Source organism: Scaptodrosophila lebanonensis, unplaced genomic scaffold (genome assembly GCF_003285725.1).
Source record: "Scaptodrosophila lebanonensis strain 11010-0011.00,11010-0021.00 unplaced genomic scaffold, SlebRS2 tig00000138-arrow-arrow-pilon, whole genome shotgun sequence".
In the NCBI taxonomy this organism is placed as follows: Eukaryota; Metazoa; Arthropoda; class Insecta; order Diptera; family Drosophilidae; genus Scaptodrosophila; species Scaptodrosophila lebanonensis.
Genome location: NW_022060587.1, coordinates 1,058,223 through 1,302,015, shown reverse-complemented (window position 1 = coordinate 1,302,015; position 243,793 = coordinate 1,058,223). Strand labels below are relative to the sequence as shown.

The window sequence follows — 243,793 nt, the reverse complement described above, 5'->3', positions numbered from 1 at the left end:
ATATACATATGTATGTATACAAATTAAGACGGGAATATACATGATTACATGATAGTATTGTGGTTCGCTGATATATAGTATGATTCATATAGCTTTAATTAAATTACTGTTAAAATTACATACATACATATGTATATTGATATGCTTTGAAAAAGTATAGTATAGTCAAACTTAACATCCAAAAGTGTCTAAGCCGTCGCGTAATGAAGTAAACTGTCATACTAATCACAAACTTTACATTACTGACCGTCTTTGAATTCCTTGTAATGAGAACTATTGTTAAGTTTTTAACCGAGAACTACGCTATGGTGTAAGCGGTGCTATGGTGCAAATATGTATGTTGGTTGCTACAGCATATTATAAATAATTGCACAATTTTGAAAGGTTTGCAATTAAAAATATTGTACAATTATAAAGTTAAAACATGGACAAGGCAAGAGCCGTAATATTAATAATATATTTTCGTTGACAGATTTATACACGGTTTGAAACATCTTTCAAAATTCCAATAACGTTCATTGCAAACAATAGGTATACATGCACGCATACATATGTATGTGCTAAACGGTGCGGAAATATTTTCTTGCTGGACAAAGTTACTTCAAAAATTTGATGTGTACAAAACTAATTAAAACGTAAAATTACGCTTGTGTCCTTCGGCACCCATGCCTAGATCACATGACAAGCCCCAAACCCTTTCTCCCCACAAGCTGCTTTAACTGTTAGCAGTTTGTTTCGCCGTTATGAATTGTACAAATTCGCTGCGGAATAGAATCTTCTCTTCCTCATCGACGGTGTGCTCATCCACCTGATGAATATTCGTCCATTTCCACAGCAAACGACGCAAAAAGCTGAGCCGAAACGATGCAAAGATGAGTCTTGCCTTAGTGTCCGTTATTTGATCCTTGTAGAAAGCTTCGTTGTTCTGGGTATCAAAGTAATAGAGCTTGTTATGGGAGCGCGAGTACGCACTCACATAGTTAGGTGTAAGTTCGCAAAAGATGAGCATGCCGCCGGGCACAAAGAATTTACCATCATCGAGGGCATATCCAAAGCGCTGAGAGTTGTCCTTCAGCACGTAGTGACGCATCTTGTTAAAAAAGCTGCTCATATCTTGCAGGCGAAACACTGGCTTGCTGCGTATGGCGCAGCTTGTGCGTTCTTTTTTATGCGGTTTGTTTAGACTCAACGCGTATTTCTCACACATACTAACGCGCTCGCGAAAAGTCCGCCGACGAATGTTGATGCCACCAAGGCAAATGGCATCGATAATGTGCAGAGCCACCACACGTGTCTGTGTACGTGCCTCTCCATAGTTCTCGTACACGATCTCACCAAAAAAGATCGAGCGCGGCTGCACGTCGAAGACATGATCTACAGACTCCCATCTTTTTTGCTCAGTGTAACGCAACAGATTGCCACGTGCCTTGCACAAGAAAAGGGTGCAGGCGTTGATGTTTGTCTCACCTCGGCCAATGGGCACAAAGTACCAGTCTTGCACATTTTGAATGTGTGTTCCGAGCGATGCTACGCTTGTCATCTCCTTAGGGGGAACATTTAGCCAATTGAGGTCCTTGAACCAGTCTTCGAGCAGTTCCTCGAGCAAACGATCTGTTGTTTTCACCTCTGGCGCCTGGCGTAGTCTGTCAGTTAGATCCCAAAGTTTCAGACACTTCTGACGAATCTCTGATTGGCGAGTCTCTTTAAGCTCCACGTTTTGTGCAAAGGCTGCAATTTTTCGAAGACCCACAATTTGTTTGTTGCCTATGCTATTGTTGGAGTCAATTATATAGCGCAGGAACTCCTCATCCTCAATGATATCATTGTAGTTGATTACCTCTAGAACGTCGTACTCGGTGTTCGGATCCTCGGCCTCCTCGTTTAAAATGTTATTGATGGCGTCCATGTAATAAATAACAGAATCTGTATCCGCATGTTTGTACTTGCAGACAAGGTATCGCTCCGAATTAGCTGGCCTACTGCTATTTGGTTTAATAATTGCTATCTCATCGAAGCATTTGTACATCAGGTATACTAGACCCACGCTGAAGGGTGTGAACAGGTCAAACACCTTGCACACAAAGATGCCGTTCTCGCGCAGTATCTTAAGCGCAGTAAGGAACTGACATAGATAGAGCTGCTTAGATAAGATTTCCTGTATGTTCTCTTGTCCCTCGACTGAGAATCCACCATCGGCCATGGCAAAGTGAACACCTTGCGGAGTGTGCTTCCGTATATACTCATTTAATGAGTCCTGGTTGATCTGATCGAAAATGTTGCCATCATCTTTGGCGCCATAGTAGCAGTCGAATGACTCCGGTGAGGCGGCAAAGAATTTGTCCAGCTTGAAATCATTGGCGCCACGTAACGTGAATCCAAAGCCCTTGGCTTCCCACGATTTCCGAAACAGTACATATTCGGAAAAACCACCGGGTCCTAAAAATACCACAAAGGTTCAGACATGCATAAATTGATGCATATACTCCATGTATACGTACCGGCACACATATCTGCAAAGTAAAATAATTCGTTTGGACCGACCAGCGACTTGCCATTTTTGTCTTTTGGCTTCGTGAATATGAAATCGCACATAGAGTCCATATTGGCCATTTTCACAGCAGCTCGGTTCAAAAAAATGGAACTGCGTATGGTCTCGAAGGGATTGCAGCGAGAGCGGGCACGTCGCAGTTCGCTGTCGTTAAGATCATCAAAGACCGTCTTGGCGTTCAATATGCGATGAAGTATAGCTGGATCGCAAAATTGCGTCTCTTCGTCCAGTGTGGTTTTGCGCCTTCCATATTTAATGTTACTCATGAAGACATCATACGTGTAGGCATTTGATTTAGGGCCCAAATTTCTCAGCCACCTAACTGATTCTGGTATATCCAGCTCTTCAGGTTCCCACTGGCCTGCAGGGCCCTGCGCTTCGTCAAGTTTAAGGCCAAAACCGCGTCGCCCATCCTGCTGAACGGCAATAATCGGCTCTAAGCGACCTTGATTACTTTTTCCCAAACCTTTGTCATTCTCGTAACCCATTTTCTTCATCATCTCCACGGCTTTGTTGGAATAGCTCTTCACCCATTCTCGCTTAATTTTCTTTGGCGTCGGTTCAGAATTTTCATCATCAGAGTGCTCCTCCATTTTGCCAGGATCCTTTTTTATATTTGCTCGATTAAGAACTTTTTGTTTGTTCTAGGTATATGTATATATTTCTACCCACAGTGCACATACACTACTACAACTGTTCGCTTCCTAGGCATTTGGTAGCGATGACAATAGGGCCTAAGGCTGTGCGTGAGTATTCATAGTCGTAATACTCTAAAAAATACCGAAAATTAAATTCTAAAACCCTTACAGGTGCGAAAGCCGAAATAAATAAAAGCCATTCCCGACCAAAACAATTAAAAACCTCACGAGTTTCCAGAGCCACAAAAGTCCTTAAAATTAAAAAACAAATGTGACGAAAACAGAAAGTATCGCCTTTACAAAGAGTCTTGTGGAAGAGGTAGCTTATTATACAGTGATAACAAAATATATCAGCATGTATATTTATATATTGAGGCATTAAAGAGATCTCAAAACATTAAAAAACAAAGAAAATTCCGATCTCTAATAATCCTCAATACAGTCTGCAACAAAAGCATCGATGCCGATACTTGAGTACCACAACGAAGTAGTCGATAGTCCTCGTTGATATAAACACACATTCCAATGCCATACCTATATATGATACAATCAAAACAAACGCGATGCTGAGGAAACATTATAAATTACTGCTAAAATGTGCGCTTGTAGTGCCTTTTGTTTATCTGCTAGATTATTGCGGCATTCCCGCGCACTTTCTAGAAATAGAATTTGAAAAAAACTTTTACTACCCCCTGCAGAACCAAAGTACCAATTACAATGGGACAGCGCCGACAACATTAAAGTTTTTGAACATACCCGCATTTAGTGAAACAAATGATCCACCGCGCCTTACTATACTGGTTAAAAGCGCAATTGGCAATGCAGACCGACGTGATGCCATAAGAAGAACCTGGGGATATGAGTCACGCTTCTCCGACGTGCACATACGGACCGCTTTCCTTCTAGGTGTGTCGCCTAATTATATCAGCGCTGAGACTACGTCGCCGATAGCAAGGGCGACAACTGAGCAAAACATTGCAAAGGAAGCCAAGCAGCATGGTGACATAGTACGTGCCGAGTTTGTGGATGCCTACTTTAATAACACCATTAAAACTATGATGGGCTTGCGCTGGGCCAGTGAACATTTCAGTAACAGTGACTTTTATATGTTTGTAGACGATGATTACTACGTGTCCATCAAGAACGTTTTACGCTTTCTTGGCAGGGTTCGGCGGTTAGGTCATCAGCACGATTTGCTTTATGCCGGCTATGTGTTCCAGAGTGCGCCCCTACGGCATAAGTTCAGCAAATGGTATGTGTCGCTTCAGGAGTATCCCTTCGATAAGTGGCCACCATATGTAACGGCAGGTGCTTTTATTTTGTCCCACGACGCACTTCTCAGAATGTACGAAGTGGGGCGTTCTGTCCCACTTTTTCGCTTCGATGATATCTATATTGGCATCATCGCACTCAAGGCCAACATACCATTACACCACTGTAATGATTTTCACTTCCACCGGCCACACTATACCGGCCCCGAAAGCTACAGTAGCGTGATTGCAGCTCACGGATTTGATTTTCCTGACGAAATGGAGCGAGTGTGGAACGAGTGTCGATCAGCAAACTATGCGTAGCAGGCCATCCCCATGTTTGAGGCTGATAATCGTTTTGGCTGTCTGTAATGTCCTACGTTACTGCATTGTACAATGTACATACATTCTAGCAGATCACATTCTATGTAAATATGTATACACTATAAGCACATGAGCTACTTATGTATATAACATAACATGGACTCATATGTGTAAATAGTATAGGGTTCCTTCATGTTCTTGACGGATGCTCAGTGAATATTTTTCTTAAAACTAGTTTTGGCACTCGATAGGTTAATACTAATTTCGTTATAGAATGATTGCAGAAACTAAGAATAAAGATACATATGACAATGGCTATGTTAATGGAAAGAAATAAGTAGTTAAGAAATAAGAATGTAATGTTAAAGGTCGAACGAGCCCAGCTTCGAAATACACTGCACCCATACCCACAAAAAATGTTTAAGTCAATTTATGAAATGAAATACATACATAAAAATACAGTTTTAAAATCATCGTCTACTTTTTGCATTGGTTTTATGGGTGCTATTATATTGAACCAAAGCAGCAACAACAATAACAGCTGATGCCAAAGCATGAACCGATATTACATTTATGGTTATAAATTCCTTTTTAATTGACCTATACCGATGTTACCTTATTCTAGGTTAGTGCGAATGTATGTACATTTGTAAGTATATATGTACATACATATATTATACACAGGAGGAGGCGAAGACATATGCATACGTAGTATGTATGTATGTACATACATACATATGTATATTCTTGATCACTACGACAAGGCAAATCCATATGTCCGCCCTTTCAGTCACAAGCAGCTCGCTTTTATTTTTAAACGAAAGCCACTTCTAAGTCATCTGAATACAAGAATAGAATGCTAAAGTCGGACGGATCTGAACTCCTTAAAATCGTAAACACACCAATTTAAAAAAATTTTTTTTTAAATAAATTAATTTATTTTATTATGGCACATATTTACAGGATTGCGCATATTGACTATACGGGTGAGTGCGCGAGTTGAGCCAAAGCAGTAACAACAAGAACAGCTTGGACAGAGACAACATTTATGGCTATAACGTCCTTTACATTTGACCGAAAGCAATGAAACAAATAAACCGAATGTAGTTTGAGTAAAATAAATTCCAACAAGAAAGAAATGCTAGACCCTGTACCCACCCCACAAAAAAACAAAATTTAATTAACTTAATTATATATAAATGTTCAACACATGCATACATACATAAGTGTTTATGTACAATTTCAACAGCAGACATTTGCATCAGAATCATGTCTATGCGTGTTTATATTCGTTTATGTGTGCAATACAGCAATAAGTTAAAGCACCAACAACAACAGCTGAGAGCAGAGTTTAAGAGATTCGATGTATGGCTACAACTTTCTTCACAAGGGCGTAGGCAGCTTTTACCAAAGGGGGCCCAAAAATTAAAATTTTGATTAAATAATGCACGATGCATTTAAAAAATAACTTATGCATATGATCAATGAAAAAACAAATCCATTTTTTTTTTTGGGGGGGGGGGGGGCGGCCCCCTGCCTACGCCCTTGTTTCTTCATATTAGATCTATCATGATAACACTTGGCATACGGACACATAACCACTACTTGGATGTAAATACCAAATTGGATGGGTCCAAGAACTATGGAAGTTATAGAAATCGCGAATTGCGGGGGAGTGGGGGGTGCATCGAAAAAAATTCAAACCCGTACATTCTCGGACTTGGGAGAATCTGGATACCAAGCTGGGTAATCTATCCCTTATAATTGCTGAGATCCTTTCGTTCATACAGATATACATTTTATCATATTTATAAAACCAAACCCAGAGAAAATTCCCCTAGCTTCGCCCAGTCATATATACTTGTATATGTATTCAGTTGCATCGAATACTGCCTTAAGTCACGAAAGTAAAAGCAAAAGAATGCTAGTCGTTTTGGAAATTTTTCGTTACAGTATACCTTTACCCATATACTTATTAGATATAGCTATAACATAATATATGGAATAAGAACGCGTTGTGATCATTTATATATGTATATATTTAATAGTTTAAGCAATCTTGTAAATTATAAATATTTTGAAGAATACCGAGGTAACTTAGGTTCCTGGAAAAAATATATAAAACAAATTTGTTTTCCATGCTCCTAGTTGACGGGCGCAAACTGTACTAGCGCCTTGATTCGACGGAGTAGAGACGAGCTAAAATCCCTGCACTTGGTCGTATAACTCTCACTGGCCGCCATTAGTTGCGTGCAGAAAGTCTCGTTAAATGTGGAAATGAGCATTTGTTTAACCTGCATTATCTCGTCTTGGGAGGCATTCAGCACAGAAATATTACTGGCATCTGTAAAAAGTTAAAGATTAAGAATTGTTGAATGTTGAACCGCCACATCGTACGTACCCAAGTTGCTTTCATTGATGGCGCTGCGATTCTCCTGTGCATATACAACTGTGTTACGAAGATAAAAATCCAAATGTATCCACAACAGGTAGAGATTCTGCTCAGCTATGAAAACCGCCTGCATAAGCTCGCCGCGCTTTTCGTTGTGCCTGTGACTAATGTCGATAATCTCCTGCTTGTCTGTAGATTGCAAAGGATCGCATTGTAGAGATTGTATGGTAAATTGCATTTTCTTCGAACAGTTAAACATTTACGAAATATTATATACAATTATACATAAAATTTAAAACATTTTTTATAGTAAAGAGTTTGGCCCGACTGACCCTAACACCTAATTCTTGTTCTGCTACGTCTCGTTCGTTGTGTGTTAGCTAGCGTATCCTTTTACCATTTGGGTACAGGGTATAAATAATGTATGTTCTTATATACATACAAATTATTTATAATGAAATGGTTGATTTAAAATGTTCTTACCACATGGTCCAATCGTTATGTTGAGCAGCGAAGCCCGCTGTTGCATAAGATTATCGACTATGTTGTTCTGCGACAGATAGTAAGCAATTGCGCCCTTTAGCTGATTTAGAATGGTTATCATGATGGCCGTCAACTTCTTTCCATCGGATTTTCCTGTCCTGCAAACCAAAAATAAGGTTGCATAACTAACTTTGGAGCAGAACATGAGCATTGTCATCGTCTTGGTACTTACAGCGGGGTGATATCATTGATCATGGTGGTAAGCAGATATTTGGACGTCATGTTGTCATTCCCGTGGCACGTCACCGCGTTTCGGCAGTAGAGTGATAAATTGGCGGTTATATCAAGAAAGTATTTGACATGGAGATTTTGTTGTTCCTCGGTGAACTCTTCGTTAACTAGTTCATGTTGCTCCAGCATGTGGCGAATGGTCGTCTCGCTGACTGTAAAGCGTCCGAAAACCACAATCATCAATTGCTGCAGACGGGTAAGCCGGCTACGCAACTCCAGGTCATGCTCTACATCCAGTGTGTCCTCCAAAGTGGCCACGTCATGTGTGGTGGTCCGCGCAAGCAAATTGGTTATAGCTGAAAGCTGCTGCAGGTGACCCAGGTCCATGTATGGCGTAGCTGTGCGCAGAATTGACTCAATCATGTCGATGTGTGCGAAAAGAAAGTTCACCACCTGCAATGCAGCCGAGTTATTACGCGAACCGAGTGAGTTAACGATTCCATCGCAAAGACCAAGTGCAGGCATTAGAATGGAGCGATAGCGTTCGTCGACGCTCGGTACGAACGACTGAGGGTCATTGCGCTTCAGTTCGCTAGTCTTCACATCTGGCAGCAAGTCGAAGACAGACATGTTTGACAGAGTGCCAAGAGCGCGCTCGCCCAACAACAGGCCTGCACCAATGTTCGTGTGCGACAATCTTGTGAGAAAAGCCATGATCGATTCGTAAACGAAAAGGGCGCGCATTTCGGACGGAACTGGCTGCAGGATAGCGCACAAAGCATCGTTTGATCTGCCCAAACTATCTAGGATGTGTTTGAGGTATCCACGCAGCGTCATAAAGTCGCTCAGTGTGCTGACTGCATGCAGTTCGGAGATCATGTCCAGGCAAGCCAGAGCCATTATGCGGCAAACGTGATGTCCGCTGATCGCATCGTGGCAAATAGTATCAATGAGCTTTTCGCCAAAAGTCCCAATAACTTCAGCAGCCATCTCCTTTTGCATTCCATCTTCATTTTGACGCATGTTATATGCCTTAGAGCTGTCCAAGCGAGCAACAAAGCTGTAGTTCGGTAGAAATCAAATGTAATTATTATATTAAAATGCTACTATATAACGTTAGCTTAATGTTACATTATTATTTTAGCCATGGCTGCCGAGGCTTTCACCAAGCAAAATTATATTTTTTATATTATTTCATTTATTAGAATTTCCTTCATTTGGTATTCACTTACGTTTCGTTAAACTCCAGTTGCTCATCACTGCGCAATCGCTTTACAATACGCAAGCAGTTCAGCAGAGAGCTATAGAGATTAATGCGCAGCTTCTGCGACTTCACTTCGCTCACCATGATCCACTCAACTATATGCTTGAGGATGAAGCGTAAGTTGCTGGAACTTGTGTTTGCTCTAGCGTGTGTAACATCGCCGATCCCATTACCATCGCTGTCCTCCTCTAGTGCAGTTTGGTCCTCTAGCTGGTAGCAACAATAACGAAGATTGGCCACCAGCAGAAGAACCGCCTCCGTTCCCTGAATAGATATTTCAATTAGGGGCTGCATAGGCTGCACCTTCATCAATATCTTCTCGATAATATCGATGATGTGTTGTTTTCGCACGGTCAGGGGCATCACTGCCTCGGGCATACAACTAAAAAGCACCTGCACCAACTGGCACCATGCCTTCATAAATTCCCACGTGGCGTACCGTTGAGTACGCGCCTTGTTCAGCTTCATTGTGTGCTGCATCAGCAAACTGATTTCGCCGGTGATGGCCTTGCGTTGACCACTTGCAATGGTACTTTGAACCAAGCGCAGCTCGTTATGCAGAACCTCGTGGAGCTTGTGTTCATTAAACAGACTATACGGACCCGAAGTCTCACATTCATGCAATAGTTGACTCAAAAGCTGTGGATCAAAGAAGTTTAGTTGCGGCCCGCTCACTGTTTGTGGGGCCAACGTGAGGCAGTCAAGCAATCGGTTCACATGCAGGCCGACCGCTGCATCTTGTAGTGGAGGTTTTGTTAGCGAACCGGGCAGTACATCGGTTCCATAGAAATAGTGGCTGTGCTGCGGTGTTAGTAGACTGCTGTTGCACTCGAGCGGCAGGCTAGGGGCATTACGCTGCGTTTCTGCGCCCCCGCCGAGCATCATATCGCACAGTAGATTGTAGCGCGTCGTTTGACCATGCGTAGCGGCCAGCTTTATCTCGATGGCCACACACTTCATCAGGTGGCTCATGGCTAAAAGCACATTGTCCTGTTCCTGATGCCTAAAGGGCATTGCACTCAGATGGCGTACCAGAAAGTCATTGCAGGTCAAACGAAAGTAACGCAACACGGTCTCCGAGGTACGACGGTTGATGCACAGGCCATAGAATAAATTATAGATGCGTTCTACAATATGGGCGGAGTGATCACAGTACTCGTCGTTTTGGGTCTGGCGCTGAAAAAAAAACCAGCCAATCGAATTATTGTTTCAAATTATTAATTAGATCGTCTACCTCCAGATGGCGTTCGAGCACAAGCACTAAGGAGTTGATGCAGGAGCAGGTCATATCAATGGCCAATTGCTGCCTCTCCGAGGTCATGAAGTCGCGAACTACGTCAATGCCCAACAGAAAGTGAACAAAGTTAGGTAGCAACTGCTTACGATTCATATTAAAGAGCTCGACAATGGCCTCCTTGATCTGGAGTTCTATTCGCATCGGTTTTCGGTGCATCAGACTAGCTAGATCGAGCTCCGAATCCGAATCTTTTTCGCCATCATCTTCGTAATTGAGCTCAGTAATGGTGAGAGGTTCCATTATATCCTCGTACTGCTGCGCCTGACGTGCGTCCATCTCCAGACATTCCACGAAACCCTGACGTATCTCCAGCTTCTCAGTGCACCCCTGGGCATACATGTGTAATATCTGACCAGACACGTTGGGAAGCATGGTCACTGCAGACAGTATCTTAATAGCGGCGAGCGTGTGACGCGGCAGCCAGCTATTGTATGTGACGAACTTTATAATGTTAAGCACGTTGTCGGGCTGATTGTTCCGTGGATTAATATCGAGCAATATACGATTCAATCCCGTAAGCATTTCAGTACCATTTCCAGCTGTGTGGGCCTCAAAGAACGCGTTCTTTTTGGCCAGCCCCACCTCGAGCAAAAGCAGAGCATAAAGCACGCACTCCTCGAGCAGTTCTTTGCCATGGAACTGGTTGTAGTCGTCAAGTCGCTCGCGGGCCTCTTCGATAATGCGTAAAAGCAGGCACATCAGGTTAGATCTAGTCTGCAGCTGCATCATTACGTGGAAGCCAGGGTAAGGATTCTCATCGCGCAACTCTACGAAATCCGAAGCCTTGGGCTTATAGGATGCAGCCAGAAAGTAAATTAACTTCAGGCATAGGGCGCCCACTTTCCACTTCTCTGATGGGTCCTTATAGGCTCTAAAATAAAATTTGAGCACTATGGAATTTAGCACGAAATTGACGTATGCATCGTAGCCGGGCAGTCGTGGCCCTACGCCGAGGCTGCTCGGCATGTAGGTAGTCATCAGCGTGTAAAGTAGCTCCAAAATTCCACGCGTAAGCGTGAAGGTTTCCAGGCGAGCCTCGTTTTGATCGATTTCATCGGCCAAGCTGCATTGATTAAATGTGAAGTTAACCGGAATGGTAGGGATGATTTGGGACTCTTCCAGCTGAAGCCAAACCGAACGTGCCGTCTCTTTTGATTTGCTAAGAGCGGCAAGTGTAAAAAGTATCTCCGCTTTGAGAACAAGCGCCGTAGAACAGGATATCAAACCCAGTAGCACCTGTAGTGACTGCCAGCTAGCATTTTCACATATCATAATGCGCGAAATCTCATCGTGCTCGGCCACAGAACGTATTATTCCCACTACGGCCACCAGATGCTCCGTTTCCCGTTGTGTAATAATCCTTGGCATAGAGCGGTTGCGGAAGATGGGGTCACCTGTTGTACCGACACTTGTGTTAAGATCATTACGCATGTCACTGTATAGATAAGGAGGTACGAAAAAAAACTGATTACAATTTTGTCTAAGCTAAAATCAATTGATTAAAGTAATTCGAAACAAAGCGAGCAGTGCATCGAGTCAATATTAATACATTTTCGATTCCATTTCGTGAAAATTGTGTGAGCAACAATTTTTACGAAATTTACGATTTCATGTGCACTTATATGAAATCCTGTACCTCAACGTATATAAAAATATTAAAACCGAACTTAACTTAATCTTAGTACACAAAAACGAATGTGAAATTTTTTTTTTGTTTCTTAAAAAATTAATAACAGGACATCATTTTAAGTATAAAGCGAAATGGTACTCATATTAAAAGGGAACATTTTTTCTTTTTGTGAAAATAGAGAGAGTTGTAATTATCTGTAAAATGAAATGCACTAGGTGCAAAATTAAAGTAGAAACTGGCTTACTTGTAGTAGTTGCCCAAAGAGGTGAAAAAGTGGTCCCAGGAGACCGAATAGGTTGTAGGGCTGGTCTGCGACTGCTTAAGAAGATTGAAGGCACAGCGAGCTGAGAACTCGGTGCGAGTCAGACCGGTGATCATCTTCACGTAAGATTTAAATAGAGTCTGCGGGAGCAACTCACTAGCCAGTCTTATAAACTTGAACAGTGAAACAGCTCGTGCGGTGTTCTTTGCATAGTTGCCGTTGACAGGGTTTGTCGACTCCCAATAGTCGTTGCATAAATTAATGACGCCACGTCGATCTCCGTACAGCTTGGCAACACACAGCATGAGCATTTCGAAGTTTCCATCCATGCTGGGTGGCGGCCCACCATCCTCATTCTGGTTGTTGACTCCAATGCGAGCTTTTTCGTCGGCACAGTTGCGCAGCTCAGAAACCTTTGCGTGCATGAAGTCAATAAAATCCGTTATAAGCATATGCATGCGTCGGAAAATAAATTCATTCCTAAGTGTGCGAATGGATGGGTTAATGGTAGTAGGTTTTAAGGCCCTTTTTTCGGGTACTTGTCAAATTTGTACTCACTTGTACACAAGCTGCTTTTCAAGCAGCTGACGGTAAAAGAAACCAAACACATTACTCTCTAGTGCCTCGTCAATCAGCTGCTCGTCCAAATGAATGACTCCAGCTGCAGCTTCCTGCATGCTAGACGGTGCATGGCGCAGGCTCGCTAATGTCAGACCAAAGCTGTACTTGATTATGCTGTTAAGTTGTGGTGTTTGCCAAACCGGTTGTGCGTAAATAGCCTCGTGAAACCGCTTGGCAAAATCTGGATCACTAAGTATAGGTAGGAAGGCCGTTTGTGGATTGTTGCAGTCAGAGAATAGTAGCACAGACGTATCGTATCCGTACAGGAGTGCCATAAGAATGATTAGAGTGACATCGTCAATATTATTTGAGCCGACTTTCGGCTTATATGAGGCTAGATGCTGCAGGAGTCGTATTGCAATAGCCTTGGGCAAGCCACGTTGCGCGGACCAGTGAAACAAAGCCATGGCTACGGCCGTTCGTATTTCCTCGTATAATCTGAGCACCTGATTTTGATGCTTTTTGGACCCAAAGGCGCGGTTTTTGGTTAGTAGTTTACTCTGTAAAAGGGAATACATTAATGACACTCTGTTCTGCTTGTTAGCTTTTTACTTACTTCTTCTTCTATGTCCATGTGTTCAAGCAGCTCGATCAAACGTCCTAAAATATTTGAGTCCTCGACGAGGTTTTGTGAATAGTTGGTTATTACGGCAGTTATCTGCAGAGACAATTGTAATAAAAGTTAAAAGTCAAAGATTTCTGTACATTTGCATTTAATCGCCATCCTTACCTCTCTCGGAAGCTCAGTACTCCACGCAACACCGGAGACGGCCTGAAACATGTCACGTAATGCGCAGCTAATTGCCTTGCGGCCATCGTAGTAGAGCAGCACAGCCACCAGGCCGCGAGGCAGTCCTGGGTGATGCTTCTGTTGCCGTTGTGCGGTACAGAGCAGTTCAAGTGCAAGGACTTCATCCAAGTCAAACATATCTGAGATAATTATGGCTTCGTCGACCAACTCCTGTGATAAGACTATTTTCCGCGCCTGACCAGATAGCGCTACGCCTTCTGATAGTGCCGTCCGCAATTGCTCCCGGCTTTTCTCGTTCTTTGGCTGTGAAAATATATAGCATAAAAAGTAAATTAAAGAGCGTTTAGGTTATGTATTAGTTAGTTATTTACAAGTGTACGCACCGGATTTCGAAGAAAATTTGTGAAATTTTGCTTGTACTTCTTAAGACATAGTTCCAAGTCAGTGACAACAGTATTAGGATTTGTGAGCGCCAGTTGAAATATGCTATACAAGTTCTTGTACGGCGTCCACATGTCCTCAGCCAAATCTGGAATTAATAATTTTTACGTGAATATAAGATAAAGAACTGCTGGGCAAATGGCATTGGGTCCATGATCACATACCGTCCATATTGCTTGATAAATACGCTATAACGCTATTTGCAATTAAACGAACAAGCCAAATTAAAGCGGCAACTTTCGCAAACGCTTAAGTCTACCGGTAGTGGTGACGTTTGAATCGATAACCAATTTTCGACAAACTCTAACATCCAAGGCCTTTTCGATAAGTATCGAAATAAAATGTATCGTTTATAGAGAGTTTCTATAATTATACTCCATCGCTAGCATCCGCACTCATAGTAAACAAATCTTTAGTTTCCGCTTACTTAGTAACTGAAATTGATTGTCATGACCAAGTTGAGTGAAACTAAAATACCAATGAATGACTTTCTGATAGCATACAGGAGCCAGCCCAGCCTATACAATTCATTGCTCGACACATACAAAAATCGCACATCTCGGGAGGAGGCTTACAAGGCAATCATTAAGTCTTTAAAAATCCCTCAGCTGACCGTTCTGGATATTAAACTCAAAATCAAAAGTATTCGAACAGTGTACACTAAAGAGCTGCGTATTTTGATGCGGGAGAAGGAACAAGGACGCCCATATGAGCCCAAACTCTTTTGGTTTAAGCTAGCTGATTCATTTCTTCGTGCCGTTTCTTTATCCCACTGCAAACGGGTGAGATTTATTTACATACATTGTATGTATATATTCTAATCCTATACATTTACTAACATTTTAAATCCGTACCCAAACAGATAAAGAATAAACATACTAATTCTCCCGCCAATCTGTCAACGAAACAAGAAATGCAAACACGAAAATCAGTTTTCAATACAACTTCGAATATTATGGATGAGGATGCTTTAGAAGGTGAACAGGAGGACGATCATATAGAAGAACCCTATGCTAATATAGTAGATAATTCAAATAAAACGAACAGTGCCAAGCCCGCCTTAATCGCGACATCAAGCGTGAACAACAATCATCACCATGGGAATAGTTGCATCATTTCAATATCCAGTGAAGATGTGTCCAGTATTGCTATGACCTCCGCTTCCACGGCATCGGTATCTCTACCACGTACACCCAATAAAACTGAACTAATAATTGATGATTCGTCATTATGCATGATGGAACAGCAGCAACATCAACATGAGCCCGCACCACAACGTAAACTAAACCTTATCCAACAACAAAGAGTTTCAGCTACCTCGTTTGCACTACCATCACAGCAGCAGAAGGATATGTCTTTAGGCAATGTCGAGGACGATTTGGTTGTTTTCGGGCAAAGCATTGCATCCCAATTGCGTAGCATAACAGATGCGTATTCTCGGTCCGTTGCGAAATTGCGAATACAGCAAGTCCTGTTTGAAGCTGAAACGGGCCAATTACAAAGTAACGAAGCAGTTGGTTCCCACCTGCATACGTTTTAAGAAATGCATTATACAAGTCTAGATAAATAACTTATTACAAACCAAAACAATTATATTTATTTATGTACATAGTCTTAATTAAAAAACGTATATAAGGAAATCAGTAATAGTGTATTAATGCATCTAATCGTAGATTCCTGTTGTCCTACGGCACCAACATAAAATGTTTAAAATAATTTTAAAAGCCACCTGTTACACTGACGAAGCTAGATACTGACAATGAACACCGATATCAGTTTTTCATTGCAATTTTTACCAAAAAAAAACGTTGACTTTTAAATAATGCATACATTAAATTTTAAAATAAATGAAAATTATTTTAAAAGTACAACAAAATAGTAAGGGTATTCCTGATTGCTGTTTAGGATCCGCATCAATCAAAGCCCTCAAAAAAAAAAAGAAGACAATTTTTTTTGTGATTGTTTTTAACATTTGGTTTTGTTAAACAACAGAGAAATTTGTATTCTGTACCCACTCCCACAAAAATGAAAAAAATTAAAAAATATATAAACAAATGAAATTAATTAATTTAATTAAATAAAAAATATTCATTATATACATGAGTGGAGACATCTGTATGTCGAAACAGCATAATTTACATCAGAACCGTGTGTGCAGTACAGAATTACTGCTATTATTACTACTATTACGTAGTGCACGCACATAAACACGCATAGACATGATTCTGATGTTAATGTGTGCTATTAAAACTGTACATAAACATATGTACATATCTCTCCGCTTAAACTATTTTTATACTCTGTACATGAAATGTACAAGAGTATATTAGGTTTGCGGGAGCTGAAAATAAAACAGGCAGAAGGAGGCGTGGCAGCGTGACCAGCATGATAAGACGCGTCAATCTATGTCTGTCTGTCTGTCCGAATGAACACATGGATCTCAGAGTCTATAAGAGCTAGAGACAACAAATTTTGCACAATGATGCCTTTTAATTTGTTAATTTCTATAATTATTCTACACATATGTATGAACAGAGTATTTCAAAGTAGGGACACCCGACTTTAGCTTCTTTACTTGTTTTTATAGCCTGTACCCAAAGGGTAAAAAACTATAATAGTTTTGTGCAAATGTACATATGTATGTAACAGGAAGAAGGAGGCGTGGCAGACCCCACAAAGTATATACATATGTATATTAATGATCATGATGACAGCCGAATCGATATAGCCATACCCGTCTGGATGAGCGCAAGGATCTCAGAAGGTACAAGAGCTAGAGGGGCCAAACTTGGTATACAGGTTCCCCTAAGCCCTAGGCAGGTCAACCTTGTTTTTTATTCCGATGCACCCTCCCCCCCCACTCCCCCGCTATTAGTGATTTTCCATAGCTCCCATAATTATTGGAATTTCTTAAATTTGGCAATTACATCCAGTTTGTGATTATGTGTCCACGTGCCAAGTTTCATCATGATAGGTCAATTCTGAAGGAAGTTATAGCCATAAACATAGTCTCTGCCGAAGCTCTGCCCGCAGCTGTTGTTGTTGTGATGCATACATATGTACATGTATATAAACACACAGAGACACGATTTTGATGTAAATGTCTGCTGTTGAAACTGTACATGAACATATCTCCACTTTTGTATACATATATGTATTAAATAATTTGTAATTAATTTAATGAATGTAATTTATTAAAATTAATTTTTTAACTATATTCTTTAAAATTATTTTCATTTTTGTGGGAGGTATAGGGTATTTAAGAGTTGAGCTCGCTTGTCTATAGTATTGTTTTGTTTCGTACAATTAAATGCACAGTATGTGTATAAATGTTTACGTAATTAATCCAAACCAAATCTACGACTTACTTTTCAATAAATAGTTTAATAGTAAACTAATCCTTTTTATTTTATATTTTACTAAATTTAAAATAACAAATATGATTATATTAATACTCATAATGATTAATTTTATTTTTAATGCAACACTCTTTTGTAGCTGCAATACCTGCCGCAACTTCTGTTGATATGGATGTTAAAATATTAATCTTAAGAGCGATATATATGCTTCGGCTTTGTGTCTAGAAATTCCGAAGATTTTCTTTTTGACAACAATTTTCTATAAAATTGATTTATCACAATGAACCTTTTTTATTGTACACATGCATCTATATATAATGAGATGTATTAAGCTGAATATAATAATATACTTATAAGAAATTTCTATTGTGTGTTACAAACATTATGCATAAACAAAGTATGGTCGTTAGAGGGTAGCGTATAAATATTCATAGCTTTTTCGATATATTTCATTCGATGTTTTCATGTAGTTTACGATTAGGGGCAGCACCACGATGATAGCATCACTGCGTTTCACGATTTGACAGCTGCATACGCATTATGGAGTCACCCTGTAATGCTACTAGTTAGCTGTCATTTATCTGCTGCTCTTGCATTTTGCCTTCTTGAAAGAAAAAATTGTGTTGTACAAAGTGAAATTGTTAGAATAACTATTGTTATAGAACGTTCTAGCTAAACAAATAATTAACGGCAATATGTTGCAGTTTAATACAATTGTGAGTATTATCCAAAAATTGTGCACAATGCAGAATAGCTGCATTTCATGTCGAAATTTCTTTTCTTTTTTTTTGTACTTTTTCCGCTACCTTTGCTACACAATTATTTTGATTTCTACGGTACTTTTTAGTTTTTGCATGTGTTGTTTTCTTGATGTGCCGAGTGGTGTGTGCGTATGTGAAAAGAAGTATGCTTTTCAAATATTGTTGTGCAAAATAATAGTTAATTAAAATACAATCCAAAGAAAATACGCTAGGGTTGCAATAGGTTTACATTAAGAAAACGCAGTAAGAAGTGAAGGTACATAAATTAAAATGAACGCCATGGCTGTTGCTATTGTTTAAGATGCAGGCTATATAATATGACCATTTGGTAAAGTAATCGGTAAACCATAAAATTATACATGCTTACATATGCATTCATGCATGTATGTAGATACAAATGTAAGTATGTATATGTGTACTTAAATATGTACATATTATTTTTTGCTTTCTCATTTTTTGGCAAATGCTTTTTTGTTGTGGCTGTGGCTGCCCCTTCTGCTGCTTCTTTAAACCAACGGCGACGCTGATTGGCACATTAAAACTGCACGCACGCACTCACTCGCTCACCAATACACTTGCGCTCACACTCGCGTTCGCAGACACATTAGCATTATCTGTGTTTTATTCCCGATTATTGTTCTTTTTGGTCTGCGCGGGGCGGGCGCTGTTAAAACTAAAAAGTGAAGCATGCATTTATATATATATACATATGTACATACGCATGTACATACATACATACATATGTATATACGCAACTGCGGTGAAATGTACGATTGTGATCTCAGCGCGCTTGTTATCAAAGCTGTAATAGCTTGCACAGTTTTGGCTCGATTGTTGCAACGTTGTTTTTGCCGCATATTTTGATGCACCGAATCAAAATAGCTACCTATACGTACATACAAGTACATATGTATGTTAAAATACTAGCGAACAATAGTGTTACCTGTTTCAAAAAATATATGTATGTACATACATACATATGTGTATACACACACTAGCAAAAGCAAACAAAAAGGCAGCAGCTGCAGTTGCAGCTGCAATTGTCCCAGCTGACAAGTGCAGCTCACTAGTTTTAATTCGTGCCAATTGTTTCATTGGTGTAAACTAAATAACCAATGCATTGTTTTTGCTCTCGACAGTTTATTGAACACGCAGATACATACATTTAAAAAAAACCAATGCTTAGACACTAAAGAATACAACATATAATCGACCAACTGACTGAGAGACGACGCGTCAGACATCCTGCATTGATTTAAAACGGGAAACGACCAACAGCCATGAAAGTTGACACGGTTAAGCTGAAGAAAGGCTCCTCGGAGTTGACTTCAGAGTGTCGCGAACTAATCGATGAGCTGACTAAGCGACGCACACGTCCCGAACTCTTGGAGTTCCTCAATACTGTGCACGTTTGGATTTATGGAAAATGTGAGCTATACCACTGGATTGAAATACTGGATCGTTTTGACAAAATCCTCGAAGAGGCGGCACGGCATGTCAACGGCAATGAGTTTGTGTTGCAGTGCGATACGACATTTTTGGAGGCGGTAAGTGCCAATTTTAATTGCATATTTTTGTATGTGCCCTAGCACTCGTGTATCTACTGGATTGTTCATGTGTTTATTCCCCTTCTTGTCTGCAGGATGTCACGCTGTTGCTGCACGTGCTCAACTTCACAACGCTGCTGATTGAGCACTCGTTCTCGCGTCACTTGTACAATTCGATTGAGCATCTCACGCAATTGCTATCATCGCAGAACATGGACATTGTACTCGCAGTGCTTAACCTGTTGTATATGTTTTCGAAACGTAGCAACTTTATACCGCGTCTGCCTTTCGAGAAGAAGGAGTTATTGATCGTAAAACTCTTTAATATCGCTGAGGTAAGTTTAAATGGACATGTAGGTAAACATGAGCAACAGTGGCTCTTTAAAAAAGCGTGTTGCCATTACTTGCTTCTCTGTTATTTTCTTGATTTGTTATTTGTTCTTTTTTAATATTATTGCAGCGTTGGGGTGATCCCAATTATGGTCTCTCATTGAAAGATTGTTGCATTGGCGAACCCAAACTAGAATTTCTTTACCAATTATGCATCGACTATGTAGATGAACATGGTCATGCAGCACAATTGGAAATACCGGACATGATGGATCTTTGCCGGACAGCTGCAGCACCCGAAGTTATCAAAACCATAGCTGGACAGATCTCAAAGCCCAGCGAAGCCATCAAGGTTAGTCACCCATTCCCAGCACCCGAATTTTCGTTAATCCTTAAATATATAATATGGCGTAATTATTTCCCTATAGATGCGTATCGCCCATCGCGTACGTTTGATATCAGGCTTCAATAACTACAAGCTCCGCCTCCAATTTGTCCAAGCACGCCTGCAGGCCGTCTCAATACTGATATACTCCAATGCCCTGCAGGACAACACCGATAAGGTGCTTTATGCCGGCTTCGGCGAGGAGCTGTGCGAGCTAATAGACAAGGAGGACCTACATCTGGTGGAGATACGCGCAGCTGTTTTGCGTACCCTTACATCAATGCTTCATTTTGATCGCAATCCAAATGTTCCCAGGTAAGTAAGCTCCCACCCCGCACTTCGGGGTTGACTCCACTGTAACCTTTCACTCACTTGGCGGCTTGTTGTAGCAGGGCTGGTTCCCGCTTAATGAAAATCGTGCATTATACAGGCGCAGAGCGCCAGGGCGGCACACTTCCTCTGCTCGTACGTGACTGCATTGATAATCTGACCACGCATGGCCTCACCGATCGCTATCCACTGATTTTGGCCACATCGCTTTTCTCATTGCTTTACCATCTGGCAAGCTATGAGATGGGCGGCTCGGCGTTGGTAAAGAGCGGAATGATGCAGTCGTTGTTGCGCGTGATCAGCTGGCCTGGAGTCGACCTGGAGCACATCACATTTGTGACAAGAGCTGTGCGCGTCATCGATTTGATAACCAACATAGACATAGCACGCTTCCACCAAAACAATGGACTTAACGTGTTCATCGAACGACTGGAAAAAGAAATCAAGAGCTGTTGCAAGGCTCTAGCCGACATTGGCATCACACTAAAAGAGTCAACACTCAAATTAGATACCTCCCTAGAACAGGTGGAGGATGATGGTGGGTACTTCAATACTGGAACTTTTTAAAAAACGCTAATATCATGATTTTTCAACAGATGCTGCTACAGAAAATGCGTCCATTGCCAGTGGCAGTGCATCGCCGCGTCGTGACAATTCATCTAGTGATGGCGGCAGCGGCACTGCTAATGAAAACGCTTCAAGAGCCTATCGCGTTTTTTTAGAACATAATGAGCAACGCGGGGGCGCTGCAGGTGGTCTTCTAGATATAGGCGTTCGTGGTTCTGGAATACACGCGCTAAGCAGCCTTGCCAGCAGTGCTATTGAAGCATCGGCGCGCGAAGGTGATAGCGCCGGCTCTGCAATACGCCCTGTGCAATATCCAGCCAACAGTTACTATGGACGGCCCTTGGCAGAGCGTAAAGCGGAACTAAGCTCACAGCTACCCACGAGCCTACCGCTGAAGAAGCCCTCGTGTGTAACACAGCGCGCAGCTCTCCTCAAGTCTATGTTGAATTTCCTCAAAAAGAGCATACAAGACCACGCACACTTCAGTAACATGCGCAACATCATGGAAACGAGCCTCACTCAGTCACTGCGCCATATTATCGCTAATGCTGAGTACTACGGACCTTCGCTATTTTTGCTTGCCACCGACGTGGTCACAGTCTACGTTTTTAATGAGCCGTCGTTGCTCTCCTCGCTGCAGGACCTGGGTATTACCAGCGTTATGCTAAAGGCTCTGCTGCAGAAGGATGTGCCAGCCACTCGCGAAGTACTCGGATCGCTTCCCAATGTATTCTCAGCCCTTTGCCTCAACGAGCGAGGGCTTTTTGAGTTTCTATCATACGACCCCTTTGACAAAGTGTTAAAGGTGCTACTCTCACCAGACTATTTGGTGGCCATGCGGCGGCGCCGCTCCTCCGACCCTCTGGGAGACACCGCTACCAATCTTGGAAATGCCATGGATGATCTGATTAAACATCATCCTTACCTACGCGCCGACGCCACTGAAGCCATTGTGCGTCTGCTTAACGAACTGGTGCGTCTGGGCTCGGATCCCTCCTTTATCTGCTGGCGTGCCAACAAGGAAAACAGCACGGTTGCTGGTACTTCCCACAGCAGCGCGCACACAACATCAACTCCATCCCCCATGGTGATGGTGGCCGCAGGTGGCGGCCCTGTATTGCAGAGCGTGGGTGCTGACAACAATGATAGCAGCGGTGACGATGATGATGACGACGATGAGATGAGCTCTGCGTCGCAGCAACAACAACCACAGTCCACACAGACTCAGCAGCTTCAGGTAAACGCCCAATCTGTAGCCGCCCGACCTCTTCAACTGCAGTCATGCAGCTCCACCCGTGCAAGTACTCATCTTACTCTACCCGAACGCGAGGCAATACCACTGATCGACTACATTCTTAACGTAATGAAATTTATTGAGGCCATCTTTAGCAACAGTCCCAATGGTGACCACTGCCGCGAGTTTGTACTGCGCGGAGGTCTCAAGCCCATCCTGCAACTTCTTTCACTGCCCAACCTGCCGGTAGATTCGCCCGTGTCTACCACATCGCAGGCTGTGGCCAACGTCTGCAAGGCCATATTGAGCCAGGCGCAGGAGACTAAAGTACTGGACATCGCACTGAAGCAGCTGGCCGATATTGTTGCTCAGCTGAAGCCGCTTATCAAACATTTTACCTTCCCAGGAGGTAGTGTACTCCTTGCGGAGCTCGTTTGCTGTCAGCGCCTGGAAGATGGCTTCGCCAATGCTGAGTACACGCCCATACTGCACAACATGAGCTTTGTTCATGGCTACGTGGTCATGCTGGTGCATCTTTGCCGCAATGCTTCCGCCGAGATGCGTACTATACTGCTAAAACGGTGGGGCGCCAATCGGGAAACAGGGATTGCACTGTTGCAGCAGCTTGTGCAGCTGTACATCTCCCTAGTTTGGGAAAGTACCATTCTACTAAACCTCTGCTCGGACGAGCCCACACAGCATCCGGATCTCATCTGGGACGAGATTGCCGCCCAAATGTCTGCCGCTGCTGGCACCGCTGATCCCCTCACTGAGGCCGAGCTGTCGCGCAAACTGGAACGCGCTGCGGAATTTCGCACCAAGTACACGCCTGAAGAACAGTTTCGTTACATTAAATCACTTCTCGCAGCCTCTTCACGTTTAGGACGGGCCCTCGCTGAGCTGCTAGGCACTCTCGTAAAATTGTCCGTGGGTTCGCCGCAAACACGCCAGCGTCGAGTTAACGACCTCATCAGCAACATAAACAAAGTTCCTACACCGGAGGCCCGAGAAATCGCGCGCATACTAAGTTCGATTCTGGTGAATGGGTTCAGTCATGAAAGTATTTTACCCAAGCCGGTCCCCAAACTTAAGTTGACATTTCTCATCTGCTCAGTGGGTTTCACTGGACCCATGCTGTTCGACGACAAACGTAGCGCCTTTCACTTGATGATCTCGCAGTTCTGTGCAGAGAATGGTCTGAAGGCTTTCTTTGAGATGTTTTATTGGGCCTTGTCCCTCGACAACGTCTCGCAAAAATTCGTCTTTGATCAGTGGGCCCCGATGGACAACCTGATGCAGTCGTATGAGGACGACAAGCGTGACTGTCCAGAGGGTACCGGCGAGTTTCTCGATGCTTGGTTGCAGCTGCTGGAAAAGATGGTTAATCCACGGGCAATGCTTGACTCACCATACACCATGAGCACCCGGCTTAACTACATGCCCGACAGCGTCCCATTTGAGCCTGTTTTTTATCTTATACACATACACCAGCTGGCTATGCAGGCCCTTAGGCGCATCTGGAGCCGTCGCCCTATACCCAACTATGGCCCCTCCATGTTCGAGACCATGATTCTCATATTGAAGCACCTTATAAAATCGCACCAAATGCTCCTCGAGCGCTATCATACGCGTATGAAGGAGATTAAGTTTGAGAACCTCTACATCCGTAGCACCGATGACGGACTTAATGCCGATCACATCAAGGTCCTCACAGACATGGGTTTTCGTCACTATCACATCATCGAAGCTTTGCGCACCAACGCATCGTTAGAGGAGGCCACTGACCACCTGCTTAATAACCCGGAGGCGAGTGCGCTTTCTGTAGGTCGAGCGGAGGCACAAACCCCGGCTGGGATAGCCAACCCCGCAGCAGCTACGACTGCTTCCGGTACTGCAACGACATCAGATATGGACGTAGATGTAGATGTGTCAGTGGGAGCCTCTGAGATAGGCCAATTCGGAACCAATTCGAACGACACCTCAGTTTCAGCAACAGCGTCGACATCCTCCTCCTCGCTTCCATTGCTGCTGCTACCTCCAGCGTCATTTAGCAACACATATAACTACAAGCAGATTAAGCTAATGCCGCAACTGGTCTTCGACCGTTTCTGTGATGAGGCCATCACACGTGCTTTCGAGTTCATGGAAGCCATTCCGGATACAGTGACCAGTGCGGCAGACCTTATAGCAGTGCTTTACCGACGGCACAACCAGGCCCACAAGCAGGTCTTTATTACCAACTTTGTACGCAACATCATCCAGTGGGTAGACTTTACGTTGCAATTGTTCGAACCGAAAGCAAGCAGCCAGCGCATTGAAGAGTGCCTAACAGGTATGACGGCTACACGATTGTTTGTACGCCTGAAGACTTCTACACTGTTGCTGGAGGAGAACTACAGCGACCTGCACCGGCCACTGGTGGAAGCTATTACGACTCAAGGTGCCATGGTGTCGCTGGTAAAGTTGCTCGATTGCATGGGCCAATGGCTACTGGAACAGACGCGGTCGACCGTGCCGCGCTGGGTGCAGAATCTTGTAGATCTCATAGATGCCATCGACAGCATCAGTCACATCCTGCAGCGTAAGGCAAACATGCGTGCGGTAAGCAGCGATGTGTGGCGCTGGTACGATACCTCAACTGGCAAGTGGAATGCCTATTCGGAAGCTAACAATGAGCTGATACGCAATGCGTATGCTGCAGGCGAGCGCTGGCTGCACATTAATATAGGAAGGCAGCGCTGCACCGTTAGCTTTAACTGCATGACGCAGGTGAGCGAAGCATCAGGCAGCCATAGACCTGTCTTCCCGTCGCTTAAGGTCAGCGAGGCCATCACCAACCTGCACAATTCAAACTCGCAGCACAAAGTGGACAACATATTGAATCGCATAGTACGTACTATCCCCGACGGCGGCATCTTACAAGTTGACGAGCTGATCCCGCTTCGCCAGATAGTTAACTTCAACGATCCACAGGTGCCACCAGCTACGGCTCCAGCAACAGCTACAGCACCAACTGCAGAAACCTCTGAAGATCCTGCCAACGATAGCTCTGGCAGCGCTGGAGCGACTTCCCCACCTGGCGGTAACTATGTGATGACGCGCAGCAAGTCTAGATTGAAGCACGCAGCTGCAGCAGCTAAGGCCAAAGCAGCCGTTAGTGGCACTTCGCCACTAATACCAAAGCGCACACAGAAAATCGTGCTGAACGAGGAACATGTGGGCTTGAGCAAGTTCGACTGTGGCCGTATAATTGGCAGCATTGTAGATTTGCTGTTGCAACCAGGGCAACTTCTTAATTACGAAACAAAACTCTCACTGCTGCGGTTGTGCGCGCGGTTGACTAGGAACTATGAAAATGCCCAGATCTTCATAAAGCGTGGCGGTGTGCGGATGCTGCTCCAGCTACAGCAGTCGTGTAGTTTTATGAGCTTTCCCACGTACGCAATTATTATACTGCGCCACGTATTAGAAGCGCCGCCGGTGTTGCAAGAGGCCATGGAGCGAGTGCTGGGAATGCGTGCAGCCGGAATTGTGCCTGTAGGCCATCGAGATCTCATATATGTGATTACGCAGGTATCGACGGCGGTTTCTCGTGATCCAACCATTTTTGTGGCAGCCGCCAAGGAGATGCTCAAGGGCGAATACCTAATAAATTCAAGCAGCAACCCCACTGACGACGCGCGAGTTATGGTCAAGTCAAAATTCGGACAGCAGTCCCAAGGTGGTACGTCCAACGCGACAGGCACCGAACAGCAACCAAAAGATGAAGCCAAGGATGACTCGCTAGTGCAGTCATCTATATCTGTGCTGAAGGAGTTGCTTCACGCACTAATCCAGCCTTGTTGTCACTACGGAAGTAGTACGGAGTCTGTCCAAAATGCAGCGGAGCTTGTTGTCCCGGATCAGCCACCCAGTGCCGTAGGAACAACCAATGTCGGCGATGAGGTGAGTTTTCAGACACACACAGCCTACAGCTCGACACTTTCTTACCATAAATTATGTTTGCAGGATGCTCCACCTTCCAGCAAGAAGGCAGCCGGCGTAAACATTGCCACCGGTAGCACTACGGAAAAATTTGAGCCATGTTGCTGTACCTGGCATATACCAACAACCGCACATATTCACGTTAAGCCCACACTCTCACGTGCCACTCTGCTTAAGGTATTGGCTGATGCGACACGTGCATATCAGTCTCTGGTACCACGAGTGCTCTTGGGCCACGTTTACACTACAGCGGACAGTCCATTGATCACTGCGCCAAAGCAATCCTTCCTGGCCGTCCTGCTTGATCGTTTCCTGCCGCTGACACAGCGCCAACACGTGCCAGAGGTGAGCACTATGGCGCGGGTGCTACTTTCCTCGCTTTCTGACTGCTACCAGCAGCCGGGTGTACAGACTCAAGTAGCTGAAGAAGTCCACGCAGCGGTGGCGCGGGCTCTTGCCCAGCCAGATTCGGCCGAGAAGCACACACGCCTCCAGGTATTAATGAGCCTCTTCCCCAATCTCATCGAATCACCCATGCTCTACGACAAGGTACATATGCATCGAAATAATATGTACAGAGTCCTGCTGCGTCAGGGCGTCATGACCTACCTGACTAAAGTGGCCCAATACAAAGATTTGTCTAATCACAACACACTCAGTACGCTGGCTGCTATATTGCGACCGATGGAGATACTGCTACGCTTTAGCGTGTCGACAACGACGCTTGGTTCAAAGCGCATTCTTTTTGGCAGCGCTAGTGGCACCAGCGGCGGCAGCGGCACAAGCAACAGCAGCGGTAGTAGTGCTGCCAGCAACGCTGCGGGCGGCGCCCTGTACAGAGCCAATGCTGAGTACATAAACCGTCGCCTGTACCCACGTATGGCGGCCCGTTCCGCGGTCAGTGCGGCGGTGGAGCGCTCGAATGCCATTGGTGGTGAGCATGTGCTGCGCGATATAATACGCAACGTCTTGTCAGATCGTCGTCACGCTTTTGAATTTATCTTCAATTCAGATGAGATGGCCGTCGATTCGGAGGATTCGGCGTCGGTTAGCAATGGTGCTGGCGCCACTGCTGCCAGTGCTAGCGCTGCTAGTGGCGGTGGTAGTAGCGGTGGCAGCAACGCTATCGACGTGGTTGACGAGCGCAGTCGAGGTATGGAGGCTCAGGAGCCAACGCCGCCTAGCAATGCTAACAACGCCGGTGTGCGCCCCGTCCTCAATTTCGATCAACTCTGGGATGATTTCCTTCAAAGCGAAGGTCTCCGCTTGGCTTCACGTGTTGGCAGCGGTGGTGGTTCCGCCGGAACAGGTGCCAGTGGGGGCCAACAGAATGGTATTGGCAACGGGTCTGTCAGCAGCACTGGAGGGGTCGCAGGAAGTTCTGTAGGCGGAAGCTCTAGCGGAGATCCACGCCTTCGCAACAACACTGATGTGGATATTGGTGGCGGAGGCAGTGGTGTCGTGGCGGCTAACGTCAATGACAATGGCATTGGCGGTGGTAGTGACGGTGCTTCCACCTCATCGGACACGGGTGCAGCAGGTGTCGGTGACATCAATGCCTCGTTGCTGGGTGATGTGAGTACCAGCGACTCTGATTCTGAGTCCAATGCTTCGACAGAGGAGCGCAACGAGGACGATGAGGATGAGGACGACGATGCTGGTGATGAGGATGTGGACGATCACAGTGAGACAGATGTGGATGAGGGACGGCCGCGTCAATTCATCGAAGTATTTGATCATATTTATGAACCCGAGTCGTCGGAGACGGCCTCCAACGATGCTGATGTAGATGCTGATGATGATGATGAGGACGAAGACGATGAGGATGAAGATGATGATGTGGACGAGGATGAGCATGAAACACATGATGCAGTCGACGTGGATGAGTCGGCTGATATTGATGATCTGGTTGTGCCACAGTCGCGAAATCGACCGCGACGCAGCGCAGCTCTTTCTGCGAGCGTAGAGACCGGAGGCGGTAATGCCAGTGGTGCCAGCACGGGAGCTGGAGTTGGAGACGCTTTCCTCTACGAACGTCTAGGTGGTGATAGTAGTCATGAGCATAGTCACAGACACACTATGTCCACGCCACCCGCCAGTTTTCGTGTGCGCATCAACAGCTCTATCGCACAGCCACTGGACATCGATGTGAACGGAGGCGGAATCGTAGGTGGCACACCTTCTGGAGATGCGGGTAATAGCGGAAGCGGTGGCACTACAAGCGGGGTATCAGCTGCACTACGGCCATCGGCTGATTCGTGGATGGCACCGGACTTCAGCTTTATGGGCGGCGGTCCTTCCAATGCCGTAACCTCCAGCAGTAGTGGTGATGTTAATGTGAACGCCTTCCTAGCACCCACAATAGCACAAATGGATCGCACTGCAGGCGGGGGTCAAAACATAAGCAATCTCTTAGACGAACCCGTAGCTATCAGTTCTCTTGGCAGCAATGGAAGCGGCGGTGGTAGCACTAGCGCAGGACACCCCAATGTCCCGACTCTCTGCAATAACGGTGTCCGTCGGCGGCTACTTTATTTAGACCAACAGTACTGCGTATGCATGCCTACGCACCAGAACCCAACGGAGGAGACGCAAATGGAAATATTCACTCAAGATGGTATGTTTTATTAGTGGCTTTTGCGATGCGTTTTTTATATCTTTATATTTGTAGCACTTCACTGGTGGTTGGAGGAAGCTAAGGCACTGGACATGGAAAGCCAAACTGATGCATGTCTATATGCTGCTCATTTTCTGTTGCCTCATATCATCAAAGAACTAAAGGCTGCTCACATGCAGCGAAAACAGGATGAAGCTACTCGTCAATCCAGCGCAGCTACTACTGTCAGCACACCAGCAGTACCCCTAACAGGAGGCGTATCTACTTCTAGCGCGCCTAGCACAACCGCCAATACTTCTGTGGTTACCAACAGTACCACAACAAATAGCAGTAACCGCCGCAGTTCCATACCGGTTCTTATCCATCAAGGTGGCTTAGGGATCCCTGGTGGCCCCAGCAGTGGTATAGCCAGTGGTGTCTCCGTTACGAATTCCAACAGCAATCCATATATACCGGGACCAAGTATGAATCACCCGCCCTTTCATCGCCCTCAATTTCTCACCGCTATTTTCTTTTCTATATTTTCTTAGCTACTGGTGTTGAGCAACCCCGCCCACGACAACGTGGTGGCTCCCGCCAGCAACCGCCCTATAACATCTACGCCGAGATCGACTTGACAAGCGAACAGGATCCAACAGCTTCGCTTACTGTTTCCGCCAACAATTTGGGAAATGTATTTCAGGCCGCAGTAACGGCCGGGCAGCCGCATTCGCATTCTCATCATAGGAATCAGCCGCCTGTGCCGCACCTAGGAACAAATGTGCGCCTTTCCCGACCACGTACGCGCCTGGACGAGGTCGATCTCTACGCGCCCGATGACTTGCAGGTAATACCAACCGACAGCGATGATGAACTCGCTACTGAGGAGACTATAAATCGTTTTGCGGCACTCGTATACGATTCCTTTCAGGTACAGGAGCAATCTGTCTGTCAATCAATCAATTTGTCTGTCTGTCTGCCTATCAATCGTTCTCAATTCCAAAAACCACATCTCATGCTGTAGTACCTTGTAAATCTGTTAGATGCATAACCAGCACTGATGCTTTACTGTTATTGTTAACAGATCTTTTCCTGATCGTGGATAACCTCTCATACTTATGTTACTTGATCAATGTTCTAAGTATAATGGCAATTCAGACTGATATATGTGCACCGACATTACATTTTTCACAACTTAATTTAGAATACTGTGTCCTACGGGTTTCCAGACGTTGATCATATTTCACTCCTATCTTCTTTTCCATTCAGCTCCATATTTTCTTGTCCATTTAAGCCTGTTATTATTTTTTTTTTAATCTCACCCGATTGAAGAAATGTCATGGCATTTCAGCTCAGCAGGAGATTTGTTCACAACCAAACATTATTCTTTTGTTATTTAACAGGTTAATGAACGACTTGGGCCGTCGCGCCGTCACCAACACTCGTCAGGTAATCACACAACCTCTTCGCGCACCTCCGGCGCTATGCTGCATAGTTCGCGCTCTAATCGAGACCTGCCAATGCGCACAATCCCAGACCTCCATCGTCTCGTACAGGCACATACTGCGTCACGCAGTCGGAGCACAACTGCAGTAACACCGGCGACAGCGCCTACCGTTTTCAGTAGCTCCACGGACGACACCACCTCGGAAGAGACATCACTAGATCCGGGCAGCTCAGAGCTGAGCTTCATCCTACCTCCCCCATTGGAGGCCGTACCGGCAGTTTTGGATATACCTGCTCAGCGACAGGCCCAACAAGCGCAAGCTCAACAAGTGACAGAGACATCTCAGCACCCAGTGACAACAACGCCTCCCATTGCGGAAGATGAGCTGTGGCCTGCGAGAGAGGACACTGTGACACTGCCATCCGATCAGGCTACGACGCTGCCGGCTGCAGATGTGACTGCAGTTAACCCGACAGCGTGTGAGATTGTCGCCCAACCAAGTGAACAACCAAATGAAGAAACAAGCGAAACCACGGCGACGACGACCATTACGGGTAGCACAAACCCAGACTTGGAGGCTAGTGTGGATGCCGCCGAACCACCATCAGAAGTGGTAACAGAGGGGGAGGTTGACTCTGCAGCTGCAGCTGAAGCCGAGCTAGATCGATTAATCGACGAGGCAGCGGCTGCTAGTAATATAACTTTCCCGAGCCCGATCCGTGGAACAACTACTACCACCACCAGTTCGACCACGAACAGCAGTAGCAATTCCAATACTACATCGACTGCTGCGATTGTCACCGACATGAGTCCCGAGGTGCGTGCCGCATTAGGTGATCTGGAGGTGCCCGAAGGCGTGGATCCATCTTTTCTAGCAGCATTGCCCAGTGAAATGCGCGAGGAAGTAATTCAGGAGCATTTGCGAATGCAACGCATCCGTCAGCGAGCACAACAGACTGCCATACAAATTGCTCATGACTCGCTCGTAGAAGTGAATCCAGAATTCCTGGCCGCGCTGCCGCCCAACATACAGTCGGAAGTGCTAATGCAGCAGCGGATTGAACAGCAACGTCAGGCGGCTCAGAGCGCTAATCCTGATGATCCTGTCGACACAGCTGCCTTCTTTCAAAACCTGCCCGAGAATTTACGCCAGGCGGTAAGTCAATAGTTAATCAAATCGTCGATATTGAAGTATAACTAAGATGTTTTCCTGCAGATACTCACTGATATGGAGGAGTCACAGATAGCCAGTTTGCCACCAGAATTAGCTGCCGAGGCACAGTTTCTGCGCCGCGACTGGGAGTCTCGAAACGGCGCTCGCATGGACGCCCATCCACCAAGCAATGCATTGTGTAAGTTATGTCGGTTGCATATCTAAACATAGGTTCATTATGATTGTCGATATCATGTTTGTTAGCAGCACGGTTCCAGACGACTCTACAAAACTTGGACGATGCGCGCTGGCAGAGCGCGATTTGGTACGATGCCAGTGGCAATGCTCAGCCGCAACATCACCAGCACACCACGATTGTGCATCATCACCATCACGCACCCAACGCTGGAAAACCGCTCGCACTCCTTATGATGGAGGACGAGAACATACTACTCGACCCGGACTCACTGGCTACGCTGCTACTCTTTTTGTTTGTCGAGGACCAGAAAGTGAACAGCATGCGGCTGCACCGCGTCATCCGCAATCTGTGCCACCATGAGCCCACACGTGACTGGATCATAAATGCGCTCATTAGTATTATTCAAAAAACCAATGAGGATAATGCAAGTCTAGGAGCTGGTGCGGGTGCAGTGACGAATGCGGGCAGCAAGCCGCAATGGCTAAAGCTGCGCGTTGACGCGGCCTTTGGCTACAAGTCAAATATCTTCCTTATTAACCGACTCTATGAGGGTACCGCACGCAGCATCAGTATCAATCCTCAAGCGGCGCAGATGATCGTACGCAACTGTCTTGACCTGCTCTTTGTGCTGGCCAAGCACTATCCGCCCAGCTTTGTGCCCTACAATCGGGATCTGAAGGCGCGCCGTGTGCTTAACGCTGTTTTCGCTTTATCCTCTCCAACACTCACGTCCAGCTCGGCATCGAGTTCCAGTACATCGTCCTCAACACGCCTTGAAGATGTCAATAGCATCGTCCCCGGAGCAAGCTCTTTGGATTACCGTTCGCGTTTTTATCGACACCACGTAGCCAATCGACTACGCGGTATTTTAGATGAGCCTAAGCCTTTGTCAGGACAAACACTTACTGTACCGCTGGATGAGGCTCCCTCTACATCGAAAGCGGCGGCGGCAAAGGCTGCCGCTTCGGCCGCGAAGTTGCCCACAAGTACAGTGGCTTACCAAACCAATGCGAAGAACTTTTGGGATGTAGTGCTCAACATTGACCGGCAGACGCCGCTACGCCTCGCGAATGTGGCTCAGTTCCCGCTCACCTCTCAGCCACCTTGGGAATGGAAGACAAATAACAGCGACTTTCTTTCCTTTAGCGATTCTCCGTTCGGGCAACTTCTCGAGATGCTGCCCTACAAAGTAATATGTCGTTCACCGCATTTGACCGACATGCTCGTTAAGCTGTTGGCCTCGCTCAGCACTGAGCTACCCAAAGAGGAAGAGCAGTTGTCTGCAACAGAGCAGATGCTCTCCATGGCATCAGTGACGAGCTTGCGTGATGAGAGTGGGCGATCCAGCGAAGGCATAGGCGAGGAACTTCCGCGCATTTCAGCCGTGAGCAATGAAAGTGAAGGAGCTGGTGATGAAGTGTCAGGCGAAGAGCAAGTTCATGCGTTATCGGCTTCGGTTCCGCCTACAGGTTTTACATCGCAAGTAAAAGGGCAGTCGTCGACACCAAATGTGTCGAGTGCGCCGATTAAGCCGCGCCGTAGAATCTACTCCAAAAACTTTTCACAGTTGCAGCTGGTTATTGAGGTGCTAACCCACCAATGCGGCACTACTGAAGGCCTGGACAATGTGGCTAAATTAATCGTCAACCTGACACAGTGCTCGAAGGCATCCAATGCCATTTTCATACAGTACTTAACAGCGGCCATCCTAGGCTTGGCCGAGGAGGTACGTCAGGCTATACAGACGCTTCTGAATGAGATACGTTCCTATAATGCAGTCGGCGTGCAGGACAACAAACCGAGTACGTCGCAAAGTTCCAGCTCTTCCTCTACCGCTTGCACAGTACCCGGTATCAGCGCCCCCAACAACACTTCACTTCTCTCCAACATGACTGTGCACGAAGGCACCATGCAAGATCGCTTCACAGCCGAGCATGTCATCATATCGGCACCAAAAAATGCAAAACCTACATGCGAGCTTCAGCTGCCATCGATGAAGAAACTAATGTCCACCTCATCGGCACAACCATACTTCTTGCGCACTCTCAAGATTTTCATGCAGGTGCGTGAAATGTACGAAGAACAGAACGGCAGCGAAGAAGATGACGTTATCGACATTGTGGGCGATGGTTCCGGCAGCAATAGCTCAAGAACTAGCATTAGCGTCAGTAGTGGAGGCAGTGGCACCAGTGGTGCTGATTCAGGCATGGATGCTTCTGAAAACGGCAGTACTGTGATCAATAAGCCAGCTTCTAAACCTACACTCAGCCAAATACTCTGTCTCGATGTGCTCTGGCATACGCTTAGCGAATGCTTGGTGGCGCTTGAGGAGTCCAAGGACGAATTTGCGGTACTTGTTCTACAGCCAACAGTTGAGGCATTCTTTCTTATACATGCCTCTCATCGAGGCACCCCCAAGAAACCGGGTCGTGATACAGTCGCCCCCGGGCGCGGTAGTGGCTCTGGTCATGGCACGAATGTTGGTGCTGGGGCGAGACTGGAGCAAAGTTTACCGCTGGACGATAGCAGTAGCACAGGCACACTCAATTCTTCCGTGTACGAGGGTAAGTGTGCTTCCACGTTTTTCCTTAAATTATATTCTCTAGTATTCCCTCATTACCCAGCAGAGGAGACGCGCATGCATGACGGATCCAGTAATACGTCTAGCTCAAGCCCTGGTGGATTCTCAACCTCACAGACAAATGTTGTGCTGTCCGACCACGAAGCGCAACTTAAGCAAGATCGCCAGAAGTTCCTGCAGTTCGCCGAAAAGCATCGCACCGTGCTAAACCAAATACTCCGACAGTCGCCCACGCATCTGTCGGACGGGCCGTTTGCAGTGCTAGTCGATCACACTCGCATTCTGGACTTTGACGTGAAGCGCAAGTACTTCCAAACTGAGCTGGAGCGACTCGATGAAGGCATAAGGCGGGAAGAACACACAGTAAGTGTGCGTCGTGTTACAGTTTTTGAGGACTCGTTCCGCGTTTTATATCGCCTTGGACCAGAGGAGTGGAAGAATCGCTTCTACATTGTGTTTGAAGGTAATGTTTTGAGAAATTGTCTATCTTTTACACTATTCTGCATCCCTTTCTCGCCCTCTCTCACTCACTCTCTCTTTCTCTTTCACTCTCTGTGTCATTCAAACATACATTAATTTGTATCCACACAGAGGAGGAGGGTCAGGATGCAGGTGGCTTGCTACGTGAATGGTATGTCATCATCTCACGGGAAATTTTCAATCCCATGTACGCTCTGTTCTGTGTGTCACCGGGTGATCGTGTCACCTATATGATCAATCCATCGAGCCACGCCAATCCCAATCACCTGAGCTACTTTAAGTTTGTCGGCCGTGTTATCGGTAAGTCTTTTAAATAACAGTATGCTAAGACGACAACGCAAGCTAATCCTCTCCCACAGCGAAAGCCGTGCATGATAACAAGCTGCTCGAGTGCTACTTCACCCGCTCCTTCTATAAACACATATTGGGAAAACAGGTGAAGCATACAGACATGGAATCGCAAGACTATGAGTTCTATAAAGGATTGGACTATCTAATGAAGAACGATATATCTACACTCGGCTATGAGTTGACTTTCTCGACCGAGGTGCAGGAGTTTGGTGTCACACAAATACGTGATCTCAAGCCAAATGGGCGCGACATAGCCGTCACTGAGGAGAACAAGTTCGAGTATGTGCAGCTGGTCTGTCAGCTGAAAATGAGCGGCTCCATTCGGCAGCAGTAAGTATATGCCCATGAAGAGTGTGCGTGAAAAGTGGCCAGCATTAAAGTTCGTCGCTTGCAGGTTGGATGCGTTCCTCGAGGGCTTCTACGACATAATTCCAAAGCATTTAATATCCATATTTAATGAGCAAGAGCTGGAGCTTCTCATATCCGGGTTACCTGATATCGACATAGAAGATCTTAAGGCGAACACCGAGTATCACAAGTATACATCGAAATCAGCTCAGGTTTGTTTTTCTTCTTTTTTTTTCGATATTTTGGCTGCTCTATTAACTGCCTACATTCAATTCTAGATACAATGGTTTTGGCGTGCTTTGCGGAGCTTCGACCAAGCCGATCGTGCAAAATTCCTTCAGTTTGTAACCGGCACGTCGAAAGTGCCGCTACAAGGCTTTGGCTCGCTGGAGGGTATGAATGGCATTCAAAAATTCCAAATACATCGAGACGATCGGTCGACCGATCGTTTGCCCTGCGCCCACACTTGGTAAGTGATGTTACATATTTACCGCATTTTTTTGTGGAGCAAATTTTCATTATCTTTTATTCTTTTTCGTTGCAGCTTTAACCAGTTGGATCTGCCTATGTACAAGTCCTACGATAAACTACGCAGCTGCTTGCTTAAAGCTATACACGAGTGCTCCGAGGGCTTCGGTTTTGCCTAAGATGCAAGCAAAGAGATAGTGAAACGAAGATACGAATATAGCACCAACGGCATCATACACAGTGCATATAGTTATTATAGTATATATATATATATAAAATGTTGAATTAATTATTAATTTTCGCGCATATATATATAATATATATTTTCTTAAAGTTTCAAAGGTTAAGAGAAAAGCATTCAAACAAAAAGGCATGAAAAATGTTCTTTTTAACGATACATATAAATATTAATTTTATGTTCTTAAATCAACACTTAAAAAAAAATGAAGGTGGATGAAGAAAATGCATTAACTGCACCACTGGTCGCTTTGTTTCTTGTTTATATAATATAAAACAAAATATTTAATACAATCTACAAAGAATTGATAAGAAATATAGAAAACAAAGAAAATAACGGAACAAAGTATTTGAGCCAAGAGTAAGGTTTTATGTTTTGCATTTTATGATTATTTTTTTATTGAGTAGATGTAACATTGACAAAAAATGAGTAAATATTTAGTAATGATGATACAAGAACATTTAAAAATAAACGTACGCAAGCTTATAAGCATATTTGATATAAAATTAAAGCAAAAAGTATAAATAAAACCGAAATGTGTTAACTCCAAAGCTGACTTTTCTATACTTCTGCATATATGGTACAGTGGTTTTCATATGGTGATGTCTTAACTATTACTATTCGTACTTTTGAAAGCGATTCCTCTCTCCATTCATACTGTTCATATACATTTTAACATATGTGCTTGAGTGCTTTTTAAATTGATTTTTAAGACCCCACACCCAAAGAGTAAAATACTACTCCCCAAAGTATATATAAATATCATTGATCAGTATGATGAGACGAGTCGATATAGCCATGTCCGTATGAACACAAGTATCTTGGAAAATATAAGAGCTAGATTAACTAACCCCGAGAAAAGACAATTTTTTTCTACTACAGTAATCTTCCGTTATAGATGTACATAAGTCGTATTTCATGGATTTTCGAACTTAATATTCAAATTTACTAATTACATCCAGTTAGTAATTTCATTATGATAGGCCGATTTTAAAGGAAGTTATTCCCATATATGTATGTAGTTAATATCTGCCCAAGCTCTGTTCAGTTCCTTAAAATGTATGGCCCGACGAAAATAACCACCTGTTTTTAAATGTGTATATCCTGTAACCAAATCAAAAAAGGTGTACTAGCTTAGTGCGAATGGACGCTGCACTAAAATTTAATCTTCAACCAAGCAAAAATTATTATAAAAATGGCATCGACTTATGTATGTATATTGATAAGCATTTCCATTTCAAAGCTGTTGCAATAGTGCAACTTGCACATTCCTATTTCTGCAAGAAAATAATGTCCAGCTGCGTCGGATTATCCATACCCAACTGTAAAGCGAACTTAAATTAATATACTTGTACATTCATATGTTAAATTAATCAATTAATAATCAATCAAATCGGACTACTATGTACATACATATATCATGAAGCTAATTCTCTGGTTTACAAAGTTAGCGAAATATAGATATGTATGTATATAAACTATGCACATATAATTGCGCGACCATTTATAATTACACCATGCCCCATGTCTGTTTGTTTACATATATTTTCTCGTCTAGACGGGTGAACAGCTGTTGTTAGGGTTTTTGAAGATATCATCTCAACATATCGATGTGTTTCGTAACCATCGATAGTCCAGAATCTCTATCGCTAACCAAGTTGGCAGCCCACTTGCTTACATATAAATTGTAAAATTGTTCGAACTCAAAGCAAAACAAATTATATAAAACAGATAAATTATGGCAACTCGTGTTGTGGCAACGGCAACGGTGCGAGCTGTTAAGGGCCGTAAACTAATTCCCACACGTGCCGCGCTGACGTTGGTAAGTGTGCGAATCTGTGTTTGTAATAAAATGCGCGTGTTGTCCTCTCTTAAGAAGTAACAGCTATTCTATTGGCCATCATAATCTGTGCTTGTTGTTTACAAACTGTTTCATTGCTTTTCAGACACCCGCTGCGGTGAACCGCATTAAGGTGTTGTTGCAGGATATGCCGGATAAAGTAAGTAGAACAGAAACTGGGATCAAAATGTATAAGTCATCACTATTGCATATGCACGCACATATTAACAACATATGTACATATCTTGGCATTTTAGATCGGTCTCAAGGTTGGAGTGAGGCAGCGCGGCTGTAATGGTCTATCCTACACATTGGATTATGCTACTCAAAAAGGTATGGAAACTATATACATATGTATGTATATTATTGTGGATAGTTTTACGTCGCAATTATTTTCACAGACAAACTAGACGAGGAAGTCGTGCAGGATGGTGTCAAGGTCTTTATTGACAAAAAGGCGCAACTGTCGTTGCTAGGTAAGTTATGTAATTGTGCACAGGGAATAAAATATTAATTGAGTATTTCTCCTAATTATCTTTATTAAGGCACTGAAATGGATTATGTCGAAAGCAAACTTTCGAGCGAGTTTGTCTTCAATAATCCAAATATCAAGGGTACCTGCGGTTGTGGCGAGTCATTTAGCATGTAAAGTCACTAAATTAAAAAGTGGCCTAAAGCCGCACCTGCCTCGCAAACGATTAACCTAAGTTGATGCAAAAGTGAAGAAATGTAGTTTTTATTAGCGACAAACAAAACATGTATGTAAAAAATGCTGTTAGTTCAAAATAACGTTTTGTAGCAGTGTAAATTCTAAGTTCTGGATAATGCCAATGATATGAAATTAATTTGCGCGATTTCTTATTATAAGCATACAAATATGCATGTTGTTCAAATAATAGCGTGATTAATTTGATTAATCATAATGTATTTTGTATTAAATTTGTTTAGTTTTATAATTGAAGCATAGAAGAAAAATGCTTAGATTGATTTATTAAAATTAGGTAGTAGTGGCTTTAATGTCTTTAAATTACTACATATATACATACATACATGCGTTAAAATATATAGTTGAAAATAAATACGAAGTTTTCCCACAAACTCAGAGCTCAATAATTAAAATTGCATTTCCAATTCATACAATATGACGTGAACCAGTTTTGCGGTCATCGCTGATGTAGCCCATGTATACCATATTCGTCGTATTCCTCCCGTGTATAAACAAATTCTTCAAAGTTGACGCTTGTTGCCACTTCTTTGCCTCCGTACCAAGCATAGCGAACAGGATCTTCGGGGCATATAAGTGACACTTCTAAATCGTCTGGCACTAAGGAACGCAAATCTCGCTTAAGTCTTGGTAGGAATCCAGGAAATTGGGCGCTGCCGCCCACAATTAGTATGTTAAGCAGCAACTCACGATGTGCTTCCCAGGGACACGCTTTCAAAGCATCTACGACGGCCTCTGGAATGCCCACCTGCTGAATGCCAATGTCTGAGGGATTGAAAAGCAGCTCCGGCACTGTAAAGCGTTCATTACACAATGGTACCATTTGTTGATGTTCCTCTTCCTCTCGCGGCTGGCCCGGCATACGAATGTAGCCACGCTTGCATGTAGTAAAATCAGGAAGCACATAGTCAACGGCAATCTCTTTACGTTTCTTGTCGCACTCATGCACACGCATTGCATTTTTGAAGTCTTCGGCCACAAAACAAACATCCTCTTTTATTTGGTTAACCACATGACTCTCGTCCATGACGTTGAGGTGGCGATACGAAATCAGTTCTTTCAGGTGATTAGTTAGTGCTTTTCCACCGACATCAATTCGACGAATACCCTCCAGCACACGCCGGCCCAACACAAAGGGTACAACATGTGTGAAACTATATCCGACATCGATAATAATGCAATTTAGTGATTGCATTGTGGTGCGCTCCTCACTGTCCGCCACATAGTTGAAGGCGGCCAGCTCAGCAGACGTCGTCTTGTAAAGGCCTGCTACGCGATACTCTTCAAACAGCATCTCAAGCATGGCCTCTTGAACGCTGTGGAAATTCATCTGCGGCTCTGTTATCACGATGCTTCGATTTTCCAGCGAACAACCGATGCCATCCTTGCTAAAAATATGATCCCAAACCGTTTTTTGGGTATCCCAATTGAGGAGATAACCGCGCTGAAAACACAATATGTAATAAAGTGCAGATGTATCGCGGCATTCGTCAATTTGGTTGCCCACAAAGACGCGGCGTCGCTCGCTTTTTGCCTTCATAATGCAGTTAGGAATCACTTGCGGTTCGTCCTCATTGGCAAGTCCCACCTTAGCCGTGTACGCACCATTGTCTAGTACAACTGTGGTATTGGCCATTATTCTATTTTAATAAATCTGTCTAAATAATAACATCAACGAATAATTGGTACATCACTTTTTAGAGATGAACCACCGGCATTTATTCTATTAATCGGTATCTCGTACTTGCTATCGCTCTGTAATTGTAGTATCGATACCATGAGAGAAGTATCAGGCCGACAACTGTATCGAGCGACCATCGCTAAGAAGCGTACTTGTTTAGCAAACTGCTGCCGCGCGGTTGTGGTCGCCTGTTGCTGTTACTCTTTTATTGTTTGCTTAGCGCGTTTTTTTACGTTATGCGGAATCCGGCGGTCATGCGAAGGGCTGTGCAATTTTTTTTGAACTAATTAATGATTAAATGAAAATGATATACATAGTTTGTGCGTTCAACTAAAAAATGTTGTTAATTGTGGCAAAAGGCGGCACATTGGCAGAAGAATATGAAAAAACATTGCCAGCAACATCAATAATAACGACCACGACAGCAATAAGAAGAGCAAAAGAAGTGCGTGCAGCGGGAACGACGAGTGCCAAAAATAAGAAGACGAGCTAAAAATTAACGAATTCTGCTTTTGTATAGTTTTCGCTTATCTTGTACATACAAAAGGTGGAAGTAAATAAATCAAATAAAGATCAGAAAAAGGGCAAGCGGCGTGGCAGCCAAACCGGCAACTGAGCGCAAAATGTACACATGACAGCATCGAAGGTTCTTTATACAGCATCCTATGGTATCAATCGATGTCAAGTTCAAGTGCAGTTCGTTAGTTGCCCTACCAGTTAGTTGCCGCTCTGCTGCTTGCCTTTGTTTGAACATGCGTAGACCGTCCGCCTTGAGTCGTAATCATTACTTCGTCATTGGCCTGCTATTGGGTCTAGTGCTCAGCTGCTACATACCGCAGGACATTTGGGAACTAGTCCAGCAAGAGGAGTGTCCACAGGAGGCGGCCGAGAATCTGCTGATCGAACGGTTTGGCCAGGACGTTGAGCCGCATTTGAATTTAATTAACAAGCCGTTGGCTGCCAAAAAGCCGGTAAGCTTAATCCTTCCGCAGGTGAATTTTGCGTAATATCAAAATCCATTTGGTTATGCAAATAATACCAAGTGGGTTGGTCTTTCATCCAAGTAGTGCCCCATATATCAGTCAGGCGCTGATAGCAATTTATTGACCTTCTTGCTTATCGCATTTATTTCGCGGACGCTCAACAGGTAGTTGTTTTTGTTATTGCTTTGCATTTCTACTGCTCTTTGCTGTTCAGTTTCGTACTCATGCCATGAGTGTATCAACGTCAACAGCGCGCACACGTCACTTCTCACTTTCGACTTTACTTTTTGGACATTTTATGGGTTTTTCTTTTTCTTGCTAAATGTTGGTCATCGTATGTTTTCTGCATGTGGTGTACATTCATTTTTAAATGACATTGGGAGCGAACAGTAGCCGCGTGTTTCATCTACAAGGATCAAGCGAGGACCTTCAAAAATTTGATCCATATAAATACATACATATGTATGTATGTACGCATGTACATGTATATATGTATGTATGTATGGTTGTCAATAGAGCGCGAAAAGAGCGCAATGTAAAGTAAAGCAGCAGCAAACAAACAAACCAAACGCAAGGAATGGAAAAGGGGACAACTGCCTGACCACTTTGTAGCCGGATCTTACAAATTAAAAAATTATTCATTGCATCTTTAGCTATGTGTGTATATTCACCCGGCCGTTCCGGCTACAGCCACAATTGTAACGAAGGGCAGCAGTGCTTGGCTGCAGTTTTGAAGTCACTGAGCTGCGCTGCACAAATAAATAAAAACTGAACCACTTTTGCACATTTTTCGAGCATTATTACAAAAAAAAAGAAGGAAAACAAATACAAAACACACAAGGAAAGAGAAAAAGAAATCAGAAATGTAGAGGCGCGCGAATAAATTGAAACTGAATAAATAAACGCATTTAAGAATTATAAACCATAGCGAAATATAAATACACATGTGTGTATGTATGTATGTATGTACATATGTATACATATATTGTATGTATATACATATACATACATATGTATATAAGCAAAGTCTGCACATAGTATAATATTTTTGATCGCGGCACAAATTGCATGAAATAAGATTGATTGAATTGAATAAGAGTAAACGAAAATCTAAATGGCGCTAGTATATATATATATATATATATATATATATATATATATATATATATATATATATATATATATATATATTATATATATATATATATATATATATATATATATATATATATATATATATATACATATATGTATATTTGTATGTATGTATGTACCTACATACTTAGTTCGGAATCAAATTCTGTTTGAGCTCGCTATTCGAATTATACTTATGTACATACGTATTAAATCTAATCAGGGACACATACATACATACATATGTAAGTACTATGCGTTCACATTTTGACTAACCAGCAGAAATAGCTTCGTTTAACCTCGTTTTTGGACCTTTAAAGTTTAAACTGTTGCTTCGCACATACATATACATAGTTAGTATATCAATTATTCATTATTGCATTGCGGCCTCCACTTTTTCGCAGTTTCGTCGTTTTTCGCTAGCATATTCCTGACTGATCAGAATAGCGAGACGACTCGATATAACCACGTGTGTGGCTTTATGCAAACTAATCTCCGATTTAAAATCAAGCGCCTGCATTTAGCATATGTATATAAAAACAGACTGTCTTATTTGTCAAATGGGCTCTATAAGACTATTATAGATTATAACTGTCATAGGCATGATCGGCTATATTTTTTAAGCTGTCTCATCAAAATTTGATATCTTATGGTTTTATATAACGGGAAAAAATACAATATACTACTATATAATTATGAGCTTTAAGAGCGGTCGTCCGATTTTCCATTACTTTTTCGATCTGTTCACAACTTAGTTCTTAGTGCTAAACCCATTGTTATGTTTGTTATTTTAACCAAATTAATGTATTTTGTATAAGTTGTTTATACACTGTAACCGCAGAGTGTTGGTGTGTGTGTACATATGCATGTGAACCATAAAGTATACATATTCTTAATCAGTATGACGAAACAAGTTGATCTAGACATGACCGCTCATCTATCCGTCCGTCTTGGTGAACACCTGAATTTTGGAAATGCCAAAGCCCACATTGACCAAACTTGATGTCTTAATTCTCCTCATCCACGAGTTTCTTTTATCTTTCTGATCCCCCCCTTCATTGCCGCAGGATTTCTTCAATATTGCCCACAAGTAAAAACTGCCGGAAGGGTATTTCGTTGTCGGTCTTGCTGGACTGTATAATTCTCTCTTGCATAGTTATATTGTATGTTTTGCCAGAATGTTCATATAGTATGTACTTAGAAATGCAATTTTTGGGCCAAAGGTATTTCTTAAATTATCTTATCTAAAATATTAATAATCAACTCCATCCACCATCAAAAACTGATGACGCCAAAGCAGTACAACTACTCATACCAGTTTCTAGCGAATAAAAATAAATTAAGTACCATACTATGATTGCATAACAGAAAAAACATTTGTAGGCTAAACGTCCGATTATATGTATGCATCATTGTCATACTTTTGTGTTCAGTGAAAACTCTCTTAACGGACACCTCTTTTATCTGGACACTTTTTCTAAAACATTCGATTGGTGTATAAAGTATTCAATTATCCCCTTAAGCGGACACTCCTCTTAAACGGACACTCCCCTTAAGCGGACAGTCCCCTTGGGCGGACAAAAATTGGCCAACCGTGAGTGTCCGGCCAAGAGAGTTTTCACTGAATATCCTTGGGAAGGGTCAATTATTGCAAAGGTTATATATGTTTTAATTATTTTTTTTCGATATTTATAATAAACGGCAACATATTCTTGGATTTCGAAACTATGTATTTTGATACTTTATTAAAAAGAATAACAGTACTTGTACTTTTTTTATGTATTTAAGTAGTAGTAGGTAGCTTTATTTTTATATTCACTTTAATTATATTTACAAAACATTGCTTCATTTTATAGTTAAGCTAAAAAAAAATAAAGCTATATTTATTTGTTATCGACTTGGTTAAAAAACCGTCTGTCTTGTATTTAAGTATCAGGAGAATTTTGGTGCCGCTGAACCATGAGCTGTATGAACTATACAGCGACATTGATATAGTAAAAGGTATTTAGGCGAAGACTTATCAAAACCGACAACCGGTTGTCATGGGCACACAAGAAGTGTCATGGGAGCGATCGGTCCGAAATGGTTCCTATCCTCAGAAAATTGTATAAATGACATCGAACATGAAATTGATTGAGATATAACATACATACATACATATGTAGATTTTGTAAACAGAAAATTTACTAAATAATAGCAAATATAATGTCAATATGTATATCCCTTAGCTGGACACTCTGTCTGTTGTCAAAGGGGGAAGCAATGTCTGTGTTTTGTGTAACTAAGCACTTTATTTTATTTTGCAGTTGATCGCAAATTTTTTACAAGAATTGGAGCTTATTCGCCGATTTATTTTTGGCTGGCGGTGTATGGTGGGGTGGGATGGGGTGAGGTGAGGTGTGGTGGTGTAGGGGGATTGGGGAGTTTTTATAATTATTTGCATAACACGAGCCGTGCGTATGTCGGCATAAGCATTGCCAATCATTTTTTAAATATCGCTTTTTAATGACGTACACAATGTCTTAAAGCACTTGTGTTTTTAAGTGCGATGGAGTGGACTCGGACTGGCTGCCTTGTGTGTGTGTGTACAAGTATGTGTGTGTGTGTGTGTGTTTGTGCGCTTAATAATAACTATAGTTATTATTACGTATACGTAATACATTCGTATACTAAAAAGCACACACACATGTATATACATACTATACTATACACACGTACAGCGTCATAAATATGTATGTATAGTATAATGAACTCATATACATACATACAAATATACTTTTCGGTGTGTGCCGCACATGAAAATCAACCAAGAGCCATTTTTACATTCACTTAATAAAAAACAATAACTACGTTTACTTAACGCAAACGCTTTTGTGCCCGTCATTGTTGTTGTTGTTGTTGCAGTTGCTTTGGTTCAAGCAAACATAACATGTATGTAGAAGTGTGTATAAATATTCATGTACATATATGCATGTATGTATGCATGTGTATTGTAGACATTGCTAAGTGACGACGCTTAAGACTTAGCTTAGTTAGCAACGCATTTAGTTGTTGTTGTGCGGCAATTTAAGAGCAACTGAAAAGTGAAACCATAGGCCATTCGCACTTTGAACTCTGCCATAAGCTGGACTAACACACTCGTACACATGTATGTACATACATACGTACGTGCATATGTATGTATGTATGTAAAAACTTAGTCTGGGCTATGATTTTCGACATATGATTGGGTCATAATTTAATTAAAATTAATATTTGTAACTACTATCAATGTTTGAAAGTACTTCGATGCACACCCGTTATCTTTATATGTTGATATATCTTTGTGTACGGCATGAGCCCTAAAACCAAAACTCATGACAAGCGAATTTAACTTACCTTTACTTAATTATGTTTTGTAAGAACTAAAAGAAGTCGTGACTAAACCCATATGGCAGAGTATGACGAGTCCTTCTAAAAATTCCCTCTGTCTGTATAAATGTGGGGATCTCGGAAAGTATATATTTTCAGGGGCTACGTAAAATATTTGCTTCTTTTCTATATTAATTTTTCAATACCTTTCATTAATGTATTTAAAAAATATATAATATAATGATGGGGTTATTAACAACCAAACACTAGAGATGTCTGATGGGAGTAAAGTATAGAAAAGAAGATTTGTTAGTCGCGGAAATAGCATAATAAATTATTTATATACATATATTTATTTATTATTAATTCCTAGTGCAAAAGGAAAGATTCTTGTAAATTAATGCACTAGTCACAAAAATAAAATTTCCTTAGATATTAAAATTCAAGTGATTTGATTAGCCTACTTAACCTATTTTTATTTAATCAAGCTTTCACCATTTTCCTCCAGAAGTCTTTTAAAATGCACCAATTTTTATATGACCGAAAATCTCTGCCTACAGCTTTTATTGTTATTATTAAAAGAGACCCTTGTTATTCATCTTTTTTCATCAGTCATTCTTGGAATTTGTCCCAAAATGTGGCTGTTGGATATTATGTGACCTTATTTGTGTGTATCATCATGATAGGTCATCTATAAAGAATGTTTTACCCATAAATGTACTATCTGTTCATGCTCTGTCAGCGGCTGTTGTTGGTTTGCTCAGAAAAAGGGTCGTAAGCTCAATCAAGTATTTGGCGATATTTTACAACAATAAAGCTGACTTTTTGTGCCATAAGGAGCTGACAAAACAATGCACTGAAAGAGGAGAATCAACTCCAAAGAAGGCAATACTGTCCTCTTTTTAAAAGCTACATAAACCAAACATAATTTATAAATTTGGATCCAAATCGGTCAATTCCAAGAAAAGGTTTTAGCGAAACAATTCGCTCCAGTACTGCGCCCACAAACTGCAGCATCAAATTCGCTCTTCTTCTTCATATAACTCAGTGCCGGAAGTTTGTCTGGGTACAGGGTATTTTCTTGTCGGGCTTGCTCGACTGTAGCGTTCTCTATTGTTTGTATTATACTTGTATGGCGGGAACTGCTCATGTAGGGTTCTTTAAAATGGGGCATGTATGACTCCGGCATGTCATTCTAAAACTAGATCACATGCAATCGAAATTGTAGATTTTGCCAAAAATAATTTCTTGGATATGTTATGCCCAACTGTTTCTTAAAATGTGTTTTTTCTTTTTCTAGCGTGTTTCCTTTTCAATTATTTTTTGTTGCTGTGCTTTATGAAAATTTTACTTGGGAATAAATTTAACTTAAACTTAATGAGACGACCGATCACATATGTATGTATATGTACTTGTATGTACATATGCTTACCACGTGTACTGGGATTCATTGTACACGGAAGATCAAAACATGTCGTACCACAGTGGTCCCTTAGTCGCAAATGGAACTTATGATCTGTGCGTTGTCCGTAAAAGTTGCATAGTGGATTTCTTCTATTTTTTGTACTTTTCTCGACATTTGCAGATTTTAAATTAAAATATTAATTTGCTTATTATTTGTTTTTGAATATTTTTAATTTATAATTTGTACATTATAAAAATCGGGTTTGTACAACTATGTACATATGTATGTGTGACTGCTTGGATCTGAAGCTTGCCCTTTCCCGGACTCGATGTATGTAGGAGAACTTGCATACCAAGTTTTCTGACTTTACCTCTAATGTATCGAAGATCCTTATGTTCGTAGAGACAAACGGATATATATAAATAAATATATATTTATACTTTGTGGGGTCGTCTCTTCTTGGTTGCTACAAAAAACTGAACGAGTTCATAATATCCTTTTAGTCTTTAAGTCTTAAATCAAAATCGCTACACATCTATGCTAGTAAATAATACCTCTTTATTTACTTGGAGAGACGCACAATAGTCTCTCATTAATTCAATTTTTTTTATTAATATTGAAGCTGTTATGAAATGAATTTGGATTAAGCATCACTGTGTGCCCCAGTTATGTTAGAAGAATTTGACAAAACCACATGTGGTTTCTGTCATAAATTCATTTGAAAATTATAATTCGATGTTTTCGTATTTCTATTCACGTTTACGTATCTATTTTAAACTGCAATCACTTTCGTAAACACACATACACCACGAATGGCCTATTGTTTCTTTATCCGTGCACGCCACATGTGCATGATAATGCGTCAAAACTTTGCCAAAAGCTGCGAGGCGAAGCTGAATGATCAGATCAATATGGAACTTAAGGCTTGCCATCAGTACCTGGCCATGGTAAGCATTTCTGCAGTTTAGCTTACTCAGGCGACCACCAAGACCACCAATTTCACACCCACATCCTATTAGGCTTATCACTTCGACCGCGCCGATGTTAGCTCGCCGGGGATTTTCAACTTTTTTGTAAAGGCCAGCATGGAGGAGCGCGAGCATGCTGAACTGATAATGAAATACATGAACAAGCGCGGTGGGCTAATAAGGCTGAGCAGCGTGCCGGAGCCAGTGCCTTGCTATAAGGACGTGCTGCATGCCCTCAAGCATGCGCTTCAATTAGAATTGGAGGTTAATCAGGTGTGTGGTCCGAAGTCTGTGCCAAGTACTCTGCCTTGTAACTACTTGTATGATCCCTTTTGTTAGCATCTGCTTGATGTTCACGCTCTGGCTGGAAAGGAGAACGATCCCAACTTGTGTGACTTTATTGAGGCAAACTTTTTGCAGGAGCAAGTCGATGGACAGAAAATCCTGGCAGACTACATACGTCAACTGGAGCGCGCCCATATCGACTTGGGTGAATATCTGTTCGACAAGTACATGGGCTCGGGCATGCATGGGGCCAGTAATGAGAAAAACGGCCACTGAGTGTTGCTCAGACAAATGCGTTTTAAAAATTATCAGTGTCTACAAAAATCGTTAGTTTCCTGAACATTTCTAGTTTGCAGGAGTAATAAACAAATATCGATCGGTGGTAGCTGAAGTGCACCCACAAGTCAACCAAATACCGACTTTATTTGGGGGCAGTCTCGCTTAATTGGAAAGCGCGTCGCATTTCCGGCTAGAAACCCACATACTGATGCCCCAGTGCTTGCTCCACATCAGCACGGTCGCCGAGCGTCCCACCCGCAACTGAACTTAATTAATATTTACTGGGTAGAGATAACGCCGCCCACCTCTCAACCGAGCCAGCAAGAGTTGTTACCCGTGCCAGTTGCCTCGTGCATCAGCTGACAACGCCGCTATTGTTGCACTTGTTTCAATTAAGATTTCTCAAATCCAATGCTATTTGCAAGTGAGATCGGGCACTGTGAGCATTTAAGAGGCGTACTTGATTGCACCGATGTACCAGTACGAAATGGGATTCATTCTGTGCATCCCAACAGAACATAAAACACAAAAATGCAAATCAGCATTTGCATCGAACTCGTGCAAGTGTGACAATTTGTTCATAGGTATGAAAAGGAATGCTGCAAATATTTATATACAAGTACACTCGTATGTACTTATAACTGCAGCATTTTCCCTAACATAATTTTCCTACACAATTTTCCCTAACAATTGAACTACTTAAAGGGAAATTTGACACTTTAGAGATTGTAATTTTCATATTTCTGTTTCACTAAAAAGGAAGCATCTTCTCAGCTTCTTTATTATTGATTCTAAACTGTAATATAAATTTGCTTAAATTTTGAAATTCAACATTATTGTTGACGATTATGCTGTAAGAATTTTAAAGGATTCATTTGGTGGTGTACCCCCTCTGCAATGGCTACCTTTTTCCAAATGTATGCAAACATGCAAAATACTCTAGTTTCCATATACAAGTATGTTCACATACTATATACATAAATTACAAATATAAATATACAAAGTCTGTTCAAAAAAGGGCAATTTTGGATTTTTTTTAAAGAAAGTATTTATTTATTCATCAATATCCATCTTGTCCCCTTTAAAGTAGTCCTCGAAGCATTTCTGAAATGCGCTTTTCGGTATGGCTTCGGTATGTCCATCAGCTCGCTCTTCGATTCCGACTTTATCTCATAAATTCTGGCAAAACGCTCTACTTTCATCGGTCTCTTCTGCTTTGGGAATAGGAAAAAGTCGCAGGGAGCTAAATCTGGTTAATTTTCTTAATACATATTCTTTGATCCAATTTTTTTCAAAAGTCAAGAACTGAAGTACAAGTAGTACGAATTAAATTAAAATATGAACTCTTAAATATCCTGTACCTAAATCCACAAACAAAAATATATACAAATTGTAGCCTGTGTATCAGAAAAAATACTTAAACACAATCGGCTTACGACATAACGGATCCTGAATACCAAGTTTTGTTATTGGAGGTCTTATACTTTCTGAGATCCTTTCGTTCATACATATGGGCCTTTCTCACTCACATAGTTAAACATTTTTATAAATAATACGTATAAATACTTGCTATTACACCTAATTCTGTTTTTACACGGTTTTGATTTAACACGGGTTGAACTCATTCCGTTATCCATCATGTTAAGTTTCGTCATAATATTTTCAAACATAAAGGAAGTTATAGCCATAAGTGTAGTCTCTTTTGATGTAAATGTATTTTATTTAATTATTATTTAAATATTTTAAAAATTTGTTTTTGTTGGAGCGGGTACATGGCACTCTTGACTCGTAAGTTTTCGACTTAGTAATAATCTAGAAGGGTACCATTGGCTTTTGCAAGGCAAAACATGATTTTTCATTATTTCATGTATTTGTTTATCGTTTGTTTATTTGGCAAAAATTTCAGGTATTAGCTCCTCAGTATAATACTATTTGTATAAACTCTTCGCACTCATATGTCGCAGACTGTTTAATGGCATTTAAAGTCGGAGAACAGTCATAGTTAGAACAGAGCTGTTAGTTGGGATATAAGGAAATGCGCTTAGCTTTAGTAAACGCCCGTCCCCCTGCACCAACAACCTTTAACAATAGCCCCGTGTATACATGTTTATAATGTAATTCATATAATATCTACTATTTATGGCAACGTGCACAATAAGTTAGCACAGGCGCGGGCTAAGTTCAAGTATGAAACGCCAGCACTTGAGTCATTGGGTCATCTTGAAATAGAAAATGATTTGAAGTAAATTAGAAGTGGCTGGTAGGCACTAATTGGCGGGTATATGGTATGGATATATCGTTTAGTACACAGGTGGTATGGCTTGCGATAACGCTTTTTATTGATAATGGCAACGGTAGACCTTTACTGATTGAAGATATGCCGCTCCACTTTAGAACGTAACGTAATTAACGATAAATTGAATTACTGAACCTTTTAATAAGTATGCAGCACAGGTAACAGTAGTTACAGAAGTATCCAACCTTACGTAAAGATTACTGTTGGTGTTTTCAAATAGTGACTACCTTAGAAGCATTTAGTTTGAAGCTTCACAATAGTTAACGTTCCTTGGTGGATTGTTAAAATATAGAACAAATTATCCATATATTATGTTACATCTATATAGTCTAGAATATACTCTGTGACCATCGGCTCCTTCATGTCCAATACTTGTACTACAATATTGGATGGCAAAATTAAAGACCATCGCAGCAGTGATATTGCCAGAACTGGTAAGGAAAATCAACAAAATACTAAATGTTTTGGATGCGAGCTAGTAGACTTTCAAAGAGTAAGGTAAATCCTATATGTATTGACAAAAATTTGACATCAGAAAGGTAGGTGGGTGTTGCGATTTGTCATTTGGTGAAAAGAATGTTTCATTTCCACAATAAAATGTACCAACTTTGTTATCTGTACGGCCAAAAGCAACTAGTTGAAGATTAAATTGCTTCGCCATGCTGATTATTTCATGTTTTCTAACCGAAAAAAATGAGTAAGTGATAAAAGATTTGTCTGCAATACATTGGGGTTTACTATTGATAGTTATTTCGAGGACTATCACTTTATATATAATATATATCTTAACAATAGAATCTATTAGTTAGTTGATAGTTATTTCGAGGACTATCACTTTATATATAATATATATCTTAACAATAGAATCTATTACCTTGCAAAGGTGTATCGGGTAGGTAAGTAGAGTAGTTCGGTTACTTTTGGGACTACCCTCGTATACTACCTCGTATATAAAGCACATGTCTATATCTAGAGAGATAGTACTTAGTTATTATATGTACGTGTTATTGAACTTCCGTTGAGCTATTGCGTCACAAGGTAATGCGGTTCGGTGGGTTTCCATTGTTACTGGGTTCGGTCTCTTCTGAATTGGTTTAGGTATTAGTTTTTAAATTATACATACATATGTATGTATCCATCGTCATATTTATATACTTATATGCTCTTTCACATTAAATTTGCAATATTAAAAACAAACTAATCTTACCGCTCGATGATCGCGGATCTTAAATTAAACTTCATTATCTAAATCCACAAATGAAGTTTATTTCCGTCTTTCGAGTATTATTGTTTCTGATCATAAAAAATTAATTGCAAGGCGTTAAACAGAAAACCAAACAATACGGCACCCAACAAATCTTCGTGAAAATATTTGTATATTTCTTATGCCATACTATTGCTGCAAAAAATATATGTACTATATGTATGCGATCATATAGACGCGCGAGCAGACATACCGACATGGCTATATCGGTACAGGATACAAAAACGCTTCGCTTTAAGGAAAACCGCGCCAGAAACAACATTCAACCACAAAGGAAAACTAATGTCAAGAACAAAAAAGTAACAACAAAAGTTTAACTAAATTTGGTTTCAGAATTAAATTGATTAAATTAAAATGTAAAACAAGTGGAAATGCTAAAGAAGGGTTCCCAAACTTTGAAATATCTTTTACCTATGTGTAGAAAAATTAAATTAAAAATTAAAAATAAAAAATCAAAACTGTACCTTTTTCACTGTCAGGCTTGAATATTTATTTTCTAGATCGACTTAGTCTGGTGTACAAGTGTATTTCAAAAGTTACACCCCTTCCCTCCCCCGCTTTCCATAACTCTCGTAATTTCATCTTAATAGTCCATAAATGTAATTACTGCATTCATATACACTTTACGTGAGTTTTAATTTCGAACGATTTATTTTATTATTACAATTTTGTTAAAATTTCTATATAAACCTTACTTGTTAAATAATGGCATAGCAGAAGAAAAAATATAAGGAATAACGAAACCGATGCTTCCGCTTTCGTAATGGTCGTAGAAAATGGTTTCGCCCATAAATTTTCTTAGGATTAATTGATTTCGTGTAATTTAAAATAGCTATAAAATATGACAAATATATTAAGCCTGCAATTTAACTTATGTAGCTGCAGAATTATGAACAGTATTTTGTTGTGGGGGAAGGTGGGAAGAACCGAACGAATAAAATGTAAGGTTGCGTTAGCCAGATTCTTGTGCACCCCGCAATCTCCACTCTCTTCTCAACAGTCCTTAAAGTACAACGATTGGTTTTTAGCAGGCAGAAGGAGGCGTGTCAGACCCCAAAGTATGTATATTCTTGATCAGCATGACAAGTCGAAACCATCTAGCTCTGTCTGTCTCAGAGACTTTAAGAACTAGAGACACCAAATGTTGCACACAGCTATACAAGTTAGTTTCATTTATTTCATACACCCCCCACTGCCCCCGTATGTGGAATTTTCGGAAACGCCTTTCGTATAATCACCTATATCTCGTTGACTACAAGACCTAGCGACACCAAATTTTAGCCCAAAATGCCTTATATGAATACGCAGAAATGGGTATTTCAGAATTTCCCTCCAAGTATCTTCAGTTTATTGTTGCAGTTTCGTTCAATTTTCTTAATTTTAACATTTTTCTAATTTTTGTACACATACTAGGTACAGAATACTTCAAAGTCGGGGCAGTCGACATTTTCCACTTGTTTACATGCACAACCCTAATATACTCTTTTACCTTTACGGTACAGAGTATAAAACTTCAATTCACTTTACCTCTCTTATGCACTTTTAATGACATGCTTTAGTTGCTGTTATTGCTGGTAGGGCTCAAGCGGTTGTTGCACTAAAATGTACTGGGGAATACTTGTAATTGCACATTAATTCTATTTTTCAGAGACTATTCGATCTTTTAATTTTAACTAATGGGGGAAAATAGTGTAAGGTAGATATTAGTGATGTATGGCGATAAAATATATATGCGTGTCCGCATCTTTGAACGATACACCAATTGCTTCTAGATTTTGCTTCGTTTGCCAATTTAATATTTGTACGCTTAATTATCAGCGTACGTCTGGTGCACAAAGTGCTGGAGACCTAGAGTTTTGAAAATGGCACACTAAATATTCGCTTAACCAATGGCAAAACAATTTTTGCGCTAATTGGAAAATAATGTATGGCTGCGCTCTATGCGTACAAATTTCAGGGTTAATCCACTGTGTGCTTTGAACTCAAAAAAAAAAAAAAAAAAAAAATCGCTAGGTGCTGGAGAACTTGCTTAGATTAAATACAAGTCTTCCCCTGTCGATTGTACTATAGAGCAGCAACAGCTTGACCCATACCAGTAATAACAGCAATTAAATCACGTCATTAAAAGTGAATAAAGAAGTGAATTGAGTTATTTTTACTTTTGTTAAGAGTATTATAGGTGCAATCTGATGGTTGCCATATATAAAAATTCTCAATATATAATCAATACAATTAACCGATCAGAGACGATTTTTTCACTTGTGCTTTGCATCTACATACATATGTATTAAGATGCTTTAAAGGATTTTACACAGGGATCTTGGCTTATGTCCTTACAAGATTCGTATGGTGCAACAATTAGAGCCTCAGTCAGATCGTTCTGGTCGTGATTACAAAGAATTAGCAATTGTCAAAGGAAAACGCAATGATGATATACTTGTATTAGGCATATTATCTGTCGGTCCTCAAACATCATTACTCAAAAAGTAACAAAGAAATGGATTCATTTTCGAATTAAGGGTCTAATGGTACTTGAAACAACAGTTTAATACACATTTATATATATGTATATATATTTGTTCAATATTATTTTTGCCCCGATTGCCTAGTCAGACACAAGCTGCTTAACGTCCAAGCACTTCAACACCGACAAAATACTAACTGACAGCTGAACCTATTCAGCCATGATCTAAAGTGCCTGAGATAAGAATCACTCCAGCCATTATTAAGCTCCTAAGAAGTGTAACGTTGTTAATTGCTGACGACGAAGGTGTGTTCTCTTTTTTTTTTGACATGTTTCTTCGTATACGATAGACTCGGCTTAGAGGCTTTGCCAACTCTGTTAAGACGTTAGACGAGACTTTGATGTACGATTGAATGTACGCCAGAACTTGGTACTATAAAAGGTGGAATTGCTCAATTGAGAAAGGACAAGTTTATCAGGGCTGTTTCCGAATCCGATCAAATTAAATTAAAAGCAAGAGGTTTCAAATTGTTTTTGATATATGTAGATATTACCTAGATTCGAAAGAAGCTGCTTGTGTTTCCAAATTAAAATACGGATGACACAAACAACTCGTTTAAATGAACATTGTTAGTTGAAGGATAAAGAGAAAAGATCATGCAAGTGTAATAAAGAATCATATTTTGGACTTTTCATTGCTTTCGTAGCACGCTCGAATCTTTGTCTTACTCGAAGTGTTTAAGCCGAAAATATGAAATCGTCGGAGCTCTTAAAATTGTAATTTCAAGATAATGGTATCATAAACTTTGACCAAATCAATTATGTGGATAGAATTGTTCGGTTTACAAAACGACCGGTTTTTCATGGTAATTTTCTTGTACTTGTATTTTATTTCTAAAGCATGACTGCGAGACAAATAAAAAGAAGGAATTAAAGGGGGAAAACATTATACTTGTAGTGTTTCATTACGATAGCATAGTGAAGAAAAGGTTTCAAATTGTTTTGTTGCACACCTTTGTTTGCCAAGCCTTCTCTTTATGGATTTCTTGAAGCTTATCCCACATTAATCGCGTGTTTTGTTGCTCGTCTTGTTTATACTTGTAGGTAAAAAATGTCATACGACCACGTTACTACTCTGCGGAGCTGGGCATTCGCGAGAAGATCTTTATCGGCGTGATGACTTCACAAGAGCACATCAATAGTTATGCCACCGCCTTCAACCGCACTACTGCTCACCTGGTGAACAAAATCAAGTTCTTTATAAACGCGGATAGTGTGAAGACAAATTACAAATTAAAGAACATTGTCGGGTTTACGGACACGCGGGAAAGTCGGCGACCATTCCACATTATTAAGTACATTGCGGACAACTACCTGGACGACTATGATTACTTTCTCCTTGTGCCCGACAACGTGTATGTGGATGCGCGCAAGCTGAACACCCTTCTGTACCACATGAGCATTACATTTGATTTGTACATGGGCACACGGACTAGTAGCAGCAGCGACGATGCAGGGGCACCACAGATGGCGCCACTCAATGCCGACAGTAGAAATAGTGGCCAAAACGGGGAAGCTGCGGATTGGGACGCATCGGGTCCGCTCAGTGACCGCAATTACTGCGCACTGGAGGCGGGCATATTGCTGAGCAGCGGCGTAATACGAAAGATGCGCAACAACTTGGATTGGTGTGTTCGCATCGGCATCACCGGCGAGCATAGCGTGAATATTGGGCGATGTGTGAAGTATGCTAGCCATGTGGTCGGCTGCCAGGACAGTTTCCAGGTGAGTTATCAATTGGGAATGCAAACTATTATACCCTGTACATGCAATTTTCGAGAGTATATTAGGCTTGCGCGAGCTAAAAAATGTAACACCCGACTTTAGCTTCTCCACGTGTTTTTGGAAGTGGCACCTTTTCCTTACTGTCGAGCACTTCCGACACTAAAATACCCTGTACTCTCCACAAAAAAGGAAAATTAAAAAATAAAATTATTCAAAAAAAAATGAAGTTAATTATTTAAATTAAATAAAAACGGACTCGTAACCATTAACTGGAAGTGTTTGGCAAATTTGAGTCCAAAATTGCGAGAATTACGGAAGTTATGGATAATCATTAATTGTTGGAGAGAGGGGGTAGGGAAATTCCAAAATACACATTTTCTGCGTATTCACATGTTATTTTTGAAAATAAAAAAAAAACACAAACTCGTATCTTTGTGCAAAATTGGCTGTCTCCAGCTTTTATAGATTTCTGAGATCCAGGTGTTCATACGGACATACGGACAGAAAGACAGACAGACAGGGCTAGATCGATTCGTCTTGTCATGCTGATGAAGAATATATGTATATACTGTGTGGGGTCTGCCACGCCTCCTTCTGTGTGTTACATACATTCCCACAAAACTAGTATACCCTTTTACCCTTTGGGTACAGGGTATAAAAACTGCATAACACTCGAGTTATACTGCATCTATGCTGTCTTAGTATATTTAAGAGCTGGACTGTTTGTTGTGCACTCATTATTACTTTCTCTATACAGTTTTATTCAATAGAATAATTTACCTTCAGAAATTCGAAAGTGGTCCCGTAATAAAAAAAACTTACCAGAACATGCAGTGCAGGAAAACTTGACTTTGAGATAAGAAAACAATTGAAGCCATCAGTGCCGTCAGTTGCTTTAATTCCTTTCGTTAAACGTTCGGCCAACAGTCATTATAGTATGTACGAGGATGTGCGTGTTACACACAAGTTGATGGACATTCATTTATTTTCCAAGTGCGTGGCAGCAAACAATCTTTGAGCTGACCCTAAAAAGCAAGCAAGGTAATGACTGTAAGTACGCCTCGCAGCTAGTCAAAGATTGAACGTGCTAAGCTGACCAAGTCAGTCGTCTGACTTAAGTCCGATTGCATTCCTTTGGGGGAATTTGCAGAGTCCAATTGGTTATGGGGAGAATCCCCACCTTTATAATGTCAGTACAATGACTGAGTTTTAGTAAACTCACATATCTTTTGATATGTACTATACATGGTCTGTTCAAGAGAAAATAATGCATTTTTTTAAAGTATTTATTTATTCATATTCATTCCATAACTTCCTCGTATATCGCATATACAAAAACGAAATATTTTCAGCCCAATATTGGATATTGCGTTTATTCAAACCCACTTCATCGTCAAGTTAATTTGAATTCAAGTTTTATGCTCTATTTTAAACGGAATCCGTTCTAAGCAGAACTGTGAGTTTGTTCGGCTTTAGATAATGGAAAAAGCAACAGCAGGTAACCTTTGGATACCTTTACTCAAGATTAATATTGCACATTTACTAGTTATTTTAAAATATTTATACTCTTTCCCTAAAAGGTAAGAGAGTACAAATTCGTGCAAAGAATAATGTAACATGCAGAATGAGGCGTGGCAGTTTTTTTTTTTTGTTTTATCAACGGCGAGACAATTCTATTATATGCAGCCTCGTTGTTTTATTGCTGCCACAAGAACCGGGAATCAGTTAGGAAAACACTCGAGAGTTCCCATAGCTTATGTCTTTATTGTAATATCGTTACCAAATTTTGTATTTACCAGTTTTACATAGTGCCGAAGAAAGGAGGCGGGCACTATTCACTTAAGAATATACTTGTGTTGATTGTTTGTGACATTTTTGCTCCTTCACTTATAAAGCAGAGCATCAAGTTGGCCAGACCACTATCTCATCATACAAATTATATTAAATAACGATATTTCGTATAAACTCTTTTCATTTGTAATTGTTTTTATTTGATCGAAATTTCAAGGAAATACACCTTCGTAACTGCTTTAGCCATTTCTTTTGTTGGGGTGGTGGGGGTGCGGGAGGGCCTCCCGATCGCGATCATTAGCATTTCTTAAAGTTATGCTATTTATAACAATATTTCGCTTTCGGTATATACATACATACATACACACAAATGTTTGTATATATGTATGTATATGTATATGTATTCGTATTAACACGCATTCATTAAATATTGGCGGACGTATTTTAGCACGAGAAATGGAAACTGAATCGAAAAATGAGTCGGCGCCAATGCCAAGAAATTGATGAGCTGCGGTGGAGCTGTTTTGGTTAAGTTCCCATTTGTTTAGATTTACACTTGATGTTTATGCATAAAGAAACGGTCTGAATGACTTATGTTTGCTTAACGTGCCATACAATACACACTTACATATGAATGTATGAAAATGTTTTTGCATACATATGTATAATGTATCTTTTTATACTCTGTGTTTAAAACGTACAAGAGTATATTAGGTTCGGGGGAAGTGAAAAATGTAACCGGCAGAAGAAGGCGTGACAGACCCCACTAAGTGTATATGTTCTTGGTCAGCATGACATGGCGAATCGATCTAGCCCTGTCTATCTGTCCGTCCGTGCGTATAAACACCTGGATCTCAGAGACTATAAGAGGTAGAGACACCAAATTTTGTACACAGGTGCCAATGTACGAGTTTTTTTTTTTTTTTTAATGCACCTTTACTCTCCCCATAGGGGATTTTCCGTAAAGCCGTTGTGTACTCATCTATATCTCGGAGACCATGCCTTATATGAATACGCAGAGAATTTGTATCTTAGAATTTCCCTCCAGCTATTAGTGGTTTACCAAAACTCCCGTAATTCAGCAATTTTTGACTTATATTTAGTACAGAGTATTTCAAAGTCGGGGCACCCGACTCTGGCTTTTCCATTTGTTTTTCCTCAAGTGTAGTTGGCTAATTGGTGGAAGTTGCTGAGGCCTGTTGCAGCTTCAGTTCTCAGTACTGACTTTGTATACTCTATAGCCGAAGGATGAAAAGGGGCCGTATAAACGCAAAAATTTTCGATATTTATTTAGCTGCCAGCACGTAGTACATAGATAATAATATTATATATTATTACTGTACATATTAGTAGATTATTTATATATGTACATATTTGTTACTGTACACAAAGAGTGAAAGGGTAGAATAAAGTCTAAACGTCAAATGTTTGAACACGGCACAAGGAGGCGTAACAGAGCCCACATACAGATACAGATATGTACACGTATTTATGATCAGCATGACAAGACGAATCGATATTTATTCATATTTAAATCTTTTAATGTAGTTGAGGTATGTACTATATAGAGACCGCTAAGTCTTAGTTAAGTTAATGAAGATTCTTGTGTTCTATTTGAGAACTTATTCTAGAAATTAGGGTAGGAGTTGTTCTACTTTAGACATGGCCCTCTTTCCATCTATTAAAACTAATCTCTATAATAAATCGTCATAAAATTGCATATAGGCCTGTCATTTCTGCAAGTTTTATACAATATCATATTATGGAAATCGGCAGGATGGTACTGCAATATCATATAGTGTCTGTGCTTTTTTGTTGGCGATAATACAGCAGAACACAAGCGCGGAGAATACATTTAGGGCAAATGGCTTTTTAGAGCTACTAGAGGGGCCGCTTGGTACCTATTGAGCACAGTCCAATAGCCAATGCTCATGCTGTACTTAAGAATATAATTAGAATATGTAAAGCATCTATTAAACCATTATTGTAAAAGTATAGCCCATAGAACCTAAAGTAGTACTTCTATTCTAATTATGAGCGTGTAGGGTAGGAATAAGTCATCTACGCAAATGATTTGCAGTTGTCTAGTATTGGTTAGTACGCTAATGCTAATTAAATTATGTAACTGCTGTGTGGTCTTGGTCGGCGCTGAACTTTAGGTTTGGCTGGAAATCTTATGCGAATGGCAAATAGCAATGCTAAGTGCAAACTGAAGTCAACGACGACCGAAACTTAAGGGAGTTTTATTGTGTGACAAACTCAAGAGCTATGGCCATGTGTGCTTAAAATCTGTCACACATATGTTGGAGATTGGTGTGGGAACTGCATCTGCAAATGGCCGGGAAAGTATATACTTGTACATACTTGTACTCGGATTTGAAGTAGTCTGCAGCTAATTTTGCAGACGTTTGCTGCATAGTGGCTTTAAACCCCATGCTTTGCTAATTATTTCTACCAATGTCTTCTGCAGGGCATTAAACAGTACAGCTACTCCCTGAACAGACACGCACGCAACAACAAGGACTTTAGCGTGCTAGCCAAGGAGCAAGCGTTCCAGAATGCCACTACCGTTTATCCCGTGGCAGTACCTGAAGATTTCTATCGGCTGCACGCCTATTTCTCCAAGGTAAGCTGTGTGCTCAACTCTTTTTTTCACTAATCAACTAACGGCGCAATTTGTGTTTTCGAATGCAGCATCATCTGGAAATGGTGCAACAGCGCGGCTACGCCCTCGAGCATAAATCATACCGCATCGCCAATGGCAGCATATCTAACAACATTCTCGAAATACGGTGGCCACTTGGTGTGCCGCCGGCCAGTGCGCCCGAGACGCGCCACGACATACTCACATGGCAGCTGATCAACGGCACGCACAGCTTCCTGCCGAACGCAGAGCATGTGGTGGCGCCGCTTAGTCGCATCGACGCGCTTGATTTCGAAAAGGTCCTGGAGATCGCGCTCCAGTATGCAGCACAGAAACACCCCAAGTTGCAATACCACAGCCTTCATACAGCATACCGGAAGTTTGACTCAACGCGGGGTATGGACTATCAGTTGCATTTGAACTTTCACGGCCCGGCCCAAAATCGTCTGCTGCTAAAAAGCTTCGAGGTGATCAAGCCGCTGGGCCGCGTGGAGGTTGTGCCATCCCCCTATGTCACCGAGAGTACGCGCATAGCCATACTGGTACCTACCTTCGAGCACCAGGTGCTCGATTCGATCGAGTTCGTGGAACAGTATGAGCGCACTTGCATGCACAACCAGGACAACACCTTTCTTCTACTGGTGAGTACTCATTGATAGTCCTTTCCAAAAAAGAAGAAGGGATTTTGTTAAGACTCGAGCCATTTGAACTACTTATAAATAAGATACCATACTTATTTTCTTATTTTTTGCCAAAAGAGTAAGCAGACTCATATAGTTTCAAACATGTACTTACATAAGCGTTTTCTTTCAACATTCGCAAGACTATATCATCAGTTTTCCACTGTGGAACACTCAAAAGTACATGTTATGCACTATAACAGTCAATTATAACTTCATTTGAAGGATTTGTGATTATATACAAATATTATTTTGATTTACTCCAGTTCACAATGTAAAAGGGATCGGGATAATGTGTTTTTTTTTTACTCTTTAATCTTTATTTAAGATCTGTCCCTGTTGGACAATTATTGCATTTTATGATAACTTTCAAATTTTTGTACATCAATTCGAACCGAGAACTTAAGAACGAACTCACATTGTAGGATTCCTTCTAGCACGATAAACTATGCCAGGCCCCGAAAAAAAGTGTTATATTAAAATCGTTGTAAATGCCGAACCACTTTTTATATCCACAAGCGAATTAAACCGTAAAATCAACCAAAAAAAAAGCCCCAAAAAATACACCAACCCATAATAACGCAATTAATTTTAACAGCAATAAATTAAATTCGTCGATATACGATCTTCAGAATCCTTACCAGGTCCCAATTCGCAGTTTTCGAAAGTCATTCACACTGCCTACCTATGTATATATATTCTAAGCATACATATGTATATTAATGCAACCGCTTTAATTGAGCAGAATTTTGTCAATTATTTATCATATATCATTATTTAACATGCTAAACTAGAATCAATCAAAAATGGTTGATTTCAAAAAAAAAAGAATGCGTACACATTGCTAAAACTCTAGGCATGTCCGACCATCTGTCTGGATGAGCGCTTGAATTCCGCAAACGGTTTCATCCACAGCGATTAAAATTGGTATCTAGACTATGGTAGGCCCTGTGCAACACCAGCTTATGTTATTGTTCTGATATTACTCACGCAACCGATTTGCAGCTGCAATTTCAAACACTTTCCGCACCTAATCTGTTTGCAATTATTACCCATTATTTCTAAGAATTCGATATCAAAACAAGAATAAAAAGCTAAAACCGACTGGGCTCAACTCTTAAATACCCTGTATCCACTCCCACAAAAAGTACAGGTATACAAAAAATGTGTATAGCCTGTACCCAAAGAGTAAAAGGCTATACTAGTTTTGTGCGAATGTATGATAAGGACAGAAGGAGGCGTGGGAGACCCCACAAAGTATATATATTCTTGATCAGGGACAAGCTGAGTCGATATAGCCATGTCCGTGTGTCCGCCCGTCCGTCTGTCTGTATGAGCGCAAGGATCTCGGGAAATACAAGAGCTAGAATAGCCAAACTTGGTATCGAAGTTCCCCTAAGTACTAGGCAGGTCAAGTTTATTTTTTTATTTTGATACACCCGCCCACTCCCCCGCAATTCCTGTTTTTTTTTTTTTTTTTTATAAATTCCGTAATTCATGGAATTATGAAATCAATTTTGGTAGTTACATCCAGTTAGTGCTTATGTGTCCGTGTGCCAAGTTTCATCATGATAGGCCAATTCTGAAGAAAGTTATAGCCATAAATAAAATTGCTGCTCATGCGCTGCATGCAGCTCTGGCGGCAGCGCTGCCCGCAGCTGTTGTTGTTGCTGCTTTGGTTCAACTTTGTGCTGCATACATACACGCATGCATGAGCATGTGATGTAAATGAATGCTGTTAAAATTGAACATTAACATGTCTTCTAATTTAATTTAATTAATTAATTCAATTTCTTAAATTTAATTATTATTTTTTTTTTTACTTTTCCTTTTTGTGGAGAGTACAGGCTATTTTTCTGTCGGGCTTGCTCGACTGTAGCGTTCTCTCTTGTTTTTGTTTTCTAAATTAAATTATTTAATAAAATGCATGCAATAAACAAGAAAGGAATGCTAGAGTCGAGCTGGCTTAAATCTTAAATACCCTATAACCGCCACCACAAAAACAATTTTAAAAAAATATTTGAAAATTATTTTAAAGAAAATTTGATTTATTAAATAAATTAATTTAATTCAATTCAAAATATTCAATACATAACCACATAAGTACAGTTTCAACAGCAAATGTACATCAGAATCTATGCGTGTTCAATATACTCTTTGAGCAAAGGGTATAAAAATGGGTACAGGGTATAGAGTATACATATATGAGTGGAGCGTGCTTTACTCTGGCATTGGACACGTTTAAAATGATATAAATATCCAAGGGTATGTAATGTGTCGACTCATTATCGAGTGTCAAAAGGGTTGCCTTTAGTGAGGTTTAGTGGTTTTCGGTTGGGAAAACCTTGAATTTTGACAATTGACTAACTGATTAATTTTTTTTAGATCTTTCTATATCGCCTAAACTCGCCCAGCAAGGGTGAAGAAGATCCATTCAAGTCATTGAAAACGCTTGCCTTGGACCTCTCCTCCAAGTACAAAACGGATGGCTCGCGCATCGCTTGGGTCTCGGTGCGTCTGCCCGAACAACTAAGCGCTGATGTGGACGTTGATAAGCTGGTGCTGCACAATTCTATGTATGCGTCTCAGCAGCTGCTCAGTCTGGCCGTGACAGATCTGGCACTGCCCAAGATCGGTCTGGAGTCGCTCGTGCTTATAGGTACCCCTGGCATGAGCTTCAAGACGGATTTCCTCAACCGAGTGCGCATGAACACAATTCAAGGCTTTCAAGTGTATGCACCCATTGGCTTCCAAATGTATCCCTGCCGCTGGGCACACTTCTGCAAAGAGTGCGAAACATGCGACGTAAGCCAGAGTACCGGTTACTTTGATCGCCGCAACCATGACGTCATTGCGTTCTACAGCCGCGATTATGTGCAGGGTGAGTATCATGATCATCATTAGCGACATGATCACCATAAACAACTGACTCAAATATCATTTCAGCGCGCAAACTGTTGGACCCCCAGGGGCTGCCCATTGTTCGAAGCGATCTTGACATTGAGCTGCTCCTGACGGCACCTCAACGGCCGAGTGGTGTCAAGAGCATTCTGGACATGTTTGTGGCTGCTCAGCATAATGTGCATATTCTGCGCGGCGCGGAGCCAAACCTGCGTTTTGGGTTGGCCGTGCGAAACTATATTGAGCGTGCTGGTGATCTTCAAGAGCTGCAGCCGCCGGAGGAATGTGAAGACCAATGCATCCACCTGGCCTCCCGCAAGCAGATCGGCGATGCTATCATACGCTACGAAGACAGGACCATTGTGCACAAGTAGCGGACTTATGGTCGTTATCGTCTGTTTTGAATCAGTTCCTTTTAAACTCACAAACATACGCATACGTTTCCCTATGGGGAGCACGTATATATGTTTGTATCTGTGTGAGAGCGAGTGTGTGTGTAAGTGTGAAAGGGGACCCACTCGTACCATGGGTCTTGTTTCTTGTTATTGTAGATCACTTTAAAGTGAAACTTTTAATGCTCAATTGTCTCTTGGTGCCTGTGTGTGTGTTTAATAATTTAATCATAATACATACTATATACTATACATAGCTGCCAAATGCTTGCTTTAGTGCTAGGATTGTACAAACGAATATGTGCATAGATACATACATACATACCTATGTGTTTTTACAGTCGATGGGGGCCGGTAGCATTCGCTGGGCACTCCATCGCCGTTGTACGATTATAAGTATATACATATTTATGTATATGTATGTACATATATATGCATGTATGTAAAACAGCTTGCCGCAAATGTAAAGCGATATTCCTATACTTGTATTTTTACCAATTTAAGTTGACTCGTATTAAGATAAGTGTTATTCTATGTATGTAAATACATACTTATACCTAGTTGTGTTAGACATTAAAAAAAAGCGGCTGTATACCGGTTAAATAAGCTAACGGGTGACACCAATAAACAAAAATTGTAAAGGTACGTTCGCAATTGCAATTAAAGTCCCTCTTAATTGTCAAAGCGACCTACCTCTTCCCGGTAATTGTATAAAGGTATGTTCCATTTCTGTTTTTTTCCTTCTTTTTTTTCATCTGACGCCTTAGGGACTCCTTTGTAATGCGCACAAAATTAAGAACTTGCCGTTTGTGTTAAATGGAGACAAACCATCTTCGGCACACGTATAAGTAAATTGTTATACTTTTCTACACTTACATACCTATGACGTATAAATTTCATTCAAGTTATTAAACATCGAATATGTTTACGAGTTTTAATAAGAAGCCTGCCATTTTACTTGTGTGTACGCCTACATACATAAATATGCGTTTAACTTCCACGTATGAATGTATTCTCTTATTTATTATTTAATTTAAGGATTTCAATGTATATATTTATTTCATGAAAACTAAAAACTGAACACTTTGTTAACTGACAAATCAATTAAGCAGTGTCTCATAAATTTTCATAACATTTTTGATAACATTTCCCTACTCAAGCGATCGATCTGCAATTATATACAACCTTATATCCATGTACATAGGATTATATTTGACAAACATATATTAAATTGTTGATTCAAAAATATTCATATAAACATAAATGTGTTTGATTTTTTATTTAAAATATAATCTGTGTTGCTGCTGGCCTCTGAGGAAGCTCCTTCCTTATTGCTGCAGTAGAAAACTCAAATCGGCCTGAGGCGCATACTCCTCCGCAGCGCCATCTCTGTACGAACGAACGGGACAAATTTTATCATAAATTATGCATGTACATACATATGCATATGTTTATCTTGAAGCTACACTTACGCTTTAAACAGCTTGGCAGCGCGTGTACCCAAGAGCGTCGCCCGATCCCCCTGGATGCGGAGGAAATTGCTCTCGCGCAGTCCTAGAACCGGTCGCTTGTGGTAAGCGACAAATTCCTCGATGCGTTCGTCTCGCGTCTCGCCTTTATGATTGGTGTTCGCATCCGTCTCAAGGTAGTGAGGGTTAATATTAAACGGCACTAGCGCTAGCGCCTCGAAACTAGGCGGATAGGCGACAGGCATATCATTGGTCGTGTGAATAGAGCGCGTGGCCACATTGGTGCCAGCACTGCTGCCAACGTAGGGTAGACCGCGTTCCAGCACTAGCTCTCGTATAGGTTCAACTAAATTGAGCTCATAGAGCGTGCGTAGCAGGACGAATGTGTTGCCGCCGCCCACAAAGATTGCCTGTGCATCGCGCAATGCCTGCGCCTTATCGACTTTGTTGTGCAAGCCCTCGACGGCGTAGCCCCAAGGCTGCAAAGCGGAACGAACGGTCTCGGTGTACTTGTCATGGTTCCGTCCCGCGTAAGGAACGAAGAGCACAGTCTTCACGTTCTTGCTAAGATAATTAATTGGGTGGTTTTAAATCAACAGGCAGTCTTTTAACTTACGACTTAAAGAGATCTTCCAGCTGAGCCCGGGCGTGTTCCAGATAGCCGTACCCGTGCAGGCGAGATGAGGATAGAAGTAAAATATTACGAGCGCTCATATTCTTCAGAGACTTGGAAACAAAGTACACGGTCAATCTTTTTTTTTTGCTTCAGTTACCACGATACACCCACTTATCAGTAACATAGCAATCTCATCAAGAATGCATAGTCAGCTCTCAATGCAAGCAATGTAAGCAAATGTGTGTATATTCAAGTACAAACATCAGTATGTATGAACATACATATATACATACACACATACATTCAAGCGATAGTACTGCTGTAGATTATCAACCCGAGCAGATTTGCGGGGCTGTAAATGCTGTTGTAATTTTATTCTTCGGTTAGGGCCAAGTTTAACCGAGCCGAGCAAAATAACGTGACATAATTTTGTTGACCCTTAAATAATAAACGGCGTTTTTGTGTGTGATCCTAATTGTGTTAAAAGCGTTAGTTCAAATTAGGGGTGCGACTATATCGATATTATATCGATATTGCCGCAACGTTGCTCATGCCACCTCAAGTGCCTAGTCCAGCCATTTTGGGTAAATACATTTAACATTGTTTCTCAACGAGCTTCAAATACGGTGTACGGTCACATGACATAACGCCCGATGACTTCTCGCCCGAAAATGAACTTGGCGTTGACCTATTCTCTCTGGTTATATTGCCCACAAAATATCTTGGGCGATACCGATTTAACGCACATAGGATAAGACCAGCAACAACAAAACATCGAATGAAACGAATTTAAAAGAATTTAATGCATTTTTTATGTACATATGTATGTATATGTATGTAACATATGTATGTATGTGCTAGGTTAGGTTAGTCTTCAATGACTTAGGCCTAAAAGGCCCGTTCTCATGCCATATAATCTCTATTTCTTCTATAGCCCCCCACCTTCAGGCACCCGGTACTGTAAATGAATTTGGCAATGTTTGCGATCTCGATTTTAGGTAACTCCGAGAGCTCGCTTAATACGGCCAAGTTAGCGTTGCTCGAACACAAAGATTTGTACTTTCTCAGCGCTGCTGGGTCCTTTGCCTGGCTTCGTGGCATAAGTCGGAAGGAAGCTAACGGCATACCCATATGTTAATTGTCAGAAAAGATACTTGCGAAGGTTCCCTCTCTTTCCAGGTCATCTGCAATGCAGTTGTCCTCGTTCCGGTCTCCCGGTATCCGCATGAGCTTGACACTGACATGCTGGGCCATCGCATTATGAGACCAGCGCCAGTCTGTGATGATATGTACAAGTATTATCAAACAATGTAAATACGATGTATGTATGAATGTACATACATATGTATAAGCCTTGGACACTACTTTTGTGAAAGTGAAACAGTAAATACATATGTATGTATGTACATAGATGCACAACGACGCGACTCACAAAATATGTGATATCAATGTTGTGTCAAAAGCACTGAGTCTGTAAAAGTCTGTCGTGAAAAATAACTCTACTATAACTCTAGTAATCAGATGGGAAAATATACATACATACATATGTATGTATGCATATTGAATTTCATTTCGAATACTCACAATGTTAGAAAATACTTGTTCGCCAAGTAGAGAGATTGCTTTTGAAAATTAAAATATACATGTATGTATGTATGTATGTATATGTATATTGACTGATTATGACAATTGGAATGTAGACTGAGACTCAAAGTGTTAATCGGAAACTGCTGTTGCTACTGCTACACACATATGTAGCAAATAAATTGTATTTACTAAGACCTTAACCCTATTCGAAAATAACAACGCAACCAAGTGGATCAATAGGGTACATTTTACCGTGTAGCCTTAGGGTCATGGACTTCGAAGACGGTTAATTCCAGGTATTTCACTGTCGGACTCGCTTGACAGTAGCTTTATCTTGTTAAAACATTATTGGTAATTAAAATCGAAATCATAATCGAAATGCTTTACAAGAGGGTAAAACAAAAACTCTTCATTTAAATAAAATAAAAAATATTCAATACATATTTACATGTATAAATGTTAATGTACAGTTTCTATAGCATACATTTACATCAGGATCATGTATATGCGTGAGCGTGGGTGCCGTATATAGTTGAGCCAAAGCAGCAACAATAACAATAGCTGCGGGTAGAGCTTCGGTAGAGATTACACTTATGGCTATAATTTCCTTTTAAAATGATCGATCATGATGAAACCTAGCATACGGACACAGAATTACTAACTGGAGGTTTTTTGTCAAATTTGAGTGGGGAAAAGGAAGAAATACACCTGTACATACTTTTTACTCAAATGGGAACAAAATTTTGAGATCTAGGTGATTATACGAACAGAGTTTTCGAAAATCAGCTATAAATATAATGTTTGAGGAAATCTTTTGGTCTGTTGCATCAGATATGGAAACCTCAACAAATTCTACATGATTGATTCAAAACAAATCCTCCAACTGCAGAAGATACTGGTATAAAAATGTAATTTAATTCTATTAATCATAATAGGAACTCCGTATTCGCGCAATCCATGCACAGTATGTTTCTGTTTTCACACTTTCATAACGTTAAATACACCTTATAAGTTTTAAGGCTGTTTATTTTTGTTGTCTTACAACGTTTTGTGTGATTTAGCTTATTTTTCACAATTTTTTCTCTTATATATGTAATATATAACTTTGCTTTAAACATTTATTATGCAACACACTCAATTGTTAAACATTTGCTCATTATTTTCTTTTCTGGACCATAATTTTTTTTTTCTGGCTTCACTATATATGGTTAATTGCTTTGAGGCCAATATAAATATACATATGCTTGTATGTTTGAATGTATGTACATATTTCTCAGTATTAGGATATCATCATCATTGATCCGCTAGCTGAGGTCGCATCACATTTTCATATTCAGTTTGTATTTTACAGTAGTTATATGTATATGCAGTAATCAACTCTTGATTATATAAATAATTTGCATTAAACATAAATTGCTAGCGATGCTACCAGAACAGGCACAGTTTGGTTGTCGATAATGTTTACCATTAGTTGTTTTGAGCGTTGCATTAAGGCGAAATGTGCGGCAACGGCACGTAGTACATATTGATTTTGTATGATTTTTTTCGTTTTGGCTTAAATCCAATATGCATTTTTTTCTATTATTATTTACGCGAATAATCTTAGTTTATCCGCACATATAATTATGTGTGCACATCTAGAAATACATATGCATTTATACACATACATAAGTGCGTATGTATGTTCATAAAAAATTAACAGAAGACGGCGGCAGTTTATTTGCGATTTGAAGATGTAATTTACTGTGGCTTCTGCTCATCGGGCAAGTCCAGTATTCTGGCCACGAACTCCGAGATATCCGTGTTGCGTTGTAAATGCTCCACTATAAATTTGTGTTGGAGCAGCTGCTCGTAGTTGGGCCGCTCTGTAGTCTCCTTTTTCAAACACGTTGCTATAAAGTCTTCGAAATCTGGCGAAAATTTTCCGGGCGGCAAACGTGGTGGATCATCCTTGACAACCTACAAAAGTAGAAGATATTATGGTAGCTTCATAAAATAAAAAATATAGGACAAGTCTACCTGACGCAATTGCTCGAATGGTGTTTTCCACTTGCTGTACGGATATTGACCGGTGCCAATTTCTATCATACTAATGCCCAGCGACCAAACATCTGAGCGTATGTCGTATTGTGCAGGATTGCCCTGGGGATCGATGCGCTCAGGCGCCATATAGGGCTTACAGCCAGCGTCAATGGTTTTCGCGACAGAGTCCACGAGATAGCCTGCGGATTGCTCCAATTGTAGGGCGCTAACAATTATTGGATGTTCAACGCTGCTTACCTGAAATGCCGAAGTCGCATATTTTCACTTCACCACTGCGATTGATTAGTATGTTCGATGGCTTTACATCCCGGTGTATGACACTAAGGTGGGCATGTAGATAGTGCAAAGCACTAACTACACTCATGGCAATCTGTAAAGGTGTAGGTCTTTGATTATAGGAGGCTACTCTTTCCTTGCTTTACTCTGCTCACCTTGCCCAGCACGCTCTCATCCATAGCCAGATCATGTTCGAAGACTTTCGGATAGAATTTGTCCAGACTGGTATTCATCACCTCCATGCATATCCACACGTCGCCCTCGCGGTACATAGCACCATAAAAGTGCACTGTATAGGAACAATCGCTTGAACGCATAGATATATCCAAGTCCATGATCAGGCGCTGCTGTTCACGGAAGTTAACCGTCATAGGTATGCGCTTGACGGCGAGCAAAGTGCCCGTTTGACGGTGACGCATCTTCTCAACAATGCCATAAGCGCCCCGACCCAGGTCGGAAATCTTTTCTAGGCTATCGGCATCGATGTCGAATGTTTTTTCGCCGATTTGGATGGTGGCGCGTGAGTCCAAATTACGCGGTGGAGCTCTGCAAAAACAAAACCACCAAAATTGAAACAGCACAAACGGGAGTAAAGGTACCAGCACTTACAGCGAAGGTTCCGTGTCCGGCTTCATATCAATCTTGAGCTGCGGTCGTTTTTTTGACATTGTGTATATTTTAAAGGTGTCTGTATATATTTTCCAATATAGTATATGTGTATATATATTATTTATATGTGTGTGTGTGACTGTCTAGGTATTAGCGGCGACGCTGCACTTGCCCTCTCTCACTTATTCCGCGTGCCCGTGCTGCACGTTTCGATTTGCAACCTCTTGCTGTTCTTATTACACCCGTTTTTGGCGGCTTTTTGCACCGATTTTCGGTTGATGGTATTTTTCTTCAATTTGCCGTTTGAGTGGGCTGCGACGTCGGTGTCGAAAACAACAACAACGACGGTGCGGCGTTGGCTGCTGCTATTTTTACCACATTTGGGCAAACCGCATTTATTGGTGAAATACGTTTGCTGCGGGTATGCGTGAGCCAAAATGCTCTTCAAATGCCGCCTTCGGGTTGCGCTGTTGACTTTTTTACTTTTGCCGTTTACCTTTTGCTTTTCCGACAGCTATGTACTACACTACTACTGCCCTAACGCGGAGATAGGCGGTAAACGCGGCTGAGCGGCAGACAAAATTTAAGTCAATCAGAAACTAGGGATGTGCGATGTGTTAATGGTAGTCACGGGTGACTTGCGTCACAGCGTACGAAAAATGTTTATTACGCTTTCGTATTCCAGTTTTCGCTCATAACCAATTAAACTCATTTATATATGACTAATAATTTTCATAGATGCAGATTAACTAAATATTCGTATAAAGGCATTTGCTAATTTCTCCCAAATGATAATTATTTTATTTAACAAGTGTAATGAAGGTAGTTAGAATACTGTACTAAATAACATTATCGAATTGCCTTTTGTGGGCCATACTTGTACAACCTTCAAATGATATGGAGCTTATAAAATTGAAAATATTAATAGGGACTTTTCTAATTGACTAAGTTGAAATTAATAACTTGACATTGAGTTTCTTTTTTATGCCATGGAACGCATCAAAGATCTCGCACATCTAACAGTAGTGCAGTTTTAGAAGCAAATTCCCTGCACGTCTGCGGCACTGCGTGTCCATAATGAACACAAAATGATCGCGTGCCGATTAAAGAGTGTATGGCCCGCATTTTACTAACGATTGGTCAAAGTAAATGTCACAATACTTTGCTGCTAATATAAAACCTTTGGGTTTTAAAATTATGATTAATTTGTTGTTGGCTTTCTTGAGTGCCCCAAACATAAAAACAACTTATGTCAATCCGCCATAGTCTTTAAAGTGCTTGGCTATGTGCTTTGTCAAAAATATTGGTTTTGGAGCTGCGAGTACAGGGCATATTATAAAAAAGAACATGGTAAAAACAATAATTTTAAAATAAACCTATTAATTAAAAAACACTAACATTAACATTTTAAATATATAACAGCTCTCGAATTTGTGGTATTTTGATGTTCGTCAGCCCTGGCAACTCGAATGTGTTATCGCACCTATCGCAGTTATCGCAGTGCTTTTTGCCATCGTTAATTTGACTATTTTTTCTGGTTGATTATAATTGAATATTAATATTAACAGCTAATCAAAAATTTGCATCGATAGCTTATTAAACACATAGGGACGCGTGCGAGGTGGTGGGCGAACGGACCACAAAGCGCTGTATATGTATGAAAAATTGCAAGTTGTGTGCGTGTGCATGGTCGTACGGTCTAGCTCTAGTCGCTGTCTACCGCTGTTTTTTGTTTTTTATAATACTAAATTGCTCCTGCATGTGAAAAGTTCAAGCGTCTACATGCGCACAAAAACAAACAAATAATAAAGACAAAGCCATAGAGGGTAAATCACTCTATTTCCGTCTCTGTGCGTGTGTGTGGATGTGAATGTATCCCCAGCAAGCGCCAGCCAGCGCTAACTGCAGCCGCAAATAACTACGAAAAATCGAAGTCGTTTTAAGCGCAGGCACGGTGCCGCATGCCCAGCACAGTTTTCTACATAAGCAACGCTAAATGTTGTGAAACAGCAGCAACCACAATGTCCAGCACTATTGAGTTTGAGACAATTGGGAACCGCTTGCAATCGCTGGAAGCTGCGCTGCAGGCACAAAACGAATCGCATGAACAAATTGTTCTAACGAATACGCGTAATGCAGCGGTGCGGGTCCGACCCACAACTTCAGTCACAGCCAGTGCAACTGCCTCCTCTACAGTGGCAGGTTGCGCATCCACGTCGTCGTCATCGTCTCTTTTGCCAGTTAGCACAGCCTCAACAGCGACAGGAGCAGTGCGACCGATGACGCCGGGCGTTTTCGGTGGTAGCTATGCCGGAACTAGAAAAATACGCCAAACTCCAAGTCTACCGATATGTAAGTACAAACAGTTCTCTCAAACAGCGTCGAATTTATTTACAAAACATGTATGCAACAAACTTATACTATGTACATACATATGTTCATGCGTATGTAGGTACCATGTCCGACAGTCGTAGCTGGCCTAATGTTTAATTAGTAGAATGAATATCCTTGGTATTCATGCGTGCGAATAGTATGTTAAGGCATACATGCATTTATTGTATGTACATACATATGTATATGTGTCCTCTAGCACACATTACATTTTATTTTTATGTACGAGTATGTTATTGCTGTGGCACTGCATTGTGATACCATAGATAAGACCAGTGCAGACCAAAACAAACTTGTTTTTTGCCATCATGTGCAGCATTTGTATATTTACACTTGCTGGAACGCGCCGCTTTGGAAGTGGTAGTAACCGTCGCACAGTGCCCTGTTTAACAAATACGTGTTGCAAAAATAAAGGAATTCGATTGTTGAAACTATTGAGAAGAATTATACTTACTCAGTAGACCAAGTTTGTTAAATTCATGTTGGGTGCCTTCTATGCCATATTTGTGATTATGTGCCAGCCAAATTGTATATTTTTTGAAAACATACAAAGATTCCATTCAATTTCAAACATCAACTTTAGTTTTATTACAACAATTTACCTGGTCCCTGTTAAAGCTTGCATAAAGATAAACATTTAATATGAGCTCCAAAAATTGAATAAAAATGTTGTATATAATTAAATCATCAAATGATTTATAATCGATTTCTAATGATTTCAATGAACCTTTTTTGAATGTATGTGATCCAAGTTAAGAACTAATAGGATTGTTATGTAAAAAGATGTTGCAATGAAAATATTTGCTTATAAACTACAATATCATCTTTGTTTCTTAACTTTTTTATCTGTTTGATATTATAGCATTTAGTAGGGATATTTGGTACAAATATAATATTAGAAAATCTTTTATAAGGATTTTGCAAATCACTATATGGTAGAGATGATATTTCATTTAGTTAAAATTATATTTTTAAATTCTTTGTATAAACAAGTACGAAAGTATTGTGGATCTACTTTGTTCTTCTACTCAAAAGAAAAGCTTCAGTCAGATTAGCCATATATGTAATGAATATATAACTTCCATAGTTACAATTGTTGTTTTAATAATATTTAAAAGTTGAAGAGCACATTGGCAATGTGATATTATATAAATAACATTTCCACGTACTTTTTAATAATGCCATCTTTTTGATTATAAACCTGTTAAAGTTCAGCTTATTGTAGCTACCCTGTTAACCCATACTCATAAATTTTGATTCATTTACAAAGGAACAAGAGTTAACTTTTAACTTAGCTTTTTTTTCTTAAAAAAATGGATTATTTCTACAACCAAAAAGCCCGGATGGGTCACTGTGCGTTGTCGCCGTTGTCGATGTCAACTATGCGGTGCGTCGGTTAGCTCATGTAGCTATTCATCCACCTCCTTCTTTCCCATCACATGTGTTTTAAGCAATTCGCCATTTTTCGAATCGGCTTTTCTTAAACATCGACACTTGCGATATACACAAACATACTACAAGTATATATACTCGTACCCACACATTCAGGGCACATGTTGGTAGCTGTATCTGTGTGCGGCAAGCGTTTGGCTACCGCCACCTCGGCCGCCACCGCGCTCGTTATTTGGCATGTTTGTTGGTTTTTTGGCATTTCCGGAGTAATGTCTTGCTCGATACGCGACGCTTATTGTTTGTGTTTCACTCGTTTATGGTTTTCGTTTTGTTGTCACCCCCACATCGTACCAGCAGCGACCAGCGTTTGTTCCACTTTCGAAATGTTACGAATAATATTAATTTGGTTATTCTTAAATATCAAATTGATAAAAACGATTACTTTATTAATTGACTCTTTAACGCCCTGTTATTCTACTTCAACCGAATAAAAGTACTTTTTGTGGCTGTCACGCCCCCCTCTTGTTTTCGCACTACACTACACTTTTGCCCTTTGCCAACAGACTATATAATGATCATATTTAATCATCGATATATGGGAAAATGTTTCATGTTTGTAGGCTTATGCCTTTCATCACTAACTTAAAGAAGCGTTTGCAAATAAATGTTCAATTTATTATTAATGTTACAACAAATTTGAGAATTTTAACTAAACAGAGTTATCATTTTTCTTTATTATAAGATATTATGTTTAGTGGTGTCTTTTGATGAAAATAATTTGTTCATTCAATGTCCGTGAAGCGCCTTTCCGCGAATGTTAATATTTGAGCCTAGAAAAGCTCTTTCGTGATTTTAATTGCAGTATGCTTCTGTTTAGAAATGATTCAAACTAAATGTCTACGGCTAAGAAAATGTATTTGGGATCTGAGAGGATGGAATTCTAGAGTAACATCTATACTTTGACTCTAGTGCTGTTAGTGCTGATCAATAGAACCAATATATATAAAATGGTTGTATACTGTATACTGTAACTGTATACTTTTTAGATACCCTGTACCCCAAGTGTACACTATAAATATATACTTATCCCTACAAAAGGATGACAGCAAAACTTCGTTAATAGCGTCTTGATTTAGTGTGCATTGCCGTCGGTTAACCCGAAAACTCCTCAGTTTCTAAATAACGTGACCTTGTCTTCGCAGGACCGCAGTAGAGGTAAAGTCGACATTTTTGGTTATGCCTTTAAATACCACCAATAGAGGAATAACTTTTATATCTAGCGAAATGAATCTTTACGGATCTTGACTTGATCTTGATTTTAATGAAAAGAAGGGTTGATAATTACAAAAAAATTTATATTTTTATGGATATTATTATTATACCCTGTATTCGTAGGGCAAAAAGGGTATATTAGGTCTGTGCAAAGTATGACGAGAGAAATCGATCTAGACTGTCCGTCCGTCTGGATGAACGCCTGGCTTTCGGAAACGGTTAAGCGCAAAATCGATCAATTCTTAGCGAAACAATTTCACTCCAAAAACTGCCGCACATGAACTTCTTTTTCTTCTTTTTGGTTCTACTATTTCACTGTCGGGCTTGCTCGACTGTAGCGTTCTCTCTTGTTTTTGTATATTTTGTTGCAAATCGGGCGGCAGCTTGATATTTTTAAATTAGAGAGCACTCTTACAGAATTTAAGGACTGCTAGTAATTTTTTGAATTTTGCTTTTTGCGATTATTGTAGTAGCGCCGTGATTTTAGCCGAGTTCCTACCCAGTAGCGGACTCACATTGTGGGATTTCTGCTAGTTTGTTGAACTAAGCCCCTTAGATATTATTGACGATATTTTGAAGCGGGGAAATGGCGATACAAGGGAAATACAAAAAATAAAATAAACTCGTGTTACCATTGATTTTAACATTATTTGGCTACGCAGCCTATAAAAAGTGGTTGTCGAGGGGCTTGGTAAATGGAGAATGCTTGATCAGCAACATCCCTACAGTTGTGTACTGCTCCATCATAATCAGATTTTGCATATTGCCGAGTGGCACTTTTCGTATTGTTTTTTTTTTAAGGATTCTTAGCACCGCTAAGGCTGTTCTATTCTTATTGTTTATACCCTGTACCCAAAGGGCAATAGGGTATACTAGTTTTGTGCGTGGCAGACCCCTTAAAGTATATATTCTTGATCAGGATGACAAGACCAGTCAATATAGCCATTTCCGTCCGTGCAACCGTCCATCTGACTCTCTGCATGAATGCAAGCATCTAAGAAAGTAAGAATAGAAAGAGCTAGAATAACTTAGTGTCCAGATTCTCCTAAGTCCAAGAAAGTACGAGCTTGAGTTTTTTTTAGACTTTTTTACTCAGATTTCGCATACTTCCAGTTAGCGATTATGCGTTCGTATGCCAAGTTGAATGACGATATGTTTATTATGAAGATAGTTATAGCCATAAATATACTCTTTGCCGAATCTCTGCCCGCACCTGTTTCGACTTATTCCTGTACTGCATACATAGTACATGCATATAAACACGCATAGACACGATGATGTAAAATTTACATGATGTAAATGTGTGCTGTTGAAACAGTACATACATATCTTCACTTTTTATAGCCTGTACCCAAAGGATGACAGGCTATACTAGTTTTGTGCGAATGTATGTAACAGGCAGATGGAGGCGTGCAGACCCCACAAAGTATGTATATTTTTGATCAGGGTGACGAGCGGATCGATATAGCCATGTCTGTCCGTCTGGGCGAGCGCAAGGATCTCAGGAAGTACAAGAGCTAGAATAACCAAACTTGGTATTGAGGTTCCCCTAAGTCCTACGCAGGTCAGGTTTATTTTTTTATTCTGATACACCCCCCTCCCCCCCACTCCCCCGCAATTCGTGTTTTTGTTTATAACTTCCGTAATTCTGGAATTTTGAAATCAATTTTGGTAGGTACATCCAGTTAGTGCTTATGTGTCCGTGTGCCAAGTTTCATCATGATAAGCCAATTCTGAAGAAAGTTATAGCCATAAATAATATCGCTGCCCATGGATTGCTTGTATCGCTGTCCGCAGCTGTTGTTGCTGCTTTGGTTCAACTTTGTGCTGCATACATACACACCCATAGACACGTGATGTAAATGTAAAACTGTACATAAACATGTCTTCTATGTATGTATGTATTAAATAAATTTTCTTTAGTAATTTAATTAATTAATTTCATTTTTTTTAAATAATTTAATCTTTTATAATATATTTTTTTTCAATTTTCCTTTTTTGTGAGGCTATTTTACTGTCGGGCTTGCTCGACTGTAGCGTTCTATCTTGTTTATGTATGTATTTAAATATGTATTGACTATTTTTTATTTTATTTTATTTAAAGATATATATTTTTTTTTAATTTCTTATTTTTGTGGAGATACAGGGTATTTTCTGTCGGGCTTGCTCGACTGTAGCGTTTCCAATTTAGAGGGTTATGTCGCAAAGTACTCGAGACTTTCTTTAAACGCGCTGTGTACTCGGAAAAAGTCTCCTCCACGTTGGAAGTGTGCTCGCTTTTTTTGCGCCTTGAATTCGCATTCGACTTTTGCCTTCGATTTCACCTTGAGCTATTGCTTGCATGAGGAGCTGGTGTCTAGAGGCTATGACACTCTCCCGGCTAGTGCTTTGTTGTTTCCTTCTCAGTTATGTTGGTTGGGCTGGTTATTTTAAAACAAAAATGTGAGCGATATGCGTATATCGTGCCTATTGTGGCTATTCTGGTATATTGTGGCTTTAAACAGACATGACAAATACGAGTATAATAATAGTTTAATCCTATTTATATCAGGCTTCTTACCGCCTAGTCTAATCAATATCCGCTTTCTGTGTTTGATTTAACAGCTGCAACTGAAACGGTACCAGTTCGCACTCGTATAATGACGTTGCCGCTGCTCACACAGCATCACCCCTCCGAAACGGAGACAGACAAGAAGCTTAAGATGATCATGGGCCAGACGGGTAAGCTGACCATCAATGGGCGGCAATATCCGACCGACATCAACGACTTACGGCACTTGGGTGATCTCGGCAATGGAACCAGTGGCAATGTGGTTAAAATGCTGCACTTGTCCAGCAATACAATCATTGCAGTCAAGCAGATGCGCCGAACTGGCAACGCGGAGGAAAATAAGCGTATTCTGATGGATTTGGATGTGGTTCTCAAGTCCCACGATTGCAAGTATATTGTCAAGTGCTTGGGCTGTTTTGTGCGCGATCCCGATGTGTGGATATGCATGGAGCTGATGTCCATGTGCTTTGACAAACTGCTGAAACTGTCAAAGAAACCCGTTCCGGAGGATATTTTGGGCAAAGTCACAGTAGCGGTGAGTATGGCAGGTGGCGAGTGTGGTTGGCATTCAAATTAAATACAAACTCTATCTTATCGCAGACGGTCAATGCCTTGTCCTATTTGAAGAACAAACACGGCGTTATACATCGCGACGTGAAGCCGTCTAATATACTTATCGACGAGCGCGGAAACATAAAGCTTTGCGATTTCGGTATCAGCGGACGATTGGTAGACTCGAAGGCGAACACACGTTCAGCTGGCTGTGCAGCGTATATGGCGGTTCGTTTAGATCATTAAAAAAATCCTTTTATTGAATAATTTAAATCGAATCCGTTTTTATTTTAGCCCGAACGCATTGATCCGAAGAAACCAAAGTATGATATTCGCGCCGATGTCTGGTCGCTTGGCATAACGCTTGTTGAGCTCGCCACCGCGCGGTCACCCTACGAAGGCTGCAATACGGACTTTGAGGTGTTAACCAAGGTGTTAGACTCGGAGCCACCTAGCCTTCCAAGAGGGGACGGTTTTTATTTTAGTCAGGAATTTCATGACTTCGTCTGCAAGTGGTAAGCACATGTCTTTTTATACTACTGCCTTTATTTTGCTAATCCTCAGCTGACCTGCTCCACTTTTCATTCGCCAGCCTCACGAAAAATTATCTGGATCGACCCAAATATCCAGAACTCCTAGTGCAGCCATTTGTAAGAACCTACGAAATTGCCAAAGTTGATGTGCCCAATTGGTTCCAAAATGTAGTCGAGACGGCAGCGGGCAAGCGCCTGCGCGCAAACGGCGAGCAAACGCTGACCAGGTGAGTGACACCGTATGCGGTGCGTCCAACTCAGTGCAGGTGTGTCTGCATGTGTGTGTGAGTTTGTATGTGTGCGTGCGAGTGTATAGACGCCAGCTTCGGCGACCAAGGGAAAAGTATAGTAATTCTGTTGATGCATTACTGCCTATAAGCGCTTTGTTTCGTTTCGTTCCATTTCGATTTATTGTTTCGTTAAGTTTCTTAAGCTGGTATAATGACAACAAAATTTGTAAGCAACAGGTAGGCCAACAAATGTACTTAATTCTAGGGTGATTGTAAAAGTATTTTCGACTGTAACAAGTGGTTTATTTAAAAAGTGCAACTGCTTGTTTTAAGCTTTACAACTTTTTAAAAGGCTTACAATTTTATTTATAACACACTGTTTTTTTTTTAATTATACCATGGTTGGCATGTTTTTTAGAAGCAACTTTTTGGCTTACACCTTTTACAGCTATTAAAAATAATCCTACTACCATTTTCTATTTAATTTTAATCAACTGCAACAATTGTACAGACTGAAAGGGATCACAAGTTGTACACCCTTTAAATGCACTTTCCGATGAGGTGTTACTCGGACGAAGCCACCAGAACCGATATTCTACATACATAGTACTATATATGACACATACATAAGTACAAATACTTGTATATGTGTATATGTTTGATTCTAAGGGCCGTTTAGTGCTTAACAATATATCACCATATATAATTGTTTCAGTTGAGAAACCCAATTAAAGCGTACATAAGTAGTATATCCGAACATTTCTATACGTATGTTTTCCTGTGTGTTATTCATCAAATAATTGGCTTGAAACCAATTCATAAATTTGTAATTATGCTCGGAATTATGGAAATGGCTTCCTTTTAACTGAGAATGATTTTAAAAAATTCGGTACACTTTTTTATAAGTATGTAGGAAAGATCAGACAATAGCATTAATAGTACAAGGGCGTTTGGAATATTGTTTTCAGACTCGGCTTATTTTCTTTTTGTTGTATATACATTTTCAAGTTAATTTATTTTAAAGTAACATTTCTCATGTCTTGTGTACATCAAAAACTTGCAAGTGTATTAGTTTCCCAGTTGACAATTTCCTTACAATGATTTGAATAATCATCTTCTTTTTAATTCTTAAACAATCACTTTAGCTTGATTTAATTTGATTGTAATCTTACCAGTGGATCTGCCTGTAGCTGCCCACTGTAGAGAAATTCAGTCCTGCCTTGCTTGCAATGACTGGTTCATATGGCTAAACAAAAGACAAGCCACTCTGAAATTTTGTTTAATAAGTGCTACCAACATCCCTTTTCACGGACAAAAACTTATCCATTTACAAGTATAAAATTTAACTAATAATTGACACTGACAGGAACATGAGAAATGGGGCCAAGTGCTCACCACTTGGTGCAAAAAGAATTCTACTGGTATTGCAAAATTATAACACTTGATCAATGACGACCTGTCGGTCGTAGGCCTAGTCACTAGTTTTAGTTGTATTAGGTAAGTATCATTTGTTAGTGTATTGAAGTAAAGGTAACTGGTCTTGAAAGTTGCATGAACGAACACTGTTAACCCTTTGGGGCGCCTGGCAAACTTTTAAATTCCTTTTCACTGGTAGCCTCCAAATGAAGAACAAATTATGAATAAAAACCTACCATAGAATTTGTATTAAAAACGAATTATGTATATTTTTTGCGTTTTATTGACAATTAAATTTTTGTGTTTTTTTAATTTCTTTTTTCATCTTTTATTACCATTTTTGTAGGTTACCTAACTCCTAATATATACCTATAATATATGTAATAATAAAAAAGCATCAAATTATAAAGCCGATACACCAGCATAATAAAATCAGAAAAAACACATATACTATCTATATGAAAAATCAAAACCATATATGTAACTCCTCCCAATTCAAAGTCAAATTCAGTAAGTACGACGACTTTATTATTATTGTATTGTTTTCCTTTGTATCATTATTTCCGTTTGCTAACCACAACTATTTTAAGTTAATATTGTTTTTCCTAACGCTTTATCATATCTGTGTATACTACAATTATATATATACATATGTGTGTATTATTGCACAGGGATAAAATCTGGCTTGGGGCCACACATGTTTTTTCATGAACCTTCACCATTTCTTGTCTGTTTATTTGTTGATTTGCGTGCTAGAAGCAGGCTCTGACTTAAATTATGGACTTTATATTACATACATACATATATATGTACTAATTTATTTTGAGTTAAATAATTTCTTTCTAATTTCTGACTCCGAGAGTACAGAGAGAGAGAGAGAGAGAGAGAGAGAGATTTTTCTCTATTATTCTCTATTCTCCATTATTATTTTAATGCTTTATGAGTAGTAGTGTAGTTTCCTAATTATTATTTATATCTCAAGAATATTTTTATATTATTTATTATAAGTAAATTGATTTACATATTTTCCATTTATCTATATACATATGTGTATATTAGGACACTGTGAAAATAATAGTTAATATTATAAAATCGAGTTGCTAATGGATTAGCAGAGTCCTTAAACGTTCACTGTAAACCAATTCATTTCGATGTTTAAGGGTCAGTCGGAAAAACGGAATCCATGTCCCAATCGTCGAATCGTTTCTTCATGCCGAACCAAAAAATTCTGTGATCTAATCGTTTTTTTTTTTTTTTTTTTTTTATTCTTATAAAAAGATGTAGACCCTTTTAATCCGCCGGCCAGGGTTCAAGATCGAATAGCCAACACGAAACTCTCTAAACTTTCTTACATCATTCTTTTATTATTAATTTATGTATTTTTTACGTAACATAACATCATTGTGAAAGAAAGCAGTTCATATTAGAGTTTCTAATTGTTTTACACAAATGTGTTCATTTCATTTAGGTTTATCTTCAGCACGTCGTTAAAAAATTCGACCAACTACATCAGAAATACTCGTACATATAGCACTATTTGTATACTCACATTGTAGAACATTTCTTTAATATCCATTCATTTATGCAATGGTCGTTTATTTTCAATTACAATTTTCACAGCAATCGATTCTAAGCATTAGTTTCAAGATGGAAAAGTATTTATTTGGATTCCAGAAACGAATTTTGCAATTATAACACCTTTAATTCTCAATTGTATTTTGTCATAAGTGTGTATATATTTTGGGAAAATGTTTAATTATCTTAAATTATAATTTCAATACTGTTCAAACTTGAAATATGTTTATTTAAAAAATAGGCAATTTTTTAGCGCACACAAATAATCAATCAAATTTCAGAAATTTCTTCTTTGCTTCTGCTTTCTTATCTAACAAACGAGCCCTTTGAGGGGATGAAATAGTCTATGATAACATTGAGATGTTTAGGAATTAAAGTTCTATGGATTAATAACTACAGCGCCTACCATTCATCCTTTTTTTACGTCTTGTTTGTGGCAAAGCTTTCATTTATGCCTTTTCCATTGCTTAATAGGGGGTTTTCTTGCTGCTTTGATTTTTTCATCACATACCTCGTGCTTTCATGTGTATATAGTTTAGTACATACATACATACAAGCAACACATCTTCCATACATTTAATCTGTACGTACACGCATAACTCACATATCTTTATATCCTTATTTATAACTGCCACGCAGAACAGCGTGTCTTTGAGTCCGGTCTCATTGTCGCATGTGTGTAGAATTTGGCTAATAAGACTCTTGCGTTACTTACAGAACGGCAGTGGCTACATCAACAATAACAATACCAGCAGAAGCAAAGTATGGCAAGCCCAGGGCTGCATCGATTGTAAGTCCCACAGCCCTGCCAGCGACTGCACCCACAGCAATATCAACATCATCTGCAAAGACAATAAAGCACTCACAAATACCAAGCTATCAGCAGCCACAAACGCAGCAGCAGCCGCATTTCATGCAATCAGCCACCCAACTACCTCAAATGAACCCAGCAACGACAACATCCATAGCAATAAAGAATCCAGCAACACCAATATCAACATGTACCGGTCCAGGTACAGCAACGACAATTCCAAACTATTTCACCAGCAGCCCCAGCCCACTTTCGGTGCCAGGTGGTGCCGAAGACCTCAATAAGTTGTACCGCAAGTCTCCCTTCATGCAACGCAAGTTGGGCAACGGCTCACACCAGTATCAGCACCACCACCACCAACAACAACATCAGCAGCCCTTTTACAAGTACAACGATGAGAGCCCCAAGAAGGAGTCTATGTTTAGTAGCATAGGTGAGCTTTATTCTTCAATTCCAATTGGTTGAAATTGAATGTACCAAAAATACACTTGACTTTTATCTCAATTACAGGTCAATCAATCCTACGCAATCTGACCACATCGCCATTCAGCCAAAAGAAACACAACAACATAACACTGCCGCACCATCAGCCAGCGCATGTGCCCACGGAGAGTAGCTTGTGGCGTCAGACACCAGATATGGCCTTACCCTACGACAGCTGTGATAGTAGTAACGTGGATGTGGACTCGCCAGCCCTGTTGCGCCGACCGCTTACTGTGGAGCCGGCTGCTCAAGCAGAAATTGCACCGGTCGCTGCCACAACGACAACGTTGCCGCTGACCAACCAATCACAGCGCATGCAACCGGGTAATCAAAGTCCCATAGGTGGGTTGTACATACCATTGTTACCAATGTGTGGTCAGTTTAGGAAAAAAGTACCAAAAAATGAATTCGGTACATTTGTTCATAACAGTTTGTTTGCTCATATCAGAGATTGAACTTACAAAATTAAAACAAGTTGACTCTTCCTGAAATTCTACATTTACAATGTAGATATTCCGCAAAACCCATGCACGTTGAATACAAATTGACCTTACCCCTGTATAGATATTTAAATTTAATTTGACAAGTGAGTTGAGTAAGGCAATGTAAACGAGCTAAAAAGTTCTTTCGTCCATGGACCGCAAATTAAATATGAACATTTTGGTGTTTCTGACAAGTTAATATTCTTTCAGTATATGTTATTATTTTTATAAAGCTCCCCTGGATAGTCCACAGTCTGCTCTTTCCGCTGTCCCCTTTACTTTACAAGTGTTGTGTGTGCAGGGATTTTTTTATGTCCTGCCTTGAGATGCCTTGCTGTTAAAAGCCTAAATATATAATTTAACTTTAATAATAATAATAAATAAGGTGTTCTTATGACAACTACATAAATTACTAAGGCTAAGGCTAAGGATAGAAATCAGTTCCAATAAGTTTTTGATGATAGTTTACAAGTTCTTCGAAATCGGTGCATAATTGTAGTTGACACAGGGGGTGAGAAATAACTACAATTTTATCAAAATATATTGCTCCTTCTGCAATGCAAAATAAACCGGATTTTAATATTACAGGATTGTTAAAAGAATTTTTTTATTTTACAGTGCTGCAGCGTTTCTACCATCAACAAAACCAATTGCGCGAAAAGGAAGCGGCAGAGCGACAACAACGGCAGTCGATTGTCAGCACAAATCCCTTTCATAGCAACTACGCCGTTCCCTCCTCGTCGCACTCCACTTCTAGTCAGTCGTCCACCCAGTCAACGTGCTCGCAGATTGCTGTCGCCCCACCCTCACCGGTTGCTGGCCATTTCGGCGTGGGCAACACCGCGCAACTGCAATACCAGCCTTTACCCATGACAACGGCGACACCGGCTTCGGCTGCTGGCACTATGTACAGTAGCTTACGCACTTCGTCACCTACGCCTCCCGAACAGCTGCAGACGCATCCACAGCAGCAGCCACATGGTAAGGACTATGGCGCCGGCTCGCCAGTGACTAGTAAGCTGAATAAGTTGTACGCCCGTCGCCAATTGCTGGGCCAGAACTTGAGCAGCGGTGCCAGTAGTAATAGCCTGGACGGTAGTAGCAGCTACGGAACGGGCAAAGATCATGTCTATGGTGCTTCAGATACGGGTGAGTGTTGGAACGAGGCAGTCGCTGTATTCCAATGCATGGCTCTGTAGCTCTTAATCACATACAATGTATAAACATAAAAGTTTTTATTTAATTAAGTTCAATAATCTCGTTAAAGTTACAAGAAAAATAGATGCAGTACTGAACTGAACTGAACTGCTCCAAACTCAGCACAATTTTTAGATTTATCTTGTTTCATGTAGAGAATGTTTGACGGACCTATCTGTGCTAGTAGAGTAGCCGCTTGGTTGGTTTAATAGATGTTTCCATAAGACTTAATATTTTAATTTTTGAAACCCCTTAATTTAGTCTGTCAAAATGCTACCGATATTTATTGAGTGGTTTCGACTGAAGCAGTAAATTATAGTGAACTGCTAGCAATAGGGTAAATGACCTTCAGGCACCGATCAAACAATGAACCAAGGGCGTAGGCAGCTTTTACCAAAGGAGGGGGGGTCAAAAATTAAAATGTTGAATAAATAATGCACGATGCATTTAAAAAACAAGGAATAATAAAGTCGAGCAGGCACAACTCTTAAATACCCTGTACCTCCCCACAAAAAAGAAAGAAATTAATTAATTTAATTAAATTAATTAACTAAATTCATTTAATAATTTAACTTAATTAATCAGAAAAAATTAACAAACTCGTCCTTTCTCGGGCTCAGGAGAATCTGTATATTTGGTTATTCTAGCTCTTATACTTTCGGAGATCCTTGCGTTCATACAGACAGACATACAGACGGACAGACAGGCGAACAGACGGACATGGCTATATCGTCTCGGCTTGTCATGCTGATCAAGAATATATATACTTTGTGGGGTCTACCAAGCCTCCTTCTGTGTGTTCCATGTACACTTGCACATAACTACCCTTTGGGTACAGGGTATAATAACTTATGCATATGATCAATGAAAAAACTTCAACAAATCCAACTCAGATCCATTTTAAGGCGAAATAGTGCGTCATAATAATGAACATGTGGTCGACTTTATATGGAAAATATTTTTCTAGGGGGGTAACGGCCCCCCTGCCTACGCCCTTGCAATAAACCGTAAATGCTGAATACCGTTTGGAGCTTTTTCTTCGGATTAGTTTGTTGTTTTACGTCGAAGAAGGACGGTTCATATGATGGGCGCAAGTTGGAGGTCAATAACATATCATCAACAGAAGACTTTGTTCAACATGAACACAATGCCAGAGTCGTGGGGGCCCCTCCTCTGCAGACCCTGATCCACTTCACAATATTATTGATTTTTATTTAAAAAATGTCAATAAGTGAACACCAAGATATGGATATATCGACTTATCTACTGTTCAAAAATGTATACGAGTATACTTCGTTAGGTCCGCCACGACGCTTATGTGTTACATACATTCTCACTAAATTGTTATATCGAATTACCCTTTGGCTATAGATTAGAAAGACTTATTAAACCACAGCCGCATTTTTATTTCCTTGAGTGTTGTAAAATCGAACTCGTAAAACATAAAAATTTATCTTATTTACAATGCTTTTCACTAGAAATATGAAAAATGTTGTTTTGTAAAATTTACTCATGCACAGAAAACTTATTTTTATTGCTATTATTATTTGTGTATAAATTATACCAATGTTATTGGTTGCCTTTTAAGTATATTCTTATAAGTATTGTGTAGTGTACTTGGGGAAACTTGAGGAAACCTATATACATATATCCAGTCCATTCTGACACTAAAACATGAGGCCGTGTTTAATTACGATAGGTAATTACAGCTTTGTATAGTAGTATAAAGACTTGAAATGATATTGTAAATGGTAAGATAAGGTCAAAATTATAATGAAATTGTTATATTGTCAATGAAGGCATCGGAACCAAATTGGATAATGTATATTGATTTGATACTGTATTATCTAACTGTCATAGAAACGTTATTTTTTAAAGGCGGGGAAGCACATTTCCAAGGTTACTTATAATAGCTTTTGCTTGCTAATTAAAAAATGTAACACTCCTAAAATATTTAAAATACCGACATAGGATTTTACGTATTTTTTCGAAGCTTTACTTGTATATACCTTTGAAAGCATGTTGTTCAACTACTGCATTTTGATTTAAGTGTGAACGTCTTTTATTTGAAATGCTTCATTTTGATTTATAATTTTTTTTGTTTTTTGTTTACTCCACACGCACTTGCCCACACACATGCGCATAATAACTGCACTGCACCGAATCACCAAACATCAATTATGATCTCTCAACCATGAATCATCAATCTGCAACTATCATCAATTGACACATCACCATTGCCAACAACAACAACAACAACGTCTACCAACCATCCATCAGGCTGGTTTAATACACTAGCAGGTGCCGTGAAGCGACAATTTGCGACTTATGTTAAATCCCATTTGAATTCCACAGCGATGCCGCCGTCGTCAGCAACGACCGCCACGAATGGGAGTGAGCTCAGTGGCTTCAACTCAACACCAGCGGCAGCGGCAATAACAACGGCGGCGTCAGCAGCGCCCCTTCCACCTACCTACAGAAGCATCATTAACAATGGCAGCAAGTCCTACTATTATCGCACTCTATCCGCGGCCAGCAGCAGCAGCAACACCAGCCAAAGCACCTCACCTACGACGGAACCGCTGTCACTACCGCGCAGCGAACTATCCACGGGAGTTGGTGCTAGCGGTTTTCTGCGTCGCTATGCGAGCAGCGGCGGCGGCTGCAGCACCACACCTCCCAGCCCACACACATTAGCGGGGCTAGATCGGCGACATCGTAGCCCTGATCCGCCACCGCGCTATAATCGCGGTCAGTCGCCATTGTTGCTGCGCAAGAATCTGCTGGAGTTGAGCGGTCAGCCGTCGGGTTCGCCTCTACTGCAAAGGCGGTAAGTGAAAACTCAATAATAATTTAACTTTAGACATACAAGGTGCATATCATATAGTAGTATCTGCTGGTTGATGATGAACAATGTACCTCTTAGGCCAAATGTTCATGTTTTGGGTGATGCTGAATGTCCTTCCCATAAATTTAAATAGTGGCTTTGTCTGAATTGTGATGAATTTACGAACAATTTGGCTGAAATCTGTGATGGTTCCTGATTTTGGTTTCCCCAACATGATAAAAATCATTTATGTATATCCCCGTGTATGCCATTTAAAAACTTTGGTACGCAATATACATATGTATGTCTTAGCCATGTCCTGTATTCACCAGTTGTATCGACAAATGAATACCATTTGCTAAAATTCCATTTATCTGTTCCGATTGATAGCATGAACTTGTGCTACACTGGAGTTAAAAATCCAGCTATCCCGACCACAGAATTTACTATTTGAAAAGTTCCACTTAGTTTGTAACGCGTGTAGATAGAGATAGCCTGCTAGCTACCTCTCGCTCTGGCGTGCTTGTACCATTAACTATATCTTTTGTTCATTCTACCTTTCTCACTCGCACAGCTACGTTTCTGCATCTCCACCATTGCCGCCTCCACGTCGTGGCTCCGAGAGCGTGCCCGGCTCCCCGCAACACTTTCGCACGCGCATCCACTACACACCTGAACCACAACGGCGCATCTATCGCACTATAGATCAATGAGTAGCGCTTCAAATTATGGTCATGTGATGCTGGTATGGCTTCGATGGTGACGCTGCCGCCGATACTGACACTGACACTGATGTCGCCGGCTCTCTATCGATGCCAGCACACACATGTACCATGCCTGGAGATGGGACCAGCCCCTTTGCCAGCTTATACAATGATGGCGCCTGGTCAACTACAATGGAAACAGCAAAGGCGACAGCGACGGCGAAATCAACACAACCGACGAAGGCAAACACAGCACCTACAACGCCAACAACAATGCGTTACCCACGTCATTAATTTGTTAACGGTCAATCCATTAGTATTGATACCAGTATGGAGAGTATGAATGGCGGGGAAAAGTCGATTCCTCCATCAGACGACGATGAAATGCAACTCACAATCTGCAATCTGAAGTCCACAAGCAACTTGTAACAGCATACAGCAAACGAAAGTGTTCAAAAGTCTCATACGTATAAGCTTAGGTCGTAGCATCTATCAATCGAGTGTTGTAGCTTTGTCTAATTTAAGTAAAAGAATGTATTGGCGCGCACAAAAGCATGCGGCATTTTTTTTTTAAACTGTTGCACATGCTACTGTAAATACATACATACTTAGGTACTTACAATATTTCTTGCTTCGGCAAATGGAAACAATTAACAATAATCACTCAGCAATCAGTTTTCACAAAATGAAAAAAGTTAGCAAGAAAAAATCATTAAAAAGGAGGAATACCAATACCTATTTATATTCTGTATAATATGTGCCGTAATCTTCTCCTCATAAACTGTAAAGGCAGGTCATGTGCATAAATAGACACCCTCTATGTATTGATAGTTGTTTATGCGATTCTACTTTAGTTGCGAGCAATATGTCCGATACTTTCTCGGCAAAGAGCTATCTTTCTATACTAGGACACCTCTCATCTGTATACATAATTATGGAGTGGCACAAAATATGTGAGTTGAATGGAAATAGGTAGGGTACTGGGTGGGGTGAAGTGAGAGCCCAGAGATATATTCGTTAGAAAACAATAATTATTCCATATTCCACATTTTCGATTTCAAAAAATAAAATAAATATACTAAAAGGATGGGGCAAGCTGAAACACAAAAAGTGGATGAGCTATAAAATGACATTTTAGTTCAAATCTTTCTTTCTTTTAGTTACCAACGTTATTATTTCCACCAACTGGGAAGGCAAGTTAATCGTCGCATATCAGAAATTGAAAAACGAGAACTTTGAACCTTCAGATTTGATAGACTATTGTAAAACTCTGTTAACATGATTTTGTTCAAATCTGTTTTTGAATGGAATGTCATTTCGAAGTTCCGGTCCTGACGAATGTCACTTCACCCCATCTTCACCTAATTCTGAGACAGGCACGCTCAGCGGTCATTAGGGATGCTATTTGCAATTCAACTTCTTGGCTTAATTTTAAGCCATAAGTGCTTAGGGTAATACGTAATATCGCATACAAATAAATGTAAATGACGTTTCGCAATATAGATACACATGTAGTTTGTAAAGGTATAATCAACAAGGCGACATTCTTGCAACTGATTATTTGTCAATCATTAAGGGGCTAATACTCAATTTGAATTTTCAGTAAATTCTGCTTAAAATGTTTCTTAAGATCGAACTTGTCTCGCACACGAATTGTCAAATAAAATCCATCAATTCAGATTGGCGCGCCTATTCCTGTTTCCTAAATCGGTCAAATTATGTGGAATAGAAGGCCTTGCTTTGCAAAATATCTGCAGTGCTATTACAAAGATCCGACCTAAAGTGCATTAAGCTATGTATGTTGTGTGAACAAACTAAAGCTATACGAGTATGTAACATGAATATTTCGTAAACAAAAAAGGGAAAGAAATCAAATCCTGCACACTGTTCGGGTGTGCCAGTAGCTAGAGACCTCAACATTTTGTTCCTGCGCGTGCTAGTTTTAATTTTTTTTTACATATTTATGTACATATGTACATCCATACACAGAAACCATAGGGCAAGAAAAGTTTACCAAAATCATTGCAAAGAATTTAAAGTTTATAACATGACTAACCACTTGTACATACATGTGCAAACAGTTGCATTTGCTGTTTCAATCGAAAAGAGGAACCAAATATGTATATACATAAGTATTTGGTTGCATCCTTGTTTGTTTTACATTTGTTCATTCGCCCTGTGAAACTTAATTAGTGTATTAAAAATTAAAAATGCGTATAAATTAAAATACATATATGTATTAATTTTAATTTATTGAAACGATTAACAAGATAACAACAGATGTGTTTTGACTGATTTATGTGTTAAAGTTTAAGAATGATAAATATAGAAATATGTATAATTATATATACATTAAATACATATAAGCAGATATATAGGTGCTCATATACATATACTCGTACATAGTTACATATATATGTATGTACGAGTATATACATACATGTATATGTGTTCGCGCACCAGTCTCTTTGTGTATGTTTATATTTTATTGAGTTGGAAACATTGTAAAAAGATGGCAGGTGCTCGCATTAATCGCGAAAAATAGTGAATCAACAAATGTAAACTCTTATGAATACCTATAATACAAATACATATATAACTGCATAAATAAATAGTCTTTCTGTTCAAAATAAAGGGATGCAATATTGCAGCAATTTCGCCAATAAGGATAATTGAAAAGCAAAGTTTCTGTTTTTCGTAGTAAGCAACATTACGAGTTAATCGTTAACGGAGCATCCGGGGTACCAGGCGACCCCCGGATTATTCTAGCCTAGCCCAGGTACGCGGATCTCTGCCCGGGTGGTCCATCCCCTTCTCAGCCACTCGTGGGACACATGGATAATCTTTTTACAACAAAAACAAAAGACAAAAAACCAACATCAACCACTAATAAGAAGGAGACCCGCTCGCATTGCAGGTCGGAAGGAACCAATCAAGCCAATTAAGCAGGCCCGGTCTGCGGCACCATCCTGCACGGGCCGTCCAAAGGCTCTTCCCAGCACCACGGCAGTCAGCAAGCGTACGGCAGCTGACGGACCGGCGAAGATGAGACCCGAGGGGAAACCGGTGAGTTAGGTCGGCTAATCAACCCCGGCCAGATCCGATAAAGATCGGATACAGCGAGCGACGTACGGCGGCTCGTATACTCTGACGCCATGCCACGAAGCCAATTGAGGCAGGCCAGGCATCGGAGGAAACGCTACTAAAATTCCGCGAAGACGCCAAGTGGGCAAGGCGAATGCTGCCCAATTTTGTGCTCAATTACGAGGTTAACCAACCGTCCAAACGACAGCGTTCGATGGAGGAAGATCCAAACGCAGGGTCAAACAAGCAAAAGAATGGAAAGACATGGTCAAGATCATTGGCGGAGGTGGCAAAACGACTAAAGGTCTTTGGGGTCATAGACCAAAACAATGACGATGGCAGAATCCCTAAACACCAGTGACGATGGGTGCAAGCCGCGCTCACCACAGTTGCTGTGGAAGTAAGTACTCCTAGCAAATCCCGACCATTCCCCCGTTGCACTGATGCAGGGTGGTTCCAGGGTAGCGTGAACCTGATTGCATGCGAGGACGAGCGCTCAGTTTCTCTATACAGAATAGCGAACGACAAAGTAGGAGAGGCGGCAGTTGTCGATGCCAAGGATATCCCATCCCACCCTAGAGCACCGCATGGATCCCGGGGAAACCGACTGTGCCGGCGGACGTGCTGAAAATCCTCCAGCTCTGCAACCCAAACCTGGAAACACATGGAAAGTCATCAGCGCTGAAGCCATTAACAAAGGGACTATGCAGGTCGTGATGTTGCTAAACAACGACTGCCTCGAACTGCTCAGCAGAGACGAAGGAAGGGTGAACTTCGCCTTCGGTCACGTAAAGCTAAGTGTATATAAGGCCGATGCAGAAGCTATCTGTAACCTTGCCGAGAACAGCGACGCTATCGGACCGGCTATCGATGATGAAATGAACGTCGTAATAGCCCCAATGCGGATCTTCGTGATGATGTCTCCACAGATTCCGACTACGGGGCAACACTGGGTCGGCTTTACACTAAGCACGAGCCGCTCGAAGACAACAACGCGGAAGCAGATTTGACGCTCACGGGGGAGCGCGAGGGACGGTCCAATGGTGCAGGTCCTCCAAATCAACCTGCATCATAGTAAGGCAGCAAGTGCTGCTTCGCCTGTCAACAGGCGAAGTTGACATCGTCCTAATACAGGAACCATGGGTAAGTAATAATACTATCCGGGACCTTGGCTCATTAGGTTTACATTGTTCTGTATTTATGGCAACATTAAACCACGGTCATGTATCCTATCAAAAGGGACAACTTAACGCTATCTTACTCCCCCAATACAGCAATGCTGACATAACATCAGTCAGCCTAAATACCAACGCCGAAGACCAAGTGGGAAACAGCGGGATACGAATAGCATCATTGTATAAGTATCTCGCCCACGATTACCAAGGTACTCCACCATCACCACTGCTGAAATCCTTAGTGGAAGACAGTAGACGAAAAAGGATGTGCATCATACTTGGAGGGGATGACAATGCTCACCATACCCAATGGGGTAGCAGCGATATCAACGAAAGAGGTGAGTCCCTGTATGACTACATAATAAGTACTAAGCTACTAATATGTAACATAGGGAACGACCCCACCTTCATAACTAAAAATCGTAGCGAGATGTTAGACGTGACATGGAAAGTTTTAAGGGACCATTCGTTCTCTGACTATAGATTTATCCAAGCCCGGCACCCGTTAAGAGTATTTATCCTAAAAGGACCAATTGGGGGCACTACCTCAGACTGCTACCCAAAAAGCTCCCCCAGTACCGGTTTCCAAACCAGATACTGGGGAGGAGCTGGATAACTTAGTCGCAAACTTCATGACATAATGCGTCGAAACACTTGATAAAGCCTGCCCAAAGACTATCCTCAGGGAAGGTTGTAAACCACTAAGGTGGGTCTTCTGAGCTTGAAAAACTAAGAATTATTAGCAGAAAGCAATTCAGTAATGCTAGATACGAAAATACTGAGACTGCGCAAATTGTTGGCGAAAACTCCATCCTCACCGTCACTACTTCAAAGAGAGGACGGTAGATGGACGGAATACTGCAAGGAATCACTTAACCTGCTAAAGAACATTCATTTTCCAGGGTGTACTGATTGTCCCAGTACTGCACACCCTACCTCCCCGCGTACAGTTGCAAGGTGTCCGAGGATCGCATAACCTGGGCCATCAACACTTTCAATCCCTATAAATCTCCTGGACCGAACGGAATTTTTCCGGCCCAGCTTCAATTCTCTTTAAAGCAAATAATGTGGCTTCAGGTGATGCTTAGGAGCTGCCTCAAAGTCAACCGATTCCGGTCAGTTGGGGGGAAATAAAGGTGGTGATTATTCCCAAAGCTGGAAAAAAATCACACGTTAAGCCAAAGGACTTCAGGCCCATCAGCCTGTTCTCCTTCTTGCTAAAAACATTGGAGAGACTGATATTGCTATCCAATTCCCAGCATGCCTATTGTAAAGGGAAATCTACCGATACTGCCCGTCATAACCCAGTGTCCAGAATAGAACATTTTATATTCATTAGGGAGTACTCTCTAGTAGCCTTTCTAGGACATTGAAGGCGCTTTTAACAATATTCTACCTTCTTTGATCATACGATCTATGGCAGAGCTTGGAGTGGAAGGACCCTTGATCGACATCGTAAGCCAACTGCTCACTAGGAGGGCGGTGAAGGCCGAAATGGGGGTCTAACCACCCGCAAGTTCGTTTGTAGGGGCACCCCAGAAGGGAGGGTTGTATCCCCATTACTCTGGCTTCTAACAATAAATCGTAACAGCTGATGACTGGCTGCAGATGACCATGACGTTACAGCCTATGCGGACGATGTGGCGGTTATCTGCATGGGTTAATTTCCCCAAACACTTTGCAACTTGATGGAGATTGCACTCGCGGATCTTCTAGCGGCTTAGGGGTAAATCACTCCAACACAGAGCTTTTACTCTTCACACTCCGGACTATCATACGCCGGAGGTCACCTTCGATAGAAACTACACGTTCAGTATACCTACTCGCGTGGAGTGGGAGCAACTCCCGCACTTAAGAAGGAGCGCCATCAATATATTTACTGACGGCTCGAAACTCGCTGGGGGCGTCGGACGGGGAATCTTCTCCCCCGATCTGGGTCTGAGACTCTTCTTCCGCCTGCCAGACCACTGCAGCGTGTATCAAGCGGAAGTCACCGCTTTTCATGTCGCTACGAAGCAAGTACTCGCAATCGCAACGGAGAGTAGACCCATTTATATTTACTCTGACAGCCAAGCAGCGCTCAAAGCATTAGAGTTTAATTTAGACAACTCTAATCGTATATCTCTTAGCGAGATGGCCCAGAACGTCTGTACAACCATCGTATGGGTACCGGGGCACCGGAATATAGAGGGAAACTGCATTGTAGTTGAACTGGCTAGGGAGGAAAATACGCAGCCTCGCATCCATCCTGACGAGGAAGGCATTGTCATGCCGGTAGTCTCCTTCACAGTGTTCAACAAACCTTAACGAATTTGGATACAAAAGTTATTTGCAGAAATTTAGAAATAGTGATATACACTACCTTTCGAAAGGTTGCAACCATATAGTAACCAAACCAAATATAGTAACATTCGCACTACACTACTCTGCCCTTTGGGTGCAGAGGAGAACAGGGGCTGGGCCAATGCAAACGTTGGTGAAAGGTACGACAGGTACCATCGGTGGACACAGGGAGTAGAATTCCCTGCTGCGTGGCGTCAGGCATGGTTTACAGCGAAGACCTAATGTAACGCAGATTTAAGAATCCCTTATTGTCTGAACAACAGCAGCGACATCCCTCCCAGAGGAGAGGAGCATTGAGGACTTGAGCTTCTCTATGCCTAATGGGAGAGGAAGCAAAAGTTGTGCCTAAAGGTTTTGAAAACCCTTGATGTCTAATTACAGCACGGATAACTTCACCTCAGGCTGGAAAGCAATGGCAAAGTTGAGTCACTAAATAAATATATCGAATGTCGGGGAGGCACCCACTAATGTAAGACCAAACACTTTCAAAGGTAAAGACGGGCACTTATCAGATTGAAGTATTCTAAAGAGGCCCTCCATCTCAGATCAAAAATGCATTGTTTTCAAAGCTCGATTCAAATGCAAGCATCTTCCTTTACTCCATAAAGCTCGGGCATAGTTAGTTTGGCAGAGAGCTAAAGGGAAGCACAGAACTCAATAACCAACACTTGGAAACCAACACTTATGGATCTACAAAAAATAATTACAGTCTGTGCAGATCTTCCAGGTGGAACTATTCGCCATAATAATGGCAGCCGTAAAGCCTCTAAGACTACCAACTGTGAAAGACCATATTATCATTTTTGTCGGCTGTCTACCATATCCTCAAAAGAAGTCCTGGCGAGCACAAACGACATACTTCTCTCCCGAAGAGCGTTTTGCAGCAGGCTGGAGCAAAACGCCTGGATGAATGCTGGTGAGCGATGTCAGATCCTTGCCAAAAGAAGATCGCCCGAACTATGTGCACAGGGTGATACAAATAACTCACAAATTCCTCTTGCAACTCCAAAGGAATGAAAACTCACATCCCGCCAAATTACAGGTCAGTGCCTGAGAGGGGGTTTATATCATGTAGCTGCTATTGGAACGATTAGTATAATAAAGTTCTTAGGTTGTTAGACTGTGTTAGAGGGATTGTGGACAGGGTATAGAAGAGTCGGAGTTGATCGACTTTAATGTGCTACTGGTTACATTTATTATTTGAGGGTTGTAACGAGTTGTGATAGTACAGGGTGTTCCGGACAACTCCAGGTTTTTATAATAGAATAGAAAACACGTTCGGTACAGTTTCAATATTTTCAGTTTTATTTTCAATACGAGTACATACTCACATGTATGTACGAGTATATACTTACGAAATATAGAAGGTTATATTTGTACACACATACTCATAGATAAATTACCTTATTGTAAAAATTTTTAGATATACATACACATGTATGTACATACTTCTATCGGCCAAAAATATAACGAGCGCATCTGAAAGTTTGACATCCAGGACGCCATATAGCGCCAGATATAGATTTATTTTAGATGTACGAGTATAGTATGTATGTATGTGTGTGTGTGTGTGTATTCGCTTATTTTTGCAATTCTGTATATAAGGTGTGTTCCTTCCTAGCTTTGGCCACTACTTGACTTCCGTATATGTAGGTATACATACATATTTACGCAGTATGTACAACTATATATGTATTTATTAATTCTTTTATTTTCATTTTTTGGCATGTTATATGTAATCTTATTCGTATTATATCAGCTCAAAAATAGTCAAATGCACGGTGTTACATTGAGTTTGATTTAAATACAAGTATCTCTCTATTGAAAACGAACCATAGTTAGCCATACCTTGCAGAAAGCGCAAAACACGCTTAGTAGTATCTGAACGATCTTAGGCTTTAAAATACTTAGTACATGCAAGGTATGTATGTATGTATGCATGTATGTATGTATGTGTGTAAAATTGGGGGTGCGCTGACGATCTATAAGAGTACTTCTTCTGGAAAAGCACATCGATTCTTGTACATATAATTTCTTGAACACACATTTCCCAATAAGGCGAACCTATCATTTAGCAAAATTTCGGATTCATCTTGTCGTTTATTTGTGTGGCAAAATAATTTCTTTGAGCACCCATGGTGTGCGCGCAGCCCTAACAGGATCTCCGGCAAGTCCGAAACGTATTATGTTTCGTATTCGTTTGGTATAATGTAAAAGTATTTGACTTTGACATCAACATTCAAATGCTTAACAGCACGGCTCAAATACTTAGAAACACTTGAGGCATATACACATGTATGTAAAATATTTATGTATGTACGATACTATTCATGTTGACACATAGTATGTACTTGAATGTATGGATTCTATTATACATTTTTGAAGGGCTCACATTATCTCACGCATGTACTTGTATTTTCATTTCATTTTTATATACTCGTAAGCTAGTGTCCACGCATAAGTCTAAAGATACTATAACAACAGGTAGGTATGTTCGTAATATGTCTGTATGTATGTATAAGCTTTCTGTTCCATATATAGTAGTTATTTGTTTTCTTTGTTTTCTTGTTGCAGGTATGTGTGCATCTCACAGGTTTGCTAAATGCTTTCATTAGTTGCTCGAGTCTGATTTTTGATGTTCATATTGCTCATTCGAAGCGGTTATTTTTCGATAAATATCCATCGAAATATTTATGCATATACCTACTTGTATATTTATTGTTTAAGATTCCCGTTGTTGTAAAATGTAGTACCTTCCTCATATTATCAATACAATTTGCTACACATAAGTGATCTTAAGCAAATGACCATTGCCGTTGAAATAGTTTGGTTTGCCTGCATATCGGAACCCAAGTTATCATTCTCTGTTGAGCTACTCAATATAATTTTGTATTATAAAATTTTGATATATTGAAACCCTTTGGAAAATGCTGCTGTTTACGTTTCATATAGACTTGAATGTGAGTACAAACATATAGTACTATATACCTAAATATGTAGATGTTACGGGCATGTAAGTACGGGTTCATGTATGCACATATGTATGTGTGAATATGTACAATATAAAAAATTGTGAAGAGCAGTTCAGTATATCACAAGCTACTCATAGTTCAATGATGCTAATTACATATTTTAGTTTTAAGCCACGGCAACTTTCGTAGTTATTTTGATGTTCATCGAGAAGGTTCGATCAATTAATCAATTCGCAATCAACTAAATATTGTGATTTCGTATTGAGAAAATATTTGGGATTTAGTTTTGTGATCAGCCACTTTCATTTGGAAGGCAAAATACAGAAAACAATGAAATGACGGATCACAATGGTGTGATCGATTCAAAGGCTTGCTTGCAGTTTTTTGTTGCAATTCTCTGAATCCTTACAATACTGTTAAAATAGCTTGGCAAGATGGGGAGAAAAAGTTTTTTGAAATACACATTGATTACTTTTATTACTTTATTTATTACTACAGAACTGTAGACGAATTGGCTGAGCAAAAAAATATAGAAAAAATGCTCTTACTGACTAAAAAAATGAGTTCTTCCACTAAGACAATGAATATTAATGACAATGCTGGACGAAAATTTATGATTTAGAATTCTATTCACTAGATTTTGAGTAAAGTCCCAAATATGAAAAGGTGGCTCATTGGAAAAATACATACATATTTACGTTGAATGAGAAGAGTATATTTAAAGCACGTGAGTATTTTGAGGATCTTTTAAAAACATAATTTATGGACCGTAAAAAGAATCAAAGAAATGTCTCTCTATTGCTGGTACGAATGAACCATCCCGGAAAATGAAGAAGCATATTATCCCATAGGATATCTCGTTCAATTATTTTCACCTAAAATATTTAGAAAAAATAAAAAAGTGCATATTTTTTGATTTTGTCAAGCAATCTTCAATGGGTACAAGTAATATGTATGTTGACTGTTAATTTCTTTGTACACGATGCTTTTTACTCAATTTAATAGTCTTTTAAAATATTCTTGCACTTTTGGGGGTGAAGCTCGTGTTGTTTACAATTTTACTTTCGCAGTTAATGTTTAGTCAAATGAGGCAACCTGTAACATGTACAAGTATTACAACGTTTTCTTTGTCCCTTCAAAAGTTTTCTCACTGTCTTGTCAACAATAAACTGACCGATGCGTGAAATGCGCCGTTACATTAAAATGTCAAGAGCTGTTTCAGGCTTGCTCGCGCTTGTTTCTTGAAACAGCGTTGCCACTTAATTCGGTTGAATGATCTTAGTATTGGAAAGAGACATGAAACGGCATTTAAAGAAGAAATAAATTGATGTAAAGTGTGGTTGAACGCCACTCTATTCTTAGTTTATCGTTACTTCAATGGAGTCTGGTTTCTGGCGTATCTTGACCAATTTGTAAATATACAAGTATGTTTTGGAGCAAAAAAGGAGGAAAAAGTTGAAGTTTGGATTTGAACGTTGTTCTTGAAAGGTACGACGACCATAAACAGAGTATAACAACGTGTACTATATTTGTACATATGTATGCATGTATGTATGTATATATGCTATGATTATACATACGTACATTATATACAATGTATCCTTTGTGTGTATATTTGTTTGTTTATGGTAATAAACCAAGTTGCGCTTTGTCTTATATTTTCTGGTTTTGATTTTAGTTATAAGTTCTCACACACATATGCACATATTATGCACGAGTATACATACATATATATTGTAGGTATACAGTTATATATTATTTAATATTATACATAATTTTATATATATTCAATTTGTTAAGCATGCACCTTTAATAAGTACAATGCATGTATGCATGTATATGTATATTTTCCTTATATACATACACATTTATAACATATGTTTGTTTGTATATATTATATACTATATGTATATGATTAATATTAAATGTTTTATATGTATGTATGTGCCGTGCCATATACGGAATATGCACTGCATATACACAGTAAGAAGCGTTTAAATGTTAATTGATATCTTTATAATAAGTAACTTGTTTTTTGGTTTTGTTCATAAAATCCTTTGTTCAATGTTAAACACAAAAAAAATTTGCAACCTTAATACAATTAGAATTTGGGTTGACTTTAGTAAATTCTTAAATACATTTATGTATTGAACTCTTTTGTACTTAGACTTTAATAACATCTGACGAGCTACGTTTCGTCTTTTAAACACTTATGTATGTATGTATGTATGTATTTATATGGGGAGCTGAGAGAGGAGAGGAGTGGAGTATAAGTGAGTAGGGTGGGAAGAGGTGTCTAGGGATGGGGGGCTAGCATATGGTAACTATAAGTGGCTTATTAATTAGCCACATCTAGTCCAGCTTACACTTTCAATAATGTTTAATAAAAAAATGTTTTTTTAGTCTTTGTTTTACATCAGTAAGCGTTTTAGTTGGATTCTTGCCTTGTCCATGTTTGGGCAACAACAATATGGCATATGCTAATGCCTATGCACACAATTTTATTACGCACACACACACACACACACAAACACACACCCACACACACACACACCCACACACAATCTCCACCCATATGCATGCATATGCATGCGTGTATGTGTGTGCGCACATATTCTAATTTTATGTAAACAGTTTCTGAAAAATGCATAAAGGGGTGATCGCTCATCGCTTAGGTTTGCTCTCGGTGCTTGGCGGGGTGAATGTAAGAGCTAAAAATGTCAGTTTCAATTCGGATGGCGTGGGGCTCTGTTGGGGGTGTGGTTTCTGGGGTTGGGCACATGCGGGCAACATAGCAACAATGGAACTTAGTAACGCCGACCGCCGCAACCACTGCTGCCACTACCGCAGCCGCCTTCGCTGCTACCGCTGGCGCCGTCGCCGGCCCATCGCTTGCGGCGCGCCTCCTTGGCCGCTTGCATTTGGGCGGCCACTCGGCTGGTGGTTGGACCAGCATCGAAGCCAGCGTATAATTCGACCTCGTCATCGGTGGCGTCACGCTGCTGCGGCTGCTCCAGCGAGGTGGCCAGCGAGGCGGTGATAGAAGTTTTTGGATTAATCGTGGGTGATGGAACGATGTCTGCATCCGTGCTAATTATTGTTGCGGCTGCTGCTACAGCTCCCGATGCGGTAGGCGGCAGCTGCTGATCCAAATCGAAACTCACATTCTTACTATCTCATCCACCCCGGTGTACTTGCACGGTCGCTTCGGCGGACTCTTGCTGTCGCAACTGCTGGCGATACGCATCCAGTTCTGGCATCCGATATGTGCCCAAATTAACCTGTACCATCAGTGTCTCCATGATGCGTTCGTTCTTCATAGACTTGGAGGGCAGCACGACGGTGAGCAGCTCGCTGGGCGAGATGCGGCACAGATTGAGGTCGCGAGTCAGTCGTTCCATGATGCACTCGAACTCGAACTGAGTGTCCTTGTTCGGATGGGTTTTTAGTTTGGCCACCTTGTGCTGGGCCCAGGCGAGCATCGCTTCGAACTTTCGTATTTCGGGCGTTTGCAGCTCGCGACACATTATCATCTGCACCATGGACTCGGAGAGCTGTAGGAACTCGGGGCACTTGAACAACGCATGCGCCTTGCTCTCCACGAACGAGAGTATCATGTTGACTAGTTCGGAAGCGGATGTGTAGCGCCAGTAGTAGTTTTCCAGCGAGATGAGCATTGGACAGACGACCTCGATGCGCAGGAACTGCTTGCAGTGGTGGAAACAGGCTTGTAACAGCTCGGGCAGATCATAGTGCTCCGCGGCGCATAACAGACCTGGACAGAAGAAACGATTGTAAGGACGTTAATCTATTTGGTAAGTGAATCGGTGCGTTGACATTTTTCCGACCCCCTAAAGTATATATGTAAATGACATACTCGTATACATATATATTTTTATTATTGACCAACATGACGGGAAGAATTGATTTAAATATGTCTGTTATTCCGTCCGTCTGCATTGATTTCGAAAACTTGACCAAACTCGGTACTATGTAGGCTCTTCTAGTATAAAATCTCACCCAATTTCCCCAGCTACCTTTTTACAATACTGTTCTTATTTGCATAACTATATTAAATATATTGTACACTGACTATAAATGTAAGTTTGAGCATCTAGCCCAACTTTAGGTGTCATTAGAATTCGTTTATCTTAAGAAATGTTGTTAGCAAACAAATTTTGTGGCAATAATTTATTCTTTTGCTTTTATTAACATTCTCCTTTTAACAAAATGATTATCAGTAAATGTCTGGCGCTGATCCCGCCGTTAGACGAACTTCATACAGAAAGCTATCGGCAGTGAAGTCGAGAGAGGCTTAGGTGAATTAATGAGGCCCTTCACGTCATCCTCTTAGCACGTATGGTTCTAGGATCTGCAGTTTCATTTCAACTCCTCTAATTCTTGGAATTTATTTTTCATAATTTCGCCTGTTTCCGGTCATCTTCTTTTAACTTATTTATCTATATATAAAATCATTATCATTTAGAATTGATCTGGCATGACTTTACAGGAATTACAAGATAAGATTTGAAAGAATATAAAACCCAGGCTTTCTAGCTACTCTACCTGTTAAAGATCTTTACGAAACTTTTGACGATTTTAATAATATCATCTCTAAAATGCGTAAGTATCAAAGGGTTGGCCAAACCAATAAATACAGTAGCTCCAAATAATATAGGTACATACGAGTATTTGCCAGAAGCATTATATATATTGTTGTAAAGCTGTTGATATGGGTAAATCAAAAATTTGGGGCATTACCATAAGTTGGATTTGAACAGATAACAAATTACAAGTATAAGATTTGCATAGGAAAATTTACAAATGCGCCTTGAATAGTTAGCCCAATACAAATTTGTTGGAGTTGTTAAAAATATAGTAGTACTTATGACATCGGAAAAGCGTCTGAGTAAATTATTTTCATGTCTGAGCATATTTAAAGGCATATTTGGAGGGATGCAATTTGTCAAAATTATGTAATATTCAATTACCTGGAATGGAGACACATGTCAGTGGGCAGGTGCCTGTGTGAAGGTAGTCCAATAGCACCCGGAATGTGTCCGGATCAAACTCGATGATATTGAACTCCGTTTGTGCCAGCTTTGCACGATCGACCTTCTGCGCGTCTGCGCAGACAGATAGACGCGGCACGGCCAGCTGATTGTTGCCCGGTTTGTCCTTGTCTTTGTCCTTACTATCTCTGTCTACAGTTTTGGTAGTTCAGTAGTGCGGTTGTCGGGTGCGGGTTGTGGACGTTAACGAAATCAAATCGAGTTGAAATGCAATTGTGAGCATGGATAAAAATTAAAATTGAAATCAAAGTAATTTCCAATGTGAGGGAAGGATAGAATCGGCATAAAAAATGGTCGTTGTTATCCGAATTTTAGTTAGTCAATTTGTTCGTATGTGTTTAAGAAGTAATAGAAATATGAGTATTTTGGAAAAAAGAGTTATGGTAAGCAATATGTAGTTAAAATTTGTGCATGATAAATTATTTTGTTGCATGTTGCATGTATTTGGCGGATGTAATAAATATGATATTAAGTTGTGGAGTGGCAAGAATAATATATAAAATATGGAAAATGCCAAATGAGGTTAATCAAAGAAGAAGAGCATGCGGATTGAAGTTGGTTAGGGTGCAAAGAAATTCCAATACAAGTATTTTTTTTTAGATACATAAATCCAAATTTGAAAATTGCAATTTAGAATCAACAGAAGGTGAACAATTTTGCAAAATTGGAGCAGAAAACAATAAATCGAAAGGGTGGAATGATAAATACAGAATTTAGTGGTTTCAAGGAATGATCATAGCAAGACACGTCCAGGGTATTTGAGGCAAGGAATGTCCATTTAGTACATGTTGGAAAGTATTGAAGGAAGATTTATTGGGAAGAAATCAATACAAGCGTAGTTTATTGGTGTTGTTGGTTTTATTTTCGTTGTTGGATTACGCATCGAGAACGACGAGAAGCCCAACCGAGGAGGGACGCGGTGGGGCGAGCACCACAGCCATACGGGGCATGCGCACATTCGTCATTAGAGCGCGGCCGCGAGCATTGGTGTTAGGGACAGTTGGCCGTTCAATGTTGAGACATCATTTAGATTAGTAGTAGGCAGTTTTGATAGTTTTATTTAGAGTAGGCACGTAGTTGGATTAGTTAAATAAGGTTAGACAAGGCGTGGAACGTGCGTGCGAGCGTGCGATTGATTGTAGGTAGCAGGTTGCAGGTTGCAGGTTGCAGTTGTATATCATAGGTTTTTGTAGTTGGTTAGCGTTGTGGGCCAGACCATTTTTCAAAATAGTTTACAAAATGTAGACAGAAAATAGACGGAGTCGGATGCGGATGCGGAGATAAAAACAAACACAAGAGAAAAGAGAACAGAACAGAGAAAAAAACCACATCGATATATTTGCATTGAGCCAAGTGAAAACTCTTACTCGAACAATCTGTCGATGATATCCACTTCTTTTTGTCATCCGGATTTAGTTGATTTGTGTTTTTATTTCGTATAGATCGTCCCCAGCCGGCGGTGATCGTTCCCAGTCGCGAAAAGGCACGCTTTACCATTGGTGATGAGGGAACACTCTTCGGCCGTATGGAGTCGGAGTCGGGCACAGTAAGGTAGTTGTTACTCTTGGGTTTTTGATTTTGCGGTGAAACCAGTGAGGGAGCGGGTCGCGCAAAGATCTCCGCTACGGGTATCTGCGGCGATCCAAAGCCAGTCTGTATGCCATACAGCATTTCCTAAGAGCAACACATTACAAAGTAGGAACGGAAGACCTAATCCGGGCAACTTACCTGAAAGACGCGACTGCGCACACCCAGAATAGCGCGCACTCCTATAAAACGTGCTTTCTGCTTTGACTGTCCCACGAGGAAGACGACATCAAACAGATGCGCATTGGTCAGGCACGATGGTTCTTCATTTAGAAATACACGCGTAAAGTCTTTGGCCAGCTGATCGTAGTCCTCAAATTGATCCCGCACCGAGTCCAGCAGCGGCGAGGAAGGTCGCATATGACCTGATAGCGAACAGAACAAATCAGATTTGTACAATGAGTGCCTTAAGCCAAACTAATATTTCAAAATACAATCGAGTTGGGTTAAGATCAAGTGGGTCCATTATATAGTATCGGGTATAGGCATGGAAACCACAAATCAACAAGATAAGGGCATGCTGATGCAACAAAAAAAATCTTTAATTCTGTAATTATTGCATTCATTAATGGAATGCCATTCAACGAGACCGACAACAGGATTATTAAGAGTTTTCCCATGTCGAATATTGATAAACGCTAAGACTGCTATAGTAACTACAAGTATAGTAAGCCCTGGTCAAAGAGGTTCTATAAACTGTTCCAGTTCCTATTTTCCAAATCAGACCTACATATCATTAGCTATAATTGCAGCCGACGAAGGCTAAGTGAGCTTTCTTTTTCCAAGTGCTATCAAAGTTCTCTACTTTGGATTTTGTGGTTAATTTTTTTCTCATCATCCTATTTAATATTATTTTTCAGAGATTCGGATTATTTGGTAATCATCCTGGCATTAAAAGTTCGATTCTTGCAATTGTGGTAAATATTTTTATCGAAATCGAAATGAGGTTCAGCACGTATAACTGCGATTTTATACCCTGTGCTCAAAAGCTTAAAAGGCATACTAGCTCAGTGCAAAAGTGTATAAGAAAGGGAATATTTGATCATTATGTTAAGATAAGTCGATTGAAATGTGTCTGTCTGTTTGTAGAATAGGTTTTTTTGGTTTTCCATAACTCGTGCAGTTTTTCGAATATTATACCCAATTACTATGCATATTTAACGACACAAGGCTATATGCATATGTATGTATATTATTTGTAAATATTTTATCTTAAATTCAGTAAAAAAAACTATATTCAGCAACAATTTTAAATGCTGGTTTGCCGATCTGAAAACTTTCGTATATTAACAACGATAATCTCTTGGAATATACTTAGTATAGCTTTGATAGGAAGAATGCTGTGATGTTTTATAGGATCTACATTTGATTGCAAATATTGCTCCCACACTTAACGATGTTCATATGTTGAAACAAGTGGATAAACTAAAGCCGACTTTGAAACACCCTGTGCAACAAAATTGAAAAAAAAAAACCAATAATCTTAATTGTATTAAAAACTAGAATGGAACTCTTAAATAAAGAAATTGTTTGTAAGTTATTTTTTGCAAGTTAATTAATTTTTAATTTTTGTTAGTTAATTTAAAATTACACTAATTGAGTAAACTCAATAATTTAACTCAATATTGTGTCTATGTGTGTCTATACGTTTCTGCGTCTCTCTATGTAGGCAGTACAGAGTTGAGCCAAAGCAGCAACAACAACAACAACAGCTGCTGGGAGAGCTTGGTTAGAGATAACATTTATGCCAATTACTTTCATAAACAATGAAACTTGAGCTACGGACACATAAGCACTAACCGAAATTAATTGTCAAATTTGATTGAAAAATTGCAAGAGTTACGTTAGTTGTGGGATATCACTAATAGCGGTGGACTGGGGGAAGGAGGAGTATTTTGAAATACACCTGTACTGCTTACACATATACTTGTAGACCATTTGTGAGCAAAATTTGTCGTCAGTATGTTTTAGTATCTGATATCTGGGTGTTCATACGGACGGACAAGGCTAAATCGACTCGTCTTCTCATGCTGATCAAGAAAATATAAGTATGTATATGCCACGCCTCCTTCCGCCTGTTACATTTTTCACTTTGCACAACCCTAACATACTATTGTTCCTTTTAGGCATAGAGTATGGAAGCAAAAGCACTAATGTCAAGAGAAATATCGACACAATGCTATAGCTTTTGCAATTGGCATGTATGTATGTATGTATGTATGTTTGTACAAGTATGTACGTACCTAGATATGTATGTACATACGCATACTTGTTTGTTTGACTGCATACATGAATAAATCAAATTAGATTTGTGTTGTCTAATCCAACAAATAGCAACAAATAAATAACAAGATACCTAACCAATTCGAAACGGCAAAGGCAATAACAAAAGGCGGCGTCAAGAGGAAACAACTTGCCACACAGCGCAAGAAATGGTTGCGCCCCCTTGTCGGGGACACGAACTGGACAACATAAGACTTGAGATGACGTGCGACAAGTCCTTAGCATATTGTCTCGGCATGTGCTTTGCTTTTTCCTCTCCTTCCAATTTTCCGACTTGTTTCTTGTGTCTGTTATTCAGCTTCTTCTTGTCGTCATCGTCGACTTTAGTGCGTTGCCTTATCGAGGGACTGTCGGGGGAGGGTGGGATGGTGGGGACAGAACATAAACATATGCCCATGCAGATATGGTGAGGTTTAGTTCCGGATGTGCTAATGGCGGAAACGGAAGTGTGTCTACTCATATACATGTGTGTGTGTGTGTGTGTGTGTGTGTGTGTGTGTGTGTGTGTGTGGGGGCTTGCGGAAGTGTTGCAACAACGAAACTATTAATCATAATGTACGGGAACATACATACAAGGACAACAAAAGACGCATAGCCAACGTCGACACATTGTCATTGCCTTTCCCGTTGGCAGCGGAAGAGGAAGTGGGCAGGTGAATGGGTGCACATTTGAATTTTTAACACATTTATCAAATACACATAAACACACACACACAAACACAGACACACACACAAACAGCAAGGCACGGCAGCGGTTGGATTGTAGAGTGCGGTGGGCAGCGGATGTCGGGGATTGCTTAGCCGGAACGGGGGGCCAGAGCTGGAGCTGGAGCTGGGTCCAGGGCCGGGGCCGGGGCCGGGGCGGGGGTCAACATCAACACATACTATGCCTCACGCAGAGGTGCATCACACAGCACACATCGAGGCCCAACAATGCGGCCGATGTCGTCCCACCCCCTAACGCTGACATTGACGGTGTTGGCGACGTTTGTTGATTGTTTGTTTGATATGCATATGCATGATGTACATGTGTGTGTGTAGCTGCACCACCGCCATCAGCACCACCAGCACCACCAGCACCACCAGCACCAGCACCACCACCACCGGCATAACAATAGCAATAACAGTTGCTCTTATTTGTGTTCGTTGTTATGTTCATGATGTGTTTGTTGTTGTCAAGTACTCTGGCATGCAACATTTTGAAATATTCATCCTCACCAATCGGTCGCCAGGAGCCGCGTCTATAGGGTTTCGGTATTTGCCCGGTTTCGGCATGATTCGATAGATTCATCACCAAATCTTCAAGCATTTGCGACCGTGTGCGTTCTTGCATGCGCGCGAATTTCGGTGCCGAGTACGAGGCACGTTCGCCGTTCACGATTTTTGTTAGCAGCCATTCGCTGAAACATTGGAGCAGAACACACAGCACAGCAGATGGAAATAAAGAGCAAATATAAGTAGTAGATCAGTGGATGTGGATGATAATGTGACTCGATTTGTAATACGAGTATGACTGACACCTACCGAAACATGGGACCCTTTTCGAACACCGATTGCTCCCAGAGGTATGGCTTGTAGGCACCCACTTCGTCCCGCGTCACCACCGACACCTCATAGCGGGTAGGCTTGTGTTTGATGCGCGCTGAGACGCGAACCTATATATCATTTTTTTCTTATTTCAAATGCCACTCTCTATAATTCTCTATAATTGACTCACCAGTATGAATGTGTGCAGAAAATGGCTCTTTATACAGGCGGGACTGAAGCGAGTGTTGTCCGCCTCCAAGAACACGACGCAGACAATGTCGTTGCCAATGTGACGTTTGCGCTGTAGCTTTTGTGGATCGTGCTTCTCATAGGGCAATAGTGTGGATACATGAAACATTATCTCGATATTGCGCCAGTTCGTATAGACAGAAAAGAGACCTTCAGTTAAGAATATAGCCAAGGCATTAGTACAACAAATCAGCAGCATGGAGCATCTAAGAGCCCACATCTCTACAACCATCCGAGTCTTTCAACATTGTCATATGTGATTAAGCAAACTCAATATTTGTATACAATGTGGGATCTACTTGTAAGATGCTTCCCCAATTCAGCTCATCCATGGGTGTCAGACTCACCTGTTAGGTCATGCACCGTGTCAAGGCCACCTTTGTATTTGTCGAAACCGCGTAGACGCACGCGATCGCCTAACAGCGTTAGGAATTCATCAAAGAGCGCTGAATTTTCATTATTGTCTAAAATTTGTTCTTCTGTATATTGATCCTCTTTAACAAAAATAACGCCAACTTTTAATTCTGATTTTATAAAAACCTGTCAAAGAGACAACAAAACACAACAAAGGGATTCAGGACGACTGCATTTGACAAGTTTCGTGGCAAAACGTACCTGATCTAATTTTAATAATTCCTCTGGCGTATCCGGTAATTGCCCTAATGTTAAAGGTGGATTTAAATTTACTTCTTTACCTAAAGATCTAACTACCTCCTCCCGATTATATCTGTAAATGGACTGAAATTGGATATTCTGTCCATAACAGTTAAGTTAAGACCGAGATCGCTCACCTATCGGCAAACACACAAGACGCCGGTATCAGTCCATGTACGGTGTAGGAGCCGGCTCGCACCAGTATGCGAAACTGGTCCCGACCGTTAAGTGTCTCCTGCTTGATAGAAAGTATCACTGGACCCAGGTCTTCATCACTTGTAAAATAATTCCAGTGCTCAGTGCCGTAGAAGTACTTCTCGTAGGTCTCCTGTTCAACGGAGATGAGTTCAAATGCCCCCTGCTGATCCCACTGCTCTTCAATGGTCGTCTTCTTTCTAGGACTACTTTAGAATGTAAAGTGGGAGGATATTAAATACTAAAGCATTCAAAGCCTCACTCACCTTGGCGTTGCTTCAGAGTCCTCATCGTCCTCATAAAGATCACTGCACTCCCGTTCCAAGTAGGCATCATTTGCGCTGCCAGCGCGTATATCCTCATGCTCGGAATCACTCTCATCCCAAATTGTGTGTGGCGTGGGCAGCGTTATTTTCTGACGCGAGCACTCAATCCAATAGCCAGGTGTGGGCATTAAATTATGCGGGTACTCCTCGCAGAATTCGTCTGAAAGGCAAAAGGGTACAAAATAAGATACATGGGCTCCAGACCAAAAAAGCGATAAGTCTTAAGGATATTTCTTCACAACCATCACGATAGAACGCATGATTGAACATATTGCAATGCTACCGTATAATCTAATAATAGTCCTTCTTTGGACAGATATTAATAAAGTTTTAAAAAAACGATACTTCAAATTTAAAGTCCCAAAATGTTGCCAAAGTTAAAAAAAAGAGCCAACGACTGTACAAGTACTTGCATTTATTGTGCACACAGAATTTTCCCAAAAGGTATATCTCGTAACTATTTGCATATACATAGTACTACAAGTATGTACTATACTCTTCACCCTGAAGTGAAGTTACAGATAGCAGCAAAGCATTGAAATCTATAGAGGACCACACTGTCGAACTTAAAAGCTAAACAAGTGGAAAAGTTTAGTCGAGTTCCCCGATTTTGAACTTTACCTATGAGTAGAAAATGTATACAAATTTCAAAAATGTAACAAAATTGTTATTAAAAAAAATTATTTTGTGGGGTCTGCCACGCCTCCTTGTGGCTATTACATTTTACACTTTGCACCTTTGTGCCTTTTAGGTATAGAGCATAAAAATATGGTACTTAATAAACAGTATGTGTTTCAATTAATATTATTTGGACCATGACATATGCTTAGTGCTATGATAAGATACTAAGTATGTTTGTTATGTTATGTTAGGATGCTATGCTAAGTTAGGACCTATGAGCTAAAATTTTAAGCATTTTCCGATTTTTAAAATGAATTTGGAGCTTGGCATAGCTCAACGAGCTAGCAGGAATCCCACAATGTGAGTTCGTTGCTGAATCCATCATGTCAAAAGCTTGATTAGGCAAATGTCATAATTCTTATAAAATTTAATAATTGTTCCATCTAGCAAGATTACAGATTTCCAAAAAAAAAAAAAAAAAAACGAAACAAAAATTTGCAATTCATCTGTTAATATAGTTTCCATTAACATTATATGGCATTTATAACTAGGCTATAAAGGACGAAAGCATGAGCAAATGGTTAGAACACACTATGATATTACATAGTATAACTATAAAGCTTTAACTTTGCCCATCGAAATGGTCGATGTGTCAATCGAATTCAGAATTTGTATTCAGATGTGAAATAAATGGTCAACTTATTAACGGGATAATCGAGGCTTGAATGACTTTTTCGAAAATCGATCTTTTGATCCAGGCCATACTTTTGAATTCGCTCGGCATGATGCGAAATATCTTCTTTATTCAAAACAAATTTTGTTATCAAATGAATTGTACATTCAAATATATACATATTTATATTTTCCCATCTGATGGGTAGATTCATAGTCAAAGAACTAAGTTCTTTGTATCAGAAATTTGGTGAGTAGCAGTGTTGGTCGTCTTCCGGCATAAAATGCTATTTAAATGCTGATATTTGTTAGTTGCAGTTCTACTGTCGCCCCTTAGTTTCTTATTTCGTAAATTGATTTTAAATAAATATTGCGCCCCTCGTGCGTTCATCTACTCATATATACACGATTCGCAACCGCAGTTATATATCCAAAATTTCCAATTGGCTTTATGCATTTCAAATGGAAACTAAGCTATTTATAGTAATATCTCCGGACTGGCAATAATATTCAAATATTGTAATATTGTACTTCAAAAAAGAGTTATTGCCAGGCTTGTTTTCTTCGATTGGCAAGTTACTTGTATGTTTTTAGCAGTAAATGAATGCTGCTTTTCAAATATAATTTGCAAGCATTGTACAACAATAATTATTAGTTTCTCAGCTAAAATTCTGAGGCTTCGCCAAATGTGAACAGGCACGAATATCTTTATTTTATTTCATTTCATTTTAAAACTTGATGAATGCGCCTATATGTATGTATGTATAAAGTCAAATAAGTGAAATCGAATCGACTCAAATGACAGTTTCGTTTCGTATAAATTCGAAACTAAATTAATTGACAGACTCAATTCGAGGTGTTACGTCTGTTCGTCGACTGTCACGTGGTCCTTTGGTGTGTTACCAGCATTAAGCTGTGTTGCACAGCCACGAGTTTCCTGCACGGAGCTGACACTGCGGCTCGCATGCCAAAGGGGTTGTTGCATGGGAACTTTGCAATGCCGGATGCGAGTGAGAGACGTCCTTTTATTTTTATTTTTTTGCATTCGAATGTTTCTGGTGCTAGCTTATACATACATATACAAATATGTATATGTACGAGTTCATATGTCCAAGTATATGAGAATTGTAATTTATATGGTTGCGCATCATTAATTAGAATTTATTGGATTGAATGCGGGCTGGCATTTAATCCTGTGCAGAAACATCGATTGTAACGCACCGAAGCAATTAAAAGTCAATTAACTTAAGCGCATCAATGCAAGCAAGCATGGAAACCACAAAGCGATATAATATCGTCTACAATTTCGTTATGCACTTCTGGGCGCTTACAAGGCATTTGGGTGGATACGTGTACTTCGAGTACATGTGCATATTGCTGTTGGCTTTCTAGCAATATGATTCCACAATCACAGCCTGGATAGCACATACAAGTATGTTCTGAGTATACATACTTGTACATGCAAGTATACATACATATATCTACTATATACGAGTATGTGTACATACAAGTACGTTGATGTTGCGTAACTAGGGCACTAAGCTTGTACAGTGCGAAAGGACTACGGGAATTTATATACACACTAGTACCTGAATGCATTGCACGATTATTTTGAAAATCTTCATCTTGGAGTTGCGACTGCACAGCAATCTTTGCACTTCCTATTCAATCCAATTTGTGGTCATATACAAGTATGTATGTACATAAAACACGATTAAAGTGAGTTAAAATCTTGTATAACGCTGTGAGCCTTCCAGAGATCCTATACCCCCTGGTCTGGTTATACTCGTACTAATCACGAATATACGTGTACATATATATTTTGCCAGGCACACCACGCTTCCATCTGGGTACTACATACTTTCTAAGCGTAGTATACCCCATTACCCTTTGGGAAGACCATTTATGCAAACAAAGAGTCATACAATTACATTAAATACAACAGGCAATCACATTATCTTTCCCATCCAAATACCTTGCAAATAGAAAAATAGATATGTTCATATAATAATCTAAAGAATAAAGTGTAGTTACACCTAATTCTGTTTTTACACGGTTTTGATTTGAAAATCTCGCTCTTACGCGGTATAAGTTGAGAAATACACCTAATTCTGTTTTTAAACGGGTCTTTTTTACACGGGTTTGATTCAACACGGCTTGAAAATTAAAAATTTTATACATATATGGTTACATGACACTACTCCATTTAGCACGATTTAAAATAACATATGATCAATATCTTTTTTACACGACTTTTTCTGGATCCAATTTACCGTGTAAAAACAGAATTAGGTGCATTTAAAAAAGAAGCGTATTACTTCAACTCACTCGTTTTGCTGGAATGCAATAATACTGTCTAAATCTGAATGTTACAATAAAAGTTGTCACTTTCAAAACATATGTACTATTACGAGTATTTTAGGCGATTAGGAAAACGGGAAACGGGCTCCATCGACGGAATTAGTACTGGAAAGAAATTTCCTATTGCCTTCAATAGTTTATATTATCTCTAAAAAAGCTTAAGGAGGCAACATTGAATGGGTATTGGAGAAATTCTGATCAGCGGTTGCTTACAATCGCAAAACACTTTCTTTTTCAAGAAAGAGGACCAACACAAACAAAATAATATTTAGCACAAAAAGGCATTTAATTAGATGATATGCCAATGGGACCAAATGCTTCTCAAATTTCAACACTTGGTTTAACTTTTTGTTAATTTTGAAAATGTTTGGACCTTTAACGCAGTGGAAATTTAAACAGCAAAACTTTTTTTTGGTGTATTTTTCGAATTCTAGGAACGTAACCCCCTTTGTTTATGGAGTCCTTGTCTCGTTTAACACGATTTCGCTTAACACGAGGTTTTCTAGGAACGCAACCCCGTGTTAAGCCAGGGCTAGATACATTATGTACACTATCTGAATGTATGGTACTATGATGTATAAAAGTCTGCTTTGTATGGGAACTGAACACACAAGATAGCACCCATTATTTATCGCTTGCCCTCTTAACCACAATATTCTCGACTAAAAACAAAATAATTTACACAAATTCAATTAAAACGTAGATATTGTAGTGCTGGCAAAAGCTGTTTCCCCAAAGAGGGCATCGCCTACCCATAAACCAAGAAGTAGAGAAAAGTTTTGAACTGCTGCCAGCTGCTACTTGCCTCGGGTTTGTTGCCACTTGTCGTTTGATTGGGGCTGATGGGTTAGTCCATAATGGGCCAACTGTCGACTCTCTGCGCTATTACAAGTATGGGTTGAGGCACGCGAAGCACGAGCAAGCTCATGAGTCTGTGATTTTGAATACACCACCAGAATGCTGCATACGAGTATATACACATTCCTATTATGCTTTGACATGTGGAGAGTCCCGACATTTTGTTGCGCGCTCAAGCACACAGACACATCAACTTTTCTGCCAACCGTAAAATGTTGCACAGAATACTTTTAGGTTTCAGACAAAATATGATCTAATTAAAGCGCGCCCAGTGCGCGTACACAGCAGTGTGGCCACAAGCCCCAACTCAAGCCATGTCCCACCAAGTCACATGTGCACATCTCGAGGCACCAAATGCCGTTTTATATGCACCGTTTCGCATAACAGTGGTCTTAAACGTCGCTCTGTGGGCGAAATACTTGTAGCTTGCGAAAATCACAAATTTCATGAACGCTTAGAGGATTATGTTTAAACATACCTAATAGTAAATATTTCAAAGACATGTAACACATAGAAGGAGGCGTGGCAGACTCCACAAAGTATATATATTCTCAGGGTGGCAAGTTTATTCGATATAGCCATGCCCGTCTTTCCGTCTGTCTGTCTGTCTGTCTGTCCGTTTGTCTGTATGAACGCAAGGATCTCAGAAAGTATTAGAGCTAGAGTAACTACACTTGGTATATAGATTCTCCTAAGCCCGAGAAAGGGCACGTTTGTTCATTTTTTCCGATATACTCCTCCACTCCCCCTCTATTCGCGATTTTTACTACCTCAAGTTAATGCAAATACTGCATCTTTCTGGTATTATATTTGCTAAATTTTGTGACGAATCAATGTTTTTTGATTTACATTGCTATGTGTATTAGTTTTATGCATTGTTTACTTAATCTTTAATTTAATTAATGACTTTAATTTACTTTTATTAAAATCCAAAAAATAAAACAATCTTGCACAGCGTACACGCATAACACATCTTTGTGAAAAATTTGGTGTCTCTAGCTCTTATAGTCTCTGAGATCTAGCTGTTCATACGGACAGACGGGTTATAGCACAATGCGCAATGATTTGTTGTAAAGCTTAAGAATTTTTCTTTCAAATAGAATTTGATGAAAATTGCTCAGGAGATATGATTTTTGCAACAAAAAAGTCAGAAGGGCCCACTGTGCGTCGGTCCTTCTAGACACGTTATTGACAATAAAGTGATGTTGAGCATTATGAACATTTATTATGAAATCATACTGTAATGTTAGAGACACATACAAAACAGTTGTCTAATGACCGACATAATCTGAATGAGATGGGTGCTGTCTGTTCGCTGCCTTAAATTAAAATGTGGAATTTGATTATTCCGAGTAAAAGTTGGAGTTGGAGAAAGAATGCCATCACACACGACATAACTAGACACAACATTTTCAATTTCAGGGTAAATTTCACTTAATTTGAGAGCATGCAAAACGAACAAAATTTTAAAGCTGTGCGTGAGAGATTTTGTCATTTTCTATTGTTCCTATGACAGCTATTTGATATTAAATAAACCAAAAAATGACAAATTTGGGTTGATTTTCCACCTACCGCTATAAGTTTTAAAAATTCCTAGTGTGGGTGTTGCCGCTGTGCTCCAAACTCCGGACTGTGCAGTTCGTTTTTTTTCTAACTTTCTTAAATATCCCAGTGCGAGCTAAAAGCAGTCTGTCATTTATTACTTGACTTGGAAGTAAAATTATTTATACCCTTTTCTTTTTCCCATACCGACAAGTCACCGGCTTAAACCGTACATTTTGGCGGACACAATTATAGCAATTCATATCGTCAAGCTGGACCCTTATGTACCTAAGGCATGGGCACTGCCTTCTCTTTCTTATGTACAAGTATATACATTAATTAATACTTCTTTAAGCAAGAAATGTCAGTTTGATATTATTGGTCCAAATACCTAAAGAAATGTTTTTATATATAAAATGAAAATATGTTTGTTCGTGACCTATGTCTTTTCGTTCGAAAGAGCAGATTGAAATTATTATAATTATCAATTTTTTGGTTTATTCGGTTAAAAAGAGATGCAGAAACAAAGGTTGGACTGCGAGAGAAGCAGAAATGCTCATAACGTATCGCTATCAATCCGATCTTGTAGGTCTGCGAATTGACAAATTTGTGTTTTTCATCAAAACTCCTCACCTCCTTAACTAGAGATTTTACAGAACTCTGGTACTTCTTAGACTTTTTCAAAAATCGAATAATTACATCCTAATATCCTCGGCCAACATTACATAAAAGCGATACGTAAAGAAAAACTTGAACAAGGTGGGGTAGAATGGCGTCCTATAATCAGGAAAGAAACAAATATAATAAATAAAACTCAATGTTTAAATTACTAATGTCAATTTAAGATGAGCATGTTGTATTGTATGTTGTGCCTTGTTTCGGTCTTTTTGAGATGTACGTTTAATGTCTTCAAGAGTTCAAAATTTCAAGATTTCCGAGCGGTGGAGCCCAACTGCTGCATACTTCCAGGCGTGCAAATACACACACTTTACCAATTCATCTGTCAATTTGACAGCGTTGGAGTTGAGACGGAGACAATTAAGTGATGAGAAAGTCTGGCACTGCCTTGGCTTGAGCTACGAAATATCATTTGTTTCCCCCCTTTGGGACCGCACATTTGTCTTGTGACGCCGCCTTCAAGCTTTACCACATTTGTTCCTGGCCTATTTTTAGGCATGTAAGACATATACCAATATAAAGATGTTAATTCGAAGAAAAAAACACGTACGTACATACATATCTTTATAATGAGAAGTTGCAGATTCTACGGATTAGTTTTCTATTAGTTTCGATCGCACTAGTATTTGGGGTATTGGACTTACGCTTGATGTACGCCTTGCACCCAGGTGAGATTTTTTATACCCAAAATGAAATTACAATTGAATATAAGATGCTTATCATTCCTCAAAAATAAGCAATAGAAATTATAGTATATATGAGAGCACTATTGTACATACACAACAAAAATGAGGTTCGAATGGTTTTATTTGTTTTGGGACATTCCAAAGAGTATACTTTTGCGTGTACGCTATTTTGACCCAGAGTAGGCTACAAAACACTGTCTAGTCAGTTCATTTTTCTCACAGGCACGCCCGGTCCTTGATTAAAACCTTTCCCAATAGGACTTTTTTCATTATTGACTTTTTTGAAGCTAGCATATTACATAGGCAATTTCAATATTATTATTCACTGAATAACCATCTTCGAATCGTAAGTTCATTAAAAAACTGACTATGGCCACGTCTGTTGCGAAAAGTATGCAACCGTTATTCGATAATACTAATAGAAACGAGTTGAATATCTGTAAAAGGTGCTGTTCTGTGAAATTATTGAGTGGAAAGTACTTATCGAAATAATTATCTTAAGGTATGGGAGACTTGGCGAAAAATAATTAAGTTTTACAACAACAACTAAATGTTATTAAAATCAATATGATAACATATCATTGTGATGTAACCAGAAAGATATTTTTGAACAAAACAAAATCGATTTCTTTTAAACAATAGAATAAATAAAATGCATATGATTTTGATACGTTTTCTTATCATATCGTAATACTATACATCCATATTACTTTTTCAAATTGAAATCATATTGAAATTAAAGTACCTCCAAAACTATCATATTAATAATGACTTTTTCTTTCTGCGTAGACGAATATATTATCAGTAGGAGGGAATTAGGCTTGTATTGTTTAAGTTAGAAAGAAACATATACTACAAATGTATCTTGTACCGATTGCGACAGTAGTTTATGAATCGAAAATAGCGTAATCAAGTTTTTCTCCTGCTTGAAATTTCAGATTCGAAGCCTAACCCAACTCTAATCGAGATTGATCATACTATGACCAAAAAATGAAAAAAAAATTGCATTTCAAGAATAAATTATACTTGAAGTTTAGTTAAGAAATATCAATAAACGAATTTTAATCTTGTTTTAGGGATAACTGGCGGGGCTGGCATTACAATTTTCCCTAAATTTTTTTTTTATTTTTCTCTTCTGTGCTATTGTAATGTAATTCATTTATTAATTAGAAATAAGTTCTTCTTTTCTACTCAGGTCAAAAAAGAAATGTGACCACTTTTGGCTGTTACTTGTAGTCGGAGCAAATAAAATCCTCCCAAACGTGTCGGAGGCGTTAATAGAGATCATTTTATATCTGTTCAAATATTTTTCAGGCTTACTTATCTGTTAAGTTGAAATTATTATTACAGTGTAACATACATCGACAATACATACATACATATTCGTCCACGAAAAGAAATATAGAAAAATGAAAGTTCTGTATTACATATACAACCGCTTCAATTGAAAAATTACTTTAATAAATGTATCTACAAGTACCTTGGTGTTTGTATTGCGTACCGTCGTCCTGGTCTACGTCACAGGGAGTCGGAGCAGGACGGCAGGTATTAGTGTATGCGTACATTGCTTGTGTAGTAGTAAGTGGAATTTATTGATGTTCGAACTACAGGAGGGGAACGCCTTCTGGTGCTTAACTGGCGTTACTAATAAATATAAGTATATGGACTAATCTACACCGTTGTTGGAATCTGGCGGCTTTATCGGCACACTCCGGCTGGCGAGCATACCCGGGCGAGAGCATCGTTGCAGTTGAAATAATTAAATTTGTTGTGTTAGCATTAATTTTCAATTATGAAGCAGCTTGGGTTTACTATGCTTTGTTTAGTACACAGAATTTTTGATAAGATGCGCGTTGATTGTCTATGCATTTAAACTGTATGTTATTCCATGTATGTACATATGTGCAGATATATCCGTATAACCAGCGTTGAATGATCGAACATCTTTTGTGAAACTAATCCGTTATTATTCTTATTCCACTTCCATGATCCTTTAATCAAAACCTAACAGTTAATAAATAGTTTCTGAATACTTGTAATCAACTACTATCTTAACTTAAAAAACAAATTTTTATTAAAAACAAGTGGAGAAGCTAATGTCGAGTTTTCCGACTTTAAAATACTCTGTACATACTATATATGTTCAATATTCACATATGTTCAAAATTTGGTGTCTCTAGCTCTTATAGTCTCTGAGATCCGTGTTCATACGGACGGACAGACAGGCAGACAGCGCTGGACCGACTCGTCTTGTCACGCTGATCAATAATTTGTATACTTTGTGGGGTCAACACAAACTAATACTTATATACATTATATACAAATATGTATATGTATTTGAGATGACAATTCTTAAATCTTAACTATTTTCTCTTTTAACTACTTGGGAATTATAAGGAACCAAATGAAGCAATCATCAATTGTATCCTATCTTCATTTCAAGCTGTACATTTTTCAGTGCAGCTTATAAAGACAAATATCACAGGCCTCAGGAAAAATACCAAACCAAGTATACAGTTTTTCTTGTACTGCTTCTTAGAGTATACAAGCTAAGTTTGAAGTTAATCAGATGAGAATTGTAGATTTTTCATACAAACATTCGAGCCAATTTTCCCCGCTTTGGAGTTCGAATTTTCGAATTATATAGGTAGATATTAGTTCAAATCATGATTCTAAGGTATTGACAAGATTTCTCTCTTGGTCCATTTCGGAACTGGCCGCACTGTTGCTGTTTGGTAGCGATTTAAGTATGAAATTCTAGAGTTTGTGAATGGGTATGCTTTTCTATAACTTTCCGGTTATGCTGCCTTTTATGAGATCTTTTTAAATGTGAGTACTAAATTTTAATGTTACTTGCAAAACAGTCGCCTACAGCTACGGTGGTGTCTCACACCAGTGACTAGAGGCAGCAACTCGGGGTTGGAACCATGTCACAACCGTTTTTAACTGTGTCCTCGAAGACTCTGTTGAATCAGTTTTATGGCTGGCAGCTGCTTTACTACTCCATCCAGCATATCATACGCAAGAAGTCGGACCTGTTGATTGCGCTTGCCCACTTCCTCATCACCAAGCAGTACAATCTGCGCAGCATTGATACCAGCAGTGTGCAAGACCTGACGCACTGCCTCCACCATCTGCAGGAATCGGGCAGCGAACTGCTCCCTGAGCATTGGAACCGAGACGCACAGAAGTACACCTTACACTATGTCTGCGAAGGTAGCCACTATGTGCTGCTGGCCAAGCTAACGCACAGAGATTTGGTTATCAATTTACAAAACTGGACGAGCAAACGCATGTCCATCACTTGCGTTCAGCCCGACGAACTGGTGTCCTGCACAAGGGGGAAGCTCGACGACTGCATGCCTGATGCCGATGTGATTATGGAGCGACTGCGAACTGACCTAGTCGATCCAGTTATCAAGGGAACCAAGAAAGTGCCAGCCGGGGATTTGCTGGCCAGCGCCACATCGACGAACATGTTGCGGATGCGGCGCCTGCTCGGACACCTGCGACTGCAGGAGCATTCAGAGAAAGAGGATGAAGAGGAGCGGTCGCAGCGACAGACTCATCACGCGGAAACATCCAAAAGCACATCACGTACCTATAGTGTATACAGGAGTATCATGTCCAACAGCACTGATGAATTGTAGGCCTTTGGGTGGCACTCAAAATATACGACTATACGAGTATTTGCTGAGATTCTTTCTATTGTTATCCTAACAGTTGGGCCATTCCCTGAATTTTGGTGCGTGGCCGGGCCACGTGATTCGACAAATCATTCCACCTACTACCTACCACCTACCAGTATGTCTGTTGTCTGTCAAAAGCTCTCCCCATATTTACATTTTCTCCTCTCCGTCTCGCTCTCCGCCATCGTCTGATAAAATTGGCAGCAGCACTTCTGCGTATTGTTTTTGGTTCGAAGGAGCGTACTTTTGCCTCTAACTGTAGCGCTCGGGCACGCTAAACCAATTGGGCATAATCCCATAGAGGGTTTCCGTTTGCGGAGTGTGTGTGTGTGTGGAGTGTGTGTGTGTGTGGAGTGTGTCTGCTGTGTACATTATTGTTTCCATTATACGTGTATGTCACAGCGTCGAGTGCACGTGCAGACGGTTTTTGAACATCCCGTGCTCTCGTATGTTTTCCACTCTGTTTTTTTTCCGGGGGAGTCATGTCATTTAGCTAGAATGGCATTGCACATTTTGCCATTTATTCCAACGGTGCCACTAATTTCTTTGAGTAGTTCTTAGCAATGCATAAAACATATACACCTTGACAGACGGATGTGAAATGTCGAATGCCCAATGGGACCTCTCACATACATACAAGTAGTACACGAATGCTTTAGCTCGGTGCGGCATATCTCTAACGCGTTCAGAAATAAATAGAAACTAGCAAAACGTTCGCTGGACTGTCTCACAAATGAAAGGAAAGTAAACACAAATAAAATAGGGAAGAGTTTAATTTTAGGAGTCTGCTTTTTTGTTCCATGTGTCCCGTTTTTAACAGAAACAAACATTGCAACATCATTAAGTATAATTAAAAATGACACAATATTCCATTTAAATCCAGAACCTATTAAATTATCCAATCTGAATTCAAAATCCAATAAATGTTGCCTGCCAAATACTGTTTTTTACGTAAATCGTTTCTGTGATAATGATCCGAGCTGAGTTAAAATTTGTCGGTTGTTTTCAACGCATTCTCCACTTATCACTTGTATTATTTCTTTCTTTTCGTGTTCTTATTGGTGTTCAGGGTATTTCTATTCTTGCTCCTAACCTGTAAACAAATTTTGCTAAAGGGAGTAAGCATTATAAAAACATTGTTCGCATTGGGAGGACAACACCAAATATATGTAACAAGCTAATAAAGACAGGCTCCCATCTTTTTAACCAAATAGTTTGGTCCTTGACATGGTTGTTTGTCGCCTTGTCAGAAGTTTGGTTCTCAGAGGCGTTGAAGGTACAGGGTTAGCTTACAATAATAAACACTTCACTTTAACTTTCTCCTAGCGGTATATATTTATAGTATGTATGTACATATATAAGTATATTTGTTATCCCTGCAAAGCTATTTCGGCTATGTATGATTACTTTGAGAAGCTCTTGCAGTTTCGTCTTGGTAGGAAAGGACCTCTGCGAACCATTTATAGTATTACCAACTAATGTTTCCCCTTCCCCAGTTCATTATTTTCATTATTTTCGTAATTCTAGGAATTCGACAATCACATTCATGCCCTCATTTTAATTTTTATCAAACTCAATTCAATTTTTAGGAAAATTACAACCATAAATGTAATCCCCGTCCAAGCTCTGACCGTAGCTGTTGTTGTTGTTGCTACTTGCACTATAGACGTACGAATACAACGTGTGCTATTTAAACTGTCTCTATGTGCTGATTTTTAATTTAATTTAATTTATGTCATTAAAAAAACATATGAATAAGGACATATTTAAAAAATTTAAGATTTTTTTAAATTTTAATAAGGGGCGAGTACAGTACGAGAGTTATAGTCTCGTCTGCATAGCTCCAAATTAGTCTGCGACATCCATAGGTCCGTTTCACAATATAACAATTTTACCAATTTAACCAAAACATAACAAAGATTATAGAGTCTTTTATGCGACCTAAGTCTAAACATGCTTTTTAAGAAGCCTTTTTGAAAATAAATCAAACCTGATGTCATCAAGAAATGAATATTGAGCTCCCAGTTTGTGCTGTATGTTATCTTGGCCTATTATTTACACAATAACAAAACACTTTTCGAAACAATGAAAAGAGTTGGGAGATCCGTCCAGTTGGGTTGAGTGAAAAACATTTAAAACAGTTGAACAAGTAGGTCGCATTACTTTGGCTATTCTACTACATATTTGATGTATTCTTCAATGCTGCCAAATCACTTCATCGCGTTTGCCTGGACGGTCTGACAAATACAATTTAAATGCGGATGCCTTAAAACACTCATCTCTACCATGTGAAATATGTAAAATAATTAATTGCAGCACTCGTAGTACCTCAACGCAGGGCAGTACCACAAGGCGTCCTGCAAATCACCTTGAAGTTGAAAAAAAGGAGCTAAAATACAAACACTGCACCACACACCTCTTTGACTGAAATTTTTATACAAGTCCCCCGACCGGGTGATGTCACCTATCCTTCTAAGCAGGCAGTTTAATTGGCGGAAGCACCTTGATGCCAAAAACACGCAGACACATAAAACTAAAGACTAGTAATGTACAATGACTAATTAATTCCCTGTCGCCCTGTTTAAAACTAATAGCATCACAGATATGACACAAATTTGTATATCTGCACTGAAAACAACGACAAGGATCTAAATATTGCAGTAAAAAATAAAAAAGATGTTTGATCTTTGAAATTCTTAAATACAAAACTGTCAGCGCATTGTAATCTACTTGCCCATCGCACTTACAAACGAATTCTGGGGGCCGTAAAATCCAATTCATTTAAGTACCTAGGTTTGATTAATTATTGTCGTGTTCTTTCATAAATGAGAATTGTTTCCATAAATATGAATAACGCAAACGCGCACACGCCCTCTTATACCCTGTACCCCAATCAGTAATTAATTAAATTTATATTAATTGTTTTTCTTTTTGGATTCAAATTATTCCGTCCATCCCCTTAGCATTATATATATGCCACTAGATACACTAACCACACGAAATTGATTGTTAAGGACGATTTCAATTGCTAAACTAAATAAACTAATAAAATAGGCAACAATATATTTAAATACAAGTATACCAATCAACTTGACTGGAATGTCGTTATCGACAAATCACCACTCATTTAACAACAGAAATAGGGCTTAAACACAAATAGGGCTTGTGAACAGCAATTAGAGTCAGAAAGATTCAGTGATATTTATTTTTCTCAAAGTATCTAGTAATTTTCGCCCAGAACTTGTTTATTACATTTTTGTGCTCGGAAGTGCGTACTGAATTCTTGAGTTTGGCCTGTGCCTTGTTGTTGTTAATTGAAAAAATATAACAATTCAAGCTTAATAAGTGCGAATAAATTTAAATAATATAGCGTCTCCGTCAGTAAATACACCAAAAGCTCTAGGCGTCGTCTTAAGATAAATGCAAATACAAATGAATGGCCTAGCTGAGAGTTCATCGGGAAAGCTTTATAATATATGGCAATTGGGAATCCTCAAGTTCCGTTTATGAAGTTACTCATAAAGGAAACGGTTGGCTATTAAAAAACCAAAAAATTCAATAAAATATGCCATCAAATTCTGATTGCCATTACCTGTCCTACCACTTTAACGAAAACTACATCTATATAACATCTATATTAGGACGGTATTTAATATTAATCAGAAAACTACCAAATACATAGTTTGCTCAGATTTTCTTTCTATCCTATCTCCCGAAATCTTTTTTCATATACCTTTGATACGTTTCAATGTGGATTCCAAGTAAAAAAGCTAAAGTCGGGTGTCCCGACTTTGAAATACTCTGTACATATGTTTAGAATAATTATAGAAAATAAAAAAATTAAGAAAATTTTTAAAAATATTTTGATCGATTTTACCTCTCTCGGTATTCGAACTCACGTAAAGGGTGTATAATTGCACATATATAAAGCAATGAATGTCTATGCGCGTCTATTCGTGTATGTGTAAACATGTTTGCAGTCAACCAAACAGCAACATCAACAACAGCTGCGGGCAGCGCTTGGGCAGCAAATATATTAATGGTTTTAACTTCTTGTTAAATCGGTCTTGTTAATCGGTCACAGTGAAACTTGGCATACGGACACATAATAACTAACTGGGGTTATTTGCAAAATTTAGTTCGAAATTCGAAGAATTACGGGAGTTACGATTTGTGGGGGAACTTGCACAGCGTACTCACATAAGGCATCTTTGTGCAAAATTTAGTGTCTCTATCTCTTATAGTCTCTGAGATCCAGGTGTTCATACGGACAGACAGACGGACAGACAGACGGACAGACAGACAGACGGACAGACAGACAGACAGACAGATATAGATCGACTCCTCTTGTCATGCTGATCAAGAATATATATACTTTGTGGGGTCTGCCACACCTCCTTCTGCCTCTTACATTTTTCAGCTCGCGCAAACCTAGGCACTGAACATTATTTAAATAAATAAAACAAATCATTATAAAATAAATGCATTGCTTTATGGGAACATACGATCCAAATAAATAAAAGCCCAAGGCACTGAACATTATTTAAATAAATAAAACAAATATTATAAAATAAATGCAACGGTTTATGGGAACCTACGATCCAAAGAATTAAAAGCCCAAGGCAATGAAGATTCTTTAAAAAAAAAAAAAAAGTTATAAAATAAACGCAACGGTTTATGAGAACCTACGATCCAAATAAATAAGAACCCAAGGCACTGAACATTATTTAAATAAATAAAACAAATACAAGTATTATAAAATAAATGCCAACGTACGTTGCAACGTACGATCCCCATACATAAAAGCCCAAGGCACTGAACATTATTTAAATAAATAAAACAGAAATTATAAAATAAATGCAACGGTTTATGGGAACCTACGATCCAAATAAATAAAAGCCCAAGGCACTGAACATTGTTTAAATAAATAAAACAAAACGTAATTCTCCCTCGGTATTCGAACTCCCGTAAAGGGTGTATAATTGCACAATACAAAGCAATTGCGTCTATGTGAGTGTATGAATGCCTATGCGCATCTATTCGTGTCTGTGTAAACATGTTTGTACTCAACCAAAGCACCAGCTTCAACAACAGCTGCGGGCAGCGCTTGGGCAGCAAATTTATGGCTATAACTTCTTGTTTAATCGGTCTATAATAACTAACGGGGGGTATTTGCAAAATTAGTTCGTAGTTCCAACAGTTACTGGAGTTACGATTTGTCGTGGAGAGGGGGGGGGGAGGGAAGGAAACCCCAAAATACACATTTTTTGCGTATTCACAAAAGGCATCTTGGACTACAATTTGGTGTTCCTAGGTCATATACTCTCCGAGAAATAGGCGATTATACGAATGGAAAATCGGGAAAACCCCCCTAGGGGGGGAAGTGGGGGGAAAATCAAAAAAATAAAACAAACTCGTATAGCGTACACACATAAGGCATCTTTGTGCAAAATTTAGTGGCTCTATCTCTTAAAGTCTCTGAGATCCAGGTGTTCATACGGACAGACGGACAGACAGATGGACAGACAGGGCTAGATCGACTATAGTAGCGAAGTTCGCCTAAGCTCTATATATTAGCACTACTCATCATTTAATCAAAAATAATATTTAAATTATCGCCGAAAGAGCTAAACATAATTCTGACACCTAACCAATTTGGTGGTGCCAGGTCCTTTAAAGAATTCTAAGCAATCTGGACTCGACTAAAATAAATGAGCCAGACTGCCACTTGGATATACTTAGTAGTACAAAGTTGTTTAGTGTGTGTCAATTGTTCAAAAATGATTTTTTTTAAAGGATGAACCGATTGTGTCAAATTTATGTAGCATTCGAGTTTTTGGCAGTATAGACGATACTGTGGCAGCAGAAAGGTGGAAAATATTGAGAATAAATGAAACTCCTAAGGGTTAGGAAGATTTACATAGCAAGTTTGGTAATCAGCCAGACAGACGGAAGGACATGTCCCCTCATGCTGATTCAGAATATAAGTGTGTACTCGTATATGCTTTATGGGGTCGAAACTGCCTTATTTTGCTTGCTACATGCAAACCCTAACCCCTCGAGTATGTATATAAAATGTGATGGGATATAAAATATGAAAAAGTGTACAAGTATTTACTTCTATGTTAAGAATAGATTCAAAATTGAGGGAATTTAAATACAAATATATGTGACTATGTTTTATGCTGCTGTGAGGTATAAGTATTTGTTTTATACCGACAAATTATGCTGCATTTTCGTTTTATAAAAACAATTATTTGGATTATACAACGGGTCTTGTGCGTTGGTTACTTTTTTAAAAATTTATTTATAAACCTTGGCTTCCATTTCGTAGCCTTCAAACAGAAGAAGCTTAAACGGAACATAGAAGAATTTAAATATTGGTTGGTCTTGGTTGCATTTGGTTGCATTTAAAAGCGAATAATTTAAGCGGAATATCGAATAATTCATTGCGGGAGGCGCGAAAACTTTGCGTTTTTGTGGCGAAAGGAGGCTGGTATTAAAAATTTGTAAACAATAGGAGCGCCAGTTGCAACTAAGCGCGTGTACTTGTATGTTTGCTTGTATGCCTGTGTGTGTGTGCGTGTGTGTGCGTGTGTGCGTTCGCACACATTATGGCAAATAAACTTTTATGCGCAACTTGGGGATTACTTTTGCATTTGCGCACAGCTGCGGGCGTTTTCTCGCATGAATGTTGCGGTTCCGGGCAGGCGGCCCGATGTTGTCTGGCAGACATATTGTTAGTTGTGTTTTGGTATTTTTCAGCATTCGGCATTCGCCGTGATCACGCTGCGTGTTAACAATAAAAACAGGAGCAGCAATAACAGCCAAAAACAAGGGAAAGCGTTGAAAGCTACTCGGCTGCTGCCAGCCCTAAACAGCGGGGGCCAACTGTGCGTATGCGTGTTGTGTAGTGTTGGGTCCTCTGAGTTGCGAATACGACGCATTGCCATTGTTCAATTTTCGACCTTTCGCAGTATTTTGGCGGTCGAATCGCAACCATAAAATAACCATAGCCGCTGAAACATTCTGCCGCTCATAAGTTTTTATAAAAATCATTCAATTGTCCCTTGGTTGCCTTGGGCAATAACACAAAGAGGCCAAAGTTAATAAGGCCAGGTGCTCCTTGAATAGGCGTTATTCATTGTGTTAGAAAATTAAAATTAAGTAGACTCCCATCAACATACATAGGTGAGAAATTTCCAAGGTATTGTAAATGCGAATGGTGGTTCAGACGCTATCCCTTCAAACAATTTCTCTGCCCGATGTTGAAGGTGATTGCAGAAGTAATATGCGGGGATCCATGAAAAATTAAATTTGTGCACCTTCTTGGGTCTTGCTGACAGCCTCTTACATCAATTCCGATCCTGCCAGACTAATTTCCCAAGCAAACTGTACCCAAAGGATAAAAGGGTATATTAGTTTATTCTAGAAAGAGGCGTGGAATATCGCACAAAGTATATATGTATGTACTATACATATATTCTTGATCAGTAGGAATGGACGAGTCGTCTGTCTGTTTTCAAGAGGTACAAAAACTAAGATAACCAAAATTGAAATGCAGGTTCCCCTAAGCCCCTAGTTTATGTTTTTTTCATCGAATGTACCCCCCGCTACCTTGTTGTTGTGAATTTCTACGAATATAAATGTTCAAATAAAAATATAGTTTGTGCATATCTAATGCCATAGCAGGCCTGATACCGATCGACCTATTGTCTAGGCAACGGAAGGACATCTACACATTACGAAGAACAGGAGGAGCAACAAGACAAGCCATTAACCAATGCAAGATGGAGACACTGGAACGCTGGCAATTGATATGGGAAAATGAGGACACTGGGAAATGGACGACCAGACTGCTGCCAGACATCAGAACCTGGGTACATAGGAAACATGGAGAAGTGGACTAACTCATAACACAAAAGATTACGGGATATGGTATCTTTAGCGCCTTTCTACACAAGATGGGGAAAAGCACAGAAGCTAGCTATGTACACGAGGACGTCGATGTGAATGAGCAATTTTCTGGGCAATGAAGCCCCTAGCACAAGAAATTGGAGACATCGCATAAGAAAAATAATCAACAGCAAAGAGAATTGGAGACTAGTCGTTGCCTTTGTAGGTGACCTTCTTCGACTGATGAAAATAGATTTGGATGAAAGATCATCATAGGGTACTCTGGACGGAGATAAATGACGGGAGCGCTTATCGCATAACGGACCCAAGATAAGTCCAATAGGGTGTCCAATAGAATGTCCAATAGAATGTCCAATAGGTGACCCAACATGAGGTCCGATAGGGTGTCCCTCCTCCACCAAAAAAAGTAAAAATATTACATTTTCTTTATTTTGTATTTGTAGGGTACACATTGGGTTGGGTCCTCTTCATCGTAGAACTCCTTTCTTGTTTTGTGATTTGCTAATGTATAAATAACTAAGAAACTCGCATACATAAAATTGTATTTCCATATGTTAACATATTCTTAAATAGCAGGACAAGATGAAAGTTAGGGTTGTCCCAGGGACCTTGGAAGGTACTGTTCGATTTATTTCTACGGCATGATTGAAATACCAATTCTGCTAATGCTGGTGGCATGCTCTATCCGCGTTTAGAAGTTCTATAAGATTCCACGTTCCATTTTCACTTGAACTCACCTATAATTATATATTGTTACATGGCCTTATACACAATATTCCAACTAACACACAGCAACTGTAAACTAATGCTACCTGTTTTAAAAGAAGTCCCAATAAATGTCATAAAAAGGTTCGTAGTAGGGAATTAAAATTAACGAGAGCAACGAAAACGTTATAACAATGTTCATTTCGACTTCACTACTCATGCTCCCACTGTGATGGTTTATAAAAAAAAAGAAGTAGTAGCTTATTGCATCGATTTATATACAATGACTCGGCTTATCGAAACTTAATAAATAAATAAAATAAATTAACTGTTGTATTGTACGTTGTACGTATAGTCTTCCCATTGTACGTGTATGAACACTTTGTTGTTGCCTTTAAACTTGTGCCAGCACAAGTGCCCCACACAAGCGCTTGCCTAGCAACCCCGCATTCGGGAATCATATAAATAAATCGTGTCCAAGGAGCCTCGCCACGTGACCAGAGCAATATGCAATGCATGCTATGACGCGTGCCCCACAACAAAGGGCGCAACGTCAGTAATAACAACAATGGCGATATGGCGAGCTCTTGCCACCCTCTTACCACTTTGCCATTTCGCGACTCATCCACCCCCCAGTGTTTCATAAAGCATTCAACTGCCTTTGTTTCTGGGCCATGAAATACTTAAAATTTGTTCCTGGCTTTTGCTGCCATTTCCATTGAAATACTGTTTATTAACTTCCGAGCTGCAATCTATAAGTCGTATTCATTGTAGTGAGTGCGTAAATAAATATATACATATCTGTATTATTATTACAATTATGTGTATTAAATATTATATTGTATACACAAGTGTGAAATTCGAAATGTTTCTAGCTTGTCAATAATACAACAGTTAGCATTATTACTTTTATTTTTATACCCTGTAACCGAAGGGTAAAAAGGGTATATTAGGATTTCGCCAAGTATGTAACAGGCAGAAGGAAGCATCTCCGACGTTCCTAGTCCCTAGTCTATAAGAGTATGCTTTTTTCGATTTTCCTCTCCCTTTCCCCGCTACAGAATTTCGTCAAACTTTACCAAGTTATTTATATACAATAGCAAATTTCTGTTATAAATTTGATCTAAATCAGCCAATTCTAGGAAAAGTTCTTATTAGTTATTCATCTGCTAGAGACGCACTCAGTGTCTAAAGTTTGTCTGGATGCAGGGTATTTCACTGTCGGGAACCCCACAACGTATACATATTCTTGATCAGCATGATCGATCTAGCCCTGTCTGTCTGTCCGTCCGTCTGCCCGTATGAACACCTGCATCTCAGACACTATAAGAGCTAGAGACACCTAGTTTTGCATTCAGATGCCTTATGTGCATACGATGTGCAACTTTGTTTTTTCTTTACCAATTTTTGAAATCATTTTAAATTCCTATAATTATTCGACACACATGTACAGAGTATTTCAAAGTGGGGACACCCGACTTTAGCTTCTCCACTTATGCAGAATATGCTAATAACAGCTTCTGATACCAAATTCCACTTTCCTTTATTACCATTAAAACAAGAGAGAACGGTAAAGTCGAGCAAGCCCGCCAGTCAAATACCCTGTGTCTAGACAAACTTCCGGTACTGAGTTATATACGCCCATAGCAGTAGTAAAAAGAAGAAGAAGAAGAGCGAACTTGATGCTGCAGTTTGTTGGCGTAGTACTAATAACTTTTCCCAGAACTGAGCGAGTTGAATGAAATTTAAAACAAAAATATGTAATTTTATATAGTAGATATTGCACAGTTCGGTTTATATACATATTTGCACTTCTTGGTGTTGGAGATGCCTCCTTCTTCCTGTTATATACTTTGCACAAACCTAATATTCGCTTTTTACCCTGCGGGCGCCTAGTATAATACAAGTAAATTGCTAAAACTATCGATTTGAGATTTGATTGAAGTTCTGAAAGTTTAAATGTACTTGTACTTACAAGTACACACTTGTAGAGCGTACGAAGTTGTGGGTATGGGAGGGTTGCCTACAAGTATTTCCACCAATATTACACATAATGTGCTGAATATGCTCCAAATTAAGTGTCGCAATCCTCGTCAGTGTCAGCACTAAGTCCAATGACAAGCTGAGGCCGACATTTTTGTTATATCCTCATTTAAATTTGTTGAGCGTCGTTTGTCTTGGTGGGTGGTTGGAGAATCTCGTGATTTTTGTATAGCATTTTTTGTTGTTGTTTTCATTTTGTATTAACATCGTTGGCTGACCCGCCCCCCTTACATTACGCTGTGTTCGCCCTTTTTTCGGCACTTTATGTTATTTGTTCTGTTGATGCTTTTTCAACTCAAATGGAGGACACTTCAAGCGCCATTAATGATGTCAATGCTCACAATAAGGCCAACATGTGAACTTTAGACCGAGCAGAAAACTGTGGCGACGTGTCGGTCTGACTGTGGGCGGCCATTAGTCAGGGGGTCAGGGGCCAGAGAGGCGAGAAAGTTTGCATGCCTCCTGTTGATTATTTGCATTTGAGTTTGGAGAATTTTGAAGCAATTGCAAATTGAGCATATTCTAGTGCTTAAGAAGTGTGAGAGTTGAGAGTGTTTTATGTCTGCAAACGTTGAATTGCTAGAAAATGTGTCAAACTTGTTTTTAAAAAGCAACTCGCACGGGTCAATAATTTTCCGACATTTCTAATGCAGCGACAACAGGAAATTGGAGCCACAACGAAAACACTGAAATAATAACAGAAAGACAAGTAAAATTTCAACAAAAAAAAACCGACTTCAGGTTTAGTGCAGTGAACGCTTTTTTGTCATTTAAAGTGACTTAATGTTTCGAGGATTCGGGAAAAAAATTGTCAGCTATTTGGATTAAATGAGGTATGCTTAAGGTAGTTTTCTCATTGATGCCATCGTCCGAACTGGACTAAATTAGAAGGAGACTATACGAGGAGCATCAGCTTTCACATACAAAAAGAGTCATCAAAATGGGTTCACCCAGTCGCAAGTTCTGAGGTAACAATCAAAAATACAGTCGAATTGAGAACGTCTTCCTTTGCAGAACTTAACCAAACTCTCAGCAAAGTACCCCTGAAACACACCCTTTCCAATAAAAAACAGCGAATCGGTCGGCGTGATATTGAGTTATTTCTCCATTTGTCTTGCACATACCAAATACAAATTTAAGATGGATGCTTTCAAATAATAAAAAGAACCACCACAGCTGGTACACCCAGTCGAAGATTCTGAGGTAATAAACATTAAAAAAAATACAGACGAATTGATAACTTCCTCCTTTTTTGAACTTGGTTATAAACCGGATACATCGAATGGAAACTAGCTTGCTACGAGTACCTGATAGAATGTGTGTGTGTGTGTGTGTGTGTGTGTGTGTGTGTGTGTGTGTGTGTGTGTGTGTGTGTGTGTGCGGGCAATTTAATTATATTACAATGAGTCTATTCAGCAGTTGATTGAAATGAGCATAATTTTTACCTCATATACTGAGGCTTTTCACTTACACGCTTTGTTCTTGTTTTATTTTCACTTTATGTTCAATTTCTTGTCGTTCTCGGGCCATAACACTCACTGTAAGAAGTAACACCAAGCGGCTGCTTATAAAACGCTTCGACTGTTACAACTTACAGCGAACGGCAGGTCCAAACATCTGGGGTTTAATCGTCGCACATGAAACACTTAACTTTTTGTTATCATCTGAGTTGTTAAACACTGTTTTAATATTGGAATGAAAAGGATATTCGTTGATGCAAGTGCATCCATTTATTAATTATTACAACAAAAAGGCCCGTAATAAATAAAATGGTTAAAGGAGTATTCGTACAGAAGCTTGTGAAACAGTTCTGCATAGAAAATCTTTAATAGTTAATTAAAAAATTAACTAACAATACAGAGAGTGAAAAAGGTAGCTTTTATTGTTCAAAGATATGTTGAAGTATAACGGTAACTTTTTACTATTACTATATATATGTGCAATTGTATGTACAAGTATGAATGAATGCTTGGATTTTGCAAACGGCTGAGTCCGCAGTGTCCACAGAGGAAATGCAGACTTTTCTAACTGCAGTTTATATTCTTTTCCTTTCCCGTTATTCCAAATAAAAGTGATTTGCAAAAAATATGTGTAAAGCTCTCCAATAAATTGCATATTTTTAGTTTTAGTTCACACCATAGTCTTCGTGTCGTGTCGTTCTTAAAGAATGTTTTAGAAGACTAAAAATAAAAATTAGCTTGAATTGCTTAACAAAATATCTGCGAACCTAAAACTATGATTATAAAGTCTAGAGAGGTACGCGCATAATTATGTTAAAAGTAACTGCAGCATTAAAGCCATGTATTGTTGCCGAATAAGGTAATGAGATATTCGAACGTTTGACACCGCTTTCAGTTTTTTTTAAGTGGTTCAGAGTTGTATTCTCTTTGCTAGTATTTTAAATATATAGTGTACATTTCTACAGATCTTTTTTAAGGTATCCTGAATTTAAATATGAAGGTTAATGGAATCGTGCAAAATAATAAAATATAAAATATAATATGTAAAATAAAAATAAAAATAAAGTAAATCATACATTAAAGACTAGAGATTGAAGTCATGAATATATTTAGGAGCTTTTAATGCCTGTATATTTACAATTTCACTTTAATACACGTAGTACTTAAGATTTATTAAAGAAATCAAATCAAATAAACTTGAAACATTGCTATAAATCGTATGATATAAATAAATGAGATATATGTTACCATATTTTGAATCAAGGTTGGGAACACAAACTGTAAGCGTGGTATGAAATCTTTCTCTTGGTGTGTTCCGAAGTCTCGGAAAGACCAAGTTCATGTATTTTTTGATGGCTTTCCGTCGCTTTGTTATGTGCTTAAATACAATTAAAAACTAATTGAATAATACACAATTCTAAGTACCGGTGATATAATATTTAAAGCGTGTATGAACGTGTATGTGCGGACACACCTGCTTGCAGTAAGGACTTGAATCACAATAGCAACGACTGCTGGCAGATTATGAGCAGAGATTGCGGTGACGGATAAACCTTTTTTTTTGAGCTGTGCTACGTACAGATGAGCATGTCGGAAACGATTCGTCTTGCCATCCATATATGTATATATATATATAATCCATATAGATTATTTGTGCAGTTTGTCACACCTTAACTTGGCTGGTACAAAAACTAATGCCTTTATACCCATCGGAACAGGGTGTAAGCCGTTTAGGGTATTAATAGTAACACCAAATTTGGGTAACTAATTTCGGCTAAATAATTTCGCGGACAAACGTCTATTTGCAAAGAGCATACAAGCTTTCGTCACGGATTTAAACTTGATAGGGTGACAAAACAAGGGACTGGCAAAGGATTATGCCGAGATCAGTATTATTCGCCGGCCAGCGCCAAGTGTTCTGCTGAATGTGAAAAAGTTGATGAACAAGCCAAATAATACCTGGGAATGGCGGACTCGGTGCTTTTTTAGAATGGACCGGATAGGGTGCTGGCATGCATTTGCATAAGAGTCTACTCATTTGGCCGTTTTACTGTCACAGTTCTTGTTTGCGTTTAATTAGTGGAGTGGCAGCGTTGCCAAAGTGTCCTGGCAAAGTCATCAGAGGTCGTACATTGGCTCTTTGTTTTGAGGTCGGGTCATAAAAACCAAGGTTGGTCGTTGTTGGTGTGGATAAATAGCACAACTAAGAACCAGAATGGAAAGGAACTTGCACAAAAGTTAAGACTTTAGAATATTTCTTGTGCAAAATTTTGTGTTTCTACCTTTTATATTCTCCCAGATCTAGCTGTTTTTACGAACGGAGTTATAGGTAATCATTTGTAGTGGGAGTGTAAGAGTTAACTTGCCAGCGAAACTTGGTCTGCCACGCCTCTTTCTGCACCTTTCAGGTACAGAGCATGAATAGAAATTTTATGGTAAATATTTTTTAAACGACAAAAAAATTTGGTTTGATTTTCGTCGGCAATGCTGAAAACTATTGTTATTTGCTTACCAAGTTTTAAAGTTAAAACTTAGTTTGCTTCGATTTGGCAGCTATTTTATTGCAACGATTTAAAGAATTTTTGTTTTCGGAAGTGGCTTGAAAATGATTTAAAAGTGTTTCACTATATCAGAAATATAAAGTTGAAATTGTGTAGGTGAAAGAAAACAAAAATAATTCGTAAATAAACAATCAGCGCACAAAATGTTTAAATGTTAGATGTACTTAAACTATAGTTTCAATATTGTGGTTTCAAATATGATTCAAAACTGGATTGATAGTCGTTAATATATGTGTATACGCTTCACTAAAAAGTGTATTGGCTTTGGGGTGCAAATTTGTAATATCTAGAAAGCAATATGGAAGTCGAAATTTTTACATATATGTGTATTATCTGAGGGGCAAGAAGAATTAAAAACTTGTTTTCCACCTGTCTCTTCCAATCAGTATTCCCTCCCGCAGCCTTAGAGCTATCGTATATTGACGCTCTTTATGGAATTCGCGGCCCATGACCATGGATGAATAAAATTTGTGTCGTAAGGCACAGCGAAGGGATTGGGATTAGATTGCGGTTATCCACTTATAATGTAGTGGGCCCAATACTCTGTACGCAAAACTCGTTTATACTTATATATAAAAAATGCCATTGTATGAGGATTTGTTGTACAACCTGGAATATGTATATAATTTCGAGGCCAACATCGACTTATTAAAGTCTTTAAGCCGCCTAGTCATTTAATTAAGAAAGATCACAGTATTCCTTTTGTGGTGCGAGAGAGAGAAAACTATTGGAGGTACTAGAAAATTAGAAGGAAGGTATGGGGATCAAGTAAACGAGCACGGTGGCTGCGTTCAAGATTTTTAAAAATTATTTATTCTTTTGTAAACTTATGAAAGTAATATTTATAATTTTTAGCGATCCTCAACTGTGGCAGTAAAAGTTGCCTTAAACCCATTAAGAATAAAGCTAATATAATATTGAAACAAATTAAGATAAAAGGATGCAGTCAAGCAAGCCCGACAATGGAATACCCTGTACCCAATGAACTTCACTACCTGCACGCAAGTTAGAAGCAAGAAGAAGGAGGAGAGAAAATTCACTTTTTCAAATTGTAGGCGTATCACTGGAATGAAATAACTTTACTTAGAAATCACAAATGTCAAAAAAATTGTAAACAAAATTTGATAATAATACTATGTATATTTATAACGCATGCAACGTTTAATTTAAGTAGCTTTGGAATTTTGGACTTATGACGAAATTCTGTAGAAGAAGAAAGGGGGAGGGGGAAACCAAAACATAAAAATAAACGCGTGTTGGCTGGGGATAAGGGAGTCGACATAAAAAGTTCGGTCAATGTGGGATCAGCCGTTACCGAAATCCAGGCCTTCATCCAGACAGACGGACATGGTCATATCGATTAAGTCTCGTCACGCTGATTAAGAATATATGCAATTTATGGAGTCGGAGATGCTTCCTTCTTACTGTTACATACTTTTCACAACACTAATATACCATATTGCCCTTCGGGTACAGGGTATAAAAATAAATAAGCGAAAGGAAGGAAGTTGGCGGTGGCAGCTGCTGTCTATGGCAGACAGAGCCGCAAACATAAGACAAAAAGTATTTAAAACAACAGAAAAGCTATGGAATCTCAACAGAAAATTGTAAATTCATGTTGACAAGTGGGGATCCCCGCAAGTGCTTCTTTTATGGTGATGTTGGTACTTGTATTGCCATCGAGTACGTGACGACAATTTCAATTTTCAAATTATGTGGCAGCAACAAAAGGACGCGCACCAAGTTATTGAAATATTTTCTTTTTAGCAATGATAGGTACCAGCGGTGTCTTGCTCTGCAACGGCCGAGCATCGAATCACGCAGGCGTATGCGTAATCAGCAATTAAGGTTTATTGCCTTTAAAGTGTCGGCTTTTTATGCCACACGGAGTTGGCGTCGCATTCGGCGGATGCGGCGTCATCGTTTTACTTATTCATATCACACATACTCGTACCCACACGGCTGGCGTAAATGATATTGCATACTTTGCGGCGCCAAGGAAAGAAAATGAATTACAGCCCCTGCAAATCCCCAGTCACGCAATTGTTGTTTATGAACTTGCAAATTGACCGAGTAACCAAGGCCATTGAATATGATGCGTCATCCACCATATGCACACATATACATATGTTTATACGTGTATGCATATTTGTATGTGCATGCAACTAAATGCTATGTGCTGGGAGGCTTTGGGGTATTCCCATCCAAAAACTGAAGCGTAAAAGAAGACACGTGCAACTCAATTCCATCACTGGATCCCCAACATATTTTGCCACTCCTTATTGGCTTGGACGATGCAACATGGACTGCCAAAGACGGTCTTTAATGTGTTCGCTCTCTGAACCGAACCGAAGTCACCCACTCATGGGTGCCCTCGAATATTACATATTTATGTGCGCTTTGTATCGATTGTCTTATTTGTCGACAAAACAATTGTAAATAAATATAGGAAGGCTGAATTTTTAATTGGCCTAAATTTAAAATAATGGAACATTTTAGAAAAGAAGAGCCAGTAAATTGACAAACATTTTTTTTTTCCCATTCAGCAGATTATTTGTGTTCATGTTAAGCACTTTTAATATATAATATATAACTATGTACAAGTATATGACAGAATTATTGTGTTTCTCTAATGTATCGACAGTTATGGCATCCTTTTTATGCGCCATTTGCGATCGAAGTTTTAGCTGTTACTTGAGAATGCTGCTGTAAAAATTTCATCTCTCTATTTCTAAAAACTAGAATCAACACTTAAAATACGTCTTTATATGCGTATACAAATTCAATTTTAATTTCTGGCCAATATGGGTTACACGTCATTCCAAATATCTTTGGTAGATATTTCTGGGCAAGGGTAATACACACACTTCGGCACTTTGGCCAGCATTTAGAGCCATGTCGTCATTTCGATGTAATTCTATATATAATCAGCCAATTTTTTGATAAGCTCAACTTTAAGAACATTCCGTTTTATTTAATAAAATGTATATACGTGAGCCCTAAATTCCAAGATCCATTATAAAAACAGTTTTTGTGAAAGACTGATGATGCAAAAGACTGATGTTGTGGGGTGCATTATTTTAGCGCTCAATTACCATACAAATATTCTCTATTTCCATATTATAATATTCTTTTATTGATAAAATAGAATGCACAAATGGGTTGAATCTATTGAATTCAGTCGAAATTTGTTGCATCACATAATCGATTCACTTGTATTATTTAGTTGCTCACTTCTTTGACAATATTGATAAATAATTAACGTAATGGATATGGTGAACAATTTTTAAATTATAAATGCCACCAGCAACCATAGGGAACGCTGCATTATAATTGTTGAAATAATTTCTTGATCACACTTATTGTCTGCATTATTCCGGGAAGCGCATCATAAAGTGATTTAAACAGTTTATTTTGAAAAAGGTGCAATAATACTACTTGCCCTTTTGCATTGCATTAAGCGCACACTTTATTCATTGAACCAATGCTGAAACTTTTACAATTTCTCGGAAAAACATGTAGAATGGATTTAAATGCATCGAGTATGCCATTTCCATTATAATTTGCATTGTTTTAAGAGTGTTCTGAGAAATCAGAAATATAATATAAGAAATATATGTATAGTATAAATTATACACATATGTGTACATTACACACATAAATAAATTCGGCTAACTTTTGACGTAACGATTCGAATGCTAATCCCTTCCCTGCACGTGATTCTGTAAGCTATTTTTTGGATAATTTAAAACTTTTTGGGGAAGCACTATATCAGATTAAAATGGAACTGAGTTGGATTTGTTGAAGTTTTTTCATTGATCATATGCATAAATTATTTTTAAACATTAACATTGCGTACGCCCTTGGCTCTACGTATGTACTATATGTATGCTGATTGTAGCTTTCATACTTTTCGAAATAAAAATTCTCTTTTATTGCGCGCTTTTGGACATAGAAGAACATACTACTTGTATATAAACTAAGTTTGGCGAATCTAGCTCTTCTAAGTGTGGCGATCTTTGTGTTCATGCAGGCAAACAGGCAGACAGACTGACGGACAGATGGACATCAGCGAACTGCAACGGGTAATAAATGTTCGCTCACGTTTCGTTGAGCAAGAAGGAAAGCGAACATTCAGTTCGAATCACATTCTTACAAGATGGAAATGCTCGCTAGTGTTCGAGTTGCTTATGACTTCCAAACGATGATCTAAATTGAAATGGTAACTTTGAAAACAGAATATAACATGATGGTCGATCGTCTTGTACTTGTCCATTTTGTGAACAAACCAATCACGCCAGCTGCTCGATCGCGAGCTGGTCCTTCCATGTTTGATCGAAAAAATGAAAATGAGAACACTCAACTCGATCGAACATGTTGCATGTGAATGTGATTGAATTTTCGGCAAAGGTGATCGAGCACACTCGATCATACCCCTTTGCAGCTCTCTGCTGAGCTGAAAGAATATACTAAGAATATACTTAGGCGGGGTCTTACAAAAACTGAACCGATTTCATAATACTACAAGTATTTTACCTTTCGAGCCCGAAGTGTACAAAAACGCACGCACAAAACAACTTACTTAAAGTCAAAATGGCGTCGCCGGATCGCAAAAGTTTGAAGTTCATAAAACTTGGCCTCAAGTTTACAGGCTTCTCCAAACATGTGCGGCAGCGTGTGCTTGTTTGTGTGGGTGTGTGCAGCTGTTCAAATTGACGTATAATTCGAGCAAGCAAAAGAGGCGAAATCATTTGAAGCCACTCCTTCCGCCGATGGCCTGCACACACACACATATACATATATACTTGTAGGATGGTCGGGCGGTCGAGCAGGTGGATCGGAGTCGACTTCATGTTTTTCGCACTCGGTGACGACATGTTGCCATTGACAATGAAAAGTTGCCAACGGATGTATGAACGGGCAAAATTGTGTATTTGTGTGTTGCTTTATGGGATGTTGTTGCAGAGGAAGGGGTTCGTTAGGTTGTACTCGTATATGTGACAAGGTTGCGCGGCATGTGGCCGACCTCGTTCACAAACGAGCATAATAATCACTTTGCAACATAATGCCAACATACGAGCACTTGTACGAGTATTCTGTGACAGTGGCAGTGTGTCAAGCTGGCTGCAACTTCGACTTGAGTTATTATTGTCGTCTTGCAAGTTTGCATTCAAGCCATCAGCCGGGTTGGGCGATGTCGAGACCCACAAAACGCTCTCTGAACCTATTTTGTCAAGATTTTTTAAAGCTTTTGAAGCTTCTTGCTTTAGCAACTTTTTAATCCTCTTGTTCAGTTGGCTGCGTGTATTGAAGCATTTGTTTTGGGTAAATGTTTGGCAAAGGCGCCTTTTTAGCTGATTAGTTCTCCACTCAGAGGTTAACAAAGTTCAGAAAACTCTAGTTACATTCGGAATTAAAGCTCGTTTCAAATTTTTGAAATTGCATCATAAAAATATGTATCTGTAAATGTTTGTTATCTAAAATATACTTAATTTATATAACAATGTTTTCTAATTTAAGCATCTTCAACAATATTGCTGCCGAAACAAAAAATCCCATACAAAACCAGATGGAATGCTATAGTTGAAATACCCTGTAGCCAAACAAATTTCTGCAGAGGGAACTCGATGTAGAAGTGGAGTACAATTTGTAAACTAGTTTATTTTCTTAGAATATAACTGTCTGAAATTTAAAAACAAAAATAGGGAATTATATATTGATTACGAAGCAGTTTATTGTATGTATAGTAGCTTTGAAATTGTGGACAAGGGGAGAAGATTAAAAAAAAAACAATGAGCTTATGTTGCCTGAAAATAAGGAGAGTCTACAAACCGAGCTTGGTAAATGTCAGCGCAGCCGTTTCCGAAATCCAGGCGTTCATCCGGACATACGGGTAGACGGACGGACAGATGGTCAGACATGCTGATTAAGAATTTAAAAAGTATTTTGGGGTCTTCTGCTTTTTACAAACCTTCCACTTACCTAACACATTTACCCTTTTTACCCTACGGATACAGGATATATGAAAACACACTTTTATTGCTTGCAGTACAACTTCTTCCGAAATTTTAGAGAAAATTTGATTAAATTTAATGCAAAGAAGTTTAAAACATACCCCATACCATTCGCGAATGAGTGCCTTTATAATTGTGTTGCACTGATAAATTTGATTTGCCTAAATGGAAGACATCTAAGCTGCTGTATTCTGTCAGCGGGCATTGGGCAGTCATTGTCAGAGTAGTTGCAGAAGCTATGCGTGTAGCCCATTCGTCAGAAGTAATATCTAGCGCTGAATAATTTAAACGACTTCTTAACGCCTGACTTTGCACGCTTTCACTTGACGACGGCTCCCGGGGTGCCACCGTTTCTCCATGAATGCGACTTATGAAAACAAATTACTTTCGAGTGAATAGGCTTGCCGGCACATCGATGTAAATGCCAGCGTTGGGCTAGAGCCTCAGAGCCGTGCCCCACTGCAAAAATTGCGTGCGTCATTGCTTCAATTACGGCAACAACAATGCCACCAACAAGCAACAGATTTATGATTTCTTCAGCCTGGCTCTACACCCCCGCTCCCAACAGTTCCATTGCCAAACCAGCTACAACAATGGAAATACCATCGGTCGTAATGTGCAGGCCGCCATGATATGCAAAACTGTATGAGCATACACGGGACTTTTTGTGAAAAGTCTGTGAAGTGGGATGGGACTGAGCGGGCTAGGTCCTGAAATCGAAAATAAGTAGCTGACGCAGTCAACAACGCTACCATCGTTACCAATCACTTCAATTAATTGTGCAAACCTTAAAACATTATGGTCGTAGTTCCATCCCCAAAATATAATGAATCTCTTTAGCTGAGGTCTGAGGAATCTTAATACAGAACAAAACTACTTTAACATTTTTCATTTGCCTTTCAGTGAGCTTCTAAGAATACAGAGAATATACCCTTAAATACACAGTGTTACGATTGCTCGCCAAGTTATATTTTTGATTATTTATTTGATCAAAAATGAAACTCAAGCCGTAATTTTGCCAGAAAATATTTTTTAAGGATGTTTTGTTTTAGCCCAAAACTGTATTGTACGGGTTTGTCTTGACTTATTGTTTAAGAATATATATACATTTTGTCCTTATTCCCTATGAAAAGGGCAGAGACAATTACAATTTGAGTTTATTTTTGATCAAAGAAAAAAGAAAAACGTAAAGAATAATCATTATTTTATATGTTTTATTTTTTTCTCGAAATTAATGATTATTAGTGAAGTGGTAAAGTAACCCTCAATATGAGCGAATGAATACAATTAAAAAATAATCATTATTTTGTAATTTTTATAATAACACTTATAATGATTACAATCCCTACTTAAAACGAAAGCCTAATTGAAAAGAACGCTTGCAATGCGTTTTTTGGTTGGCCTGGCTAGTCCTTCTGTTTTGTTTGGCGACAAACCCTATGACTATGTTAGTACCTACTTATACACACCCACGCACACTCCCATTCTCACAGACACATACACGTACACAATCACATACATCGCAGAATGTAGCACTATAGGTACACGCACTGCACACTGGCCAAAAAAGCAAAAGTTGGGGCATAAAATAATATGTCAGCTCAGCCGTTTCCGAAATCCTGGCGCTCATCCGGACTAATAAATATAAAAATATGGGAAACATTTTAGGTTGATAAGAGCACGCCCAATCTTATCTCCCATATTAACCATGTTAAATTGTATATATATATTTTTTACATTATATTTATATTTTTTCATAATCAGAATCCGAGTCTATATCAGATTTAATATTATCTTATTTTATTATAAGGGCTGGCTCAGCCAAAAGGGCAATCGCTTTTGACGGCAACTTGTTTATCTTGAGGTTTTTATTTAATGGAAGGCTCGATATTAACGGGTCCGAAATTTTAATATTTTCCTTTGGGATTTTGGCATAAATTTGTAAATGTATGAGGTGAAATTTAGATATTTGTCTTAAAATTTGTGTTTTCTTGTCTGGCTGTATATTTCTAATGAGCTTTCCAAACACCCAATTGGTAATCGCTTCAGTTTTACGTCCACCTCAATCCAAATCTCAAGCATTTTCTCATGACTAAATTTAAACTTGTCTGCAACATCTCCACACTAATTAGTTCCATTATGTTAAACACATGTTACTGAACACGGATGCATTACTAGTCTCGAGAAGGATCGAGAATATTGCGTATTTTAACTCCATAAAACACGTAACTTACAAGTATATGTAAGTTCGATTTTCAAAAACAAAACAACGCGACGATAAGACCTAAAAGCAAAGCCCGAACACAGCATAACACAAACATTCATCTACACTTAAAAAACTACATACCTTTATCGGTGTTTTCCATTTTAAAGCAGTGTTTATTAACAAAGACAAAACGTTTAAAATTTAATAAAAAAAAAAAACAATTTCAGTAGCAGCAACGTAATTTCAAAGTAATGAAGCTTTAAATCATCTGACTTTAAGGGCGTCGCAATAATACCAGGGCTGCACAAAAAAAAATTGACACTTGTATTTTTGTCCCTTTGTCTATATTCTTTAGAAACACTAAGAGATTTTTACTGTATTTTAAAATTGTTTTTTTTTTTTTGGAATTATGACCCAACCTTTGCTTTTTCGGCCAGTGTGCACTGGGTGGAACATAAATTTTGTGTTTACCGTGTGGTTGTAATATTTTTCTTTTCTCTATGGGCGTGGCTATGCACACCCACACACACACACATAAGGCCATACATAAAAAATTGAAGGGCTGCAGCATATAGTAGAGTGGCAGACAGAAAGGCGAGTCGACAGAAAGACAGAAAGACAGATGGCTAACGCGCAAACTTTGACAATGGCTGTGGCTACAATTCATTCATCCCAAAAGCCTGCCGCAATAAAATTGAGACGCGCGCGCGAAATCGAATCAATAATTTAATGCAGAGGAGCTGGCAGAACGCCTTCATCCGTTCTATCGTTTCACATTTTCACCAGTACACCTTAGTGCCATGTCCCCAGTCTAAGTTCCAGTCCACTCCCCTGCTCTCCACCCCATTTATCTACCTAGGTGACAGCTCGTCGAGTTAGTTCTTTTGTCATTTTAGTCATTGCCGCGTTAACAACTTCGGTCGCGCCGTCGACGCAACTACGTTGTCCATAATAATGTCAGCTATCTACTCCAGTTGTTTGTTAGTTGTGGGTTGAGGGCTTTTTGGCCGTTGGCCGTCGGTCGTCTGATATGCTTGCCCGTGCCACGCTTAAAACATGAAAGTTTTTATGGCTAGCACAAGCAGCTAGCACCTTTCTTTACATCTGCTCCTATGTATCCTGCCCCTTCCACTACTATAGTACACGTATATTCTGCCTCTTCCACGGCAACGTTTTGCAATGTAAACAGGCATAAAGTTGATCGCCTCTTTGCGGCATCTTATACTATAGTATGGTGTTACCGCCAAAGTGCTGGGCTTGCAATAATTTTTGACATATGAACTATATGTACTCATATGTATGTACATATTTGCTATCAAAGTCCGTCTATAAGTTCACATTTTACGAGGACTATGGGCTAAAACATTAATGAACAGGCTCCCAGTTTGGCATTGGGGGGACGATATTTTTGATTGCGACGAAATTCGCTGAAAAGCGTAGTGAGAGCATAATTAGAAAATAGAAATGCAAAAATGAAAATTAGAATGCCACTGTCAACCTAATGAATACAAATATAGTTCAAATAATAATTTGTATCGATTTATCTTTCCTTATACCTGTTTGGTTTCTGTTATGGCAACAACGCTAATTATGTATGTACTTTACAATAGAAATACGCATTATAAGAGAAATTAATGCAAATATGAAATATAAAAAATGGTTACGAAATTTTATTTCTTTTATTCGAAAATAAATGTAATAATTTGCAAATATGAAAATGTCAACAACAATTGCCTAACTTGATAAATAAAATAATATACGAACATGACGTTTTCAGGCAACAACTTGATGGAGTGCACCGATTTTGATTGAAATTTTAGAATTCTGCGAGGCTTCCATTAACACCAAATGTAGTTAAGAAATCTGAGCAATACAAAAAACAAGGTAGGAATACTAATACTAGTGTAAAGTACCCAACACGTTAATACCCTGTACTCCTTTCTACAAAATGCTTCGGTTTTTTAAAAACTACTTTAAGTAATTAAAAAAATAAATTCATTAAATAAAATAAAGATTTTCCGTAATTTCTGTAATTCATGGAATTTTCTATACTAATACTATATGTCTGATCGCAGCTGTTGTTGCTTTCTGTCAACTGTTTACTGCATACTGCATGCATAGACACAATTCTGATGTAAGTTCGAATATCCAAGTAGGTATCACGATTTCAATTTTCTGAAGTCATAAATTTAATTTTCTCTAATTATTGTACAGATAGGTATAGAGTATTTCGGGGCAGCGGACGTTAGCTTTTTCGCTTGCTTTCCATTTCTTGCATTCATTCATTAAAGTTATTTAATGTTAAGTTTATATCTGCGACCCTCTCGTAAGGTTTTCATGTTGCAATTATGTCAGCGATAGCAAATACATGCCCCTCTACCTAAATATGCACTCAAGTAAATGCATCTGCTACTGATAATATAGTCGAGTACATAGCAAATACATAGTGTTTGTTAAGTTATAGAATAGTCCGAGTTGGCGGTTGAGCGGGCTCAGTCTCTCTCTGTGCACCGCTAATTGTTGAAGATGGTGTCAAAGTTCCTGCGCCTTTTGAAGCTCCTGGTGCTCATTATCGCCTGCTACACTGTCGTCCTTTTACTCGTGCACCTTGGGCGGCACAGAGGAGCTGTGCGACGCTCAGGTGAGTGCTCACATTGGCAGTGGGGCAACGGCATCCATCATATTCCCCTTTTGTTGAAGGACAGCTCGTGCGCCTTTCATCAAGAAAGCATACAGTAAGCCCGCAACTGCTCCGCTTCAGGAAAAGTCGGATAATGTTGTTGATGATGATGACCATGGCTGGCAGTCGCTGCGAAGGTTGTTGCAATCGAATAGAGGCCAAGGCTCGCCTCTCTCTAGTGATAAGTGCGCGCCCTTTCCACGGTATGCAGATCTGCTGTTTGAGGGAGAAAACTTCCAAAGGATGCGCGAAGGAAACCTCAGCTATTACTTATTTGGTGCATACTATGATCGTCGACTTGAGCCGATGGTAGCTGTGCTGGCAATGATCAATACAATATATGGCCCGTATCCGCCCACTTACTGCCAGATGTGGTTTGACGGCAGCAGCAGACCGTCTATTTCGCAGGTGCGCGACCACAAAGTCATTTGGTATGACTCGTGGGGTCAAGGGCCTAATTACATCTACCCCACACTACTAAGCTGCCCCGTGCCCAAGGGCCAGATGATGCAGCGGGTGCCACAATTGGTTTCACTGGTGCATGGCACCGATGGCTGCGCAAGGGCCACCAATGCGCTGCACGTTATTTACGAGGCACCGAGGCGCAGTCACGCCCTGCGGTTTGCCGTTTGCGTTAAGGACCTATACTATCCGCATCGGGATATTTCAGCCCGCATCGTAGAGTGGCTCGAGCTGATGCAACTGCTAGGCGCGGAGCGCGTTACAGCCTACGTAGACGATGGCGCGTTGCTGCCCAACACAACCCGGACCTTGCTCCGATATGTGCAGCATGGGTTTTTGAAGCTTCGGCGTTTCCGCATGCTGCAACTGCCCGGTGTGGATGCCACGAGTTATCTGAACAAGAGGGTACATGAGGTTCTAACGTACAACGACTGTTTCTACCGAAATCTGTACGAGTATGATTTTATTGGCGGCTTCGATTTGGACGAGGTGATCATGCCGTTGGGCACAATTCGCAACTGGACATCGCTGGTGCACCACCTAGAATCTACAGATGATTTCGGTGGCAACTCAAATTGCCAGGCTTGGGCCAGTTACTGCTTTCGCAATGTTTACTTTCCAGAGTACAGAGAGAAGCCGCCTTATAATGAAACACTACCGAAACACTTCTATATGCTGCAACATGTGCGGCGTGTGGCGAAGCACCTGCATCCTTCATTAGCCGCTAAGTGCTTGCATGCGACAGCTTTTGCGACCACACTACATAACCATTTCCCCCTGAGCTGGCAGAACTCATGTGCCCCTCTGGACGTATCCACAGCCCTGGCCCAGATGCAGCACTACCGTGAACCAGAAAACAAGGCGGATTTGCTAACGCCAGTACTTGACGACAATATATGGCGATTCGAGGAGCAGCTGGTTAAGAGTTCGTGTGTCGTGTTTCGTGAGCTGGGCTGGAGTCCATGACTGGATTGGATATTGGAAAAGGAGTTCTGCTTATTGAATCGCACACATTTCTCGAATGCTATTCGCTTAGCCGCATTTATTTTTAAGAACTCTAAATAATTGGCATACGCTGAAATAGGAAGCACATTCTGGTTCATATTTTGGATAACGATAAAAGCATAATAGAGGCCATTTAAAGTGTTAAGCTGATCTTCTTTTGATTTGAAACAAGAATGGAATGCCCTTCTATGTGCTACATACATACATGCCCTTTTACCGTTTGGGTACAGGGTCCTGAAAGGGTAATATCCACAAATTGGACACTTTATGGCTCGGACAACGCACTTCCCATTAATTCCCATTATACTCTTATATTCGCGGACAGCGGACCTCAAGGATTTACGCACTTTGCTTACTTCCATTACAATTATTTGGCAAATTTATTGTTTTAAATTGATGAGTCCTTTGTTTACTATTTAGTATATTCAAAGTATATAAAATACGCCTTTTTAATAGTTATGTTTTATCCTCCAAATGCTCAATTAAGGATAGTTGCAGAGTTCCTGTTGAAATCTTTGGAGATAGCCAAAGTTGGGTTTCCCGACTTTGAAATACTCTGTACATTTGTGTAGAATAATTATAGAAATTAAATAAAACAAGAGATAACGCTACAGTCGGGCTGGGTACCCTGTACCCAGCCAAACTTTCGGCGCTCAGCAGAAGTAAAAAGAAGAAGAGAAGAGCGAACTTGATAGTGCTGCTTGTGGGCGTAGAACCGGAGTGAAATTGTTTCGCTAATAACTTTCCTAGAATTGACCGATTCGGAAGTAGATAATTGTACATAGATTACGTGTGCAATGTTTGGTTTAAATAGCTTTTGAAATGTGGGTTGTACAGGTGAAATTCTGTAGCGGAGGAAAATTCAAAAAAATAAAATGATCTCGTCCTTTCTCGGACCTAGGAGAATCCAGATACCAACTTTGGTTGTTCCACCATTTATAGTTTTTGAGATCCTCGCGTTAATCCAGACGGACAGACGGACGGACATGTCCAGATCGATGCGTCTCGTCATGCTGATTAAGAATATATGTACATATGTATATACTTAATGGGGTAGGAGATGGCTCCCTCTGCCTGTTACATACAGGGTGCGCCATCTTTTATGTCGGTGTGTGGATATTGAGTGGCTTTATCATTAGTGAACCGATTGACTTGAGTAGACCAGTGTTGAAAACCTCAGTTCAAGAAATTGTACAGAACCAAATCAAATAAAAATATCTCATACTTGAAAATCGGTTGTTTATTTTCAAGGATGTTCAGTGCTTGCATACCGACATAAAAGGTGGCGCACCCTGTATTTGGCACAAACCTAATAAGCCCTTTTTACCCTACGGATACAGGGTATAAAAATTAAATGTATGTATATTTCTCGAAAATAATTGCAATTGGGGCGAGATTGAGAGATGCATTTTTCTCATTGTGCAAACATTTTCTAAGGCTGATGGATGGTTGATTGGTTGGTTGGTTTTGTTACGAAGAGGCATAACAAAATGTATTCATTAGTCTTACACCAATAGCAAAAAAGAATCAAATAATTTTACCGTTTGATCAGAAAAGGGGAATTCTCATAGAATTGAAAAATAGAAAGTCACTTGCCCATAAAATACCACAGTACCATGACCTACGGGAGCTATGAAAAATCAATAATGGCGGTGGAGTGGGGGTAACCTATCCTTTCTCGGACTTGTGAATCAATCAATCAATTAATTTTTTATTTGAGTATACTTGTGTTTACATATATACTGCCAGGACTAATTTTCCTTCATTAAATTAAAATTGTACATGCGTGCAATTTCCATTAAACGCTTTTGTCAAGACTGCTTAATTGGAATTAAAATTGTGTTTACGCATAATGTGACCTCCTTTCATTCTCAATTAAAAGACCGTATGCACGTTCAAAGTTATTGCAGTTTTCCTTACAGCTCCACTCAAAAAACTTCATGATGGAAAACTTGAAAATGTTTACATATTTTATGCAGTTTATGAAAAAGGCGACGGCAACAGCAGGAACAATAATAACAACAACAACAGCAATGCCAAAGCTAAAATCCGTAATTTTTGAATGTACCAGCGGTAGAGGGAAACTTGGTTGGTCCGAAGATGAAAGTGGTGGCTGTTTGTGTTGTTTTTTGTTGTTGCTTATGTTGTTTTCATTAAGCGTAATTGAAAGCAGAATGCACATCATGTCCAGAACTTGAGTACGCCAGCAATTTTGTTACTTAATAGGATCAACGGCAGAGGCTTCGTACATAGTTGCCAAAGCAACTGAAAATCAAATAGAAAAAGTCCTCAGTCCTGCGGTCAATTTAGGGCCTAAGCTGATGTTTGCTCAATTTAGTGCTAATGTTAATAAAGAAACGGTTTTCAATCTCGATGCTGAAAAGGACATTATTTGTTGATTTCATCAGAAGTGAAATGAAAATCGAATAAAGAGCGGCTGGAGAGAAGCTAATGGGTGGCTTAAATAATTATGATATGCTTTCCAAACTACGTGGGTATATTTATGTAGAAATATTAAAACTATTTTGCAAGTTTAACGCTCATACTATGTATTGTATAGAAAAAGTCCTCAGTCCTGCGGTCAATTTAGGGCTTAAGCTGATGTTTGCCCAATCTTAATTGATAAAGAAACGGGTTTCAATCTCGATGCTGAAAAGGACATTATTTGTTGATTTCATTAGAAGTGAAATGAAAATCAAATAAAGAGTGGCTGTAGAAAAGCTGATGGATGCCTCAAATAATTATGATATGCTTTCCAAACTACGTGAGTATATTTATGTAGAAATATTAAAACCATTTTTCAAGTTTAACGCTCCTACTATGTATTGAAACAAAATGTGCGTGACGACATATTAAAATATTAATATGGCAAGCAAAGACCAGAAAGAACGACATAAGCGTACATAAGAGCTGGTAAATGGACGGAAAAATATAAAAGCGTTCGAGTGCGCGGCCATAAATTTATTACAAAAAACGAAAACAACGAAAAAACAAAAAGCTGGGACAAAATGATAGCAGCGAATAGAATAGAAAAATATAAATTATGTGACAATGTGGGCATTGCAAAGGGACCGCTCAAGGTGGCTGAAGGTTTTGACTTGCGCGTAAATTTCTTAAGCAATTATCTAGAAAATATTGCATATTTAAATTAGATGAGTGCGTGTATGTCTAAAATTGACAAGACAAGTCATAAGACTTGGAAATCTGCTTACGACAAATTATAGCCAAATTTAAGTGACTAATTATTTCTTTGTTCAAGGCAAAAATCATTTCAGTTAAGTGACACTTTTAGAAAAAAAAATCTAACCGATTTCGTTAATTTGTCAATCTTAGAAGACATTAACTGCTGTTGAGTTATATAGGATATCAAAGAAAAAGTTCTTAATTATTCAAATCTCACTCTAACGAAAGGAACATTTAACTCGTTCATTAATTTGTCAATCTTTTAACACATTAACTGCTGTAAAGGGTTGGGCCATTGCATATTTCTTTGTGATGTTAAGTTACTAAATGAAGTATGTATGTTTAAATTGTTTAAGAATGGGGGAAAATATCGAGATATTGATATGCTTCGATCTTTAATTAACGGCGCTTTAAGATGTGCACTCTACATAGTGCTATTAATCCCTATCAAAAAGTTAGATTAATAAATGTATTTTAAGAGTATAAATTGTAAAGAAATATCATTAAAATAAATCAAAAATTCAATTAATGGGTTAAGCTATAATTTGCGTTGAAGCTTGTTATACAGCAGCCCTGTCTGCTTTTTCTCATAAAAAATATACAAGTACTCTCTTCTGCCATATGTGGGAATATTTGATTGAGGGTTCCCGCTAGTGTCAGTTTTGTTTTTCATTTAGTTTTTTTGCTTTAATAATATTAATTATGAAGGACGACATTGAGAAAGGGGTGAATCGTGCCTGGCCAATATTTTAATCGTATGCTTTGCAAAGCTAAATGCGCTTTTATCTCTAGATAAGCCGAAGTCTGGCATACGCCGTTCCCTTAGGAATACGCTCCTCGAACAGCTTCCACTCCGCCTGCCACGTTTCCCTTTCCTGCTGTCTCTGCTAATGTCTTGTCGTACAAGTATTTTCGCACCAGTCACGCGCTCATTTTCTCAAGACAATTTCTCATACATATAGTACATACTTATGAACATACATACGTAGTACTTATTTGTACGGGTATGGCCCCCACAGCCTATAACCAACGGCCTTTGGGCTTGCCTTTTGACTTGGCTCCATCGCAACGAGGCGCAAAATATGGCCAAGCAGCGGAAATAACCATTACACCGTGGTTCTTGTTTTTGTTGTATAGTATGTGCTCGTTTTGGTACTGGCTCTGTATATAATTTCATAAATTTAATTGTCACGTTCAAATATTTCATGTATCCGCCGCTCCTCCTTCTTATGGGTCTCTGCGTCAGTGTCTCGGTCTCGGCCTCGGCCTCTAGCTCTGTCTCTGCCTCTGCCTCTGTCTCTATTTCCGTCGCCCTTGTTTTCTTTTTTCTTTTTACTTTCCCCCCTCGTACTTCACTGGTCAGTGGAGGCGCTATGTGTGCACGTGTTTATGCATTCATACGTGGCCTGGGCAGACTACATGGCGTATACGTCAGATAGCCATCCACTTCCGGCAGATAGACGTGCAAAATGATTATTTTCGTTTTATTATTTCACCTATTTTATGGCTTGACTGGCTGCGTGCCTGCTTTGTGTGTGTTTCTCCTGCTTTTTTGTTGTTTCTGTAGCCATATTTATCCTTAATCATACATATTGTATATATAGTACATACGTATACGTATCATACGTACGTATGTATGTATGTTTGTATGTACGAGTATGAGTGTTGTAAGTGGCGTTTATCAGATCCAAAGAAGGCGAGGGCTTAAATAACACAACCGAAGGATTTATATTCGAAGGTATATTCGTGCGTTTGTACACATGCAGTGTACTCTGCCCTCGAATGTTGTTGTTGTGTGTGTGTGATGCGTGAGTGTGCGAGTATTGGCGCTTTTCGCTTAGATACTGATTTTATTGCAGCTTTTGATAAACCATTTTAAACACCACATTTCCGCACACTCGCAGTGACAGATGGGGGCATCGTGTTCGTATATTCGTTTGTACTACTATATGTAGGAACAAAGGCAATGCCAACAACAATAGCGCTCAAATATACTCGAGTGCACTTTTCGCCGCTAGCTGTGAGCAATTAAAGAAGAGAATGGAGGTGCACTGCAGCTCATTTCATTTGTGTTTGCGATTCTGGGTTCTGAGCCCCCAAGGAGTCCACTGGCATAGTGCTATGTATTACAGCATGAATATATTTCTATACGATCTTTGTCTGATTATATAACACCTTACAGCTTATGATGTAGTGGTGTAGTCGGCGTCGCTTAAAGAACTGATTTGCTTGCAGCAATAAAAAGTGGAGTATTCACATTGTTAACAATTTCAGCCATGCCTTTCTCTCGGCGACATATACTTGTATAGTGTGCTCCATTTTGTTGCGGTTTTTAAAAATGCTGCTGGAAGCGCCTTTCCGGTTTTTTTTTGTGGCTGGGAATTGAAGTTTTGGGCTTGGGTTTCAGCAGGATAGCGCTGCAAACCCAAACATAGTTGGTTATCGTGCCATCAGCCGTCTCGGCGATACATCGAAGCTGCGATTCCGAACAATCAATTAACGATTTACGCTCTTAAGGCATATATCGTGCAAGCCATTCGTGAGATATGGCCAAATGAATTCGATCGTGTTTCATAAATATTGGAATTCTTTGCGCTTTCAAATAATCCAATAATACTTATTCAATTAAACAGATTATTGTTATTATTTTTAACTTCAAAAAAGAAACGATTATGTGGACCACTCGGTAATTCCTTTGCAAGTGTAAACAAGTCGAATTCGGTTCGCCAAAGAATATTTAAGTTCATCCCTAAGCAATTTGATAAATGTATATTGGTCGAATAAGGATTTGCCAATGGATTAAGCGTGTCAGATGGACAATTATACAAAGCCTACTAGTCGAGTTGCCCTCACAATCTCTCCAATCTCAATCCATTTAAAAAATTGCATATACAAGTAAGACATTTTGAAGGCAGAGGTGACTTTCCAGGCATTTAAATACTTTAAAAGTCCTGTTTGGTGGAGTGAGGCATTAAGGATGTGATGGCCCTGGCGGCGGACTTTGAAGGCCGTCGCTCCAACACTCTGCAAATGCATATCAATTTCAAATTGATCTGCGCTGCTTAATACTCGTATGACATTTTAGTTAAAATCAATTTGTTCCAAGTCAGCGCGTCTTTCATATTATAAGTATGTGTGCAACATTCGCGAGAGCTCGCTTGTTCTTTTCAGGAAATGCTATTAATAGCCGGCCTCCTCCGTTCTAGTAACAGAGAGGCCACTATTTAATACGACATGTTAAAGAGGGGGTATTCCTCTCCATTTAGCCATTACGACAAAATAAGTTCAAGACTACTTTCCTTTCCTGCTCACAGCCAAGCTTTTGTTTAGCCAGATTCACAGTATTAGGGAGGTTGATTGAAGCCCGACGGGAAGCCCGCCTGATCCTGCTGCTTTTCCGTTTCCCTATAGGTGGGTCATATTTCTAGTTCGAGATAAAGAATAAAAGGGACCACCAATTTACTAACTAAACTAAACAGAATTATAGACACATGTACAATTAACTTTTGTGAGCCCATTGAATTTGTTTTCAAAAAATGTTGTGTAATTAATTTAATTAATAATTAACCCGACAGTTTTACATTTCTAATAAAAGACCACACCTCCAGAGTAATAAGACTGCAATTATTTTATTGGTTAATCATTGCGCTGTGATTCGACACAGAGTCTAGTGTGGAACAATAGTTGAACTATGCAAGGCCCCATTTAATGATCAAATACTTAAAATATTAAACAGCAATTACAGCAATAGAAGTTTGTCGATTAACTCCTTTAATCCCACATTAGAAACATATCAGTTACCTCTCACCAGACAATTATAGTCTTTGAAAAATTAGATAAATTGCAGTTAGGATTGTACTAGCATCTAAGAAGCATCTCTTGTTCAAAAACCCAAATTTGAATAAGATTGGACATTTTGTTTCCGTTCCTGTTCTCAGCTTCAAATTATGCTGGAAGGCAAAATCATTGTGCTGATGTCTGTGAAAATGTTTGCCAAATGCAATGGAAATGAATTATTGTCTAATTTGCGGAATAAATCGGTCTTTAGTTTCTTAAATTCAAACTAATTTCTGAAACACATATATATGAAAGTATACACTATGTATTAGTCATCTCACTAAATAATACAAATAATTAATGTTGTGCCGTTTTCATATTTTCCTTTTTATTTTTTATTAAGCTTTATGTTGTTTTTTATGCTTAAGGTAGGGGAACGAAAACTTGGCCCACTGAAGAAAAAGGCAATGCAACGCAATGAACAAATGAAGTAAAATAAAAGCCAAATTGAAAGTTTAGTCAGCGAAAAAATGGCGGCCTGTGCCGGTGCTGGTGCTGATGATGGTGTTGGTGCTGGTGCTGGTGTGCGTGTATGCGTGTGTTTGCAACCCGAAATTCAAATATGTTTGAACAACTTTATTGCGCAAATGCCAAGCATTCTCCAACTTGTAGACATGACAGTCGGTTGATTGTCTGTGGATGGGTATATGAGTGTGCGTGTGTGTGTGTGTGTGTGTGCGTGTGTCTGTGTGTGGATTGCTGTGAGCGCAAATCTCATTTGAATTATAGTGATGGCGCCGACAGTCGCACGCACACGCACACGCACACGCATACTCATACACATCCACACCCGTGCATATTCACATATTCACGTACGCATACGAGTATAGTAAAAAAGTGTTGCCTGCTTCCTGAGTGCGTCTTAAGCAGATGCACACACACACACGCGCGGTGGTGTGCCCCAACTCTGGCCTCAGATTCAGATTCAGCTTCAGCTTCAGACTCACACCCACAGCCACATTCACATTTACATTCACACTCAACGGCCACGCTTTAATAAAAAGTTCCTACATACCTGAACATGCCTGCGGCGGCAGTGGAAATATTAACGTCGTTGAGCTCTTGCGCCTGGCGACCGCGCAGCCCAGCGATTGTGGCTTGAAGCTCCGCAGCTGTTGCATGAAATCGGAGCACTCCATTAGGGCCACGTCGGCGAAATGCAGGTCGCACAGGATTTGGTTCTATGGAAGGAGACAGAGAGCATGAGTATAAGCATAAGTAGGTGTAGGTGTACGGGTAAGTGTAGATGTACGGGCAAGTGTGAGCCCGCGCGTCGGGGAGTGGCACGAGAAAGTTGCTATATGATTTTATTTTCATTTCGCTGCGTTCTTTATGTGCTATTCTGCAGATATAAATGTATATGCGTTGGTGCTTAAATTATTCATCTTTGCATCAACGCGGCTGCCATATAATTTCGATTAAACTCTGATTCATGAGAGCCCACATCGAACTGTGCTGTTTTCTTTCTTTGTTTGTTAATGGACATGGCCAATACATCCATCAAATCAGCTCAACATATATTGTAGCGAGTTTCGAAGTTCAGCAACAGATTTCAAGGAGTGGAGGGGATATTTTTGAGACTTACCTTGAACCTTCGAGCGCGTTTCTGGTTCGGACCAGTCAAGTTTAAACCACACGAATTGCAGCGTAGACATTCCTCATGATAATGATTATTATCGTAGAGTGGTGAGGGTTCTGCGAAAGAGTGATTAATATGTAGTCTTTTAAACAATTATCAGATCAAAATATTAAAAGAGGTTTTTTTTATCCTCAAGTAAAATGTATCTTTTATATGCTGTATCCAGACAGCAAAAGTAATGGCGTTGTATCAAATAGGCTTAGGCTTAGACAGCAAGTTTGACTAGAATTGAGAGGTAAGAGGTTGTCAGCAAGCTAGCTAGTCCACTAAAATGTTAACTTTGTTCTGTACTTGGTACACATGTTGCAGATTATAACAGAGTTCCATTTAGTTGTGCCATTTCAAAGCTAAGCAGAACTGATCGACAAATACACGGGTGGCTCCAAAGCAGAAGGGGTAGAAGCAACAGTCTACTGTGGGGAACTCATCATACAAGCCACCAGATCAGTGCAGCATCTCCAAGAACATTAGTGGAAGGTGGCTAAGTTATCCTCACATCAACCTTAACTCCATTCTTCAAGTCTTAAATTGCGTTTGCGGTAAGGAATACAATACAAGATATGAATGCACTAGATGGCTGAAAGAGAGTTCACATCTAATGGACTCCAGGCCACTAAGCTAAAAAAGAAGTAAGTAAGTAAGCCACAGGCACAGAGCTATGCCGAAAATTATGCTAGGCAGCCCCGATATGTCCTAACCCTCCAGCGAAAGCATTTCGCCGTCTGGCAGCATAGCCTCCAAGATGTCAGGACTATCTCTCTTTTTGTGTGGTTACAACATCATACCCTGTACTAAGAGCGGATATCGGTATCTTAGCGTAGTGAGAATGGGTGTAGCATAAGAAAGAGGTATGATCAGTATGAATAAATGCAAGGATCTGAAAAAGTATAACAGCTAATAAAATAGACGTTGCTAACCCATGGGCGTAGCCAGGATTTAGTCCAGGGGGGTAAGAGTTTTTGAACCGATTTTTTACTATGAAATTATTTGCGCTGCACAAAAAAAAAACATTGAAAATATGGAAAAATAAGGAAAGATTCGAAAGATTTCGAATAGAATAAAAAAAACTTGCTTAAAAATTAGATTTATGATCGTGGAACTAATATAAAGTTGGTGTAGTGCGACATCGAGAGTGTGAAATTTAAAAATTTCTAATATTGTTTTCTTACATAAATAATTAATTGTAATATATATACGTGTATATTGAATGAATTGAAATCTAGATGAATAATAACGGCGACAAAAAAAGCGGCATGCAAATGGTGGAGAGAAAAGTTTTATGTTTTTCAAAAATATGTAATTTTTCTAATGGCAGTTGCGTTCAATTTGAAAAACAGTTTATATTACTTGTATTAGGCCTACTTAGTTTTCTAAAAAGAATTCGTTTGTTTCTCAGTTAAATAGAATTTTTTTTGCAAGCTCACATGGAAAGCCGGTCTTATGTCGGAGCAGTTATCAAAAGGAAGTTATGGCAGGTAAAGAAATCTAAAATCATTAAGTCTCGACGGTTCAAAACTGAAAGTAGTTATGACTGCATTTTCTGAAAACCCGTATTTAATTTTACTACATTTAAACTTATTTTTGTATTTTAGATTTATATTTATTTTTTATAATATATAAAGATTGTTTATTTGATATGCAGTTTAGTCTGATATTAGTCTGCCCGCGTCCGAATTCCGATCTTTGTCCATGTTGTGCTAGCATTTATTGTTGTGATTAGGGTGCCCATAGTGATGTCGTATAATCTCAAAATTTAGTCTACCCTTAGCCACCCGCTGGTATTTAAAAATCTTATTAAACTCACGAAATCTATGTTGGTTGCTTCCGAGAGATCGGTTAGCAAAAGTTTCCCTAGAGTAAGTAATCAACACCTGCTCAGTGCCGGGCAGTAGCAGAGAAGGTGCTCCACACTTTTCTTCTCCGCTTCGTCTCTGCAGCTTCTGCAGAAGCCATTATATGGGATGCCTTCAAAGTAAGTGACCCGTAAGTGCCCCAGCCACGGAGATTTCGGTTCGCCTCAGCTTTACATGCTTAGAAGTCCTTCTTGCGTCAAGGACTGGCCAGATGAGCCTTGCTTCCCAGTGTTGCTGTATCATAGACCGCGAATGTTGCGTGCCAAAAACCGGAAGGAAGCCAACGGCATGCCCGTTCCTTCCCTGTCTGGAGGATGTATGTGGTTTCTTGCCACCTCATCTGCGATGCAGTTACCCTCGATGTCTTGGTGTCCTGGCACCCATGTGACAGTGATACTGACTTGCTGGGCCTTCTCACTAAGAGATTTGCGGCAGTCAGTGATGACTTTGAAGTTGTCCACAATGAGTTCCAACGCCTTGGCTATCTGAATATATAAATATCGGTCTGCCGCCTGCCATATAATTGCCGTGTACTTTAATTATTGCCGTATTGAAAACGGCATTTTACGGATAGGAAGGCAACAATTTTGCGTTTGTGACATCGATATTAAAGAACGAGTGTCTTCTCCAAAATCTTTAAGTTGTCAACTAGCTAGAAAGTGATTTTGGAAACACACACAGACTCAGACGTCTCTGTCATATAATTAGCAATTTAAAAAATGTTAACACAGGACGCATACCTGATCCATTACCCTACTGCTGTCACTACTATCTAGACATTTTGAAAACACTTTGCAGGCCGGGGCGTGAAACAGTAAACACATTCATTAATTTGCATAACGGAACGAGCAGGTGGGGCCTTTCAACCTGTCGCCCGACTCAATTACAACCGGAAATTAGTTTCTAATAGAGGCAAATTGATGCTGCGCTCACTCTTTTATATTCCTACACTCACACACATTCACCCACACCCACACACTCATTCAAGATGCCATTATGGAAGGTGTGATATCACAAAATGCTGCTTATGGGCTTGATGATTGGCTGCTGATTGGTTAGGTTAGAGCGATCGTATCAGCGCGGAACAGCAACTAAAGAGATGTTATAATTGTTTCATACCAGTGGAATGCGCAAAAATTTCTTTTAAGCCAAAAACCATCGATTTAGGAATGTAATGAGACATTTAGAAATCATTTGCGATTCATAGTGAAACATTTTGGGCAACAATTTTCGATAACAAGTCCTTAGTGAGAGCGATGGACATCTGTCAACAAGACCCCATTATGAAACTTTCGTCTACATTATAAACATTTTATACCCTATACGTTAAACCTTAGTCTGTCATTGATTTAAGCCTGACTGGAGCTACTACAACTGGAGCTATTTAGTTTTGTGATCTAGTGAGAAAAACATGAAACAAAATATGAATTGCGCGAGCACTGATCTTCAAAAAATGTGGGCAAGGATATCACAGCATTGACCTTTTGAACTTTGCTAACACATTTTCGCAGGAAATGAAATTCGCAGTACGATGTGTTACTGATTGGTGATTATTAATTAATTAACGTCAAGCCCAAATGGTGAGAGTCCGGAAACTGAAGGAGTCCATATATCATGTGATCATTTAGAGGTGGTTTTAAAAATTCGAACTCCAACCTCTGTTTTCATATGTAAAATATATTTCAAAAAATTGTTAGAAATTTTGTTTATAGCGGAATAATAACTTTTAAAATATTATATGTTTTGTGTAACCATACGAAGAAGAAAAAGAGAATTGGTAAAATCATAACTTTGTGTATATCAAGCAAAATCTTTGTTGATTTTGTATGAAAGGATTAACCGATAATTAATCAATATGCATACGTTATCAAAAATCAGCAATATTGATATATCGGGTGGGGATCTGTGATAAAATCATAAGTCGGCTTGCGTTAAAAATAAAAAAAATTTTATGTTTTCACATATTTGGAATGAAAATAATAGTGACGACGAGTGCTTCAAAGATTTATTGCGGTGTTTGTTTTAAATTATTAAATTTACAAATAGAAGTTTTTATTTTTCAACCATCGGGGCCACCCTGAAATATTGACGATAATGCTTTCTGCATTAGGGATAAGACAGCATTCAAAAAATAAAACGTATTTAAAAGGAAATACAATTAAATATAATCTAATCAACAGACAAGAAGCTAAGAAATGTAACTCTAATTAAAAAAATCCATATATATACGTGAAAGATGGTGTATGTAATAAGATTGATTTTTGAGGAAAACACTTTTATTAATTTATAAATGGAAAACAAAGATAAGGTTAATTGCTATTCACGTCAGTGAACCTCCTAACAGTAACTTTGCGAATTGTTTAACATATAACGAAAGTTAGCAAGGTTAAACAAGCTTGTAAAATGACTAAATGGAAAGAATATTTCTTGTGCCCTAAAAAAATTAGTGTGGAAGAATTGGCGTTTTAAATATTTATATTTAAATATATGTAGAATTAATAGGAAGAAGAGAGGATAGGTAGCTAGTTTAATAGTCCAGTTGGGAGGTCTAACGGATGAAGTCAAGTAGATTAAAAAGTGATAATAATATGTGATGTCAGAAACACCAAGCTCCTGATGAATATCCTCATTATTGATTAGGGGATGAGCATTGGAGATTCTCAATATTAGTTTTGTTTTTTAATATTTACAGTATTGTAATCTTAAATATATGGAGGTCTTTTCTATTGGAGGTCTTTAAAATAGACATTTGGTTATATTCCACTTGAGCTAATCGACTTTGCGAAATCAGATGGATTTGGTCATGAATCTTGCTTGATCTTTTCAAGAAATATATTTCATTAATTAAGCAATAAATATGGCATGATTTTAGCAAGTTTTGTGCTTGATTTGCCTTAATATAACACTAGATTTTACTAGAAATATGAAAATACCACAAACGAAAGGCTATATTTCGCAAAAATGATTTCCTGATAGCGTACTTAGTTCTTGAATCCTTTTGTTTTCTTTTTTGTTCAATAGCTAAAATAGTCCAAACTATATATAGACATTAAAAACAAACTAATGTAATTTTAATTGGGGAAGAAGAGAGCGTAAAACACTTTCTTGACAAACTTATGTATGCAATAGCTTCTAACACAATAATTGTCAAAGTTTAAAACCAGCCTCATTTTGCACTTTGCTAAATGATCCGCAATTTAATATTATTTAATTTAATTTTAATATAAGTTAATATAGCTTTTTATTTTAACAACTCTACGTTCTAGGAACCACTATAATTGTATCGCTTGCATCAGCCATTTCAACGTTCACATCGAATACGGATATATAAATGCTATATTCTGGTATTCAGTCTGTTATTATTAATGGACAACCCCAAAGCGATATTTTTACAACCAACGTTGGAATCAAGCGTTATGTAAAACAAAATTCATGACTTTGATAAACAACAGCTAATGACCGAAAAAAAATAATAAAGAAAAATGGTTAGCTTCTGGTCTTGGCATTGTTCCAACTTTTTCGACTTTAACCGAAGCGTCCACTGCGAACCACAATTGTTTGGCACTGTTGAGACAGCTCTGCCCGAGACAATTGCTGTTTAATAAGACGTGGCAGCCACGAGCGCTTCAGGCCAGTGACAATGTACAGCTGGCATGGAGCTGCTGCAGTGAATTGGACGACACGATGCCACTGGCTGCAGCCAAGTGCAAATGCAATTTCTTTGGCAAAATAGTTGCAAATAGCAGTCCCTGCTCCTACGCAGCTGAAAGCATTCGCTTAATTGAGTGTAACTAATGGCAGGCGTGGCGACATCGAGCAGGGCATGTGGCAGTTGCTTTATGAGTAGAAACTGTGTGCATCCACAGTCTGTCGGACAACTGTCGGATGCTCAGTTGCTCGCATAAGTATGCAACACTTTTTGATGCACTGTATGTATCTTACGTCTTGGCTTCAGAAAATGCCTGTCAATGCTCCTCAATGGTCTATTTTGATTGAAATTGCTGGTCATTACGCATGTATGCCCCATTGCTCACGGACTGGGCGGAGCTAGAAGAATCTCTTTCTGCTGTATTACTGTCTCTTATGCTTGTAAATGCAATTGCGATACAGCTGTCTGCTTATTAGTATGACGTGGAGGGAAATGTGATGCTGCGATGCCGTATGTTGTTATCAAATTCGTCAGCATTGATGTCGTTTCAATTGTTAATCAATTTCAGTTTTTATGCTCATGCAGTGATAAACATCGCTACGTCCTAGTTCCAAGCAATGATCCTCAACTTCATATAGCACTGCCACAAGGCACAAAGAATTTATAAATTTAAAAAGGGCTTTGTCGCCAACGAAACAAGGTAAAGTGCAAGAATTTGTGCAATGCGTAGATTCACTTTTGGCAAACATCAAAGGCAGTTACATAAATACGAATGCCACACCCCCACATCGTTAGTGCCTTTGCCATGGCAGGTAGCGTCGATTGTGGTTGTTGTCAGTGACTGAATACGACTGACGATGAATTGTGGCATCTATTGCGATAAACTAAACGAGCTTAAAAAGGTGTTGATGCATTTTTAAAGGGCATATACTCGAGTTTAAAGAACAAGGCGTGAAGGACTCGCATATTAAACTATTCATAATCAGCATCCAATCAACCATCAACCAACCAGAGCGAAAAAAAAATAATTTGTTGATGTAAAAAACGTTTAATGTTTTTATATAAGTTAATAAAGAACTAAAGCTGAAAGTAACCACAGCCAGCGTTTCAGCGTTTCATGGAGAAGAGATAATGACAGACGAATGAAAAGAATTTTAATAAACTACAGTGCTTGCTGAAAACCTTGAGCAACGCGATAACGTACCTCGTAAAGATATTGTAGGCACTTGTTAACATATTACGTTTTATCTTGAAACCGCTTATGATTACTTTTACTTCAAATGAATACTGTATACTGTATATTATATTATATATTTTCAAGACAGCGCTTTTCCTCTTAGGAGGTAAAGGGATGAAACCAAATGACGATTATTTGAAATGTCTATTTCAATTGGATTAATAATCCAACCAATCAGGCATAAAATACTTGATTTTATTTGGGCTTTTTAATATGGGATGATTGTAACAACTAGCTGCAATATATAATATATAATAATAATCAATTTTGATTTCACATCATAGAGCATAGAATATCTTCAACTCCTCTTTAGTTCGCCGCAGACTTTAAATTTACATGATTTTATTTTTTATTCAACTAGTCGTTGCTAAGTCTAAGACATTCTGCCAAGTAAAGTGTTTTGTAAGTCTCGCACTCAAATGGCGAACTTTAAGTTGTAATTCAAAGCGAGAGTGCTAAACTCTGTAGTTGTTACTATGGTCAGAAACCCGTTTAGAGCCGACGCATGATGTAGAAAAATGTAATAGCCAGCGAATAAATTGCAAAGTTCTGAGCAGAACTCAACTTCCTTGATCCACATTTCACAAAACCTCAATAAACGCAAATCATTTTAAGTTGAAGCATCCAAAACCCAACAAGGCAATGAATCTTAAAAGGAAGCAGCAACCCTATTGGTTGCTGACAGCTCGGAAATTTCTAATGAGTGGCATAAATGAAATTTCGCAGAGTACTGAAAGCCGCACCAAAAATTGGAATAGAAGTACGTTGTCGCTGTGCTAATTGGGGCAAACAGGAATGCAAAATAAGAAGCGAGCAACAGGCATCATTGACATCGACCCCAATGATTATTTACGGCGCGCCGTTGCAGTCGTAGTGGGATGAAAAGCGGATGAAAATAATTACAAAAAAGTTTACTCGATAAAACTCCGAATGATTAAGCTACCACAGCAACAAGAGCCACGACACAGGCATAGATGACAATGATGGTAATAGACAACGGCAAAAAGGATGGGACGAGAGTGTTTCCTTTTCTGATGATAGGCGGGGCTGTTGGGTTGACGTTGATTGAGTGAGGAAAGAAGTAAAAGGCAAGGATTGTTGGCAACTGAAATTAATTTCTCTGCACGGTAGCCACGCGGCTGCGAAAGTCAACTATGAGTAGAACTGGTTGGCAAACCTGCCACTTCGAAAGCGATATGAAGAGTCGCCACAAAGCTCTTTTTGGGCCGTTGACCGTGCTGACACATGGCTAATACAGTTTCCCAACAAATTGACAGTGGCAACAGCCAACACACATACATAGGCACACACACACACTCGCACGGGAAAGAAAAAACCACACACACACCATCCCATCTGTGTAGCACGTAAGAGTAAGGACATTTGTCGTGCTCGGGCGTGAACAAAATATGGCTAAACTTTTGATAAAGATTATTACTTTTGCGCTGGAATGCAAAAAAAAAATATATGTAATTTTTGCACGCACACAAACTTCTCTGTTAATGTTCGAGAATCAACAAACGACCTGTGCAGAAGCGATTTTACTTGCACACGATTTTAAATGTTTGCTATTTATACACCTTTTGATTTGTTATAAATATACTTAAATAAATATACCTAAATATTTTGGAAAACAGTGGAGCATAAATGCAATATTGTTCTGAGGAATTATTAACAGAATCTTGTTTAAAGTATACCTCATAACAAGTAAAATTTCAACAAAGAAAAAAAATGACTTCAGGTCCAGTGCAGTGAATGCTTTTTTTTTTGTAAGACTCACTGTTTCGAGGATGATTCTGAAGTATTTTGTGCAGGAATAGAATTTTCACCAATTTGGGTGCCATTGTCAAAACTGGACCAAATTGAAAAGAGACCATTTCAAATGGAAAAAGAATCATCAAAATCGGTTCACCTAGTCGAAAGTTCTGAGGTAACAATCAAAACTACAGTCGAATTGAGAATGTCTTCCTTTTTTGAAGTCGGCTAAAAATAGCTACATAGTACATATTATTTTATTTTATTATTATTATTATTTATTTTTTTTTTTTATATATTTATATTATATACATATTTTATATTTTGTATCCATATGGTAATTTAATATAGTGCAGCTAATTGTGGCAGATTTGAGATTTTCTCTTGATTGTAGATATGTGTTATAGCTGATTTGGATCGAAAGCTAAAAGTTATTTAAACTCTAAACTGCATTTTGCAGCCTCTTTGTCAAGTACTGCTTTGGACTGCTTTATACTAGAAGCATCAAAATGTAAGTATGTATAGTATATACATACTTACTTACGACATAATAGATGGCGCACCCTGTATATATCTTTATATATAAGAAGATAGTATATTATGTGGATTATCTACTTATATATCATAGCCTCGATCATTGCATGCATGCGCTGATCCCCACCATTATGAAATTACATATATAAGGTGTGCCATCGCGCAGGTTTGTTAATCAGTGTTCTCTTGGGTATGACGTCACTACGTGCTCTTCAAAATCCACGTACGAGGGAGTGAGCGCGTTATAAATGAACATAGACACGTGCTTTCCCGCCTCCACTGTGACTGACATGCCAGTTTTATGCTATCTCGTGCCACTAATTAAGTCGCAATGTAAGTATGTTACACACAGGAGGAGGTGTGACAGGCCCCTACAATTGAAATCACTAGTGGATTTGAAACATCTAGTACCAAGTTTCGAGATATCTTCAACAAAAATGTTGTAGTCGTCACCCATTCTATGAATCTGGCAGTGCTATGTAGTTTTTATACCCTGTACCCAAATGGTAAAAGGGTATACTAGTTTTGTGCGAATGTATGTAACACACCGAAGGAAGCGTGGCAGACCCCCCCAAGGTATATATATATTCTTGATTAGGAAGACAAGACGAGTCGATATAGCCATAGCAAGGATCTCAGAAAGTATAAGAGCTAGAATAACCAAATTTGGTATCTAGATTATCCTCGGTCCGAGAAAGAACGAGTTTATGTCTTTTTTTCAGATGCACTTCCCCGCTATCCATGATTTTCTATAACTCCCGTTATTCTTGGAATTTCGAACTCAAATTTGGTAACTATATTCCGTTAGTGATTATGTGTCCATAAAATAAGTTACATGATAGATCAATTATGAAGAATGTTATATATAACCATACATTTAATCTCTGCCCAAGCTCTGCCCGCAGAATAATTTAATTAATTTAATTAATTATTTTTAAATTAATTATTACACCCTGTACCCAAAGTGTACAAGGGTATATTACTTTTGTGCGAGTGCACGTGTAACACACAGAAGGAGGCGTGGCAGACCCCACAAAGTATATATATTCTTGATCAGCATGACAAGCCGAGTCGATATAGCCATGTCCGCCTGTCCGTCTGTCTGTCTGTATGAACGCAAGGATCTCAGAAAGTATAAGAGCTAGCATAACCAAACTTGGTGTACAGATTCTCCTGAGACCGAGAAAGGACGAGTTTGTTAATTAATCTAATTAATTAATTTCTTTTTTTGTGGGGTGGTACAGGGTATTTAAGAGTTGAGCCTGCTCGACTTTAGCATTCCTTTCTTGTTTTTAAATTTATTAAATTAACTAAATTGTTTTAAATTTTGTACATTTGTTTTAGTGGGGTGTTTACAGGGTATTTAAGAGTTGAGTCCGCTGGACTTTAGCATTTCTTTCTTGTTTATATTTATTTTTTTATTTGCGAGTAGAGGCCATTCAAAAGGCTTGCACCGGCATACTGGCGGCCATACCGGCCAACGAGCTAAAACACTCGTTCGACATGCTTTTGGATCGTGCAAAAAGCTGTATTGAAGCAGAAGGAGACTATTTTGAATAAAATAAATTGATTTTGCCGACAAAACCATTTGTTCTGTTTTTCTTTCAAAGTCCTGTTTACTTTGGAACACACCTTGTATAGCGACAAATCTCTCCGAAATTGGTTGATTTTTTTAAAGAGAGAGATTCAGAGAGAGAGAGAGAGAGAGAGAGTGTGTGTGTGAGAGACGAGGTGTGAAATTTTATTATATCTGAATCAATAAATATTGAGAAGTTGAGGCAAATAATTTCTTGTTATTTTTTGAATTTGTTTGTATGAAGAACTGAATTTAAATACTCTATAAATGGTCATGCTTTTGGTGGAAGATTTGTAAGTATAAGCGTGCTGTGAGGAAAATTATAAGCTTATGATCTCTATTGAGTTTAGAAAGGGGAGAGCTAGGACTTTACTATGCTTTTTACACTATAATATATATATGTAGAAAAGGACAACATTTTACTCGCTGCACTCCATGACCGAATATGGCAGACGATCGGGGTAATGGAAGCTGATGACAAGTTCGAAGCTAATTAAGCCGTATGGTGCGTACATACATATATATATAAATATGTATATACAAGTATGTTGTAGTAGATTTTGGGTGAAGCGCAGGTCAATGGAAGGCAGTAATGTGAGGAGAAACAAATCTATAAAAATATATAAGTATTCACATACACCTATTAAATACACAAGCAAACACATAAATAGTTACATGGACACACAACGTTGTATTATATACATGCAGGAATAAATACATACAGACATGTGTGTACTCGTACATATGTATATACTTAGTTGCATGTATAAGCACTTGTGTATCTATGACTATGGCGCGCCACAAATGGCGCGACTTAATTAAATTCTTAGCGTATAGTAAACTCATAGACCTCCTTGCATGTCATAAATATTTACTTGTACTATACATACATTTATATACAAGTATATAAGCACATACTAGGTAAGGAAGTCTGCTGGCTGGTCATGTGTATAGGGCAAGTCAAATGAGAGCAATAACTTCAAATTTCAATACTTGGCTAACTCATACAAAAACCAACACACACACACATAGAAAGACACACACACACACACACGCACACACTCAAATACACATATATGATATTTAAGCTTCATGGATGGTGTCGTCTAATGGGTCAGGTGATTTTCTATGGCCGTTGTTGCTCTTACTGGACTGAACACAACTGGACTGGACTCGACTCGAGTCGACTCGAGTCGACTCGACACGCCTCGACCCACTAGACGGCATGTTTAATCCAAATTACAGAAATATGTACGTTTGTATGTTCAGCAACACTCTGACACACAATAGCCACATAGCTGGTTCAGTGGCGGGATGGCTGGTTGGATGGTCGTTTCCTTGTCTGAACTAAGTTTAGTGCTACGTATTGTGGGTGGGGGAACTGGCGTTGCTTAGCGTTTTGTATTGGAGCTTCAGGTGTGACATGTCGTGTGCATTTCATGTTCTAATGAATCTATAGTCCACCATTTTGTACGGCGTTAATTGAGCCAACACAAAATGCTCTATCCGCTCTAACATTGTTGTCTAGCTAAGGGGCTAAACGACTGACAGTTAGTCGACTCATTTAAAAGGCCACCTGTACTCATGCTTGCTAGATATACGAGCAGTACTGTAAGCAGAGGGGAACTATACAAGTATATTGAACTTGTTCAAAATATGTATTTAACACAACCGTGTTACTTTATAACTTTTTCATAAGCGAAATAGTGCTTGCACTTCGATTGCTTCTAATAAGCTATATACAAATACCCGTGGTGTGAAAATTCGTTCAATTTTCGATTATTCCAGAGCAAGCCCATATATCATCGTTTACAACCAGATGAAGCTCAGATGAAACCTTGCACCCTGAAAACTTTTTGAAGGAAGCATTGGGTCATCTCATATAAAAGGAAGATCCAGTTGACGTGTAACTTGTATTCGATTTATGTAGATTTATTTTTTATTGAAAATTGTGCATTTGATATATCTGTTTTTGTAAGTTCCTTTTAAGGTTCATTATATAGAAGTTTCACTCTTGCTTTACTTTCTACTCAACAATTCGATTATGTTCGGTAGATGTCCAAATGGCTTTTCACTTAAATTAAAAAATAAATCTCTGAGGTACAACAAATAAGGAACCGATATCATTTGCGTGGTTCTATGGCACTTGGCTGCTTTTTCTGCGTTTTTCTGACTCATAATCACACGGCAGTGCTTGAAAGTCTCCTTTCAATCAGCTCGGACGTGCTGATTGCGAATTTTGTCAATTCTAAGTGGGCTTGAAAGCATTTTTGAATAAAATGCCGCGAGGTAAAATATTGTCGGATGAATAGAAGTCGCTGCGTAATTCGGAATTAAAACAAGAATGCGGAGCAAAATATTCAAATTCAATAATAAATATATATATATATATATAGGCGTATGTATGTACATATGTTTATGTATAGTTCCAATCCATATTGTAGATATGTGTGTTTATGCTTTTATGTGTGCAGTACAGCGTTGAGCCAAAGCTGCAGTTTCGAGCAGAGCTCGGGCAGAGGGCTTACATATATGGCTATAACTTTCTTGACCTATTCTGATGAAATTTGAAGTGATCACCCATTTATTTATTTATAGTTAACAAGGACATTGCTAACTTTGCAAAATAAAACAAAAAATATTAAACTTAAAATAAAATTCAAAATGCGAAATAATGAAAAGAGTAGGATAGGATTACAGATTGTTTGTATCGAGCTGCAAGTATATTGTTGGGGAAATGGCCCTAATGGAGTATTGGAAGGATATGTGATCAGAAAAGAGTTTATACTTGGAGCACAAAATACAAAAGGGTTCATGTAGGGCACAGTTAGATTTACAATTTGGTAATCGAAGGGCACGAAATGCAGGAGTAAATCTTAAGAGAAGTACCAACTCAACAAGACTAAGAAGGAAAGTGCAATCTATAGCATCGGTAAGAAGTTTTGTGAACTGTTTGTGAACTCCTGAACAAATTCTACGGTGATGTAGTGATGGTAGATCTATTAACTTTAGTCTTTATCGATCTTATAGTCTATAAGATCTAGGCCTTCATACGGACGGATAGAAAGGCAGACTTGGCCGAATAGACTTGTCTTGTCATAATGATGAAGAATATATACACTTTATGCGGTCGGAAATGCTTTCTTCTCCCTGTTTTATTTTTTATTTTACACCAATTCTATATCTCCTGTACGGTTGGAAATAAAAATAACGACAACTTTGAGCTTTGTGTCGAAAAAATTAAGCCCGATAGTTGTGGGTCTCCCGATGGCACTTGGTGTTTATTAATCGTAAGTAAGCCAATAAATCGATTTTGCTTCTCATTTGCGCACTCACAGAAAAAGGCGAGTTAATGAGGGACATTTACATACCATGTACATACTATACAAGTAATTATATATGTATGCAGTCTCACCTATTAGCTGTGACGTTTCGAGGGTATTCAGAGTGGATGCATATTAAGCCGCATTTGCGAGATCGTTACAGTCAGTCAGACGATTGCACGAGAATGCACTCAGAAAGTAATTTATCTGCATTGTTTAAAACTTCTCAAATACTATACATACAAGTATATATCTCACATCATCAAAGGTCATAATGATAAGGGTCTCTCAATGGCAGCATTGAAAGGGATAAGCAGGCGTTCTGATAGTTCTATATAGTGGTAGTAAGTAAGTACAAGTAATAGTAGATGAAATACAGCAATAGTGCGAGATAAATGGTTAGGAATTTATTTATTTATTTATTGTGGTACGAATCAAAAACAAAAACGAACAAAAACGAACAAAAACCACAGCAATGACATTAAATGCAGCATCAGATTTAATGGCAATGTATTTTTCTCGTCACCGTTTTCGTGGCCACGCTGGCAGTATCCATCCTGTTTGCCAAATAAATGAGCTCCTATTACCAAAAAACTAAAATGCTATTTCAATAATAATAATATTACATTTATATTTTGCTGTGTGAGTCAGCGCCATCAACTCGTACATACTCGTCGCAAGCATATTTCTTCAACATTCCCATTTTTAGCGCCAATTTTTTGTGAGTGCCGTGGCACCCTTGGTTCTTTTCTGGTATGACTGTCAAATATTTCTAAAAATGACAGTTGTTAATGGCATTATAACTTAGAGACGCCTCTTTCTTTAGCCCACCAATGCCCACCTTTATGCCCAGCAATTGATTGAACAGCGACTAAGTGCTCCAAATAACCGGCGCCTGGCTTGTTGTCCCTTTAGATTAATTGTTAGTACATTAAATGGGGCGACGTTGACATACTTACTACAAGTATATAAAAGTAAATTTTTTTATTGGCCGCACAGCCGACAGCCGGAAGTCTGTACGGTCGTTCGTGTATTTTGCGTAGGTTCCTTAAAGTATAGCCTTTTGCTCGGCTACAGCTGTTAATTTCGTATAATTTGCCAAAAATGAGGCACTTCATCATAGTTATGAGCAACCATTCGATCCGATTCGATTATCAATTGCCGCATTCAAGTAATTCGTTCAGAGTGTGCTTATTTTATTGCCGCCCTTGGCGTCGTCCATTGCTCTGGGCACAGGGTTCTGACAAATGAATTGCCGTGCCTTTGCCTTCGCCTTTGTCGGTGTGGGTGTCGGGTGTCGGGTCTGCGGGTCTGCTGGTCTGTGTCTTTGTTTGTGCCGCGCTGCTGCGTACGAGTTTAGTCGGAGCCAGCTAGCTTTTATTGGTCGCAAAACGACGTCAATATCAGGAGCTATTTGAGAATGGCCGCCATTTTGCTGCATATTAGGCAAAACTTGTCGATGGAAATTAAAGTGGCGTCCACCTATTACTTGTACGAGCTCGTATAGCTTGGCGCCAATCAATCAATAAGTCAGTCGGTTGGGCGATTGACCCATTGGTTGGATCCATCAAAAACAAAATTCAACAACATGTTAGGATATTACAAGAAGTGTATGCTAGTGGGGAGAAGTTCAGTTAAACTTTAATTTGACTTTGCGAGCAAGTTTGAATGCCAGGCCTGTGTTTAATAAATCAATCAAGTATAATCAATCAATTAAAGGAAGTAAAGCAATTCGGTTATTGTTGTTGTCGAGCTGGAACAGGCGCTTCCGTTGTAAATGCATTCATAAACTCATCAATGACTAATGAATTATGACCATCAACGGAGGTGCTTAGCGCCTACTGACAAGGCTTTCTCTTGGACCTCTTTATAGACTGTTCATAAGAACTAATGAATTATGACCATTATTGTAGACCTATTTATGGCTTGTGTATAAGTCATGTGTGTCAGACACGATTTCGGTGGAACTGTGGACTCTGGTGAGCCACTACACAAAACGCTCATTTAAAAGAAAACCACAAACTTGTCTAAGTTTGCAGATCGTAGACGGTCTTGCTTTGATCAAGAATATGTTTAGCTATATACTTTGTGGAGTCTGCCATGCCACAACATTCATATACGAGTTATTGGATTTCATTCAAAACTCCCTGTTAAGAAAGTTAAAAGCTACCTTCAGACAAATGTGGGAAATCGTGTGCATAAGTTTTCAATTTTATAGGACATTCAATTGCCAATCAAGTTAAATGATTTCGAACTCAGATATCTATAAATAGTATATAGTATGAAAATATAGGAAATTTAGGCTACCCGTTTGAAAGGTATTTGAAGAAGAAGTTCCGAAATCTGTTGACATTTATTCATTTCAATTTGGTAAATCTGACTCAGCTTTAATTAAGTATCAGCGTAGATGGGGCCTTAAACGTTTTTGCTGGCCACCAAAAACAACAGAATTCTCAAATAGAAATTGTAGGACATTATATTAACATGTGCTGCGCTCTAAAACAGGAATTATTGCCGCAAGCGACAAAGCGAACAGAATGAGAAATATAACTAAGAGCCGCAAAAAAAGAAAAGAAAAGAAAACTGGCTGGCCAGCTGCCTCTTATGCCGGCGTTTAGGCCTCACTTACCTTTCGGGTACTTAAATTTTCTTTTTAGCCAACAGAAAATCTTCATTTCTAAGCGAATTTAATGAGCAGGGTTCGAATAGGGAAAATGCGCGACTGGTCTGTGGGCTGGCGGGCTCGGTTGGGGCGGGTGCGCCACGACTAGGACGAAACCTCTCGGTTTCTGTTTGCGGTTGCGTTCGCAATGGCCCGGCCATTAATTAGTGAGTAAGTCGTAAAAGGCAAATAAAATTATTGGCTCATAAACAAACATTTTAGTCAATTGGTCAGCGCATACAAATTGCAAAAGGTGAAATGACAAAATGCGATAAACAATTCGGTGGGTAATTGGAAATAAAGGGGCGAGCCAACCCCAACAGACATACAAACATGAACAACTAGTATCTTATATCAGATAGAACAGTGGCTTGTCTATAATGATGTTGGCACCGCATCGCAACTAATGGTGTATTATATGTCGTGGATTGTGACAAAGATTTGCAAATAATTAAACAAATTATTTCTATGGAAATACACAAGTTATATTGCAAGAGTCGAGCGGGTCCGACTCTTTTGGGTGCAGTGTAGAGTTGGGAGAAAATTGGAAATTATAAATGCAATGGAACTTGATATGAGTAGAGAAAAGCATTAAAGCAAGGCTTCAAGTTATGGATATATTTTTTTGGGGGCCTGTTACGCCTCTTTCTGGCCATTATACCCTTTTACCTCGGGCATAGGGTATTAAAAATACAGTATAATGTTTATGAGTAATGAGACCTTTCTGGGTGCCTGTATACGCTACCAATAATCGACGCGATGTATTTCAATTTACATTACTAAACATTGTTGCCTATTAAATTGCACTCCCTTAGGGAAAACATCAAAGTCAAGGCTTTGACAGGCTTTCCAAGATTTCCAAACTTGAAATGTATTGTTTCTCCTGTATTGGCGAGCATAACTGTAACAATATTGTTTTATGGCAGATATCATGTTAACATTGCCAAAGGTGGATGCCACTTATTTGAAATGTAAATGATATCGAATTACTGGGCGCGCCACATGGCGTATACGTGACTCGCAAACTGCAAGCACACTGCATATACATATGTACACAGTTGTGGTAGAACCTGGTGGAATGAGTGGCTGAAAAGTGCAGTGTTACCAAGCATTTTCGGAAACAGAGTTAATCCATTTTAAACTACCTAATTGCCTGTAATTGAACAATTTTATTGCGTAGCAACTGCTCGCTCATGTCGTTCTCCACATACTTGCATATACGAGTATGTATGTCTGTTCGTGAGAGATGATTTTATTAAATTAAAGTGGAACCGTCTGCAATGAATGGCTTTTAATTTTACAAACGAATGCACAACTGAAACAAATAAAAGAGCTTACGCTAGTTGTATTGTTCCTTCAGAATTAACACGCTATGATTTTGTAATGCAATCCTTCTAGCTACCAAATCACAAGGATGGTGTAGAGGAAAGTTAAAGTACAATATGATACTAGGTACAAAGTCGTATAGCTAGCCATACACACATATCCGGTGTCTTCAGGAAAACGTGTGTAGGTACTCCAACAAGACAAGTGTGTGCTCATTAAAACATCAAAACAAATGAAATCCTGTTGGGTCCTGTTGGGTCAAGGGGATACTAGGAAGTCCAGATGTCGATACATCTTTAATTTAAAATCTCGTAGAAGATAGTATGCTAATTTGATCTATGAATTCCCATACTCATACGGTCAGCATAATGAGATGAGTATGATGAGATCAGTATAATGAGATCAGTATAATGAGATGAGTTGGTTTAGCCATGCCGGTCTGTACGCTCTTTATCCGTCTCTATAAAAAAGGGTCTCGAAAAGTAGAAGGTATGGGCTTGTGATGTTTTTAAATTAAGCCCCATTCCCCCACTTTTGGTGATTTTCCACAGCGATCGCAATTCCTGGAATTTAATTTCCAATGACATCCTATTTTTTGGAGGATTTTATTGCTTAAGTTTTTCTTAATGCACATCGCATGCTTCTACTATCATTTCCATAGTCCTTGCGTTCATTTCATCCTAGTAATTTATGATAGCTATAGCTTGGAGAGTCTATCATGCTTCCTTATTTCTTCTTATTATTTTTCATTATTCATATTATTATTCATTCCCACTAATGTACCCTTTATCATCATATGGGTTTAGGCCTTACATCTTTGAAATATAAGACCTAGTATATGTATACTAAGTATATTTGTGTGTAAATGTTTTATTTGCAAAAATGGTTTTTGCTCAATACTCGTTTAGATGATTTGGATTCTGAACAACTTACATGTAGGTACATATTACAACTATATGCATTTACGAGCAACAGCAAAATAAAAGTTATTCTTTATACTATAGTGCCTAGCTTTGGCAATTTCATGACCTATTAGGATTTGTCTTGTCTCCATTTACAATACTATACATGGTATGCTTGTAGTGTGTACATAGAAAATATGTGTGTACAAGCAAATCCATTCCAAGCATGTTTATAATTGGAGTCTTTTATATTCCATCTTTATTTCTGCACGTATTATTGTTTGATGCTGTGCATAACACTTAGCACAGTTTTCAATTGCATTTCGATGGCGGCGCCGACGGCGATGCAAATAGAGGCTAAGACTGTCAATAGTGTTAAATGAACACCATATGTGTATGGCAGAGAGGTGGCATGGGAGAAAGCGCTGGTGAGCGAGGAGGGCGTGGAGAACTTGTTGCATCAACCAAGCGAAGAGAATGAAAGCGCGAACGGGGTGGGACGAAAAGAGCTTGACTCACATTTCATTCATAATATACACATGGAAGAGAAGCAGGCGCGCACTCATTCATTTGTACACAGGCAATACACATATGCCCACAGACATAAAGAAAATGCTCACATATACGGGGACACAGATATAGATACAATTACAGACACAAACACAGACACAGGCACAGAGACAGGCACAGAGACAGGCACAGAGACAGGCACACAACAGTCCCGACTGCAAGTAGGCCAAGTTGTCCGTGCACTTTCATTCAGTAAAGTCGCTGCGCGACGCAGGCGGGAAAGCGCTGATGTTTTGGTGGTGGTGGTCTATTGGTGGTTGATGGTTGGCGTGTAATAGGAGAGGACAACTCTTTGGCCTAATTCTAACTGGGCAGAGGATAGCCAGCTTTGAAAATGAATATAAATAGGGCACGAACATACAACTATAATCCTATTCCTTCTAGACTTTGAACTTCAAAAAAGAAAAAAAAAGCGCGCACATGTACACACCCAACATAGAATCATCGCCCAAATTCCCACACACGCACACAACAAATGTAAACAGAGCACATTGGATTGAATGCGAACGAGTGGAACACTCACTCACAGTGCGCCTGTGTGTATGCAATGAAAGATAACATCGAGACGCGACCCCTGTCGCAGCAACAACGAGGACAAGCTAAGCTGAATTTGTTACCAAATGTATGATTGATTGTATGTTTCGAAATTCATTGTGCATTTTCGGGCGTCCGCCGAAAATTTTCAAACAAATTTAAATGTAATTTACAAGGTTTCTTTCTACACACCGCTGTGGCCTAGGCCGTGGCTGTGATGGCTTCGATGGCTTTGGAGGCTTTGGTGGCTTTGGTGGCTTTGGTGGCTTTGATGGCTTTGATGGCTGCGGTCACTGTGGCTCTGGCTGCTGTTGCTCGATTGGCTGCTGCTTGCGGTGCGCAACGCCGCAACGCTGGCAACCTCGACGTAATCGGCCACGTCGTCGCCTTTCTTGTCACTGTGCTCGCGAAAGTTTGGCAGCACGCGCCTAAATGTATGCACCACGTTTACTTCCTTTTGCACTTTGGCGCACTTAAAAAAAAATTGCCAAAAAATAAAGGCGGTCTTGCCAACGGAAATGGCAATGGCAATGGCGACGGCAACGGCGATGGCGATGGCGACAACGCTTCCCTTCGTTGGGGACAGTTTTCAGTAAGTTTGATGTGCACTGAGTTCCCGATTTCCCGATTTTCACGATGTTACGTTTACGTTATATGTGTGATTGATGCGTGTCATGCGCTAGATCTGGCTTTGTTCGCCTATTGCGTTGTATCGCCGTGCGTTTTCAACACCAACTGATGAACATGTCTCTGCTGGCATCCCTTTTGGCCGCACGCACACCGAGTGGCCACACGACGTATTTTGGCGCTTCGCGCACAACACTAGATGCCGAAGTGGCAGCACGACCAGCTGAGCCTGTTGCTAGCAACAGCTGTGCAGAGCTTTTTATTGCCGCCATTTTGTGCTTGGCGCGCTTTCTAGACACATATTTAAAAATAATTGAAACAAGTGGCGCCCGGTTTGTCAAAATTCGACCAGAAGTCGTATAGTTGAGGAACTGTAAAGTCGACAAAGTGTATCCAATACCCTACCCTCACTCCACCATATCCCCACCATTTAAATATGCTTTGTTGTGCCAATCGTTTCTATGGCAGCTATATGATAACGCGTACAGAATTGAATGCAACTTTAAGATTATGCTGAAATATTGTTAAAACCTTAGAAATACCCAATTTGGTTGTGTTGTCGAAATAAACTTTGAAGCATGCCCCATCACTTCTTCGGTACGTAGCGCTGATAACTATACTATTATTATTTTTTCAGACATCAACAAGAATGTGATTCGTATACCATTTTAGACATGGCACAGATGTGAAACAATTGATTCAAGTATTTAGACGTTAAGTAATTTGTTTGTGGAATAATAACATTTCTTATTTTGGGCAGGCAGCTTTTTTAAAGCTCCTACAACTTCAGGTGCAACATGCTGAGCTGTGGCATCCTACTTGAAAGTTAAGCATGAAAGCTAGTGGAGTGTGTGAATTGGAATTGATCAAGATTCACTATCAATTTAAATTAATAAATTAATTAAAGTAATCCCAAATGGCTAATATATAAGTTCATAGTTAATTACTAATTTCTAAGTATAATACACCCTAATTCTGCCACACTCGAGGTCCAATAGTGGACAGGGTATAACGTAAGAAGCTGCTGGTACTGCACAAGCAGAACGAAAATGACCAACTTATTGCTAAAGCTTCCACGGATGCAAGCTCAAGGCATTCACTGTGAACTTTGGCTAAAAGGTACTAAGTTTCCAATAAAATGGCCTTATGGATCCTGGTCTAGATCTCCAAAAGAAAGAGCTGAGGCTTTTGCACTGGACTTGGAGGCACGGTTCCAGCCATTAAGTACCTGCTCAACAACCACACAAAACAAAGTACAACTGGCGCTCAAGAGTGCGGAACATGTATGTCTCCCGATTGCTTCCATTACAGTGGAGGAAGTCACTGCACATTAAAAGGGCTGAAAAGTAGAAAAGCACCAGGTAAGATGGCCTGGACAATTACATATACCATCAAGGCAGTGTTGTTCTTGGTGCTTGTGCTTAACGCAGTACTGAGACTGGGACATATTCCAGCCCCCTGGAAGAAAGCGAGGATCTGTATGATCCATAAGACTGGCAAAAGCCCTTCTTCCATGGACTCATACAGACAGCGATGTCTGCTGACGCGACTGTTGTCCTTACAAGAAGTGACAAATAAAATCCCTTCCTTTCAATTTGGGTTCCGAAAATGGAAACCATGGAATACCAGAACAATTAAATAGGGTAGTAGATTTCATCCTTGAGGGATTTGAGGCTAAGGAGTACATGGTAGCGGCGTACTTGGACATAAGGCAGGTACATTGGCCTACTAGCCAAAATTAAACCAGTGCTGCTCCCTCAACTTTTCTGGATACTACGGAGCTACCTCGCACTGCGCAAGAAGAGCGGTCCTGGCGTCTCCTGGTAGGACCAGCTGTTGAATCATTCCAACAGCAACAAATATTTGGGCGTAAATTTGGACAGGCGCCTCACATTTCGAAAGCACATATCCTGTGTCATGAAGACACTAAGTGACGGAGTGAACAAAATGAGATGGCGCCTAACCAGCAAAAAACTATCACTTAGAAACAAAATCACTGTTTACAAGTCCTGCATAGCTCCCTCTTGGCAATATGGCTTGCAAGTATATGGAATCGCTGCAACACCTGGAGAAAATCGGGATCCTGTAAGCGAAAACCCTTTGCCTACTAACAGGTGCGCCCCCTGGATCTAGGAGTGCAAAATGTTGGTGGCGTGCTAAATGAGCAGATGACAAGACGATTTGAGTTAGCCCTGGGTGTCCGTTCGTTTGAACACCTGGATCTCGGGGACTATACGATATAAAAATACCAAATTCTGCACAAAGATACCCTATATTTCATAAAATTATTATAAGTGATTTTTCATAATTTTGTGACTGAACTTTGGCAGTTACTTCTAGTTTTTGTTTATATATCCTATTCCCAATCTCTGCCCAAGCTCTGCCTGCATCTGTTGTTGTTGTTGTTGTTGTTGCTTTTGCTCAACTTTCATTCGTCATGCTGATTGAGAATACATATGGAGATGGGTTATGCTTCCTTCTTCCTGTTACGTAATTAGCACAAACCTGATATATGCTTTTTACCCTTCAGGTACAGGGCATAAGAGCATGATCACATTGGTTTGCCAGTACAGAAATGGAGATGTATGTTATTGTCAGACGTATTGATTTTTTGGTGGAACTGGGGCTCACGAGCATGTCGGGAGGCCTCCATATATGTACTTAGTGACACCCAAAATGTTTAGTGGCTGTTTCAAAAAAGATATTTACGCCAGTGAATACCTGTTTTAGAGTGTCTTAGGGTCGTAATTCAAGTAATTTGTGTGTTACTCGTGCTTTTTTGACTTTTGACGAACATGAGATCTACTGGTTTACTTGTTAATTTAAAATTTAAAGAGGAAAGATATGATTGTTTGTTTATTTGAATTGAATATGCTCCGAAACTACTGGACCGATTTAAATAATTCTTTAACTGTTGGGAAGCACAGGCCGGGTAACACAGGCTTATATTTGCCAAAAAGTTAGGGATCCTTACTAAGACGTCAATAATATAGCCCAAGGTAGATAACCATTACCTAATTCTGTTCCTGAACACAATGCTGTTAGTTCAGAAGCATCGCTTAAATATTAAGGCAATATTATTCAAAAAACCTCCAGCCAAATAAATAAATAAAATAATTTCTAAATTCACTAAACCCTTCTGGACTGCCGCCACATGAATCGTTTTTCCAATCATGCTTTTGAGAAATGGAACCCTCCGAGCATATGCAATGCGAAGAGGCTTCTTATTAAGGAATTGCAGAACAATTTAAGTGTAGCAACCATTATCAACGGCCCAGTAGCTGGCCAACTGGCTTATATACCGAGGATTTCAACTGACTCTGACTCAATAAATAATAACAAAAAAAGCGAAAAAACTAAAAAAATCATTAAAATAATAATATCCAAACTATGTTTATACTTTTCCTTTCTTTTAATAACTCAGCAAGAAGAAGGGTATATGTGTGTGTTTTAAAATTTATAATTTGTGAAATTATTGTGCGAAGCAGGGGCGGGACGCTAGTAATAAAAAGCATTTCTTCCTTATTGGCATGGAGCTCACAAGTGAATCGACCTTTCAAGAATCGCTATCGGGTTCGTTTTTGGGGGGAATCCCTCTTACCAATAATTTATGAATTAAAACATACAATATTAATATTGACTAAGAAAAAAGGGTTTCTCAACCAAATATGACATCTCTGTTACTATTTCCTATTTTTCCCGATTAAAAGACTTAGTTTTAAGGGCGGCAATGTGTCAAAAGGCATGGAAATGCCGATATTTGATTAACGCATTAGTTCGCTTAAGTGCTATGGCCGATGGACATGTTTCTACACTCACCTGTCTGGGTGCTGGAATCAAAAAAAGTGCTAGTTGTCTCCACAGTCATGGTTCCAATGGTGCCGTCGATAATTTGTGCAGAAGAGTCGCGACGTCCGCGGTAGCTGTTATAATGAATGGAAAAAATCAATAAGGTTGTTACGACCTGGGTGTTCAGGAGGGAAAATCTGACATACCGACACACGTCATCGCTCTGTGAGCTCTGACGCCGGAAATTGCGGCAGCGTATCATTTCCTCTGTAGTGGATTGGCGCCGGAATCCGCGCGCTATTAAGATTTCTTCGGTTGTAGATTGGCGCCGAATAGCCGGCCGCTGATTTTGTTCAACGGTGGGAATAGGTGGCGGACGCGAGCACGGGCTGGGATCACGTGACGAGCAGCAACTATTTGAGTCGGGCGACCGTGGTGACCGGGCTGCTGAAGAACTTTGGCGGCGCAGCGCATGTCGCCGTGGGCTGCCGTCGGGCTCGTGAGATCGATCAGGAGATAGATGTGTTCGTGAGTCACGGCGGGCTCCCCTTGAAGCGCTATCCGGGGATAGTGAGTCGCGGCGGGACGTGCGCCGCTCACAGTCCTCGGGTGGATCTGGACTCAGTGCAGGCTGCGATCCCCGACGGCTTCCACCAGGCAGACAGCTTTCATCAAATGCGGTGGCCTGGCGCTGTAGCCGTTGCAAACGTGGCGCTCTCTCTGGACTAATGCCAGGCTTAGAGTCTCTCCTGTTGACACGGCCGCATTGTGTGGTTGAATCACGGCGACCCTTGGGTGCGGTGGGGCTAGTGGCTGGCGGCGTCACCGAGCTGGTGATGATAGTAGGAGGTGGTAGGGCCTGACAGGCGGAGTCCACCTGCTGATGGTGGTAAGTGGTGGTAGAGATTAGTGGCACAGAGTCTGAACAAGAGCCAGCAGAGCTGGTCGAAGGACGCTGCTCCTGCCGGAAGTTGGGAAAGTCCGGAGCAGCGAGTGAGTCACGCTTCTTGGTCATTTGGTGCTTGGATGGTGGTGGTGGCGTTGTCACTCGGCCGGCTACGCAACTGTCGCGCCGGCTGCTAGAAAGATAGCTTTCGCCGGAGCCGCGTCGCGATGCCTGCGAACGATTTTGGGCGAAAGAGGGGGGTGGGTAAGGTTTGCAGAACAGGACAAGTTTTGGGCCAGATATACTTACGCTTTTTGTACATTCAACCACCGCGGGCACAATGACGCTGGGCTCCTCAACTGTGGTGCTCTCCCGCCTGTTCCAGTGTTTTACAAACTCGGCCGTATTGGAGTCTCGCCGCGATCGCATACTGCGTATGCCGGAGTCGGCGCTGGACTCTCGGCGCTTCCGCGGCGCTATATAGGTAGTGTTGCCACCTGAGCCACCGGCTCCGGTGCTTGCGTCAGTGGTGGACGTACGCCAGGGTAGGCTGCGGGCCAGATCGGCTAAGGTCTCGCGGCGATTCAGCTGCGCCTTGTTGCGCGCTGCTTGCGTCGCCTGTTGCTTGGCGGCGCCGCCACTCCATTCCCGCAATATGTCAGTTAACTGAGCTAGTGAGCTTCGGCGCCGGCGCTGCAGTCCAGGTGGCGGGGATGTACTTGGCGGTGTAGTGATTTGGGCCGCCGAGTCGCGTCGCCCACCGAGACGCTGTCGTATTGTTGATTCCTCCAACTAGATACCGAAACAGTGAGAAAAAAGCAGAGGTGAGATACATACATATACAAGTAGTGGCAAAATAGAAGAATGCCATTTGAACTCACCTGCTCCCGCACCAAGTCGTCCCAGCCGTTTCCGCCCTGCCACACCAGGCCCACCTGGTGCGACATGATGGGCAGGTTGCAGACGAAGCACACGGCTGTCATGGTCCTGCAAAGGCAAATGCCAACAAAACGTTCACATATAGTTCACCATGTTTATAGTTATGCGTAAATTTAAATATGTATGTATACGAGTATACGAGAATATTAACGGAAACGACAGTGAAAATATCAAGACAGAATTTAAAACATGCATTAAAATTCGATTTATGCAAAGATGTCAGTGTCGTGGCGGAATGTGTGATGAGTAACTCAGGACCGAATATTAAGCCTAGTTAAGTCACTTAGTTGCCTAGAGTTTCGGCTTAAGGTGAAAAAACTTCTCTTTTTCATTTGCGAACTATTATTCGCTGGTTTATTTAATAAAGTTTGATGTAATAATCTTTGATTTAATTTTGAAAACTTTTGTATGCCAGTAAATTCGGCTTGTTAGAAAAAACGGATGCATGTTCAAATGTGTCGGCCTCATTAATATTTAACTAACGGTTTTACAGAGGAGTTCTATATCTACGGCCGTTGAATTGGAAAACTTGTTTAATAGGGCAGGTCCTGAACTTTTGCTTGTAATGTGTGCGTGAGCTTATAGACTAAAGCTTATCATGCCTAATATGCAAGTGTTCAAATAAATATGTTGATACGAAACGAGCTTTTAAGCTTAACCGAAAAGCCATGCAAAGTATGAAAAAGCTTGAAATACTTGTACTGTATGTTGAATTCTCAGCGCAAAGCTTCGTGTACTGTAAAGCTTATGCTAGATAGAAAGTAAGACTGTTGTGTATTGACTGAAACCGAAAAAATTCTGGGGGAAGCTTTTTAGTGTAAAATGATTATGGCAGCTTTTAGAAGATAGACAATTAACTGTGTGTTAGTTATTGAAAGTGTCTGCGATTTTAGACAACAGAGCAAGAGCAAAAGCAATAGCAATAGGAGTAGCAGTAGAAAGAGCGAGAACGAGAGCGATGGTGTGAGCATGAATAGCGTGTAAGATGCGTTTGTGAAGAATACATAAAAAAGTTGATGTAAGATTGCAGGCTGCATGTTTCGATTATGCGTTTTGTTGAAGTTTTTGGCTGTTTTTTTTTTTTTTTTTTTGTTTTTAAATATGTTTGTATTCAGTGGACTTGTGTTGCTAACTTTTTGCGTATAACCACGCTGGTGCTTGGCTGATCCATGGACCTGTAATGCCGAAGTTTTGACATGGCGCATGGCGTTCTGGGCCCGCAGCTGCTGCTTGTCGGCAATATAAAAACACTGGAATCTTGGGCACTTGCGCTGTGCCTTTCCTGATGCTGGTTAGTTCTTGTGGTTGCTTTTGACGTCCTTGGGTTGTGATGGCTGTTGTGTTGCTTTTGTAGTCGCTACGTTGCACAATTGAAGCCGCTTTGCGGAAATGTTTTGTTTATTGTTGTTGCAGGCGTTCTTGGTTGAAGTGGATGCTTAATTGTGTTTTCAATTAACTGCCGAATATTGTCTGTTTGTTTACCTTTGATTGCCCGAAACTCTCAACTTCAACTTCATATTTCGCAATATACATACGTGTAGGTATGTATGTAACACGATAGTTGTCGGTCTTCTTTTGTTGTTGCAACAAAAAATAAAACATAAGTGGTTTGCTGTACTTGTTCATTATTGTTGGCTGTATATATTTCTGTTTTATTTTGTGGGGCAGGGGGTGGGGAATTTGCTACACACAGAGATACACTGAAATAAATTGAAGAAAAAATATTGTTGGTTTTAAAAACATTGAGGGGATCGTTTTATTTCTTCATAGTTAAATTAATTGTTTGCTGGGTTTTCAAAAAATTCTTTTGAACAAAAACGGTTCTGTTGTATGAGTAATGTACTTAGAATGTGTAAATACATATACTTGTAGTATACGAGTATGTGTGTGCACGGGGTCTTCTATTTAAATAACATGAATCAATTTTTTGCAAATAAAATTAAGACAAAAAATCAAATCCCTGTTAATTGTTGACACATATGCTTTTTTTTAATAAGTACATATGAAATGAGCTACATTGATTTTTTAGCTACTTAGCAAAAATATGGAACAAAAACAAGTTAAGAGTATAAATACATATGTATTCTAATTTTTAGAACACAACATTGTTTAACGTGGGCTCATAATATTATTTAAATAATTGTTAATTTTAAGTTGTGAAAAAAAAACTACGACTTAGTCATGCAGCGATAATAATATCTAGTTAACATACAATATTTCTACAAATAAAATTCCTTTACTCCAACTTATTTATCAAACTTTACGTAAGAAATATGTACGATTATGTTATAGTAAATGAAACTAATTCATCTACAGTCTGCAAATCAAAATTCCAAGAAAATCACCTCTATGCAGAATGTTGAAATAATTATTAATCAATCAACTATTCATTTTAGTTGACACAACATGTGTACAACTTTGTACTATAAGTATAAGTTCTTTAAAAACATAAATCGATTCTATTTAACGTTGTTTTTCAGATTGCAGCATTGGAGTTTTAGTTCAAATAGCTGTAGTGTGATAACAGAACGCCTCATTAAAATAATGGTAAATAAAATAAATAAGTAGGATATAAGTATTTAGACTCATGTGACTGCTAAATCAACGGTCCAATTATGTATTTAAGAATTAAGCATATCTCTGCGATTCGAGCTCCATACATATACAAGTATGTATAAACATAATGCAAATATATGGAGATCTCACAACATCTTATACTCTCTTGCCAACATAATTGTGTAATACGCCAACGGTCCATTATATTTGAAAATGAAAATAGCGCCGTGTACGCATCTATTCGTACATACTCGTGTATTTACAAACTGGTAGTCCTTGACCTGTATGGCATCATTAAATTTATTTATGATAAATACAATTTTCCCAAACAAAGCTTAGGTAAATAACTAAAATGCATATGTAAACAACAAAATGAATTAATCGGCTCTCGGATGATTCAATTGCGATTTGTATCCTTTTGGAATTATCTTATCTGCAACCTACAAATATATGTTAAGCAAATTATTTATTTCATTTTATGTTTGCCTAAACCAGAATAAAAACAAATTAAATAGAACTAATAATGAAGATAAATTTGAGACCAACAATGGATAAGTTACGGTAATTCTTTTTTTTTAGATGTAATTGATTGTAATTAAACAGTATCCTTGTGTCTTGTGTAAATTTGTCCCAATTGTAGAATTTCTATTTGGAAATTAATTATTATCGTAACCAATGATAGGTTATAGTAACGCACATTTTAAAAATGATTTGGCATTAATAGAATCACCTTCCATAGCTATTGACTTGTATAAAGCTTAGTATTTCCATACAATGAAGCCCTTCTTAAGTCGTGCGTATAGATAAGAACGTTTTCAAGTCTGAGAGTATTTAAGACCGCATCCAGAAATTGAAAGCAACAACATTTTTAAAGAAAGCCCATGGTATACAAAAAACTGCCTTAACATATAAAGTAGTGTAATAATTGGTATAAAATACAAATATGGCTCTTCTGTTGTAATTGTGATTTTATATTGTACATGAGAAGTATAGTTTTGATCAATTTAGAATTTTGCATCCTATTTCCTGCTCAACTAACTTTCTGATATGGGACTAGAAATTATTTTATTCTACTTAGGGGGGTGGTGGCTCTCACTTTTGCACTTACTGTAGTTTTCCCCCTCATGGGCAATACGTGGATGCCGAATTTACACAAATACTTCTAGTTTCGAAGTAAAAACCATTTCAGATATTACCCTATATGGTGGATACCACAAGTATTGCTTAATTTTTTCAAATAATATGTAACCCATGTTCCTTCTGTGAAAAATTTCGGAACCGTCTGCCTTTTATTTGGGCGGCTATAAGGTACAGATAAGATATTTTCAAGTGTATATAATACTGATCACTATGACAATATGAGTCGGATAAAGCCATCTCCGTCTGTCTGTCGGTATGAACGCAATTCTGTGAACGACTGCAAAAGTCGTGCAGACCTCTTCCTGGGACTAACAAATCAATTTTCTGAAATTGCCACACTCGACTAATCGCATTATGATAAATTTATTTGAAATTAGAATGTGTGTTTCAATGCCTTTTGATTGACATATCTACGACAATTTGGATTAAAATTAAATGAATTTAAAGTAATGTGGTGACACCATGTTTTAGTGCTTTCGCCTCTACATGTTGATTTGAACTCCCATTTTAATTATTTATATTTAGCTTGGACATAAATATGGTTTAATTAAAGCGTTCAATCGAATGCAAATTGAAAGCTATTCATGTGCTTGCCTAGCAGCTTGTGTGTAACATATTTAACATTTTAATTAACTTCTTTTTGTTCAAAATATTTCGTGGAAAAAAATGAAAGTGCTAATTAAACACATATAGTATGTCTGGCGCCTGATTATTTATATTTTAATATTTCAAAATTGTTTAATGCTGTCGAACTAAAGCCACAATACAGCATAAAACCTGCATAGCAATTGCTTTAAAATTCTCATAGTGCCAGAACATAGAATAGCACCACAGAAAGTTACGAGGGTGGATCAATAAGTACCCATGTCTCACGACAGGGGGCATTGCTGAGAAATATAAACTTTACTATGATATTTAGCTATTGAGGCAAATCTGCCATACTAAATAACAAATTGATTCATCGACTACTTTTTCTGCGGGCCTTTAAGTTAACGACCAAATGGAAAAAGCGGAATATTTATGGATGGAAAAACATTGGAATTGGATGCTGTTTATGAAAACCGTATTGGTCTAACGAGCTTACCCATGTCGTACAACTGTTTCCGCTAAAGAATCGTCTTTTTCTGCACCCTGACTTGAAACCACGGATTTTAGGAAAAAAAATTCATCTGAATTGAATAGTGCATAGTGAATAGGTTTTCCTATATTTTGGCGAGTTTTAAAATTCGCATTTTTTCGAGGGACCAAAGAAATAAACCTTACTTCTTTAACGTAGTTCGAGAATAAACAATTGTGAATAAAATTCGGTCTTTATTTCAAACAAACACGGGTAATAATTGATCAGCCCTCGTATGAAAGTATGCTGTCTAATAAGGCGATTAAGACACGGGGATTTTTCCGCACGACTCAGCCGATTCCTCTCTACACCAGTCAAAGCAATTCGTGACCTACTTAATTATGACAGATTTTCTCCACGTATTCGCTGCAGAGCCGTGCAGCGTCAAACTACCACGAGAAGGACCAGTTTTGTGTTAGGATTCAACCTCTGTTTCTTGGTCGTTCAGTTGTAACTTTTCTGATTAACGGGGATCCGGCTCTGCAAACGCGACTCAATTAAGGCGGGCGCCAATGCTCGCGTTGCCTCACTTCCCGTAAAGCTAAGAATGCGACTACAAAATGACTGTATAACGAATGATAATAACAGCTTATGAGTTAGGACGCATTCAAAAGAGTAGAAATAAAATTCCCCTTTAACAATAGACCTGCGAGGAGTTTGCAAAAAGATAACCAGATAACCCAACATATTCTGACGCAAAGATCTGCAGATCTTAATAATGGTATGTCAATGGAAAGGCGGTGATAAGGACACACCAGATCATGAAACACTTTTGAATCGTGCAGTACACAAGGAGAAGACATCCAATCCATCGAGCGGGATATCAAAACCAAAATTAATGTTCAGAATGGGACAGTTGGGAAATGTATGTCAGAGGATGCTTGTTTCTATGATCCAGTTGGTATTGGCAAGCGACGGGAAAGAGCTGATGTGCTGTAAGGCCGTAAACCGTTTTATCACTTCTTTATACCGGAATCCCCACGAGTATGTGGAGAAATGGAGAGCAGGAACAACTGAACGGACTCCAATGGAAAAGTCAACTGTCAGATAGGGAAACCTTAGATCATTTTAACATAAAACATTTCAATACAATTTATTAATGTTTAACTTACAATACGAGTATGTCTGTATGTGAAAAAGAACATTGATTACAAGAGTCGAAAAAGGACAATTGAGTTTAGGAGCTACTTTAAAAGTTCAAAGCATTTACGTTTAATTAAAGTGAAACAACGCAGTTCCTCTGCACCCAGAATTTAAAGCGAACATGTAGCACAGCTTTGAATGTTAGTATCAAAATAAAAAGGAGAAATTATTCAAAAGAAATGGGAAATTTTCCAAATCTTGGGTATTTTTTTCAGATGTCCGATGACAAAATGCTTGCCAACTGCAGAAAATAATACAAGTCGGCGGTAACACCTCAAATATACAAGATCACTTAATTTAAGGCTTCACTCAGACTTGGATCGTTTTGTTACTGAATCCATCACCAATGTAGTAACAGTAACAGATTCTAATCCATCAAATACAACCCGCAACCTCAATGTAATCATCACTTTAGCAAATTCTTTTAGAAAGGAGGACCCGTTAAAAGGGAAAAATATTAACTTGTTGCTCTTTTTTAATGAAAACCCATATTCTGTATATCCATATTTTCTACATTTATAACAAGGAAATATTACTATATTTTGTTAAATTGTTTTTTGCAATTTAATTTAAATCTATATTTGCACTTTTAACCCTAGATGGTTCTTCCTATTTTACGTTGTTCTTCGTCGAAATGGCTGTGGCATATTTTAAAGTAATACTGTTTGTCCCTCAAACAATTTAATTATTTAGGCTTTACGTTATAGAAAATAAAACGGCTTCCTATAATTCAACAAAGTTTCAAAATAGTGTTCTTTGTAATCACAAAATTTGGTAACTTAAATCTGGCTTTAGACAAATTTTTTGATTGAATTATGTACAGAATAATTAAAGCATATAAAGGAACTTAGTTTCATGAATATTTCTTGCGAATTTATACAAAAGGCACGGTCAAAATATATTTCGTTTCGATATAGCAGGACATTGGGTTTTATTTTTCTCAATATTATCAATATTTTCTGCTAACATTTCGACAGTTCGACATTCACAAATTTATCTTACAAAGAGCTGTTGTAAGTTATTCATTATTTTAACACGATTAAGTGGCTTTTGTTCTAAAGCAACGTTTTGTAAACATTTAAAATGTACGAATTATAAATGAAATGTTTCATTTCAAAAAATTTAGAAGGTTTTGGCTGTAATGAATTAAGAGTGAGTTCGTTGTCAGTAAAAAAATATACATATATTGTTTATATATTGTATAGATTGCATAACATCACTGTGTGTGTGTGTGAATTAATCATTTTCATCACCTAATGCAAGAAAATTTGCAATTTCATTATTCTGTAGAAATGTGATGCTCATAGTAACTTAGAGTTGTACAACAATTTAAAACTCACTATATAAAATATAATAATATATAAAGGCCAAAATTTAAAAAAAATCATACAATGTTTTGCGTCGAATCGACAACGAAAATTTGATTCAACGAAGAACATATATCTAGGGTTAATAATATTTGTTTAAGTCAACACACTACCGAAAACTATACTACTATAACTACTTGAATTCTGAAAACTTTCGTTGACTATCCACACCATGGACTGAGTAGAGGATACAAGTATAATGCAGCAACTTTCGGGAAATGTTGGAGATGCATGTGAGTTATCCACACCCAAGAGAAAAACAAGTTGATGGAGCCATTAAATCGGACAGCTACGGTAAATGTGCCTACTTGGGAGAAGGCTCTCCCTAAGAGAGAGCTCGGACTAGGCCGGACTTACACACACACGTGTGTGAATTGAATTGCATACAGATATCAGCACTTGGTTGTTTTCTTCTCATTTTTTAGCCTTGGCATGACACCGTTTTATAAAAAGTGCTTACACATACATATTAATATCCGAACAAAATGTTTATCTGTAGTCAAACTTTGGCAGGTGCCAGTGCAGGCCAGTCAATGGAAATAAGAATAGTTTTCAAAAGTGCTTCACAAGTTGGCTGGATGCTTGCTTGCAGGACCACCTTGGAAAAGTTTTGCCACCATCAGTTGAATGTTTCTCCAGGAAGTATCTGGGAGCTCCAAGAACAGCGTCTAGCTGGCGATTTGGCTCATAATCAATTCCAAGTACACTGCAATGGGCGGGCAAATCATTGGAGCTGATGGTAAAGTTGGGCTGAAGTTCAAAAATAGGCGCAGACATGGACATGAATGCCGGTAGATGTCTGCTGGCACTCATATAGTGTAGTGACAGCTATCAATTAGGCTCTGCGCACCAACTTTTCTGTTGACAATTGCGGCAGCGGTGTGAGGCAGTCAGAGTAATTGGAAATGGGTGAGTGAGGATTGGAGCAGAGGGCAGATGGGGCTTTCATCTAAGCCAATTCACGTACAGTCCCTTGCTACAGTTCAGGGCCACACCATGAAAAACGAGCATCGCTGATCAGCAAAGCGAACAGCAGCAAAAGCCAAGCCAGAACCAAACCCAGTAGCGGAACTACACAAAAAAGGTAAGCACAATCAAAACAATTTAGTTAAATGCCGTAGCCATTTGTAGCAGAGTCTGCCTTTATCGGCGTCGACTGGACTGTAAAATTCAATTTGTAATAAGTAAAGAAAACATTAAGCTTTGCCACCTGCTCGGCTCAAGAACAGACGTGGCGTCGTCTCCTAAGTGACTTTTCATGTACACGTACTCTGAAGCTAATTCTGACCATCCCTGAAAAATTACTTAAGCTTTTGGTGACATTTTCCTTTTGATGTAATTGTCAGCTGGCTAGCTAATGGGCTGCGGAGTTGCTTCATTATTGATTAACCGCCAGAGCGGCTTCGGCAGGACCAAGACTCAACGACTCAACGACTGACCAGCTGCTGGCGGCTCTTGGTTGTGGCCCAACGCTGGGTGCCTTTAGATCCTTTTTCTCTGCTGCCATTTATTTTTGAGAAATTTTCTTGTTTTATTTTGTTGATTTTGTTTTTGCTCTTGTCTCCGTTTTGTCATGGTATTCAAAGTTGAAATACCTGAAAATGGTTGGTAAATTAGATCAAAGGCGAAAAGTACGTGCGCGCATTTCAGACTCCATCCCCATCCACATCCCCACTCTCATCTCCATTCCATAGCTGCCTCCGCCTCTGCCTCTGCCTCCGCCTTCACCTCCGCCTCCAATCTCGCTTTGTTGTCACAAAAAGCGAAAATATTTTATTTGGCGGGGGCATAAAAACTGGGGAGAGTTTACAACGGCATTGAGATCATAGATACACAGAGGAGTACCGTGCCCCAAATTACCACCAATTAGAACATTATTTTGTATAGTCTGTGAATGGTTCAGAGTGCTTAGCCGAGAAGTGAAGTCGGGTTATGGATAGCCAGTATTTTAAATACGTCAGTAGTAGTACTAATTTACTCTTTCATTTTACACAAATGGAATGCTCTTTTTCTTATTGGATATTAGAAATTAGGGATTATACATTTCTTCACTTCCAACTTATGGATCGAAATTTATAAATCAGTAGATGGGAAGTGTTTAATAAATGGAATATTCCTCCAACCAGAAAATGTGCTTTTTTTTTTTTTTACTGATTAATATTAAATATAAATAAAGTATTTATTATGCGTATTATGACCAATGTACATAGAGGCACCAGGGAGAAATGCACAACAATTACTATGTCGTCCCCGTTTAAGTCGAATTAAGTAATTTTCGCGTGGCATTTTCATTTTTTCTTTGCCTTTTCCGCCCACTGTCGACCCACCTCTCTTGTTTTTTTTTTCTTTTGACTCAAAATAGAGGTACGATACAGCAACAGCAACAGCAACAACAACAACAACAGCAGCAGCAGAGAAACCCAGCGCTTAAAGGCAGCCAAAAAGTTTTCGATGTCTGCCTCGGCCTGTCAAAGTTATTTTTGTCCCTTGGGCTGGCTGGAATTTAAATGTTGAAGCAAATGTTGTCTAGCCCTAGCCAGTTGCCAGTTGTTTAAGGCACTACATTATGGAAAAGGATTTCGTCGCTATGACAGGCTATTATTGCGGCGTGAGCGCTGTTTGATGGCGACCGCAAAACTTTTGATGGCCACTACTTTCGAGGCCAGTGGAGAAGCGTTCGCGGATGTCACTTGTAAGAGACGATGGATTGCGGGGAGCAGCAACTGCTGACAGCGGAACAATTTCCAGTGGCGTTCCGTCAACAAAGCCAGCATCAAGCGAATGAGATTAAAAAGCCGGAGCACAATACTATATAGTACATACATATGGCACTGAGCGATGCTGAATGAGAATGGAAAACTAAATGTGTGCAAGGGTGTGCATGCAAACGCAGTTGACCGACATTTCACACGACCCTCGCACATAGCCCATAGCCCATGGCACATAGCACATAGCACCTCCCGCCGCCCCTCTCTCAACCCAACATCTAACATATTGCCGCCATTATGCAAATAGAGTGAATGGCGATGGCGATGGCGATGCCGGCACACTTAAGCCGTCCAGTTCGTCCATTCAACTAGCTTGGCAGCTGCCCAGCACATGTGGGACCCGCCCGTCCTGTGTCGTGCCAGTCCTGGCGATTGTGTCCGTGTGAACGGGCCAGACTTGCTGGGAAATTTAATTTCCTTAGCATCTGCTGCGCACGTCATCTACAGCTTACAACAGACTACAGACTCCCGACTAGCATTTTTCACCTTGAGTTTGTCTTATTTCATATCTGATGGTGGTACATCACTTGTGTGTCGCAAAAAAAAAGATGTACATTAAAAGATAACGTAGTATGGAAACAGTAGGCTTTAGAGTTCACGGCACCCGGTAATGTGGGAATAGAGACATGTAGTAATCGGTATTTAGCTTCCGTGTTTAAGGTATAAATATTTCATTTAAATGTTCAACTTACATTTGTTTCTCTATTCACTGAGATTTCTGATACAGCTATGTATTTGGGTCTGGAGACCGCACCTACTCACCAACAGGACAGAACGGAGTGAAAGGCTGAAAAAGCATCTCTGGCTTGTCGGCAAAAGATCTACCCTGAGGTCTATCCACAAGGCTGTAATGAAACCCATGTGGGGCACTGCCAGAATCATCTTCAATGCGCATCTATTCCACTCGAACGTGGAAATTCCCATCGAACTCGGAGTTCACCAGGAAATAAAAAGGCTGAGCAGAGCCGACATGCCATTAACCCCCTTGCCATTAACCAGCTAGACAACACCCTCACCCCTCTACAGCCCTATTTGCCAACCACAAAGTCACACAGAAAACAAAATCTTAATGCCAATATTTGTCCATTATAATTTGTTGATTTTCCAATCGGACAGGTTGCTAATAAAGATCATCAAGATATTAAAAAAAACGAGATTTCGGTTGAGCATTCTCAGTATATCTTTAAGTTACTTCTGATTTGCATATAATAGATTTTTTTTCTCTGTAAATTCATTTATACAGGCTGTACATTGAGTGGATTGGTCACAATAAACGATGAACAGGAGAAATAAATGCCCCTCACCAATAAATGTCTTATTTCTAGGACTCAAATCAAAATATGCACGTTTCTTTCAGTCATAATTACAGTTCAAGTCTACAAAGTTTCAATTTAAACATATGTTTCGAAAGTGTATTCTTTTCGAACGACATACAATATATAGTAAGTCTCGAAATTATTTTACGTCCCAACTTTAAGCTTTGAACTTATACATGAGTGTAACAGCCTAAAGGGGACGTCACAGAACCCATGTTATGGCTATATATCATTTGCATGATGAGGCGAATCAATAGTCGTGCAGACATGTCTGGACAGTGGACAGCTGGGGATACAAAGCTAGACATGTACATCCGGTTATCCATATGCAAACCAAGCTTATAACGCATCACTGTTTTATATAACTGCCATACTAGACAATCCATCTTATAGGTCAAACAATTTTAATAAGCGTCCGCTTATCTGTATAATTCAATTTATATCAATTTGCAGACTTACTTTAAATAACGAAATATGTCAAAAGTTCTCGGTATTGCAGAATTTGTGTTTATTAACACATTGATGGACTGCGTACATACATACGCGTACTATATGTATAGTGTAAACGCTTGGATATGAGCCACTACCAGTATCTTTTGTTTGGCCTTTTACACTCACTTTTCACTTCGTATCCCCGTACACCACGCACCACCGAGCCCTGCCCCTGTATCTTTTCCGGCTCCGGCCCTCAACGCATCGCTGCTGTCAAACAACGAGCCGCATCGTTTGCTCGTTTATTTGCTAACAAGTCTAAAATGAAATTAATTATAGTTACGCACAGTTGCTATGGCCCATAGGCGGTGAGCCACGTCGCCACTTTCGTCTGGGTCCCTGGGTCCCTGGCCCGTTTCTGTTTCTGTTATTTGGTAGCCCGCATGAAGCCAGCTTACTGGCAAACTTGCCCGGCCAGTCGGACATGGGCCTTGTTGTTTGACAAATGGCAATGGCAGTGCCGCTTAGAAGTCAACAAACAGCTGCGACGAAGTCCGAGCCCGAGTCTCAGTCCGAGTCTCAGTCCGTTCTAATTATGCAACACAATTTTCAGTTTCAGTTTGTTTAGCAAACATGACGGTAAAGTTGGTTACTGGCTGGCCAAAAATAGTCCAGCTGTCAGCTCAGCTTGTAATCGCACAGAGCCATATGTCTGGACAGGGACTTTCATTCGGAGGGAACGGCTACAGCGACTCGTATGTTTTTTCTCCATTCGGGGTCACTAAAATGTTGTACTTGTTTTCAAGATGAAGGTCACCTGCAACTGGGCTTGATTTATAGTATATGCGAGTATTCGAAGTAGGCTGGCAACCAACAAGTGGCGAAGCTGCAAGGCGCGGTTCGTCGTCACATTCAATTTGCCTGGTCGTGTCCTTTTTTTGTGTATTACTACCAAAATAACAAAATGTTCCCTTTTCAACCATGATGCGGCATAACTTTGTGCTGCGAGTTATGTTGTGTTTCGTTTAGCCTAACAGGTTGTTTACTTTTTGTGTAAAAAAACTTTTATGGTGCCAAAAATATACTGACAGAGTAAGGCAAAAAACAAAAAAAAAAAACGAAAACAAAAACAAAACCGTGGGTCTTTTTTTGTCTGTGGCCAAAAAGTAATTCGGAACGGCACGAAAAAGCTCTCACAATTATTTGCATTCACTGAAGATACTTATATTCAATATTTGCATGCACTTGTAGATGTAAATAGGCGTGTGATTTCAATAGAAAAAACACCTAGCACGACTTTTTCTAATTCTCTAAAATGCCAATTTATTTAGCCAAAGGTGCAGAATTTAGCATTTTGACAATAAATTTGCTATTTGACGTTATAACTTATAAGAGGCAGTTCGAAATATTCCCAGTTTAACAATAATACGACAGTAAATATGCTCCCACCTCCAAAAATTAATCGCCTTACTGCTCCTCCATATTTTATGAAAATTCCTATCCCCCAAGCTCAGTTTTGAGCTAAGGGCATATAAAAAATGTGTCATGGGCTTGGGAGCTATTTAACACTTTCTATGTTTGCAAAAACACGGATACTGACTAAGTTAATAGTTTATGAACGATCAGTTTAATGAAGATATGGCTATCAAACTTTGGTTAATATAGGAGGTGGTCAAGAAACATTTAGAGCTTTTTAAAATAGCATTTTTTTTTTTTTTTTTCAGATTAATCAAAGCATTGTGCATTCAGATTAGCACCTTAACAATACATTTTTACAAATATAAAATAGCCCAACCTCGAGCACTTCCGCGCGAGGATTAATAAGTTAGTGGTGGCGTATTCTTATCTAAATGTTTTGAAAAAACCTAATCGTTTCAGTCTTCGCAAAGGTCTAGCAGGAAGGAGTCCTCTTGCAAGCAAACTGCGGTGACTCAGAAGCCTGTTACTGTATCAACTTGTTCACATTTAGAGCTGCTCCTAATATATCGATATTTAATTACAACTATTGTCCAATCGATCGATGCATTTTACAATTTACACCCAAATGTTGTTTACAAATTAATGTCACTTTTAAATTAAGGAATGCTCAGGGATGAGCAAATGGATGCGAATGGCATTGTCTATAATGCATTTGTACATTTGAATAAATCAAAATGTTAATTATGGTCTATTCAAGTGGATGCATTTTAAGCTAGTAACGTATGCAAATTTGTGTAGCCTCTTGGAAACACTTCATTAAAAATCACATTGCATATACTATACATTTCTGGACAAGGCGAAGGGATTTAATATACTATATACCTGTCATTGGAGCTTAAAGCTACTATTTAAATAAACATGATAGTCATTTATTTTGATTTAAAATTGTAAACTCAGAACTTCTCAATCACTTTTTTATGCTTCACATTCGTTTAATGACAATTTCACATGGGTATTCCAAGAAGTACAAGTAAAGTCCATCAACATTTAAGCAGGAAACGTTCTTTAATACAAAATTACACACGTTTATCGTTGCTTTAAAAAATTTGAATATTATCAGGCTATCGGCCCTAAATTTGTGTATAAACATACTATATTCAGTCGAAAAGCTTTGCTTTGCTGCTCGCAGACCAGTCGCCAACTCAAGCAGGCTGTGAGGTCACGTGCCTATGCGTTGTGTTCCACCTGTTTCATGGTTCATAAAGCTTCCACAATTTTGTTGCTGCCATTTTGTTTCGTGCCGCACCCTTGCTGCCGCCATCTTTACAACATCGCTGTTGCACGCTCCCGCTGAGCTCACCACTTGGCGTTGTCTTGCCATTTTACGAGCAACGGTGAATAAAAAACTGATTTGTTTTTTTTCTCTTCTTTTTTTACTTTTCATCTTGCCAATTTCTCGTATTTACGGAGACCGAATGGTGAATGTGTGGGTGTGTGGGTGTGTGGGTGTGTGGGTATGTATATGTACATATGTGTGCCCATAACATATGGCACACTTGAAAATAATAATAATCATCATCGCCATTATAATACGAGTATGCTCATGAGTTGTTAATGATAATCATAACGATGGCAAGACGTCGTCGCCCGCAACAACAACAACAACAACAATAACAACAACGTTGGATGTTGATGAAAAAAGCCTTGGGCCAAAAAAGTTGTTAACATAAAATGGCTCACTGATTATACATACATATATACACACACATATATACATATGTACTATATATATACACACATACAAGTATACACTTGTTTGCCGTGTTGGGTCGTGTGTGTGTGCTTAGCAGCTTTGCTCCGATTTTTGTGTTTTTGGTTTCTGTTGGCTGCTGTTTTCTTTTATTTGTGCGCATTTCTTTCATTATTGAAATGCCTTGCATTGCCATTGCCTTGGGGCGAGACACCAAGCGGTACACATTTATAAACCACTCCATCGTACATCAGCTCCACACCCCCCTGCCAACTCACCTTTGTGGTTAATATCGTGCCATGCAGCTGACATTGAAATCATTTGCGTACATCAATTTCAAGCTCTACATTTGCTTTCTAGCATTCATGACAATTTATGTCCACGTTGTCCACATTGTATGTGTGGCTGTCGCCAGGCCGGAGTTGGCAAGTTGGCAAGTTCGCAAGTTGGCCAGCTGGATAGCTGGAAAGCCGGCGAACTGGCAAGCAAGACCCAATTTTTTTTTCATTAAATTTGAGCAGAGCATAACAAAGCAAAGCTCACAACATGGACAACAAATAATAACAAAAATAACCAGCAAGCAGCAAATTTGTTCCATGTTCCTTATGGGACAAAGGAAAATCAAGATAGTACCAAGATGGAGATGTGTTAGAATTGTACTGTTTACACAGAAAAAGTTGTTGTCCTCAGACAGATATAGGCAATGGTCGATCATGATAATTTCTCAATTTATTACCTAAGCCATCAATGAGTTGGCAACGCCAACCTACTCATGTTATCTATTCAATTCCCATGCTTATCGAAAAGTTAAAGAGAATATATATTAGGATAATAGTATACATACATATACTTATAATTATTGCCATTATTCCCTACGACAACATAATCAGTACTTGATGTGCTTTATTTTTTTGCTCGAAAACAATGATGGTTGGTTGAGTTGTAAAGTTTAATTCAAAATTAGATATACTATGAGAGAACCAATACAAAATTAAATAAATATATATTTGATTTAACACTTACAATTATCACAGGCACTGTTTTTTATGTGTATCAAAAATTATAAAAGCTACAATGTCCAAATGTGACATCTGGATTCAAAGGCATGTTTCCCCTACTCAGCAAAAGATGTGATTTTTTATAGCTCCTGCACTATCTTCAAATTTTGATTTCAAATTTCGCAATCGTATTCTTGAATGGTCCCTTCTCTCGTGTGTCTATAATATTTGCCCATGCTCCGCTGGCAGCTGTTGTTATATTACTTATTGACCTATCACGAAGGCTCTTGAGATATGGGGGCACATAAGCCCTAACTGATTGTGTATTGAAATGAAATATGAACTTGACGTTTATCGAACTTAGAGGAGTCTCGAACTTTAGTTACTCTAGTACTTCCTAAAATTCGTGCACTAATTTGCACTAACATACTATACCGTTTAAGAATTTGGGCAGAGGGTGAACATTTTGAAAATATTCAATTCAATTTATATCTGAACCGGATACTAAGTGTTCTAATAGTTTTAGGCAATTTTTGGCTTTTTAAGGCATGAACATTTTTAAAGTGTAGCTCGACGTTTAATGGCACCAGTCACTGGGATAGTGGACTCTGTGCGGCTAAAGCCATACTATATAGTACATACATATAGTACAGCTGTCTGTTTGTTGTGTGGGTGTCTGTGTGCGCTGTGGGGCCTGGGGCCATCAATCCATGTTGCCTCGGTATTGTCGCCAGCATTCTCATTCTGATTTTCATTCTGGTTCTGGGTTTGATTCTCATTCTCGACCTTGGGCTGTGGCTGTGGCTGCTGCGCCTTTGTTGCGATGTCGTTTGTAAACAACGTAAATATTTATAAGGACACACCAGAACTTACAATCACACACATATGAATATATCTGATTTCTTTTGCTCGGCTAAGCTTTGGTGCTGTATACTTATATCTACGCGCATTTACTCGTACATTGAGCAAACATGTCTATCAGCTTCATCCGGTTTAGTTGTCAGGCCGCTATAGCCCCAGACTTTCTTACCTAAATCAATACCAAATAGTGACAAAAGTACGGTCAGCTAGGAGATTGAATGCCAAGGGCAAAAATCTTAAACTTGCAAAATGTTTTTATTCCCTTTCGGATCGCTGTGACATTCAATTTTTGTTTTACTGAAGTTATTTTAATTCACGCCACCAAATTCCATTTTAATTTAATTTTTGAATTCATTTTTGTATTCTTTTTTAACATTTTTTATGTGTTTTAATACCCTTGTGCAAGGAAATGACTTGGGAGGTACATTTAAAAGTAATGGGAAGTCCACTACTGAAGTTTTCGATTTTTGGGAGCACGAAAGCGTGAGATTTTATGTTTCTCTTGACGACTTAAATCAAGTTCCAAATTCTTTAATCACTTGGGACTAATTCATGCATACTTGTAATTCTTTGCATAGAATAAGATTTCTGCTATATTTAAAAAAGTCAAATAAGCTTGAAATTTTAAGTACTATTCGAGACCTTAATTTTAGACAGCAAATTTTTCTATTAGTGATTATGAGTCGATATTAACATGTTACCTTTAAGGTGTGCTCGATTCTAGTAGGCGCTTACCAACAGTAAAGAATTAATATTTTGTAAATTTATCAATGCTCGTATATATATATGTATATATGTATATATTTTTTTGACATTTTATTATACTCTTTGATAAGTAATTTAGTAAAATACCTTTTGTGTAAACACGCGAACATTCGATATATTGGGCGGCATACCGAAAATTTTTCTCAAACAATGACCAAATGTTTTATATTAACTATCCTGAGGATATGTCAGTAATACGTTGGGCTTAACAATATCTAGTAATGGAGTGCCATGCTCTGAGTTGTCTACATCTTCTAGCATGCCTTCATAGACTCTAAGTTTTGTGGTTGCACCACATTAGTGGTTTTTAAGTTCCATTCTTTTGATAGTGTCCTTCGTGAAACTTGATATACGCATCGCACTCGCTAACGATCGTGAGAGCATTGCCATTAAAAGTTACACATGTCTGCTAACTTGGCCTCAATTTGTATTGCCAAAATGGATGCTTTGGAATCAAGGCACAAGGTAAAAGCTGCTCCCACATGCTGTCCGTTTATTAGAATTAGTAGCGTATTCCAAGTCTGTACCTGTACATTTAAGTATCAATGTCCTTCGATTTACAATGTTTGCTTTTGCAAACAGATGCCAAATGACCAGTCTTGCCACATTTGTGGCACTTGTTGTCCTTCTACTACAAGTACAAGTATATGAGCATTGGCTCGAGACGCGCTTCCGCAACCCACACCTCTAATACGCCTGTCGCTGATGAAGTTGTCTTCAGCTGTGCTTCACATTTCATTACCGGTACCAGTTACGGTTGAATTGGCTTTTGCTGTCATCTTCGTCTTAGCCATTAACGCCTTTTTTAATGCTTGCTGCGCCGTTATGGTCTCATCCAAAGGTCGCTGTCAAGCCAACGATAAACTTTTCTAGTACAAATGCGTCTAGATGTGCTTCAATTTTATAACCGAGCACGAGCAGCTTGACTCTCGCATGCCAATCCGTGGCTGACTCGCCTGTCCTTTTGCAGGACATGTGCGCTACAACCGCTCCTGAAACATTATCGTGGAGCGGCGCAAGGCGTTTGCTACAAGTTCATCATACAAGTGTATTCTGTTCAACGGTGTCTGAGCATCAATAGATTTAAGGAACTTCTCTATTTTCAAATGTAGTCTCTAGTCGCTATCGGCATTTGATTGAGAGACAATTCTGGTAAGCTCACGATTTGCATAGTCATATAGCAATTGTGTTGTTTTAGAATCTAATAAATCTGTGATTTTATCTAATAAAATTTATGATTTTTCTCGTTATTATTTTTCCCTGATTGCCCAAAAATTTGCTAAACTTTTATATACATATGTTTATATGTTTATATGTTTATATGAACGCGTGTTCATAATCCCAAGTGGCTTTATCGAGGGCGCCACAGAAATCTCTTCCGCCCAAATATCGCCTCAAAACCAATTCTCGGTGCCACAGTAATCTCTTTTGGGAGGCTTCAAATCGAATTGTGTCAATAAAACGCTAACAAATAGATTTTTCCACCTAAAAATAATTATTGGAATATAAACCTTATAGTTTTTCTGAACAATCTGCATCAGAAATATTTTGAATATCCTATATATGTAAATATTATTAAATTAGCAAACTACTTAATCTCTAGTTAAAGCATCCAAAACAACCGAACAATAGAAATGCCCCCTGGACCCAAATACAAAATTACATAATTCGAACATCATATTAATTCAGTCCGAGTCAAACGAAAGTTGAAGATTAAATATATATTCGCCGAAATTCTTGTTTCCAATAAATACCAAATAACTGTGCATTAATTAAACAAACTTGGCGAAAATTGTGGGTCGCCAGGTGTTGGGGCTGTTGGGGCTGTCATGTGAATTGCAGAGCTTGATGGAAAATGGAAAATGTATTAAAATTGCAAGCAAGAAAAGAAAAAAATATGAAAATACGGTACTGTCAGCTAAGTTGGTGGGGAAGTTCGAAAAATTGAAATCAACCGATGTTCTGTGGCCCCGATGGATTTTTTGTTTGTTTTCAAAAACAACCGCAGTCGAAATCTCTGTGTTGTACCCCAAAGAAAAAGGGTACATTATGTACATAGTTTAGTTCGAATGTACACCCAATTCTGTTTTTACACGGTAGATAAATGGGTGATTGGTTCCTTATCTCTAAAGAAATATATATGCAATGTTTAATTTTCAAACCTTGTTATATCAAAATCGTGTAACAAAGGCCGTGTAAAAGCAGAATTAGGTGTATGTACTTATATATATGAATATATGTAACACCCAGAAAGTCGCGTGACAGACTCCCAATTGAAATATAGTATATATTTTATATGTAGAAGTATGATTAGACGAGTCGATACAGCCATGTCCGTCTGTCCATCTATCTGCCCATCAGTCCGTCTGTATGAACGCAAGGATCTCAGGAAGTATAAGAGCTAGAATAACCAACTTCCTAGCTTTCCGTGCCTGGCAAGGCAATTAGTTATTTTGCAGTGCCCTTAGAAACTTTCGCAAGAAAAATAACATATAGCAAATATATACTTGTATGTATATATACTGTTGTCTATAAAACTATGATGCAATAGACAGTTTGTGATTCCTAAGGACAAATTTGGCTCGATTTAACTACGAATTAAGCATTAACATTAAGTTGCTACATTTTGTAACTAAATAGTTTTTTTTCCAACTAGCCTCGAAGGATTCAAAATTAACTTTTATAACGAGGTTACTACCTAGTCTACATACATAGTACTTGTAGTAGTATACATGTATGGAGGCAGGGCACTATCCTCTTAGGTTTCTTGTGTGGTCTGAGCTGTGGATGTTGGCCAAATGGCAGTCAGTTGAACTTGAAATCAAAAACTGTCACGCCAATTCCCAGGGCATTACTCCCAGTGCCAACAGTTTCACTTTCTGTCGCCAAGCGCAACAGTACTGAAAGGAATTGCTCGACTATTAACCCCAGGGTGTATGTGCGTGTGTGTGTGGGAGGGGGGTTTGGAACTAGGAGCCTACTCCTGCTGACAGCAGCCGTAGTTGTCTGTTTTGTCGTTCAATTTCTATAATGTGCCTAAAAAAAGATAAGTCATTGCCTCGCTGCTGACAAGTCCAACTGGCAAGATAGCGGTTTGCTGGCCCTACAAAACCAACAAACCCAACAATCGAATCAAATCCAATCCAATCCAATCCACCCACGCAAACGCGACAGGCAGGCGCGCTGGACCGCGCCAAGGATTATACGTATATACATGTACATCGGAAACAGGATATGTCAAGCAGATGTAGCAATGGTTGCGAGCAAAAAGCATCTCAGCAATGTGGAAAAAGGTTAGAATTGTTGCGCAAACTTGTGTTGCCTGACAACTGGGGGATTGAAGAAACCAAACTTACAAGTAGGAGCCGAGGTTTGCAGTTCCTTTGGCAAGTGCTGCAAACCGGCGCTACATTGGTGCCTGATACTCTGCCATACTCCGGGCAAAGGCACGCATGGATATGTTTTATGAGTTGCGATAAATGTTATTAACTTGGTTGTTGGCAAAACTTTTGTAATTGAACGCCAGCGACTCGAAATAAATACAAGAAGTCAGCTGAGAATTAGCTGAACACGGAGGGGATTATAAATACTAAAGAGTTTATTTTATTGACAGCTCACAGGGGCATACCAAACATCACTTTATCTGGTTAGTTATCCCACAGAAACTATTAAAAAGTTCGTCTACAATTAAGGCTGTAAATATAGAGGAGTTACCTTAAATATCTCCAATAATAAAGTTGTTTGTAGAGGTTGCTAGTAAGCTTTGCTGCACTATTCAACTGAATAGAATAGAGTCAGGACTATTCAGAACGCTTTATACTTTTGATCAGAGAGTACTTTTCATTTCGGTGTGGAGTTAACTTTTCGAAAAATTAGGCTCGCGCCCAACAGATGTTCTTGATGTTGTCAGGCTGTACATATACAAGTAGTATGGGCTTTGTGGCTGGTCATGCCGCGCAGAGCGAAGAAAATGACTCTAGCGAGCTCTCGGTGTACTGTGATTTCGATTCCGAAGGAGACCATGAGAATGCAGATAACACAACAAAGGAGCACGGCGACGGGCTGCCATTGTCGGAAATAAGGATACATGGGCTGAGCCCCACCATTCACGCGAAGTCGCTGGTGAGCAACTGGGAGTTGATATCCAAGAAGAAGTTGCAGGAGAGTCTGGAGCATAACTTGCTTGGTGTTGATGCGAAGTGGATGCTGTTTGTGACGGCGATTATGAGCTACCGCTACCGAAAAACAGTGATACCATATCCACTGAGCTCTCTGAAGCCCGAATCTGAGAGCATTGTGGCCCTAAGCTTGTTTGTGTCCACTATGCCCGCAATGCTGACATTGAAGCGCGAGCTGGAGGCGGCCTGTTTTAACTCGCAACCCCCTGAACATATTGCTTTGCTTTATTGGCTGCTGTTTGAAAGCGGCACGCCGAGTCTAAGGAGATTGCCTAATGACGAGGAGGTCCTTTTGTGGTCGTTGCTCGGTCAGAAGCCTAGCGTACCGCCAGACCTATTGTTCGGCGTTCAGCTCCCCGACGAAAACAGGCAACAAATTAGCTTTGATTGTAGCTGTGATCACATTTCCTGGGGCTTCTGCAGCGGCCACATGGATGGCATGTACGCGCTGCTCTCCTCATCGACCTGTCCGCAGAAGCACCAGCCTCTGCTCCCAAGTCTGGAAGAGGCTCTGGCACAGGCACGACTGTGCACTGGGTGGAGTCAATCGCTTTGTGGGTCACTGCTTCGCTGTGTGGCGGTCTGCGAGTTGCTCCCCAGAGGTGCGTGCGTACGTTTCCTGCTCATGTACGGCCAGAGTGTGGGCGGGCTGCAGCAGCAAGCCAAACAACCTGAGCGTCCACAACACCTCCACGGTAAGCTGAGAGGGCGACGGGCAGTGAGTTGGCTCAACTATAAGCGGACAAATTTCGCAGCCGTGCTCTTTGGCTTTGCAGCTGTCTCGGTGATGGTGATCTACATCAGAGACTGGGGAGAGCTTCTTCTTGGACCCATGGAAAGAGTTACTGAACTTATCGAACGCTGGCTCTAATCTGCATGAACCCGAGCTGGGCGCTTATGCCCACGTGTCTCCTAATTTACCGAAATGAAACCAAATTCCAGCGGTAGGCGAACGCGTAAATTGTTTGAAAATTTTCTATTTGTAATCCATACAAGTAAATTAGCAAGCCTGGGCTTGTCTTCGAGAACCTTTCTTATGAACCTCTCCTCTGTCTGAAAGTATATGGAGTAGTATGTATGTATATTATGTGAGTTGTTCACTGATTTTTTAACGTTGCTCTGCGACGCTGACGCATTGGAGCATAAATGAACATTTAAGTGTTTTCTCATTTTTCTTTTTCTGGGCTACTGACAAACAACAACAACAGCAACAACAGAAAGCACACCGCCAAAAACATTTCAACATTTGAAGTATGCCGCCAGCTCCTTAGTAGTGTGTGCGCGTGTGTGTGTGTGTGTGTGTGCTCGGCCATTGACATGAGCATGTCAAACACATGCCGCATGTGGTGCTGGTGCCGGTGCCTGTGCCCGTGCCCGTGCCGGTGGCGGTGATTGTGATGGTGATGGTGATGGCAGTGTAAGTGGCACTCGAGTTGCGTTATTACATTTTCATGATGGGTTTATTAGCAACTTGTGGCAACTGTACCAAAAATTTGCCTTAAAGCCTTGAACGCTTTCCATTTGACTAAACAGTCCAAGTCTGTATCGCAGTCGCTGCCTCGGCTGGCGTCGTCTATTCGTCTCAAAACATTCTCGTTGATGAAATATGTAAAAATGAAATGCGAAATTGTTGCCCAAGATATATATTTAATATGCAAAAAGCAGTCGTGTATACAAATAAAGTACACATAAATAAACGCACAGATATCAGAGGCACACTGGGACGCAGTATTGGCCGGATGGAGCGAAGGCCAGACTGAGGGGCAGACATACACACAGACAAACAGACAGACAGACAAACTGACGGATGAACGGTCGTGCGGATATACGGAAATGAAACAAATCTTTTGTGGAACGCAAAGTTAACGCGTCGTATGCGCAATTTGGGCGCGCCGCCAGCGCCTAGCCCTAGTCTGGGATGAGGCAAGGGTAGACCTTTGGGTTTTTTTTGTGAAGTTGTTGTTGTTGGTGTTGTTTTAGCTGCTCATGCAGCTTGCACGACCAATATGTATATTTTATTTTAGCACGAATATTTATGCAAATGGGGCACTGCGCTAAAGTCTATTAAATTTGCATATTTATCAATTTATTTTGCATGATTTTCTTGTGTTTTGGTTCATTGTTTGTTTGCTTTAGCCAGCATATTTTAATTATTTTTGCGTGCAGCCGCCGTCACTGTTGACGGCGACGGCGACGTCGACGTCGTCGATGCCTTGAGTTATTTTAACTTGTTTGGGCATCCATTGAAGATGGGCCCAGATTGTGGTGGAATCAGAGAGAAGCTAATTAATTAAAATGCAATCCAATTTCAGCATACGGCGCACATCAAAGCGCTCGGATATGCATAAGGCGCGATCAAATAAGAAATGAGTACCAGGGCCGTCCGCCAAACTAGACGACCACAAGGACGACAGCCGGGCAGGCATTCAGCACGCGTTAATTATCATTATGGTAATTAATATGTATAGCCAAATTATAATGAGACCCAAGCACTCTGAACCAAATTTGCCATCAGGCATGGGACAGAGCGACTTGATGAGCTGTCAGTCAACGGTAAAAGTAGAGGTTGGAGAATGGAAAAAATATTGCTGGCAAAGCATCCCAAGCTCCCCTAGCATTCCTACTAGCCTCACAACCTTTCCTCCCCTCAATTACAGCTGCCACGGTAACGTTTTTATACGTGTATATATGTATGTATGTATGTATCTTCATTCATATGTCGAGCTGCCATAAACATGCGGCCCGTTCCAGCGCCTTCTTACGACCAACGCTGAGCTGTCCGAGGAAAAATGCTTATTAAATGTAAATAAATCTGATGATGTTGGGCTAAGGAGTGGACAGCAAACAAGCAGCGCACATGTCAAAAGTCACAGAGACAGTAACAGACAATCTGAAGTTACAAACGCACCACCCAGACTCAGACCCAGACCCAGATCCAGGCGTAACACCACTCCCTCTCCCATAATCGACTGCGGACCCAACCTAGTCACCTGTGTGCAACGTGCCGTACTCCCCCAAAACTGCAGCTTCGTATTTCTTTAAGCAAACAGGAATATAAGCAGAAGGGCGCCATGCACTTTGCGCGTTTGTATACAAGTACTCTGTACCTGAAAGGAACAAGGGTATATAGTATTAGGTTTGTGCAAAGTGAAAAATCTAACTGGCAGTGACAGGCGTGGCAGACCCCATAAAGCAAATATATTCTGAATCAGCATGACAAGGCTATTCATTCTGGTTCTGTCTGTCTGTCCATTCGCATGAACACTTGGATCTCAGAGACTATATAGTAAGAGCTACAGACACCGAATTTGCAGAGCCTTATATGTAAGTGAACGCAGTACAAGTGTATTTCCTCCATCCTCCCACTCCCCCGCTATTAGTGACTTTATATATCTACCGTAATTCCTGGAATTTATTTTACTCAAATTTAGGAAATATTTGGAGTGAGTAATTACATACGTACAAGTTATAGCCATAAAAGCAATTTGTTGCTGTAGTTGCTGCTCTGGCTCAACTGTTTTCATGGATATGAACTGTACAAAAAAATTACTCTGTTATCCCTAAAGGAACTTACATTTTTAATCATTATTAATGGATCAATTATTCATAAATTAATGATGTAATAAATTAAAAGTTTAAAAGTTCAAAAGGATTTTTGTTTTTAATACTACAATTTCATTACCATTTTTAATTTTCTTAATTTTTTTAAGAAATTAATTTTTTAATTAAATTTGAAGAATATGAAATAGGATTTAGAATGGTTGTAATAAAAGGACTAGAATAGAAAATCATAATTTTATCCTGCCCTCGAACATAGGAGAACATTTAACCAGTTTTGGAGACTCTAGGTATTATACTTGTATTTATGAGATTCTGGCTTTTATACAACCAGACAGACATAGAGCTGAACGATTCGTTTTGTATGGTGATCAAGAATATATATTTATGTATATATTTATGCCACCCCCTCAGTCGGGGTGATAAAAAAGCTGAGCGATTTTATACCGTACTTTAGAAAACTTGCTCTCTATTTATAATTCTACTTTTATTTCCAAAAACACGTTCCCGTAAATATAAGATATGTTAGTAACTGACTGGCCCTTTTTGTAAAATGCATTTAATATAATTTGCTGGTTCTTCTTTCTATGACAAAATTTATTATTTATTCGTGTCATATCGTTTATGTTATTTAGGGTTCTTTGTTTTTCACCTACATTTTCCAACTTAAAAATTAAATCTAGATTAGTTTATATGAGTTAGTTAACTCAAAACGCAAATCTTCTTCATTGCCGGCATCTATTTTTTTTTCGAAAAATCTGTCTCTTCTGAAGTATAGTAAAGCTGTTTCGTAGGGTTTCTGAGGTTTTACCTTATCTGTTTGTAAAATAGTTACCTTTACTTTGCAACATCTCTGTCAAACTCCACATAGTTTCATAAAAAATCGGATAATCACGGCTAATTTCCTTGAGTTCGTCTCCTTGGTTTTCTTATGAGGATGCAAACGGATGTCGTCTACACCCAATACTCAAGGCTTCCCTTCCCTTTTATTCTAGCTTTGTGCGAATGTTTGTAACATATGGATGGTGACATGCCAGACCCATATTATTGATCGGTTTGCCAAGGCGCAAGTATCTCTAAAGGTATTGGAGCTATAATAACAAAGCTTAGTATCTATATACAAGTAGGATAAGTTTGTGTTATATTTTCTTATGCGCCCTCCCACAAATTGTTGTAATTTTTACTAAAATTTGTCAAGTACGAATCGTTTCACTGCTATATGTCAACAGTAAACTAAGCTATAACACAGGAAATTAATATAAATAAAGTAAGAACAAAGCTAATTTGTTTAAATTAAATTAAAAAATGTGTATATACATTTTTTCCATTCCATTCTTGTTTTTTTACTATAAAATTGTTTTGGTCTCTTGAGAGATATAGAACCATTTAATATCTCACTTACCCCCTCTCTTTCGCACAGTTGACGCATGCTGTCTTCAATTGTTTTATTAAGAAAGGTGTTAAGGCGATGCTATTGAAATCATTATCTAATTAATTAGTATAATGAGCAGAATAGCTGCTTCACTGAATTTTGCAAAGTAGCTAGATGGCAGTTAATGCACTCGGACGGACTTGTGCCGCAATGGTTGTTGTTCTTTCCCTTTCGTCCTACCAATTTGTCGCTTCGTCGCTTTGGTTTTGTGGCTCGTAATGTTGTGTATACTTATTTAGCATAAAACGCATTCAAGCAAATATTTTTTCATGACTTCCCCAACTTTAAGGAACTTTCTCATCATCTCGTTTTTGCGTGCTCGGTATATGTTATAAGAGCCTTTTATTGCCCACTTCAAAGTGAGTGTAGAATGAAAAGCAACAAAACAAATACTTGGATGTATTGTTTAAGGCAATGCATGTATTTACATGTATGTGTGTGTGTGTGTGTGTATGTGTATGTCCATAGCACATAATGCTATTTAAGCTCAGTTGCAAACAAGTTGAGCAGGGCCTCAGCTTTTGTTTCTTTGACCGCACCAACTTTCGCATAATTAAGTTCCATTTATGAAACTTACTTGTACATAGTATGTTTCTTTTTGCGTGAGTGTATGTATTTTCTTGTACATTAAGGTTGTTTATTTGTTGGACAAAGAATGTAAAACATGAAACACATGAAAAGGCAGTTTCTTTACTTAATGTATATATAATTTATATATACAAGTACTCGTACATGGGCGTAACGAAGAATCCGAACTCGAACCCAAATAAAGTCTGCCCATGTAATTGTATATTAATCTAAAACACTATTCACGGGTAAAGAAAGTTAGTTTCCTCATAATAGTACGAGGTTTATTTATTTTATATCCACATACATACATGTGTATGTTACGTTTGAAAACGTAAATTAAATAATAAATCTAGAAACTATTTTTGTGAGTTTCGATGTCAAACGGAATCAAACGGAGGGCTTAAAACTTGGAAACATTTATTGTATGTATATTTAAATTCATTTATTTTATTTATTTTTTATTCAATAAATGGAATTAAATATTAATATTTCAAATGCATGCAAATATATTTGGTGTAAGCCCACTACAACTAATTCTAAAGCATATTTATGTACGGTTTTAAATACAATACAATATTGAAGATTTAAATTACTGGAACATTTAAATCGATGTTATTCGCGTAATACTACTAAGTATTTTTGTGTTACTTAAAACAACTTAAAAATCAATTAACTGGATAATAGAATTGCAGTAGTCTTCAAAATTTATTTCGATGCTCGATGGAATTCCAGTTCACAGATATTAATTAAAGCAACCACTAGTTTTTATTGATAATCATGATTATATCAACATTTGTTAGTCAATTTTTTATTCCAAAAATGTATTTTAAGCAAATTCAACTATCATACTATCATCTCAGATATACCGAGTGGGAACAGTTTCTCACTCAACTTGCGAAACTCCTGCCTGCCTAAATGTGCGAATATAAACAGTAAAATATTGTGCAAGTTGGCGATATTATTTTAATTAATTTAGGACATTGGTGGCTGTACTCATGAAACTGCTTAAAAATCATTTGTATTTATGAATGAATTTTTTTAGCGATTGTCAGCAAATACATTTTAATAAAACTATCATTTTCAAAAAACTACAAGGTGTTGCTTAAATAAAAACAAATAAAATGGAGCTTATTTTATTAAGTCTGTCCGGTCTTTATGTGTTTTTATATTAAATGGAAAAACAAGCACCTTTAGACATCACCTGTTAAAGGCTTATCTCGGTAAGCTTATGGCATTTGAATTGTAATTCATTAAAATCAAGAAAGTGCAGATGAATTTATTGTTAATAAAACCTAAGCAGTAATGATGGCAACAAGGAAAACAGCCAGCACTTTGTTGTTGCTTTTGTATCTGCGGCTGTTTTATTATTGCAGCTGTGACTCGAAGGACACGGTGGACTTAATGCTCGCCAGCTATGCCAGAGCTATGCACCAGCTAGTTATATTTCTTTCCGTGCTTGGAAACCGGATTTCCGCACAGGCAAGGACAGGCGACGGAGCTTGAAAATCGACCTGGCCAGGTTATTGGCCCGCGTGTGCGCAATTATTTCAAAACATCAAATTTTACGACCACAGCTTGCTCACTCGTTTTCACACACTTCTATTCGCACACACACACACACACACACACACAAACACACACAACGACACTCAGACTGACTAACGGAGGGCCGTTTAATGTGCCCCGTATTGTGGCAATTAATAAATGGGCCAAGCAACAAGGCACAGGCACAGGCACAGGCACTTACCGCCCAGCTAACGTCTTTATCCACTTGCCGTTGTCTTTAACGATTATACTTTTTATAGTTGCCGCATAAACGCTCCCAAGTTATGGTGGGGGTATCTGCTAACAAGGTTGATGGCGCATAAATTTCCTTAGCCGATTTATATACAACTTTAGACTATTCTTGGCAATTATCAGAACGGGCAAACATTCAATTTACGGCAGCGATGTCAATCGTATTAAATATGGATACATTATATCGAAAGAGTCTGCTGCCAAGTATAGGTTTCACTCCTTGGAACCCCTACTTCTCTTATTCTCAACGTAGAGAAGTTCTCTCAAATCAGAACCTGCCCGGATTAACATACGGCATAATAGCTCGCCACAAAAACTTCTTTGCGATCCAGGGGATAATAAGGGGAAATGTACGAGAACTCCCGCTTCAGGTCAACATTAAAGAAAATTATCGACTCGATAATAGAAGATAGAACAGGGTTTTCATTTTATTATATAAAGACGAAGGAGAGCGAATCGAATTTTGCATTATTCCACTTTAATAAGGATTTGAAAGAGATTAGTTGTGCAAAGTTTAGTTTATGTTGCCTTGAAATTGTGGCATATTCCATAGTGCTGGAAGGGGGGAATATGCAACTAATAACACAATCGATGGATTGGGATTGGGAGGTCATACATACCAAGAATGGTAAGTGTGGGATCAAAAATGCTTCCTTCTGCCTGTTTCATACAGTATTTTCATAATCCTAATATACTCTCTATGCCCCTTCGTTAGAGGATAAAGAAAGTTCTTTATGAAAAATGATTACGGATGCAAAAGGATGTAGGTCATGGCAAATAAGAAAGGAGCAATCAAATTTTTGTTGAAGGGTATGGAGCTTTGGTTCAGTTCGGATACGGGTATACCTCAAAGCTGTTTTTAGAGCAAGCTTTCCTTTGGCAGACATGTTATAGAAGTAATTGCATTTTAAATTTGGTTGAGTTAACAAACAAGAAAGTTTTTGCACAGTAGCTATCACACTCTAAAGACGATCGACTAAGATGTATGTGGATGTAAGGATGGACACAGCATTGTAAGGATGGTGCTAGAGTGGATCCCACAAGGAAGCAGACGGGTCGGCAGACCTAAGATAACCTGGCGACGGACCACCCTTCAGGAATTATCCCATAGGAACATCACATCGGACACAGCTAGACAGACGGCTAGAAATAAAGTTAGATGGAAAGAACTTCTAGATGCCGTAAGCTCCCAAGTGGAGTAAATAGGAATAAAAAAAAGAAATTTTACGACCAAATTGATTTCTGTCATCCTTCTTAGTATTTATATCTTTTAAGACGAAAGTAGTTCACAAGGGCATGGCATATACCATAATACTACAAGTATATATATAGCGTTAAATAGAACAATAGAAACCCTTGTCAAAATCGTAGCCAGAATAAGTTATGTTTAATTTGTTTCTTATTGTTTTTGAAGTCATCAAGCGACGGAGGTTGTCGAAGCCAAATGACCATGCGAGTCTCTGGAGCGGTGTGATGCCCGGGTACACTGCCTTTGTAGTGGACGAGAACGACCAGATGTGATTCATTTTCCATTCACCACACGCCATTGAACTGAAGCTTAATTGCGTTTTAATGTTTATGTTCAGCAGTTGGCATCAAGTGGCACTGCAATTGGACTGGACCCAGTGGACAGTGCTTCCCCGAACGCAACACATTTTTATGTATGTTTTTAATTTAACGCCGGAACATGGCAACCACTAGTCATTCCCAAGGGCACCGGTGCCGAGTCCAACTCGTATGGTTACCGCAATTGCCGCAATTGCTCTCTACATAGTCATATTTGTGCTTATGCGGACATACATACATATGTATGCTTTATGTATGTGCGAGTATACGCCACATGTCCCAAACGGCTCAAATTATTGGTTAATTGAATGTCGGGCCCGGACACGGGCCTCGTTTTCCTCGACCACACACAAGCTATGCCGGGGTGTACTGACGGGTGTACTGTTCATGACAGCAATTGACATTGTAAAGCCACAAAGACGACACTCTGGATTTGTATGTCTTGTTTGTATGTTTTGTTTGATGTTGATGGTTTACGAGCATTTACCGGTCTCTGCCCTTTGGCTGCCAATGCCTAATTAAAATTGGCTCTCATCCATCACAATGATCGTTTTAGATGTCCCTTACATATTTTAATGTCTAAAAAGCAACAACAGAATAAAACAAAATACAAGTATAGTGCTTCAGTCGAGCAAATCCGAGGGAACTCGACGCTGCAGTTGGTGGGCGTAGTACTGGAGTAATATTCTGTAACCAATAACTTTTATTACAATTTACCGATTACGCTGACACTTGAAATAGCGAAAAAAATAACCTCATATTGCTTAAGGACTAAAAGATTCTCCATACCAAGTTTGGCCAATATGGGCTCAGCCGTTATCGAAATCTAGGCTTTCATCCGGACTGTCTGTCTGTCCGTATTGTATTGTCTGCCTGTATTGATTTCTCCCGTCAAGCTGCGTAAGTATATACAAGTACAGTGTAATTTGCTCAGCTGCCTCCAATACTTTGCACAGCTATCCTAATAAGGCAGCTAAGATAACTTTAACTTTTAAGTGCAATTTATATCTCTTGCGGTTTGATGACAATACTTATATGAAGTTGTGTTATGGTATTGGTCATTATACACGTATGTACATAAATCATGTTCAATGTAATTAAGGTATTTCAAGATAGGACTGTTCTTGGAGTAGTTTTTCTCCACAAGTTGGTTATCGGTGAGGTTGACTCCTCTGCCCTCTTAGGTCGCCTTAATTTTTCAGTTCCTTGTAGACTAACAAGGAATTATTTGCCGTTCATATTGGCAAGATGCACAACTGATTACGCTTTGCACAATCGTTTTCGGGTCATGTGCAGACATTATAATGATCTTTCACATTTACTTTCGACAGGACTCTCTCTCTCTCTGTTCTATCAAAATTATTCTTTATAATTATCTTCGAGGAAATCTCTGACCACATACTGCTGTGAGTTGGGGCATAGCTTGTCGGACTGGCATTTAAAAATTCACCCACCAGGTTGGAGATTTCCCTCTTTTTCTTTTCGTCTCTCTCTTTCCACCTTTCTCTTTTTCTGTTTCTCTATCTCTCTTTCCTTCTTTCTCTTTCTCTTTTTCTCTTTCTCGTTCTACTTTGTACTTTTTCTAAGTAGTTGTTAAATAGAATTAACTTTTCACCTTTATCTACTTTTGTATAGTTTTTTAGGTCTTTAATGTCTCTGACCACATATGGCTGTGAATCGGGGCATAGCTGGCCAACTGCCAAATAAAATTCCCCCAACGTGTCGGAGGCATTAATAGACGTCATTTTACAGCTTTGTGTTAGGCTTTCTTATCTTTTAAGTTTAGCTTAAATTGTTATATTAAGTTTTATAATATAATCGACAGTATTATTGTTGATATTCTGAATAAAAATAAAATAAAAAAAATAAAATAAATAAATAAATAATTAAATTAATATTACATTATTTAACATGTATCAAATTGCCAAGAAATAGTCTGTAATTTGTCCTCAAAATCTATATGATTTACAGCGACCAGTTGTTTTTCAACAAGATACATACATACGGCTAGACTCTAGTTTAAATGAGCGAATAATGGCTTGGTCTCGAGGTTACATTTGGTGAAAAAATGTAATGTGTAAGTTACAGCTGCAATATTTTGCAGCTTTTCTGTAAATGTTAAGCATCAGTATCAGAATAAAAAAAATAAACTTGACCTGTCTAGGACTTAGGGGAACCTCGATACCAAGTTTGGTTATTCTAGCTCTCGTACTTCCTGAGATCCTTGCGGTTATACAGACATCTTATCTTCCTGATCAAAAATATATATGTATTGTTTGTGGGGTCTGTCACGCCTCCTTCTGTGTGTTACATTCGCACTAAACTAGTATACCCTTTTTCGCTTTGGATCCAAATAATAACTCTTATATGATTCAATTGAAGCAACATTATATTCTTGACATATGAAATGGGATATTGTTATAATTGATTATAAATACTGAATTGATTGTCCGGCGATAGATGGGTGATTCAATTTTCCGTATGTTGTAAGGCACGTAATTTAATTACTACCTACCTACTTGTACTTTAAGAAAAGCATTGAATCCGCCGTAGTCTAAATGGACCCTATGGTCATATGGTCACCCGATTATAATTCTGAATACATACAAAAGCCTTAATATTAGAGAACTACTCTCACGCCCTATGCTTTAAGCTTTAAATGCTTGCCCATAGAAGGATGGGAGCGACATCCCAATGGTCGCCGGAACCACTTACGGCGGATAAGTTGCAAATCAAGTTACTTTAATTAATGCACATTTTGTAAATGCTTCTTCCGCTGTCTCTCACTTCTCTCCTTTGATAGCCAGCTTCGCATCTGGGCCTTTTGTTGTGCGAGGGGTTGGAGGAGAATGACTCAAAGATTTCGCGTTCCGCCATCCACTTGTTTTTGTTTTGCTTTGCATTCCCTTTGCTTTTTGCTTCCTTTCTGCCAGATGTTCCTGCTATAAATTTCGGTTGAATCATAAGCTGGGGCCAATGACAATGGCTGTGACATTTTCCACCATATTATCGTTTCCGGTTCTATATGATTTATGTGGCTTTGACCTCCTTACTCTGCACTACCTGCTGCAACTCGAAATGACTGCACATTTTATAATAATAACGTATAATAAGATGATTTTCCGATTGTTGTTTTCTTTGTCCAATCGTTTAAAGCTTGTTTTTTTAAAGCTTCTACGGCATGTTTGGGACCTTATTTGAAATGGCCTGCAACAATTTTGTTTTTATACAATAATTTCAAAACACTAAGACAGTTTTCCCATTTTAAAAATCTAAATAACAGAAAAATATGGGCTGCAAAATTGTTTTAAATCTCGAAATCCTTGATTTTTACTAAGAATGGTATTTATTTATTTTAAGTCCCTTTATTATTATTATTTTGCTAACAGTATTGTTAATACTTGTTTCAATGACCAATAACATTTTTAAACATATTAAATAATTTGGCTTTGTTCAGAACAACTGTTGACCACAGTACGCAAATAAATCAAGTACTTACAAACCTAGAGTCGGGCGAGCCCTTACTCTTAAGTACCCTCCACCCAGTTCAACAAAAAAAGAAAGATATTGAGAAATTAATTTAATTAAATAAATAATATGCAACACAAAAGGAAAGACATATGTTTAACAAATCAAGTGCTTACAAATCCACAAAAAAAAATACAAGAATGGAATGCTAGAGTTGGGCGAGCACCTACTTTTAAATAACCTTTACCCAGTTCAACAAAACAAAAAAAGATATTGAGAAATTAATTAAATAAAATAAATAATATGCAACACATGAGTGGAGGCATACGAGTATGTTTATGTACGGTTTCAATAGAATTCATTACATCGGCATGTGCCTGTATGTGCGCAATACAGAGTTGAGCTAAAGCTGATATAACAGCAACAGCTGCTGGCAGAGCTTGGGAAGAGGACAATTTTGGGTTAACCTTGCTTTACAATTGAAATACCAAGAAACAAATTGACAAACGGTCACATAACTACCATATATATTACAGTAAAAACTCTCTTGGCCGAACACTCACCGTCGACCAATTTGTTCATTTTATTATTATTCTTTTTTGACTTTATTCAATATAAAAAATAAGTTGGGAATTATCTAAGTACTTACATGTAACAGTCAAATATAAAAATTAAGATCCAAATATATTAAATAGCTTTACGTAATATATACACATACATAAACATCCAACTATATTTTGACCCATGTTGGAAGGTCTTTCTTAAAAATGAAATTTTTGAGTAAATGCGCGCCATTCAGAAATGCTGTGCTTGGCTTCAGCCATAGCAGATATTCTCTACTATTGCAAATTATTATATAATTTAATTTTTCTTTTGCAACTATTTCTGAGCTAAATAACCACACATTTAATTTAATTTGCAATATTTGTTCAAGAACTACTATTGATTTGGTCTCGCCAAACTGAGCATAACTGTGAAATTATTAATTAATAACAATAATATGTGCAGAAATAGCGGAAGTGGGGATATTTTATAAAAATCTTGTAGTAGACCACATGGGTGTACGTAGAAAGAAATAATTAGAAATAAAACGAATATGAGAAATATGAAATTATTTTTAATGCGTCCAATAGAGGTTATCTTTCACATTTGATGTGAAATATGCATGTCAGCGTATGTTAACACGAGGTTCGCGTCTAGCTAAGAGAGGCTTTAGGCGTCAGGTCAAGAACTCTCTTGACCACAAGAGAGTCCAACTTCCTTTAAAAAATAAAACTTCTAGAAAATGTGTCCCCCTAAGATGGTTGTCCGGTTAAAAGAGGTGTCCGTTGAGGGAGTTTTCACTGTACATATATACTATTATTATACTCCTTAAGAACTGGCATTTACAAAAAACGAGAGACTGTAGAGAATTTGTTTCGCTAATACCTTTTCTTAGAATTGACCGAATTGAATAATTGAATTTAAACAACAGTAGATAATTGCATATAAATTATGTGTACAACGTTTGGTTTAGGTAGCAATTGAAATGTGGACGCTATTGACGAAATTCTGTAGCGGGGGAAGGGGAGGAAAATTAAAAAAAAAAAAATAAACTCGTCCTTTCTCGGACCTAGGAGAATCTTGGTTATTCTAGCTTTTATAGTTTCGGAGATCCTTGCGTTCATCCAGACGGACGGACAGACGGACGGGCATGTCTAGATCGATTTCTTTCGTCATGCTGATTCAGAATATATATACTTTATGGGGTCGGAGATGCTTCCTTCTGCATATTACATACTTTGCACAAACCTAATATACCCTTTTTACCCTACGGGTACAGGGTATAAAATATATATGTATATTAATAGCGAAAAGTAATATTGTGTCGCTTTTTAAATTTAACCGATATTCAGGGTTGATTGATAGTGCCGCTCATTTTATAGAAGGTACTTCGGTATAGTACTTATACTTATAGTACTTCGGTCTCCAAGCCAAAGAGTCAGAAAAAATTTGTTCAAATCAGCCAACTGAACGTGTCAATCATTGCTCAATCGATAAACCGTCTCGTAAATTTAAACGCCGAATTTGATAAGCAATTGCAATGACGTTTTTGTAGATTTCTTCATTTCGATGTAATTCTTTTGACGAATTATGTGTCAAAGTTTCCAGCCACATTTGCACAAACAAGATACAAATTTTCGTACAGCTTTCCTCGCTCACCTATCAAGTCCATGTTCAAGAAGTTCCTGTGCCTCCACTTAGTGGTTAGAGCCTGCGGTTTCGATATGTCTACCATAAATGGACCATTTTTCCGCGGCAGGGGTGCCAAAATATGGATGGGTCCCCTGTTGCACTGCAACTGTGGCTTCGGCAGTGGCTGTGGCTGCGGGTGCGGGGGCCAGTGAGAGTGCGAGTGCGGCGGCATTCGTGGTGGCAGTGGGAGGGGAAGTGGGAGTGGCATTGACGTTGCCGACGACATCCACTTGACGTAGACGACGTAATAAAGTTACGGTGTGTCAGGCAGAACGGCAAAGCAGGCTGCCAGCCATCAACCATCAACCGTCAACCGCCAGTAGTAAGTCGAGAGTCGACGGCAAAGAAATGTGGTTAAACACAGTAAACATGTCATTTTCAAGGACTATGCGAACCAGCTGGAAAACAATGAGTCCCGTTCGCCATCGCCATCGCCATCGTCATCTTTGTTGTCGTTGTCGTTGTCTTTCCCATTGGCAGTATATTTAATGTAACCAGCAGACTTCAAAATAATTTTGGTATTTTCGTTGAAAAAATAAGGCAGGTGGCGCAGGGCAATCAATAAATGAAATGAAGTCGACAAGCATGGCATAAATAAATAAAAAAGGCTGTGAAAACAGCAAATTAAAAAGCAAAACAAGCAGAAACTGTTAGCACGATGGACTAGCAATAGGGCTGGGAGTCGGATATTGGGTGCAGATTGATGCTAGGTGGAAATGAAAATGGGAATGGAATTACTGTTTGGTGTGCGTGAGCGCGAAATCCGCTAACGAAGCAATTAGTGTTCGAGTCCGCGTGCATGTCTACTCGTAAGTATGTCGAGTCTTTGCCAGTGTCCACAATAGCGACAGAAACAACAACAGCAGTTGAGCTGAGCAGTTGTGTACCTCCAACGCAATTGACGCTGCCAGCAGGTGGCCAACGGACCGCCAAGGCTGGCGGCGCCATCGCCGTCGCCGTCGCCATCACCGTCAACGTCCTGCCCAGAACCAAAATTTACGCTAACATGGATATTGCTTAGGTTCTGCTGACAACGCCCACTGAACCAGAAACAGGTGTCGCTGTATTAACACAAGCGGAAGTGTACTGCCCCAAGTGTCAGTTCCTGAGCACCCAGCTGCGCTGCTTCAGCACGACTGAATGGGGATTTCGTTTGTACCCGTACCTACACTGGTAAAAAAACCCACGTAAATTTCAATATTTACACGCAGATTTAAATATTTTCACCGTCGATTTAGCACCATAGTGTGTTTTAGTAAATATGAAGTGTGCACACTTAAATTTTAAATTTAATATCAAAATATTAAATTAAATCACAAGTGATGACGTGGGAGACGTGGGTTTGATTCACGCCAAAGGTCTACTGTTTATAATTATAAAATATTTGTTCTACTTTTTTGTCTACTCTACTGGTTTTTTAACTCTTTTTAATATTTACATTTCTTTTATGATGCATACTTTTTTATTTCTATATTATTAATTAAATTAATTCTTAATAACAAAAGAATTTTAAAATTACATTCTGCTAAACCATTTTTAGCTATAGGAAAAAAAATATATATATATATTATTTTTATAGCCTGTACCCAAAGGGTGAAAGGCTATACAAGTTTTGTGCGCATATATGTAACACACAGAAGGAGGCGTGGCAGACCCCACAAAGTAAATATATTTTTGATCAGGATGACATGACGAGTGGATATAGCCATGTCCGTCCGTCCGTCCATCTGTCTGTATGAGCGCAAGGATCTCAGGAAGTACAAGAGCTAGAGTAACCAATCTTGGTATCGAGGTTCCCCTAAGTCCTAGGCAGGTCAAGTTTATTTTTTTTATTCTGATACACCCCCCCCCCACTCCCCCGTAATTCGTGTTTTTGTTCATAAATTCCGTAATTCTTGGAATTTTGGAATTAATTTCGGTAGGTACATCCAGTTAGTACTAATGTGTCCGTGTGCCAAGTTTCATCATGATAAGTCAATTCTGAAGAAAGTTATAGCCATAAATAAAATAGCTGCTCATGCGCTGCTTGCAGCGCTGCCCGCAGCTGTTGTTGTTGTTGCTGCTTTGGTTCAACTTTGTTCTGCATACATAGACGCATATAAATACACATAGACACGTTATGTAAATGTAAAATTGTACATAAACATGTCTTCTATGCATGTATTAAATAAATTTCCTTAATTAATTTAATAAATTATTTAATTTTTTTTAATAATTAAATTTTTGTTAATATATTGTTTTTTAATTTTTCTTTTTGTTGAGAGTACAGGGTATTTTACTGTCGGGCTTGCTCGACTGTAGCGTTCTCTCTTGTTTTTCTATAGAACCATTTTTAGCAGAATGTAATTTTAAAATTCTTTTGTTATTAAGAATGAATTTTCTTGGTTTTTTTATGCCCTTTTAGTACGAATATAGTTTGGATCAATATTAATATTAAAAGTGCGGAACAGCTGATTGAATAACACTTACTTGACACATACCTAACGACCATATCTGTATGTCAAGCGGCGACACATTGTATTTATAGCACACAAACGCTAAAAACCGACTTGAGAATTCTATTAAATTGAAATTTAATATATTTCTTGTATATTTGAATCGACTACAATAAACTTCAAATTAAAGTTGAGAAAAATATTATAATTTACTATGGAATATAGTAAATTTAACTATTTGTTTTTTGAAGTGTGTGCATATTCATATTTAATATGGTTCAATATTAAATTAAATATGACACACTTTAATAACGAAGTCTTACACATTGTTTTGAATATTATTCATATTAAAATCACTAATTGAATATGTTTTTAGTAAAATTTACGATGCTTATATTTGATTTGAATATAAAATAGTAGAACATTAAATGTAATATGAAAATATTTATCTGTACTATGCGACTTTTTTTTTATCAGTGTAGCGCTCGCTCAACACGAACTCTTAATACGAATTCGGTCTAACACGATTACAAAAACACGGTGACAAATTTCGTTTTTACACGATTGCGAAATTCGATTTTTTGTATGGTAGTATAGTATGATGATACACACATGATAAGTGTGTAGAAAAAGGGAAGTCCCACTTTCTACACCATCAGTGTTAAAAAAAGTATGTACATGCATGCATAATTGTTAGGGTGACGCGCACATACATATGTAGTAAGATTAAAACTTATATGTGAAATGGTTTAACTGTTGAATGAAAAAAACAAAAATGGTAAAAGAGAATTAAGCAAATTGCAGTTTCTACAATGGCAGCAAAAGAAAATATACCATATAGGGGGTGCTGCTATGAAGCTTTAAGTGCCACTAAACAGTCAAAAATTAATGATTTTATTTCCACGCAAGGGGAGCTCCCATATAAAAAAAAAACGTGTATTACGAAAACTGCTCTGATTATAAATGCCACCAATTGATTTTGCACTTTATTTAAAGACATATGTGTGCTCTTTTTACTTTTGAAAACTTTTGCCATTTGAATTAACCTTTTTATGCTTGTAAAACTAATAAATTTAAGCAGTAATTTGCGTTGTTTATATTTGATTTGAATACGAAATACTTGTATAAGAACATTGAATTGAATATGAGGATATTCATTTGTACTATGCAACTTTTTTATGAGTGTATACTATACTTGTATAGTACTTACTTGTAAGAGTTGCTGGATACTGCAGAGCATGTGTACTGCAGAATACTTGCTTTAATGACGCCAGCTGTAGTTATTGCGAACAATTATTTTACGCATTTAGGGAAACATAATTTGGTACCCGGCATGGCCGTATCGAGGAGGGTGCAAAGCGGGAAGCTCCCCCCCCCTAGATTCTGAACGGAACAAAAATTTTGCAGATAAATTTGAATTTGTTCCGCATTGCACAAAATTCACGAAAAAAAGACATCCATTTTGTGGCTACGGTTAATTTATCAGCTAGATTGCTGTGAAGATATAATGTTGACAATATATACCTATATATGTATATATTGGCACGAAAACATTGTGTTAATATGCTCAACATATAACTCTTAACTAACCCTATATTTGGTGCTAAGGTTGATTTTGGGCAACGGGACAAACGGGGCAAATAAGTTGTTTTTGCGGCCACCAGTTCGCTGATTTGATCGAAACCTGAGGCAATATATACTATATATTATATATGTATATTAATGCGACTAATTTTAGAATGTTGTGCATTATTATCTCTTAAAAATAGTTTTGGTTTGAGTTCTGAACTGTCGAAACAAAATAATTTGAGATTTCTTTATCTGCCATAACTTTCTTTTGATAACTGCCCCGACCCCAGATACGGATCCAACCCATGTTAGCTTGTAAAAAAATTCTGTTCAACTGAGAAGCATGCGAATTCTTTTTAGAAAATTAACTAGACTTGATACTATAAATTGATTTACAAACTGAGAGCAGCGCCCTTTAGAAAAATTACATATTTTTCTCTTCGTTTGCACGCCTCTTTATTTTTTCGCCGCCGGTATTATTTATCTAGATTTCAATCATTTTAAAGTATGTACACGTATGTATATAAAAAATTATCATATGTGTAGGAAAACATAATTTCAAATTGTTAAATTTTACACTCTCGATGTCGCACGGGACCAACTTTATATTAGTTCCACGATCACAAATCTTATTTTTTTGCAAGTTATTTTACATTTTATTGCATTGGAAATTTCAAATTTGCATTATCTTTTCCATATTTTGCATGTGTTTTTTGTATAGTGCAAATAATTTGATAGTAAAGAATTAGCCAAAAAAATTTTGACCCCCCCGGACTAAATCCTGGCTACGCCCATGGTACCCGTTATACATAGACATAAGGAAATAATACTCTGAGTATTAGAAACATAAAAAAATATATATATACTATATAAACAATTTGTTAGCTTCACAGAATTGTTACTATGCCCCGCAGGGTCTTTAGTGTACTGACCCACATCATTTCCTTTTCTCGGCGCATCGCCGCAGCGTGGACATAGAAAATTCGTCGTCCCTGGATTTATGTGGGTACATGGGCACTATGTAGTATCTGTGTTTGTCGTAAGGCGGCAGGGTAATGAGTAGAAATGTAAACAAAATCCACATTTAATGCGGCTTAAGTGCTGCCGCATAACTTTCGGCAACGCAATTACCGCTGCAGATGCTGCGTGGTGGAGGAGTAGGCTGTGGTAGGATGTAGTTGGAAGGATATGGAAGAGGGAGCTTAGCAATGAGGTGTCTGTGCGGCCAGCACTGTAATTAGACTGATTTGAGCGCCGTCATCAGTACAATCCAGCAATCCAGTGGCCCGGCAGAAAAGTTCGCCGAAACAGAGCATTCCAGGCTGCTCAGAGAGCAGCTCTCGCCCTCGCTCCAAGGTGTAGTCATCGTGATAAAAACGCATCTGACAACGTCATGACCAAAGCTATTTGCTTAAAATTTTAATACCATTTAAGCGCGGGCTTTGAGCGCGTGCTGCTCTGCTCTAGGCTTCAAACGCTCAGCTGTCTCCTGTGTAAGCTAATTAATTATAAATATTGGATGCCATACATACTTCCATAATTTTGGCAACTAAAAGTCCTGCACGCCACAATACGTACATACGTCAGACAAGTTTGGCTCTAAATATAAATCTATATTATGGGACCTATAAGTGAAGCAAAGTTACCTCCGCTACCTCCGCCCCCTCGTCCATGCTTTTCCACCCAACTGCTCTCGGATTTCCCTCATTACACCTATAGCTGCCAGGTTGGTAGCCCAACAGGCCAAAAATGTAAAAAACAAATTTGAGCAAATTGAAATTTGATAGAAATAGCTCGTCGTGTTTTGGGTTGTTTGACTGCGTGCGCACAGGGCCGCAGCGCAGATTTGCTGTGGTTGTCCACTGCCAGCCACTGTCAGTAAGGGGGTGTCAGTGAATTGGGGTAGATGCGAGTTATTGCCGTTCCTGCTGCTGCTGCTGCTGCTGCTCCTGCGGCTCCCGTTACTGTCCTGTCAAAGCTCAAGCGTAAACAAATTTCAAATTGTACACACATCTGAGCCGTGGCAGGTAAGCGAAAGCAAGACTGAGTAGGCCTGCCGTTGGGGATGGCGATGGCGATGGCGATGGTGGTGAGTTTTTAAACTCCATTTCATCATTTTTCCTTTTATTTGGCCGTGTACCTTTAGTTGTACACCCCAGTGCTCCTGGAACAATGACTATACCAACATTACGATTCACATTTTCAGCGCATAGAGAGTAACGAAAACGTAAATCAGGACAACTTTGAAAGTACAGCATTGTGATGTGTTTCTACTCGTAGTACTACGAAGCCTATGTTTTGAACGCTGTGTGTTGTGGACACTCAAAGTCGATGTATAAAATGAGGCGATGAACGATTAAGCGAATGTAGGTAATACACAGAAAAAATATACTTGTATACTCTTGGTGAGCATGACGAGTCGAGTCGATATGGCTGTATTCCTCTGTCCTTTCGTCTGTATGAATGCAAATATCCCTAAAAGTAAAAGAGTTACGAAACCGTTTCCAGATTCTTCTAGGTCCGACAGCAAAAGAGCTTGTACTTTTTCTGATCCACACTCCGCTACCTCGGTGATTAGTTATTTCCCCTAACTTAATTCTCTTTATCGCACTAACGTTTTTTAAATGTGAAGAAAATTCAGGGAAACCCTCTATTTTAAAGTTGAAAAGCGAAAACTATAAGTACGCGTAATATGTAAAAAGTCAAAACAATCTGTACTACCGATGAAGACCTTTGGTACCACATGGGGTGTTTCATCTAATATCTCGTTACCCACACCCATTGTAAGTGTGAGACTCATTTTGACATTCTCGGGCAACCAAGAGTTTTGGCTTAGGTAACTAACCAACCAGATAAGAAAACCATAACCAACTCCAGAATCACCACCGACTGCCGACTAACGAGATAGCCTAAAAGGTCAGAGTTAACCTCATATACGGTACCCCCAACACATCCTTCCACCGCCACTGGCCTCCTTCATGTTTTTGAGGCGAAAGATTCTTTTTTGACTGGCAAGTTTTGATCACGGCTGACGTGGCCATCTTTGGACATAAAGAGAACAACAGCACACCTAAATCTGAATGGGATCGACATACCTCCATCACTAGGGATGCTTCTGGGACACTATCTGGTATGCGGACACAACGCTAAGCTTAACATTTCATTCAATGGTTTCTGCAGAAGCTGCAGAGAAGAAGAGGCGGAGGAAGCCGAAGAGCACATTCTCTGTTATTGTTCATCACATACTTAAGCTCAGACTCTTTTCTGAAAGGCAACCAAATTCAGATTACGAAACAAATAAATTTCATTTCCCTCACAAGCTAGTTGTCTTATCCAGAAATCGGGGATACAACTATATAGTTAGTGAGAAAAATCGCTCCTGTCACTTCGATTTAACCAAACCTAACCTGATCTTCAGCAGATATGCTGAGATACACAGACTGCCACACCTTTTTAAAATCCAGTGACGAGACAATCTGTGATGATTTCTCCATCCCAAGTGTAGACTTGAGAAATTCTAGAGGCCATATCAACAATCTTTAGACACCAACATATTCTTGTCTATTGTCGATGTCGCTTCAGACAGCTTTGCTGTCAGCTTCTTAAAAATTTGCTTATTGTTGTAGTTGTAGTTTGTCCTTTGAACGACGGTTATTCAGGGGATTTGTTCGACTTTGGTAGCAGCACTTGTGTTTGGATTTTGAGAATTTTGAGACAAATCTGTGCTCTTAGGCGCAGGTGCAGGTTGTCTGAGTACAGGCGTAAGTCGTTTTAGTTTCAAATTGAAACAATGCAAGTGGTTTTATGGTGGAACAAGAGCCGAAAGGCATATAAAATAAAGTTAGGACAGAAAGTGAAAGTTATGGCGAACTTTTTCAATTTGTTTGTGCGACGCAGCTAAATAAATTATTGCATTTGAGTTATGAGTTTTAGGATTAGAATGTTTTGGGGCATTGGAGCCACTGCCGGCCATTTCAGCAGGGCTCCAATTTTCTCATGGCTCCATATAGGTTCGTGGTCCGTGGGCTAAAGGTTGTCTGCTGGCACACCTACAAAAACGAACTCCTTTAATCCAACTGAGGGAAGCGCTTGTGTTCCAGCTGCTTCGGCAAACGTAAAATTAATCTTGGTGTACTCGTGTGTGGGTGTGCTCGCGTACGCAGAAGCCGTTAATACGCCGACGAAGCTGTGGTCTGCCATAGGCGCGGCATGTGAACAAACACATAGGCACACACACACACACCCACACACAGACACTTACAGTATCTTCTTCTACATCGCCCCTGCCATGTGTCCGTGGGTGTTGGTCTTATTACTTTGTATTTTTATTGTCTCAGGCTTATTAACAAGTTTCCTCTCTGGAATTGTTTCCTTACCTCCTCTTTAAGCACTTGCTGTGGTTTTCGCTGCTGCATTAACAATTAAAGGACTAAAGAGGTGTCGATGCTTACCATACCTGGCTATTGAAAGCCAGCATGCCTCCTTGAATATGAAAAATTATTTCTTGAATCTGGTGCGAAAATTCTATAGCTGAATTATAGATGAATTGAAACTTTTGTGGATTCTTCACCATTCCCCCCTCACAATTTTTAATGCTGTCTACTTAACTACAAAAACAAAACTTTGAACAATTATTTACAGTACTACGCTCTGAAAGTGCAGCTGCCTTTTTATACTGTGTATTCCTAAAAGATATTCCTCTTTTTGTGTTTTTTGGATGCAGGGTATTTAACTGTCTCGGTTTTCTCTGTTGTAACAATCTCTCTGTTATTTATTTGAAAATAAAATAGAATACCTCTAATTATGAACACAATTGCAAAGGACATTTCCTTTGAAAGAACACATTCTTGTGATCTATTTATACAAAAGTATATACTTATTAAGTATATTAGGAACATACTTGTACACATGCATACATCCCAAATGGAAAAAGTGCCTTTTCATCACAACATTAAAAATGTGGCAAAATTAATTAACGTCCCCATCGCATAATTCTGTGTACAGATCAATTGCGATTCAAGGAATCGTAAAAAAACAACCATAATGTAGCGACCTGCCTGCAAATGTATGCGCGTGCGAGTGTAGATGTGTACTACATATACATACACACATATGTACAAGTATGTACGAGGATGTGAAACCCAATATACAATACATGTATAAATTATGAAGTCGAAACGATGATACTTCGTTTCTGGGTGCGGAATGCGTAGGGGGCTTATTTGGCGGTTTCTTCGTCATGTGCCGCCATTACCAGACTCTGACAATGATGGAGGAAGATTGATGTCCGTGGCCCAAAAGTGCGGAGTACACACACACTCACTCTAAAAAAAAAACACATGCATCATTATTTTAGGCAAGTTCTGCATTTCTTATTCACACGCCTATATGTGTAGTTGTGTATGTTTCCACATGCCAATAGGAAAAGGCAATAGTTGAGCGGTCCGGTAATCTATTCAGCGAACAAACTTAGATGCTAAGAATTATAATGAGAAATTTCTCCTGGCAGGAGTGAAAGTTTTGGTAATCAATTAACTGAAGCGGCCGCAGTTGGTTGCATTACTAGCACGAATTTTAAAGTGGAGCTATAGCTATTTGTTAGTCACCATGGATAGACTACTTCTCTGGTAGTTCAGAAACTTGTATCATGCTGTTAATCAAATTTATTTCCTATTATGCATGTTGTGAAACGCTCTTTTGTAAAATAATAAAACACATATCAAGAGACTTAATGAGATTGCTCGTTTTTTTTTAACACGCGTGTTCAGGCAGTGCTCCCATGGAGCTATTCTTTGAGGATGAAATTTACTTTCAATACACAAACTCAATAAAAAATATTAATTTTTGCTTAAAAAATGTTAAACAAAATTGTTTTTAATATTCCAGTTTGCTATTTGTAGAGGGAGTGGAGTGAAGGGCGCCGTGTTCCAGTCGCTGGCATACTAGAGGGTATTAAATATTAATTGCCGATTTTAGTATGGCACGTATGGCACAAGACCATAGCGGTGAAGGGGGTGGTCATAAGCAGGCTGTTGCATCCCCTTTTCGGGCCTCTGACATTGAGCATTATTTGTGCGTATCTATAGTATAACAATCCCAATGCATTGTTTAGATTGTATTGCCGTGCTTCCAATTAGTGGGTCGGCTTGAACTGCTGACTAACATTGTATATATTCATAAGAAATGCCTACGATCTCCTCTAGATATAGTAGGGGACTGAAACGAGAAAATGCCTCCACGATGCTGCCCCGTTGAATGCGTTCTGTTCTCTGTTGAGTGACGATTAGGCAGTAGTTTTTGATGCCACCCAGCCAACAGATACCGTCGATAGGCTTCTTCCCAATAGTCAAGGCAATTGTGTCTACTGTGTGTGTGTGTGTGTGAGTGTGTTTGGGCATAGATGCAAACTGAAATTAATATTGTGACTTTTTATCTTGTCTGAAAAGTTCTGTGGGCAGAGTGAAAAAGTTTATGCGTAGGATAGGCTTCTTTTGATTAAAAGTGGCAGCCATTGATTGCAGGCAAACAAACCAACAAAAGTTGCAACAGTATAAATAATTTCCAGTAAAGTTAGGTCAAAGTCCACTATACAGATGCAATTTCTTTTAATTAGTTGGAGCACAAAAACTATGTTTTCTATTTTACTCGAACAGTTACAATGTTCGCAGAATAAACAAAGAAAGGGGAGAAATATTCACATATTCGAAGAAGAACGAAGACGAAAACGAAAAGAAAGCCGCTTTGTTTCTCTAACTACTTTTTAGAATGAACCAATGCACATTACGAGTGCGATATTTGGTTTATATAGTTCTTGAATTGTCGACATTTTCAAGGAAATAATAAAGTTTGGGGGGATGGTGAAGCAGATAAGTAAGGGGTAACAAATACAAATTAAGAGCAACTTGTGTTGCCTAGGGATAAGGGGAACCCATATCCAAAGGGGAACCGATATCCAAAGTCATCCATTCATCATTTCCTATCACATAAATAATATATATTCTCTTCATCTTTTTCTTATTTTTGACTCTGTTTTTCTTGACTAGATTTTTTTTTTTTTTACTTTTTTACTATATTTATGCAAGAATCGACCCGAAATTTTGGCCATAACAAAAAATTAAACTATTACACCGTCGCCAAATTTAAAAAGAACTAAGAATTAGAATCTCATCAAATTAAGTTAGCTGGCTGCCTTCTTTTGAGCCATGTTAGGGACAGGACATTCATTATTATATCGTTTTTTATTATTTAAAGAACCTTAACAACAATATAGTTGAAATAACTTCCACCTACGAGTAAGTCCAAAAATTGACGCAAGTGAAGGGAACAATTATGTTCTGTAATTTTATTCTGCAATTTCGTTCTTGGGAATGTCAAACAGAAATCTGTACTATACTAGTATATGTAAATATGTATTTAGACCCAATTTTTTTTTGAAAGGACATTAATTTGGACACTGTAGTCTAAAGAACTTCCTTAACAAATATTTTTAGAAGCGAAATTGTCAACTGATTAGTTTTTGTACTGCTTCCTCATAATCTAAAGATTCATCGAAATCGATGCACTATAGTATATCATACAGCTACCATAGGAACGATTCATTCAACAAAGTTTGTGCTATTTCACTATTTAATTGTCTACTCGTTTTATTTGTATGTGAAGTCAAACCCAAAGTTTGACTTTAAATTGGATTATGTTACGAACAGTTTGAAGTTGCTTTTAAAATTGGTTCCTCTTGAAGAGCATACAATGTATAATTATTGAACACAGAAAGAAATTGAACAACAAAATCAACAGTCAACTGATGGACTGGCTTATCGGATCCATCATCCATGCTGACTTTTTAAATCTAAAAGTAAGAACTATTAAATGTTTAATTAAATTGCTTTAAATTTGTGCTTTGGGTATCAGTTGAATCAAAAAATGTATCAACTACTTATATGCCAGCTATCTTGTTTAGCTTGTTCGAATAAGAATAAGGAGAACATGAGTGAATTTTCAGTGCCACATGTATTGTAGTTTTAAAGCTGGAACGCTGGCTTACCTCAAAACATGCAGGCTGACACACAGATCATTAGCATTAACATCATACCGACGCAATATACCCTTTGCAGAGTAAAGAAAAGCTCCTGCAGCCGACACGTTTGTGCTCCAATTGGAGGGGACGAGTGAAGGACACACATGCGCTCAGCCACACCTACGGACATCGGTGTTCGCACTGCGTTTGGATAACAACAACAACTGTCCACTAGGACACTTATTCGCGGACATGCGGAGCACAATGTGTTGAACAAGGAAATGCAATTATGGTGAAGAAATAAAAACAAGTCTACAGGAAACAACTGGGCGGAATGGCGGTTCAGCTGGGGCCCATGCTGACCTCTTTTAACCGGAGGCGGCGCAGAGAGAATATATTAATCACTTCAATTCTGAAATCAATAATTAAAAGGCGGCACGCACAGCTTGCAGACGAGTGCGAGTGGCAAGAAGGATGGGTGCTTCTTGGTGCTGGCGGGGCAGAGCAGAAGGGGATGATGGTGATTGGTGGTTGGTGGTTGGCAGTCATATGTCAGTCACATGATTGAAACCCAATACCACTCCCAGCTGGCGTAACAAATGTGTCCGTTATTTTGAGGAAGAGAACAACAAAAGACAACAATTACGGCCCAGGCCGTTCTGGAACAACAAGAAGTATGTATACCCGAGATATACTTGTATGTGTGGCAGGATGACCACCGGACACACAAATACTGATTTCTAAATCAATGCTAAAATAGAGGCAAACAAGCGTAATAGCCACAAACATTATTCTTTCGTAGTCATGGTTATCATATGGGTATGCACCTAGTATACCATGAGGCCTACCTTTCTGCTCTATTTTTCAGTGAAAAAATTGTTTCCTGCAGCTGCATAAATCATCACTTCAAAGCAAGCAACGCTACAAACACTTTTATTGAACATTTCATTGCGAGATTCCCTTCCTGCAGACAAAGTGCAACATTTCTCTGTATGTATGGTCACCCTGATGTACAATTTGTGCTTTCATTAAAGTTTTCTCCCCCAACTGTTGCGAAATGCAACACCAAGGGCGCCTATACTTGTACAAGCATCCTCGTATTTACACGTACAAGGCATCGACTGTAGGCGTGTGTTTGTGTGTGTGGCTATATGGGTGGGCAGCTATACGAAGGGTGAAGGTTACGTGCGTGCTCATCCATATTGAATCTGCATTTCGATGCAGCACAACAATATGTTTACAAAGGCTTTTCCATTTTCAGTTTTCAAGCTTCCCGGCTCCCACCTAATTCGCCTGGAGCTGGCCGGAGCCTTTTAGCCTGTCAACCACCGCCGTGTACAAGCCTACTGATAGCAATCAAATCTCGTATGAGTTACACTTTAGTATAATGTTTATCAAATTTAAAAACTCAAATTGTTCCATGAAAATCCACTTCTTATTATCGCCGAGTGGACTCTTAGCAGGAATCTCGATGCAAAAATCAAAATCAGCATTTCGCGTAAAAAATTTCAAATGTGAATTGAACATGGCAGTAGTGCTCCTTAAAGTTGAATAATTTGTGCAGTTCAAAGGAACAAAAAGCTGATATTATTTAAGCCCATATTATTCCCTCATGGTCGAGAGAATATTATAGCAATGTAAAGAAGTTGCATCTTCCATATTATAGAATCTATAACTATCATTATGATTATTAAACAATTTAAATTATTAAGCCGATATTCACTTTACTTGTATATATAAATAGCTGTCTGAAATGAAACACATCAATGTAACTGAATTGTAACAGATATCGCCGTATTGGAATTGTATCGATAGTGTACATCGCACACACCTAGCTTAGGGAGATTAGAGAGTAAAGCTTGTTCCGACTTAATTAAAATCAGCAGCCACTTGGGCGTTTCGCGTTTCCGAACCGCATCTGATTTTGGAAGTTGCGGAATCAACATTATTTTAACTGTCTTCAAAACACCATAAATTGTAAGTCGTTGAGCCCAGCGTACTTGTATTTTATGTTTTTATTTAAACGAAGGATAATTAGAGTAACACATTAAGTCTCTTATTTTACATAATTTCTCAAATTTAAGGTATTTTCAAAAGACCAACACAAAAGAAACCAAGTTTGATGGAATGTTGCTCTTCAAAATAAACGTACCTATTATTATACAAGCGATTGTTGAAGGGAAAGTAACTAAGACTGTTTTCAAGAATTACACCAAGAAAACAAGAAATTGGAGCCAGTAAGACTTAAAATAATAAAGAAAACAATTCCAATTTCCCAATTTGTTCAGGAAAGCTCCATTTCAGTACAAATCGGTGCAAACTAAGCGAAGGGAAAAAGTAAGACTTTCCGGGAAAATTAAAACTTAAGTAAATAGAGCTGTGATGGAACTTTTGGGCAAAACAAAGAATTGAAATGCCATCATTTATGTTTTTTTTGTTTTGTCCTTTTATTATGCAAAGGACTCTTCGGAAAAATGTTAAACGACAATAAATATGTAAAAATGAACATTTCTGGAAGTAATTATGGAAAAAACATAAATTTTTATTTTCTCAACAACAATTTAGTTCACAAATACGTCTTCGCCTTCAAAATGTGCATTAATCTTTAAAACGCAAAAACAAAGCCTAAGTCGAATGGGTTTCACATCACAAATTTAATCATTTAAGCTAATTAAATAAAGAAATTATAAAACAAATATATAACTACACCTAATTCTGTTTTTACACGGTCTTTTTTTACACGATTTTGATATAACATGGTTTGAAAATTAAACAAGAATGGCAGAAGAATTAATTAATTTAATTAAATTAATTAACTAAATTAATTTAATTAATTAACTAAATATTAACTAATTAAATATAAAATATTCCATGCATGCATACATACATTTACAATTACATCAGAATCGTGTCTATGCGTGTTTGTGTACTTGTACATATGTACATATGTATGTGTGCATTGAGCCTGGTTATATGGCTATAACTTTCTTTCCGATCATTCTATCATAATGAGACTTGGTATACGGTTATATAATTACTAACCTAATGTGACTACCAAATTTTAGTTCAAAATTCCAAGAATTACGAGAGTTATAGAAAATCGTTAATAGGGGGGGAGTGGGGGGGTGGATCAGAAAAAATGAACAAACTCGTCCTTTCTCGGTCTCAGGAGAATCTGTATACCAAGTTTGGTTATTCTAGCTCTTATACTTTCGGAGATCCTTGCGTTCATACAGACAGACAGACAGACAGACGGACAGACGGACATGGCTATATCGACTCGGCTTGTCATGCTGATCAAGAATATATATACTTTGTGGGGTCTACCAAGCCTCCTTCTGTGTGTTCCATGTGCACTCGCACTAAACTAATATACCCTTGTACCCTTTGGGTACAGGGTATAAAAATAAGTCAAGGCAGAGCTTGGGCAGAGATTATGTTTATGGCTATAACTTTCTTCATAATTGACATATCAGGATGATACTTGGGACACAGACACTATATGGATGTATTTGCCAAATTTGAGTACAAAATTCCAAGAAATGCAGGAGTTACGGGAATTATGGGAAAAACACGAATTGCGGGGGAGTCGGGAGGGGGGGGGAGGGGGGGTGCATCAATACAAACTCGGACTTAGGAGAATCTGGATACCGTTATTTGGTTTGGTTATTCTTGCTCTTGTACTTCCTGAGATCCTTGCGTTCAGACGGACGGACATGGCTATATCGATTCGCCTTGTCATCCTGATCAAGAATATATATACTTTGTGCCACGCCTCCTTCTGCCTGTTACATACATTCGCACAAAAAAAAATTGCTTCTATATTTCTTTAGAGATAAGGAACCAATCACCTATTTTTGCATATGATCAATGTCTTTTTGTACACGGTCATTTGTGGAACCAATCTACCGTGTAAAAACAGAATTAGGTGTATATGGAATACCATATATCGAATAAATTATATCGAATACCATCGCTTGCCATGCTTCAGGGTATACGATATCGAAATAAACAAGAAATGTATTAGTATTAAATTCGATGTTTATATGTACCTATGTTCTACATTAGGTCTGCCAAGGTATCTTCTACACGTTACATTCTTTTGACGTTCTACTGATGTTTTTGAAATGTGAAAACTAACATGAATGGGGATCTTTCTATTTTTTCAAGAAATGTTACATCTACAAGAGATATAGAGACTAATGACCCTTCCCCAATGTCAGAATTTGTGTAATACTACTGACTATTAAGGAAAAATAAGTGCTTTATATACATATACTGCCGTTTACCTGTTTGTATGAACGCAAGGATCTCATAAAGCACCAAACTAGATACAAGTATGAGGGACAAGTTTGTATTTTTCTTCTGATGCACAAACTTTCCTTCGTTGTCAATGATTTCCTAAAACTTTACTCAAATTTGATAGTCACATCCTTGTAGCGACTACTCGTAGGTGTCCTTCTGTCAAAATTCATCATTATACTGCAGGTGAGCTGCAAAGGAAGTCATAGACGAAAATGTACTGTCTGTCATTGGCCCGCCAGCAGGTGTTGTTGCTGCTTTGCCTCAACTCTTTACTACATAGACGTATACACACGCATTTACACAATCTGGTACACATACTCTATATGCAATCAACTGAAACCACTCAAACAAAAATGTTTTTTTATTTTTGTTTACAATTTAATTTTTAAAATTAAATTAATTAGTTTCATTTAATTAGGACACATACTTCTATGTATACGTCGATAGCATCAATTTACGGGATTGCGCCCATGTGTGGCCATTTGTATATATGAGTATGTGTGTGTATGTGGGTGTATGTGTGTGTATGTGTGTGTGCAGTACGGGGTTGAGCCAACGCAACAACAACAGCAACAGCTGCAGGTAGAGATTTTATTTGTAGCTATAACTTCGTTTGGCGTTGACATATCACTATAAAACTCGACATGAAGGCATATCAGAAATAACCAGATGTAGTTGCAGAGCTGGAAGAAGTACGGGAGATATGGAAAATCATTTATAGCTGAAGAATCTAAATATCATGTTTGATTACACTAGTTCTAAGGGCCTTGTCAAGGGCAAGGGCAAGGGCCTTGTCATACTAATGATACATACGTGTATGTATACGCTTCGAAAGGTAGGTCGGTCGGTGTTCGCAAAAAACTATTATACGTTTTTACACATTTTTTGTACAATTTTTTGTTGGGTTTCGGGGTATTTAAAAAGTATTTAAATACATGTTTCAATAATAAATAAGTAGAAGTATGTATATGTAAGCTCTTTTGGAAATCGTCTGGCTTTCTATTCGACTGCGATAATCTATTCCATTCAATTCTCTTATATTAAGCGATATGGAGTCCAATTTCAAACTAAATGTCATTTCATGTGATGCAATAACATTTAGAATCAAAACATCAGGCCGGGCAGCCTTGTTTCGCGAAGTGAAGCGACAGTTCTCGAATAGTGTATTCAAAAGACGAACTCAAAGCACTTCAATATGCATACGATTATGTCGATGCGGATGTCTACGTGTGTGCTCGTATTTTCGCGAAACGACCCTTGTTACGGCTAACGTAATATTCACTTTGAACATAATCATTTTGGATGTATCCCCATCTACGGTCTGTCTTCAGAACATCACCTCTATTGACGCGCCGTGGCCATCACAACAAGCCTGCGCACCCCGGGTCTTGCAGATTGGTGCCTAAAAGTATGCAACATGTTTTCAAAGAGCAGCGTTGAAATTTCGTTACGCCGCGAGTTCTTAACCCCTTGCGTGTCAGACCGAGATGAAATCAAAATAAAGAGAAAGAAAGAGACGGAGTAAGAGTGCGGATTGGCATGGTTGTAGGGCAGTCGGTTTGTTTATTGTTTAGCTTTCATGGTCTTAACTTTTCATAGAAAAATTGGGGGGAACGAGAGTGGGACCCTGCCTGAGTGCGAGTGTGGTACACAGCTGTTACTGGCAGCTTCAGCTACATCCACTTTTGGGTCAGAGGCAAAGCCCAAATGCCGCTTGTGCCTTTTGTTAACTCGACCCGCCTACAGATGCCAATTATTGTCTTTGCTTGAGGCACCGTTTTCAGTATAAGTGTATTGGTGTGTGTGTGTGTGTGCTGGAATTCGTACCTAACTTGCTTATATCACTTCTTGAGTCTACAATGGCAAACGTATTATATGGCATGCGCATTAATTTCTGGCTACTTTTGCATAAAGGCAGAGCGTTGATACATATGTGAGTGCTCGGGTATCATACACGTGCGGTCGGATGTCAGTGTGGCTTGCTAACCCAGATGAGGTAAATGTAGGAGGATGCATAAATATTTTTTGAAAGAGAGTAGTCGCCGACCCCACAAAAGAAAAGAGGAACTTAAAGACGAGGACACACGTAGAATCAGCAAATAACAATGAAGTTGACTACACACCTGTGGCCATATACCAAACACCAGTTCTACAGGAGTTTATTAAAAATATGGGAACGGGCGAGAAAGCTGAGCCCCAAAAATGCCGAAACATTCCCGCATAATGAGAGCTGCTATGAAAGTCAAGAGAAATATCAGCAGGGACGTTAAACGAGGGGTTGGTGAACCGAAAGGAATTCTCGATCAAGTTGATCGTGCGATCGCATGAAAAAGGAGACATCTTGATAGCTTAAGCGAAGAAACCAGCACATCAATAACATCCGAGTCATAAAAGACCAAATCCACCAAAGCAGCAGAACTTAACCCTGTCGCTGGAACACGTGCATCAGTGAAAGTGCGGATATGTTCAAAATTATTCTGGCAAACATGTATAAGTTAAACAAAGAAGGTCGTGAATATGTATCTTGGGTATTCGGTTCAACTCAAGACTGATATTCAGAGAACAAATCAAGTATCAGAGAAAGCATCAAGGACTAATGTCTCAGGCGGGCCGTTAGAGAACAAACTAAAGCTCCTGATGGCCTAATGATGAAAGTCCAGGGTACTGCTGCTGTCTCGCTGGTTATAGCTATGGACTGAAGACAATTACGGATGAGTAGTCAATCGGATAACCGAGCCATGGATGGAGCAGATACCAGACTGCTGTCAGCTGAACAGCTATGCTAATCCCCGAAGGAATCGATTAGTCTTATAAAAAATGTTGTGATGTAAACTATTTCATTACGCAAATGTTGTCTGGCCACGAATACTTCCGCAAGTATCTGTAATGTTCTGTCAGACAATGCTAAATATTCAATATTCAAGCGAAAAATTGATAAAAATGCGACAATAACGTTGGCATCATGCGCCAAAATAAAGAGAATTGGATGACGATAGTCTCACATGCCGAATAAATCCTAAGGGAGGAAAGGGAGAGTCCCAGAATGCAAAGCAGTCCAAAAGGCGGGGTTTCAGCATATGCGAGTCCAACATACCTATCTGTAACGGCAAATCGAGAGATGCAAAAGGCATGTCCCCTCCTCACAAAAAAAAAATAATATTAATAATAATGATAATGTATTATTATTATGTATCATCAGTCAGTGGACCTTTTTAAATATATATCGCCAACCTATACTCGTACATTGAATTGTGTGCTCAGACTTGGCCTTAGAGAGCTGTCAGTGATTTAATTGGACATCAGTGGAACGTCAAAGGGACGAGGGAATGGTACTAACGCTTTTTTGCTTAGTCGTCTACACCCACAGCAAGGAATCCAGCTCAGAAGCAAATTTAGTCAGAGGTGCTCCGCCACCCTAAGGTTTTATCGATGTTTTTTATGTGACTTTTTAATGAGATTTCAATAAATTGACTCTGTTGTTGTTGTTGCTGCTGCTGCTTTTACTGCTGCTGTTGTTGTCGTTGGTCCTTAAAATACAGCCAACTGACGAGTAATCTGAAGGAGAAGACCGAAATCACAGCGCTTAAAATTTAAGCTAGCAGCTTGTTTTGAGGCTTTGCTTCAGCAACAGCAACAGCATGAGCCTCAGTTTTTGGCAAAATTAGTTTTGTATTTTTATTCTCAAGTTTATTTTATCTTTTTTCTTATTAATTTTCTCCATTTGGCTTGCCTTTGGTTTAGCATTGGCATTGGCATTGGTTCTGACGCTGGCGCTGGCGCTGGCCCTGGCTACAGCTTTTATTTCCTTCAAAATTAAGCCCAAATATGAAATTTCAATTATGACATGAGTTTACATCCTCGTGCTGTTGTTGTTGGTGTTGTTGTTGCTGCATGTGGCTGTCTTTGTTAGCAGTGTTAGAAAATGATTAAGTGCGGTTTACTAAGCAATTGGTTTATTTCGAAGTACTTGTATGTATACACAAGTACACTTGGAAAAATCAAGTAATTTCGTGCTAAGAAAATCCACGATTCCGATTCTAAATTTTAATACAAGTGTAATATGAATATAATAGGACCGATTAAAGTTCGTTATATGCCTAAGGAAATGCATAAAATGTATAACAGCAGTGACGTGGGCTTGGAATGGATTTCATCTCATATTTTCCACTTTTGAGTCCAAATCATTATGAATTTTAAAACTAATTTAAACCTTTACCCTTTTGTATGTAAGTCACATAATCTCTGAAATTGTAACCGATAGTGGTATCCTTTATATACTTCATATGAATTCACACTGAGTAGATTCAAGAAAACTCAAATACTAAATACCTAAAATATGGGTTTCGAATTTTTCGTTCTACTTTTCTCTGAGTGTAGGCATCGTTACTTGTGCGTACAAATACAAATACATACATACATACATACTATATGTAAATAGACGCTTTTGTGGCAAGCAAAATCATGAACATGAATTTATTGGCATTTGCTCACACATACTACGTGATGCTTGTAACTTCTTGTACATACATACATATGTATGTACTAGTAGTACATATGTAACAATGTGGCCCAATGCTTAAAGGAGAAAATACACGCAAGTAAGTGTGGATGTTCTGATACCCTTGAGAGGCTCACGAGTAAGTACAGCGTTGTGTTTAAGTAAAAACACTTTGTTTTTTTCTTTATCCAACTACTAAGAACTTTTTATAAACTGTATGTTTAGGCGAAAATAATTCTACAATACCCATATTCACAAATATAAGCTGAGCCTATTATCTGCCTGCAGCTTTAATTGGTGTTGCTGCTTTCAAACATTATTTGACTGATACATAAGTAGAAATAAATTAAATGTCAAAGCTCCCCAACTCTCTTCCATGCACTATACATAAACTCTAAATTTGTTTGCTTTGCTGTTGCTTTCGCAAATTGGAACAGCGCCTTTGAATTTAAATTCTATGAACTGCATAGTGTACAATGTAGACATACATATATACATATACAGTTGAAAATACGTTTATATATTTATATCTGAATATTTGTAAGCCTTCTCCCAATGTAAAAGTCTGCAAAGACCTTCATGTCTTTTATCTATAATTTGAGCAATTTGTGCATGTATTTGACGTGAAATAAGAACATTGAGTAAAATTAAATAGAATATTTGTTTGTTTGCTTTCTTTTCAGCCTCCCTCCTTCCCTCCTTCCCTCCTCCATATTTTCTTTTACAGTTGGTGGCTGTTTAAAGACTTGCACATAATATTTGGAAGAATGTAATGGAAAATAGGAAATTGTTTTTGACAAGCCCAAAGCGATTTTAATGAAAAATGTTGCTTAACATTTCTTGACTTTCGATGGCCTTTGAAAAGTTTACAAGTGTATGCCATGTCAATGTCAGCGTAGAGAAAATCACTTAAAGACGTTTGCAAGAAGCGCTCATCTGGCAGAGCAAAGTGCAGCATGCGTATTTTCGTCAATTAGAAATGGAATGTACTCGCATGGATGACCACTTACAAAATATGCGAAAACTGCTTTTTAAACAAAGTTACAATAGCACGAAAACAGAAGCCCATGACCAAGGAAGAATAATGTATGATATAGTGATATGACATTTTCCATCTCGACATATTGTTCTATTCATCTAAACCTACGAGAGAAGTAGAGATGGGTGTCGCGATTTAGATTTGCCTCATACTGATCACATACATATGTAGGTTCCTATAACAAGTGGTTCCTATAACCACTCTTCCATCAGGATGTCACAAATTTACTTACCCCTACACTTTTCAGTGAATGGTGCGAAAATAAATAAAACAAATAAATAAATTAAAGTTCAATATGTCCTTGCAAAGTTCAGTGATTTTTGTGGGCTTTTAAAACATTGTAAATAATTTAGTTTCTTTAAATAGATTCGCGAAATAAACGTACAAAATAATAAACTTCATACTTGTATTTTATTCAATTCACATCACTTTCTCTCTCTCTTGAACGAAGTTTTTTATTTGAAAAAGTGCCTTTAAACATCACAATAATCAAGTGACAGGTATGTAAGAATTACAAAAAACGGGTGCATCCTAATATTCGTTTCGTAGAGCACCATGATGTTGTAACACACAACTAAGTTCTGGACCAACTGAACATGAAATGCTGCTGCAGACGGCAGCAAATCGTTTTCGCATGATTAGCTGCACATAATTCGGTCATTTGTTAGCCGGCAGG

General features: G+C 39.2%; 15 protein-coding genes across 25 annotated transcripts; 9 read left to right on the top strand and 6 right to left on the bottom strand.

Moving 5' to 3' along the window:
- Positions 1–439: 439 nt before the first annotated feature.
- On the bottom strand, positions 440–3,221 carry LOC115629216 (cap-specific mRNA (nucleoside-2'-O-)-methyltransferase 1). Its single transcript, XM_030525622.1, has 2 exons — positions 2,499–3,221; positions 440–2,436 (listed from the first exon to the last, which is right to left on the bottom strand). Exons 1-2 carry the CDS (start codon positions 3,139–3,141, stop codon positions 716–718), a joined length of 2,364 nt encoding a protein of 787 aa, XP_030381482.1. The 5' UTR covers positions 3,142–3,221; the 3' UTR covers positions 440–715.
- A 527-nt stretch (positions 3,222–3,748) lies between these two features.
- LOC115629276 (beta-1,3-galactosyltransferase brn) lies at positions 3,749–5,165 on the top strand. Its single transcript, XM_030525705.1, has one exon. The coding sequence runs from the start codon at positions 3,750–3,752 to the stop codon at positions 4,758–4,760; it is 1,011 nt and encodes a 336-aa protein (XP_030381565.1). The 5' UTR covers position 3,749; the 3' UTR covers positions 4,761–5,165.
- A 1,616-nt stretch (positions 5,166–6,781) lies between these two features.
- On the bottom strand, positions 6,782–14,392 carry LOC115629251 (nuclear pore complex protein Nup205). Its single transcript, XM_030525668.1, has 12 exons — positions 14,297–14,392; positions 14,075–14,220; positions 13,671–13,994; positions 13,497–13,598; positions 12,878–13,440; positions 12,302–12,799; positions 10,365–11,862; positions 9,099–10,306; positions 7,868–8,926; positions 7,636–7,793; positions 7,162–7,341; positions 6,782–7,104 (listed from the first exon to the last, which is right to left on the bottom strand). The coding sequence occupies exons 1-12, from the start codon at positions 14,301–14,303 to the stop codon at positions 6,905–6,907; spliced, it is 5,943 nt and encodes a 1,980-aa protein (XP_030381528.1). The 5' UTR covers positions 14,304–14,392; the 3' UTR covers positions 6,782–6,904.
- A 144-nt stretch (positions 14,393–14,536) lies between these two features.
- Positions 14,537–15,775, top strand: LOC115629291. The gene is made up of 2 exons (XM_030525731.1): positions 14,537–14,914; positions 14,995–15,775. The coding sequence occupies exons 1-2, from the start codon at positions 14,582–14,584 to the stop codon at positions 15,670–15,672; spliced, it is 1,011 nt and encodes a 336-aa protein (XP_030381591.1). The 5' UTR covers positions 14,537–14,581; the 3' UTR covers positions 15,673–15,775.
- A 2,330-nt stretch (positions 15,776–18,105) lies between these two features.
- On the top strand, positions 18,106–37,041 carry LOC115629284 (E3 ubiquitin-protein ligase HUWE1). 6 transcript variants are annotated; one of them, XM_030525722.1, is made up of 19 exons: positions 18,106–18,207; positions 19,392–19,799; positions 19,895–20,134; positions 20,260–20,481; positions 20,558–20,829; positions 20,907–21,382; positions 21,441–26,590; positions 26,654–29,246; positions 29,301–29,708; positions 29,777–30,156; positions 30,629–31,828; positions 31,889–32,024; positions 32,090–34,588; positions 34,649–35,068; positions 35,197–35,385; positions 35,445–35,766; positions 35,831–35,996; positions 36,063–36,253; positions 36,329–37,041. In XM_030525722.1, the coding sequence occupies exons 2-19, from the start codon at positions 19,533–19,535 to the stop codon at positions 36,429–36,431; spliced, it is 15,234 nt and encodes a 5,077-aa protein (XP_030381582.1). In that variant the 5' UTR covers positions 18,106–18,207; positions 19,392–19,532; the 3' UTR covers positions 36,432–37,041. The 6 variants fall into 6 exon arrangements, with proteins under 6 accessions (XP_030381582.1, XP_030381578.1, XP_030381584.1 ...); XM_030525718.1 differs by having other exon boundaries at positions 20,904–21,382; XM_030525724.1 differs by lacking the exon at positions 18,106–18,207 and having other exon boundaries at positions 19,533–19,799; positions 20,904–21,382; positions 29,777–30,072.
- Positions 37,042–38,165: 1,124 nt separating this feature from the next.
- On the top strand, positions 38,166–39,342 carry LOC115629242 (iron-sulfur cluster assembly 1 homolog, mitochondrial). The gene is made up of 5 exons (XM_030525658.1): positions 38,166–38,312; positions 38,437–38,490; positions 38,588–38,663; positions 38,732–38,806; positions 38,876–39,342. Exons 1-5 carry the CDS (start codon positions 38,229–38,231, stop codon positions 38,977–38,979), a joined length of 393 nt encoding a protein of 130 aa, XP_030381518.1. The 5' UTR covers positions 38,166–38,228; the 3' UTR covers positions 38,980–39,342.
- Positions 39,343–39,378: 36 nt separating this feature from the next.
- On the bottom strand, positions 39,379–40,713 carry LOC115629240 (actin-related protein 6). The gene has a single exon (XM_030525657.1). It carries the CDS (start codon positions 40,688–40,690, stop codon positions 39,494–39,496), a length of 1,197 nt encoding a protein of 398 aa, XP_030381517.1. The 5' UTR covers positions 40,691–40,713; the 3' UTR covers positions 39,379–39,493.
- Positions 40,714–40,918: 205 nt separating this feature from the next.
- On the top strand, positions 40,919–66,605 carry LOC115629243 (chondroitin sulfate glucuronyltransferase). 2 transcript variants are annotated; one of them, XM_030525659.1, is made up of 6 exons: positions 40,919–41,706; positions 56,269–56,949; positions 61,211–61,366; positions 61,435–62,025; positions 64,450–64,945; positions 65,011–66,605. In XM_030525659.1, exons 1-6 carry the CDS (start codon positions 41,401–41,403, stop codon positions 65,337–65,339), a joined length of 2,559 nt encoding a protein of 852 aa, XP_030381519.1. In that variant the 5' UTR covers positions 40,919–41,400; the 3' UTR covers positions 65,340–66,605. The 2 variants fall into 2 exon arrangements, with proteins under 2 accessions (XP_030381519.1, XP_030381520.1); XM_030525660.1 differs by lacking the exon at positions 56,269–56,949.
- LOC115629246 (ferritin heavy chain B) lies at positions 48,421–49,274 on the top strand. The gene is made up of 3 exons (XM_030525664.1): positions 48,421–48,555; positions 48,628–48,849; positions 48,916–49,274. Exons 1-3 carry the CDS (start codon positions 48,421–48,423, stop codon positions 49,135–49,137), a joined length of 579 nt encoding a protein of 192 aa, XP_030381524.1. The 3' UTR covers positions 49,138–49,274.
- On the bottom strand, positions 66,564–67,910 carry LOC115629244 (probable alpha-aspartyl dipeptidase). 2 transcript variants are annotated; one of them, XM_030525663.1, is made up of 4 exons: positions 67,744–67,910; positions 67,443–67,552; positions 66,830–67,390; positions 66,564–66,746 (listed from the first exon to the last, which is right to left on the bottom strand). In XM_030525663.1, exons 2-4 carry the CDS (start codon positions 67,538–67,540, stop codon positions 66,686–66,688), a joined length of 720 nt encoding a protein of 239 aa, XP_030381523.1. In that variant the 5' UTR covers positions 67,541–67,552; positions 67,744–67,910; the 3' UTR covers positions 66,564–66,685. The 2 variants fall into 2 exon arrangements, with proteins under 2 accessions (XP_030381523.1, XP_030381521.1); XM_030525661.1 differs by having other exon boundaries at positions 67,443–67,910.
- Positions 67,911–70,037: 2,127 nt separating this feature from the next.
- Positions 70,038–72,534, bottom strand: LOC115629257 (dual specificity mitogen-activated protein kinase kinase 6). Its single transcript, XM_030525678.1, has 5 exons — positions 71,958–72,534; positions 71,504–71,894; positions 71,310–71,442; positions 71,049–71,251; positions 70,038–70,988 (listed from the first exon to the last, which is right to left on the bottom strand). Exons 1-5 carry the CDS (start codon positions 72,014–72,016, stop codon positions 70,770–70,772), a joined length of 1,005 nt encoding a protein of 334 aa, XP_030381538.1. The 5' UTR covers positions 72,017–72,534; the 3' UTR covers positions 70,038–70,769.
- Positions 72,535–73,545: 1,011 nt separating this feature from the next.
- LOC115629256 (dual specificity mitogen-activated protein kinase kinase hemipterous) lies at positions 73,546–90,925 on the top strand. Of its 4 annotated transcripts, none has more exons than XM_030525675.1 (10): positions 73,546–74,309; positions 79,617–80,098; positions 80,164–80,343; positions 80,410–80,630; positions 80,708–80,875; positions 84,587–85,113; positions 85,191–85,487; positions 86,264–86,794; positions 89,123–89,672; positions 90,244–90,925. In XM_030525675.1, the coding sequence occupies exons 1-10, from the start codon at positions 73,919–73,921 to the stop codon at positions 90,380–90,382; spliced, it is 3,486 nt and encodes a 1,161-aa protein (XP_030381535.1). In that variant the 5' UTR covers positions 73,546–73,918; the 3' UTR covers positions 90,383–90,925. The 4 variants fall into 4 exon arrangements, with proteins under 4 accessions (XP_030381535.1, XP_030381536.1, XP_030381534.1 ...); XM_030525676.1 differs by having other exon boundaries at positions 73,547–74,309; positions 85,191–85,505; positions 89,198–89,672; XM_030525674.1 differs by having other exon boundaries at positions 73,547–74,309; positions 85,191–85,505.
- Positions 90,926–102,065: 11,140 nt separating this feature from the next.
- Positions 102,066–186,019, bottom strand: LOC115629268. Its single transcript, XM_030525692.1, is given in 19 exon segments — positions 102,066–103,026; positions 103,120–103,722; positions 104,939–105,151; positions 106,387–106,693; positions 106,748–106,971; positions 110,108–110,289; positions 110,414–110,544; positions 110,607–110,815; positions 111,013–111,205; positions 111,281–111,392; positions 111,457–111,720; positions 111,781–112,000; positions 158,036–158,201; positions 158,606–158,715; positions 183,027–183,130; positions 183,203–184,113; positions 184,192–184,674; positions 184,764–184,869; positions 185,955–186,019. Coding segments are annotated over 19 exon segments (4,875 nt in total). The 3' UTR covers positions 102,066–102,754.
- Positions 148,362–150,457, top strand: LOC115629269. Its single transcript, XM_030525693.1, has 2 exons — positions 148,362–148,494; positions 148,559–150,457. Exons 1-2 carry the CDS (start codon positions 148,380–148,382, stop codon positions 149,959–149,961), a joined length of 1,518 nt encoding a protein of 505 aa, XP_030381553.1. The 5' UTR covers positions 148,362–148,379; the 3' UTR covers positions 149,962–150,457.
- A 20,295-nt stretch (positions 186,020–206,314) lies between the features above and the next one.
- On the top strand, positions 206,315–207,664 carry LOC115629271 (protein mono-ADP-ribosyltransferase PARP16-like). The gene has a single exon (XM_030525694.1). It carries the CDS (start codon positions 206,345–206,347, stop codon positions 207,500–207,502), a length of 1,158 nt encoding a protein of 385 aa, XP_030381554.1. The 5' UTR covers positions 206,315–206,344; the 3' UTR covers positions 207,503–207,664.
- The last annotated feature ends 36,129 nt before the right edge of the window (positions 207,665–243,793 follow it).

What these genes read in the sequence shown, in the direction of transcription:
- LOC115629216 (XM_030525622.1), bottom strand. Translation starts at nt 3,141, where the DNA reads ATGGAGGAGCACTCTGATGATGAAAATTCTGAACCGACGCCAAAGAAA. An exon ending in CTTTGCAGATATGTGTGCCG is followed by an intron (nt 2,437 to 2,498) that starts GTACGTATACAT and finishes TGGTATTTTTAG; the next exon opens with GACCCGGTGGTTTTTCCGAA.
- LOC115629276 (XM_030525705.1), top strand. Translation starts at nt 3,750, where the DNA reads ATGCTGAGGAAACATTATAAATTACTGCTAAAATGTGCGCTTGTAGTG.
- LOC115629251 (XM_030525668.1), bottom strand. An exon ending in TCTTTGGGCAACTACTACAA is followed by an intron (nt 11,863 to 12,301) that starts GTAAGCCAGTTT and finishes TTATCTATACAG; the next exon opens with TGACATGCGTAATGATCTTA. An exon ending in TGCTCGAACGCCATCTGGAG is followed by an intron (nt 10,307 to 10,364) that starts GTAGACGATCTA and finishes TTTTTTTTTCAG; the next exon opens with CGCCAGACCCAAAACGACGA.
- LOC115629291 (XM_030525731.1), top strand. Translation starts at nt 14,582, where the DNA reads ATGACCAAGTTGAGTGAAACTAAAATACCAATGAATGACTTTCTGATA. An exon ending in CTTTATCCCACTGCAAACGG is followed by an intron (nt 14,915 to 14,994) that starts GTGAGATTTATT and finishes GTACCCAAACAG; the next exon opens with ATAAAGAATAAACATACTAA.
- LOC115629284 (XM_030525718.1), top strand. Translation starts at nt 19,533, where the DNA reads ATGAAAGTTGACACGGTTAAGCTGAAGAAAGGCTCCTCGGAGTTGACT. An exon ending in ATACGACATTTTTGGAGGCG is followed by an intron (nt 19,800 to 19,894) that starts GTAAGTGCCAAT and finishes TCTTGTCTGCAG; the next exon opens with GATGTCACGCTGTTGCTGCA. An exon ending in AGCGGCTCCATTCGGCAGCA is followed by an intron (nt 35,767 to 35,830) that starts GTAAGTATATGC and finishes CGTCGCTTGCAG; the next exon opens with GTTGGATGCGTTCCTCGAGG.
- LOC115629242 (XM_030525658.1), top strand. Translation starts at nt 38,229, where the DNA reads ATGGCAACTCGTGTTGTGGCAACGGCAACGGTGCGAGCTGTTAAGGGC. An exon ending in CACGTGCCGCGCTGACGTTG is followed by an intron (nt 38,313 to 38,436) that starts GTAAGTGTGCGA and finishes ATTGCTTTTCAG; the next exon opens with ACACCCGCTGCGGTGAACCG. An exon ending in TGCAGGATATGCCGGATAAA is followed by an intron (nt 38,491 to 38,587) that starts GTAAGTAGAACA and finishes TTGGCATTTTAG; the next exon opens with ATCGGTCTCAAGGTTGGAGT.
- LOC115629240 (XM_030525657.1), bottom strand. Translation starts at nt 40,690, where the DNA reads ATGGCCAATACCACAGTTGTACTAGACAATGGTGCGTACACGGCTAAG.
- LOC115629243 (XM_030525659.1), top strand. Translation starts at nt 41,401, where the DNA reads ATGGTATCAATCGATGTCAAGTTCAAGTGCAGTTCGTTAGTTGCCCTA. An exon ending in ACAACACCTTTCTTCTACTG is followed by an intron (nt 62,026 to 64,449) that starts GTGAGTACTCAT and finishes AATTTTTTTTAG; the next exon opens with ATCTTTCTATATCGCCTAAA. An exon ending in CAGCCGCGATTATGTGCAGG is followed by an intron (nt 64,946 to 65,010) that starts GTGAGTATCATG and finishes ATATCATTTCAG; the next exon opens with CGCGCAAACTGTTGGACCCC.
- LOC115629246 (XM_030525664.1), top strand. Translation starts at nt 48,421, where the DNA reads ATGGCCTATTGTTTCTTTATCCGTGCACGCCACATGTGCATGATAATG. An exon ending in GCCATCAGTACCTGGCCATG is followed by an intron (nt 48,556 to 48,627) that starts GTAAGCATTTCT and finishes ACATCCTATTAG; the next exon opens with GCTTATCACTTCGACCGCGC. An exon ending in TAGAATTGGAGGTTAATCAG is followed by an intron (nt 48,850 to 48,915) that starts GTGTGTGGTCCG and finishes CCCTTTTGTTAG; the next exon opens with CATCTGCTTGATGTTCACGC.
- LOC115629244 (XM_030525661.1), bottom strand. Translation starts at nt 67,540, where the DNA reads ATGAGCGCTCGTAATATTTTACTTCTATCCTCATCTCGCCTGCACGGG. An exon ending in CTGGAAGATCTCTTTAAGTC is followed by an intron (nt 67,391 to 67,442) that starts GTAAGTTAAAAG and finishes TAATTATCTTAG; the next exon opens with CAAGAACGTGAAGACTGTGC. An exon ending in GCTGCCAAGCTGTTTAAAGC is followed by an intron (nt 66,747 to 66,829) that starts GTAAGTGTAGCT and finishes TCGTTCGTACAG; the next exon opens with AGATGGCGCTGCGGAGGAGT.
- LOC115629257 (XM_030525678.1), bottom strand. Translation starts at nt 72,016, where the DNA reads ATGTCAAAAAAACGACCGCAGCTCAAGATTGATATGAAGCCGGACACG. An exon ending in CCGGACACGGAACCTTCGCT is followed by an intron (nt 71,895 to 71,957) that starts GTAAGTGCTGGT and finishes TTGTTTTTGCAG; the next exon opens with AGCTCCACCGCGTAATTTGG. An exon ending in ATGCGACTTCGGCATTTCAG is followed by an intron (nt 71,252 to 71,309) that starts GTAAGCAGCGTT and finishes AGCAATCCGCAG; the next exon opens with GCTATCTCGTGGACTCTGTC.
- LOC115629256 (XM_030525674.1), top strand. Translation starts at nt 73,919, where the DNA reads ATGCCCAGCACAGTTTTCTACATAAGCAACGCTAAATGTTGTGAAACA. An exon ending in CATGACTTCGTCTGCAAGTG is followed by an intron (nt 80,631 to 80,707) that starts GTAAGCACATGT and finishes TTCATTCGCCAG; the next exon opens with CCTCACGAAAAATTATCTGG. An exon ending in CTATGGTGCTTCAGATACGG is followed by an intron (nt 86,795 to 89,122) that starts GTGAGTGTTGGA and finishes ACCATCCATCAG; the next exon opens with GCTGGTTTAATACACTAGCA.
- LOC115629269 (XM_030525693.1), top strand. Translation starts at nt 148,380, where the DNA reads ATGGTGTCAAAGTTCCTGCGCCTTTTGAAGCTCCTGGTGCTCATTATC. An exon ending in AGGAGCTGTGCGACGCTCAG is followed by an intron (nt 148,495 to 148,558) that starts GTGAGTGCTCAC and finishes GTTGAAGGACAG; the next exon opens with CTCGTGCGCCTTTCATCAAG.
- LOC115629271 (XM_030525694.1), top strand. Translation starts at nt 206,345, where the DNA reads ATGTTCTTGATGTTGTCAGGCTGTACATATACAAGTAGTATGGGCTTT.